This window comes from Trichosurus vulpecula, chromosome 2 (genome assembly GCF_011100635.1).
Source record: "Trichosurus vulpecula isolate mTriVul1 chromosome 2, mTriVul1.pri, whole genome shotgun sequence".
Classification (NCBI taxonomy): Eukaryota; Metazoa; Chordata; class Mammalia; order Diprotodontia; family Phalangeridae; genus Trichosurus; species Trichosurus vulpecula.
Window position 1 is genome coordinate 259,762,118 of NC_050574.1, and position 236,091 is coordinate 259,998,208.

The 236,091-nt window shown below is 38.1% G+C and overlaps 4 protein-coding genes and 1 non-coding gene across 11 annotated transcripts; 3 read left to right on the forward strand and 2 right to left on the reverse strand.

The window, feature by feature from the left end:
* Positions 1-30,946: 30,946 nt before the first annotated feature.
* On the forward strand, positions 30,947-52,128 carry COQ10B (coenzyme Q10B). Of its 3 annotated transcripts, none has more exons than XM_036747214.1 (5): positions 30,947-31,149; positions 39,649-39,798; positions 43,264-43,456; positions 47,353-47,454; positions 51,086-52,128. In XM_036747214.1, exons 1-5 carry the CDS (start codon positions 31,034-31,036, stop codon positions 51,251-51,253), a joined length of 729 nt encoding a protein of 242 aa, XP_036603109.1. In that variant the 5' UTR covers positions 30,947-31,033; the 3' UTR covers positions 51,254-52,128. The 3 variants fall into 3 exon arrangements, with proteins under 3 accessions (XP_036603109.1, XP_036603111.1, XP_036603110.1); XM_036747215.1 differs by lacking the exon at positions 30,947-31,149 and adding an exon at positions 31,746-31,856; XM_036747216.1 differs by lacking the exon at positions 39,649-39,798 and having other exon boundaries at positions 30,980-31,149.
* A 1,802-nt stretch (positions 52,129-53,930) lies between these two features.
* Positions 53,931-65,536, reverse strand: HSPD1 (heat shock protein family D (Hsp60) member 1). Its single transcript, XM_036746750.1, has 12 exons — positions 65,417-65,536; positions 64,055-64,230; positions 61,642-61,894; positions 60,493-60,575; positions 59,889-59,984; positions 58,624-58,717; positions 58,002-58,170; positions 56,794-56,893; positions 56,189-56,434; positions 55,721-55,895; positions 54,687-54,865; positions 53,931-54,547 (listed from the first exon to the last, which is right to left on the reverse strand). The coding sequence occupies exons 1-12, from the start codon at positions 65,526-65,528 to the stop codon at positions 54,395-54,397; spliced, it is 1,836 nt and encodes a 611-aa protein (XP_036602645.1). The 5' UTR covers positions 65,529-65,536; the 3' UTR covers positions 53,931-54,394.
* A 187-nt stretch (positions 65,537-65,723) lies between these two features.
* LOC118839292 (MOB-like protein phocein) lies at positions 65,724-113,614 on the forward strand. Of its 3 annotated transcripts, XM_036746753.1 has the most exons (9): positions 65,764-66,074; positions 66,971-67,135; positions 97,478-97,540; positions 103,625-103,725; positions 106,511-106,553; positions 106,771-106,857; positions 109,953-110,032; positions 111,522-111,633; positions 111,764-113,614. In XM_036746753.1, the coding sequence occupies exons 1-9, from the start codon at positions 66,072-66,074 to the stop codon at positions 111,893-111,895; spliced, it is 786 nt and encodes a 261-aa protein (XP_036602648.1). In that variant the 5' UTR covers positions 65,764-66,071; the 3' UTR covers positions 111,896-113,614. The 3 variants fall into 3 exon arrangements, with proteins under 3 accessions (XP_036602647.1, XP_036602648.1, XP_036602646.1); XM_036746751.1 differs by lacking the exons at positions 65,764-66,074; positions 66,971-67,135 and adding an exon at positions 94,418-94,526; XM_036746752.1 differs by lacking the exons at positions 97,478-97,540; positions 103,625-103,725; positions 106,511-106,553; ... (2 more) ...; positions 111,522-111,633; positions 111,764-113,614 and adding exons at positions 69,017-69,106; positions 69,191-69,572 and having other exon boundaries at positions 65,724-66,074.
* Positions 113,615-125,976: 12,362 nt separating this feature from the next.
* On the reverse strand, positions 125,977-226,288 carry RFTN2 (raftlin family member 2). 3 transcript variants are annotated; one of them, XM_036742485.1, is made up of 10 exons: positions 226,202-226,288; positions 225,634-225,838; positions 212,909-213,092; positions 210,105-210,216; positions 196,732-197,032; positions 190,813-191,016; positions 181,227-181,345; positions 173,231-173,334; positions 152,079-152,157; positions 125,977-126,027 (listed from the first exon to the last, which is right to left on the reverse strand). In XM_036742485.1, exons 2-10 carry the CDS (start codon positions 225,770-225,772, stop codon positions 126,001-126,003), a joined length of 1,269 nt encoding a protein of 422 aa, XP_036598380.1. In that variant the 5' UTR covers positions 225,773-225,838; positions 226,202-226,288; the 3' UTR covers positions 125,977-126,000. The 3 variants fall into 3 exon arrangements, with proteins under 3 accessions (XP_036598380.1, XP_036598378.1, XP_036598379.1); XM_036742484.1 differs by lacking the exon at positions 125,977-126,027 and adding an exon at positions 138,892-140,407; XM_036742483.1 differs by lacking the exons at positions 125,977-126,027; positions 226,202-226,288 and adding an exon at positions 137,555-140,407 and having other exon boundaries at positions 225,634-226,044.
* On the forward strand, positions 146,658-146,785 carry LOC118840590. The gene has a single exon (XR_005009765.1). It is a non-coding gene; the product is annotated as a U6atac minor spliceosomal RNA (small nuclear RNA).
* Positions 226,289-236,091: the final 9,803 nt, after the last annotated feature.

Here is a 236,091-nt window from a genome sequence, read left to right on the forward strand (position 1 = left end):
TGTCAGCATCTTCTTCTTCTTCTTGTCTTCTTGTAGGAACCAGCTTCTTCCATTCACCTACAAAAGTTACCTCAACACAACTTTGAGTTATCATTTCTATAACCTTTTAGTCATGCCATGTTTCCTTGATGACATTTACAAAATAAACCACAAACCATTCCTTTAACATGACTAATTGTAACAAAACTTTAGACAAGCTTGATGTTAACCAAATAATATTCCCACAAGCACTTGATCTACTCCATCTTTCTTCCAAGAATTAAAAGACCCTAACTTCTACAAGACCTTATACAAGGCCCTTATAAACTACCCTTAATTTATATGGGACCACACACAGGAACACTAGTCCCAGTCCTATAGTAACCTAAGATGTTCCTTAATCAATTATTTTAATAAATCTGTTACTGTACTTACAAAACTTTCTGATTATAGAAATTTGCCACCAAGAGATTAGGAACTTATAGTCTAGTTTCCTGTCAACTCCAGGTAGAAGTTATGTCAAACTGCAAGCTGCATTGAGCCAGGCTCAAAGTCTGCCAAGCTTCAGCTAAGGGATCAAGTCAAGAGGGTCCCACCTCAGCATAGGCTGAACAGTTGCCCTCTTAACTTTACCATGAAATCATACCTGCAGTCCACGCCTGTCCTTCACAGGGCTGCTGCTGCATCATAGATCAGTGGCTCAGACAGCCTTCCTTGATATTCACACCTGGAGTTAGACTCAGAAAAACAGTCAGTTAACAGTCCCATTAAGTCTCTGAATGGCAAGTTTCAAAAATCAGTTTCTTAAGGAACATCTTTAAAGTGAGCCTTAAGTAGCTTGTATGCATTTTCTCCCTTGTTCATAAAATCTTCCCATTAAGGTCATAAGTTATTGTTCTAACACGTTTGCATCAGTTTCCCAGACTCTTCTATTCTCCTCTAACTGTGCCTGATCTGAAAGAATGAGATATTCTTCAAGAACTGAATCATATAAATATGATAGGTTCAAATATTAACTTCATCTTTACATTTTGGACCATGGAATGAATTCAAACTCAAATAGCCACATTTAACTTATTCATCAATGCAAAAATATTCTCTTAAAGAGACTTACTCATTGAAATTCTTTCTCCCAAACTGGAAATGTCTCTGATTTAATCACAGTAATTAATTACACTATTTGTCTTAATATCCAACTGCTTTTACATTTAAGGGCCTTACTCCACATAGATACAGAGTAACTTTAAATCCCAGCCTTAATCTATGGGATAATGATTCAACCTTATATTTGTATCTTTATTTTACAAACTTTTTTTTTTCTTTTGTCCAAATTACTCCCATTAGTATTTAGAAAGAATATTATCTTTTGTGTGACTATACAAGAGCACCAATTTACCCAATCATTTGATTATTACTGGATAATTCTTACTTAATATAACTTAGTACAATCACTCAAATTTGGTTTTCCATTTTTGAAACTTCAGAGAATTTCAGTTTATATATATATATATATCATCTGTTGTTTTCTATCCCTACCTAAACCTTGTACCTGGTATAAGAATCTTTAGAAATGAGCTCATCTATCCTTTTTAAACTATCAGACAAATGCCTTAATAAAGGAGTAATAATCTTGCTTTTACCATTATCTTATACAATTTGTGCAAAAATCCAAATTTAAAATCTATTTATCAAAGCATAAACCAATAATATACATCTGTATATAATTCTTAGAGAAATCAATCTGATCCTGTTAATTTTCTCAAATTTTGCTTTCCTATTTAATTAGACATCTATCACATTACATCTTTGTCTAATCATCTCCTCCTTTTGTAGGATGTTATCTCTATATGATATTTATTTGGGGAAATATAGGTCAAAATTGTAAGCTATTCATTCTTGCATCCCATTGTAGTGACTCAGAGATATTCCAATATCCATCTATTATCTAATAGATATAGCATTGTTTACAAAACTTCTTGACAACATAAATTTGCTATGAAAGAAAAGAGGGACAATATCATATATCTTAACAGAAGGAAAAAACTTCCTTAGCTCTGTTTGATTCCAGGCATGAGTCACACCTGACAGACGATCACATAGTCACTAGATGCTGAAAGCAAGGCTTAGGAGTAGTTCTCAACCTGTAGTGCATCTCATTCTACTATTGGCTTTATGGCACCTGTCCCTGTAATCAGAGCTTAAAATAATAGTAAATCGAAGTCCCATAGAATCTTAAATAGCAAATGAATGTCCTTCAGATAGTACTGTCCCAAATTTCATTGAGCTAATAATTATCAAATCAATGTACATATCTTTTCTGTCTTCTAAAATACTTCCTCATATTTTCTCAACATAACAACTATGTAGGGGACAGGAAGGGCTTGAATAACTCCCATTTGTCCCCAGACCTCCTTATATGCCTTTTGTATTTCCAATCAAACCTTTATTTATCTTTTCCAAATCTCTCAAACCCATTATTCAGCTTTCCTTTATGTTTCAACCATAAGACAAAATAGCTCATAAATTAGTACTTCTTACTGACATAACTGTCTATACTGGAATCCCATTCCAGCTTTCTATACAAAACAAAGAGGTTAATGACCAACCTCACAGGCTGATGGATTTATGTCCCTGCTTACTCATTCTGGAGGAAAGGGACACTTTTAGGAATTAAATCCTATACACACTGGTAAGCTCTAACTTGCTTAAAATCACAAAAATACTTTTCATCCTGATGTTAAAAAGAATACTCACTAAACTTTTCTGAAGAAAATTATTTGGAAAGTTTTAAAATGATAACATCTCTTTTTTTCTTTCCTTAAAGCAAATTAACCCTTAAACATTAGAATTCATTAACTAAGTTGGTGGAAGGTGTCCTCATTCTCAAATATTTATACAGAATTCCTAGATATTATAAAGTTCCTTAGTTAAAAAGATGTTGCAATGTGGAGGACACTTAGTTTCTTAAGTTAAGAACATACCCAATTAAATTAGCCTTATCTTTGTTTCAGTTAAACCTCAATTTCAATTCTTAATATAACAACATCCAGATTATAAGAGGAATTGTTTTTTTTTCTAACAACATAGGTCAAATCAAATCTGGAGTCATAATCACTAGTGGTAACATTTTAATTTCTAAGGCCCAATACTCTTAGCATTGTAAAGATTATAAAATCACATTTCTTAACAGTTTATAATGTATCCTGAATTGACTGAAATTGCAAGAGGAGATTCTTGTTTAAACAGGGCCTGTATAAATACTTGACTTATAGCAAAAACAATTTTAACTGAACTTCCTTTTAGATAAAGACAAAACTTGGATTTCTTAGGTTATAGCAATTGTCCAACTTCTTAACCTAATACAATTCTAACAAATTTCAGATTATAGAAACATCAATCTCATTACCAACACATGGAGATTAAAAGTAATATTACTTGCTCATAACCAGATATAACAGTTTCAAACTATCACATTTTTATCATACCCTTTTTAAAGACCAATTCATATGCATGACAAAATTTAGACCTCACAAGGGTTTCTCAAATTTACAGCTTAAGAGAACTATAAAAATACAATTTAGAAATAAGATGACTTCAATTACGTTCTCAGATTGTCACATATAGAAATTATTAATCCTATTACTTCTGGTATTTATATATATTAATACATTAATATATATAAATACATACATTAATACATCAATACCTTAAATATTAGCTTTAGCCAAATTAAAATGCCCCATGAATTTGAGAGAGGTGTGGCCACGTCCCTTTGTGTGGCGGCAAGAACTTGGGGGCTTGAGAGGAGAGGTTCCTCTGCTTGCCTCCCCCCTTTTCCCAATCGGAGGAGGATAATCTCAAATTCCTTACCATTACTTTCTTCCCTTATCTGATCCAGGATGGGAATCTGCTAAAAGGTTTTAGCTGCTCTAACTTTTATCGCAGCCCTGGCTCGGTCAGAGACAGGACAACTAACTTTCACCTGGGTGAATTTCACTCCTGTGTTCACTCCTTAAAAACTTTCTTTATCCAATCAGGAGTAACACATTTCCCTTAAATCTGAGGGAAAAGTTTCCCACTCTCTTTCTTATTTCTCTTCACCCCAAATTTGGCCAGAACTTGGAATGGAGGGAAAAAGAAAGAGCACTTTTCCTACAACTTCCCAAAAGTTTCCAAAACTTTTACTCTCAAAACCTCTATTTACACTGTCCATGCAAATAGATTATATCTTCCTGACACTTCTCTTACTCTCTTTAATGAGTGACTGTTCAGTCTCTCAACCTGTTTCCTTTTCTCCCCAGCCTTCCAGGGACCTTTCTTTTGTTAATTACTTCCTTTTCAACTTCCCTTTTTCCACCTAAAAATACTTTTCTCTCTCTTTCTCCCCCTCCTGCCCTCTGATGCTGCCTGCTGCCACAGTCAGAGAGGAAGGGGAAAGAAAGGGCTGCACTCTTAGAGATAACACACTCTCTTCACACAGAAACACAGACAGATACAGAGAGAAATCCACAGAAAGAATCCAAAAGCTCAGGGGGGATTGCCAGACATCCCCAGATTCCTTTCTTTTCTCTTTTTCTATCCCAGCATCTCTAAGCCTACTCCCAGAGAGCTACCTTCAGGGATATTAGCTGTCTTACACTGTTCCTTTCTCAAGACTTCCCAAAGTCTTATCCGGGGGGACAGGGACCCTACATACACCAACTGTCTAGTTTCTCCCTCTCTCGTCCACCCCACTCCAGGGGACAGGGACTCTACAGACACCAACTGTCTAGTTTCTCTCTCTCTCGTCCCCTCCCGGTCACCCAAGGCCCCATTGCCCTGGGCCGTGTGCACACCACTTACGGACCGATCAGCAACCCAGCTTCCTCAGCTGTCTCTGCAGTCTCTGCAATCTTCGCTAGCACAATCAGGAGCTCCGTTCTATTTCCTCTCTACTTTCTCCGAGTTCCTCTCTTCGAGATCTTTTGTCCTGCCAGGAAGAGCTCTCCCCCAGCGAAACCCCAGGGCCTCCGGAAAAACGGAGTGGGTACCCTGCCCCCAGGGGTCGCGACGGGACAGCTTCCTCCCAGGCGAGGACTAAATCTCGGTGGGACCTCCAACTGTGTGGGATGGATTTTACGAATCCAAAAATTAACAACAGAGGCATCTCAAGATGAAAGTAGAAAGGAAAATTTATTATGATCCCGGGAAAGGGCCACTCGGACACCGAAGGTCTCTCAGTGTCAGAGGCACTGGACACAGAAAATTGGGGTGTTTATATAGGTCCCTAACCGCAATTCCCCCTCCCAACCTCCTTCCTCTCAGCTTGCAGACGTAAGCTTTGAGGGTACAATCTAGACGCGATAAATCTACCCAGGGATAATGGCAAGGAACAAACAGTATGGTTATTTTTACAAGCAGGAGACAGTCATAAACTTCCCACCATCCTTGTTTCATTCTACTATCAATCTCAAGGTAGTAAATCTGTCTTAAATGACAATGACGATTAAACAAACAGTTCGGTTATCGGTGACAGGCAGGAATTAGTTGTTAGTTACCTAACCTTGCACATCTATATTGCACCTGGCTTTTCGGCTTTCCATCCATTCTTCCCCAAACAGAGGTTCTCTTATCTTGGGGTCAATGTACAGGGGGTGAGTATCCTGTGTCTTATCCTTATCCTCAGAGAATTTTATGGTTGCTGACTTATTCACCTCAACCCTTCTTTCTTTCAGGCCTCTCGCCATTAGGTAAATACACAGGATCTGTTCTTAATCTCGGGGGCCTACGGTCACTAGCTAAGCTTGTGGAGGGGAAAATATCTAAGTAGACAAATGGGACTCACTATCCTACTTATTTCTATTTATTTAATTTGTTCCCTTTTATGAGAGGTCTTCACTCGTCCCACACAAAGGGTCCTTTCCAGCTCTAAATGTAAGACACTAAGAGAAGGTAGAAGCTTAAGAGAAAAGTCTGTGGAGTGTGCTCTTGCAGAGGAAGATACTTATTTGCTCAAGAAATACTGGAAACCGTTTGCTTTTTAAACCTGTCTAAACCGCAGTGGGTTGACCAGTCTTAGATGGGTCTATCGGCTCTTACCCTAGATTTCAGGATCTCTTAGTTTTGTATTCACTCATCTAATCATACCTTTCCCTATAAGTCATATTTCTATCATCTTTGTGTCAGAGGCTTTCACATGACCCAAAGACACACTCTGGGAGATTTCTCTCCTCTGACTTTGCCAGAAAGATCTGGGAAACATTATATGGTATCAGTCAATATGACATCACTAGCCCCTGCTATACAAAGCTTGAAGAAGGAACTTTAACTGACAGGTTGAAGAAAAGCAAATAGAACTTACAACAGAGCTCATGGAAAATAAAAATATCTGCCAATAAGCAGCCCTTTCCCCAGAGCCCTGTGTGAGTTACTTAGAATCATGTACTCCAAAAGTCTCCCAGGACAGGTCCCCTTTCAATTGGGGGCTTTCAGAGTAATACTCAACACAGCCCAAAGTGTAGACCTCACTTGACATTGTAGCTCTTCTGTCTAGTCTGTATGGTGAAGCTTGTAGGGGTCACTAGTCATCTGCCAGAGAAAAATGCTTGCCTTTTATAATTCTCATCCAGGCACTGAAGAAGGGAATACTCCAGAGCTTCCTTGTCTTGGCAGGAAATGCAGTTATCCCTGTCTAATGAAAAGTCAGTCAAGGAACCTGTGCTTTAAATCAGCCAAACAAGGAAATAAGTGCTTATTAAGCCCTTACTATGTGCCGGTTCCCATGTTAAGCACTAGGGATAGGAGGAAAGATTAAAAACACAATCCCTTTCCTCAGAGAGAACACATTTTAATTGGGGGAGATAATACACAAATCCTCACAAGCATACAAGATACATATAGTGTAAATGGGAGGTAATTGCAGAGGAAACAGACTAGTAATGTATGTATGAGTAGTTGTTCCGGTGTTTCTCCCTTGGGCTGTAGTCCTGACAATATCCAGCCTCACAATATTTGTCTAGGGACCAGAAACACACCACCATTCTTATCTCCAAGGAAGTTTTGGTCATGGACAGGTTTGCAGTTCTAAAAGCCTGATCTTCTTTCCTCTCCTTTCAGCAATACAAAGATTGTCTTCTGTCTCTGTGAGCATGAGCACTGCCTGCACAAGTCCTACAGCTTAAAGAAATATTTAATTTCTCTCTGAGTGTGAGTCAAATCCTCCCAAGTCTCCCTGGAAACGAGTGAGGAGGAAAATTACCTTGAACTGCTTGCTAGAAAACAGGGGCAGGGGGATGGGAGGAGAAATAGCCCATCACCCTACACCTGCCATGTTCTGCTATCTGCCCTACCTTAACACCCTCTGGACTAGAGACCATGCCTTGGGGGGAATTCATCTATTCAGCTTTGGAATTTTTGCCCTGGAGCAAACTGTTGCCCTTATCAAGTCAGCCTCTGCCATGCTTCACATCTCATCTGATCCCACCTTGCTTTCTACCTGAGGTCTGGGAACCAGATGGAACCAGTCTCCTGGCCAAACTGAGTGGAGGAGGGGCAGCCTTATGTTGAAAGCTGCTTTGCAGAGCTTGGTTCCGTATGGGTGAAGAGAAAGCTAAGGTGGCCCGGTATGACTTCAGGAGAGCAGCTAGGTGGCACAGTGGATAGAGTATTGGACTTGGAGTCAAGAAGGCTTATCTTCCTGAGTTCAAATTCAGCTTCACACACTTATTACCTGTGTGACCCTGGGCAAGTCACTTAACCCTTGGCCTCAGATTCCTCATCTGTAAAATGAGTTGGAGAAGGAAATGGCGATGGTATGTTTGCCAAGAAAACCCCAAATGGGGTCACAAAGAGTCAGACATAACCGAATAATGACAACCCCTAGAGTAAGATCAAGGTCTCTTTCTTCTGGCTGAGAGAGATTTCTTTCTCTTATGTAAAGAGCTTATTCACTATTATGTATTTTCTGGGATAGTCTTAATTTGTATAATTTTTCTGTTTGCTATCTAGCTTGAACAAATGAGTTTACTTTCTAATCACTACTTGCAAAGGTATTTTGTATAACTAGAGTCTGATAGGAAGGAGCTAATCCAGTGGATGCAAACTTGGTGTGTACTTCTCTCTTAAAAGATAGCCATCACAGAAGCAACTGTTTTTTGAGAGAGAGAGAGAGAGAGAGGGAGAGAGTGTGTGTGTGTGTGTGTATTTATCCCTTCCACCATTTCTTACAACACAATAGCATGCCATTATATCCATCTACTGCCATAACTTCTTCAACCATTCCTCAATTGACTGGCGTTCCCTCAGTTTCCAAGCCTACTACTGATGTTACCGGGTAAAAGCGTATGCCCAGTTTAACAACTTTTGGGGCATAGTTCAATATTGCTTTCTAGAATAACTGGACAAATTTGCAGCTCCCCAATATCCCATTAATGTATCTGTTTACTCATTACTCCTGATTGTTAATTGCCAGATGTGATGGCCTTTTCTCAATCCTTATCCTACTTGACCTCTCTACAATCTTTGACACCGCTGATCACTTTCTTCCTGATACTCTCTCCTTCCTAAGCTTTTGGGGACTCTCCCCTGGTTTTCCTCCTACCTATCTAACTATTCCTCAGTCTTATTTGCTGGATCTTCTTCATTTTGTCTGCCTGATTAGACTGAGATCCTTCAGAGCAGGGATTGTCTTTTGCCTTTCTTTGTATCCCCAGAGCTTAGCATAGTGCATGGCACATGGTAGGTGGTCAATAAATGTTTATCAACTCACCGTTTTCTGACACCTCATCTATATTTGCCGTTTTCCCTGTGTGTGTGTGTGTGTGTGTGTGTGTGTGTGTGTGACATTTGCCAATCTTGTGTGAGGTAGAATCTCAGACTTGCTTTAATTTTCATTTCTCTATCAGTGGCTTAGAGCATTTTAATATGGGTTTTGATAGTTTGGATTTCTTCCTCTGACAATTGTCTGTCCTTTGACTACCAAATGGCGAATGGCTTTTATTCTAATTAGTTTGAATTGGTTTCCTATATATCTTAGAAATTAGACTTTTATTAGAGAAACATGCTACAAAGTTTTTCCTCTATTTACCTGCTTCTCTCCTAATTCGAGTTCCATTAGTTTTGTACAAAACCTTTTTAAATTTATGCAATCAAAATTGTCCATTTTACCTTCTGTGAGCTTCTCTATTTTTTCTGTGGTCATGAAAATCTTCTCCAATCATAAATCTGATGGATAATTTCTTCCCTGCTCATCTAATTTGTTTATGATGTCATCCTTTATGTTTAAGTCATACAATATACAAATTTGGACATTGTCCTGGCATGTGGTGTGAAATGTTAGTCAGTACCTGGTTTCTAGGAGGTGTAGTAGATAGAGCACTGGACTTGGAATCAGAAAAATTCATTTTCATGAGTTCAAAACCAGCCTCAGACACTTACTAGCTGTGTGTCCCTGGGCAAGTCACTTAACCTTGTTTGCCTCAGTTCCTCATCTGTAAAATGGGGATAACAATAGTACCTCCTTTGAAGGCAGGAAATGAAGAAATATAAATATCAACATTCAAAAAGACTCTAAAGGTAATTCCCAAAGAAAAATACCCAAAATATTCTGAACAGATGTAGCGTGACTGGATTATGAGTATAGCTTTCCAAAGTCAATGTTAGAAAGGGGACAAAGAGCAAATGTCTCCTTTGTGATTTGCAATTTCTAGTAGTTAGATGTATAAATTTTGGAATGTCAAAATTTTAATGACATAACCTTACGGTTACCCGTCACGTAAGTGGAGAACTGGTGCCATCTAAGGTACTAAAGGTTATGAAGTTTTCTGTTTAGGGGTACATGTGTGATTGAAATAATATTGTTAAGATAGACCTTCATATATTGGTTAAAAGGCCTTCTCTTTTAACATCTCCTATTTAAGTTTGCCTTAAGTTTTTAGCAATATTAACAAGGAAAAGCGTATGTCAGAAGAAATATTTCTTTTCCAAAGACGTTAATCATTTGGAAAACTGGGAAATTAAATTTACTGTGACCTGGTAGTAGTTATGCTGACAAAATCCATGTTTAGCATGTCTGGCACATAGTTGTCACATAGCAAATCTTTATTGATTGTTGATTAATTCTTTTTTTTGAAGCAAGAGGAAAAATAAATTCTAAATGTAAAGATCCTCTAAAGAGATTATTAGCCCAACCTAGATGAGATAGAAAAATACAGTCTTAAAAAATTCCCCCTTCCCAAAGTTTGGGACACTGTCTCATAAATATATACAGAGTCCAGGGGAAAATGGGACCAAGTTTAGAGACCAAACAATGCAAAGGGAGAACTCATAGCTCCTGGAAGCACTTTTGCTCAAGACGTTCCCCTGCAGTATGGTGTAGTTTTTCTGTTAAGGCTCTTTGTAGAATCTTGAGCCTACTTCTCTCATCTCATTCGGTCTGTCCTTGGCTTCTAATGCAGACGTTTGAGGATGCTGATAGTATATTGATAGGAAGACAGAGGTCCAAAACCTTCTTGCCTTTTCCAAGCTCACAAGATCCTCCTCTGACCAAGGGGAGAAGAGGAGGAGGAGAGTAAAGTAGAGGCCAACATGTTCTCCTCCCTTGCTCCCTTCATCCCAAAGTGCCCAAGGAGTTCCTCTTCAAGGATTTGGCTGTAACTCTATTTCTCTTGGTTCAATAATCACTGGAAATATCTAATTCTAATGTGCTACTGGTTTTATCTATGTCCCAAAGTTTATGATCAAGTCCCTCAGCCAATCCAAAAGGACTTCCTATCACACTTAGGGAGGAATCCAGGACTTGTTTAAACCTAATGAACAGCTGAAATGTTTTCTTACCCTTTAAATGCATCAGTATGCTAGCTTATCACTTACTTTAGGTGGTATGGGATGATTTGATTGATTTTTTTCAATTAACTCCCATCCTGACATTTATATTGTTTTCCTTGTACTGTTAATTTTACTCTGTATCAGTTCATCTAATTCTTACAACTCTTCTCTCAATTCTTCATATTCATCTATTCAGTAATATTCTTTTGCATTTACATGACATAATTTACTTAGCCATTCCCAAATGGGCACCTCCTTTGTTCTGTTGAGATTGAAATAAAGGCAAACTGAGATACAAAGCTCTGGGCACCTTCAATATATTGATAAGGCTGGCAGTTACCAATTAAAGCAGTCTTTAGCTCTTCAGCAAACCAAAAGAGCTTGAACAAAGGCCAATGGATCATTTTAACAAACAAAAGGAGCAGCATAAAAAAAAATTGAAGGTAGCATTATGATGAGGAAAACAATATGGTTGGTTGCAAAGCCATGCCTAATTTTTTTAGGTATGGGGGACAATATGATTGGAGGGAAATCAGGATTGTGGGGATAGCAAACCCTCCTTCCATCTTGTTGCTAGAAAATTCTGATGGATTTAGTCCACCTATAAGAATAACTAGTGGAATGTAAATAACAGATTTTCCTCTATTTGGTCAAGGACAACTAGTGGCATAGAGATAAGTTTTTTTTTAATTAAAGTGATTTATATAGAAACTGAGAGAAGAAAGACTGAACTTCTGAACTATGAATTTCTGAACTTAACTCAAAAACAATGAAATATGGTTTACACAGTTATACACAATGGTGGTGGTGATACAAAATAGAATCATTTACAAAAATGGAGACAATATCAATTTTATTTTCTGAATTCCTCCTTTGATCAATGGGAGATATATCTCCCACTGATCATCTATTTAAAAGCTAATTCTGTGATTTTTTTTAACATGGTCATTATCAACCATGTGCATTAACATAAGCTTTTCTGGTGCAAGTGGAGAATATGCTTTAATACAGCAACTAAGTCAAAATCTAAAAGGAATAATAAGACAGAGGGCAATAAAGGCTCATTTACTAATGGTGACTAGCAAGCCATTTCCTTGCAATCAAGTACACCAAGAAGAGGGATGTCACCAAAGGTCATCTGGAATGGGTAGCTGAGTCTCTGCTATAGTTTATTGAATTTCCTGAAGGCTGGTAACAATTTTCCCCTGATTGGTTAATGTAAGAACAATAAGATTGATTAATCATAGCAAAAGCCACAGCAAGAATATCTAAAACCATGTACTAATTTTAAAGAGGAGTTTTACATGTCACCAAAGTAACCAAGACAACACTGCAAATATAGATACCATGAAAGAAAAATCCAAAGTAATACAATGATGATCATCGATATTAACTAATATCAAGTCTCCTTGTATCCTAGTAAACCACTTCCAATGTCCATTTAATCAACACATTTCATCTTGAATCCCAGATGTCCCATGTAGTTGTCTGGTCTTTGGAAACATCTTCTCTTGGACATTCTGGAATAGGCCAAATTCTCAAGGCAGCTCTGGGGGACTCCTCATAAACAGATTTGCTTCTCTCTGGTTCTAACTCACATGCAGAGAATACTAGGTAACTTTAAAAAATCTGCCAGTAAGAAGTTAAATTTTCTAATGATACAATTGTATTATCTTCCTAACCACATTTCTTATGCAAAGGACAGATTTGGGGCTTTTCTTATATATCTTAGGCTAATTTTGTTGTTTTTTACATTACTTCCTTTTGGCTGGGAAGCGTTTCTGTTTCCAGATTTACTAAGGGCTTTCCCAACTTCTTTTGAATGGCAAGTGTCCTTCTCATCAATTATAGTGAGAGGCCCATGCCCTAATCTCCTCCTCCTATCAATATCAATGAGTAGCCTGGGACTTACTTTAGGACTTTCCTAAAGGGGTGCCCCTGTCTTTTGATCATCCCTCAACAGTACAATGCACTAAGACAAACAAGTAAAGTTGCAACTTCCCCAACAGCTAGAACCAAGGGACAAGTCAGATCTCTGGTACAATCCTCCATGAAGAAATTCCCCCCATACCTCAGTGAAAATTTCACTGCAGTGCTTTGAAGGAGGTTCTCCTAAGAGGTTGCTTTAAGGAGCAGCCTCCTTCCCCTGATCCCTTCGTGGTTGTCAACGGTCTTGGTTGAAATTAAGGTGAACTCAGGCACAAAGCTCTGAGTACCTTCAACTTGTTGGTAAGGCCAGCAGTTACCAATAAAAGGGGTCTTAGCTCCTTAGCAAGCCAAAAGACCTTAGATGAAGGCTGATGGATCATTTTTACAGACTAAAGGAGAAGCACCCCCCAAAAAATAGAAGGAAGCATCATAGAGGAGGAAAACAATATGATTGGTTACAAAGCTTGAAGCATCATAGGTATGGGGGACAGTATGGTTGGAGGGAAATTCAGAATGTGGGACTAGCAAGCCCTCCTTCTATCTTGTCACTAGGAAATTCTGATGGATTTAGTCTGCCTGCAAGAATAATTTGATATGTAGATAACTGATTTCCTCTAATTGGTCTGAGGACAGCGAGTGGTATAGAAATAACTAAAGTGACTTATAGGGAAACTGAACTTTTAAAGTTAACTCAGAGAGGAAGACTGAACTTCTGAGACTACGAACTTTTGAACTTAGCTTAAAGACAAAGAAACATGACTTAGGCAGTTATACAAAATGGTGGTAGTGATACAGAATAGAAGCAATTACAAAAAATGGAGACAATATCAATTTTATTTTCTCGGTTCTCAGGTCTTTGCAACCATAAAAGTGCTATTATGAATATTTAGTCATATATTGAACCTTTATAATCTCTAAATTCCTTGGGTTATATCTCTAGTACATACCCTAAGATATATACTAGGCGTAGTATCTACATTGGTTGCTAGTCAAAAGAGGTATAAACATTTTAGTAACTCTTTAAACATAATTCCAAATTGCTTTCTGAAATGGTTGCCTTTGCTCTTTATTTATAGTCTATGAGCACTTGACCATTTGGGAGTGGCTCTTGTTTTTATATATTTACGTTAATGCCTTAGGTACCATGGGTATCAGAGATAGTTGATGCAAAGATTTTCTCCCCCTAATTGACAGCTGCCTTGATTCTGTTCACATAAGATCTTTTCAATTTCATGTGATCAAAAGTATCTATTTTCCCTTTTGTAATTACCTTTATCCCTTGTCAGCTTAAGAAGGCTACCCTTAGCTATATGTGTAAAAGGAACCTAACTTCACTCTCTCCTAATACTTCTTGTATGACTTTCGATATTCTGCTCATGTAGAATTTTGGGCTTGTATTTTGAGCTTGTTGTATCCTATAGTATAAGGTGTAGGTTTAAACCTAATTTCTGCCAAATTGTTTTCCAGTTTCCTAGCAGTTCTTGTTAAATAGGGAGTTCCTCCCCAAGTAATTTATGTTCTTGTGTTTGTTAGACATTGGGTGATTGCGTTAGACTTTTTCTGAGTCTTCCTTATCTAATGGGTTTCTTCCGTTGATCTACTCTTCTCTTTTTTAATCACTATCAAATAGTTTTAAAAATAAAAAAATAAGAATGAAAGGCTAATAATATTTCTAGATCTCAAATTATATTACAAAATAGTAATCCTAATGAAGGATTTGGTGCTGGTTAAATAATTATTTTAAAGCATTCCTATATAAAAACCAGTTCTCCCCAACAGAATTCTGAGTCATCTGGGGGAAAAGAAACAAATCCCTGGGAGACAAATATGCGTGTGTGTGTGTGTGTGTGTGTGTGTGTGTGTGTGTGTGTGTGTGAAAGTTCCATTACAAAGAAATGAAAGCAATGTTTTCTAAACTTTATGTAGAAATGCTATATATATGCATATATACACATATGTGCATATGTGTATATATGTACATATATATATGAATTGTTTTGCCCCCAAATTGTCAGAAAACAATCACGAATCAAGGTAGATAAATTTCTCAACTCAGATTTAGTTCAAATAAAGTAATAATTTATTACAATGGTAGCGCATAAAATTTTTAGGCAAAATGTAACACATTTATTGATAAAATCTTTATAATTTCACATTTATAATTTACAGAATAGCAAAGATATTAATGTACTGAGTGAGTTTATTTTTCTCAGCACAAAATTTATCAAAACTTGGTATACTGATTGCTGTCATAATTGGTTTTTTTTAAACATATTTTGTCTGTATAACAGCCAAAGAAGAAAATACTATTTCAAAAAATGATTATTAGAGGAATAAAATTTATACATCTTTGTTTATATGTCAGAGGACTCTATTTGCCTATATGCAAAAAAAGATTTTTTTAGGTTTAAACATTCATTTCAATTAGAAAGACGAAAAATTAAAAATCACTCCAATTTAACACATAAAATGAAATTCTTAAAATCTTAAAAAAGAGATAAAAGTGAGAGCAAAAAAAATCTCTTCCGTTGAATTGATAAAGAAAACCAAGAATTTTTTTTTAAAAAAAGATAAACCATTAGTAAATTAGCTATTAATTTAAAAGATTAAAAGGAAGCCAAGTTACTAGTATCAAAATGAAAAAGAACCCAACAGGGTTAAATGACATACCCAGGGTCACAAGTGAAGAGGAAATAAGAGAAATTATTAGACAACAAAATTGAATACTTAAATGAAAAATTAATATTTACAAAATATAAAGTGTCCAGATTAACCAAAAAAAGATATAATTTAAATAATAAACTAATCTCAGAAGAAATTTAACAAGCCATAAACAAACTCCTAAAGAAGTTAGTGATAAATGTTCACCTCGAAGAACTGTCAGTGGAACATTTTTTTCAATGCACAGAAGAGAACAGACATTTCAGAGGGCTACACAAACAATGAAGATGATAGCTTACAAAATAATGTGTGCTGCATTTATTACATATATTATAAATAGCTATATTATTCCATGTGTAATACTTTTTTCTGTGCCTAGTATACAAAAATGTTCATGTTTATTGATATTTTTTAAGTTCAAGTTAACTTGAGTAGTAGTGGCAAAAATTCAGATTAGATCAGCTATCTAATTACTAAGAAAAATGTAAAAAAAGTTATATAAGCTATGAAAACCATCAGTGAAGCCCAATTTTCTATTATTAGACACATATAACAACCAGAACAGACCCCTAGAAAGCTGTGCCTAATCTTGCTTAACCTTATTGAACATTTTTTAATTAATTCAGTTAAGAAAGCTACACCTCCAATTACCTGAGTCTTCACAAAGATAACATTGCAAAAGCATAAATAAAGCATACTGTAAAAAATTATTTCTGCTCTTTCAAAAGATCTATGATTTCATGAATGTGAGTACTGCCTCCTTCAATGCAGACTGCAATTCCTTTAAGGCTGTATATAATGGTTCCTACAGCCAAAAATATTAGTCACCTGGTCACCATCCTTCTGGTAATAAACTTCTCCCAATTTAGCAAGACTCATCCTTGGTCAGCAGACATACAATCTAGGTCCACACTAGGTCTATGCAAGGTTTATAATTTCCAGCTTGTTAGTATCTTCTAAAGCTTGTACTCTTAACTTTTCAAGAAATTAAAGTCCCCTCTCTATGAGGATGAGACATTGTGTAAAAACATCTATTTATATGAATTATATAAAGCCCTATAGTGAGATTATGCTAACTTCCATGAAGAGTTGTTTTTTGTTGTTGTTGTTCAGTAGTTTCCCCACTTTTTGACCCCATTTGGGGTTTTCTTGGCAAAAATACTGGTGTGGTTTGCCATTTTCTTATCCAGCTTGTTTTAGAGGTGAGGAAATTGAGGACAACAGGGTTAAGTGACTCACCCAGGTTCACAAACTTGTAAGTGTCTGAGGCCAGATTTGAACTCAGAAAGATGAGTCTTTCTGGTTCCAGGCCTGATGCTCTATCCACTGTGCTGCCTGCTACTTATTTTAAGCTAAGATATACATGACCTTCAGCTGAAAGTCTGGTCTGTGTTGAGCCTCATCCTGCACTTGTTTTGGCTAAGAAATGAGGACAGAAAAATTATGTCATGGCCTATCTATGGAAAACTCAACTCTGTCAGTCTATTTTAATGGATTTGTAGAACATGCTAAAGTTTTAATGGTATAATTAGATTGAGACTGACTTATTGGATGCAGGTGAGGAAGAAGGAAGAATTTGGCCAGACACAGGGGATAGTAAGTAGGACTCATCAAAAGGCAACAGAAATAAATATAGAAACAAAGATCAAACCATGTCTAAGTTGGATAAAGTATTATAGCACAGCTTATCTTAGTCATTTGTGGAATTTTATTTCTTCCCAAAATTTTGGTTCTGTGTAGATATGACCAGGGACAAACTGGTAAATGTTTAACAACCAGCTTTCCTGGGGAGGAGGGGAATGTATTCGAGCTATGCTTTTAAGTTTAACCTGCACTATTTTCTCCATTACTTTCACTAATCTAATTCTAAACAATCAACAAAACAATTAATCCAGTTCTATTTTGTAGCAATTTTTAAAAATGGAGTTGAACTGAAAAAAAGGAAAAAAAAAACCAACCGGGGTCACAAAGAGTCGGACACAACTCAACAACATACATTTGTCCCATGTTTTGGTAACTTGGACATAGCACCAATCAATTATCACTGGCAAAAAGTACGGCATGCCCAGTTATGTGTACTTCTGGCTGTCCCAAGAGAATTACATCATTCAATCAATATTCACTGCATAGTGCCAGGTGCTGGGAGACAAATAAAGAAGTATAAGACATGGTCTCTGACTTGTACCCTGCGCCCTAGATATGTAAAGTAGTCAATTTATTAGTTTCTATATTAGTAGCCTTTGAATGGGCTATCCCCATGCCAGGAATGTACACATCCTCATGCTTCTCCTTACCTCAATGGATGGCCAATCTGTTTTATAATCTCAGCTCAAGTGCTACTCCTACAAGAGGCTTTCTCCTCTGATTCTCCTAGTTGTTCATATCCTACCCTGCCACTGCCTCAATTATTTTCTACTTATTTTACATAGCTTTTTTGCATTTACTTATCAATGTATATGCCCCCTTTTCCTCAATAGAATATAAGTTAGAGGGCAGGGACTCTTTCATATTTGTTCTTGTATCTAGGATAATGCTTCGCACATAGTAGGTGATTAATAAATACTTGTTTCCCAATAGTCAAAGGATATGAACAAGCAATTTTCAGATAGAGAAATTGAAGCTATCTATATAAAAAAATTATCTAAATCACTATTGATTTAGAGAAACACAGATTAAAACAATGCTGAAGTACCACTTCACACCTATCAGATTGGCCAATGTGACAGAAAAGGAAAATGATAAATGTTGGATATGGGAAAACTGGGACACTAATGCATTATTGGTGGAGTTGTGAACTGATCCAACCACTCTGGAGAGAAATTTGGAACTATGCCCAAAAGGGCTACAAAACTGTATATACCCTTTGATCCTGCAATACCACTACTAGGTCTGTATCTCAAAGAGATCATAAAAAAGGAAAAAAGACCAATATGTACAAAAAATATTTATAGCAACTCTTTTTGTGGTGGCAAAGAATTGGAAATTGAGGGAAATGGCTGAACAGGTTGTGTTATATGAATGTAATGGAAAATTATTGTGCTATGAAAAATGATGAGCAGACAGATTCAGAAAAACCTGTAAGGACTTACATGAACTAATGCTGAGTGAACCAGAAGAACACTGTATGTGGTAACGGCAACATTGTACAGTGATCAACTATTATAGACTTAGCTCTTCTCAGCAATACAATGATACAAGACAATTTCAAAAGACTCATGATGGAAAATGCTATCCACATCCAGAGAAGGAATTATGGAGTCTGGATGCAGATCAAAGTATATTATTTTCTCTTTTTTTTCCTTTCTCGTGGTTTTTCCCTTTTATTCTGATTCTTCTTTCACAACGTGACTAATGTGGATATACTTTTAACATGCACATTTATAACCGATATTAGATGAGCATGTGTTTAAAGGTTTCCCTTGCCTATGGCATAAACTCTTGCATTTGACAGTACAGAAAAGGTTTTTCCTTACAAAGGTGGCTGGTGTGACTTCACCTCTTAATTTTGGGGTGAACTAATACTTTTTAAAATGAGGACCTGAACTTACAGGAAGTCTAGCAGGGCTAACCAAATGAAATCCTCAGTTACCTAGGATAACGGGCACGAATAGATGACATCCACAGTCAATACAAAATTTCTTTCTTTTCTTTTTTTTCTTTTTTTAGCCAAGTTCCAGTTTTCTCCCTCACAAAACCCTTTGCCCAAGATGATAATAAATGAAATCATTGGAGGCAGCATGGTTTAATGGAAAGTGTCATGTATTTCAAGTCTGGGGATGTGGGTTTGCATCCACTTGCTTCTGGTAACCTTGGATGAGTCTTGTCATGTCTCTTTTAATTTCTTCACCTGTAATATAAGAGTATTGGTGAAGCTAGTTGACTTTTAAAATCCCTTCCAGCTCTAAATCTATGGTGCTACAATTTTTCAAATTCATCCTGAATTTGAATTATAAAATCACATTGTAATCCCTGCATCAAAGCCCATTGGTATGGCACTCTCCCTTTATTGATGGAGATGAAGACCTGCCCCGTGTGAGGGGCAGGGTGGAGTTGGCAAGAAGTAAAAGACCTCCAGCCTTCACCAGTCCTTTTTGAGACTCTCCAATGGAGAGACCTCTGAAGGGATGAAGAAATGATGAGCCCCGGTGTGAGGCCTGTTGTTGTGTGGCTAGAAGGGAGGCAGAATAGGCATCTTGAGTCTCTTCATCCGTCACCTTTCTCCAAAGGAGACTCATTCCTGCCAGGAGGGGAAGCAGGAAGTTGGTGCCAGGGGCCACCACTTTGTTCTCCTCAGAGAGAAGGGATATGATTAGGTTCCATCTACCCTCTGATCACTTCGTCATTTTACAAGGGAAGGAGGACCCCAAGCCCTATATACAAGCCTTGACCCTTCTCTCACCTAATACCACTTCCACAACAAATAGACGTAGAAAATAACACCAAAGTAAGATTCTGTAGTCTGAGTCCTTTTTCGCTCTCTGCTAATTTTCCCAGTCAATTACTTGACTTTTGAGCTCTCTGTCAGGGAATGACTGCTTCCAGAGTGGAGAGTGCTCTGTCCCAAGATTTAGGGTTTTTGCACTGCAGTTTTCAGAGCTACTTCTATTCTGAGGTGGTATGATACCTTTTTGTGCTCTGGTCTGTGAGTGCAAATCCCTTCTGCCCTGTAACTACCAGGAGGACTCCCTCTCCATAGCCACCACAAGCTCTGCCACACCAGCACTCCTCCTCCCCCAAGGACCGCCAAACAGGACTGCAACCCAGATCCAAGCAGGGCAAAGCAAGAGAATCCTGCCTCAGTGCCAGCAAAGAGATCCCTGATCTCTCACTCTGATCAGCTGCTTTATTCCCCCCACTGTCTGTGGGCCTGGAGCTCCAGAAGCAGCCACTGCTGCTGCTGCTGCTGCTGCTGCCACTGCAGCCACCTCTGCCACCCCTGGAGCTGGGGCTGGACCTCGTACTTCTGTCACCCAGGTCTAACAGTTTTCCACTGACCTGCTATGTTGTCTTTGGCGTTTGTGTGCTGAGGAGTCTGGAAACTGCCACAGCTCAGTGATTCAGTGCCCTGAGGCCTGCTCTGCCCATTTAGCTCTGGCCTGGTCTGTCCTTGCTGGCCTACACTGGGCTGTGCTCCACTCCCAGACCAGTGTGATAGATCCTTCCCAGTGACCATCCAGGCCGTCTTGGGTTAGAGACTTGCTTCACTCTGTCATTTCGTGAGTTCTGTAGCTCTAGAATTTGTTTAGAGTCATTTTTTACAGGTGTTTGGAGGAATTTGGGAGAGAGCTCAGGCAAGTTCCTGTTTTCACTCTGCCATCTTGGCTCTGTTCCCTCATAGAAAATAGCAAAGAAACCCATTTATCCAAATCTTTGTAGAGTTGGTGAACAGTATCTTCTTTTCAGCCTTTTCCTAGGTAAGTGTCCATTTCTCTCTACCTGCTCTTTAGAAAGTTCAACTCACTTTCCTATGGGCAATAGATGATGGTAAATAGTCCTTATGCGCCCCCTACATTCTCTGGAGCTATTTTGTAACTAGGTATCTCTCAATTTCTCCTTCCTTTGGAAAATGTACTGAGTATGAATAATCACATCACTTCCTTCATCTGAGGTACCAAAACATAAATCAAAAGGCAGATGTGATTCATGCCTGAATGTGTGGTGAAAAGCCTATGACATCATTCCTGGTGGAATTGTACGCATGTACTAAAAGTAAGATATGTTGACTCTACTTAGCCTTATGTTCTGGTCTTAAAGTTCCCAACATGTTTAACAGTGTTCAGTTAAAACCTTCAGGTCTCCTTGAGGATGATAAAGAGTAATCTTAGGCCTACATCCCATTAAGTAACTTGCTCTCAAAGTCCCTGCTTTAATCAGAGTGGGTCCTAGCAAGAAATACATATACTGAAAAATACTTTTCCCACAACACTTTAGCAACAGTAGATGCTTTTTTAGTTTCTGGTCGGGTATGATTGTGTATACCTCCTGAGATGGTCAGTCACCACCAAGGTATGACTCAAATTTTTACTATCTCCTTCCAGGGGTAGAAAGTCAATAGAAACTAGTCCAAAGGCTTGCTAATACGTATGCTCTCCAAATATTTGGAATGAGTTGGTAATGTTTTCTTTTGAATACATCTGGCACAAGGTTTTATACTTCTTGTGACATCTGTGGCCATCTTAGGGTGGTGAAATTGGTTTCTTATCAGCTCTAAGGACCTTTCTTGACCCATATATCCAAAGTCATCTTGCAAGGCATTCATAGCACGGTATGCTTTGGGTAGCACTAGCTACTGCCTGGTTCCACATGTGGGATCACATAGTTCCAATTTCTGTCATTACCTCAGCAGTAAGGTGCCTTCTGCCATCTGGAACTTCACGTGAGTAGGATCACCACCCTGCTTTTTATCTTGTATTATTTCTCCTAGTCCTTCATCAGCTATTTGCTCTTGCCTCCAGTCATCTACAGACAACTGTAGCAATGAAGATTGGTTCAACATCACAAGCATCACATATGCACTTGGCATGCAGTCTGATGAGAATCACAAGTTATACTTCCATCTAGTTGTAGTCCATTGGATGTCACAGATTGTTCTCACACCTTCTTTCTGGTATTACCACAGTTCTAGTATTCTGTGGCATTTGAGAAAAATCATCTGTATCCACACCAGTCTTGCCAGGCCTATAATGTACGCTGAAACTATAATTGGCTAGTTCTGCTATGAGAGTATTGAGTGCTTTTGCAGCTATCCCCCTTTGGCTATTTGCCAATCTCATCACTTTGTCTACCTCAAGAACAGGTCCTAGGCACACTCTTTCCCATCCAACCCAAGTATCCCTGAATTGCTCTTCTAGAGGACATCGTTCACATTCAGAGAAAATGCCAAATTTGGATCTATGACAATTGCATGCCACACGGCATATGGCCTCCAACTTACCCATAGTTGGAATGGAGTTCCTGGGTATAATTGTAACATTCAGTTTCTCTGTAGGAATGCCTCCTTTGATTAGAAGGGCTCCTATCTCTGTAAGCAGTTCCTCATCCTCAGAGAATGGATGTCTGAAATTCCTAGGAAAATCTTGCTCTAAGAGTCCCAAAGGGACTGGTCCTGAAGAATCCCAAAGAGGAACTCAAAGGGACAGGTGAAAGTGAGAGCTGCTGCTCTATCTCTGTCTCTCTCACTCTTTCCAATTCCACCACACCCCTCACACAGGGCAGGGCCTTTACCTCCACCAATAAGGAGAGAGTGCCACACCAACAGGCTTTACCAAAGAGGGTTACATTCCTATGAATCTTTAGGGATTATCTGATTAGTCCAACACTTTCATTTTATGGATGAGGTCAATTAGGCTACAGGGGAGTGACCAAATTTGTCTAGTCAATGTTGTTGCCTCTTACATTTCAATCAAGGAAAATACTTTAACACTTGGATGACAGGGTGTTAACAAATCTTTTCAGTTCGTTAATATATTAACATAATATGATTCAATATCTGTCATCTGTATCTTGCTTTCTATACTTCTATGATTACATCAACTGGGGCAAGGTAGAGTAGAGACCAATTATCCCCATCTACATATATATTTGTTCATGTCTATATATTGTATGACCATAAAATACCAGAATCCTCTGGGACAGGGATTTTGTCTGTTTATGAGGCTTCTTTGGTATAATACTATTTGGATAAAAATACATAGTAATATTATATAACCAAGATAGGACCATTAGATATTGAGAATGGTATTTGGCAAACCTGTGTAGTGACTCTGTTGGACTTGCTCTCAACGGCACCCAATAAAGCAACAAATTAGGCAGCTAAGTGGTCCAGTGGATAGAATACTGGACCTGGGGTTCAAATCCAGCCCCAGACGCTTATGACTCTGAGCAAGTCATATAACAATAGACCTCTGTCTACCTCACTTTCCTCAACAGTAAAATGGGGTTAATAATAGCACCTACCTCCCAGGGATGATGTGTGGATAAAAAATGATGTGGTATTTATAAAGTGCTTTGCAAACTGTAAAGGACCACAGAAATGCTTGCTAACACTATTATTATTACAAGTATTTAATAGTTTCTTTCCTTTCTTCCTTCTTTTCTTTGTCTGGGTTTCCTATCTCAGACAAAGCATTGGCTAATTAGCACAGAAGCTTTCATCCTCTCCATTTGTCTGACCTGGGCTGATTCATCTTTCTGTAGGCAGCCTGGTGACCCTCTGCTTCCAGGAGCTCACCATATTGGCTCTTGGCTTTTAACCCTACTTCAATTCAGAATTCTTAAACTCAAGCCACATAGCAGCAACTATCATCACTTTTCAAACTTAACATGCCAGCTCCTGATTCTCTGTGTTCTCAAATTGTGTAATACACATACTCTTCTTCTGTTTTCATAATACTTAACTACTTTCAAGGCTCCATTCACATGCTTCTTCCTCTGTGCAGCCTTCACTAACTCCTCTAAATGAAAGTGTTCTCTCTCTACTCAAATATTTGTAACCCAGGCTCCTTTGGGCATACTCGGTTCCTTTTTTAAAATAAATTAATTTATTTATTTTTACTTTCCAACATTCACTTCCATAAGTTTTAAATTTTCTTCCCCTCCTTCCCTTCTACCTACCCATGGCATGCAATCCAATATAGGATCTATATATACATTCCTATTAAACATATTTTCACATTAGTCATGTTGTATAGAAGAATTAGAATGAATGGGAGTAACCATGAGAAAGAAAACAAAACAAAACAAAAAAGAAAATAGCCTGCTTCAATCTGCATTCAGACTCCATATTTCTTTTTCTAGATGTATATGGCATTTTCCTTTATGAGTCTTTTGGAGTTGTTTTAGGTCTTCGCATTGCTGGGAAAAGCTGAGTCTATCAAAGTCAGTCATCGAACACTGTGGCTGTTACTGTATACAATGTTCTCCTGGTTCTGCTCACTTCACTCAGCAGCAGTTCATATAAGTCTTTCCAGGTTTTTCTGAAGTCTTCCTGTTCATCATTTCTTATAGCACAATAGTATTCCATTACATTCATATACCCAAACTTGTTCAGCCATTCCCTAATCGATGGGCGTCCCCTCAATTTCTAGTTCTTGGCTACCACAAAAATAGCTGCTATAAATATTTTTGTACATGTGGGTCCTTTTCTCATTTTTATGATCTCTTTAGGATACAGCCCTAGAAGTGGTATTGCAGGGTCAAAGTGTATGCATATTTTTATAGCCCTTTGGGCATAGTTCAAAATTGTTCTCCAGAATGATTGGATCATTTTACAACTCCACCAAAAATGAATTAGTATTCCAATTTTCCCATATCTTCTCCAACATTTATCATTTTCCTGCTTTGTCACGTTAGCCAATCTGACAGGTGTGATGTGGTACTTCAGAGTTGTTTTTTTTTTGCCATTTATCTTTTTATTTATTTAATATTTTTAGTTTTCAATATTGATTTCCATGATATTTTGAGTTACAAATTTTCTCCCCATTTCTACCCTCCCCACACCTCAAGACAGCATATATTCTGGTTTCCCCTTTTCCCAGCCTGCCATCCCTTCTGTCGCTCCACTGTGCCCCCGCCCCCATCTCCTTTCTCCTTACTTCCTTGTAGGGCAAGATAGATTTCTATACCCTATTGCCTGTATATCTTATTTCCCTGTTGCATGTAAAAACAACTGTTTTTTGAGCATTTCTTTGTAGAACTTTGAGTTCCAAATTCTCTCCCCTCCTCCCTCCCCACCCACTCTCCTTAAGAAGGCATGCAGTTCAACATAGGCCACTCATGTATCCTTATGCAAAACACTTTCATAATAGTCATGTTGTGAAAAACTAACTATATTTCCCTCCATCCTATTCCTGTCCCCCTTCATTCAATTTTCTCCCTTGACCCTGTTCCTTTTCAAAGGTGTTTGCTTTTGATTACCTCTTCCCCCAATCTGCCCTCCCTTCTATCATCCCCCCTCTCTCATCCTCTTCTCCCCTGCTTTCCTGTAGGTTAAGATACCCAATTGAGTGTATATATTATTCCCTCCTTAAGTCAAATCCAATGAGAGCAAGATTCACTTTCAACTGCCCCCTCTTCCCTTCCAATAGAACTATTTCTTGTCATTTTTATGTGAGATAATTTACTCCATTCTATCTCTCCCTTTCTCCTCCCAATATATTCCTCTCTCACCCCTTAATTTTATTGTATTTTTTAGATATCATCCCTTCATATTCAACTCACCCTGTGCCCTCTGTCTATATATATATGTATATTACCTTCAACTACCCTAATACTGAGCAAAAACTTATGAGTTACAAATGTCATCTTTCCATGTAGGAATGTAAACAAAACAGTTCTACTTTAGTAAGTCCCTTATGATTTCTCTTTCTTGTTTACCTTTTCATGCTTCTCTTGATTCTTGTATTTGAAAGTTAAATTTTCCATTCAGCTCTGGTCTTTTCACTGAGAAAGCTTGAAAGTCCATATTTTGCCCTGGAGTATTATACTCAGTTTTGCTGGGTAGATGATTCTTGGTTTTAATCCTAGCTTCTTTGACCTCTGGAATATCATGTTCCAAGCCCTTCGATCCCTTAATGTAGAAGCTGCTAGATCTTGTATTATCTTGATTATGTTTCCACAATACTCAAATTCTTTCTTTCTGGCTGCTTGCAATATTTTCTCCTTGACCTGGAAATTCTGGAATTTGGCTACAATATTCCTAGGAGTTTTCTTTTTGGGATCTTTTTCAGGAGGCGATCTGTGGATTCTTTCAATTTCTATTTTCCCCTCTGATTCTAGAATATCAGGGCAGTTCTCCTTGATAATTTCTTGAAAGTTGATGTCTAGGCTCTTTTTTGATCATGGCTTTCAGGTAGTCCAATAATTTTTAAATTATCTCTCCTGGATCTATTTTCCAGGTCAGTGGTTTTTCCAGTGAGATAGTTTGCATTGTCTTCCGTTTTTTTCATTCTTTTGGTTCTGTTTTATAATTTCTTGATTTCTGATAAAGTCACTAGCTTCCACTTGCTCCAATCTAATTTTTAAGGTAGTATTTTCTTCAGTGGTCTTTTGGACCTCCTTTTCCATTTGGCTAATTCTGCCTTTTAAGGAATTCTTCTCCTCATCGGCTTTTTGGAGCTCATTTACCATTTGGTTAGTCTATTTTTTAAGTATTTTTTTGGATGTCCTTTAACAAGTTGTTGACTTGTTCTTCATGATTTTCTTGCATCACTCTCATTTCTCTTTCCAAATTTTCCTCTACTTCTCTTACTTGATTTTCCAAATCCTTTCTGGGCTCTTCCATGGCCTGAGACCAATTCACATTTTTCTTGGAGGCTTTTGATGTAGGATCTTTGACTTTGTTGACATCTTCTGGCTGTATATTTTGGTCTTCTTTGTCACCAAAAAAAGATTCCAATGTCTGATTCTGAATCTGGGTCCATTTTTGCTGCCTCTTCATGTTCCCAGCCAACTACTTGATGCTTTTGCTTTTTGTAAAGGTGTGACTGCTTGTAGAGTAGAGAGTACTTTGTCCCAAGCTTTAGGGGCCTTGTGCTGCTGTTTTCAGAGCTACTTTTATATAGCAAGCTCTGCCACAGTAGCACTCCTCCTCCCCCAAGAACCACCAACCAGGACCTCCACCCAGATCCAAGCAGGCTCTGCACTCCCGCTCTGATCTGCCACTTAATTACTCCTACCTGGTGGGCCTGGGGCCAAAAGCAACCGCAACTGGAATCAGCCCCAGAGCTGCATCACTTCCGTGCCCCAGGAGCTGGGGCTGACGGGGCCAACCACGTACTCCTTTCACTCTGTTCTAGAAGTTCTACTCACTAACCTTCTCTGATGTCTTTGGCATTTGTAGGTTGAGAAGTCTGGTAACTGCCACAGCTCAATGATTCAGGACCCTGTGGCCTGTTCCACCCGGCTCCTGGTCTGGTTGGTCCTGGCATGGCCCATGCTGGGCTCTGCTCCCAGCTCTGTGTGATAGACCCTTCCCTGCGACCATCCAGACTTGCCTGGGCTGGAGCCCTGCTTCCTTCTGTTATTTCATGGGTTCTGCAGCTCTAGAATTTGTTCAGAGCCATTTTTATAGGTGTTTGGAGGGACCTGGGGGAGAGGTTACACAAGTCCCTGCTTTCCAGATGCCATCTTGGACCTGCCCCCCCTCAAAGTTAGTTCTTACAGATACCATGTGTCTGTAATCATGTATAATGATGTCCTGGTTCTGGTTCAGTTCATATAAGTCTTTCCGGGTTGTAATGCAGTCTGTCTGCTCCTCATTTCTTATAGCACAATAGTATTCCATTACATCATATACCACAATTTGTTTAGCCATTCCCCAGTTGTTGGGAGTATGCATAGTTTTATAGCTCTTTGGGCATAGTTCCAAATTACTTTCCAGAATTGTTGGATCAGTTTACAACTCTACCAACAGTACACTAATGTCCCAATTTTCCCATAACCCCTCCAACGTTTATCATTTTTCTTTTTTGTCATAGAAGTCAGTTTGATAGGTGTGAGATGGTACCACAGAGCTGTTTTAATTTGCATTTTTCTAAGTAATAGTGATTTAGAGAATTTTTCATTTGATTATAGATAACTTTGATTACTTATTCTGAAAACTGCCTATTCGTACCCTTGGACCATTTGTCAGTTGGGGAATGACTTGTATTCTTACAAACTTGACTCAGTTCTCTATATATTTGAGAAATGAGGCCTTTATCAGAGATACTTGCAGCAAAATTATTTCCCAGTTTTCTGCTTTCCTTCTAATTTTGGTTATATTGCTTTTGTTTGTGCAAAACCTTTTTTATAAAATCAAAATGATTCATTTTACATTTCATAATGCTTTCTGTATCTTGTTTGGTCCTAAATTCCTTCCTTATCTATCGATCTGATAGGTAAACTGTTCCATGCTCTCCTAATTTGCTTATGGTATCACCCTTTGCATAAAATAATGTATTCTTAACAGGAATTCAGCAAGGATAAAGGGCTCCTTTCTTTACATCTTGAGGCAGGACCAGCTTTCCTTTACTTCAACTGTGGACCAGTTTTGTTCTTTAACCACTCTGACACTTGTATATTATCTCATTTCATTCTAACAAAACCCCTGTGAGATAAATGCTGCTATTATCCTCATTTTACAGATAACTGAACAGACAGAGGTTAAGTGACTTAACCCAGGGTCATACAGCTAAAACATGTCTGTGTAGAGATTTGAACTCAGATATTTACGACTCCAAGTTCAGTACTTTATCCACTGGGCCATCTAGCTGTGTGATTTGCATGTTTTGCTGTTTTAGGAACCATGCTACAATTAATGGCATTGCAGAATTTGAGATTTGGGAGATAGCTCAACAGCCAGCTAGTCTAAAAAGTAATGACCACTATAAGGTATAGGATAAGCACTTGTCAGTTGTGTTATAGTGGGTATTCCTTTTTTATATTTAAGAAATATGAATGGCCCCAATTGATAAACAGTCAAAGCATATGAACAGGTAGTTTCAGAGGAAGAAATTAAAGATATCTATAGTCATATGAAAAAATTCTCTGAATCACTGTTGATTAGAGAAATGCAAATCAAAAAAACTCTTAGGTACCACATCACACCTGTCAGATTGGCTAACATGATAAAACAGGAAAATGATAAATGCTGGAGAAGTGGGAAAATTGGAACACTAATGCATTGTTGGTGGAGTTGTGGACTGATCCAGCCATTCTGTAAAGCAATTTGGAACTATGCCCAAAGGGCTATGAAAATGTGCATACCCTTTGACCCAGCAATACCACTTCTAGGGCTATATCCCAAAGAGATCACACAAATGGGAAAAGGACCCGCATGTACAAAAATATTTATAGCAGCTCTTTCTGTGGTGGCAAAGAACTGGAAATTGAGGGAATGCCCATCAATTGGGGAATGGATGAACAAGTTGTGGTATATGAATGTAATGGAATACTATTTTGTTATAAGAAATGATGAGCAGGCAGACTTCAGAAAAACCTTGAAAGACTTATATGAACTGATGCTCAGTGAGGGGAGCAGAACCAGGAGAACATTGTACATAGTTACAGCAACATTGTTCCATGACTAACTTTGATAGACTTGGCTCTTCTAAGCAATGCAAGGTTCTAAGACAACTCCAAAAGACTCATGATGGAAAATGCTATCCACATCCAGAGAAAGAATTACAGAGTCTGAATGCAGATCAAAGCATACCATTTGTTCTTTCTCTTTTTTTGTTGTTGTTTTGTTTCTTCTTTCTCCTGATTCATTCCATTGGTTATGATTCTTCTTTACAACATGACTAATGTGAAATATGTTTAACGTGAATGTATATGTAGAGCCTATATCCGATTGCACACCTTCTTGGGGAGAGGGGAGGGGAGGGGAGAAAAATTGGAACTCAAAAGCTTGTGGACCTGAATGTTGCAAACTAAAAATAAATAAATTTTTAAAAAGAAATATTAATAGAATGTTACTGTACTTGCAATCCTTCAAGATCTATTTTCAGGGAATCCAGAGGAGCATGTAAAAATGAGAAAGACCTATGTCTTTCTCCTGTCCTGGGGGGCTTACTGTCTAGAACTGGGAAAAATAGTGTCCATCTGTTTAGTGTTTTTTAATTTGTCAAGGTGCTTTCCCATCTATTTCCTCACTTTTGCCCTTACGGCACCTCTGAGGTAGGCAGGTGAGATAATAATACCTGTAACTACCCTCCCTGAAGCTCGGCTGTCATACTGTGCGGTGTACGGAGCTTCAGGATTTGACAAAGATATGAGTCTTGACTGCCAGCCGTGCTTCGTGACCATGGGAAGTCACTTCACCTCTCTGAAGGATGAAGACAGTAAGCTTCTAAGTGCCTCTTCTCCATCACCAGATTGTTCGGAGGATCGAATGGTGCAGATGCCTTAAAAGTAGTTTTTAATTATTCCTTCCTCAAAGGCTTCATAACCTTCCCTTGAGGAGATTACGTTTCACTTATACTGTATGCATCTTGTACGAGCACGGTTATTTGCACATTTTTTCCCTCCTTCAGAATGTAAGTTCCTTGAGGGCAAAAAACGCTGTTTTTGCGTTTCTTGCGGTGCCCAGCACTCAGCACAATGACTGGCCACTTAACAAATGCTGGCAGATTGACAGAAAACGCTTCTTTCCCCTGTTCAGGAGCCACCAGGTTGGGACAATTACATAATTCACCTCCGCACACTGCCCACACCCTTCCTCTGAGGTCGAGTTCAACTCCACCGGCCGCAGCCAGATCGGGGTGGGGAGGACTGGAGCTGGAGGTCCGGTATCAGAAAAGCTACGCGAAACTGTCTGGAGAGGTGGGGGTGGGGAATGGGAAAGGGTGTGCGCTGAAAACCAGAGTCCATTTGTGTAGCTCTGGAGGGGCGGGGGGATGGGGCGGCACTCGGAGGCAGCAGGAGCTCGCTGATTGGCCCGATCCAGGATGCCGGGTCCCCCTCCCCGATTCTTCCCCCCCCACTCCCGGGGAGTGTGAGCCTGCGTCAGCTCTGCGCGTCACGGGCGGGGAGACGAAAGAGGGCGTGTCCTGGCGCCTCTTGGGCCCCGCCGATTGGCGGGAGGGTCAGAGTCGTGTTCCCTGACAAGCCGGGAGGAGGGCTGCGCGTTGGGAGGCCCCAGCCCGGGGGGAGAGTTGTAGACCGGTCCAGTGGCAAGATCATGGCCGCACGAACCGGTCAGGGGGCCTTGAAGAGGGTGGTCTCGGGTTACCGCCCGAAGTCTGCGGCGGCTCTTGGAGGCCCGGCCCCGACGCGAGGCCCCTCGAAGAGCGTCAGGTAAAACTGCCGAGAAACCCAGCGGTCCTCGTTGTTGTCGTGTAGTCGCTGCCTCGCTCGGAGGCGGCTGCCTGGGCTGGGGGAGCGGGGCCGCAGAGGAAGGGCCCGGTGAGAGGGCATTCCGACCCCGGCCGTACTTCCGCCGGGCCTCACTCTTCCCCGGGATGGAATTCGAAGGAATGACGGCCCCGCCCGCCGGGGGCTCGAGTTGTGCGGTGAATCATGGTTGACGCCGGTGTAGACGCGGTGGAGAAATAACTTGCTGCGGTGCTCTTCCGGCCCCTCCCCCGCTGCCTGTGGGAAGCCGAAGCTCGGGGTTGGGGGGCCGCGGGGTGGCCGGCGGCAGCGGCCCGGGAACCCGGCGTGGAGCCCCGCTAATCCTCCGCCCATTGTCCGTCCCGCCAGATGCCCTGACGGGGCCTTCCTGGCTGGGGCTTAGAGCCCTTTGCTCCCTCGCCCTTTGGCGCTTGCAAAACGAAACGCCGCCGGCTTGGGGGTGAGGGTGGACCTGGTCCTGGACCGGGCTGACCCGGACACCCGAGGCCCCTTTGCCACCCGGCGGGTTCGGTAACCTTGAAAGCCCGGCACCTGCCCCTTGGACGTTTAGGTTGGCGAAAGAACAAAAGGACTTCCCTGTAACACTTGCCTTACTTTGTCTTCCGTCACTGGTCATGATTGACAATAGTATATTTATGGAACTTTCTCAGGTCAGTAATCGTTTTACAGAAATCGACTCATTTCACACCTTCAGAACTCAGGGAGGCAGGTGCTGTTACGATTCCTGTTTTGCTGACGATGATAATAATAATAATAATAATAGCTAACATTTACATAGCGCCTACAGTGCCAGGCACTGTGTTAAAAGCTTTGCGATTGTTATCTCGCTTTATCCTCACAACAACCTTGCAGGTAGGTGCTATTATTATCCTCATTTGACAGGTGAAGAAACTGAGGCAGGCAGAAGTTGAGACTTGCCCAGGGTCACAGAAAGTTTGGAGTTAAATTTGTACTATGTATATATCTATATATCTATATCTATATGTATACATATATATGTACATATATATGTATTAAAAGTTTATGTGTGAAATGAAGTGTGAACTTCATCCAAGTGGGGGAAAAAATATGAGTCGCACTGAAGTCTCTGAAGAAATAGAGTTACAGCAAAGAATACAAAAGTCATCCCCTCTCTATTAAAACTTTTGAGTGGAATCTAAATAATTTCTGTTCATTTGCTCCTTGTGTCAGTTTGTTGTGGTGGTTGTTGTTTATCCATCTGGTTGGACCTGTGATTCCATTGGTGTAGGGAACTTCACCCAAACAGACAACAGATACCATTGCCCCTCCTCTGAGGTAGAGAGGTTTTGCCCAAGGTCATATAACTAATAAGTGTCTGAGGCTAAATTTGAATTCGGATCTTCTTGATTCCAGGCCCGGTACTCTTATCCACTGTACTATCTAGCTGCCCCCGACTAAAGAAAAGCTATACACAAAGTACAAAATAAATCTTCATTATTCAGTTAAAAGAATTTTCATTTATGAAACACTGCACAATAGCATTTCTTTAGGTACCAGCCTCCTCTAGTAGGTTTAAAAGTTTTTAGAAATTTGTTTGGCATACCTCTCTACCTGTACACTAAGCAGGCAGGGGAGAAATGTTTTGTAGCTTATCTAGGTATCAGGGGAGAGAAATTATAGCAGGCTGAAAGTATTGCAAAGGAGATGTAAACTTAGGTGAGAATTTGGAGTTTCTAGTAGCTACAGTACTATAATATATAGTTGTATCCTATTGTTGGCCTTCTTAATTTTTCTTCATGAACAACTTCCAGTTTGTTTTTAAGAGGATTTTTCCATTGGAATTCATCTCTGACTTTAAAATGGGGAGTTGGTGTGAAAATAGCGTTTATTTGACAGAATTTTCCCTGACAGGCAACTTTACATGAATGTTTACTTGACAGCCCTCAATTATTCACATTTATAGAATTATGTCAAAAGGTTGTTAAACCTAAGAGGCATTACTAGGATATCTAATTCCAACCGGTTCTAGGCAGAATAGCCTCTGTCATGAAAAGACTCTCTCAAATAGGTACTTAAAAGGTGTAGTTTCCATAATGATTTCAGAGAAACCAGGAGAAATGATGTCCAATATTTGGCATGAGAACAAAGTGTCAGTGTGAATGAAACAGACACTTTGAACTATTTAGTAAACTATGAACTCTTGTTTTATGGGTTAGCCCATTTGTCTGAATGTGGATGGTATATAACTGTCGGCACTGAGGAAATGTATTAGCCAATAGATTTTTTTAGTCAACCATATGTATGGTGTACATTATAAAGATTATGTATAATAAAATCTAATTAGACAGGAAGCTGTCCTAAATAAGATCCAAATAAAGGATTTTTTTTTTGGATGATGACTAGGGTCTCCAAATGTTCCTATTCATAGATAATTTATTTGTTGCTCTGGAACATTTCAGAACTTCCTCAAAGAAGTCCATGGTGTAATGCAAAAAATTAGTCTAACTATGAATACTGCAAAAACAAAGTGAATGAAAAACACATTGCCCAGACTAATAAACAGATGGAAAGGTAGTTCGTTGATGCAGTCTATCAACATGTATCTTTGATGAATACTGCAGATGGATAATGGTTTGACTATGCGATTAAATTTCTCTTGTATTTAAGTTTCCTCATTTATAAAATGAAGGAGTTGAATTAGATGACCCTACTAAGGTCCCATTCAGCTCTAGGTCTGTGATTTTTGTTTGTACGGTGACCCTATTAGCTACAAAATCTCATCTCATTTCATTCATTCACCAGTTCACTGGAGCTTATTCAATATATGCATCTTGCCATCTACTTTTTTGTGCATGAGTCCCCACCTCTTTCCACCTTTTGCTCAGTTAACATTAATCAAATTTATATTGACATTGGCACCAGAAAGGGTAGTACAGTCTTCTGCTCTGTATTTTGTATTGGCATTTGCAGTCTTTGAAATGGCCTAAACCACTTTCCTGTCCAGTATTCCTCAGTAAGTTGTGTATCCCTGTAGTAACTATAAGCTTCTTGATGGCAAAGACTTTATTACTTTTATTTGTACCTCAAGCATCTATCATAGCATCTGGAAAAAAAAAGTCAATGTTTTTAAAATATATATTTACAGATATTTTTATTTTTTTAAGACTGAGTCTCAATATCTTATCCAGGCTGAAAGTATAGGTGCTAGTCATAGACTCAATCGCACTATTGATTGGCGCAGGATCTTTGATGTCTTCTGCTTAGGCAATCTGATGTGCTACCTCCCACCCCCGTAATGGTGTCAGACTTACTACAGATATCTGGCCAGCATAGCCCGTTACGTGAACTTCTGAGCTCAAGAGATCCTCCAAGGCTTCCCAGTTATCTGGGATCACAGGCATGTGCCACCACACTGGCTGATCTCCTTAACAGTATTCTTGTGATGCTATATATGTTGTGAATCATGGAACAGCATAACCTCAGAATTATTAAAATTATGAATAACTTGGGCAACATTGGATAAGAGGCAATGTGGATAGAAGTCATATTATTAGGAGCACATTATTGGCAGTGAGTTGTTGGCATCAAAAATACATAGGACTTGAAAATATAGAGGGCTAGGCATGCAATGAGAAAAAGAAACAACCAAAATGGTAAATTGGGACCTTCACGATGCTAAAAGAATAAGTACTTTGTGACCTTTGAAAAGTCATTTCAGGGGCAGCTAGGTGGCGCAGTGAGTAGAACACTGGCCCTGGAGTCAGGAGGACCTCAGTTCAAATCCAGTCTCAGATACCTGACACATGTACTAGCTGTGTGACCTTGGGCAAGTCACTTAACCCCAATTGCCCTGCCACCCCCCCCCAAAAGAAAAGTCATTTCATCTTCGTAGGCCTTAGTTTCTTCATCTGGAAAATAGAGAGTTGGATACAATAAATTAAAATTCTCTGATTCGTTCTAGTCTCTGGCACATTGAATCAGACATCTGTAGAAGAGTTATGGGAAAAAATTGAGCAAGAATCACAATGGCTGAGAAGGTGTGAAGTTGTTATTGTTTACATTGGTGAAGGAAATAAACTGATGAAATCACAAACCAGATGAAGTAACCATACAACTTCTTATATTAGTCAGGGTCATAGGAAAATATGGCCATATCTAAAGCTGTAAACATGGGGGACGTATAATTTGACATTAATTCTTTTAGTGAAATTTATTCATTGAGTTACTGTATTAGCAGTAAGTCCTTGGTCTGCATCAAAGAAGGTGCTATGCCCAGTGAATGAAACAGAATAGCAGTAGCTCAAAAGAAACGTGAGATGCGCAAACTTAGAGACATCTCCGCTCCAAATGTTCATGTGGACTATTTGTCCCCCACCTGTGGTAGAGCTTTCTGAGTTTGTATTAGTCTGATCAGCCACAGTTGGATATGCTGTACCTTGACTCCCACATAGTGATGTCATTTTGGTCTTCTTTAAGAACAAAGGACAACAACCAACCAACCAGCCAAGACCTTGATGGACTAATGGTTTTTCCAGAGAGTGTCTTTTTCTATTTTAATAATATTTTTCCCCAATTACATATAAAAACAATTTTAAACATTTTTTTAAAGCTTTGAGTTCCAAAATCTATTTCCCTCTCCCCTCCTCCCTTCCTGAGATGGTAAGCAATCTGATACAGGTTAGACACGTGTAATCATGTAAAACATTTTCATATTAATCATTTTGGGCAAGAAAACGCAAACAAACAGAAAGAAAGAAAGTGAAAAAAGTATGCTGCAGTCTGTGTTCAGATTCCATCAGTTCTTTCTCTGGAGGCTGATAGCATTTTTCATCGTGAGTCCTTTGGGATGGTCTTTGGATCATTGTATTGCTGAGAATAGCTAAGTCACTCATAGTTCTTCATTGTAACATATTGCTGTTACTGTGTATAGTGTCCTCCTGGTTTTGCTCATTTACCTTTCTATCAGTTCGTGTAAGTCTTTACAGGTTTTTCTGAAATCATCCTGCTTGTCATTTCTTATAGCACAATAATATTCCATTACAATCATATACCACAACTTGTACAGCCATTTCCCAATTAATAGACATCCCCTCAATTTCTAATTCTTAACTACCAAAAAGAGCTGCTATAAATATTTTTGTGCAAAATAGGTTCTTTCCCCTTTTTATTAATCTCTTTGAGATACAGACCTAGTAATAGTATTGCTGGATCAAAGGGTATAATAAGCACAGTTTTCTAACCCTTTGGGCGTGGTTCCGAATTGCTCGCCAGTTTACAGCTCCACCAACAGTGTAATAGTGTACCAGTCCTCCCACATCCTCTCCAATATTTATCATTTTCCTTTTTTGTCATAGTAGCCAATCTGATAGGTGTGAGGTGGTACCTCAGAACTGTTTTAATTCTCATTTCTATAATCAGTAGTGGTTCAGAGCATTTTTCATATGACTATAGATAACTCTGATTTACTTTGTCTGAAAACTGCCCATTAATATCCTTGGACCATTTATCAGTTGGGGAATGACTTGTATTTTTATAAATTTTTACTCAGTTCTCTATATATTTGAAAAATAAGGTCTTTATCAGAGAAATTTGCTGTAAAACTTTCCCACAGTTTTCTGCTTTCTTTCCAGTCTTTGTTTCCTTGGTTTTGTTTGTGCAAACACTTTTTAATTTTATTTAATCAAAATTATCCATTTTACATTTCATAATGCTTTCTGTATCTTGTTTGGTCCTAAATTCTTCTCTCCAGAGAGTATCTTAAAAAGGGAGCACTCAAGCCCATCAAAAGCATATGCATCAGTTGATGTACTACTTTCACTTCATTTTAATGATCATTGTAAGAAAATGTGTTGGTTTAATGTGGATTACAATAAATGCTTGAAAAATAACAAAATTGCATTTCTAATCTTGTGTAATTGAGAATTTTCTCTTAATCCAAACTAGTCTGCCAAATAAATTTCCATGTATGTACAAACATATGCACATACTTTTGATATATTGGTAGATCCATGATTGTTGTTATCTATTTCATGTATATATATGTAAATATATAATTATTTACACATATGCATTCTTCCTTCAGCTGGTTCTTTCAGTCTAATCTTTTTTTTATTCTCTCCAGAAAGAAGCCAAGTCTTCTTCCTTTCCCCAGTATAGGCCTTGGTTTTTTGTGGCTCGTCTTTGTTCATACTAATCCTTCTTTCTGGAATGCTCTTCAGCCTTCTGTCTACTAATTAGCATTTATCATTCTTTCATGAACTGATTTAAGATTTAACCTCCTGTAAGAAGCTTTCCCTGAGTAACCAACCTATCCTGATCACTCCTTTTCTCTAGTTTCTGTCAGCTTTTAATACAATGAAAACCCTTGTGGATAAGTCTCTGCTATCAGAGACTTTTAAATTCAATTTTATTTTATTTTCAGTTCTGAATTCTCAGCCTCTAACTTCTTCCTCCCCCTTATCCATAGAGGAGGCAAGAAAAAGCCTATTACAAATACGTAGAAATGCAAAACAAATTCCCCCCAACATACTATCTTTAAAAACTCAATAACAAACTCCTTACTCCCTCCCCCTGTTCTTGAAGTTCGTTAGAGACACTGGGTTTCTCAGTTACTCACCTGTGCCAGAAGAATAGAAAGTCAGGATCTTGATAAATCATTCTTGAAAAGCTGTTAGTCCCTTTAGGGCATTACGATATACTCAAGTTTTAATCATGTATTTTTTTCCTATTTAATTTACTTGTATCAAGGTAAGGGACCCTGATAGGTCTTTTGCGGCTACACTCCTTTCGGTAATAAGTAGAATAATATTTTGTATATGACAGTAGACATTCACTGTATATTTGTTGAATAACTGAAAGACTAAAGGAATAATTGAAAAGCTCATTTCAAGTGCCTTGATTTGCTTTTGGCAGTTAAGAGTTTTACCTGTGCAAAAAATGCAGATCCGTGAGGCCAATAAAATTGATCTCAAAAAAAAGCACAAATAAAAGCAGAAGGAAAGACTGAATGGGAAATATACACAAGGGTAATGCCATAAATAGAAGTACGTAGAGACTACAAAGAATTTAGAAAATTTCATTGCAAAAAGTCAGCTAGCTGAAAAGAAACAGAAAAGAACATATAGCAAACCCCCAGTGAATGAATGGCATCAGTAAAAAAAAAAAAATTACTGTATTTGACATCCTCTGGACACAAAATATCACATATTGGCCAAGAAGACATTCCACATGTTTTGGGGGATGAAGTGTCAGTAGCAGTTGAAAGTATACAAAATTTTAAAAGTTCATGGAATAATGGAAATTGATCCAAATCATTTTAAGGCAGGTGGAAATACATTGTGCAAGACACTTGTAAAGTTCTTATGTAATTATTGAGTACATGATCATAGAGATCAACCTGCCAGTCTAGCTCCCTGCTTTTATAGGTAAGGAAACTGAGGGCAGCTAGGTGGTGCAGTGTGTAGAGCACTGGCCCTGGAGTCAGGAGGACCCAAGTTCAAGTCCAGCCTCACACACTTGACACATTTACTAGCTGTGTGACCCTTGGGCAAGTCACTTAACCCCAGTTGCCCTGCCTTCCCCCCTCCCCCCCAAATAAATAAATAATAAAATATAGATAAGGAAACTAAAGCTGTGAGATGTTGTGAGTACCCATGCAGGTGCTTATTCCACATTTTCTGATAAGTCCCGCTGTTTAATATGTTGCATATGGCCAAGACCTTTCAGACACTAAAAGCATAAAAAAAAACCTGTCCTACTTTTGTTGAGGAAAACAGTCCTGCAAAAATTTTCATGCTGTTAGTTTTCTTTCACAAATCTTAAACTCTTCGCAAGAATTACACTTGTTTACATTGAGAGGGTTTTAGAGAACAAGCAAGTGCTTATTCTCTCATCTGTCCCTACCACCCTCTCCCCCTGCCACATACACTTTCCCCTTTTAATGCTGTCTATATATTGTGGGCTATAAAAAGTTGTTCAGTTAGATTGAATAGCACTAGTGCATCGTAGTGGAATAAATTAATACCTGTGCAAATTCAGAAACATGATTTTCATATACTTATAATGTAAATCCATCTCATACTAATGCATTTGCAACTACCTCCTTTTCTAGTCACTAGAAAGTAGATACACTGTGGGATAAATTGAATCTATTGCAAGTGCATAGTGTATCACGTGACTGTACGCTGACTTAAAGCCAAGTTTTCAGGGAGAAAGCATTTTTGTATTTTACTGTGTGCCAGATACTCTTTCTCATGACTACAGGATTGTTATTTTTAGTTTCCCTGAGGTGTAAAAAAACAAACCCACAAATCTTATAAGTTTATGAAATGTATTGTGAAGTTTATAATTTCATATTTACATATTTCAGAGTTTCTGAAGTTACAAATGATTCTAAAATATGACAGTTGTTTCAGAGTTCTAATTGTGTGTTTCCTGATAATTGTCCAATCACTCTAACAAGGCAGTTTTTTGTATTTTCAGACATCTGGCTTCCTGTGGTATTTTGATGACCAAAATGACTCCATTACATACTTCACTTGTGCCTAAGGAGCTCTCTGCAAGAACTTTCTTCAAAATTGCTGCCCCATTAATAAACAAAAGAAAAGAATATTCAGAGAGGAGAATTATAGGGTTCGTATAAAGTAATTAAGTGACAAGTAAATGTTACATCTCTGTCAATGGCAGCTCATTTTCCCCTTCTTTTAGCTTTCTACAGATTCTCTGATTTTTCTTTTGTTAGTTTTTCTGCTGCTCTTGCTAGGAAGTTTTATTTCCTTTTCTAGGTACTTCTTAAATTTTTTAGTGATTCATAAGTGTTCAAAAAGCATAATTACATTGTAATCGTTATGATAAAGGTTTAAATCTAGGAATTTACAAATTAAGTAAAGCTTTCTATAATGTTCATGCAATTTGGGTCACCTGTTTTCCTCCCTTTTAAGTTTCTCAGGGATAATTCTTTCTGTTGTATTCATTGGCTAGCTATTGATTTGGCAAAAGGGGTTCAGGGATGGAGAGAAGAAACTATTAGTTCATATAAACCATTGATATTTTGAGCTAATAGATGGAAATTATCGTACCAAATCTACCTTTTTAAAACAAAAAATCACCAACTTGTCATTGGTGGTCCAGTGATTTACATTTCTCTCCATTTTCTATCATATCTAACATAATTGAATCCTTCTCTGAATTTTTTCACTCTTCTTTCCAGAAAGCTTCATTCATATTGAATTCCTAGAGTATTTTCATCTTGATAGGAATCTGTTTAGGTAGTAACTTTATTTAATTTAGTTCAACATGTATTGATTAGTACTATGTTCAAAACACATTTGCTAAGCATTAGGAAGATGAAAATGTAAATAGTTCCTGCCTTCAAGAAGTTTGCATTTCACTTACATTGTTCATAGTTTCCAAAGTACTATAAAAAGATAATTTTAATTTTCTCATGCTCCCTACTTAAATAATTTGATTTTTTTAAAGAAATCTCTTTTCTTTGACCCTAATAAGGCAAAGTCACATAGCAAGTCTAAGGAAATAAAATTTAGCAGGGACTGAAGGATAATTTAGGATATGTTCAGGGCTTAGCCTTTCACTCTAGTTCAGTGATTTTCAAATGCTTCCAGGGATTAGTATAATGAAAAAAGCCCTGTACTGGAAGTCAGGATTGCAGCCCTTCCTCTGACACACTAACTGGGATGACCGTGGGTAAGAGTTTTCTCATCTACAAAATGAGGGCCTTAGACTAGAATATCTCTACAATACTCTAACTCTAAAAATTTGTAATTTATTTGGAATTAAATTGGAAAAAAAAAGTTTTAAATGCCTGCTATCTCCAAGGCCAAACAAAATATACAGTATTAGGTATGAAAATGTAAGTATTAGGGAATTCAAAAATATAGTTCCCTAATTTTGAAAAAAAAATACATTGAAGTTTCAAATACTCCAAACAGATTTATTACAAAAATTTAACTAAAAGAAAACTCCAGGCCTTCAAATAAATTTTCTTATTTGGAAATATATTTAATACTTTAATATTTATTTAATATATACATTATTTTAACCTGTGCTGTGCTTCCTTCTTGGTCGAAAGTAGAGCTTCAGTCCCCTCAGTGTTATCGGGAAAAAACCCTTTTAACATTCTTTAGCTTAAAGAAAGCTGGCGAGTCATTTTTGTTGCAATATTTTTCGTAGTAATTAGTGCCTTCATTTCTTCTTTTAATTCATGAACATTGGGGAAGTGGGTAGCACATTGATCATTGTCCCCATTTTACAGGAAGCTAAGCCTCAGAGAAGGGAAGAACCTTGCCTCCAGATGACACAGCTGGTACATAGCAGAGCTGGGCTTGAAATGGAATCTCCAGAGCCTCTCGTTCCAAGCCCAAGGGCTTTTTACACTACATTTTATTGTCTCTTAAAAAAAAAACTAGTTTGAGGAGAATGGCATTCTTTAAAAATGTCTATACAGAGCCATAAATCAGAACACTAAGAAGTATAATGATTTCCTTTTGAGTGGCCTGTTGCTGGTTGTTGTTAGCCGAAAAACATTGAATGTCCATTACGTGTGTATATTTGTAGTTGCATTGCTTATGTATTACATTTAATCAATTAATAATAATAACTATCATTTATCCTAGTACCTTAAGGTTTGCAAAGCACTTCACATTTATTTTCTCCCTTAATCTTTATAGCAGCCCTGTGTTAGGTAGGTGCTATTATTTTCCCTATTTTACAGATGAGGAAACTGAGGCTAAAAGTGGTTAAGTGACCTGCCCAGGGTCACACATCTAGCAAGTGTCTGAAGCATGATTTGACCTCAGGTCTTCCTGACTTTAAGTCCTGACTCTATCCACTATGCCATGTAGGGGTAGTAAATACATATCTCTATCTCTATCTCTATCTCTAAACATATATATATAAACATATACATGTTTATATTTTTATTTATTCTGGCCTTTATGGTGCCTGTAATTAATAGTCCAAAATTGACCTGCACACAATGGACTAGTAGTCAAAGAATTGAGAATTATGTGTGTCTGTTGTGTTCATGGCAATCCATGTCAAAAATAAGACAAAACTAATGAGTTATTTTAGAGTGTATAAATGTGTTGCTTATTTTTTTCTCTGAAGAGTTAATATGTTTGCAGATATTGGCTTTTTTCTCCTAATGGCAAGAGTTCTTGAATGATTCATTTGGAAGGACATGTTTTAAGGGCAGTTCTTTACTGATGCATTCTCATTTCCTACTCTGCTTCTTCTTGCCCCTCCCAGTTACGGAGATGCAGGTGGCAGGAGGGCTAAAGAAGGAATGCATTTTGCTATTGATACTAAGAAAAGAAGATGGAAAAAAGATGCCCTTGCTCACAATGTCAAAGGTCTTTGCACTTGTCAGAGATACCATTCCCCATGATAGCTCTGTTTTCTAGCTCCCTCTGCAGTAAAGGAAGTGGACAGTAGTTGATTGAAGGTTGAATGTGTACAACTAGCTAACTTTACTATCCCCTCCCCTCTGTGCAGTAATTAGAAAGTAGAAACTTCAATAAATATGAAAATAAAATGATTACTGAAGAGTTCTTTGTTTCTTTGTGATTCAGAGGAGCTGAAAAATGTAAAACGAACCTACTTGTTTTGTAATATATGTAAAGTAAAAATTAATGCATGGCTTTTTTTTTTTAGAAAATCAAATAGAATTTTGCATTTGAGCAAAGGAAGAATAGAAACAGTTTTTACTGTGTTACACACAATGTGAAGAAAAAGTTCTAGACTATCACTAACTTGTGATAATATTAATTTTCTCTTTGTAAAAGATGGGAATGTTTTTGAAAGTGTAAGAGTAGCCTACTGAAGTGCTATTTGAATAGCCTGTTAATAGATGAATGGAAAATAAAGATCAGCAATTTAATCAGCACGTTAAGTTCCATGGATTTTTAGTCCAATTTTTGGAAACATAATCAGCAAATTAAGTTCCATGGATTCACTTTTGAAGTTCATTCCAAAAATTAATGTCTGTATACATACTGTTGCCCCATATATGTTTTTGTTTATATTTACTTTAAAATATTAACATAACACAAACATATTCAATTCTGTACTTTATTTCAGATATTCTATGCAAGAAATGTATGATGTAGTATCTGGTATGGAAGATTACAAGCATTTTGTTCCTTGGTGCAAAAAATCAGATATAATATCAAAGAGATCTGGATACTGCAAAACACGGTTAGAAATTGGATTTCCACCTGTGTTGGAGCGATATACATCTATGGTAACCTTGGTGAAACCACACTTGGTCAAGGTAACTTTTCCTCATGTATTTAGTTTTTCCCTGGTATGGATCTCATGTCATTTCTTATTGTTCAGATGTGTCAAAATAATAGCTTTAAAGGATTTTCTCAAAGCCAATAAATTTGGGGGATACCTTGTTATTTTAAAATTTAAGGAGCCTGATTCTAAGATGTTAGTATACAATTGGAATAGGGAACCTTTTTTTTTTCTATTGAAGACCACTGTTCCATAGAGAAAAACATTAAGGCCAATAAGTGAGAACAAATTAGTTCTTAGGCTTCTTTTTAGAAAGAAAACATTCCATTGTTAAGAAAATAGAAGATTATTTAGAAAATAAAGTACATTTTATGAAAATTGAAAGAAAGCCAAAGGAGAATAGAAATGTTTTGTCCCCCTCTGTTTTAATATGAGATTTATGTGCACAGCCTTGCACATAACAGGCATCTAAGTGTACCTTGTTCTTTATGAACGCAAAAAAAGAAACAAGTACCTACAGATCAGAGAAAAGTACTTTCCTGGGATAGCATCTTCATGACTTTCCAGTATTAGAATTAAAATCAGAATATGTTGTGTTTTTGTGACTATTGGCAAGTTCCCTAGCATGTTTTCACTTGATACTTTTTCTAAGGGCCAGATGCTACATTATTCCCATCTTTGACATTCAACCAAGGCAGGGGAAGGGAGCAACTCTAATAGCAGAAGGAAAGGTTGTATTCTATTGTAAGTCAAGACTTCAGTGTCTTGACAAGTACTCCCAAGACAAGTACTCCTGCGCAGCACTTGGGAATGGGCACACTTGTCATCTGCCAGGTCCTTGAGTAGTCTAGGACAAAGCAGATGTCAGTGAAGTAGAGAAGCCTAGGTTTGAAGTCTTGAAACTATTTGAAACTTGTCAAGATGAATAGAAGTTCCATAACTTTCACTCTACTGGCATGGCCTTTCAGAACCCAGGACTACTTTTGCATTATGTTAAGGCATCAAAGTAGGTCTTTTTAGAAAGACTATTAAATATGTATCAGATTGTATTTGTTGTGAGTTTTGATTTTGACACTAAATAGTTCACATTTTGCTTCTCTTATACCTTGATGGCCTTCTCTCAACCTTAAAATTATGTGACCATTCTCAGGGAATCCAGGAGTGCAGAACTTGACTGCAGAAAATCATGAGGAATTATAGTTTTATGACCTGAGTCCAATTTCTTGTCTGATAATTTAACAAATATTTAGGAAGACTAAGGAGAGCGCCTGAGGCATAGTTTGTTCACATACTTTTCTAGGAGTTGGACTGCCAGAAATTTGCCTGTGACTTTTTGAGCCTTATCTTTTACACTGAAATTTTCCATCAGCCAAAAAACTTTGAAAATACTGAAACATTTCCAAAAGAGGCAAAGGTTCAGTTTACGTTATAATCTGTTTCTCAGGAATGTGTTTTTATATTTCCCTAGTTCACTAGGGAAAGCAATTGACAGTGTCTTCATAACACTGTTATGAAGCATTCATAGCATTCGGTATATTCAGCCAAAGGCTACTGGGAATGAAACATTTGAAGATTTTATTTCTGATGAAACACATTAGTGGATGGCGTTTCCTTAGGTTAAATTGTGTGGTTATAGGTGAAGTCTCCTTGTATTGGTATAAAAGTAGGCAGTGAGAAATGCAATATATTCTGTCTCACCCCCCTCTTCCATTTACTCTTACTCCACTCCTCGTTGATAATGATGTCATAGATTATACTTGCATCTCTTTGTTTTAAGCACTTAAGACATCTATTTTGTATTATATTCATTTTGCATCGCTTGTCCTCCCCTTCAAAGATGACAGACATTTGAGGGAAGGCGATGTATGTGGCCCAAAACACTCCCAAATGTGGCCTGAACCACTTTAAAATGTAGTCCTGGGGGCAGGTAGGTGGCGCAGTGGGTAGAGCACTGGCCCTGGAGTCAGGAGGATCTGAGTTCAAATTTGGCCTCAGACACTTGACATGTAATTACTAGCTGTGTGACCTTGAGCAAGTCACTTAAAACCCCAATCGCCCTGCCTTCCCCCCTCCCCAGAAATAAAATGTAGTCCTATCTGATTTTAATGTGTTGATGTATTAATAAAAAAAAGAAATATACAAATATGTAAATTTATAAGTCATTGTGGCCCACAGAGATCTTCATGGATGGTTTAGTGATCCTAGTTTCTATTTGAATTTGACACTACTGCTCTACCCTATCCTTCAGTTGGATTGTAAATTCTAGTGCCTTCCATCCAGTAAACATACAGTGCACGTTTCTCCGGATGAGTTAATGAATTAAAGCGCATTGTGCCACATCAACTTCTTTTTTAACTTATAAATTGTGCTGTGTTGATTAAGTTGAGGCAGTTGTTAATAAAGATGACTATTAATATGGAACTTTTGAATACTAATTAAATACAGTACTTTTAATCATTAAAGAAAATCCTAAAGTCTCTCCAGTAATTTACCACTGAGTCAAGTTCAGAGGTGATGAAAAGAATAAACTTTTAAAAGTCATATATAGATAAATAGTTTAAGCTCCAGCACCTTGTCCTTGGGCAGTAGTTTTCACTTCAAATATCAGTTACTAAACATTAACGTTTTCTTCACATAAAATTCATAACCTGAATAAGTAAAATATATTTTTGTTTGAGATTTCATTCAATTAAGTTTCCATACTTTAAACATTGGTTTACAGATTCAAAGGGGTTTAGATGAGACAGAAAAGCAACAACCAAACTTAAAAACAAGTCTCATTCTGACATATCTCTTTGTTTCTTGGGAACTGGGGCAGTCCCCTCCCTTTGGTGTGTGTAGGATAGGACAGAATTCTAAGCTTCTGCTGTTAGGAACCAAGCACCCAGCCCAGCCCCTGAACAGTAACTCAGTCATGGAGCAGAGGGTGAGATAATTCAGGTGTTGATCTGGACTTTGGGTGTCTTGTTCCATCTTTCCCCCTTTAAGGCTGCTTTGATATTCATTTAACCTAATTTCCCCTGAATAAATATGGGAATGGTGGTATAGGGTTAATGGAATATAAGCTCTTCCCTGTCCATTAATAGGCCTATGTGACCACATATGTTCCCTTTTTTCCTTGGGACAGGGGCCATGTTCCCAGGTCTAAAGGTACACAGGTATCTCACCTACGGATGTCTTGCTGCTTTGAGCTCTGGCCCAGCTCACAGCTGTGATACATCCTAAGTCACATAGAGAGCCCATTGGGAAAGGAACTTGCCTAAGGGGAAGCTTGCTTGTGGGAAGGCTTTCATACCTTTTGATACTAAGCTAATTTGGCACTGAGTCATGAGGATTGTGATGCCTTCTGGCTCTAAGCCTATTAGCCCCTGAAAATGTATATATATTCTGAGGTGAGATTTTTGCTTTGGAGGCTTGCTTGTGAGAAGGGCCTTTTGATTTCCTGGACTGGATGTAGCTGTTTGTTAAGGAGCCCCCTGACTACTTGGATGTTGGTGCTCTCCTGGTCCAGTGATGTATGTAAATGTTAAAGTGTGTACCAAGATTACTAGACAGTTGGAACCCTGTCTATTGGATCTTTGCGCTAATTTCTCTGCTTATATTTTCTCCACATTCAGGGTGCTGACCTTTCCCCTGAACTAGTGAATGACATTGTTTAATTAAAATAGGATTGTTAACCCTTTTTGATTTGTCTTTCCTTTAGAAAAGCAGATCAAAGAACCTGTGCTGGCAGGCCATCCTGGGTGTGCTAGGGTGCTTGACAATACAGGTGGTGCTTGTTCCCCTTGGAATACTCTACCTACCAAATCTTATCCTGCTTTCAGTTGTCTGACATGTAAAATTTTTAGCTTTTCCAAATGCTATTTCAGTCAATAAACCTTAGCCAGTACCAAATGGATGTATTTAACTATGCCTTTTATATCATTCTAGGCATCCTGCACAGATGGGAAACTTTTTAATCACTTAGAAACAGTTTGGCGTTTCAGCCCTGGCCTTCCTGGATATCCAAGGACTTGTACGGTGGATTTTTCTGTATGTATATAATAAAGTACTTGGATTATTCAAAGTCAGATATGTGAAGTCAACGGAAGTGAAGTAAATAGACTGGTTGGCTATCTTGAATGTATTTGTGTCATGACAGAGAGCTTCCCAAGAATTGTCAAACCTGATCTTTGATGATTGATGTGGGGACAAAGGATACCTCTGGAAGTAACCTAGAAAACTTTGCTAAGGATCATGGAGTCCAGAGCAAAAAACTGAACTTGAGGCTCAAGTGTTATTTTCATCATTTTTGCCGGATGAAGATAGGTGATTGAGAAGACAGAGGCATATTTAAGAAGTGAACAAGTTGGCAAGGACAACACAGTCTTTGAGAGTAGGTTGTAGATTTTGGGATATTGGTTGCAAATACAAGCTTTTTGAGAAGGGTACAGTTTGCCTAACAGCTTGGAATCTTGATTTGCTTGGAATCTTGAGAGGGAGGCAGAAGTTCAACAAGTTTAGCACTCCCAGAGTGCCAGTCCTCCGTAGGAGGAAGAGTAGCAGAAGATGGGATGGGTAATTCACCCTAAATAATCTCCCAAGAAGAGAGTCAGAATGAAACCCATGGCCTCTGAGATCTATGTACAAATGCAAAAAAAAAAATGAAAAAAATAACCTGCAAAGGCAAAAATTAATAGGGTTAACTAAAGAGCCTTAAGTAAGGATTTCAAAATTTCTCTTAAAATATCACTAAGACTTGGTAAGATGAAACTTCTGACTGGAATTTGGCATAGGAAGAGCAAGCTTTATTCAAAAGGCAGACTAGATAAGGAGGCATTTGGTGTTAGAGTAGCATCAAATATTAAAAATATGTATATGTACATATAGCAACATCAGTATAATATTAGTATTGAAAAGAAGAGCCTTTCTTAAAGGAAAGAAATTTACTTCTTTACTGTAATCAGTAAATGAACACCTGCAATTCATTGAAAGCACTCCAGCCCATTTTGCGTTTTCCTATTCACCTATGAGACCAACTCATTATTTATCTGTACTGTCCCAGAAATAATAGGGTGTCCATCTAAATGGATGGTAAGATCTGAGTAGTGGACATCTTTCACCCACTTGGTCTTTTCTGTGTAGATAAACAGGTCAGCAAACTCCAAGACAGAAGGAGGAATTTGATGATAAATGGATGAATAAACATTTATTAATCACTTAATACTATATGTCAAGCACTCTGCTATCCAGGAGCTGATTTATATCAACAAGAAGTAACAGAAGTAGAAAGGAGAGTAATTATGGGGGCCACTCAGTGAAAAGTTTAACATTCATACTAGACTTTGGGGGAGCAGTTTCAGAAGGTTCAGAGGAAGAAAAGGGAGGATTTAATGACATCATGCTTTGCTGGGGAAGTTAGCCCAAGAGGAAAGGGAAGCTCTTAAGAATGAAATTCTGAAGGCACAAGCAGAAATAATTCCATTGAGAATGAAAAAGTGGAACCATCAGAGGAGACTGCTGACTCACAGGGTACTCATTGATAAACTCAGATTTTAAAGGGGTGTTTGTGTATGTATGGAGAGAGAGGGAGAAGGGACAAATAAAGTGAGAGGTGGTGCAGTAGGTAGAGCACCAGGCCTGGAGTGAGGAAGAGTCATCTTCCTGAGTTCAAATCCAGCCTCAAACACGTTCTAGCTGTGTGACCTTGGGCAAGTCACTTAACCTTGTTGGCCTAAGTTTCCTCATCTGTCAAATGAGCTGGAGAAGGAAATGGCAAACCACTCCAGTATCTTTTCCAAGAAAACCCCAAATAGGGTCACAGAGCCAGGCCCGACTGAAACAACTGAACAACAATAAGAATTGTGTCAGGAACACTAAACCCAGAATGAACTAAGGTTTATGATAAATAATATTAAGGACAAATGTTAAAGCATAGTTTTTGATTTTGATTTTTAAAAAATACATGGGAGCAAGAGGAGGATCACAGAACAGATCCTTCTGGTTAGGATGGACAGGATGATTACTAATGCCAGTGATAAAGTAGAGCTGCTTAACATTTATTTTGCATCTGGTTTTTTTTCCTCTAAGTACAAAAGTGATTAGAGGCCAATAGAAACCCAGTATGTGTGAGGGGACAATGAGGTAGCATCTAGTTGGCCTCAGGTCACCAGGCATGACCTACAGCTGGCAGATATTACTTAGTTGCTCCCAGTGATCTTCAAAACATCTTAGAAAATGAAAGGTGTCCCAGGACTGAAGAAGAGCAAATGTCTTGGTTTCAAAAATGAGAAGACTTGTATTCCTGGTCAGATTCTGGAACACATTAGTGATGGGTTAGGTTTGGTATATGGATGCTTAGAAATGAAAGTGGTGAGCTTCCTGAGACAACATAGCTTCATCAAGAACGGGGTCAGACTAACCTCATTTCCTTTTTTGACAAAGTTACTAAAAATAAAGTTTATAGTCCAGAATAATAATGTAAATAGAATATACTTTGATTTCAGCCAAGCATTTGATATAAACCTTTCATGCTATGCTTGTTGGATGAGGTGAAGAAGTATGGGCTACCATGCTCTCAGCACTCCACTCCCTTCTTTCATTCTGGGAAAAGAGCTGAAAAGAGGGAACAGGACAGGCTGGAGTGTTACACGATGTGACCTGAAGTTTTCTGAATCTTCCTCGTGATTCCTGGCTTGTAATTAGGCAAACTCCTTGTCTTCACGTGTCAGAATTCAGCCTAACCTAAACTAACAGCAGCAGCCATGTGGTACTGCTCAATAATTGCAGGTGAATTCCTTGCAGGAAACATTCTTCCTTCTAATGTGAAGTTGGCTAAGAATCTGACCCAGACACCCATATGACCCTTTCCTACATTTTGGGTCAGCCAGAGATTTTGGTTTTCCTTAGGACAATGGTTCTAAAACTATTCAGTTGCCAGTTCTTGTTGATTCCACTTGACAATTTCTCTTGGCTCAATCCACTTCACTCACGGGGCTCTAGTTCAGGCCCTCGTCACTTTGGGCTCAGGCAATTGCAAAAACCTTTTAATTGGTTTTTCCTGCCTTTTGTGTCCCCTCTATTCAGTCCATCCTTCTCCTGGCTGCCAAAGTGATGCTTTTCATTCACCTTGCCACAAAAACTCTTGTCCATGGCGCCTTGGAACCATAGGATCAACATGAACTCCTGTTGAGTATTTAAAGCTTCCCACAGTTGGACTTTACCTGGTCTTTCCACATTTATTTCCCATTATTTACATTCATGCAGGACTCTGTACAGTCCAGCCCAAATAGCTACATGCTAGTCCTTAGACATGAAATTCCATTCCCTCTTTGCCTTTGCACGCCTCATGTCTAGAATGTGCTTCCTGCTCTTTTCGATCCTTAGAATCCCTAGCTTCCTTCAAAGCTCTGCTCAAGCATCCTCCTACAAGAGACCTTTTCTCACCCCCTCCCTAGCTGCTAGCTCTATCCCCAAACCAAATCTATCCTGTATTTATTTTGTACATGTACTCACTTGAACATGTTGCTTCCCCTAATAATGTGAACTTCTTGAGGACAGAGTTTAATATTTGTTTTTGGATACTCACTGTCTAGCAGTGCCAATCACATAGTATGCACTTAAATGCTTATTGATTTTCTATACATCATTGGATTTCACCTAAAACAATTTGACTTCTTTCCAGATTTCTTTTGAGTTTCGTTCACTTCTACACTCTCAGCTTGCCACACTATTTTTTGATGAAGTTGTGAAGCAGATGGTAGCTGCTTTTGAAAGAAGAGCATCCAAACTATATGGTCCAGAAACTAATATACCTCGGGAATTGATGCTACATGAAGTTCATCACACATAAATGAAAAAAAGAACTGGTGCTGTCTACTTATAATTATGATTTTAATCTAGTCCACTTTTGAAAGTGTTTTCATCACTGTGCATTCAAAAGACAGAAAGCAGTTGTTAAACTTAGCTTAGGGTGCAAAAATGATACCATTGAAAAAATGCACACAAAATATGCAACTAGATGTACATAGAATTATTTGCTTCAATCAAGTGCAATTCAAGGTAATTTGTACATTAGCATGTTCTGTACTTATAATAATGAAATGTAGTTATTATTGCTAGAATACTGATACCACTTTTCCCAGCGCAATTTCCAGTTTGTAAATGAAAAAAGCAATTGTAATTAGTACTTTACCTGAAATGTTAGTTGTATTTCTGCTCTGTGTAATATATTCATGATATATCAAGTTTAAGTTATTAAATCCAAAATATTTGTAACTTATTGTCATAGGGCCTACCTTGATGGCCTGGGATGTTTGGTAATCATCAGTGCATCATTAAGGTAAAAACTTGGTGACCTAAAAATATTGCTTATGAGGGTATGCAGCATACTTTTATGTATTTCCACAGTGATTTTATTAGCCTGATTTTTTATTTTTTGGTCAGTGGTCCAGAGCTTTAAGATACTTTCCTAGAAGCTTATACCCTTCCCCTAGGTGCCTGTTTGGCTGCTCTTTCAACACAGTTGAGTGCCAAATTGCATCTACTACAGTTGACAACAGATGCAGATGGTTTGGTTGACCTTTCTGGCAGTTTGCATTCCCGTATTTTTATTTATAGTGTGTATTCACTTTCAATAATGTATTTTCAACTTTAACAGATATTTTTTTAAACAAATCAATGTAAGCACTGAAGAGGTAACTTAATAAAGTTAAAGCAATTTGTTTACTTTTTTGTATAGTTATTAAAATCCTTATTCCTTTATTTTTATAAATGTACATTTATAGTACAAGAACAAACTAAAAAACTCATTTCTGATGGCTTGGGATTTATTAAGGTACCCTCATATCTAACAACTCTTATCATTCCAGTCTCTCTATATAAGGTTCTAGACTGTATCAGCATAGCAAAACAATTTTTCATAGCTCTTAAACCTAAAAATCAGTTTTAGAAAATGTACTATTAATGTTGTCCTCTTTGAATATCGTTTTGGCAGTATTTAGGTGAAACCAGCACTGGATCAAGTTTCTAGACTTCAACAAATTGACCCAACATTTTCCTTTAGATTAAGATACCATCCCCAATCCCCAGCTTACAGGTGAGCAAATGTGGCTGAGCTTCAGTAATTTGCCAAGCTAAGTTGTAGAAAAAGAACTAAAGCTGCTTTTTTAGTGCAGTAGAGGAAAATAGCATACTACTCTACATTTATAGAAGAGAAAATGCTCTCATTCTGCCCTAAACCACAATTACATGACCATCATCACTACAAAAACTCTTTATGCAATAGCAGAGAGCACTGGGCCAGAAGTTAGAAAAGCAAGTTCAAATCTGGCCTTGAGACACCTCCTAGCTATGTGACCCTGGACAAATGACTTAACTTTTCCTCAGTCCCATCATTAAAACAGAGACACCTACATCCCAGTTGTTTTCAGGATGAAATGAGTTAGACATTTATGAATGTGCTCTGCAAACCACAGAGAGCTTTATAGATGCCATTATGTGAGATGGTCTGGCTTCTGAATCATTGCCATGGTTTAAAATGAGGTTGTTAGTAACTGTACATTTTATAATTATTTCAGTGATCATATTGTAAGGCACAGAATCAAATAGGTTAACTTCCTTACCCCTAAGAAACTTAGTACATACAGGAAGAGGAAGGGACCAACAAGTATTTGCAGACAAGGTCAAGTAAAATGTAAGCGCTTTAAGAAAGACTAATTTTCTGACTGGGAAAGGCACTGCGTAAGTTATATTTGAGGAGCTAGATATTGTTCCCTCCCTTATTTTAAAAAAAACGAGGGAGGGCCCTTCCTCCTTACTTCAAAAACTGAGGGCCAAATCATTGAAATGAATTGCTCAGGGGCAAAGCCAAGGGGCCCGCTTACCTACAAATACATCATGAGGGAGTGAGCTATAGTAATACATCTAAGAAGGGAAGTGAGTCTGGGGAAGAGTTGAGAATAGTGTTGCATTGGACAGTAGTGGCTAGAATAGCATGAAAACTAGGTATTTGAGGGGCAGCTAGGTAGCACAGTGAGAACACTGGCCCTGGAGTCAGGAGGACCGGAGTTCAAATGTGTCTGCAGACACTTGACATACTAGCCGTGTGACCTTGGGCAAGTCACTTAACCCCAGTTGCCCTGCCTTCCCCCCCCCCCCAAAAAAAACCAAAACAATAAAAACTATAGGTATTTGGGCCATGCTGCAGAGAACCTTGAACCCGGTATTTATGGCTCACATAATGAGCTAACTATCCCCTAGTAACTAAAGGACCCAATGACAGAAGTAGAGGAATCATTATTTGAATCCCCAGGTTCTGACTCCAAATATAGGACTTGTTCTTCTGTACCACCTTGTACCATATCCAGTCTTGGGTAGTATGAAATTTCACCTTTTCCATTTGTATTTGGCATCGTTTAGATGAAACCAGTATTTCAGTCAAATTTTTAGACTTCAACATCTGGTCATTGGGTTTTTATTTTCTTATGGTTTAAGTTCCACCAGTACACAGAAATAAGATAATACAGTTATTAACTTTAAACAATTTTATTACACAAAGGTCATCACATAATTGGATAGTTCTCTACTTTGTACACAATTAATCTTCATCTGCACAGAAAGGCTGCTTCTGAACTTTCCTTCTAGTGATGGCAAACACTAAAATTCTGATTTAACAGAATAATAGTAAAAATGCCTCAGCTGGTTTAAGTTGAAAGCAGAACATTGGTACATGGATCTTGCACCCAGTATTAGGAATGTACAAATGTCTTTATTCAAAAAATACAAAATAAATTATCTTTATCATGGATAATGACAGCAGTAAACCATTACATATTTTGTCAACTGAAACCAGTAACTGATGGTTATAATGATTTTCTTGAACATCAGCCTTTACTTCAGTCCTCTCTCCAACTGACTTCTCTGAAGTTAGTGAAGAACACTGCCTTGAGTCTTGCTTGCATCACAGATCATGATAGAGCATTATTCTAGGAAATTAGAACATGCCGCCTCCCATGCCTCCGCCCATGCCACCCATCCCTCCCATGCCAGGTTCTTTCTCTTCTTTAGGAATTTCAGTAACAACCACCTCTGCTGTAGTTAGCAGAGAAGCTACACCAGCAGCATCCAACAACGCCGTTCTTACAACCTAAGGGGGGGAAAAATCAAATTATTAATTTTCCCTAACTAAATATTCTTAACACCAGCCAGGACAATCATTCTCTATACAGCTTTGAATTTACTCTATTTCTTGAGAAATATGGTAAAAATAAAGTTTAAATATTTACCTTAGTTGGGTCAATTATTCCTTTTTCAACCATATTCACAAAATTTCCAAGCATGGCATCATAACCTATCTCTGAGGAGCTTTGTATAATTTTCTCAACTATCAATGAGCCTTCAACACCCGCATTCTTAGCAATGGTCATTGCAGGGATTTTCAATGCCTTCTTAATTATTTCTATTCCTATAGAAGGAAAAAACATTTAGAAAGATCATCTATTGAGTTTAGTTCATGAGAGCAAATATCATTATAGCTAACATACAGCACTTATAAGTTTGCAAAGTACTTTAAGTATACTATTTCATTTTTTTTTTACTCCCAACAATCCTGAGATGTAAGTGCTATATTAATAATCATTTTACAGATAAAGAAACTCAAGCCAAGATTAAGTGACTTGCTTGGCTCACAATGCTAGTGTCTGAGGCTATTCAAAAGCAGGTATTGACTCAAGTCCTGTATTCTATTCACTATGCCACCTCTATATATATCCCATTATAATACAACAAAGTACACATCTGAAAATACAACTAGATCATACCTTTCCAAAACCCTCTCCCCCAAAACCAGTCACACACACTTCCTTTTTTTTGGACTAGAAGACCAGGAGAATGCCAATTAACAATATACCTAGATTTCAGCAAAGCACCTCAAAGTCTTTTGATATTTTTTATAAATGACCCAAGAGATGCTTAACATGCTAGCATGATAAATAGGATGCAACAAGATTTCAACATAGGTAGAGTATAATAAGTAGCTATTTTGGGTAAAGTTGCTGTAGCACAACTGAAGACAGGATAAAATTCCCCCCAAAATGAAATGGTGTCAGGAGACAGTGATGCCTATTCTGATGTAGGTTCCCTGTTTATGTATCATGTTGGATTAAATGACTTCTGAGGACCTTTCCAACCGTAAGACTATTAGAACCATAATCATGTAATGAATATTAGTCATCCCTAATCTGGACTTTTTCTGCCTTCTATTAACAGAAATAGCATATTAACACCAGTTCAAGTACAAATGTATAAGGATATTCTTTACCAATTTTTTGATCTTCATTAGCTGGAGATAATGTTTCTAAGGCAGGAATGCATCGAAGCAATGCACAACCACCTCCCAGAACTATGCCTTCTTCAACAGCAGCACGTGTTGCATTAAGTGCATCAGTAACCCGGTCTTTCTTTTCATTCACTTCTACATCACTTGTTCCACCAACCTAAAAGTACAAGAAAACTCAGTGTTAAACATTACCTTATTAAAAAGCACAAAGAAAAAAATCATAATATTTATGAAGTCAACTTCTTATATTTCTACTAAGATACTTCATTATCCAACTCTTGATTAACCTGTACTAAATGAGTCTTTAACCAATTTCCCGTTTAGACTTTTCCCTATGTTGCATAAATTGTCACAAACAATTTAACCTAACAGTGAAAGGAGACTTGCCATCAGAAACGAAACAGTCCAAACTACTTCCTTGGTTGAATAAGGTCATCACGTATGTCTTACCTTTATTACAGCTACCCCATCAGAAAGTTTGGCCAAACGTTCATTTAACTTTTCTTTTTCATAGTCACTAGTAGTAATCTCTAATTGTTCAATGATTTCTTGAACACGTTTTTCAACTTGGGATTTTTCACCCTTTCCTTTCAAAAGCATGGCATCATCTTTTGTCACAATGACTTCTCCAACTTTTCCAAAGTCATGAGCTTGAATATCCTCAAGATTCAGAGTCAATCCCTCTTCTCCAAACACCTGTAAAAGTTATGAAATATGCTGGATATTAAAGTAATAATTTCATTAAGCAGAACTTTTGTCTTATCACATCAAGCTCATTCGGAACATATTAATCTTTAACCTACAAAAGAACCCAGTGATGTTCCAAGTCCAGACTAAAAAGAATTTAATATTATGTAACTAGGCATCTCGCCACCAAGAAGCAGTCTGTCCCGATCTTTATCAAATTTAGGTCTTCAGACTCCAAGTCCAATTTAATTAAATACCATCATGTACGAGGCACTGCAGTAATCCAGTTGTGCTACTATATCACACTGCACATATTTTGTGGGTGCCTATATCCCTAGTTCTTATTGGTATGAAGCTACTTTACTTACTGTACCACCAGTAGCAATAGCCATGTCCTTCAGCTGGTTCTTCCTGTTGTCACCAAATCCTGGAGCTTTTACAGCAACAACCTGCAGCCCAACTTTTAGTCTACAAACACAGAAACATTACAAAACTTATTTTAGGACTACCAGTAAAGAAACTCAGTTTGCATTCTTCAGATAATTTCATTGCCTCTTTCTCTTCTCAATAATAAAGGCTGCTAGCCAAGAGGGAAGGCAGGGCAATTGGGGTTAAGTGACTTGCCCAAGGTCACACAGCTAGTAAGTGTGTAAAGTGTCTCAGGCCACATTTGAACTCAGGTCCTCCTGACTCCAGGGCCGGTGCCCTACTCACTATGCCATCTAGCGGCTCCCACAAGGTATTAAAAACAAAGCTATGAGGCCAGCAAATCCAGGAGATTCTTATCCTTGAAATCCTGAAGACCCAAGACCATTTTTAGGACCAGGATCATGCTGATCATGCTGACTATATGTGACATCAAGGTACATAATGTATTTGCCTGTTCCATCCGAATTAATTTTCTACATGTTTAGCATGTCCAAATTCTAGTCCAGAATGCGATGCTCAAAATGTTAACATAATATAGAATGAAAACCTTTTTTTTTGGTCTAAACCTCTAATTTCATAAAATTAGAGATCAATGAAGTTGTTTTTTTTCTTTTTTTTAAAAAGAGCTGCCCAAGGAACCAAGGTTAAATAACCTGTTGACTCCAAGGCTCTCTGCCCCCTATACTATCACAACTTTGTTAGTTAAAAAGCTCTTAATACAACATTTATTAACAAAAAGTGAGCAGTCACGAGTTTCAGTTTCCAGGTAACTTCTTAGAACACAGGCCCTCAAACACCAGTATTATTTCTACTATACTCAACTACCTTCCCACCCAAGTCTTCTTTTTCATGTTCTACATATAAAAATGTTAAAGCAATTTACAAAGAATATTTTATTAACCATTAAAATGGCTGCCTTGAAATTAATGGGGAAACATTTGGCAAGATCCCGAGTGAACCTCTAACTAGACACCACATAAAATCAGGCTTTCTTGCAGTTAAAGTTAATACCACTATTTCTGTGCCTATGCATTTTCAGTAGAAAAAAAGCATAAAAATTTGCAATAGGACTTAGGACTTTGGGCAGACCCAACCTGCAGTACAGCTGGGTTAATGGCTCTCTCAATTTGTAGAGTCTTCAAATTACCTGTTCAAAACCAGTGTACTTAGTGCTTCTCCATCGACATCTTCAGCAATTATGACTAAAGGCTTACGGTGGGCATTTGCAATTTCGAGTGCAGGTACAATAGATTGGACACTAGAGATCTTTTTTTCACTTAAGAGAACATAGGCATCTTGGAATTCACATTTCTGACCTACATAATGTAAAGAATATTAATGTAAGCAAAGCAACTTATTTTACTACTTATCTAATGTGACTATCTATTATCCCCATAAATTTGATATGTAATAAATTATGTTAAACAAGTTACAGTTTATGCTCTAACTCGGACAAATGCCCCTAGGAAGACTGCTAAATAATTTATTTTAGTCTGCTTGTAAAGAGAATTCACTTTTTAGCTCCTCGGTTTATCTCCTCCATTTATTCTGCCATTTTCTTGACCCTTTCCTCTTACTCCAATCCCATCTTTCCTCTAATTAAAATGACTTCGCCTGCTACTTAACAATTAGTATCTGCCCCCTTCCTCATTCCCCAAATGCAAAAATACTCCTCCAGAAATGTCACAGCCAATGTACAACATATGGCATAGTTCAGATTATACAGCCCATACACGCCTTTAAAATGTCGGTGATCACACGTTATTTACCTTTAGCTGTATTAATAAAATAAGGAGAGATATAGCCTCTGTCAAACTTCATGCCTTCAATAATTTCCAATTCATCATTCAATGTTTTTCCATCCTGAAACGATGAGAACATCAAGTATGAATATAGTGGAAAACAAACATACAAAAATTAGGAGAGTAAACAAAATTGGGGGAAAAAATCTAAACAACATAAAAATTAAAAATCAGAAGATGTAAGGAAGGAGGGAAAAGGGAAGGTGATAGAAGGAAAAGGGGAGGTGAGAAATAGAAGGGGATGAAAGAAAAAGGGAGGATAGGGAAAAAGAAGGGAGAGAAAAGACAGAGATAGGGAAGAAACAATGGACTTAATATACAAAAAAAATACACCCATTACAACTAGTGGTAGAGCAGTAGATTAGTACAGTTTTTTTGGTTATCAATTTACAACCACCCCCCCCATAATACAGTTATGCCCTTCAATCCAAGGATTCTAACAGGGTTATAGCTTCAGAACATTCTTAAAAGGTGAAACACAACAGTACAAAAAATATTCCTAGGTAGCATTGTCTGAGATTTTGAACCATTATGACACAATATAATTTTACCACAAGAATGCATGAATACAAACGCAGAATTCAGAAGCTAACACACACAAAAAAGATAGAAAATAGGTTGTTTCTGGTCATTACACATTTTTAAAATATATAAATTTATATCCATAATTTTAGAATTCTTATTTCCTTTTGATGACTAAATTTAGAATAAGTTATCCACTTGATGTACCATTTTTCAAAGCATTCACAAAGTGCTCCTTTTAACAAGCCTAACTGGAACAGAATTCTTAAGAGGCATGTTTTTGATACTCAAAAGGAGTTATTGGGATGACAAAAAATGACAACTTTTTCCTCTTACCAGAACAACTGTATTAAAGTCAGTCTGAACCATCTGTTACCTTGCATGCCATTGGTCACAAAGGAGACTAAATGTGTAGCTCTTTCAGTACACAGCCATCACCATTACTCAGACACTCAAAAATATGCGCATGTGTCACTGAGGGTGAGCTAAGATAAATCTTGGAATATGATGGCTAACATTATTTGCACTACTGTAAACTAAAGACTACTTTCCAAATAACTTTGTCTTGGCAGCATTAGGCTATCAAACAAGTATTTATTAAGTACCTACTATGTGTTAGGGACACTACTGAATCAAACTAATCAACCATCTATTCAATGTGTTGAGAATTTTAATTTTGACCCAACCCAATAAAGACTCTCATAACTTGCCTTTACTGTGATGACACCTTTTCGCCCAACCTTTTTCATTGCATCAGATATTATGTTGCCAATGTCTCTGTCTCCATTTGCAGAAATTGTAGCAACCTAAAATGAATCAAGTAAGAATTTCAAATGCAAAGTTTTATTGTCAGCAATCAATCCACAATTGGCCCTGACAACATCATTCCTGTTTTTATACCACCTACCATTAAAATACAAAAACCAACAGAAAAATCATAAATGTATTGTCACTATGAAATGAATCACTAAGGCAAAGTTATCTGGAGACTTATTCCCTAAACTAAACCCTACAGTACAATGTGCCTCCATTTACTTAAAATTAATTTTTTTTCTTTGCCATTAGAGAGGCTAATTTATTACTTCAGTCAAAATAACCCTAAATACCAAAATCAACCTCAAGTTAAATGTGAATCTATCACATCGCCCTGAATTAGAAATACACGAAAATGGGAGTATAATAAAATTTCAAAGTATAGTTTACAGTGAGTGTTCTTAGCTTGACCAACATAAAGTAAAACGATAGCAACTTATTTTTGCTTTCACTTTTAATAGATTATAGTTGACCACAAGCCAGCTAACTAAGAATGCCTACCTGAGCAATTTCTTCAGGGGTTGTGACAGGTTTAGACTGCTTCTTAAGCTCAGTAATGACAGCATCAACAGCCAACATCACACCTGAATCCAGAGTAATAGTTTGTTATCATAATATTTATTTTGAGCCAACAACTAGTTTCATGAAGCTGGTAAGAATTAAAGTCTTTAAGAAGTCTACATGTTGCTTCTGTGCTAGTCTTAAGGCACCAAGGGAACTTTCAACAAGATATGTAATAAAGGACTCAGTGGATGAGTGTTTAAAGTATATAAACAATTCTCAAACTTTAATATGAATGATTGATCCAAGTACCTAAGAAATGAAAATAAAACCCAGAAACTTCATCTTGTATCCAGCAAACCAGAAAAAAATGACAAAAAATAATAGTCACAATGGTGGAGGGATTATGGAAAAACAGGCACAGCAATATACTTTTGGTGGCTACATGAATTGGTTCAACCATTTGAAATTATACAAAGTAACTAAAATGTCTATAGCCTTTAATGCAGAGACCCCAGGATTTAGGTATATGCCCCAAAGAGTTCAAAGTCAAAAAAAAAAAAAAGTCACATAGAAAATAAGTTGTAGCCAATAGGTGTTTTAAAATTTGAGTAGAGGGGCAGCTAGGTGGCGCAGTGAGTAGAGCCCCAGCCCTGGAGTCAGGAGGCCCTGAGTTCAAATCTGACCTCAGACACTTGACACACTTATTAGCTGTGTGACCTTGGGCAAGTCACTTAATCCCAATTGCCTTGCCCCCTCCAAAAACAACAACAAAAAAACCTGAGTAGAAGTTTTACAATTGCTTTAATACTTATGCATTGACAAAAGTGATTAAAAAAAAATCATTCTACAAAGAAGACTGACAAAAATCCTAAGTCACACTGACCAATTATCACCAATATTGGCAGCTTTGCTTTCCTTTTTAAGCTTGCTTCCCTACTTATTTCAAGGACTGTCAATTCAAAAGTTACCAATTATTACATCTATTTTTATTACTTTAGCCCTGATGTAATATAGCCAGAGTTAAAAATCAAAACAGAATTGCAGATAAAATAAAAATGAACATTCAAGTGAATTAGCCAATGGTTATTTTCCTAAAAAGACAACTCATTAATATTTAAATTGTGCAACAATTATATGAAGTCTTACCTCTCCTGATCTCCACTGGATTTGCTCCTTTGCTAATCTTCTCAAAGCCTTCCTTAGCAATGGATCGTGCAAGGACCGTGGCTGTGGTAGTGCCATCCCCAGCCTCTTCATTTGTGTTATTGGCAACATCCTGAACTAACCTGGCACCAATGTTTTTATATTTGTCCTTCAAGTCAATTGCTTTTGCAACAGTCACACCATCTTTTGTCACCTTGGGACTTCCCCAACTCTGTTCAATGATCACAGTTCTTCCCTACAAACACAAGAATATTGAATGAGACAATCATGCGCATTCCCTCCAACAGTAGGTCCAAACAGAAACAGAAATATCTTATGTGAACTATAAAGAGCAGTATCACAAGGGAAAGATGTCAAAGTAGATCCACTTGGAAACACTCCAAGGTACTGGATACTCCACCAGAAAGTCTATTATCATACTGCCTCACTAATAATTCAATCCCAAATCATTGTTCCCAAGGACAGATTTGGCAAAGCTTCAACATATAATCAAACTGACCTTTCCTCTGAAGCTTCACAAGGGCACAAATCTTGGACAGTACCACTAGGTGGTATCAAGTGTGTATTTAGTAATTATTAGGTGTCTATCCAAACCATTCACATTTTATCCCTTTGAAATATAAATAGATCATATCAATCCTAACTATTAGCCTAAAGGAAAGAAAACAATCCCTTACTTTCTATCCTTAAAACTGGGGGAGTAGTAAGTGCCCCAGGATTTATCTGAGATCTGAGCTCAAATCTTAGCTCTTTAGGAGATTTCTTTGTCCAATCAAGTGAACTAGATGGCCTCAAAGGTTCCTTCTAGGTCTAAAACTATGAACCCAGATCATCCGTCTAGTTCAATATTCTCATTTTAAAGGAGAAGAAACTCAGCTCCAGAAATATCAAGGGACTGTCTGAAATGTGAATGTAATAGAACATTAATCCACAGTTAAAAACAGAGTTCAAAGAAGCAGAAGATTCCTGAACTGATGCAAATTAAGAGCTATTTTAACTTTGCCACTTACGGCCAATACCATCAGGATCAAACTTAAATAAAAAGAAATAACTAGCATACTTAGAAACCTACAAATGAATATTATCTACGTTGTATTTTTGTTTATTTTATTAACTATTTCCCAATTACATTTTAATCTGGTTTGAACCACACTGGAGTTTTGCAGGCTCCCGGTTTGGCTCCTCTGGCCTATGTATTTGGAATCACTTGGGAATGTCACTTCACTTTTCTATGCTTCAGTTTCTTCATCTGTTAAACAAGGGGTTTGGAATTCAGGGCTTCTTAAAACTTTTTCCACTTTTGACCCCTTCAATCCTTCTTAAACTGTGAGTCTCAACCCACAGTTTAATAAGTGCTGGACTAGATGACTTTTAAGGTCCCTTCCAGCTATCTCAGTGTTATATATCACCCATGCCTAAGTGAGAGTCTTTGCATGACTGAGAGAACATTGGTCTTTCATGATCTGTTTAATGTAGAGGAATCATAAGAGTATATTCTTTATTGCATTTAACTAACACCAGAACTGAACTCTTCTATGAATAGCTACCATGTCCAAGGGCTTTTGTATGGTAGAACACTGATGGAAATGATCTGCAAAAGAAGTGAAAAATGCTATGATGCCATGCCCCTCTTCCCCATGAATGGGAGATAATCTCACTTATGATTATATGGACCTCTAGACACTAGTACTAAATTCAATTTCCAAATTTTAGTTGGGACATATTAAACAATAAAATCAAAGTCTCCCCCCAAGATAACAACTCTACCTACTTGAGTAACTGCTTATGATTACAATTATCTTTTAAAAATTGTGATTTCCTGTAAACTAAAAACAATTTCCCTAAGTATTTTGCCTATAACCTGTCCTTCCTCTCACCCAACTCTGTATCTCCTGAAGCCAGCACCACACACTCAAAATTATATCAAGGTTAACAAAAGGCTAAAAAAATACAAAGAAGCAAAACAGTTTTCTTTAAATGATAGAGCCTGCAAACAAATGTCTATTAAACTTCTCCCCCTCACTCCCTAACCCTGAGAATTCAGGCTGTTAGGATTTGAGCCAAAGTTTAAACAGTAGGCAGGCAAACAGGTTAGTTTTTCCTGGAGTTATAAATTGCCTCTCTATATGTTACGAGGTAATGCAAATGACTCCTATCCAGTTTAATAAAATGATGAAAATAAGAAAACTAAGAATCAAGAGGAAGCCACCTAATTAAATCGGCTGAGGGAGCTTTGGGCCTTACTGATTTAACTCAGGAAAATGTGCTTACTTGAAATTACCCACTTAACATAAAACCTTACTCACAGCTCCTTAGACAATACAAAAATTTTTATAATTCTTATTCAATCCAAGACAGTTTTAAGGGGTGGAAGGGTGGGAAAGGAGACTGATACCTTTGGCCCCATAGTAACAGCAACCGCATCAGCTAAAAGATCTACACCTTGAAGCATTAAGGCTCGGGCATCTGCTCCAAATTTGACGTCTTTAGCATAACCACATGTCAGTTGGGGGGCCAGTGCCCTAGACACTGGCCTTATCTGACGAAAGACTGTAGACAGCCGGAGCATTTCTGGAAAAAAATGAAACCATTAAATCAGTTCGAATGCTCTAGATTCCCTGTGGCTCGACCGTGACACTTGTTGAATATGAAGCGGTAGGCACTCACTGCACAAGAGCCTCCCCATCTTCTGAAAGCATTTCTCTACTACTGCCACTAGTACCAGTGAGAACCCGACTGACTACTGCTACATCTAAAGGCACACACTAGCCTTGGCCCCTGACAGGGCCCTCAGCTCCCAGGCACCACGCAGACCCACCCACTTAAGCTGCACTCCTCTTTCGGCCTCCAGGTAAAATCCAGAGTTAATCTTTCATGTCTGCACTAGCTGGTAAAGCGCTTCCAACAGGCTTCAAGAATGAATTAAAGGTGAGAGGAACACAAGAGAAGACTCCAGGTGAAGACAATGATATTTAATGCCATGGACAGGGGTCAGAGGGAAAATCCCTGACACAGCTAAACGCCCAAGGAGAGGAAAGGTCTCCTGGTATCAGAACTGCTGAAACAGTATCAGTGTGAGATACATTTGAGACAACGGGAGCAAGGGGCCCGCCAGCTCCCCACGCCCGGCCATGTCTTTCCATCAGGACACATGGTACAAGGTCAAGAATCCCATCGTTCCTCCCCCTGCTGTCGGAAGTGCAGAGCTGCACGGACTCCTGCTGCCGACTACCCCCTTTTGCCCCCGGACAATCAAGGACCCCCCCCCCCCCGCCCCCGCCAGAATCGTTCCTCTGCAGATCCGACCGTGGCCCGTGCCCCACTCCCACCCCATGACCCCGGGGCGAAAGCCCCGGTGCCCCTCGGAAGGAAAAAAAAAATGTCTAGAAGCACCGCCGGGCCTAGCCCCGCAACGCGCCAGCCTGCAGCCTGATGCTTGGAGTAGAGGAGAGCCGCAGGCTCCCCCAGCCTCCACCGACCCGACCCCACCCCGGCCCTCCTCCTCCCCGGCCAGGGTCGTGCCTCCCCGACGGCCGCCGCCATTTTCCGCAGCCAGATCCAGGCCCTCCCGCTCGCTGAAGCAGCGCCCCCCAGCTTGGAGGGAAGAGCATTTAAAGAGAGGCCCGGGGAGGCCGGCGCGTGCAGGGAAGGGCTCTCTTCCGCCATCCACGCGCTAGACTCGCCAGCGAGGAAACAAGGAACCAGGACGGGCAGGCCAGGGATGGGAAAGGGAAGCGCGAGGGAGACCCCAGTATACCTGCAGGGGCAGGCGGACAAACGCACGGTGCAGATCGGCAGCAACGAGTGATACACGTATGGGGCGCACACGGCAAAGAGTACCAGGCCCCGCCCCCCCTACTGCACCACATGTGCGGATGGCGCCTCCACCCCCTACCAACCGCCCCCTATGGGCCCCGCAATCTGCATGAGCCATACCCGGGCTCCGCCCCTCCCTACACTCGTGGGCCAGGCTAGGGAGGAGCTAGAGAGGCAGGGAATGTTTTAGGCTCGTTCCTGGGACCCCCATTTTTCCAGAACTTTCTGGAACGCGCCACTATAGCTGTGGGTCAAGGGTGAATTTGCGTCATTTCCTGGGGGCGCGAAGGGATTTATTTTACCGAGTCCCGCCGTGTAGAAAAGCCCAGAAAGATCTTCTCCTGTTTCCCCTTCCCGTGGGTGGGTCTGAGTAGCGGCCTGAAGGACGAATAGCAGTTCGCGTAGAGGCCTTTCCCTCCCCCCTCCCCCCCAAGGCAGCAAAGGTTTGGACAAGATAGGGGGTGGGGGCACGCCTGCGCGGCAGCTAGTCTTCCTCTTACGACGTTCACGTGTTTCACGGAGGGGGCTGCGAGTCTACCGGCGCCAGGGGAGGGACGGAGGGAACGGACTGAGCTTGAGGAACAGCTACGGAAGCTATGGTGAGTGCGGCCCTAGCGGCCTCCTTGAAATGCGGGAGCCACGGCCCTCACCGAGGCCTTTCGTCCTCCTTTCCCGGGGCCGGGCCCCCAGGGCAGGTTGGCAGCCTGGCCGGCCGACTGGTCGTTAACAGATATTTGAACCATTAGTAGCCAGGTCCTTTTACCGATGCAATCACTGTCATAATAATAACGATGCTAGATGTCCTGGGAAGTCTTAGTGCATCTTTAAGCCGCGGAAGCTGTAAACTGCACCAAGACATTTGGGAGGGTTATGACAGTAATTAGTACATGTTTATCGCCCCAAGCTTTGCAAAGGGCTGTGTTTAGATTCTCTCTATTTTCAGCCTCAACAACCCTGGGAGATCGATCCCCTGGTTTTACAGGTGAGGAAACTGAGGCAGAGAGAAAAATAAAGTGTTTTAGGAAAATAACTGGGTTTGGGGAGCCCCCAGCTCAGGGGTCACGTGCAGCCCAACCCCCATTTCCTTCCCGCCTCGCGGAAGGGGGGGGTCGACTTTCTACGCTCTGTGAATCTGGTGGCCCCGGCTCAGCACACGTGCCCGGGCCGCTGGAGGTGGGCGGTGCTGGTTCTGGCCGGAGGCTGCAGCCAAGTGCAAGCCCGCGGCGCCCTTGTCCGGCGGGGGCGGGGCGGGATGGGGTGCAGATTGTACCCCTAGAGCGCCCCCGCTCTTCCCCCTATCAGCCTGAAGAGAAATGAAAAGCTTTGACCTTGCGTAAACTGGAGGTCATTCTGGTAGCCATTCTGACCTGTGGTTTGGGGGGGACAGCGTGCTCTCGGTCAGATGAATAAAACTTGAGAGTGGTGATGAGGGAACTATAAAACACAGTGGTGGTTGTTTTTTAAAGAAAAATATCTCAAATTTCTCTCTCAACAGGCAGGGCAAGCTTTTAGAAAGTTTCTTCCCCTCCTTGACCGAGTTTTGGTTGAAAGGAGTGCAGCTGAGACTGTTACCAAAGGAGGTATTATGCTTCCAGAAAAATCTCAAGGAAAAGTATTACATGCAACGGTGGTAGCTGTTGGATCAGGATCTAAAGGAAAGGTAAATCCAGACTACTGTGAGAGAAATAAAAGATAGCTTCTTTAGCCTAACTTAATTTATAATGCTCAAACAGTGAAGGGACAGCTAGTTCCGGTATTGTTACTTAGCTCATTATGTTCCAGTCTTCCTCAAGTCACCCAAATGAATGACCACAAAAAACCCTAACAGACTCTGTACAGTTTTCTTTAATGAAAAGTACATATGTGTAGATTGTCACTGCATAGGAAGTAATTCCAGGAGGTTGTGATTAAGTTTCTCATTACTGGTCTTGATAAAAATTAGGCATCCATTTCTTTTTCACTGGATCCTGTGAGTAGACTGCTCTCCCTTACCTCCTTGTTCCTTCAAGACTCAGCTCAAATCTCCCCTTTTGGAGGAGGCCTTTCTCAGTCTCTTCACCCAACCCTCACTAACATAGTTCTTGTTGGAACAATTTTCGAGTGTTCTTTCCCCATTAAAGACTGTTCCTTGGGATCTGGGGGTTTGCCTGTCTAGTCTCAGTGTTCAGCACATAATAAACTCTTAATAAATGCTTGTTCACTAACATTTCCTTGGAGAACCACAACTCTTCTAGGAAAATTGTCTGTAAGTAATGATTTTATACTACAATTATTTCAAAGGTAGTGTATTTTTTCCATATAATTTCATAATAAACTAATAAAAATAATTAAGGTAGTGTAAGGGAGTGATGAGTTTTCCTATCATAGAACAAACAAGATAACTATTACACCCTTATAAACAGCCTGAATTGAGGTTCATAGACATTGTGATTTGCACTTGGATTACAACTAGTGAGACTGCAAGTCTCCTGAGGAGGGATTCCATTGCCATGTGACCTGCATATAATTATGCTTTTTGTATTAGTTTATTATTCCAAGCTGTCCTTAGAATTTCTAGATTTTTGTTTTTTAATTGAAGTCCAAATAGTCTAAGTATTGAAACATCATTGAATCTCAGATTTTAGGGCAAATTTATGGGAAGGGAATACACATTTATTAAGTACTTTAAATGTGCCTGACACTGTTAAATATCTTACAGATATTAGCGCATTTCATCCTCACCACAACCCCGGGAGATGGGAACTTTTATCCACATTTTACATTTGAAGAAAGGCAGAAAGAGGTTGTATTTGAACTTAGGTCTTCCTGACTCCAAGAACTAGACTACCATCCAATTAAATTAATCATGTAATTGAACCCCTTTATTTTATAGATTAGAAAACAATCTGACAAGTTTTATTTGCCCAAGATCCCAGGGATAGAACTGGGATTACAAAGAAAGTGCTAGCAAGCTTTTCAGAAGGACAGAGAGTTGTGTTTCACAACCTTATTGTTCCCTACTGAAATCCATCTATCTTGCTTTCTGTTTGATCAGAAGATAGCACCCTTAATTTCCTTCTCCTTTGTTCTCTTAACCTTATTTCAGGCTGTTATAGCTAAATAACTAAAGTAGTGAATTCAGCCCATATCCCGTCTTTTATTGGTACTTTTACATAAAGTAGGTTTCTTGAATTTTAATAAGAATGTAGATTAAAATTGTTGCCAGAATTTTTAACTGTTCTGAAGCTCTTAAGTCATGTTATAGAAAGAAATGACTTGTGGTCTGGGTACTTCAGAGAAGAACTTAATGTTTAACTTGTGGTATAAAGGTCATCGAGAGCTGAAATTTAAATGTTTTGTGTGACTAAAGTGCATAGCTCTTATACTAAAGATAAATCCTTTGTCTTTTAGGTTTAAAGAACTAGTTTTGAAATCACAGATCTTGTAAAATCAAAATATGCTAGCCACAAAAGTATCTTCATATATTGGTTTAATAACTTTCATGTAAGAGTTGGGCAAATAAGATATATTTGCTAACGTTTTTCTTTTTTCCATTTTGTAGAGTGGAGAAATTCAACCAGTTAGTGTGAAAGTGGGAGATAAAGTTCTTCTTCCAGAATATGGTGGAACCAAAGTAGTTATAGAAGACAAGGTTTGTTTAATATATATAACTTTAAATGAGTTAAGTAGTTGTTGCTAGTAGAATTAACTAACATGCTCCTTTTTTCATTTGCAGGACTATTTCTTATTTAGAGATAGTGACATTCTGGGGAAATACGTGGACTGAAATCACTAATAATGTGGCGTCATGAAAGTTGCCCATTCCGCTGAAGTTCTGAAATCTATTGTTTCATCATGTAAATAATTTCCAGGTCTCTTGTTTTATAATAAATGGATCTCTTGTGTCTCTAAAATCTAATTTCTCTGCATCGATATGAACATTTCCAAATAAAAAGATGTAAAAATGAATGGTAAACTATTTCATGTGTTAAGAATTCTCTGAAGTTATTTTAATCTCATACCTTTACAGAGTATTAGAGTTAAAAGACTTAAAGATTAGGGCTTTGCCTTTAGCTTTGTTACAATTGTATCTAATTAAAAACAAGAATAAACAGTAACATTCCTCTTTGTGATTTTGTAAACAAGTCTTAAGTAGTAATATTTTAGTTTTCTAAAAATAGCAAGTTTAAATTGTTGAAATAGGATCTGCTTAGGTAAGTAGATCTTTACTGCTAACTTGTTTTTACTGAAGAAAGTTTTCATTGCAAAGGTTTTAGTTCAAACTAAAGACCAGAAAATTATCTGCTAGGAATTGATGGTTTAAATTTTTGGTGGATTGAGTACAATTATTTCAGGCTCTTAAGGAGCAATCCTATAGTTCCAACATACTGAAACTACCATTAGATTCATAAATCTAATAAATTTCATAAATACCGTTCTTTTGTGGGGCAGCTAAGCAGTGTAGTGGATAGAACACTGTGATTGGAATTGGGAAGAGCTGAGTTCAAATCCTTGCTCAGACACTAGCTGTATGGCCCTGGGTAGGTCATTTAACCTCAGTCTCCAGCTAAAATGAGGATAACAAACTTCACAGGGCTGTGAGGAATGTTTACAATAACATGTAAGGTGCTTTGCAAACCGTCAAGCACTATGTAAATGTCAACTGCTATTCTGTGAACTTGACTGCCAATTATGGAATAATTTGTGTTGCACAGGATGGTGGGCTAACCAAGAGGAAAATGATTTCTTGGTGAGGTGGTATTTAGTGGGGCTAAGGTGGGAACCAGCCACATTAGCCACTGTTTTGGTGGGATCTGTGTACTGCTGCTGTGCTTTCGACATGACAATTGGGTTAGCATGCTAGACGTTCTGTCCTATTCATGGAAGTTGACTTATTAAGGTATTTGCTTTTAGTGGTGTTAAGGAATTTGTGCTGAGAGGCACATCTAACCAATGCCAACTAACTGCAAGATGACTAACCAGGATTGGAATGCAGTGCTTGATCCTGTGAATAAAAATCATCTGAATCAACCACATTCCAATAAGAAGGATGGCAGCTTAGAGAAAAAAAGATGTTTCCTGGGTGTCAGTAAAAATGATTTAATTTGAAATGAAATTTTGGTACTTCCGTGATAGTATGTCAACTTTTTCCTTGTAAGTGTTTCCATCCAAAAGTGCAAGGGGCTCATTTTTATAACCAATTTCATAGGCCCTTTAGTACTTCCCCCTCATTTGCTAAAAAAAAAAAAAAATCAGGTCTAGTGGTAACTTATTCACATAATTCTATCCAGATCTTAAAAATCTGGTTGCAAACACGTAAGTTTTTCATTAGATAGGCATAGAGGTTTGATATCTTTAATCCTGTTCTTTTTTGGTGCTTGTATATGGGGAGAAGAAAGTTGCTTGAGTAGAGCAGATTAGGAAAAATTTTCACAGGACTGCTTGACAGAAGACTAATAGAGGTAACCCTCAGTTATAGAACAGTATGCTGGTATTTTCATTTTGCTTCTGAAAAGGAAGAAAAAAAATACCAGATAAAAATGTTTAAGGGGTCATTTCAATTGTAATGAATAGGTTTTCCACTTAGAACATTTGTCCATACAAACTCTAAATTATTTTAAGTCTTGTTAATACCTTGAATTTAAGTGTCTCTGAAGAGGTAAAAGTATTTAAATGTGGTTCATCTTATTTTTAAAAGTTGGAGTAGAGAATAGGCAATCTTAATCTTTTCCTCATTCTTAGCTTGTCCATACCCTTTGAAACTATTGTTCACCCTCTCCTTGATACTCTGCATTATTCTCCAGGTTTTTGAGGCATCACTCTCCTGGTTTTCCTACCTTTCTGACTATTCAGTCTCCTGCTGTATCCTAATCCAGATTGTATGTTCTAGCTATGTGGTTCACAGGGTTCTGTCCTGGGCCTTCTCTTCTCTCTCTGTACTACTTAATTTGGTCATCTCACCAGCTTCCATGGATTTAATTATCATCTCTATACTTATGATTCTTAAATCTCTTTCAATTCATCCTCCTCTGCTAACCTCCAATCTCCAACTGTCTCTCAGACATCTCAAACTGAATGTCCAGTAGGCATCTCAAATTTGTTTTCAAAACCTACCTCATCTTTCCCTCTAAGTCTTCCCCTGCTTCTGCCTTTCCTATTCTTATTGAAGGCAACACCATCCTTCCAGTCCCTCAGGTTCTAAACCTAGATATCGTTTTCAGCTCTTCACTGTCACCCTCTCTCCATATCTCTTTTGCCAAGGCCTGTCAATTTCACCTTTGCATCATCTCTTGAATATGCCTCCTTTTCTCCTCTGACATCACCACCACTGGTACTGGTCCTTATCACCTCACGGTCAACCTGCCTCCAGTCTCCCCACTACAATCCCTCCTCTATTCAGCCAGTAAAGTAATTTTCCTAAAGTGCAGGTCTGACCACGTCACTCCACTCGATAAACTCCAGCGGCTCCCTGTTGCCTCCAGGATTAAACAAAATCCTCCAGTATTCAAAGCTCTTTATAAGCTACCCACCTCCTACCTTTCCAAGTCTTCTTATACCTTACTCTGCCACATACTCCGATCTAGTGACACTGGCCTGCTGACTGTTCCACAAGCAAGACACTAAATTTCTCAGCTCTCGTCATTTTCTGTCCTCCATGTCTGGAATTCTCTCATTTTCACCTTTTGACTTCCCCGGCTTCCTTTAAGTCTCAACTAAAATCCCATCTTTACAGAAAGCTTTTCATAACCTCTTTTAATTCCAGTGCCTTTCTATATTATAGCCTATCTATCCTGTATATAGTTTGTATAAATTTCTTTGCTGCTTGTCTCTTCCATTAGGTTGTGAGCTCTTGAGGGCAAGGACTCCTTTCGCCTCTTTTTGTATTCTCAGCTCATAGCACAATGTCTGGCACTTAATATTTACCAAATTTTACAGGTGGAGAAGGCATAAAAAAGTTAACCTGCCACAAATAATCTGGAGGATTAATTTTAAGCAAATGTGAGGTACAATCAGCAGAATGAACGTATTTTTAAAAATGGGGCAAAGTGTTGTTTGAAGTACATAATGTACTTTTCAAAAAGGCTATTGCCAGAGAGGTAGATTCTGTGATTTATTCTGTAATTACTGTAGGAGGGAGGATCAAAGTGGAGTATAGCAGCAAGTCACTATCATGGCCTGCTGAACAGGTTTTAGTACCAGAAATGATGGAAATTTCTCCTGTTTCTTGACTTTGTCTCCCTTGTAGACTCCAATTTTATCTCGGCACTTAGGACAGAACTGGGGCAACCAATTTACCTATATGTCATTAGGAACAGGATATGACAAATCATTTCTTATGTTGTCTTCTAGCATTATAGAATAACAAAAATAAAGGGAAAACTTGTCAAGTAATTTCTCATTTATTTCATTAGGTTTTAAGGGAGTTTGATGTAACCTTTGCCTATAGGAAAATCTACTGATAGAAGACATTGCTCATCCTGCTTTACTTTTGTAGATAACAGGGTGGTTCAGAACATCATGTAGCATGTTGCAGTGTTATTAAACCTTGAGCACCAGCTATGAAATAAGATATATGGTAGTGATTATGGGACTTTTGATTTAATGCATAAAAATGCAGAGTAGGAGCACCAAACTACTTAGGAATGAGTTTAGTCCAATTTGTTCATAACATATAATGAAATCGTTTGTAAGACAGAGCTGATTACATCACTTGGTTTAATTTCACCTTATTTCATAATCTTAATTTTAATAACTTTATGCATATTTTCTCTAGCCTCCCACCTGTTTTTTTCTTTAGCAAATATTTTACCTCCAAATTGGTGGGTACATGGACACCGCTGACCCTGTACCATGGGCAAGCCCTTGATCTTGCTAAGCCTGTTTCCTCATCTAAGATGTAGATAAAATGTAAAAGGAAAAACAACTACAAAACAATTGAAAATGAATATTGTGAAATTATAAAGAATAAGCTTGGTCCCAAAAAATAGAAATGTGAAAACACTTGCTCTCTCCCCAGGGCATCTGCAAGTGTGGGGCATTACAAAAGACTGCAGATTGTTTTCAAAGTATTGATTGGTTTTACTGAATTATTTTTTTCCCTTCTGTTTCTTTTTAAAAAAATTCTCAACTATATGGGATGACTGGTAGCAGGGTGGGGATAGATACGGAAAATCTAAGCTATGCACAAACAAAAGATAGCAATAAAATCTACTTTTAAAATACTTGCTCTACCTACTAGGCAAATATGAGACAGATGCTTTGTAAACCATAGTGCTACTTAAAGTGAATAATCATTTTGACTATTTCCTTTTGGGACTGAAATCTAGTTTCATTCACATGGAAATGATAAAAGTACACCCTCTATCAGTGTGCAGTGTGTTACAGGCAGAATTTGTGGGGAATTTCTGAGTCAAACTAGCTCTCTATCCACCATACCTGGCTGCTTCTCATCATGTCCCAGAGAAGTTAGATTGTTTGCCCCAAGGTTACACAGTGAACAGAGCTAAAATTAGAGCTAATTCTACTAACTTCCAGCCTAGCGTCCTCATCTGTTACTTTGTGAATAAATGGAAGGCCCTCCTAATCTACTGCTGTCCTGTTACTTGCCACCAATTCGAGAAATTTCCCTAGGATGGATGAGGGTAAAATGCATGGATAAGGACAGAGAATTCTTTTGCTGGATTTAGTCTTGTCCTCAACAAGGGCTCTAAATAGGATATGCAAAGAATATAAACTTACCCCCTCCCCCAAGAATTGGAAGTTGGCTGTATAAAAAATTGTTCCAAATCATTAATTAAAAATGTAAATTAAAACACTTAAGGTTTCTCCCCACAGCCAGCAAATTGGCAAAGATAAAAGAGTAAGCTAGTTAATGTTCGAAAAAACTGTAGGAATATAGGCACAGTCATACACAATTAATGGAGCTAGAAACTCATCCAACCATTCTAGAAAACACATTGGAATCCAGTGAGCCAAGTCACTAAACTACTTATATCTAGCAATCACACTGCCAGATGTAGACCCCAAATCAGTTAGGTATAGAAAGGAAAGTCCTATATACCAAAATATTGCTGAAGTTGTTGTGGTAGTAAACCCATTTCATTCCTCTGGGAGGACTATTATCCAAAAAATGAAAAGATTGGACCAGGTCTCTTAGATCTCTTCCAGCTCTGTAGTTTAGGAGCTTTTTTGAGGCATTTCCTGATCTCCCTCCAAGCTATAGTGTCACCCCTCTCCACCTCCTCCTTGTATTCATTTAGGTTTAGGTCTGGTTGATTTTTTTCTTTTTTTGGACAACACTTGTGATTTCTTCAGTATAAAGAATTTCTGCTGAAGAAACTTCTTGGTTTTTTTTTTTGAGGAAACTCCTACTAATATAGAATACCACCTACTCTACCACTGATAGTTTTACATAAGAATTGCACAGAGCAATGAGAGGGGGATTGGAGTGGGGATAATAATTGTTTAGTGGATAAAAAGATAATACAAAAGCTTCTCAGTGACCAACACCTCTATAAAATAAGCTGAGAGAACAAAAAGTAGGGGATCTAGGGACAGCTAGGCGGTACAGTGAGTAGAGCACCAGCCCTGGAGTCAGGAGGACCTGAGTTCAAATTCGACTTCAGACACTTGACACACTGCCAGCTGTGTGACCTTGGGCAAGTCACTTAACCCCAATTGCCCTGCCTTCCCCCCTCAAGAAAAAGAAAAAGTAGGGAATCTAGTTCAACTCAGTAAACCTGTAAAAATCCAAGAGAGAAGAAACCAAAAAAAAAGTTTAGGGGGTTTGGGAAAGACTAACATTGAATTCCAGCTAACTCTATTCACTAGTATAATAAAACTCACTTTAATATAGCGCTTTAAAGTGCACACTGCTCTGTCCTCATAACAATCCTGGGAGGCAGATAGTTATATTCCTACTTTTTAGATAATAAATCTGAAGATTTCAAAGAAACATGGGAAGATATAAATTGATGTAAACACAACCAGGAAAATATACACATCAGGTATAAAAGTGTCAACAAGAGAACATTAAAATGAAGTAGAACTCTGTAATTATAATATCTCATTTTCATCCCAGAGATGACAAATATAGATATAGACCTAAATAATTGGAGAAATTATTCTTGGGTAGGTCATATTAATATAATAAAAAGGACAATACTATCCACTACAGTGCCATACCAATCAGATTTGCCAAAGGATTACTTCATAGAGCTAGAAAAAAAAAAGGAAATTCCTCAGAACAAAAGATCAAGAATCAAGAGAAATAATTTTTAAAAAAGTGGGAAAGAAGTGGGGCTAGTGGTATCAGATCTCAAACTATGATGCAAAACAGTAATCATCAAAACTATTTGGTACTGGTTAAAATTTGTTTTATCAATGGAATTCATTAGGTACACTTCTGACATCATTCAATGAAAATGGCCTCTTTAAAGTTACTAATGATCTTTAATTACCACATCTAATAGCCTTTTTTCTCAATTTTATCCTTATTATCATCTCTTCAGTCTTTAACACTGTTAATCACCTTCTTGTGAATACTTCCTCTAGATTTTCATGACATTGCTCTCTCCAGGCTCTCCTATCTCTCCAACAGCTGGTTCTTCATCCATGTCATCCCCACTAACCCTAAAGCTCTGTCTTGACCCTTCTTTTCTTTCCCCTCTATACTATCTCCTTGGTGATCTCATCAGCTCTGATGGGTCTGATTATCATCTTGATGCAGATGATTCCCAATTTTATATATCCATCCTTAATCTCTCAGACTTCCCTGAATTCCAGTCTTCAATCAGCAATTGCCTATTATTCATATTGAAACAAATATTCTATTCCATCTCAAATTCAACAGAATTTGAAATAGATCTAATTTTCTTCCCCCCACAAACTCTCCCCCCTTCCAAAATTTCCTATAACTTTTGAGGACAGCTTCATTTTCCCAGTCACCCAGGTTTACACCCTGGTGTCACCCTCAACTCCTCTCGAAAATTCACTCCACATATCCAATTTGTTACCAAGTCTTGACTACATTATTTGTTTATCTTCCCTTCACTCCACTCATACAGCCACCATTCTGGTGTAAGCCTTCAACATCTCATAGCTGGACTCTCATTAGTCTTTTCTTTGGCCTCTTCCTACTCCAATCTATCTCCCACCTTGCTGCCAAAGCCATTTTCATAAAGCACAGGTCTGAAGCCTGTTACCTTGCTATTCAATAAAATCCAGTGGCTTCCTATCACCCCCAGGATCAAACAAAATTCTCTATTTAAAATTCAAAACCCTTTACTACCTGACTCCTTCCTACACTTTCTATCTTACACTATACTCCCCTCCACTCACTCTACAGTGGAATGAAACTGGCCTTTCTGTTCTTTGAACAAGACAGATCCTGCATCTCAACTCCTTGGTTTTTCAGTGGAAGTTCCCCATGCCTGGAATGCTCTCTCTCCTCAACTCTGACTTTTTATTTCCCTGGCTTGTATCAAGGCACAGTTCAAGTGTCACTTTCTATAGCAGGTCTTTTCTGGTCATCAACCCTCATCCTTCCCATCCTCCCAACTACTAGTAGCTTCTTTCTTGGATTTTCTTTCATTTTACACTGTATATATCTTATATGTAGTTTTTTGAATGTAGTCTCCCCATTAGAATGTGAGTTCCTTAAGGATAAGGAGCCATGTTTTGTATCCCCAGTGCTTAGCGCAGTACTTTGTACATAGTGTTTAATAAATTCTTGTTGACTAACACCGTGTAGAGAAGTAAACAGCCTGGCCTAGTATTTGACATACCCAAAGGCCTCAGCCCTAAAATAAAAAAAAATCATTATTTGACAAAAATTGCCAGGAAAATTAGAATGTAGTTTACTAGGAATGAGATGTAGACCAATATCTCACATCATATATCAAGATGAGCTCCAAATTCATTACTTGAACATAATGAGTGATACATAAACAAACTAAAGAAACAAGGAAAAAATTACCTTTTAGATCTATGATAGAGAAAGAGTTCAGGACCAAACAAAGGATATACATAAAAGGGTCTCAGAAGATAAAATGAATAATTCTGATTACATAAAATTGTAAAAATGTATACAAACAAAACCAATGTAGTTAAAATTAGAAGAGAAACAAGAAAAAAATCTTTGCAATAAAAGAATATATAAGGAAATGATTCAAATTTATAAAGAGTCATTCCCCAGCTGGTAAATGGTCAAAAGATATGGACAGACATTCCAAAAGAAGAAATCCAAGCTAAGGACATTCATGTGAAAAATTCTTCAAATCACAAATAGCCAGAAAGATCATGATGATTGCTAACATTTATTCACATTAAAGCAATTCTCAGGCTCTACCTTATACCTATCAGATTGGTAAAGTTGACAAAAAAAGGAAAATGACATGTTGGAGAGATTGCAGGCCACTACCAGCATTCAGTGTCAGAGGCAGGACTTGTAGGGACTTTCTGACTTAAGCTTTCCTGTTTGCTTGGTGTTCTCATACTGCTCCTATTTGATATGACATTTATTTTGGGCTGGTTGTTCCTCCCACTCCTTGGATCTTCTTCCTGAAGCTCAGTTCTCTGGGCCTGCTCTCTGCTGGGCAAAACATTTGCTACAGCTATGTGCTTCTGTGGGAAGATGCAATTGTTTATGAGGAGAGAAAGGAGATAAAATTCTCTTTTTCCTTCACATTTAAGACATTCTAAAAACCACAGAAGAGTCATGGTGAATATTGACCAAGACACAGCAACTTATAATTACTCTAATGTTTGCCCAGGAGCCTGAGACAAATATCAGAATATGAAGTAATTTGTGTGACTGTAGAGTATTTCATTTGCACTGTCCAAAGAATTCTCTTTAGGTTTCTGTCTTCTGACAAGCAAGGCAAGAGATTGGGCTCGTCTGCTGGTTGGTGGTTGTCTTCCTCTCCATGAGGTGTTGTAGTGGATGGAGAGAGGATGGATTGAGGATGCAGGATCTTCAGGCCTCTTACATTTACAAGGTTCCTTCAAGGTTGGAAGTGTCCATTTTAATTTTAGTACTTGGTCACTTATAATCAAGCAAAGAAACACAAAGAAGAAAGAGAAGTTAGGCCTCCAGTTTCAGGTTTACCCCAGGTAAGACATATACTTTAGCTGCCATGTGGTCATGGAAGCATTGTGACTGGGTGTCAAGGGAAGGACAGTCTCTTCCCCACACACTGAGTGGGAGAGTTACTCACCACACCTCTTAGGTATTCAGAGCAAGATAGTAAATATTGTCTTTGTTCAGCCATCTTCAGTCATGTGTCACTATTTGGGGTTTCCTTGGCAAAGATGCTGGAGTGGTTTGCCATTTCCTTGTCCAGCTCATTTTATAGATAGTAAATAGAAAACTTTTTTTTTCTTTTTAACTGATGCAGCATCCTGTCCCTCTGCCACTCTCATGGGGAAAAGATCAAAGGACCATCCAAATTTTGCTATGTTGTACCAGGCACCAATTTATTCTGCATTGGGCCAAATATGTCTGTGAAAAATATGGAATTTTCCAAGATAGCTCTAGAATATGGTACATGAGATGGTCCTTGTTGGCCCATTCCCACACATACTCCATGAGTTGCAAGCTTCAAAACAAGTAACTGCCCAAAGTTTGAAAGGTAGATATCATTTAAAGGTGTAGCCATTCAGGGTCTGAAACAGAGGACGTCTGAAATGACAAACCCTTACATATGGTTTTATTATATGCCTGAGGATCATGTTATTACAAAAGAACCTTGAAATGTTCTTTCATAGTCAACAACCAATGAACATAGTAGCATCTTTTTATTCTCTACATTTTCCAGTCAATTTTATGATATACCTACTGTGGAATATTGCTTATAAAAGGCTGCCTGTTCCCTTCTAAGACCCTCATTAAAGATGTCCTTAATATATGTGTACATTATTTTTATAAAGATTTTACATAGATGGAAAAGTAGGCATATGTGGTTATTGGGGTTTTCGCTATTTTGTGCTTTTTTTTTTTATTTCAAAGTTTCTATTCAGCTCCTTCTGGTCTTTTCATCAGGAATACTTGGAAGTCCTCTATTTTCTTGGACATAATTCCTCTTTCTAAATTCTACCATCCAGCCAAACTGGCCTTCTCCCTATTCCTTACAAAAGACACTCAATCTTTTGTCTCTCTGCCTTTGCAATGGCCTTACCACGTGCCTGGAATACATTCCTCTCTTGACATCTGCTTCAGAGTCCCTCTCTTCTTTTAAGCCCCATCTTCTCCATCAAACCTTTCTTGACCCCCACAACTGAGTGTCCTCATTCCAAAATGATTTGTATTTAACTACTTAGTATATATTTGTATTTACTCACTTTGTATTTATGCTAATATATATTATGCATGTGTGCATAGATATATGAGTGTATATTTGCCTCTCCCATTAGAATATAAGCTCTGTATGAGTAGAAAGTTTTATTATTTGTATCCCCAGTGCCTGGCATATAATACTTGTTGATTGATTAACAAACACCCCTGGGAGAGTCAAGAGAATGAGAGATTAATCATTCATTCATAGATTAATTTTTGTTGTTCAGTCATTTCAGTCATGTCTGATTCTTTGTGACCCCGTTTGAGGTTTTCCTGGCAAAGATCCTGGAGTAGTTGGCCATTTCCCTCTCCAGTTCATTTATTTTACAGATAAGGAAACTGAGGCAAATGGGGCTAAGTGACTTCCCCCGGGTCACAAAGCTAGTAAATGTCTGAGGCCAGATTTGAACTCAGGAAGATAGTCTTCCTGATTCCAGATCTGGCAGTCCATTCACTGCACCACCTAGTTGACTTCATAGACTAACAGAATACCAGAATTAGAAGGACTTCAGAGGTTATCTAGTTCAACCTTTATCTGAATAGGAATTCCTTCTTCAACATCATATCCCCAAGGGTTTTCCAGCCTTAGATTGAAGAGGTCCAGAGAAAGGGAGCTCATTGCTTCTTGGGACATTGTAAACATTTCCCAGGGTTATTGTAAAAATAAAATTAAAAAATTATTTGTAAAGTGCTTCGCAAACCTTAAAGCACTATATAAATGCTAGCTATTATTTTTATATTATATTTATGTATATAACTTTCTCCACTTCTACAAAATAAGCCATCTCCTGTAACACAGACTACAAAAGAAAAATAAAGTAGTTCAATACAACTAATCATTGGAGTAAATAATCACATCAATAAGACCCCAGATCAATCAATACATTTAATAGACATTTATTAAGCACCTACTATGTGCCACACACTCTGGTAAGTCCTTGGGGATACAAAAAAGAGGCAAAAGACAGTCCCTGCACTCAAGGAGCTTATACTCTAAATGAAGAGCTTACAGATCTAATTGAATATTTGAATATGTGTGTGTGTGTTTGTGTGCATGTGTATACATACACATACTAACGTATATGAAGCACTGTATGAAAGAACTGTGATTTCATCAGTGTGCAAAATCCTTCAACCAAGCCAGATAGCAACTGTCTATAATTTATAGTTTTAGAGAGGGAAGGAGAAAGGAAGGGAAAAACCATTTAATAAGTGCTTACTACGTGCCAGGCCCTGTGCTAAGTGCTTTACAAGTAATATCTCTTGATCCTGAAATCAAGAGACAATGATAATGATGATAAGAGCTGACTGAGTCTCAGAGATATTATATGATTAGTCCATGGTCACATAGGTCCTCCACGCCAGAGACAGGATTTGAAACTAGGTCTCCTAGATTCTGATGCCATTACTCCATCCATTGTGCTATGCTGCCTCATCAATATGCATTAGAAGAGTATGTTATAGATGATTTGCTGATGTGTATCATAGGAGAGAGTTTCTACAGGGGTGGAGGGTTCCCTACATGGATGCAAGCCTAGGTCTGGACAGAAGTTTCCAAATGCCTTTTAAAAATTAAATGAAAACCCACTTAGGATCTCCATAGGGTAGCAGTTGTATTATTATTATCTATCTGTTTATTGAGAAGAGACATGGCACCAAAAATCTACTATCAATTCAGTTATACTTTTAAGTGAATTTGTATTTTATTAACCTCAATGGGGTTTACATACATTTAAAATTTCTCACTACACCCTATTGCCCCTTCCAAAAAGCCACCTCATAGAACCAAAAAATTTTAAAAAGAAAACAAAAAGGTGAAGAAAAAAATTAACCAATCAAAACACCTAAAAAATCTGAAACCATAAGCAATGTTCCACATCTGCAGACCTCTTACCTCTGGAAAGAAGTGGGGTCAGAGTACCTTCTTATATCTTTTCTTTGGGGCCATGCTTGTACTTTTTAATTTTGCAACATTCATTTTTTTATTATTATTTTGTGGTGGTTCTATTCATTTACATGGTTGTAATCACTGTGTATTTGGAGCAGCCAAATGGCTCAGTGGATAGAAGGCAGGGCCTGGAGTCAGGATAGACCTAAGTTCATATCTGGCCTCAGACACTTACTAGTTTTATGACCCTGGGCAAGTCACTTAACCTCATCTGCCTTGCCAAAAAAAAAAAATGAGCTGGAGAAAGAAATGGCAAATCACTCCAGTATCTTTGCCGAGGAAACTCATGAAGAGTTGGACACAACTGAACAAGTCATTGTGTATAGTTTCTTGGCTCTGCTTACTTCACTTCACATCAGTTCATGCAAGTTTTTCCATGTTTGTTATATTCATATTTGTCATTTCTTACAGCACAATAATATTATTACATTCACATACCACTATCCATTTTAATTATTATCCATTCCCCACTTGATGAGCATCTATTTTGTTGCTAGTTCTTTGCTACCACAAAAATACTGCTATAACTATTTGAGTGTAAAGTGTACTTTATTTTTATCAATGACTTCCTTGAGGTACATTTCTAGCAGCAGACTCTCTGGATCAGAGTATGGATATTTTAGCCACTTTATTTGTACAATTGTACAAACTGCTTTTCAAAATCATTCTACTAATTCACAGCAGGATCTACACATATTTAAAAAACTAGAATGCGTATTTGTGAAAATTAGTATGTATTCATAAGATATGTTTACTTATTATGTTACGTGATACTACCCATTTTCCTAGTGATCAAAGATCAAAATGACAATGCTTATCAGGCATAAAGATGTTCAGCTCTATTCAATATACTTCCAGTGTCTACAGGTTGGTATTCAGACATTGCAGGGAACTTAAGGGTATTCTAGAATATCCTAAGGGGTCTAGTATTAATAGCTAACCTGTGTTAATTAGTGAACTAATGTTAATAAAAAATAAACTGAAACACTACAAGATAGTCATTTCTGTAGTGTCTTCCTTTGCATTATATTCTGCTCAAACATATTTACCTACTCTAACTAAATGTATCTGCTTTTCCTTTGTGATTTCCAAGGGTAGAATATAATTTTTGAAGATAAACTTTTTTTAGGAAAGAAATAAATATCAAACTTACATTTTTATAGTAAAGCTAGGATCATTAACTCACAAAGTACTTTCTGGACATTATCTTATCCACTCCCCTTGTCCAACAATCCTTATGACGACTGTTCTTGAAATATTTGTGTAAAAGGGAGAAATTGTGACATAGAAAGGTCATGCAGTAAGTCAGGGTCAGAACGTCAGAACTAAGACTGGAATCATTTATCAAATTTGCAGACTACATGCAAAAATGAGAGGGTGGAGGGAGTAAGAGAGGGAGAGAGTGAAAGGGAATAGAAGAAAGGGAAGGAGAGAACTTGGAGGGGGGAGAAAGACAGAGAGACAGAAATAGACAGAGGCAGAGAGTGAGAGAGACAAAGAGGTTGGTTATTGAAGGGCTTTTTTTTTCAGGTCTAAGTTGTACTAGATGGCCAGTGAAGATTCCATTCAACTCTGAAAATCTTTCGAGAAAAATCCAGGTCTTGTTATTAGACTAGGCTATTTTCTCTTTGCTTTTTCATTTTCCTTGGCTCATAGGTCACATTTAGAATAGTGGTATTTTAAGTCTGTTATCCTGAAGACTAATCTTTGTTTAAGGGAAAGAGATTCTTAAAATGTAATGAGATCCTTGTTCATGCTTGTAATTGCCTTTATTACAACTAAATTCCTTATAGTGTTTAGCATCTAGTTCCTTCCCTCTGGAGTAGGATTAAGGGCTAAAATAAAGGAGAATGAAAGTAATCAGATGCCTTAAGAAGTTTGAGAATCTTTATCAACAAAAACAGTGATAACTTTGATTATCACTTTTGTACAGGGATTAATTTGTAAATAATATGTTCTCATCATGTAAGACTATTGTACAGATAAAGAGTGTTGGACTCAGGGTCAGGAGGCCTAGATTTGAATCCCCACCTCAAACACTTTTATTGCTGTGTAATCAGGGGTCAATCATTTAACTTCAATCTCAGTTTCTTCATCTACATGTAAAGTGGGCAAAATAACACTTGTACCACCTATCTTAAAGGCTTGTTATGGAGAAAGAACTTTGCAAATGTTAAATTACCATGTAAGATATGAGCTGTTATCAATCACATTCTATGAAAACGCAAAGGGAATTTAATGTCATACAGACTATGTATGTGCCAGACATTGCTATGCACTGGGGATATAAAATAAAAATGAAGCATTTGCCCTTAAGGAGCTTACATTCTAGTGCAATTACAAAGAGGAATTTGACTTGCACACATATAAATAAAGACATTTAATTTGAGGTAACAGCTGGGTGGATGAAGAAAGACTTCATGCAGGAGGTGGTTCTTGAGTTGTGCTTTGAAGACAAGGATTAGAGAAGAGAAAGGTGACTTGCCAGCATGGCAGAAAGCCTGTGTGAAGGCTGAGTTTGGGAAACGGTTAGCTAATAGCTCAATTATTTGGGATGTAAAATGCATGAAGGAGTATAATATAAGGCTGGAAAGGTAGACTGGAACCAGATTGAGCATGCTAAGCTAAAGAGTTCATATTTGATACTAGAGGCAACAAGGAGCTATTCAAGTTTTTTGAATAGGGGAGTGACATTGTCATACTTATACCTGAGAAGGTTATTTTAGTAGCTGTATGGAGGATGGATTCTACACTGGAGAGGGAGAGGGAAGCCAGAAGACTAATCAGATGGTTGCTGTAATAGTCCAGTCATGAGGGCCCAAACAGAAGTGGATCGATATGAGGGACTTCAGGGAGATGAGTTGACAACTTAGCGACTGTTTGGATATGGGGGGGGGGGGGCAGGTGAAGAAGAATGAAGAGTCAGAGATAACTATTTAAGTTTTTGACCTTGGGAGACTAGGAGTAGGACATTATCCTTGAAAGAAATAGAGAAGCCTGGAAGAGAAACAGGTTCAGAAAGAAAAATAATGATTTCTCTTCTGGACATGTTGCTTTTGCACTTCCCCAGTGACATCTAGGTGGAAATGGACTGCAGGTAGTTAATAATTTAGGAATAAACTCAGAAGAAACACTGGGTCTGGCTAAATATTGGGAATCCTTGACAACTGAACCTGTGGTATTTGATGGGATAATTCAGAGTGTAGAGGGAAAAAAAAATCATCCAAGATAAAGTCTTGGGGAACACCTATCCTTAGAGGACAGAAGATAGAGTGAAGGAAATTGAAGAGTGCTAAGACATGTAGTAGGAGAACCAGGAGAGAAGCTTCACCGAAACCAAAGGAGGGGAGAGTAACCAGGAAGAAGTGAGAAGGTCAAATGCTGCAGAGAAGTCAAGTAGGGTGAGGACTGAGAAAGTATGGTGATTTCAGAAAAGCGGATAAGATAGAAGGCAGATTGCAGGGAGCTGACAAATGAGTAGGAGATAAGGCAGTTGAGGCTTTGAGCGTATGGATGGAAAAAGAGATTATGTAGGATGAAACCGTGAAGGCAGGGTCAAAATGAGGCTGAAATTTAGCTAAATTTAGATACTAAATTTGATTCTTACAACAATCTTTCAAATGAGAAAATCCAAGGATAATAATAAGTATTATCCTTATTTAACATATGAAGAAATCGAATTCAGTTCATAAAAGTCAAGTAATTTGCCCAAGGTCACGCCACCTGTTTATGGCATTTCTGGGACGCTAATCCTGGTCTCCTGTTTTCAAGCCCAACATGACAGCACTGCCACCAAAGGCAAAATAAATGGTTCTAAAAATTAACTTTTTGGTGGCAACTTTTTCTGAACTAGTCTTGTGTTGATTTAGGGAGCTGGGGGGCAAGGGTGAGTGGAAGGGAGGAGAACAACTTCTTGTCATGGTGATAGGTAACTCTTCTGTAATTTATCATCTTAGTTGCGTGAGGCATTGAGAAGTTAATTATGTGTAAGAGGTGATGTAAAATGAACCCAGGCCATCCTGACCCAGAGGCCAGCTCTCAATCTGGTACTCGATATTTCCTCTATTTGACATTTTTTAATGTATCTTTTATTATAACCTGCCAACTTACTTCCATTGTCCCATTTTATCCTTGAAAATGCCCGCTCCACAAAGGACAGAAAAGGAAGCGTGCTATTATCCTCCTCACAAATGGAGGTCGGAGACTCATATGGTCTAGTGAATTGTTCCAAGTCACTATCAAAACTAGGACCAGAACCTAGCCTTCTTGAGTTCTAAACAAGTTCCTACATTATCTCTAAAAATAGCAGGCCATTTCTCTACTCCAAGTGGTCAGGCGGTCAAGGCATTTCTGAGGTATTGCTGATGCTGTTTTTCAAAACTAACCCTGAAAGCTTATCAGCATAAATGTGAAGAGTATAGGCTAGAAACATTTCATCCTTAGGAACAAGGTTACTGCTGTGAACAAGGCCAGGATTTACATCAGAAGACTTTTATCTTTATTGTCGTCCCCCCCTCACCCCATTTTATAGGCTAAGTGTTATTTCCTAATGCTACTTCAGACCTGGTGCTCCTCCGTATACTCTGAGGGGAATGGTATGGGATGGGTATATTAGACTTGTAATAGAGCTTGACGATCGTCAGTGTGGAGGGTCTCTGAGACCCTTTTAGGGGATCTTCAAGGTCAAAATTATTTTCATAATAATATTGATGTCATTTGCCTATTAAAATACTCCTCCTCCCTTTTCCAACTACGTATCTGCATGAGCCCAGATTTTCTTCTTATACTTCCACTAAAAAAACATATAACAGAGCAAATACAGAAGTGGATATGAGAATACAGCTGTCCTCAATTAGGTCAGACATTAAAGAGATTTAGGAAAAAATATATATAAAACAATGCCACTTTTCTCACTAAATTTTTTATTCTGGGAAAGTTATTTTTCATAAAAATGTTATTTATGCTAAAATGTAATTTTTGAAATTATATACATTGAATTAATATTTAAATAATTCATAGTTTTAATTTCAAACATGGCAAATATCAATAGATATCCTGGGATATGATGGAGCTGTTACTGAAAGCTAATGTTAGGTTTTCAGTGCGAGCACTTATACCTCATAAATGCTGCAGATCAGGGCTTGATTAATTTGTTAATTATTTATACTTATACTTATACTTATATATATATTATAATTATACTTATAATAATTATTTATACTTAAGAAAATGATAGAGAGAATTTTAATAATGCAGATTAAACTTAAAAGTATGTCTTCCTTTTCAGAGAGCCAGTTGATAAACATTTACCAAAACCCAAGATAAACAAAAGCTCTTTGGGGTCCTCAGTAATTTTTAAAGATATAAAGGGGGCCTTGAGACCAAAAAGTTTGAAAACCTCTGATCTAGTCAAATCCCTCCTATTTCACAGATGAAGAAATAGAAGTATATACAAAGTAACTTATTCAAGGTCATACAGTCAGTAGGGAAGGGGTAGGGGGGTAGAAGAAGAGACAATGTAAGAACTTTATTCCAAATCCAGTTCAACTTCTATCACATGGCAGCTATCTCAGAGCTAGAAGGGGTAACAGATGGTGATGAGAGTGTCAAATGTTATAGGGAAGGAAGTAAAATTGGATTAGGCCTAAAAAAATGCCATGTAGAATTAAAGTAAGCGAGTCAAGTCAAGAAGCACTTACTTAGCCCCTTCTAGGTGCCAGGCACTGTATTAATCCTTGAGGATACAAAGAAAGGCAGACAGTTTTTGCTCTCAAAGAATTTACAGTCTAACGGGGGAGACAAAGTGCAAACAAGATATATTGGGGATCATTTCAGAGAGAAGGAACTAATACTTAAGGGGAATCAAGAAAGGCTTCTTGATGAGAAGATGAATAGGTCAGAAGATTCCAGGCTCTCCAAATTTCCTCCACAAACAAGACTAGAACATCGCCTCAAAGTGGAGAACAGAGCAGCAAAAATAAACAGAAGTTGGAGTAGAGTTGTCTTCCTAAGACAACTTGAGAGGACCTTAGGAAAACTCAACTTCAGGGACAGAGGTTTGGCCTGATTGAAGTACAAAAACACCTCTAGGCTGACTGTGATGAAAGCTGAATCAACAAATAAGCCCTGGGGGCAGGTGTGTGGGAAGTAGCCTGGCCTCAGGAGCTTTCATTTCTAGGGTGATGTGAGGCTGGAATGGCTGAGTAGGGGAAGATTGAAAGCCCCTCCACTGTCTCAGGGCACCAGGCTGTAAGGGCAAGCACAGTGGGACTTTTTACTGTTTTTTCTTTTGGAGTGCTTCTCAGCACTAAGGCAATCAAAATGTCTTTGATTGAGTCTTGCCTTCGTTTGTAGTAAGGCCCCTAACCTTTTGCTAATTAGGTCTGGAGAGGTGTGAAGCCCTTGGACCCTGATATATACTCTGAGGGTAGCATTTAAGCTAGAACTCTCAGAACAGTGGGGGGAGAGGTTTTGCTTTGGGGGCTCACTCACTGGAAGACTGTCATGTGATTTGGCCAGAGGAGACTCTGGGTAGCTGTTAAGGATCCCCCCAGCTTTGAAAACCCAGATGTTAGTGCTTCTCTCTCTGGTAACTGTGTATGTATTGCTACGGCCAGACAGAAGTTTTTCTGTTGATTTGTGTAATTTTCCTCTCTTTATAATTTCTGCTTGTAATTTCTGTTTGTAATTGCTCTGAAGTTCAGGGTGCTAACTTTTTCCCCCTGAACTAAGTGAATGATATGTGTATGTTTAATTAAAGTGAGATTGTAGACCCCTTAAAGTTGCTTTCCTTAGAAAAGCAGATCAAAGAATCTGTGCTAGCAGCCCTCCTGTGTGCTGGTGTTATTGGTCTTACACAGCCACAGTAGCAGCATGTAGCATTGTTGTTAACACAGGTACAACTGTGCAGAACAGACTCAGTCCAAGGTTTCAGCTGTAAGAGAGAATGAGATAGCACATACTGATGAGTGCTGTAGCAGAGGGGCAGAGACTCTGTTAGCTATGGGTACTGTCAGCAGAGCTGAACCCCTGGTTTCAATTTCAGGGCAGAGGGAAGAGCTGAAGTTTTCAGCTCTGCAGGGAGCAAGAGTATTTGTGGGGCAACTATGGCTGGGGGCCCTGCTATGGTTTAGGAGTGGAGAGAAATGCCCCAGGTTGGGTTCTTGGACCCAATGAAAGAAAGAATCTTAATACAATATTATAAGAAATTATTAAGGAAAATTGCCCTGAAGTTCTAGAACAAGAGGGTAAAGTAGAAGTAGAAAAACAAATCCACTGATTATCACCTGAAAGAAATCCCAGCATAAAAATTTACGGGAATATCATAGCAAAGTTTCAAAGCTCCTAGGTAAAGGAGAAAATATTACAAGCAATAAGAAAAAAAAAACAATTTAAATAGGGCAGAGCTACAATCAAGACCCAGCCTTCAGAAAATAAATAGTAAGAAGGACGTGAGGCCCCGGAAACCATAACTTGGGTCTAGAACCTGATTACAATAATAAGCTACTGAAAATAAAACAAAACAAAATAAAAATGAATAAGCAAAAGAGAAAGAACCAGACCATAGATGGCTACAATATGGATAGAGAAGATCTGGGTTCATATTCAAAGGAAAATAGTGAAGTAAAAAAAAAACACTCCTACCTCAGATAGAAACATCAAATAGTCACAGGACCCAAAAGAGTTCTTGGAAGAACTTAAAAAGGACTTCAAAAAATCACGTAAGAGAGACTGAGGAAAAGTTAGGGGAAAAAAAGAGCAATCCAAGAAAATCAAGAAAGTTATGAAAAGAGAGTCATCCAATTGGAAAAAGAGATCCAAGAACTTAAGGAAGAAAATGACTCTTTAAAAACTAGAACTGGGCAAAAGGGAAGTGAATGACTTTAAAAGACACCAAGAAATAATAAAACAAAATAAAAAGAATGAAAAAATAGGAGAGAATGTGAAGTATTTCATTAGAGAAACAACTAATCTGGAGAAGAGATAGGAGAGACAACATAAACATTGTTAGATTACCTGAAAGTTACAATCAAAGAAGAATCTTGATACAATATTACAAGAAATTATTAAGGAAAACTACCCTGAAGTTCTAGAACAAGTGGGTAAAGTAGAAATAGAAAAAAAATCCACTGATTACCACCTGAAAGAGATCCCAGGATGAAAACTTACAGGAACATCATAGCAAAGTTTCAAAGCTCCCAGGTTAAGGAGAAAATATCACAAGCAACAAGAAAAAAAAAAACAATTTAAATGGTGCAGAGCTACAATGAAGATTACACGAGACCTAGCATTTTCTACACTAAAAGACTGTAGGTTTGGAATATTATATTTCAAAGAGCAAAAGAGCTGGGGTTGTGACCAAAAATAACTTAACTCAGCAAAGCTGAGCACAATCCTGAAAGGAAAAAAGAAAGGATATTTAACGAACTGAAAGACTTATAGGTGTTTGTGACAAAAAGACCAGCACTCAATGGAAAATTCAACATATAAGATCTGGGAGAAATATAAACATTAAAGACCATTCACAAGGGACTCAGTAACTGTTTACTTCTAATATGTGAAAATATCATCAATATTCTTAAGACTGTCATTATTTCTTGGCTAGTTTAGAAGAAAGGTTGGGGTAAGAGAGGATTCTGGGAAGATGGTGGAGTGGGTCAGAAAACATTTGGCTCTCTAAATTTCCTCCACAAAAAAAGACAGAACATCGCCTCAGAGCAGCAGAAATAAACACGGATTTGAGAAGACCCCAGAAAAGACCTGACCTCCAGAGGCAGAGGTTTGGCCTGAGTGAAGTGTAAAACACCTCCAGGTCAACTTTGCAGAATCAACACACCACAAACCCTGGGGGCAGCTGGGTTGAAAGGCAACCTCAGTCTTACAAACTGTCATTTCACAGTGTGTGTGTGGGGGGTCTGACGGCTGAGTAGGAGAAGACCGAAGGACCTTCCACTCTCAAGGGATGCCAAGCATAGTTGTGCTGACCAGACACATTACATGCTGTGCCTTTGGGGAGAAGCTACCACATACCTGGTGAGTGCAATAGCAAGGGGCAGGTACCCTGTTGGCATCGGGCACTTGCGGGAGAGCAGAGGATAGCTATAGTTTCCAGCCACCAGAGGGATCACTGGAAGCAAGATCATTTGTGGCACAGTGTGGCTGAGGGCCCTAGCTCTGAATTAGAAGTGGAGATAGGAGCCCAACATTAAAATACCTAGACAGTAAAAAATACCTGAGTGTATACCTCCCAAAACAGACACAGGAACTATATGAACATAAACATAAAACACTTTTAATACAAATAAACTTAGATCTAAATAATTGAAGTAATATTTATTGTTCATGGGTAGGCAATGCCAATATAATTTACAGCAGGAAATAACTATAGTAACCTTGTGTTTGACAAGTGTAAAGACTTGATTTGGGGGGATAAGAGTTAATTATTTAATAAAAATTGTTGGGAAAGTTGGAGAGCAGTTTGGCAGAAACTGGGCATAGACCAATATATTACACCATTTATTAAGATAAGGTCAAGACAGAAACATGACCTAGATATAAAGGGAGATATTATAGGAAAATTTGAACATATTACTTATCAGACTGATGGACAGGGGAACAATTTATGAACAAACAAGAGACAGAGAACATTGGGAGGTGTAAAATGGATAATTTTAATTACATTAAATTAAAAAGGTTTTGTACAAAGAAAACCAATGTAGCCAAGATCAAGATCAGAAGGAAAGCAGAAAAGTGGCCGGGGGGGGGGGGGGGGGCGAAGGGGGTAGACAGTTTTTCAGATAAAAGTCTCATATCTCAAAGATATAAAGAGCTTTGTCAAATCTATTAAGAACATGAGCCATTACCTAATTGATAAATGGTCAAAGGATATGAAAGGCAGTTTTCTGAAGAAGAAATCAAAACAATTTATAGTCATGTGAAAAAAAATGCTCTAAATCATTATTCATTAGAGAAACGCAAATTAAAACAACCTTGAGATATCATTTTACACCTATCAGATTGGCTAAAATGACAAAAGGAGGAAGCAACAAATGTTGGAGGGGATGTGGAAAAACTGGGCCACTAATTCCCTGTTGGTGGAACTGTGAACCAATCCAAACATTGTGGAGAGCAACTGAAAATTATGCCCAAAAAGTTCTAAGACTGTGTATACCCTTTGACCCAGCAATACTACTACTAGTGCTGTTTCCCAAGGTGGTCAGGGAAAAAGAAAAAGAATTTATATGTTCTAAAGCAGGAGTGTGGCCCTCTGACTGAATCCAAGTTTTACAGAACAAATGCTTTTATTCTGTGAAGTTTGGATTTAGTCGAAGGGCTGCATTTGTGGACCTAGATGGCCACCTGTGGCCTTGAGGCTGGGGAATGGCTAAACAAGGTGTGGTACATGATTATGATGGAATACTACTGGGCTATAAGAAGTGATGAGCCAGATGATTTTAGAAAACAAAACAAAACATGGATAGACTTGCATGGAATGAGGAAGAGTGAAATGAGCAGAACCAAGAGAACATTATACAATAATAGCAACATTGTTTTGAGGGGTGGTCCTGGGGTGATGGGAGGAGGGGTTTAGGGAGGGTCTTGGGAGGAGTCTAAGGAGGTGCTTGATGGGACTGGGATGAGGTCAGACTCCAGGAACCAAGAGAATGGGATTAAGGGTGGGCAAGATAGTATCTGGGGTCAAGGTTCTTAATGGCCATGGACAGGAAGGAATGCTTCATCTGGGCATGTTGACATAAGAAGAGGCATTTTCTGAGTCACTCAGAGAACAAAGAAGCTGTTAGGTCCAGACTCTTCCTCTGTTTGATTAGTTCAGGCTCTGGGTCTTATTGAAATTACAAAAATGATATAAAATGGTACAAAATGTTCCTCAGCGTTTACTGGCTAGATTCCTACGTTCCTACCTTTTCTTTCCTTCCTTCCTTTTTTTTCTTTCTTTCTCCTTTCTGACCCAGTTCACTCTGAAGCTCATAGATTGGACCTCATTAGGTCCCTGCCCAAGTTCCACTTAAAGGCTATATTTTGGGCCCTCCTGGCTCAGAGTGAATGTTAATAGTACCCCTCCCAGTTTGATTTTTTTTTTTTTACTAATTAAAAGAGCCATCCCTTGACTCACTTCTTAAAGACATCTATTCACCGAATGGCCGTTACCTTACTCAAAGTGAGAACCTGAAAAGGCCTTATGCTAAAAGGGCCAGGGTCCCCCACTGCATTCTGGGTCATCTCCGATCATCTTGATGAATATCAGGCCACTGGACCCAGATGGCTCTGGAGGAGAAAGTGAGGCTGGTGACCTTGCACAGCCCTCCCTCACTCAAATCAAAAGTCTTCGAAAACAAAGGACAAACACAACAACACATTTCAACCTTTGGAACTCCTAAGGCATCTTGGCATTTTGCTCTTATTCCCCAGGGTCTTATCTTTTTTTCCAATTCTATCTACAGAATCAGAATGTCAGAATTGAAAGGCATCTCAGAGGACAACAAGTGGAGGGGAGGGGAGGGGGAAATCAACTACTGCCTGAGGCAGCACATTACATTTTTGGGAGATTGTAAACCAATCAATCAAGCATTTATTAACATACTAAGTGGGGACAAAAATTTAAAGTCCCTGCTCACAGGGAACTTGCATTCAATCAGGGAGCGTAGTTATCTAACGTTTGCAAAACTGGTTTACACCCATCTCATTTGAGCTTCACAACGTACGAGGATTATTAGTTTCTCCATTTTACAGATGAGACCCAGACAGAAGGGATACTTGCTTACAGTGCAACAACCATTAAGGGTCAGAAAGGAAGTTTGAACCAAGGTCTTCTGATTCCTAGTCTTGGGGGGGAAGGAGCCTAAATCTACATCTGCGATTTCTATCTATGGGTCCTAATTCTGCCCTTTGGGGTCACATAGTATAAAGCTTCCATAAGATAGGGCCCTTAAAATGTTCAGTCAGCTCTGTCCCTTTCGAGTCTTCCCTTCTCCAGGGTATAACACGCCGGGTTCCTACAAAGGATTCGAATACGATACGTCCTCTAGGCCCCTCACCACGAGGAGTCCTCTTTGGCATTCTCCATTTCTCCGTGTGTGTCTGTCGTTCTCTAGCCATCCCCAATGGCTCTTCTATTGCAGACGACGTGGCAATATGCACACGCTTTCTCAAACCATTTCATGCAGCACAGGGACCCTCCCCCCTCTCCAGGGCTTGGGGCGCCCAGGACACTCCCACCCACGAGCCGGGCTTCCCGAGACGGCCCCCAAGCCGCAGCTTTCCCAGGTTCGTGGGGCGGGGAGGCTCTGCTGCTCTTCCACGTCCCCCTCTCTCCCCTCCCGCTAGCGGAGCCCTTCCTCCCGTGGCCTCCCTCCCGCTGTTCCCGTCTCCTTCCCACCCCCTCGCCGACGCAGCAGGGACCTTACTCTTTCCCCCCAAGGTTTTCCTTATCTCGTGGTTCCTCCCCAGATCCCAGGTCCCCGCACCATAGTTGTTCCCAGTCCTTCCCCTTTTCCGGTTCTTCTCCCACTTGCTCAGAGAAAAGCTGTTCCGACTGCTGCCTTCCCGCCTGCCCCCGCCGCGGGGTAGGGCGGCTGTTCCGTCGGCTGGCTCTCCTCCCCCCGCTCCAGGGCGCCTCGCCTCCTGTCCTCTCCCCCGCCCCCTCCCTCCGAGCCGGGAGCCGTCCCCCAACATCCGGGTACCGGCACTAGCCGCCCAGACTCTGGCACTATGGTCATGGCGGAGGGGACGGCAGTGTTGAGGAGAAACAGGCCCGGCACCAAGGCTCAGGTACCAGCTCGGGCCTCTTCGAGGCCGGAGAGCTTTTCTGGGCCGGGCGGGACTCCAGACTGACAGTCCTGGGAAGGGGATTGCGGCTCTCCTCCGAGGCAGCGCCCGGACAGAGGGCGGGCGGGCCGGGCCGGGCAAGCCGACCCGAGGGGGCTGCTGTCCGGCCTACTGCTTCCGCAGCCACCGGCCGGTCCTCCGGCGGCGGTCAGTCCCGGGCGGCTCCGGAAGGGAGGCTGCTGGGGGTCGGGGGGAGGGGTGAGGCCGGGCTCGGAGGGGGGGCCTCCGGTAGTCTGTCTGGAGACTGTCAGGAGCAGCTGTTGGCGGTCCCGGCTTCCCCTCCCCCCCGGAGGACCCAGAGGACCCCCCCCCCCCGCGAGTGGGTGGGGGGGGGCCTGTGTGTGTGTGTGTGTGTGTGTGTGTGTGTATATGCGTGTATGTAAACACTGCTGTTCTCTCCCCCTCCTCCTCAACCCCCTCCTCTTCCTTTCTTTTCCCAACTTCATCCCAGCCTGGGGTGGCCAGCTTTTTCGGCTGAGCCCGGGATCCATCTCTAGATCTAAAAGGTGGCTAGGTCTGTCTGGGCTCTCTCTGCCTTTGACAAGTTCACGATGATGCCCTTGTGCGCCTTTCTGGTCCAGCAAGTTTTTCTTCCAAAACGCTGTGACTTGTTAGAAAGCAGTGTCAGCTCTTTTCCGGGTTAGCCCTTCCGCAGGTTATGGAATGACTTGTCTAATTTTGCTAACTTCTAACAGAGCACTATATTGGGGTGAATCAGTGATTTTTAATTTTTGTATTTTCTTTTGTAGTTTGGCTAAGAGGTATTGCGGTTTTTTAAAGAAAGTACCTAACTGGTTCATAGACTGTCAGCTAGACATACAACTTCTAAGCCTCTAACCCTTACACTAGATACAGGGAATCTATTTATAGTCATATGTTTATGTAAATAACTATTTCAGTATAACTGGTTTCCTTTATAATCCTGTAAAACATCATTCTGAGAACGTCCATAGGCCTTTCAGCCAAAGGGATCTCTGTCCCCTCAAAAACTAAAGAACCCCCAGCTCTAGAACAGTTTTTAAAGAAATCAGAAGAAATGTTAGACAGTGGAAATAAAAATTTTTGCAGAAGAATGAAGCATATTGCCAAAGTTGTATTATGTCCAACACTTAACTGGACGCAGGATATTTAACCTATTTTGAAAGTGTTTTAAAAGAACCACTTTAATGACTGTTATGTTTTTCCTGGTAGTTCTATAGTTATCTTCCTAGTTAGTAACAGATTAAAACATTTTTCTGTTATGAACTTTCTGCTGTGTAAATGTAATTTTATCAACTATTTTTTATTTTTCCATGGGAGTGTTACTACTGGTTCCACATTACCTTTCTGCTGAATTAGCTTTCTTAATTTATGAATTTTGACAATTTTTTTATCTTGATGTTTTATATTCCATTGGTGTCTTCTCATTTATTCAGGTGATACTTTTGGTTCAGAAAATGTTGCCTTAGTAATATGGTGAAATCTAATGTGTATTATTCATATTTATGTGAGAAAGAATATATTAGGAAACTTATGAAGAATTGTAGTTGTTTTCCCTCCACAAAAGACATGCTTATAAGTCCATGTTATAAAATAAAAAGTAACCATCCAAAAAAAAATCTGACATAAGAAATGGCTACTTAAGCTTTTGTCATTTCCAGCCTGACCTGTCAGACATGAGACAAATGAATTTTCTTCTGTGAAAATTGATCATTCTCTGAATTTCTGATTCAGATGACAAAACTAAAAAAATCTCTGCTCTTATTTCCACCTAATTTTGTTTTGAGAAAGTTAGGTATATTGATTGGAATGAGAGAAACTTCATTAATCTTGATTCTGGACATGCTTCATAGTAAATATAGTGAAGGTGAATAATATTTAAGATTAGCGTTCTTTTGTGCCATATTATGTAGTCTCTGTGTAAATTCTAAAGATTATTATTTTTGTCAGGTAAATAAAATTTTAAGCATGTATATTTTATATCACCTTTTTTAATATTTTGAAGGATAAAAAAACAGCATTATAATTGCCTTGTATTTATTCTACATACATTTTGTATTGACTTATCTATGTGCATGTTCTTTCCTCAAAATGGTATGTAAGCTTTTTTAGAACAAGAATGGTTTCATTTTGGGCCTTTGCATTCCCAGTGCCTATTAAGTATTTTGTATATGGTAGGTGATTAGCAAAACCCTATTGAGTGAATGAATGTTTTATGCTAACTTACATAGGAAGAATTATTGCAACACAGCTTTTTTTGTGTTACTAGTGATTTCTAGGAGATGATATTACAGTTGAAATTACCATAAGGTGATGTGTTGTCTTTATTTCTTGTCACTTCCCCTAATTATTAAGAAAACTATTAATATTAAATTAGATCCACTTGAGTATCAGAGTAATTCAGTTTCATTACAATTAGATGATCATTGCATTTTAATGGAGTTGATTGTTTGCTTTAGAAATTGGAATAATGCCGTCTTATAGGATCCTTCTACTTTGTATTTGTATAGCAATAAATTTACCTATTAACTAGGTAGCTTTGATCAGGGAAAACCAATATGCTCAATTAGCTGGATTTGTAGTTGATTTGAATGGTCATACAAGTATTATTCTCTGGAAATATTTCCAAGATAACTTCTTGAAGTGTTAAACTTCCATATATTAAATATTTTATTTTAACTACTAAATCAGTAAGATTTTTCTTCCAATTTGTGTTTAGGAATTTGGGAAGAAAGAATACAATTTACTTTAAGATAAAGCAAAAATCATCCTGTTTATTTGAAAGCATTGTATAAATTCTTAAAATTGTTTTTCTAATTTCCATATTATAAAGACCTTTTTTCCCTCTCTAGTGTGATAGATATTGAAAGTTGAAGAAGTTGAAATGACCATGCTTAATTTTTATTTTCTCATAGGATTTCTATAATTGGCCTGATGAATCCTTTGATGAAATGGACAGCACATTAGCTGTTCAACAGGTAGGAAGTATTTTCTTCTAGGATACTAACAACTTTGTGACCTGCGAACCTCTCTATTGAGATATATATCATATCTTTCTTTAACATTTTTATTATAAACAGTAACAGGAGTAAGGACTGAATCTGTTATTTCATTGGTTTAGGGAACTCCCAAATGAGGAAACTCCCTTTACCAATAGTAATTGTATCTAAAAATACAAAATAAACAGTGGAATAAATATGAAATAAATCTTCAAATAAAAAGATAAAAATAGAACTATTAACATTTTGATTGGAAAATAGTTATGTACATTTTAACCAAATTATGCTAATTTTTATTTTGCGTCCTTTTCTGAATCTATATATCAGTTCTTAACTTATGGTTGTTGTCAATGTTGGTCTTTTCTTATGCTAAGTTCATATTTTATCACTTCACATGTCTTTATTACTTTATATTCATTCTAATTTTTTATAGCCCAGTAATACTCCATTACATTAATATTCTATAATTTGTAATGTCAGTTTTCCAACCATTGTACATATCATTTTCAAGTTTTTTTGGTTTTGGGTTTGTTTGTTGGTTGTGACAGATTAGTTATGGATATTTTTATATAGATAGATATTCTTTTTCATTTTGATAACATCTATAGACTGTCTTCTCAGAAATGGAATCATTAGGTCAGAGGGTTTGGTCATTTTTATTATTGTGTACTGCCAGAATCTCCAAAAAATTTTCATTAATTTATAGCTCCACCAACAATGTAATTGTTAATATGAGAGTCCCACTAACCTCAAAATTTGCCAGTTTGGGCTATTTTAATTACGTTGGTTGTGAAATGCTATCTTAAAGGGTTTTTTTTGGGTACTTTTTTCTCTTTTTAAAATTGCAAACTTGAGTACAAATACACAAAAACAAAAAATTGTGTATTATACTGAAAATTTCCGTTATTTACAGTATTTAAAAGTAAATGTTATTAAACAGTGACAGAATCATCCTGTTTTTTCCATATTCCCTCTGAACTTTTTTCTTTGTTGTCTCTTATTGCAGATTAATTCCCTCTGAACCTTTTTCTTTGTTGTCTCTTATTGCAGATTAATTAGCGTATCTCAACCTGTCTTTGTAAATTCTACTTTACCCACAAACCAAAATTCATTCAAATAACATTCATGTAACTCTTATGGAAGGTATACTCATTTTAAATTTTTGTTAGCCACTGTGTTATTTCAAGATGTCAGACTGAACCATGAGTCAGTCAATCCAGCAAAAAACATTTATTAAGCACCTACTATGTGCTAGGCATTATGCTGAGGATACAAAAAAAGTTAAAAGATAGGTCCTGCCCTTGAAGAGCTCATATCTAATGAGGGAGACATCATGAAAATGACAAAAAATAACATGAAAGTAAAAATAATAAAGTAGATAAAAGTTGTATTATACCTATTAGGAGTACCCAAAATTAGGCTAAAATTCTTAGTCTCTTTGTTGGAGTTGAAAAGATTATATATACTAAGGTATAGAATCTAAATAGTTATGTCATGCACTGGATGTGTAAGTACGTTAGAATTTATTTACATTTTGTTTGAGCTTTTATCATTGACCACTTGTTAAAAAACTAGTTTTATTTTCCTGTATAAACATATGGTAATTCTTCCAAAGTTCATAGAATGTATATTTTGGTTAAAACCCATCTGCATCCATGTAAAAATGATTATATACCTAGCTAATTCCCAGAGATATCTTTGGTTATAGCAATAGAAACAATAACAACAGTGATAACAGCTAGCATTGATATAGCAAAGGGCTTTACAAATACTATCTCATTCTGTGGCATGAAACCCTGAGAGGTAGGTGCTAAGTATCTCCATTTTACAGATCAGGAAATTGAGGCAGCCCTTAAATGATGGCTGGAACACAGAGCTAATAAGTGTCTAAAGTTGGATTTGAACTCAGATCTTCCTAACTCTACCCAGCGCTTTAGCCACTGCACTAGCTAGCTGCTTCAGTTTATAAAAGAAGAATGAAAATATAGTAAGGATGTCTGTGTACTCAGTTGGTTATGAATTTCTGGTGAAGTCCATTAAAGATTTGATTTAGAATTGAGCCAAGCTTCTAGAAGTAAAAGTTCTATGATCTAGAGATCTCTTTATTCAAGAGGGCATTCCTTCTGTTCTTCATATTTATGTCCTATGGTCAGAAAGCCATTTGCTTTTATTGACTTAATTGAAACTTCCAGTATAAAAAGTACAATTATAGTTCATTCTTTATGTGTATAATACCTGTTCCATTCGTGGCTGTTGTGAAACTTTAACTCAGGTAACTAAAGGGTTCTTTGCCTGGGGTCCCTGAACTTTTTTTTGTTTTAGTATTTTGATAACTATTTCAGTATAATTGGTTTCTTGTGTAGTTTTATGTATTTTACCTTATTCATTTAAAAAATTCTGAGATGTCCGTAGTTTTCACACATTGCCAAAGGAAGGTATCTATGACACACTCAAGTTTAAGAACTCTTAACTGCATGTGTTATGTTTTTAGAAACTCATATTAAGAGTAGAGGGAAGGAGTGGTCACTAATGAGTTGTCTTGCTCAATAGCTATGTATTTATGTCTCATTAAACCAGTAAACATTTATTGAGCCACAGGTATTGTTGGCAGTTTAGTAGGCCCTATGGGCAACTCTGAGACCCTGGCCAAGTCACTTTAAGTTTTTCCTCCAAAATGGGGATAATACCTGTAGTAGCTATAGTATAAGATGGCTATTGTGAGGGTTAAATGAGATGATGCATACAATAGCACTATAAACATTTAAAGTGCTATAGAAATGTCACTTACTACATTTAGAAGTTTAAGGCATCAGCCTGCCATGTTTTGTAGGCTTAAGGAAAAAAAAGGGACAATTTATATTAGCACTACCCCTGCCCCTTCTCCCACATACTATCCATTTTTCCCCACTAAGAACATTTTTGGTTTGTAAATTATTTTTAGAAAGAGAATATGGTTCAGCTTATTGCTACTTGGCCTTGTATCACCTATGATTTATAAAAAACTCTGTAATGGAAATAATTTTTAATGTAAAATTATCTACGGTCTTAAATCATTTTAGTTTATTTTTGGGGGGTTGAGGGAGGCAATTGGGGTTAAGTGACTTGCCCAAGGTCACACAGCTAGTAAGTGTGTCACGTATCTGAGATCGGATTTGAACTCAGGTCATCCTGACTCCAGGACCAGTGCTGTACTCACTGTGCCACCTAGCTGCCTCCCATTTTAGTTTCTACACACAGATAACTAGAATTCAAGAGCAAAGTGCATCTTTATCTCTGGGAGGTCAGCTGTTTTCATGGTAGAAAATAGGATGATTTAAAAGTGACCCCATATTGTAGATTTCTGTTTTTTTGCTTTTGACATGGTGACCTGCAATGTTCTTGCCCTCACTAAGGCTCAAAGAAGTAGAAGTAGATTGGACATTGACAGGAAAATAAAACTAGTATAACTTGGTGGCGTGAAATGGTATTTTACAGAGTTTAATTAAAAAAAAGATCTTCAAGAAAAAAGTAATATATAAATATTTTAAAATAACCATAAGTATAAGGATAAATTTTTTTACAAAGTGACTAGATTGAATGTTTTGAAGAACTTAGGCATATCTCTGCTTATAAGCATAGAAGAAGCAAAATTAATGCTTTTGTTAAGATATAGGAAGTATTTTGGCACCAGCAAATTTATGTTCTTGCATCCAGTGCTCAAAGGCAAAAATGTTAGTGGTAATAGCACTACCACTGCATTTGACAAGATCACAAAAGAAATAGCACAGGCAGAACTACAAATATTACAAAATGCAGAACATCTTCAGGGATTTGTCCAGATATTCCATTTGGAATTCTTTCAGGTGTGTATCTTCTTCAACATGGAAATGAGACACTTGAGTAGCAAGGCTCTGATTCTTTAATTTTTTTTCCTTGCTTCAGCTCCCTCTATCTTTAGGAGCATTGGAAGGAAAATGGTCTGTGTTTAGAAATAAACCAAATCAAGAAATAAACTTAGGTGAAAGAGATTTTTTTTTTGCATTTTGGGCGATCTTTTTATTTTCAGAATTCTATGAAGGTGATACAAATGAAGCAATAAAAGAAACAGAAGCTGATGAAAGTGACAGTTTAGAAAATCATTAAAGTCTTATTTTTTCTGGTGATATTTTTCCCCTTGATTTTTTATTTGTTTTACCACTCATTTCAGCTTTACAAATATTTATTTGGTACTGTTCTAGGTACTAGAGGTATAAAGATGAAAAATTGCAGTACTTGACCTCTAAGAAAAAAAAATAGGATATGTCTATCTTATATTAATGGTTTCTTTATTCATTGGATGTGGTGGTATATGTCTGCTGCTGGGGAGACTGACACTGGGAGATTGCTTGAGTTTGGGAGTTTTGAGGTGTGGTAGGGCTAAAGCCTTAGTGGGTATCAAGACCAGCACTACTATAGTGAGTCCCCTGGGAGCAGAGGGCCACCAGGCTGCCTAAGGGGGAGTGAACTGGCCCATGTCAGAAAAAGAGCAAGTTAAAACCTCTCTGCTGATCAGTATTGGGATCAGACCTGTGAGAAGCCACTGCACTGCCAACCTGAGTGAGATAAGGAGACCAGTCTAAAAACAAATTTATTCTCTTGTCATACACTGTCAGAAACTGGGCTATCAGATTCTTTAAACTTCAGCAGCTTAGCTACATTTGTAACAAGTTCATGACATCTTACAGTTAATTCAGTTAGTAAATTTCTTTATATCAGACATAATATTGTTATGAGCAAATCAATTTATACATTATGCATTTTGCATTTATACATTTTGATCAAACAAATTCTCTGTATTTTTTTGTGGGGGGGGAAGGAAAGGAGGAAGAAGCATTGCATATATTTCAGGTCTTTGATCTTTTTTTCCCTCAGCTTCAGAATTTCAAAATTTTTATACTTTATCCTGACCTTCAAGAAGCTTACAGTTTAGTGGAAGAAAAAAAAATTAACACAAAAGTGTGTGTGTGTGTTTGCTAAAATGTGTTGTAATAGACCATAGTACCATAGTACTTAATACTTAAGAAGAAAGGGATTTCTTTGAGAGTTGACACCATTAGGAGAGGCTTCAGAGAAGATGTAGAACTTGATTTAGGCCTTGAAAAATGGGTAGAATTTGTGTAGGAGGATGGGAGGAGGGAGGACATTACAGGTATGGGACTGGGATGATGGTGGTGGGAGAGGAAAGTGGAGCTAGATAAACAAAGTCATAGAAGCAAGAATAAACGTAGTTTTGTTTTTTTTCAAGGCCAGCCTAATTAGAGCAAAGTGTTAAGAAGCAGTGAGAAATGAAGTTGGATAGGTATAGGGGAATCAGGATTTGGAGGATTTTGAGAACTGGACAGAAAAGTTTAACTAGGTAGGAATTATGGAATCACTGAAAAATTTTTAGCAGGGTTATGATGATGAAAGTGATGGTTTAAGAAGACAAGTCTGGTAATAGTATGAAATATGGATTGAAGGAAGGGAGAACATGGAATCACGAAGAGTGGTGTGTTACTTGTCCAGTTAAATTACTTGAAGTAATATAGGTGTTCTGTGTTAAATTCAAGACTATCCTTCAAGTTTAAGGGTATCTGCAAATCCTAAACTTAGACTGACTATGTTATACCAAATTAGTCTTGAGCTTTCTTATTTCATTTGAATAGAGTTTGTCTTTTTAAATTTTAATTGAAGTGTCTAACAGTGACTTTAGATACTTTGTAATTTCTTACTGCCCTCTACTAAAATTCATATTTAATTGAAAATGATTTTCAGTTTCATTCCCAGTTCTGATAAATACAGTGTCCTCCCTATATTAGAACTTAACTTCCTTGATAATAGAGCATTTAAAACATATTCAAGAATTAGTTTCTTTGCATGGCAGTTACTAACTTTGGGTTATTATTGATTGTGGACCATATACTTCATTTCTCATATAAAAGCAAAGCATTTTTGAATTTCTGAAATGGCAAAAAAAAATTATATATGTTTAAAAATAAAATTTGACATAGGTAATGTATTATGCTGTATTTAATTTAAATAACTTTTAGGACTTTTTGTTCATAGTATATTCAACAGAACATAAGGGCAGACTGTTCCAATATTGACAAAATTCTTGAACCACCTGAAGGCCAAGATGAAGGTGTATGGAAATATGAACATTTAAGGTAGGAAATTACTATCAGTGTTTTTATTTGCCCACCTTCTACTAAATGCACTTCAGTAATACTGATTCATTGTTAACTATCATACATAAGTATAATTTACCTGTGTAATTAGAAACTTAAACAAACAAATGGCAAAATTTTTATGCCTTTTAGTGCTATAATCTTCTCACCTTTGGTGTTTACTCTGTCAGTATTGTTCAGAACAAGTGAACTTGGCTTCAGGGAGAGTTAATTTGCTCGAGGACCTGCTCTAACATACTACTAAATTTTTAGACTTGATGCTTTTTTTTAATACATTGTTTCAGTTGTTATTATACTTCATAAGGATATTTGTAGTTTCTTTATCCTTTTTTTTCTTCAAGTATCTATTAACTTTTTAATAGTGTGCCCTTGCCGTTCTTCATCATTCTTTCACTTTGTGGACTCTAAGAGTTTATAGACCTTTAACCCAAATTTGGATAGAATTTTGGCGTAAGGAATTTATTCTCAAATCTTCTACAGTGTTCTTTGGATGAGGAGAGTGACAGCTATTGAAGCAATTTTGGGGGCGGCAGTATGATCATCTCTGTGTCATGAGGTTGCTTGCCTTAATTCTAGAATTACCGGCTTTTAAATTCGGGTTGGAGTTTGGGCTGGGGAGTTTGGGTTAGGAGTTAAAATTAGAAAGTGGTGTGAGGGATTTTTTAAAAAATAGTCTTTCAGTTGACTCATGTTGTGACTAGCAAAATAGATGCTTTCTTTGCCCATGATGATTTTTTTTTGCCCATAAGATTCTTTTTTCTGACTTCAAAATACTGACATTTCAGTAGACTAAGGCATTTCAGTATTCTGTACCTGGTTTTCTTGGTTAAGTTATGTTACTGCACATTTCCCCATTTTCCTCCTTCAAAAAAATGACTCTATCTTAGTAATTTTCAGAGTTATTGAAAAATATAGGTTAATTCAGACACTGTTGTGATCTTTTTATACTAAGAACGTTTTCCTATATTCCTTAGTTAAATTTTGCTATACTCCTTAATTAAATTTCGGTCAACTTCTCACTGATCCACATAGTTGTAGCACAATGGTAAGTCAATATCAAACAAGGCTATTTTACTTATTTAATTGCCAGTGTTCCTAAGAAAAAAGGAAGCCACCTGTTTGTAGGATTCTCACTTTAGGTCTAATAGAACTCTAGATTTTTTTTTCTTTGTTAAATGGGTGATTCAAAATAGAATTCTTATCCATGGTCTATTAGCCAAGTGCTACTATTCTTTTGTTACTCTTTTTAAAAACAATACTAAACAATGTTTTTTCAATATTCTGACTGTTCAGAGAATGTCTCTTTAGTGTGTCTTAAGAAAAAAGTTTCAGGGGTAGTAGCTTTTTGTTTGAATTTGGTACATCGAGACATTGTTGGCAGTCATTTAACAATGTTGTTTTTAAGGGGCAGCTAGGTGGCGCAGTGGGTAGAGCACTTGCCTTGGAGTCAAGAGGACCTGAGTTCAAATGTGGCCTCAGACTCTTTTTTTTTTTAAATTTTAATTTTATTTTATTTTGGCCTCAGACTCTTGACACACTTATTAGCTGTGTGACCTTGGGCAAGTCACCTAACCTCAATTGCCCTGCCTTTCCCCCTGCAAAAACAAAACAAAACAATGTTTTTACATGATGTTGATGAAGTTTAAGTTACAAGTTCCTATTCTAGTAAAGACCAGTTAAATTCACTATATTCCTTAGCCATAGATTGCAACTCATACTTTATTTAGTCTTGACTATTTGGTCATAAGGGGAACCTGGTGAGAGGCTGGCTGTTGGGTAGAACCCATAACTACTAGTGGAAATACAAGTCAAAGTACATAATACAAATACTGTATTAGATATGTGCCTTTTCTTTAAATGCCAAGGATAGTGCTACTACTACTATTATTATTTTTAGGAATCTGGAAAGGAAATAGGGTTAAGATCAACTGAATATTTGATTGTTTCCTTTCCTTTATCTTCTTGAGTTGACCAGTATTATCATTATGGTAGTATTCCTAACTTAAAGTAAACTAAAAAGTCTTCTTGCTGCTGTTTATTTAATGGTGTTCTTATATGGTATTAACGAGATTTAGGCTTTTCTCACTGGGTGATTTTTTTTTAAACAATGTTGCATTTTTCTTTTAAGGGTTTTTCTTTTAGTTTCTATAATACTAGGATGACGTTTTTAGGGAACCAAAGCCTTTTTTTTTTAAAATTTTTTGATGGCAAAGTCAACATCTTTTTTGAGGCAGTGAAATAAAACTAAATAGCTGGGTTTTTCTCTTCTAGGAATAATCAGTGTTTTGGGCAACTGAAAAGAGGATATCTTTGGGTCTTATTATTACTTAAATAACAATTCTTCATCTACTAGTGTATGTAGAAAATGATACTGTGATTGTCTTGGTGAATTTTCTTTTATGATAGTTTAGAGTGGGAAGGAATATTCAAGGTCATGGCTTTATCAGGCTTAAGAAGGACTGTAATTGTTATTTTCAACTGTTTTAAACTGTAACTAAATAGGTAAAAGGAAATATTTTAGATCTTAGTTGAGTATATAGAAATTTATTTACTTCTGTATACCTTATTTTCAACTTTTGTAATATGGGAATTTCATATACCTACTTACAGTTAAGAAAAAATGAGATATGTGAAGATTCCTTGGAAGAAAAGTGCTATTTGAACTGTAGTGGTGGTGATTGTGTTATTCTGTTGTTAAAAGTATAAATAACATTATCTTTGGAAAAGAAGACTAGTGTTTTCATTTATATATTTTCATTTTCAGGCAATTCTGCCTAGAGCTAAATGGACTTGCTGTCAAACTTCAGGTAATTTTTTTGTTTAAAAACTTTTTAGTTTTTATGTTTCAACTATAATCTTTGTGAAACTGTTTATACCTTTTCTCTGTATTTTTGTTACCTACTGTATTTACAGAGGGTTATTCACAATTTTAAATTGCTTTCTCTTGGAATCTTACATAAACTTTAAGTGTTGTGCCTTTTTATTATGTTTATATATTGAGACTAAGTACAGATATTTTGACAGAGTGAATGCCATCCAGATACATGTACTCAGATGACGGCAACTGAACAATGGATTTTTCTTTGTGCAGCTCATAAAACTCCAAAAGAGGTGAGAGTTTATTTTGAAAGAATTAGAATGATTTGGTATAGGTTTATAATATAGCTCCTTTACTTAAATAGATGGGCAGTAAAGTTGTATAAGTAGTAAGAAGTTAGATACATCTCTAAATGTAACTGCTTACACTCAATTGAACAAATATTTATTAAGCATTTAAGAGGTTTGAAGCACAGTGCTAGTACTAGGAATACAAAAACAAAAATTACAGTCTTTGCCCTCAAGGAGCTTATATTCTGCTGATACTTGGAATTCTTTCATCTATCAAGATTATCAGTTTTTTGTAGACTTCTTTGTAATTGTCATTTGAACTGTAATAAATAGTCTAGAGCTGTGTAGGTAGTGACACTTATATATGTAGTAAATGATAGTTCTACTTTTTGTATACTACAGTAATCTAAATCATCTTATAGAACCTACTAAAAAAAGTGACACGATAGATGACTCACAACTCATAAGATCTTCCTTTTGTAAGAATAAAGTGATTACTATTTGATACTTTACATACTTATTAAATACGAGTGAACTACTTCTTTTGATTTTTGTAATATCATGAGATTACTGCTTTTTCTCCATGTAGCATTGCTAGTACCTACATTGAAATCTTCCATATCAATACTGGATTTTTGCAATGAAAAGTCTTCAGAATCTTCACCTTCATTTGTAGTTGGTAGGCACTGATAATTGTTCATTGCATCTTTTTGACAGGCAGACTTTGAGGGGTAAATTTAGAGTTGTCAGTCTGTCAGTAATGTTGTTTGTCATCTTTGAGAATCATAAAGCAAGGGACTACCTTGTTTTACATCTATATTTGTTTTGAAGAGGGAAAAAATTCTCTAAAATACAGTGTTTGAAGCACTTAGTTTATTGAGTACTTCTTTTTAAGACGACTTAATTTCTTTCATAGTGTCGATATCACATCCTTTGAATTGATGATAAACCTAAAGAAAACAGAGATCAAGTAATAACCAGCCCATATCTAGATAATCCTACACACAGCAGACAATAAGCTTTCACTGAATTTTGCCATTTAGTCATTCTGGTGGGCAGTGATTGACAAAAAATTAGAAACAAAATCGGGGGGTTAGTGTGTTCTTTGGTAGCCAGAAAAGACAGTTCAGAGTCAGTTTAAATTTCACACTAGATTAAGGGTCTTCAGAATGGACGTGTTCAACTTGTTGGATATTCTAGAGGTGCCATGACTAGCTGCTTTAATATTTTCATAGCTTTATATTACCTGGTAAGATGAGATCACTACTACAGAGGTTCCGTAAATGACTAATCTGTCAGTACTAGAACTCCACTTGCTGCCCTTCTGAATTGAAATGTGTGGAAAATAGGTGAAAGCAAGAGTTCTCTGCAGTTACTATTTGGTAAAGGGTAATTTTAAACAGTATGTGAAGAGGCACTTAAAGGGTAGTTTGAAGAGCATCATCATATGTTGTGGAGTAGCTGTGGATAGGGTCTGCTAGTGAAGAACAGTGGCAGAGAAAGCTGGAGCCACATGGATAATGTTAACTGTTCTGAAGCAAAGGCATTAGTTAGATCTGAGATGATGAGCCAGAGGAACAAATGGTACTCAAGTTGCAAATAGTGACTTTATTGCCAAAGGACAGTTTATATGTGCATTGTGGAAAAGAATGCTAATTTTATGAGTTTAGTCACATTCATACTTACACATTATTATTGCATCAATTTTAACTATGAAAGATGACAGTATATTTGGAAAAATGTATTATTTGAACAAACAGTGGGTATGATACTTTACTAGGCATATAGAGCTTGTGGATTTTCGAAGAAATTAATATTCCTTTGTATGTGAATAGGCACACAAAGATAGCTGCTTACCGTGGTGCCATACTAAAGCAGCATTTAAACAGCTGGTGGTTTCTGAATAGTTTTAAAAGTACATTTTGCTCTTAAAAATACTATCTCCACTGGGTAGAACCACAATTATCATTGCTATTTCTTTTAACCTAGTTTTAGTCTTTTCCTTACGGTTTGCTTACTTGAGTATCTGCTAGGCTGTCCTTCCCCCACTTTACTTTTTGTTTTTTCATATCTGCCCTCTAGGAGACTGGAGAACCCTAGGGTCATAGATCTGAGCTGGAAGTGAACTCAGAAGGCTTCTAGTCTCATTCTTATCTTAGATATGAGGAAACTGAGGCCCAGAGATGTTAAGTGACTCACCCAAGTAGAAAGGCAACTGAGATTGAACTTGGATCCTGTGACTCCAATTTCAGCACTTTCCCCCAAATCACCATGCTACCTCATTCTGTCTCAGAAGTTTTATTGGCAGTAGTTTCAGTGTTTTTAATGTGATGTGTACTAAGCAGAAGGGCTTCTTAGGTTGCAATATAAAGAATCTCTTGTGCTAGCCACAGCCCATTAAAATCCAATAATGGCTGGTAGGGTGGGGCAGGAAGTAGAATTCAGTAGATGGTGTCTAGGGTTGGGGTTCCAGGGGCCTGTTAGAGAGTATCTGTGGATATGATAGTAAAGTGATGGGGATGGGGAGAATATGTTTAGTTTGGAGAGAGATGCCCCAGGCAGTGTGATAGATTGAAAAGAACATTGAACTAGGAGTTAGGAGATCTTAATTCTTGCTCTTGTGTATCTACTTGTGATCTTGGGTAAGTCACTTCTTATCTCTGGGCCTTCCTTTTCATCAGTGAAATGAAGAGATTGGTTAAGGTGTTCTCTTAAGATTCCTTTTACCTCTGAAATTCTTTAAGGACTAGTCTTGAGGACCAGATTGAGGTAGGAAAGTAGGGGTGGGGAAGAACAAGGAGGGGGTTCCTATGTCTTGGGAAGATCTAACACTAACATATTAAAGTCTTGCTTATTAAAATAATAGTTCGTTTGCATATTCCAGTCTGATTCTGCCACCAAGAATTCAACAGATTTTTATCATGCACCCACTATTTGCTAGGCATTGTTTCTATCTGAATTATCCTAGACTTTTCCTTTGCATATGCTCTGTTCTTTAGAATGGGAAGAGGCTTGGCTTTTGGTACTTGCCATATAAATATAAGCAATACTAGAGGTAAAGTTTTTGGTGATGCAGTTTTATACTTTTTCTTTTGTAGTGTCCTGCTATAGACTACACTAGGCACACGCTTGATGGTGCTGCATGTCTTCTGAATAGCAATAAATATTTTCCTAGCAGGTAAAACTCTTAAATATGGTGCTATTTAACTCTTCTATATTATTTCAAAAAGCTTTTTAATATTTTTATGAGTATCAGGTTGTTTTTTTAATACAGTACATTTTTTACTCAGTAATATTTCTGGTATGATGTGTTTCAAGTTATTCAGGTTTTGAGATTCAATCACATGTTTAAACCAAAGGAAATAATTACAAAGTAGAAGTGGTGTTGGCAACATGTGATCAACATCCAGAATAATTTTCAGTAGCATATCTCTGCTACTATACCCCATGTTAGCTGCTCTTGAAACCATGCCAGTAGAAGAAGGGCTAATTATTTTGATATACCATTTTGGTTGCTGACTCTGCATTTTAAATCTTGGCTATACCTATAGAATTTTAAGATCTGAGAAGTTCCATTTCTGGTTCTGAGTGTAAAAGGATCATTAGATATTACAGTAAAAATGAAGAATTTGAGAGAGATTATGTTCCACTCTATAACAGCAAGCCTTTATTATATTTGTTTTCAATTAGGTGGTTTTAGTAATGGTTTTTAAAACATAGTATAATTATTTGTAAGGAGTTAATATAAAATACATAAAGTCTACAATCTGGAAATTCACTAAAAAGATACTTTCTTTACTTTTGTGTCTGAAATAAAAGTGGTAGTTCAGATTTATCATGCCAGTTTTTAAAGTCATGAAAATGTGTTTTTTTCCTTAAAAGAAAAAAGATGAAACTAATATCTTTTCATTGTTACTAATTACTGAAAAAGTGGACAAAGTATTAAAGTCCTAAATGGAGTTCTAAACTGTTAATTCATTTTTATTAATTATATTAATATCTTAAACTTTTAACAGTATCTTGTAAGGCTAAATTCTGAGTAGTAGTAATTGGGTGAAGTAAAAAGATAACTGGATTGACAAATCAAAAGAAATGACTTCTAATCATTATTGTTATGAATTATATTTGTGATGTGAAGCCCATTACTTCACCTCTCTGGATCCTGCCTTCTTCTTCTGTAAAATGAGGGGACTGAGGGCGACCCGGGGCAATTTACTTAACCTCTCTGGGCTACAGGCATCTCTTGAGGGCTGTATATGTCAGATCTGTTGCCAGTCTGTTTTCCTAGCCTGATTTTCTTTATCAAAAGCTTCCCTCACAATGATGAGATCATAGATCTGGACCATGGAATCTAGTCATAGGGGTTGGGATATATGGAATATCTTCTACATAAAGGAGGATTAGAGAAATTTTGGAATAAAATTAATCCTGTTTAGGAGTAAAACCTATTATGGTGAACGTTCGCTGTATGTTCAGTGGAAAATTTTCATATGTAATGTTTTGAGAGTATAATATTAACGTAGATATTTACTCACAGAACCCCTATTTACATCATACAAAACACTAGAGTTCTGTGGACTAAAGTTAGGGAAATGCTAGGCAGATGGACTCTGTGCCCCATTCTAGCTCTGTGATTTCATGATTTCTGTTTTCTCTTATTTTTGTAGAGTTAGCATAAAGGAATCATCTGTAGCCAAATTAGGATCAGTATGCCGTAGGATTTACAGAATATTTTCACATGCTTATTTTCATCATCGGCAAATATTTGATGAATATGAGGTAAGTATGTTACTCTGTGTTGCTGATGGCTACTTAATCAGTGGTGATAGTTTTGTGGTGGTGGTGGTATACATTTCTGTTGGTTTTGTTTTTGGATTACAAATTAAATTTTTTTTTCTCCATTCCACAGAATGAAACATTTTTGTGTCACCGATTTACTAAATTTGTGATGAAATATAATTTGATGTCTAAGGATAACCTGATTGTACCAATTTTGGAAGAGGAAGTACAGAATTCAGTGTCTGGGGAAAGTGAAGCATGATGGGAATCATACATAAAAATGTACTGAACACATAATTAACATTAATTATGTACTGTATATATCATTTTAGACACTTCAATCATGTATCCATATTATGGCTTCTTTGTTTAGTATAGTTTTGTATGCTGTGTGTTGCCTTTTAAAATGGGAAAGATTTTTAAGTTATTCATGAGCTGTATATTCACCAGTGTGGCAGTCATGGTTTTTAAATAAGATTAGTTTTATCTGTTTATAATGCCTGTTAATAAAAAGAATTTACAATTCTGTAAAATTGCTGCTAAACAATCGTTGGATCACAATCCTCATCAAACAAATCTATCAAAAAAAGATGAGTGAGCTTTAGGTTTCACATAAGCCATTTACTAATGAAATAGCAACATTTTCCCTTAATTTTGTGTCTTAAATTTAGAGTACTATAGGAAATTTCACATAATACAGTTCAGACTACACTGTAGCTCTTTTTTTAAAAGCTGTTTTCATGGTCTCCTTATGAATTTTGAAACACATCTATGAAGATTATGTGTATATCCAAATGTAAAAGCAAGTGCAGTGTTATTAATGCTAAAATATTAATCTTACTTTGCTACACAAAGTATATTCTGGGCCAGCATACTTGAAAGCTGTATGTTTTTCTGGATTTACCTTTCTGTAATAGTGGACTATAAGAAGTTTTGCATACATCATGGTAATGATGCTAAGGCAAATAAATGCTTCTCCCAATGAAATCCCTTTCTTCCTACCTCTTTCCCTCAATCCCCTCACCAAAAAAAAACAAACAAAAACCAACAAACTTCTCCAGGCTACCATGAATTATTAGTATAAAGGCTTATACTTATATGTATCTGTATTAATTGCCTACAGATTATACCTCATATTAACATTCATATTACACTACAGGAAAAATGTACTGGCATAGTTTTTCATTTATTTTTGTTTGGTGGAATTATTCTAATGGAATTTTTGGAAAACTTCAGTCTTTAAAATAGTTTGGATATTTTTAGTAGTAATATTAATCTCTTTGTTTATCTAGACAATATTTAGATAGGGATAGAAAAATAATATCACATTTTTCTCCCCCTTCCAAAAAAAAAGCTCATATTTGAATTGTATGTGCATGTGAGATTATTTGCAATAATTCACAGGATCCATGAGTGTTACTTAATGGTGTTGCACTGGTTGGACCTCTTTAAAATGAAATGCCTTAAGGATAGAACTTCAGATTTGATAATATGAATGGTGTAACTGAATGCAGTCTTTTAAAAACACTTGTCTTCTTTTTATCATATTGTATAGAGGCATTACAATATAGGGCTTAAAAGAGTGTACAAACAATGAAGAAAATTTCTAAAGACAGGCTTTTAGGCAGTTTAAGTGCACAGAAGAGAAAAATATTTTTGAACGTAGAAGTTAGGGTTGTTTGGAAAAAAAAGTGAAATGCATTCATTTTTGTATCACTATTTCTTCCCATTTTGAGGCTAAACTTTATATGACATTGTTATAAAATGTACAATGACAAAATGTGGGATAGTATAAGGTATAGAGAGTGTTTGCGTAGAGATTTTTCCTTTTCAAATCTGTCTTTGTTCAGATGTACTTGACTGACAGTTGTATGTTCTAGTAGTTAGTCATTTTTCTATGAAAATATTTTGCTCCACCTGTAGTTCTATCTTTAAGGATATCTTATTATATATGTGATTAAAAATTAGCTTTGGAATTTTACATTTCTTTTAATCTCACTGTAAACCAACTGAAGTAGTAACATTGCTAAATTTTGGGGGAAAGAAGTACACTTCTAGTTAATAAATGTAGTATAGCTATTTACCTTAGCAAGGGACATCCTTATGAATTTATGTGGCTTGATTCATGTCTTGGTGATAGTTTTGAACTAAGGCAATGATGAAGAGAGATGACCTAATAGCATACTTACTTAGTATTTTCAATAGTATAGCTCTGGGGAAATACCTAAGGCTCTTTTTTTATTTATTCCATCTTTCAATATACTGTATGTTTGGAGTTGATCCTAAAACAACCAAGTCCAAACAAAATCCTGCAATAGTTTGTCTTGCTTTTTTGTATTCATATTAACATCTCATTCATATGTGTTGTACTGTGAAGTTGATTTATTATATTATGTACCCTGAGTATGAAAGACCTAAGTGAAAGTTCCTATTTTTTTCTTGATGTTTACTTGATTTATCTAAAACTGTATGTGTACTTATGAGGTAGTTACTACAAGAGTTTAACGAACCTGGCAAACCATTGATTTGTATAGTAAGTGTTTTAAGAGGAAAATTTGTAAACTTAAGTCCCTATTTGATAGGGAAATTGGGTCCCATTTTGTCTTTGAATTATCTTATGAAGGTCAAGAGGCTAAAATTAAATTTCTCACTTTCCATACTGTCATATTTTGCCATGTGGCTCACTCTTCTCTTTATCTTCTATTATGCCTGGGAAAATAGATGACTTCTGATAATTCATGTTTCTACAAGTGTTTCTTTCTAGTTCTGTGCAGTATTTCTCTCTTTTCTTTTCTCTAGTTTAAGGTGTTCATTTTACATGACTAGTAAAGTTTCTCAGTGCTGTTCTGAGATTTACCTAAATTATGTTTGTTATTGTTCAGTCATTTCAGTCATGTCTGACTCTTGGTTGACCCCATTTGGGGTTTTCTTGGCAAGAATACTGAAGTATTTTGCTATTTCCTTCTCAGCTCATTTTACAGATGAGGAAACTGAGGCAAACAGGGTTAAGTGACTTGCCCAGGATCATAGAAATATTAAGTGTCTGAGGCTGGATTTGAAGCCAGGTCTTTCTCTGAGCCACTTAACTGCTCCTAAATTCTGTAGAAACAAGATTAAGTCTAATGGAACATTAATGGTAAGGGTTATTTTACTTTTGGCTAATTAATTTTTTTTTTGAAAAGACAATACTAGTCTTACTGATACTTTAACCTACATGAAAACAGTTATTCTTTAAGTTTTTCTGTGTGCTTAGTTGATGGGAACTAAATGATAGTTACCTTTTTAAAAAAAATTCTCATCAGGAACCATAACTTTTTTTAGTTGACCTCATTGTTTTACCTTTACCCCTAAATATCTTTAAACCAGTGGGCATAATTGTAATTTAACATTCGGTGGTGTTTCTTAATCAGAATTTTGCAAATGATCAATATTTAATTTGAGACCTTTTGATTAATTGTGAATGGTCCATTGCAATAGAAGGGCCTGCTGGGAAGTATAGAGTTGTAAATGTTTTGTCCCTATAGTAAGAGCTGAGCTTGTTTGTTTTTTGTCGTGTTTTTGCTGGAAATGTCTATAAAATTTTAAGTATATAAATTCCAGCATTAGAAATACTTAAATTTTGCAACTGCTTGTTTCTGCTGTAAGCTTCTTAGTTTATTTCTGCCATGTAGTGTAAGCTTTGTTAGAAATACTAATGTTGGCTTTCACTTTTAGTATGAATATAATTGATAGGTAATCTGAGTACAGCTATATTGGTTGCAATACTGTTGACCACCAGTTCAGTGAATTTTCTAGAACATGTCAGTGAGAACATCAAAGTAGTTAACTGAATAGTCACATCAATCAGTGTCCTGGTTATATTATAAAAATCCAGTACTACCAAGTAAATCCACTAGGGGGTACTCCTCCACAAAGTGGAAACTCCTTTAACTTTTAGAGAGGGGCTTTTTTTTTTCCTTTATTAAATATTCTGGGGGCCTTCTGTAAGAGCTTTATAATGATGGTCATTTGATAATTCCACCCATGAAACAGCACCATAGCAGTTGGTACAAACCCTGCTGGGAAACCATCTAGAGCTGGATAGACATCTTTGCAAAGTTCCTCTGAAATAAGCAAGTCAGGGAATACTAAGGGGTTGCCATTGAAAGTGGTTAGATATAGAGGTTTTCCAGCCTCATTGTATTTGCTCAATGCCTCTATGTAGCTTGGGGTTTCTACTATTGTTTCCGGTTTGGTGGGGCCTTGGCTTTTTGGCTTCTGAGGAGATTGAGGCTGTGGAGAGTGCTGTTGTTGGAGAAGTATGTGACTTTTTGGGTTCAGGATGATCTTCGAAGGGCAGAGCACCTCTGAGGTCCTCAATACCCATGATTCAGTCAGTGTCCTTAGCATTCACATTCTGAAGGTTTGGTTTGGTCTTCTGGAATGTCTGCTAATTGAGGGGCCTTCCCTGAAATACTCATCAAGGTTGAATGGGCTCAAAGGTGTGCCTTCTTTACTACCTGTCACTTGGAGGGTGGATTGGCTCTCCAAGGGTATGGTTGTGAAGTAGTGAATATTCCTGGATGGTAATTTGAGAGAAGGCATTGGGGATTCAAATGTCTTGGCATTCCCTGAAGGTTTTATCAGTTAGAGTTCTAGTTTGGGACAGGTTGTATTGTCTCCTAGTAAGTCAATATTATGCTTCATCAGAGCATCTTTCTTTTGTTCTGTCAGTCTTGGGGCTAATTGCAGTTTGGTTTTCACAGTAGTTCCCACTTACTCTTCAACATCTCCTTTTGTTGATGTTTGCTAAATGTATTCTCCTGCCGATGGAATTCTGTAAGGATGTCTTCTTCCTTCTCAAGCCCAAGGCTCTTGACTCTTGATGTTTCTCGACTTTGTCTTAACTTGCTTTCAGCCTCATGGGCTGACTTTCGGAGAGCTTGGTACCGCTCATCAAGATTTACCCCTATAAGTGTGCTTCCATGGGGTGAGACAACACTTATTGTGATAGCAGGACAATTGCAGGTATAGCTCATACTCCAACTGATTAACCCCAGCAAGATCCAGGAGTTGAACATAAGGGGCATAAATTCCATGCTTTGAGATCTCCTTTGCTGCACATCAGAAACTGTCAAGTTTGCTCTGGAGACTTATGCCTCGGCCAGGGGGTGAAGCTCAACCCTATGCTTTTTGCTAAGTAGGATGTGATCCAAAATAGTTTTAACAATCAACAATGCGGCAAAGCATTCTTGGGCAACTGATGTGGCAGTTATTGAGTGTAATGCATCATGTCCAACTTGCTGATGGGAGTCCTTGGTGTACAATAACAAACATAAGAAGAAAGCTTTGCCACATTGTTGTAAAGATGATCTTCATAGTAGCAGTTAAGACCCAAGTTTCTGGAAATTCTGCTAGGCCTTGTTCAGAGTGAACCTGGATTTGGCATAATACTTTCTTGATACAGGCTCATTCTCCTATAACTAGTTTTGACAGGAAGAGACTGCAGAATGAAATGAAGAGAGCTATTCTTCCTCTATTTTCCCTTGTGGGACTGCTTGAATAGCTTTTTGTAGTAAAGGGTTCTGATTCCTTGCATCAAGAACTTCCCCAAGTCAGCAGTATTATCTCCACCAAGTCGATAGACTGCATACCTGTGCTTTGAGAGATGTGGAGCCACTATGCTATCAGACAATTTCTTGATATTGCCTTCATGATAGTAATAGATTAATAAAGGTCAGTAAACAATGGTCTAGATGATCTCCTAGGTTGACTCCCGCTTCTACCACTCAATGACCCTGCAATATAGAAGGTCTAGGTCTTTAGTGGCATAAAGGATCAGTTTTCTTGCCCTAGCATATTTAGTTTAAATGTTCAGTCCAACCTCAAGTGATGTGATGAATCCATAATTGTGCGCTTAATTACGATGTAGATTTTGATGCCTGTAATCTTATGATGAAGTTTACTTGAATCTTATTCTTCCTTCTTGTAATTTCACTTGTACACCTTAAATTTCAGTGTTAGTTTCTATTCCAGAAGAATCCAGTTTAAATTTTAATCTTCCTTCTAGAGGGGCTTTTTCTGTACTTGGAATTGTGCATCTTCCTGCAGTACTTTATTTAAGTGCTTGCTGTTGTTTTTATTTCTCCCCTTGGTATACATAATGTTTTTTATCAAGTGCAAGAACAAATAATGGAGTTGAGTGAACAGAAGACTAAATTTTCACAAGTATCCTGAATTCACAAAAGATGAGTACATATGCTAAGATATTAACATTATAATCTAAATTTCTAACTGGTTCCAAGGTTTATGAAAAATGTCCATTTTCAAAACCATTTCTGTTTTTTAAGATATAACATTTAATAGAATTTTATCACTTTTTAGATTGCTCTTATAAAGAGAGTGTTATGGTCTTCCCACGAGTAATATTTTCCTATAGTTGCTGCTTTTTTTTTCCCAAGGACAAAGGTCATATAAACAACTGTTACTATAACTCATATAACTTTTGAAATCTTAGTAAGTTACAGTTGTGTTGTAATGAGGGATTTTTTTGGGCCTAGTTTGTGACTGTTGTGTGAGATGATAATGGGACTTTTAAAATGGCAATGACTTATTTATAAGAATGTTTATTATCCTTCATTTTCTGGTTTAAAGGATTTTTCCAGTGTTTCTTTTGTTTTATAGTTTAGTAGGAATTATAGTTTATTAGGAATTATGAAGATATCTAAGGAAGGAAATTCACTCACTTTTTGCTTGGGTTTAGATGGTAGGTAATAGGCTTTTTGGATTTTGAGGATAGAATGTTATTTTTACCTATCTTCTTTATCCCTATTAATTTAGCTTTTAAAATTTGAAGTCATTTTCATTCGTGATAAAAAAAAATAGCCTTCTTTTGATTTTGAAAGGTATCCTTGACTGTTCTTGGATTTGGTAATTTTGTGGGGAGGGGGTTAATAAAACCAATTTGTAGATCACATCTTTATAGAAACGCATGAAAATTATAATACTGAACGCACATTGTGCCTGATGTTTTGTAGGTGTTGAGCTGGGAATCATACCTACCCAAGTCCTAACGAGTTAGCATTAGCCCCATGCTGGTGCTGATTTCTTGAGCCGTGGGAGCATCCTAGAGGCTAAACTGCTGCTGCCATTTTTTCAGCTTTTTCCTAGCTACTGCTTTGACACAGGGATTGCCCCTACTGCCTTTCTTCTTGTCAAATCTATGTTGAACCTAAATCCTTCCTGTTCTTGTTAATAAAATATCATTTTATTGGTGTAAGGAATTCTCATTGAGAAGACTTCCCTGTTGTACTGGTGCAGATGATTAATTGCTCTGCAGCTTATAGTCTTAGTAGGTCTCTGGGGCATGCCAGGCTAAGTAATTTGCTCGGAGTCACACAGAGGAAGCTCTTGAACATGGGTCTTCTCCATATTTCTAGCCACTGCATCATGCTGCCCCTTTTTGTTCTATTACTGGTGGACATTGAGAACCGTTAATTACCTTGCTTTACATGGATACCATTAATTCGTTTACTTGAAGATTATTAATCACCCTTTCTTCCTACTCCCACTGAATAATCCTACAGTCTTCAAATTCTGTCCGTAATTCTCATTTGCCAAATATTTGATAATCTTTATATCCCTCAAAAGATCCCCCATGTTCTTCTTGCTTGTGGATCTTTGAAATGGACACGGCTATGGGAAGTGCTAGCCACTGTTGACACCAACACTGCTTTTTATTTCTTACATATTCTGCTCCTATTTATACCTCCCCATATTTTGCATGTCGTTTCCTAAGTTTCATACAGGTAATAGGTTAAAACTTTAAATATAAGCCCTTGGTTTCCTCAACTATAAAATGAGCAAGTTAAATTAGATTTCATATGTTGAAGGATTTAGAGTTGGAGGAGAGTCTTAGAGGTTTTCACAATTTTATAGATGAGGAAACAGATTCAAAGTTTAACATTACATAGTAATATGTGTAAGGTAACAGGTAAGAAACAGAGCCAGTATCCTAACTCAGGTCTTTTGACTCCAAATCCAGTACTCTTCTATACTATTGCTCCCTTAGTTCCCTTCTAACTTTAAAGTGTGATTCTATGACTTCTCTCTCCAGGGCACCATGTGTTGCATTCCACCAAGTTAACACTAATTCACAGGTAGTCTCTTTGTGGGCATAATCTAGCCAACTGCTGCATTCATGGAGCATCAGAGGGAGATGGTGCAGAAGCTAGCATCATAGTAGCCCGCAGAGCATGTTGAAAGTAACAGCAGTAAGAAATTGTCTCTTAAGGATTATGTAGGGGATGCTGGGAGTGTTAAAAGATTCCAGCCACTTCCTGGAGTATAAAAAGAGGTCTGGTGACACAGTGTGGTTTTGAGGCTGACTCCTTGTGTCCGCAGCTGATTACTATTACCCTCCAGATAGTTTGCCAATAATAGCTTCCATATGTAGCCAGTACTTAACATCATTTTATTAGCTAATGACACCTATACATGTTTGTCGATTACGACAGATAGGTAGCACTGTAAGGTTTACAAAACATTTTTCAAACTACCCTATAAGGTTGGTAAGCTAGATGAAGGTGTTCCTATTTAATGGGGAAACTAAGGCTCAGGAAAGTGGTTTACCCTAGATCATACAGACAGTACATGAGAGTGCTGAGGTTCAGACTGAAATGTTTTGACTCTCAAGTTTAGTATCCTTTCTGTTATAAGCTTTTTTAAAAGTTCTGAACTTAAATCATTAAGAAACACGAAGAACAATAAAAAGAGCATTATATATTAAACCATGGATTGTTACAGTTTGTGAAAAGTGTGTTATTTAACAGGATAGTAACAGAATTGGTTGTATCCTCCTTTTGAACTTTTTCGTTTTGTGGGTTTTTTTTGCTTATTTTAATTGACCATGTTTGGAAATTATGTATTTTTCTGCACCTTTTTGCCAAGAGGTAGAAGGTAGGCTTTAAAATCTGTCTTCTGAAGTCATGATTAGGCAGTCATTGCACTGATCAGAATTCTGAAACCTTTTAGTCCAGTGTTCTTTCCACTGAATTATAGCCTCCCTTATATGCTCCCTTAAATGACAATCTGGTCTTTTTTTTTTAATAACAGCTCACATTTAACAGCTTACAATGTGCTTTTTTCAATACAAGCAAATTAGTTAGTGCCCTTTATATCCGTTGCATTCTTTGAAGCATATTGGGTGTGTTTATGGACGTGTGGGGTGTCATATGACATAATTCAGACCTTATTTTATAGAAAGTTCAATTCTGCTTTGTGGATCTTTAGCCATGAATATGTGTAAATGCAATAATACCATTTCACATTGGATGGCCAAGCTTTTTTATATATACATATATATTAAAAAAAGTTCTGGTATTGGTATATTTTGACTTTGGCTTAAGTAAATCAGGCAAGTTCTGTTAAGTCATTGGTTTAGATAAGGGACCACCACCATGGCAAAACTTGGGGAAGAGAGCTGAAAGAATGCACATAGGACTTTGAAAATAAATGTGCATTTGAAATAGCCCTAGTCTTGGGAAGAGAATGAAATCCTGATGTTGATTTGTCTTGAATTTCTCAGGTTACTATTAGAGAAACATTTCTGTCAGCTAGGTGATAGCTGTGTTATTGGTAGATGCATCTCGAACTGGGTATGATTTGAGGACATAAATATATAGCACATTTAGCACTAGTGATCACATGGATGAGAATTTTGTTGCCATTAAGTCATTTTCTGACGTTAAGTTGTGTCCAACTCTGACCTCATTTGGAGTTTTCATGGCAAAGATACTGGAGCAGTTTGCCATTTCCTTCTCCAGCTCATTTTACAGATGAGGAACTGAGGCAGTTAAGGGACTTGCCCAGGGTTACACAGCTAGTGTAACTGAGGCCAGATTTGAACACATGAAGAGGCATGGCATCTTCCTGATTCTAAGGCCTATGCTCTATACACTGTGCCACCTAGCTGCCCAGTGAGAGATTTACTTCTACTCAATCCCTCCTCAAAATCCCAGTTCTCAAAATATCCGTATTGTAGTCAGCCAGATCTGACAAAGAGGGCACTGCTTCCTGGGAGTATTGGAGATTGCCTGTGAATTCTTTTTAGCTATTAGAATTTATTTAGTAAGTAGTGCTGTAGTGTAGTACACTAAATAGTAGTAATGTTCATGGATTTCCAAAGATCCTAATTTACTCCCACGGAGTAGCTTATTCCCTATTATGATCTAATTATAAACACTTTTCTTGCCTTACAATTCTAAATGAAAAATAGATCAGCCATTAACTGGCTAAATTTCCAGCCTGCACTTGTCACTAGCCAGTTTATAAGGATGCCAGAGGCTTCATAATACAGTCATTCTTTATCAGTGCTTCCTCAGTAGATTCATATTAACCTGAGGGAATCCCCTTGAGTTGGACCCAAACATGCTTTAAGTTGGTGCTTAATATTGCAGTCACTGCCATTTGGCATTTCCCTTCTGCTATGAAGGCTCTCTTAGGAGATGTATGGAGCAAGGTAGATGCAAAGCATAAAAGCTCAAATAATCACCCTCAAAATTACACAGAAAGCTTCTATTTTTTAAAAGGTTGAAAAATGAATGTTTAAAAATAAGATTTCAAAGGAATTTGCAAAATTTGATTAATTGGTACTTTAGGGTTTTGCTGGCCTAAGGAAACCTGTGACTGAAGTGGACTAAAATTTAATCTGCCATAGATTGGTCCAGATCGAATAGTACTTTGGGGATCTGTGATTTTGTCAGTGTGGGCACTCTGTCTAATGAGGCAGTTTGTAACCCCATCCACACTTTAGTAGATTGTCGATGTGAATTGCTATAGCCAAAGCAATTCATTGCCCAGTAATCAGCCTGTATGTAAACTCCTTTTATGTGTGTCCTCAGATGCCAGATACACACGCTTTCCAGTTTGGTGTGTAGGACTTGGCAGAAGTACTCGGCTGGCAAGCCTTCAAGACCCCAGTATTTGCTTCTCTGGACCATGATGCATCCATCAGAGTAGCACGTTAGTGGAAGGAGCCCAACGATGTAAAAAACATCAAGGGGTTAAGAGTTGTAAGAGAACTTAGAGAATCTAGTCTAAACCACTCATGTTAAGGAGAGGAAACTGGACCAGGGACATTAAATGAGTTGCTCAATGTCATACAGGGTAATGAAATAGAAAAAAAATTAAATGCCCTTTAAAGGCATTAAAAACATCTATATAGTATGCAAGTTATTTTATGTAGTATTATTGTTGGCACCCCTTAAAACAAGCCTTTGCTTGGATAAGATCACATTTTACATGTCTTGTCAGAAAAGGTGAATGAGGCATTTTTAAAGTTAAAAAATTTTCAATAATAATAATAATAGCTAGCATTTTTATAGCACTTTAAGGTTTTCAAAGTGCTTTACAAATATCTCATTTTTATCCTCAACATATCTGGGAAGTAGGTGCATTTTACAGATAAAGAAACTGAGGCAGACAAGTTAGTGACTTGTCTAAGATCACATAGCTAGTAAAAGTTGGAGGCAGGATTTGGACTCAGCTTTTCTTGATTTTGGGTCTAGCAATCTGTTCACTGTGCCAATTTTCTCTCCTATCATAGCGGGGGGAAACCCTAACAAATAGGCATAGTCAAGCAAAACAAATTCCTGTGTTGGCCTTGTCCTAAAATGTCTGTCTTATCTTGCATAAATTTGGTCCATCATCTCTTTGTCAGGAGCTGGGTAGTATTCTTCATCACCAGTTCTCTAGAATTAGGGCTTATTGTATTGATCAAAGTTCTTTCAAGCTGTCACTTTTACATTATTATGTTACAGTTATTCTCCTGTTGTTCACTCTGTGTGAGTTCATGTAAATCCAGGTTTCTCTAAAAATGTCCCCTTTCTCATTTCTTACAGCACAATAATAATATTTAATTCCATTTGTATACCAAGTTTGTTCAGCTATTTCCTAGTTGAAGAATGCCCCCTTAGCTTCCAGTTCCTTATCATCACAAAAGAACTGCTATAAATATTTCAGTACATATAGCACCTTTTCCTCCTTCTTCAGTTTCTTTGGGGGCATAGGTCAAAAATACTGACACAGCTGGATATACAGTTTAGTAACTTTTGGGGCATTGTTTCAATTTCTTTCCAGAGCAGTTTTCCAGAACGACAGGATCTGTTCACAGCTTCAGCAACAGTGTATTAATGCACCTGTTTTCCCATAGTCCCTCCAACATCTCATTTCTTTTTTTGTCAGCTTTGCCAATCTGATGGGCACGAAGTAGAATTGGAATGAGATATTTTGAACAAAAAAATCTAAAACCAAAATTTTGTATGAATTGATGAAGAATCAGATGAGCAGTACCAGGGGAGCAATTTACCTATTGACCACAATAATATAAAGGAAAGTGATTTTGAAAGACTTCAGAATCCTAATCGATGCAACAGTGAATTTTGACTTGGGAATACATGGTGAAGACTGCTTTCTACCTCTCAGCAGTGAGATTCTGGACTAGAGATGCACATTGAGTCATATTTTTCAGACATGGCCCATGTATTGATTTTAATTGCTCTACTATATTTATTTGTACAAGAGAAGGTCCTTTAGGGAGGGAAAGGAGAGTTACTGGAAATTGACAATGATGGAAAAAAAGAAAAGTATCAATAAAACATTTCTTTGACTAAGATCCCAGATGCAAGGCAGGATATGCATTAAAAAATTTTGGTGATGCTTTTTTGTTTTTATATCAAAGCTATTTAAAAAAATACCTCTCCTTAGCCTAAATGAGCCTTCTCATGTGATGAAAACAGTTAAAGCCAACAGACATAGGGGCTGTGTCCTAGTATGTGTGATATACTATACTGGTAGTCCCCATCCTCTCTGCCAAAGGGAAGGCAGTGAGTAGGAAATGCATTTTTGAAAGTAGCTTGGCCATGTCAGCAATGGTTTCCTGGGAATCAGGATTCAGAACATTTAGAAAAAAATGACAGTTTTAAATTTGTGTTCCCATATGTGAAATCATGCTAGAATACCAGGTAAGAAAAAGACTTTACCTGTAGATTTTGAATTTCTCCTTGGATAGTATTTTGTACACTTGTATGAAACACCCTCAAATGTATAGTTTGCGTTGTAAAGTCAGTGTAACATACTGTATAGGCAGCATCCCGTTTTTAAGAATTTCATTGTGACATCCAGTCTAACACAAAAAACCTATTTTTCCAATCCTGGCTACTATTAAGAATAACTCTTTGGCCCCGTGGATACAACAAATTCTGATGTCAACCTCCTTAAAGCCAAGTGTATCCACAAGTACCTGTTCACTTAGCAATCAACCTATTTAATGATGATTTTGTCTTTTCAGTGCTGAATTAATGTAAAGTAACTATTTTGAATACAGCGTTCAATATGTACAGTGTTCAATATGTGTTTTTAAAAAAAATAAAGCTGGACTTTTTTTTTTTAGAAGATGTGTTGGTGATTTTTTTTTTGAGGGGACTTTTAAAGGTGAGGTGAAAAGTTCTTAATTATTGGTAGATAGGTATTGGACTTTCTAATCTCAGACATAGGCATCCTGCCATTTTCTTTTAATGAAACACTGAAGAAAGGTCTAAAAAATATTTTATATTCTTAACAATCACTAACTCAGGATAGGGAGAACTTATTTTATGTAATAATAGGAAAGAGTCTAGGATTATAGATTTAGAGCTAGAAGATACCTTCGAGGTCATCCAAGCTACCTCCTTCATCTTACAGATGAGAAAACAGGCCCAGAAAGATGATGTGTTTTGTCCAATGTCACACAGGCAGAGCTGGGGTCCAAAACCCATCTGACTCTGAGATGCTAGGGGAGATGACAGTTTAGATGAGACATGTTCTCTGCCCTCACGGAGCTTATAGCCTCGAAGACTGAGTGAATGAATGAATGGAGATGTGAGTATAGCAGCTGGCTTCAGAGAGCTGAGGTATTTGGAGGAATAGGGGTCAGGAAAGGGAGGCCTTCATCACATCTTTCTGTCAGTAAACATTAAGTGCCTGCTATGTACAAAGTAGTATGCTAAATGCTAGGAAAACAAATAGCAAAAAATAGTCCCTGCCCTCAAGGAGGGTACTATCTAATAGGGAAAGAAAACATACAAAAGAAAGCTAATAAGACGCCATGCTTATGGTTTCCTAGCTAGTGTCAAAAGCAGAATTTGAACCCACATCTTCTGGCACTATCCACTACTCTGTAGCCTCGCATTTCTACAGCATTTTAACAATAATCATGGGAGCAGAAACATTTTTATGGATAAGGAGACAGGGTCAGAAAGGTGAAATAACTTTCTCATAGTTACACAACAACCATCTTTTATTGGTGCCTTTTGCCTTTAAATCACAGGCATTTCTGGAAAAAGAAAGTCTTCACTCTCTGTTCATAGTGAACCCTCTCTGGCAAAAAAAAAAAAATACATGCAGTGACCAACTTTGACAACAGAATAGGAAAGTAGCTTATTTATTACCTTGCCTCTTCTTGGAGGCCTTCATTGGTAAAAGCCAATTCAAAGTTAGATAACCCTCTAGTGATAGTGTAATTTACATCTTGGTAATCATTGTATTCTTCTTTTCTGATTATTTTACTATTTTATTGTCATTGCTGAGTTGTTTTCAGTTGTGTCCAACATCTCATAACCTCATTTGGGGTTTTCTTGGCAGAGATACTGGAGTGGTTTGCCATTTCCTTTTCCAGCTCATTTTACATGAGGAAACTGAGGCAGACAGGGTTAAGTGACTTGCCTAGGGTCACACAGCTAGTAAGTGTCTGAGGCCAGATTTGAACTTAGGAAGATGAATCTTCCTGACTCCAGGCGAATTCTCTATCCACTGCACCACCTAGCTGCTTTTATTTTACTATTCATTGGTTCAAAAAAATCTATGTTTCTTTGAATTCCTTGTGTCCATCGTTTCTTAGACCCAATAATGTCATTACATATAACATAGTATTTCTTTCCGTCATTCCCCTATTAATGGGCACCTATTTTGTTTCTAGGCCTTTGCTACCACAAAGAGTGCTGCTATAAATGTTTTTGGCATATTGGACCTTTGTTTCTGTGACTCTTCCAATATATGCCTGGTAGTGGTGTTTTGGGGTCAAAGGGTATGGACAATTTAGTAATTTTTTTGCATAATTCCAAACTGATATGCAAAAAGTTTAGGCCAATTTACACTCTACTAGCTCAATTTTTACTAAACCATACTGCCTTTTGAGGCATCAGGTTGAGTACCAGTAGCTGGAAAGAACTCTTTTAAAAATAATCCCTAGTCTCCTCTAACTCATTTTTTTAATTTCAATTTTTATTAAGAACATCCAGTTGCACTCAGATAGCAAAGCAGAATCATTCCTCCCTGGTACCATTGCTTTAGAACATCCTTCTCCTACAACATTGGTCCCACTTGGTATTGTTGGCAAATGCAATAGATAATGAATGTTTATGTAAGCAAATAAAAAAGCCAACAGGCAATCAGAGTACTTCTCTCTTGTCCCTTTAGGATTAGGATTACTTTAAAAAAAACTAATTTTAGATACAACATAATCATCTAAAATTTTATTGCTACCCTTTGTTTTTTTTCTGACTGTTAGTTCTCATTGAAACTGTGATCTCCCTGAAGACTCCCCCCCCACCCCAAAGAAAAAGGGTCAAGCAAAGTTGACCAGTAACACAACTACCTCTGACAGTGTATGCAACATTATGTACTCCTAGTCTCTCACCTTTTTGCTGAGAGGAGGAAAGTATATTGTGTCATCTGTTCTCTGGGATGAGATTCGTAATTGCAGTTAATCAGAATACTCTAGTAGTCCAATGGATTTGGGAATTCATTGATGCAGATCACAATTCATCCATGTGTGCCTAGTCTCTGTGTAACTTTTTGTTGTTCAGTCATTTTTAATTGTGTCCAACTCTATGTGACCCCATTCGGGCATTTCTTGGCAGAGATACTGAAGGGGTTTCCATTTCCTTCTCTAGCTCATTTTATAGATGAGGGAAACTGAGGCAAATGAAGTTAAGTGACTTGTCCAGGGTCACACAGCTAGTAAGTGTCTGAGGCCAGATTTGAACTCAGGAGGATGAGTCTTCCTGACTTTAGGGTTGGCACTCTATGTGCTATGCCACCTAGCTGCCTGTGTTAGTTCAGTACTTCATGAATTTGTGATCTTATTGATCCTTCATCAACTAATGAATAGTTTTCCATTATTTAACTGCAATCAAGTAATTCGTCACCCTATGGGTAACCTTGTCAGAAACTTCTCTGATTTGTTTGGGCTGGTCCTCAGACAGCAGGATACAGTTCATCACAAGCCTATATGCAAAAACTCTCCAGCTTGCTAGGATCTTAGAGCGCACAAGCTGCTGGCATTTAGCTTTTGAAGACCCAGGGTCTCCACTTTGCAACAACGAGGGATTGGAAGCCAATTTTAGAGGAATTTTATAATAAAACTGTAACGAGATCATAACCAAATCCTGGCATAAAGTTGCAGAATCCCATTGTAAGACTGTTTAGGAGAAGAATTTTTCATTTATTTTTTTCATTCATTCATAAGCATCTATTAAGTGCCTGCTATGTACTAGGCATTGGGGATAGAAAGACATAAATGAAATAATCCCTGCTCTATAGGCACTTATAACTTTGTGTCTATGAAGCTAACTGTGCCCGTTAACATGGTTTCACCCAGTCCTGTATTTCTATGGAACCAATGAACAACCTAGATTGGGCTTATGCCTACATTTGCCTCTTGCTTATATTAATCAGAAGAATCATAAACTTCGTTTGTAGGATCTCTGTGATTCTCACCTATGCAGGTGAGGTGGAGGTACAAGGCATGTGTCAACTCATCTTTCTTACTGGTCTAATAAGTGAGAAATCCATTCCTTATCCAAGAGAATAAGGTGTGGCCTCTAATAGACTGAGCCTGGGATTGATTGGTTATTTACTTGATAAAGAAAGCAGCATGATTCAGTTGAAAGACACTTGATTTGGAGTCAGAAGACCAGGGTTCAAATCATGACTGCCATTTATCTGTGTGATCTTGGACATTCACTCTCTGGGCCTCTGTATCCTTACGTGTAAAATGAGAGGGCTAGACTAGGTGATCTCTAATGTCTTTTCCTTTGATATCCTATGATCCTAGGTCAGGAGGAGCCTCAATAGTATGAAAGGAATATTGATGAACTTACAACACTTTGTTGAGAATTTAAAATACCTGTATTATTTATATTCAAGACTGAGTGTCCAGTGTAATGGATACTGGTGATGGAATGACTATATATCTGTCATCCAAAGACCAGTCCAGCTAAGTTTGAAGAGGCTCGTCCCCAGATTGGCTGAAGGGTGACAACTTCTACTATAGCAACTCTTGACCACTGTCTAGTTGTAGAGAGGTCATGATCTACCCCATGACGTGAAGCTCAAATAGAAATGGGGCCACTAAACTGTCCATAAGGATCCCTGCTGGCCTGTATAACTTAGAAAACCATATGTTAACATTGTCTCTGTTCTATTATATTTTTATTAATTTGTTTTAAATATTTCCCAATTATATTTTAGCTATTCAGGAGTGTTGCTGGCCAAACATTCAACACTTTTGATCTGCACCAAAGGATAGAAACATATCTGCTGGGAAAATCACAATTTCTTGAGGTTTGGACTCATCACAATGATGTACCTCTATTGATTGTGATTTATATTACGTATAATGTTTGTGTGTGTGTGTATTTTGTCGAGACCTTTATTGATGCCTTTTTTACATAATTTATATTTCCCCTTGTATCCCAACTGGAAAACTATCACTTACAACTTATAATTATAACTTATACACATATAACTTACAACTATCACTTATAAAAATTTTTTAAAAAACCAGGAAAACTGGTGAATATAGAAAAAAATCTGATGTCAGTTGCAATGTTCCACATCTATGGACCACCCCACCTGCCCCATGCTTCTGCAAAGGAGTGGGGGAATGTGTCTTCAAACATCTCTTCTTTGAGGTTGAGCATATTATTCGTAATTTGGCAACATTCATTCTTTTTGTTGAAAATTTTCTAAGTTAAGTTTTATGTTGTTACGAATTCTCATAGAGCGGCTAGGTGGTGCAGTGGGTGGAGCACTGGGTTTGAAATTAGGAAGACTCATCTCCGTGAGTTCAAATCTGGGCTCAGACACTTACTAGCTGTGTGACCCTGGGCAAGTCACTTAATCCTGTTTGCCTCAGTTCCTCATCTGTAAAAATGAGCTGGAGAAGGAAATGGCAAACCGCTCCAATATCTTTGCCAAGAAAACCCCCAAATGGGGTCATGAAGAGCTGGATACCACTGAAACTACTGAATAGCAACTACAAATTCTCTCCCGTTCCATTCCCTCTCTTCCACTCATTGAGAAGAAAAGAAAAATAAAGCCAAGTACAAATATGTATAGTTGAGCAAAACGAATTCCTGTATTAGCCATGTCCAAACACACACACAACATACATATATATGTGTATACATGCACATATAGGTATGAAGTTTATATGCACATATGTACCATGTATGTATATGTGTGTATATGTATACTTTATTTTTCAATTATATATATATACTAGGGGCAGCTAGATGGCGCAGTGAGTAGAGCACCAGCCCTGGAGTCAGGAGGACCTGAGTTCAAATCCTGCCTCAGACACTTGACACATGTACTAGCTGTGTGACCTTGGGTAAGTCACTTAACCCCAATTGCCCTGCCAAAAACTTAAAAAAAATATATATATATATATATATACTTTTTACATATACATATTTTGTAACAATTATATATAGTGTATATATTTTGTTTTTTCCAATTACACCTAAAAACAATTTTTTAATACATTCTAAGGGGAAAAAACAACACATAAAAAGGAGATGGAAAGGGAGGGAGGGAGGCTCCAAGGGAGGATGCCCATGGGGCCAGGTGAGAAAGTTTGAAGTCACAAATAGAATTGAGATTGGATGGCCTGGGTTCTTCATGAAATAAGCAGGAACTCACTAATTAGAAGAGAGGCCTTAGATTTATATAGACTTCAGGTCTAGAGAATTATCTGGGATTATGTGACTTGACCATAATTATACAGCTAATATATCGATAAAGAGACAGTGCAGTCAAACAGGCATAGTGCTGTTCTTGGAGTCGGGAAAATCTGGCTTCAAATCCTTCCATAAACACTTATCATTTGTGTGACCCTGGGAAAACCACTTAATCTTAGTTTCCTTATTTGTCAAGTGGGGATGATAACAGCCCCTCCCTCTAATGGTTGTTGTGAAGGATGAGTGAGGTAATGTGCAGAAAGTGCTATGTTATTGTGAGTTGTTGTGATGCCGCTGAACATCTCTTAATCAACAAGCATTTTTTAAGCACCTGCCCATTTTAGGTACTGGAGTTACAGAGACATAAATGGAAAAATCCCTGCCCTCAAGGAACCTGCATTCCTATTGAGGGAGATGATATGTATATACGCAAGTATCTACAACAAAATACTCCAAATAAACACGAGGGAATTTTGGAGGGGAGGCACCAGCAGCCAAAGTGGGGAAGGGATCATGAAAGGCTTCATGTAGGAGCTGGTGTCTGAGCTGAGCTTGGAGGAAGGTTGGGATTCTCAGAGGCAGAACTGAGGAAAACCTGTGTTCCTGGGATAATGATGATAACGATGATGTGTTGGAGTTTGAACTTGAAGTCAAGACTTTTTCATTCCAAACCACAGTACTCTCATGTGAATAGTCTATCAGTAATAACTTGGGTTCCCTCACTCCCTCCCTTCGCTCCCTTCCCTCCCTCTCTCTCTCTCCCTCCCTTCCTTCCTTCCTTCCTTCCTTCCTTCCTTCCTTCCTTCCTTCCTTCCTTCCTCCTGCTCTCCCTCTCTCTTCCTTCCCTTCCTCCCTTCCCTCCCTTCCTTCCTTCCTTCCTTCCTTCCTTCCTTCCTTCCTTCCTTCCTTCCTTCCTTCCTTCCTTCCCTCTTTCCCTCCTTTTCTTCCTACCTTCTTTTTTCTTTCTTTTTTTCCATCCTTCCTTCCTCTTCCTCCTCCCTTTCTTCCCTCCCACCCTCCCTCCCTCTTCTTTCTTTCTTTCTCTCTGTCTCTCTCTCTCCCTCCCTCCCTCCCTCTCTCTCTCTCACACACACACACACACACACACACAGGGCTAGGGACATAAGAAAAAGAACTATAGATCATTTTTGACCCATGACTGGTACCTTGTCTTGAGGCTTTAGATTCCTGTCTTCCCATTTAAATCCCGCAGATAAAGTTAGAGAGGCTACATGTTACCTTAGTGGCTCATGTTCCTTTTGTGAGCTTCCCCAGGGTGTGCCTATCAAAGTCAATATCACCTAGAAAGAGTCAAATAGGACCCAGAGCTCTTATAACAATGAATAAAAACCAGGGAACATTCTCGAAGCTCACTACACACTGCCCATATTTTTTAGCTACACTTGGGAAACCTTTTGAAGTTTTATACTCTTGCCTATTATGTTTTGTAATGTCCTGAAAATTGTTCTCCACAAAAGTGTATATACAGAGAGCATCTTCCCCTTCTTTGTACTAATCTTGGACAAAAGGATCATATAACCTACTCAAAAACCAAAAACAATTCACACAGCCAGCTTACATTTCTGGTAACCATGCATGATAAAGTAGCTTAAGCTGGTTATTCCCTTTGGGACACTTTTCTGGGTGTCTGAAGATGAATAGGTGAGGATTTTGTATTGTGGAGTTTTTGCTTGGAAGGGGTTAGGAATAGGGTAAAAGGGAAGGGAAATGTTTTTTTTTTTTTCAAAATCTAAGGATAAACTGTTTTCTTTTAATTCAGCTAAGACTTTTGTAGCAGGCCTCACCTTGAATCTTAAATCAGTCCAGGAAAAAGAACTGCATTTTCAAATAGGGTGAATTTGTTTGAGCTGGTTTGTCTGTTCTCAGGATTTTGTGGGCACATTGTAGTGAAGCCCTTTGGCTGGTTCCAGATTCCATGGTTGCCCTGGGTTTTGCTGTGTTTCCTCAGGCATTTTCTTATTTCCCATTCTTCTCGTGTTCCCAAACAACAGCCCTCTTTGCAAGCTGAAAATTAAGCATTCCTTCCTCATACACCATAAAAAGTTGCACAGCCCATCCAGACCTTGAATCTCCTGAACTCCTGCTCCCTACTGCTTTTTCTCCAACTTGGGGACAGTGAATAACATGCAGTGTTCGGTGTTTGAACCAATAGCTTGAGAACTTGAGCTGGTGGCTTGTTGAATTGCATCATAGGAATGCAATGTGCTGTATGAAAAGATGACTGTAAGTAATCCAGAGATGCATGAGCTGATAGTGAAGAAGTTTGCTTCAAGAGGATACTATACATAATTACTATGTACTGTAATTAAAAATGACACTAAAGACTATTGGACTTAGAGTAATTGCAATGTCAGTCTTGATCCCAAAGGACAGATGATGAAAAATGCTTCTCTCCTCTTGGTAGAGAGGTAGAGGATGACGAGGGTGGAATGTTGCCGACAATATTCTACATGGGTGCTTTATCAGTTGGATTTTGCTTAATTTTTTTGTTTATTATCAACTGATAAACATTTATTAAGTGTCTGCTATGGGCCAGCAGGCACTGTGCTAAGTGCTGGGTTTACTAAAGGAGGGAAAAGACAGTCCCCACCCCTGAGGAACTTACAAACTAATGTGGAAGACAATGTATAAATAAACGTGTACAAAAGCACGCTATATAGAGGACAAAAAGGAAATAATAATTAACAGAAAGAAGGCACTAGAATTAATAGGGATTGTGAAAGTCTTCAAGATTTGGTGCGAATGTGAAGGGAGGAACTGTCTATTTGAAAATGATTGTAGTGTCGGAAACAAAACGTTAGTTAAATTTTTTAAAATGCCACGACCACTATTGATCCAGAGGACAAATGGTGAAACATTCTTCCCCCTTCTTGGGAGATTTGTGGTTGACTCCAAGTGTAGGTTGTTGCATATGCTGTCAGATACCACTGTTGTGTCAGTTGGTTTTGCTTAACATTTTGTTGTTGTAATGGAAAGGGGAAAGGCATATGTTGGAAAATATTGGTGGGAAAATGTGAGTGAAAAAGGCATCAATTAAATTTTAAGCAAACAAATTAATTTAATGATCCTTCCCTCCCCAAACAAGCAAATAAACCAAAAGGATTCTTGGGTTTTTACTGAGACTGACATCAATGTTGGGAGCTCCCAGGAAGAGGGGTTGACCAGCTAAGATGGTAATTGGAGCAGGTCAAAGCTTCCACGCTGATCTGCAGTGGGATAAAGCCATGAGTGGCCACTGAATTTCCAGCCTCCATGAGTTAGGGAGACCCAGTCTAAACAAACAAAATAAAACAAAATAAACATTCCTCAGTACCGTCTCTCCAGTGAGGCAGATGAAAGTCTGTGGCAACGTCTTTATAGAAATAGAAGAAACACATAAAGTGGCCAACTGTTTGGTGGCAAAACCCAGCTCCAGCTGCATCGCACAGCTGAATGTTTTGGAAAACCAAATCCTCATCAATAATGTAGCGTGTTAAAAAAGGAAGCATATTTTGTCATTTGTTATTTCTTAGAAGAGCAAATTCAAAAGGGCTTTTTCTATGGTGGAGGATCTGTTGTTTGTAGAAACAGAAGGAAATGTTCAACCTAATCCTCAGATGTCCTAAGCCTCGGAGAGAAAAAAGAAACAATTAAATCCCTAAATTGAGTTTGTTGGAGTTTTGTATTAATTAACAGAATGAAGACAGAAATGCTTTTCTCTCCATTTAAGCAGAAACAAAACTTGGTCTGTCTTCCTCCCAGCATAATAGCATCTAGTAAAATGAAGCGAATCTCCATTTGAAAAATTACTGTTAATACATTAAAAATTCTGCCTAAGAGGATTTCTGTTCCCATGAAAATAGAGGAATTATAAGGTATGGTATGTGCTTATTTCCCCTCCAAAGCAGTTCTGAACTTTTATTTAATTATTTTTGTGTGTGATGTGAGCTCCTTTCACAGCCTGATGAAGGATATGGAGTCCTCAGAATAAAATTTTTAAGTTCGTAAAATAAAACATTTAGGATTATAAAAGAAACCAAGGGTTAGTGAAAAAAAAGATAGTATTTTTTTTTTCTCATCCAAATTCATGGACTTCTTTCAACTCTATCCACAAAACCACTGGGGTTTCCCTTGGGGACCCTAGTTAAGAATGTCCTGCTCCAGAAGCAATCAAATAAAGTGGCGTAGTAGAAAGAGCTGCCTCTCTATTTCCTGTCGCACCCGACCTTTCTTCATCATTCTCAGCCAATTTCAGGCTGGGAGCAATATTCTAGAATGATGTACAGCTCCTGGTGGCTCCATGGGAAGTACCCACTTAGGGCAAGATTGAAACTCATACAGTTAGTTCCAATTGTTTTGTTCTTCGAGGTGAATCTTGGGACTCCCCATTCTTGTGTACTTGAATAATTCTATGACAAACAAACATAAAATAAAGCAGCCTTGCTTATCTCGTTTCTACTGGGAGCTTCCTCTTGGCCGTCTTCCTGTCCTGGCTGTCTCTTTCCAGCCAGCAGAGCTCCTTTCTGTAGTCACTGAGACTTCTGAGTGTAGAAATAACACTCAGAGTATAGGAAGGGTGTGAAAATCTGTCTACCACTGCAGACATAGATTTCCTTTTGAATCCATTTGTCTGGAGTACAGATGTTTGCAAGACTTCTGTACTGAGTCAGCTCAAGAAATTAAGAAGAACAAATGTACTCCGTGCGTGGAGATGCAGGTATGGAGGAGGGAAATTTCCATTTCCTCTTTCTAACTATGTCACAGGTTGGCTGAGCATCAAGCCAAAACATCTGACACGAGATGCAGTTTTCCACACTTATTGTCCCCTACATCTGGAAAGAAGTAGGGGAGGAACGGAGATAGGTGCAACTTGAAATGTTTGTTCCATGCTGGACTGGCCTGATTCTGACTGGCAGAAACCTCCACCAGTCAGTGACAGGAGAATGAAGGAACAACTTATAAAAGGGAGGCAATGTTTTCTTCCCCTTTGCTGACAATTTAATGAGAATGTTCTAGGTAGTGTTCTGAGGACAGAAACACCAGAGTAGCAGTGAACATTCATGAAACCTCTGACAGCTGTTCTAGGCCTCCCTCACTACCTTGTTTTGTTTGTTTTGAAATATATTTGTATTTATTTTGTTAAATATTTCCAAATTACACATAAAATTTTTAAATATTCATTTAAAAAATTTTACGTTTCAAATTCTCTCCTTCCTTCTTGCCTTTTCCCATCCTCTTGAGAAGGTAAACAATATGATGCCCATTATACATGTGAAGACATGCAAATCATATTTTCCTATTAGCCACATTGTAAAACATATACATACAAACAAGAAAAATAAAGTTCTTAAAAAATATGCTTCAATATACATTCAGAATTCATCAGTTCTCTATTTGGAGGTAGATAGCATTTTCCCTCATGGGTCATTTGTAATTGTCTTGAATCATTGTGATCAATGTAGCTAAGTCTTTCAGATTTAATCATCCTTATGATATTACTGTTACTGTGTGCAATTTTCTCCTGGTTTTGCTCACTTCACTTTGCATCAGTTCATATAAGTCTTCCCAGGTTTTCCTGAAACCATCCTTCTCATCATTTCTCATAGCATAATAGTTTTTTAAAAAATTTATTTATTTTTAATTTACAATATTCAGTTCCACAAGCTTTTGAGTTCCAAATTTTCTCCCTCTCCCTCCCCTCCCTCATCCCCAAGACAGCATGCAATCTGATATAGGCTCTACATTCACATTAAACATATTTTTGCATTAGTCACATGTTGCAAAGAAGAATTATAAGCAATGGAATGAACCATGAGAAAGAAGAAACAAAACAAAACAAAAAGAGAAAGAGCAAATAGTATACTTTGATCTGCATTCAGACTCTGTAATTCTTTCTCTGGATGTGGATAGCATTTTCCATCATGAGCCTTTTGGGGTTGTCTTAGAACCTTGCGTTGCTGAGAAGAGCTAAGTCTATCCAAGTTAGTCATCACACAATGCGGCTGTAACCGTGTACAGTGTTCTCCTGGTTCCGCTCCCTTCACTCAGCATCAGTTCATTTAAGTCTTTCCAGGTTATTATGAAGTCCGTCTGCTCATCATTTCTTATAGCACGATAGTATTCCATTACATTCATATACCACCACTTGTTTAGCCATTCCCCAATCAATGGGCATCCCCTCAATTTCCAGTTCTTTGCCAGCACAAAAAAAGCTGCTATAAATATTTTTGTATGATTTTGTATGATCTCTTTGGGATGTAGCCCTAGAAGTGATATTGCAGGGTCAAAGGGCATGCACATTTTTATGGTCCATTGGGCATAGTTCCAAGTTGTTTTCCAGAACGGTTGCCCTAGTTCACAGCAATAGTGCATCAGTGTCCCAATTTTTCCGTATCCCTTTCAGCATTTGTCATTTTCCTTTCCTTCTCGTTTTATTTATTAGTTCAATGGTTTTCTTACACTCAGTTTTATTCATCGCACCTTTACTTTTTAGGACTTCCAATGGTGTGTCATCCTGACTGTAGCCCCGCAGTATTAAATATTTTTTAGTTGCTTGTAGTATTTCTCCTTGACCTGGGAGCTTCAAAATTTAGTTATGATATTCCTGTGGATTTTCATCTTGGGATCTCTTTCAGAGGGTGATTGGTGGATTTTTTTCTATTTCTATTTTACCCTCTTGTTCTAAAACTTCGGGGCAATTTTGCTTAGTAATCTCTTGAAGTATAGTATCTAAACTTTTTTTCTATTATAACTTTCAGGTAGTCCGACAATTCTTATATTGTCTCTCTTCTATCTGTTCTCCATGTCAGTTGTTTTTCTAATGAGATGCTTTACATTCTTTTATATTTTTCCATTCTTTTGATTTTGTTTTATTATTTCTTGGTGCCTTATGAAGTCATTAGCTTCTCCTTGCCCAATTCTAATTTTTAAGGAGTTATTTTTTTCTGTAAGTTTTTGCATCTGTTTTTCCATTTGGCTGACTTTTCACAATTTTCTTCATTTACTTGCATTCTTATTTTTTTCCCTAATTTTCCCTCAACTTCTCTTATTTGATTTTAAAAATCCTTTTCTAAGCTCTTCCAAAAACTCTTTTTGGGCTTGTGACTATTTTGCTTTTTCCTTCGAAATAGAAGTAGTTGTTTTAACTTCACTATCTTCTTCTGAGTTTGAACCCAGAACTTCTCTATTACCATAGTAGCTAGCCAGCCTTAGACACATACTAGCTGTGTGGCCCTGGTTGAGTCACTCAACCCTGCTTGCCTCAGTTTCTTCATCCGTAAAATGAGATGGAGCAAGAAATAGCAAACCACTCCAGTATCTTTGCCAAGAAAACCCCAAATGGGGTCACAAAAAGTAGGACACAACTGAAATGACTTAACAGAGGCAATAGGGAGCCAATGGGACTTTTTGAGCAGGGGAGCAACATGGTCAGACCTGTGCTTTAGGAATATCAGCTTGGCAGTTACGTGGAAAATAGATTGGAGAAGAGCAATATTTGAGGTAGGGAGACTAACCAGGATATTACTGCAATAGACCAGGTGAGAGGTAATGAGGGCCTGATCTAGGGGGCTACCCTGGGAATAAAATGAAGGGAATAGATTCAAAAGATGTTGTAAAGCTACAACTATCAAAACCTGGTAATTGACTTTTAAAAATCATGTCAAAACTTTATGATATTTTGAAGACCCTAAAAAAGAATGGTTCCTAGGAAAGTTCATCAGCTCTTGCATATTTAATTGAGATGCTAGGCAGCTCAGTGGGTAAAGCACTGGATCTTGAGTCAGGAAGACCTGAGTTCAAATCCAACTTCAGGCACTTGCTATTACCTTGGGTAAGTCATTTGAGCACGGCCTGCCTCAGTTTCCCCATCTGGGGTAAAATAGAGATAATATAATAGCACCTACCTCTCAGGTTCTTATGAAGGTAAAAGGAAATAACATTAGTAAAGTGCTTTTGCTATGTAAATATTATTATCATCAAAAAATTAAAATGTTTGTAATATTATCTTTATGCAGCAAGATTGAGTATTTCATACTAAGCTTTGTGAAGAGTGCTTCATTGGGGAGGTTATGATGCAGGAAGACTTTTTTCTTGAAAATGTGGGATACTGACAAAGGATCAATTTCATGTTAAGTTCATCATGGATAATGCCCAATTTTATTGTGGGCCGTTCCTTAATATCATATGATATGCAACTATTTCACATATAATTACATATAATATATGCATATACAAATTTATACGCATATATCCATACAATGGCTATACTTTCCCAATAAAACAAAAATCTGATGTCAATTGAATGATGCTTTATTACTTAAGCCTTCTTTAGAATTCAGTACCGTCAATAAGCTGAACAACAGGCTTAGGAATCCACAAAGCTAAGGCTGGTTGGAATTCTCTTGAAGGTTCTGTGTGTAATACCTTAACTTCTATAACTTCCAAGTCTCATTTTCCCACCATAAGTGGATGAAAATTCTTTTTCACGAGTTTAATCTTTACCAATCCAGGGTTGAGTTTGAACAATGGCAAATGCACCAATTTATAAGAAAAGTCAGTGGTTGGAACTGGCAAGTCAAAGTATTTCCTCTGAAGTGTTCTGGGTACTGGTCTACCTCTCTAATTGAACTTCCAGTCTGAAAAATTTAAGTTTCAAAGATTTCTTGATTTAGATATAGAGAAGAAAAGGAGAAGGTCATTAAATTCTAACGACAAAGGCTTACCTTATCATTTCAATTTTTTAATAAAGAAAAAAATACACTCATCTCTAAATTTTCTTCCCCTTTACTTTGAGACTGTGGGTTGTTTTTGTACTGAGCTTAACTGAATATGATTCTGCTGTGGTTATTTTCTGGATGTCTGGAGAAGCAGTACCTCAGATAAATGAAGTCATTTAATAATATGGCATTCTTTTAGAAGCAAAGATGTACACAAAGGGAACTTTTTTTTACAGAAATATTTGAATGAGTAGGGGTTGCTATAAAGTACATATATGCTGCAACTAAAGATAAACTGGTGAATTTCTATGTATAGTAAAATAACTACTAGGAAATTCTTTAATTTAGGAACTGTTTGTAGGGTATTGGGTGGGGGGGAGGCAATGATGACTAGTTTGCCAAAGGACTTTTATGCTGGAACAGTAGGTGACTGAGGTGAGCCTAACTAGGAAATATCAAAGGCTATAATTCACACAAAGATGTAAAATGGAAGGACATGATTTCATAATAAACTAATGACATCTCACTTTGACAGATATTCTTAGTTGACAGGAGGAGGATAAACACAACTCTAATGAAAGAATTTACTAATAATAGTTCTTCTGCATTTAGAGGCATAGCCAAAGCCAGCATAAAGGAGAAACACCGAGCATTACATCAGAGCGTGTGAAGTAACGTACTCAATTCAGCATTGAATTAAATTTCCGTGATTATTTACAGGTCCTTTGAATTCAGGTGTCTCCTGGCTCACATACAAGTGACCTGTGTCACTCCATCCTCCTGATCGTATTGTCCGTCATCCAATTCCCTCAGAACACTGTCACTGCTGCTGACCCCTGAGAAGCTGCCGTAGGGTGCCGGCATCCCTTCTCTGGTCCAAGGGTCTTGAGAAGGAGACAGATGACATTCCTCAGATGGGTGTCTGCTTTCTGCAGGGCGAGAAGTAGCCGTGTCCAGCCCAACGCTCCGGCTAGTTACCCTGCTTTTCTCTTCCCTTATCTGCCTCATGGATTTCTTCTGAAACACAAGAGATGCTCAAACAGGAATTATAACAAGACAGCCAGCAACTATTAAACAACGACGGCGAGGCCGGCCGTGTGAAGCCCGGACAGGGCTGGTGGTCAGAGGTGCGGCCGGATGTGGTCACAGAGCCTGTTTGAAACACTTACCAATCGGAGGGCCCTGGGCAAGTCAGACACTTCTCTAAGCTCCAGATTCCTCCTCTGTAAAATAAGAGGCCTGGCCTTGATGACCGTGCTGACTTAGTGCTTGTCACTGCCAAAGGGACCCTGAGAGACCCCTCTCAGCTCTAAATCTAGGCTCTGATGTGTAAGGAGTCCAGTCTGTTTCTGCAGACTCTATATCCATTTTACTTAGGTCTCAGCCTGAGATGAAAGGTACAGCTAAGCTGGGATCTGCTTTAGTTTACGCTCAGTCATGGGGTCCAAAGGTACCCTTAAACTTGATTCTCCACAAATTGTCTGGCAAAATGGAGATCTCAAGCAGTGTGATGAGGCCTATCCTTTAGAACGCTTTGTTGGCTGCAGATATCCTCAATAATAAATATTTATTGAGCGCTCACAGCATCCTTGATCTTACTCAGAACAAAGATAGCGTCACATGGTCTCTGCCAAGGACACCGGTCTAAGCAAGAAAAACAACCTGATGAAAGGGAAAGGAAGGTAGAAGAATCACTGTCCGTGATAACTCACATTTATAGAGAGCTTCAAAATCCACAAAGCATTTCCTTTACAACAATTTTTTGAGGTAGGCAGGACAAGTCCTGTTGTCTCCATTTTATAGTCCTTGAAACATAGTAGGCACTTCATAAATGTTTATTGGTTGAATGATTGCAAGGGAAACAGGCTCAAAATGGTAGAGTCCAAGGTCAGAGTCAGGCTTTGAAGCAATAATTGTAAAAATTGGTATTGGAAAAAGAAAGAAGTAGATAAATGGGACAGGACAGAAAACCCCAATATAAGAGGCTAACGTTTGCTAAATCTATGTTTAAAAACAAAAGAGAATAGGGCAATCACTAGCCTGTCTCTGGAGTCAGAGGACCTGAGTTCAAATCCCATCTTTTATGACTGCTATCTATATGACCTTGGACAAATCGCTTGACTTTCTTGGACCTCAGTTTCTTCATTTGCAAAACGAGGCGATTTTACCAGATGGTTTCCAAGATCCCTCCCAGTTCTAAATCTACGATCTCAAATGGCACTGGGAAGGCTAGAGATCTGAATTGTGGAAACTGCTTAGATTCACACCTCCATAACCTAGATTTCTAGACTAGTTATACTATCTATCTGGGCAAGCTAGCTCTTTTCCTTAAAAGGTATTGCAACTGTCCTTGAAGCTTAATTGGCACAGGGAAGTGAAGGTTCAGGCTGCTAAAGGAATTTTCTGATCATTTGAGGACAAACGGACCCTAGCACAAGGAGCTACAGCTCTTCTGGAGGCTTCTGATACAGTAGCTTCACCAACACCAGTAGAGGGAAGCTGCACTCAGCTAAAGCAGTACCACATCCTTCCTTTGACAGGGCTGAGTAAACCTCCTTTTGTTAATTATGAGATGAACTAAAACTGTATCCTTTTTTTTCTTCTGATTTGGAACCCGAGGCACTCCATCAGCCTCAGTTAGGCCTGGCCTATTACACGAGTGATCTAAATATTTTTTTTAATTATAAAAAAAGAAAAGAAAAAGGAATAATATTTTTGATTCACCTAGAAAGAGAATGCCTCATCAAAAGTCCTCCACAAATGCCTCAGCACAGCGTGGAGACGACCCTGAGTTTGTAGCAAGTTCTACAATGACGTTCTATTCTTGGGGCTAATGGAGAAGGAAAATCATATACATCAAGCCCTCCAAGTGTCCTGATATTTTTTTTTTTCCTTCTGGCTTATGACTTCACATACGTCCATCCACATGGCCCATAGAATGATCATTTTTATCCAAATTGATTATAGATTCCAGGGCAAAGATGATAATGCAAAATTACAACTGGTATCAAAGTAGACAGAACACTGGAGGTAGAGTCAGGAAGCCCTGAATTCAAATTCAGCTTCAGTCACTTATTATTTGTGTGACCTGAACAAATCATTTAACTTCTCAACTGTAAGATAGAGATAACACACCTATCTCACAGGGCTGTTGGGAGGATCAAGTAAGAATATTTGTTAAGTGTAGCACTGTGTCTGACACATAGAAGGTGCTTGTTCCCTTTCCCTTCCCCTTTCAATTAACTGACTCTAAAACTAAAGACACAGGAATCCTTTGAAGACTACTACGAGTGAGCTAGGAGAAAGAATAAGCTACACCACTAAAAGGAAGGAGCAATGAATGCTGCCATTACTAAGCCCTTCTTTCTCTTATAAATACAATTCTTTTTAAAAAGTTAAATAATTAATTGGTTTTTGAATTTTAGCATTAATTTTCTAAAATTTAGAATTCTAAATTCTCTCCCTCCCTATAGCCCTCCCCCACTCACTGAGAAGGCAAGCAATATGATACCCGTTATACTTGTGAGGTCACACAAAGTATATTTCCATATTAGCCATGTTGCAAAAACCAAAAAAGCAAGAAAAATAAACCGAAAAAAGTATGCTTCAATCTGCACTCCAAGCTCATCAGCTCTCTCTCTAGACGTGGATAGCATTTTTCATGACGAGACCTTTAGAACTGCCTTGGATCATTGTACTGATCAAAGTAGCTAAATCTTTCACATTTAATCATCCTTACAGTACTGCCATTGGTTCTATTCACTTTATTTTGCACAAGTTCATACACATCTTCCCAGGTTTTTCTGAAATCATCCCCCTTGTCATTTCTCGTAGCACAATTATTTTCAATCGCAATCATACTCTGCACCTTGTTCAGGCATTCCCCAATTGATGGGCATCCATCCCCTCAATTTCCAGTCCTTTGCCATCACAAAAAGAGCTGCTATAAAAATTTTTGTATATAGAGGTCCTTTTCTCTTTTCTTTGATCTCTTTGGGATATAGACTACCTAGTATTGCTACTTCAAAGGGTATACACAGTTTTATAATCTTTTGGGCATAGTTCCAAATTATTCTCCAGAATGGTTGGAGCAGTTCACAACCTCACCAACAGTGCGTTAGTGTCTCTATTTTTCCACATCCCTTCCCACGTTTATCATTTTCCTTTTCTGTCATGTTAGCCAATCTTATAGATGTGAGGTGGTACCTTAGAGTTGTTTTAATGTGTATTTCTCTATGTGAGTGATTTAGATAATTATAAATGCAATTCTTAATTTTGTTTTTAATTTGTGGAATAAAACAAGCATTTCTATAATAGTATAACAAAAAGATGATTGTACATGAAACTGCAGATCTACTATGTACAACTTGCTATTCCTTACAAATATACAACAAAATTATCATGCAAATGTCTTTTTTTTTTCTTTCCTCTCCCACCCCCAGCCCTACTAATGGCTACCATTAGACACAAATAGATATATATATATATTCTATACATACTTCTATTCTTTCTCTGGATGCAGACAGGTCTTTCTTCATATGTCCTTTACAGTTAATTTGAGTATTTGTAATAGACAAAATCACTTATTCACTCAAAGTTGTTCTTCATACAATATTGTTGTTACTACATACAATGTTCTCATTTCTGCTCATTCTGCTCTTCATTATTTCATGCGAATCTTTCCATGTTTTTCTAAAATCATCTGGCTCATCATTTCTTATAGCACAGTAGTATGCTATCACAATCATATACCAAAGCCTGTTCAGCCATTCCCCAATTGATGGGGATCCCTTCAATTTCCAATTCTTTGCCACTACAAAGAGAGATGCTAATAACAAATAAATGCAACAATAATAATAATAAATACAATTCTTACAAAATACCTGAGGCACTGAGAGGTACATGAATTTTAACTAACTTAAAACTATGCGATGTATAGTCTAATTTCTCCAGGTCAATGGCATTCCTTTATTTAGTAATTCAATAAACATTCATTACATGTTTACTACATGCCAGGTGCTGTGGTGACTTACAAATATTATCTATATTTAGTTTTGACATGAAAAATATTCTGTTTTAACTGAGGAAAATAATGGACTTTTATAGAATAGTCTTTCTGCTATAATTGTCAAGATACTTTAACCCTAGCCTGAACCACCCACATGTCCCATGTTGAAAAGACCTAAGTAGATTGAGATTTCCTGTACGGAAAATTAAATATTCATGAAAGCTAGACAAGTTGAGTTTATTTAGAAACTGAACTTAAGTTTTAATATATATTTATTCCCCTGTGTGGAGTGCCTATGAATAACCTCTTTATAAACTTCTTTCATATTTAAATTATCAGTGACATTATATTATATGGAATTTTAAAATATTAAATAACAAACTTCAAGTATTCTCATGTATATCAAAAGATGTGGGCATAAAGGTTATAAAGATAACTATCATTAGACCATGAGGCATTACTACAATTAAAAGACAATAAAAAAATGTTTCCAGTGAAGGAAACTATATAATGTCAGTCTGCTATGTTTAGAAAATTTGATTCTCCAGATCTGGGTTCTGCAAATTTCAGCAACAGGGAGGGAGGCTGGTCCCATTATTTCATGGCTATTAAGAACTTGGTGGTGAAGAAGATTCCACTACCAGTGAAGGTATTTGTGTAACCAAAAAGCACTGGATGAGCTCTGAGATCTTGGCAAATCACTTGACCTCTTGGGGTCTCAGTTTCCATATCTAGAAAGTAAGAGAATTAGACCCATAGTTTCTAACTCTGAGTCCAGCTCGGTAGGACTTGCCCAGGGTTTGTGTACCACTTACATTGACTTTGAGAAGTCAAGGTCACCTCCGTATATAGAAAAATGTTTATAGAAGCTCTTTTTTGTAGTGGTAAAGAACTAGAAAAATGAGGGGATGCCCATCAACTGTGGAATGAACATGTTATAGTGTAGGAATATAACATAATACTATTGTGCTGTAAGAAATAATGAAGGGAATGTTTCACAGAAACCTGGGAAGACATGTATGAACTGGTGCAAAGTAAAGTGAGCAGAATCAGGAGAACAAGTTATGCAATAACAACAATATTGGAAAGATGATCAACTTTTAAAGACTTAAGAACTCTGCTCAAAGCAATGACTCAGCACAATTCCAGAAGACCCAGGATGACACAAACCACTCACCTACTGACAGAGAGATGATGGATTTGGGGCACAGACTGAGACATATGTTTATTGGACATGACCACTGTGGAAATTAGTTTGCTTGACTATGCATATTTGTTACGATGGTTTTCCCTTTTTTGGGAGAGGGGCAGAGAGAAAGAGACAAAATAGATTTTTAACTGAAGAACTAAAAAAAACAAAAACCCTCCAGGTCACCTCCATTTCATAATGCATAATTCACAGGCTTTAGTCAATTAACAAGTATGTATTACAAGCACTTAATATGTGCCAGGCACTGTGCTAAGCACTGGGGATACAAAAAAGGGCAAAAAACACCATCTGCCCTGAAGGTGCTTCCATTCTTTTGGAAGAAAAAACATGTAAATAACTAGGTAAATATAAGATATATACGGAGGCGGTAGGCTATCTGAAAGGGGAAGGCATTATGGCTGAGGGGAAAGGGAAAGGTCTGCAGAAGGTAGGATTTGACCTGAGTTTTGAAGGAAACCAGGGACATAAAACATAAAGATGAGTGGGCAGAGCATTGATGGGGGGGCAGGAGGGAGGGGAAGGCAGCCAGTTTGAAGGCAAAAAGGAGATGGAGTGATATGTTAGGAGAATAGCAAGTGGGTCAGTATAGCTGGATTGTACAGGGGAGGGGAGTAAAGTGAAAGAAAATTGGAAAAGTAGGAAAACACAAGGCTATGAAGAGCTTTGGATGCCGAACAGAGTAGTCGATATTTGAGCCTAGAGGTAATAAAAAGACACTGGAGCTCATTGAGCAAAGGTGAGGGGGGAGGTGATACGGTCAGACCTAGGCTTAGAGAAATCACCTTGGCAACTTGGACCGTCTGGCCTGGGAGACAGAAGCTACTTTAGTAATCCAGGCAAGAGGAGATGAGGGCCTGAACTATGGTTGTTGCTCTATGAGTGGAATAAAGGGAATGTATATAAGAGAAGTTGTAAAGGTAGAAATGACAATATCTGAGGTGAGGAAGAGTGAGAAGTTGCATATGATTCCAAGGTTGCAAGTCTGAATAACTGAGATTATGGTGTTTACCTTGACAACAACAGGGAAGTTGGGAAGAAGAGAGGGTTTCGTGTTGTATAAAAGGAGAGGACGTTAGCACTCCGCTTGATAAGGATGGAAGAGGTCCTAGTGCCCTTTAAAACACATATTCGGTTAAGGCATTGCCATCTACTCTGTGGCATCTAATTATGTTTTTATTTGGGAAAACTGGGACGCTAATGTACTGTTGGTGGAGTTGTGAAATAATCTAACCATCTGGAGAGCAATTTGGAACTGTGACCAAAGGGCAATCAAACTGTGCATACTCTTTGATCCAGCAATACCACTACTAGGTCTGTATCCTAAAGAGATTTTAAAAAAAGGGGAAAAGGACCTATTTGTACAAAAATTTTTATAGCAGCTCCGTTTTGTGGTAGCTAAGAACTGTAAATTGAGGGGATTCCCATCAATTACGGAATGGCTGAACAAGTTGCGGTATATGATTATAATGAAATATTATTGTGCTATAAGGAATGACAAGCAGGATGATTTCAGAAAACCTGGAAAGACTTACATGAACTGACAGAAAATGAAGTGAGCAGAACCAGGAGAACATTGTACACAGTAATAGCAACATTGTACAACGAAGAACTGTGAAAGACAGCTATTTTCAGCAATGCAATGATCCAAGACAATCCCAAAGGACTCATGATGAAAAATGCTATCCACATCCAGAGAAAGAACTGATGGAGTCTAACTGCAGATCAAAGCATGATATTTTTCACTTTACTTTTTCATTTTTTTCTTTTTTCACAACATGTCTGTTTCTTCTTTTACAATATGACTAATATGCAAATGTTTTTACATGATTGCACGTATGTAACCCATATCAAATTGCTCACTGCCTTAGGGAGGGAGGGGAGATAAAGGAGGGAGAGAGAAAACTTGAAACTCGACATTTTAAAAAATCAAATGTTAAAAATTGTCTTTATATGTAATTGGGGAAAAATAAAATATGTATTTTTTAAAAGAATAGAAGGTTTGGAAGATAACAAGTTTTGATTTGTATATGTTTAGTTTGAGATACCTCCAGGATATCCAGTTCAAGATGTCCAATAGGCAGATGCACGACTATAGCTCAGGAGGGCTGGGTATAATAATAGATTTAAGAATCATTAGCAAAGAGATGATAATTAAATCCAGGGGAGCAGATGAGATCACCAAGTGAAGTAATATAGAGTGAAGGGAGAAGACCTAGGACAGAGCCTTGGTGACTCTGTGGATATGACATAGACCAGCAAAGGACACGGAGAACTGAGACAATGGCATCCGGAAAGCCCAGAAAGGAGAGTGTACCCAGGAGGAGAAGGGGATCAGCCTTGTCAAATGCTGCAGAAAGGTCAGAAAGGACAAGAACTGAGAAAGTTAGGCCATTAGATATGGCAGTTAAAAGATCACTGGTAACTTTGGAGGGGCACAATTTCAGTTGAATGATGAGGTCAGAAGCCAGATTGCAGAAGTTTAGAAATTTAGTTTATTTTTGTATGTATCTTAACCTGTTTAATACATGGTAAGTTCCTTGGGGTCAAAGACCCCGTTATGTTTTATTTCTATTGTAGCTCCTCCATCACCTACCAGTCTTTTTCACCACAAGGAATCAAAGATTTGGAAGGTTTCTCAATTGTGACTTAGTCAAGTCCAAACCAAACAGGAATTTATAGTAACTTCTCCCCAAATAAAGACCTTCAGGGATGGGGATCCACCACCTCCTGAGATAGTCCAGTCCATTTTGGGGTGGCTCTAATGAGTAAGGAGATTTCCCTTTATTGTTGTTGAGTCATTTTTCGGTTGTCTCTGATTCTTTGTGGCTCCATTTGGAGTTTTCTTGGCAAAGATATTGGAATCGTTTGCCATTTCCTTCTCCAGCTCATTTTACAGATGAAGGTACTGAGGCAAACAGGGTTAAATGATTTGAGTCTTCTTGCCTCCAGGCCAGCACTCCATCCACTGAGCCACCTAGCTGCCCCTAAGTTTTCCCTTACATTGAACCAACTGAAATTTGCTTCATGGCAATCCCTACCTTACATGGCTGGATAAATGCTTCTTGACTCTAGAATAAATGCAGATAATTATACACAATCTTTGTGATTTTAGCCTTTAGAATAGCAGCACTGGTGTGGTGGGCGCTGCTTCACTCATTGTCATTTAGGTTCTTATTCTGTAAGGCATTTCCTAGGACCAGATGTGTAAGGAAAAAACTCAATTAAAGAGTTTTCCAGTTTATCTGCCAATTTTCTGTATTTTATAAGCTGTGTTATACTACTTCATAGACTGCTTCATTTAAATTACTTCACTATAGTTTTATGTCTGCTGAGGATAAAGTAACGTTGAAAGTATTATATGTATGTAGTCATAGGCAAAAACTAAGCATTCTTCCCAAATTTTCCATTAGTTTGTGATTAGCACTTACCCTTAAACCTGCTGGCAGCTAGGCGGCACAGTAGATAGAGCACTAGGCTTCGAGTCAGGAAGATCTGAGTTCAAATCTAGCTCTTTAGACACTTATAAGCTGTGTGATCCTGGGCAAGTCACTTAACCCTGTTTTCCTCAGTTCCCTCATCTGTAAAATGAACTGGACAAGGAAATAGCAAACCACTCCAGTATCTTTGCCAATAAAACCCCAAATGGGGTCAGGAAAAGTCAGACACAACTGCAGTGACAGAACAACTAACCCTATTGGGCTACTTGTTTTACTTTTTTTTGCTTGTTTTATTTTTTGGCAGGGCAATTGGGGTTAAGTGACTTGCCCAAGGTCACACAGCTAAGTATGTGTCAAGTGTCTGAGGCAGGATTTGAACTCAGGTCCTCCTGACTCCAGGGTTGGTGCTCTACTCGCTGTGCCACCTAGCTGCCCCTCTACTGGGCTACTTGAAGGTATGATTTAATTTGGAGATATGTGTGCCCTCTATCCCCCAACCTAGTTACTTAACTTTTTTATAGATCAATTCAATAAATGCCTGTTAAGCTTAATTATGTGCCTTTATTTTTTTCTAGGCTCACTGTTACCAAGTTCTTGCATATGAACTTGTTAGTGTCTCAAATAAGTGTGACCCTCTTTAAAGGCTCTCTATTATTACTCCTCCCTTTTACTCCTAAACTTGGTCATTTGGGGACCATCATTCTGCTCTCCTGACCTCTTCTATCCCCTGAGTATGGATGACTTACAACAATGAAACAACTCCTGTCCTCGGGAAGCTTACATTCTATTAGCAGAAAGTAATATGAACATGGATCAATACAAAATATGTATATTCAAAGTAAAAATAAAGTTGTTTTAGACAGTGAGGAGTAGGGGAAGGACACTAGCAATGAGGAGATCAGGATAAGCGTTAATTGTGTAGGAGATGGAATGTGAGCCCTTGAAGGAGGCTAGGGAGTCTTCGAGGTGGAGGGATTCCAGGGTGCATTGTAGGCACGGGCGTAGACACCAGTGCAAAGGTGCAGAAACAGGAGATGAAATGCCACGTACTGGGAGTAGCAAGGAGGCCAACTTGGTGAGATGGGAGGGAAGACAAGAGAGAGCAATATGCAGTAATCCTAGAAAGTTAGGCTGGAGTCAGACTGAGAAGTGTTTTTACATAATAGCTCGCTAGCATTTATATAGTGCCTTCAGTTTACAAAGTGCTTTATATATGTTATTTCATTTGATTAGGGGAATTTATATTTTATCCTATAGGAAATAGGGGGCTTTTTGAATAGGTCCAGCTCCATGCCTGAATCAGTTTGGCTGCTATATGAGGATGGAGCAGAGAGGAAAGAGACTGGAGTCAAAGAGATTCATTAGGAAGTTATTGCAATAGTCCTGGTGAGAGATGATGAGAGCCTGAACTAGGCTGGTGGGGGCATGAATGGGGGACCAGGGTTGTTGCAAGAGATCTTGGGAAAGGAGGATTGCTAAGACTTGACAACTGATTAGACACAGGGGTTGAGGGAGGGGAAAGAATCAAAGGTGGCTCCAAGGTTGTGAACCTGGGTAACTGTAAAAATGGTGGTGTTCTTAGCAAAAACAAGGAAGTTAGAAAGAAGGGAATATAGAGCCTGTTTACCAGACATCTACAAATGAATATCCTCTGTCCATCTCAAACTTTACTCGTGATATGTTATTATGGTTAAAGATAAAAGAAGTCCATACTGGGCTAAAAGAAAAAATGAAATGGATTTTTTTTTCTGTAAGCCACACAAGAAAGTCAGTTCCACCCTGCCCCACCCCCCCACATTTTTCTTATTAAAGTCCTCTTCATCTCTTGAAAAAGAACAAACATGAACAAACACTGCATATGCCAATTTAGGCAAATTGAACTTCCACATTTTGGGGACATTTCTATAAAGTCCATGTTGATACCAAGTCTAGAAAGGAAGTAATACATTTTGGCATCATAACAATATTATTTCACAATGTGTGGATTACTAGGAGTTATTGAGAAGGGAAATGGAGAGCCAGCCTTTATTAAACACTCGCTATGTGCCGACCTTATTATGTGCTAAGCACTTTACAAATCTTATCTCATTTGATCCTCACAACAGCCCTGGGAGGTCAGTGCTATCATTACCCCCATTTTACAGCTGAGGGAATGGAGACAGAAAGGGTAAGTGACTTGCTCAGGGTCACACAGCTGGTAAGTATCTGAGGCTGGATTAAGTTCTTTCTGACTCCTAGCCCAGTGCTTTATTCAGTGCCCCACTGAGCTGCAGACAGATGGCAATTTTCTATCTCAAAAGGGAAATCAATATAGCTCTTGCTCAGGGGAGGTTAGTAATCATTGCCGTGATAGTACAAAGAAAATACACTTGGGGCTATTCACAACCAAGGTGAGGACCACTTATTTAAATAATTCGAGGGTTTAAAACTTTCTTACATTTCCTAATTACTGCTGTAATTCCCTTATGATCATGTCTAACTTTTTGGGGGGCACAGAGGGAGATTCTAGACCTTTGATTTTATTGCTTGTGGAGAACTCCTGGTGTGAAAACTTCCTCCATTGAAAGAGATCAGTAATATCAACCCGTCTTGTTTACATAGGTCTTGGAAAGTTGCATGTGGGCCCAGAGAAATTAAGTGATTTGCCCAGGGTCACACAGGTAATATAATCAGAAGCAAGACTTGAGTTCCGGTATCCCTGGTTCTGAGGCCAGCTCTATATCCCACATTCCACACTGCATCTCATCATTAACATGTTTGGGGAGGGAAGGGAACAAAATTTCATTAAATGCCTACTACGTATCAGGTACTGTGTTAACCACTTTACAAATATTATCTCATCTCTCATGTTTGGAGAATAACTCCTTGTGAAGCCCAGCTTCCTTATTTGTATCTGCTATAAGGAAACAGGGAGGGGGGGAATAAATATTAATGGAATTTACATTGCTGTCATGTTCTTTATACGTATATATGTATGTATAGATAATGAGTCTGTGTATACACACACACACAAATAAAAATTTTTAAACTTACCTCTGGTGTTTGAACAGCCGAATTCCACATAACAGGCCTTTGAAGAAACACAACCTGCTTTGTCGCCAAATTTCCTTCACTGAAATTGAAAACAGACATTAGGATTTGAGAGAGGGCAGGCATCCATAGTCGATACCAAATTAGGATATTCATAGATTTTAGAGCTAGAAGGGATCTCAGAAGTCACCTTGTCCTTTCTACCCCACCCAGCTCCTCCATTTTGTACTCCTCCTGTCCTTCCCCTTCTTTTACAGATGGGGAAATTATGCCTCAGAGAAGCTAAGTGACTTAGAATCACACATACGGTAGGTAGCAGAGTCTGGATTTGAGCCCAGGTCACTTGACTCCAAATTGAAAATATCAAATTGATTCTACGCTGTAATTGATTTCGTTTTCCATCACTTCTGACATTTTGTGTAACTGTAACTACCTATGTCACATTTCATTTGTCTCTAAGTTAACTTTCCTGTGAATCATTCATTGGCTCTGAGTTAAGTTTAGAAGTTCAGTTTTCCTGCTAATTACTGTTCTATTCTTGTGTCAAGGAAATCTGTTATCCTTGAAGGACGCAGATGGATGCTAGGGAGTCTGGTCTGTTATCTCTGGCTGTCCTTCAAAAAAGTCTGTCCTGTTATCACTGTGACACTAACTAGCCACACAGGGTGACTGAATCAATCAGATTTACTAGTGAGAGGTCATGGCTAGTTCTGCATTTCCCATTTTCAGCCAATCATATTGTCCTCCATGTCTATAATGCTTTGGACTTTGTAACCAATCATATTGTTTTCCCTCTCTGTCATTCTATATTTTTTTGATGTTCCTCCCTTTGTCTATAAAACTGATCTGTCAGCTTTCATTCGGGGTTTTAGCTAGCTGAGGAGGCTGAGACCTCACTCATTGGCAAATTCATGCTTTGCTAATAAATTGATCATGCTTGGAGCTTCGTGCTTCAGTTTACTTTAATTCCAATTGTGACAAAATCCAGGATTTTCTCCATTATGCTGCACATCTATGCATACCTTTTGTATGTGTTCTCCACATTAATATATTGGTTACAGAATTCTTTTGGTCTGGAATGGAGTTCCGGTGTGGAAATCCCCTCTACCAATGTAGAATGACAATGGATCTGTAACTTATAGTTTTCAGTAGTAGTTATCTTGGAGAGGTTGTGAGCTGCCCATGTGTCAGAGGTACTACTTGAAGCCAGGTCTTCCTAAATCTAAAGCCAACCCCTCTGTCCATTATGTCATGCTATATCTCAGTTGATGAATATACAATAGCATATTAGATAGGCATGGAAACATTTCGAATGCATGTTCTGTTAAGAGAATTCAACCTCTTTAAGATTTTATCTTCAAAAGTCTTGTCATAGTCTGTCATTCTGAGTTCTTTCCTTATTCAACTATCATCATGGTAAATTATCCTTTACCAAAGAGGGCCAGAGGGCTGGATTCCTCTTGAAATGCTTTTCACGGTATCTCCATGGATTTGTGGATTTGAGTGCCTGTAGCTAATGTTGCTCAGTTACAACTTTTATTATGCAAAAAGTCAAAACAAAACCCTACTATTATAGATGTCTATTTAATCCTGACCTCTTTTACTTAAAAACAAATGCAGCATTGAAATACAACCAAAAACGTGGATAAAACTCCCCCAAAATCTGAAATCCCATAATTTACTGAAGTAGTTCAATGTTAAATAGCTCCTTCTAACTGATAACTGATAAACTGATAACCCTAATCTATTTATAATCTGCCCTTAGGGCCAGAGCTAGTAAAAGAATATAGATAACATTCAGTTCAACTCTTTATTTATTTATTTTGATGGAGAAAAATTTAAACTTTCATAGGATCTTCTGAAAAGTATACTGAAAGGGAATAGAACAGGCTCTATTGCCAAGACGCACATGTCTTAGTGGAATATGATATGGGAAAGAATGTCTCAGGGTGTATTTCCTACAGCGGGAGTTCTTAATCTGGGGTCTGTGAACTTAGAAAAAAACCCACAACTTTTTGATAATTGTATTTCAATATAATTGGTTCATAACCCTATGTATTTTATTTTGTGCGTTTTAAAACATCATACTGAGAAGGAGTCTACAGGCTTTACCACACTGCTGAAGAGATCTCTGACTCAAAAAAAGGGTAAGGATCCCTGCTGTAGAGAGAGAAGTCTGAGAACAGAGTACATGAAATGAGGATAGAAAAGGATGTCTTAGGCAATGTTTCAGGGTAGTGTTTGAGCTTTAGGATGAGGATTACATGATTGAGCGTCATAGAGTTGGAAACCTATAGAGCAGGGGAGAAGGCATCAGAGGTCTTGAGTAGATAATAGGTCTGCCAAGATGGTGATGGTGAATATCCAGGGGGTATTTTCCTCTTCTAGCACATCCATACATATGGTATCCCTGAGTGGGTGAGGTGTCCTACCATGGATTATTTGGTTTAGAGCTCATGGACCTCGTACAAGAGAACTCCATGTTCATGGATTATTTGGTGAAGTTTCCTGATACTCCTCCACTAAATTCCTGTTTGAATGCTTTATCATAGTGTGGAGCCTGGGTTCTCAAAACCTACATTAGCAGAGAATAAGCTTTAGCAAATAAGTCTTAGCAATCTGGAAATGTTTTGAGTAAAAACCCAGTAACTCAAGACCACTTAGCTAAGTTTGGAAAGGCTCATTCACAGAAGGGTGACCAACAGTTGACAATTTATTTGGCCACATTAACTTTAGTTTTCGATATTTACTTCCACAAGATTTTGAATTCCAAATTTTCCCCCCATCTCTCCCCTCCCCCATGCATGCTTTCTGATTACCCCTTCCCCTAATCTGCCCTCCCTTCTATCACTCCTCCTCTTCTCTTATCCCCTTCCCTTCTATTTTCCTGTAGGGTAAGACAGATTTCTATACCACATTGCCCACATATCTTATTTCCCAGTTGCATGTAAAAACAATTTTTAACATACGTTTTTAAAAGTTGGAGTTCCACATTCTCTCCCTTCCTTACTCTCCACCCACTCTCTTTGAGAAGGTAAGCAATTTGATATAGGTTATACATGTGTAGTCATTCAAAACAATTCCATAACAGTTGTGTTGTGAAAGGCTATATTTCCCTCCATCCTATTCTGCCCCCCATTTATTCTATTCTCTCCTTTAACCCTGCCCTTCCTCAAAAATGTTTGTTTCTGATTACCCCCTCCCTTTTGCCCTCCTTTCTATTATCCCCCTTCTTTTATCCCTTTCCTGTAGGGTAAGATAGATTTCCATAACCAATTAAGTGTGTATGTTATTCCCTCCTTAAGCTAAATCTAATGAAAGTAAGGTTCACCCATTCCCTCTCACTTCCCTCCTCTTCTTGCCTCTTTTATGTGAGATAATTTACCTATTCTACATCTCCCTTTCTCCTCCCAGTACAATCCTCTCTCACCCCTTTATTTTATTTTTTTAGATATCATCCCTTCATATTCAACTCACTCAGTGCCCTCTGTCTCTCTCTCTCTGTCTCTCTCTGTCTCTCTGTCTCTCTGTCTCTCTCTCTCTATATATATATATATTTACGAATATACATGTGTATATATATATATATATATATGTATATATGCATATACCCTAATACTGAGAAAGGTCTCATGAGTTACAAATATCATCTTTCCATGTAGGAATGTAAACAGTTCAACTTTAATAAGTCCGATATGATTTCTCTTTCCTGTTTACCTTTTCATGCTTCTCTTGATTCTTGCATTTGAAAGTCAAATTTCCTATTCAACTCTGGTCTTTTCATCAAGAATGCTTGAAAGTCCTCTATTTCATTGAATATCCATTTCCCCCCTGAAGTATTATACTCATTTTTGCTAGGTAGGTGATTCTTGGTTTTAATCCTAGCTCTTTTGACTTCCCATATCATATTCCAAGCCCCCTGATCCCTTAATGTAGAAGCTGCTAAATCTTGTGTTATCCTGATTGTGGTCCCATAATACTTGAATTGTTTCTTTCTGGCCACTTGCAATATTTTCTCCTTGACCTGGGAACGCTGGAATTTGGCTACAATATTCCTAGGATCTTTCCTTTTGGGATCTCTTTCAGGAGGTGATAGTAGATTCTTTCAATTTCTATTTAACCCTCTGGTTCTAAAATATCAGGGTAGTTTTCTTTGATAATTTCTTGACAGATGAGGTCTAGGCTCTTTTTTTGATCATGGCTTTCAGGTAGTCCAATAATTTTTAAATTATCTATCCTGGATCTGTTTTCCTGGTCAGTTGTTTTTCCAATGAGATATTTCACATTGCCTTCTATTTTTTCCTTCTTTTGGTTTTGTTTTGTAATTTCTTGATTTCTCATGGAGTCATTAACTTCCATTTGTTCCATTCTAATTATTTTCTTCAGTGAGTTTTTGTACCTCCTTTTCCATTTGGCCAATTCTGTTTTTTAAGGCATTCTACTCCTCATTGGCTTTTTGGACCTCTTCTGCCATTTGGGTTAGTCTATTTTTTTTTTGCATTGGTACAAGCTATTTATTTTCAATATTCTATTTTTTATTTAATATTTTAGTTTTCAACATTGATTTCCACAAGATTTTGAATTATAAATTTTCTGCCCATTTCTACCCTCCCCCCATTCCAAGATGGCATATATTCTGATTGCTTCTTTCCCCAGTCACCCCTCCCCTCTTTCATCCCACTACCCCCCATCCCATTTCACCTTACTTTCTTGTAGGGCAGGATAGATTTCTATGCCCCATTCCCTATATATCTTGTTTCCCAGCTGCATGCAAAAAACCCAACTTTTTTTTAAAGCATGTGCTTTTAAAACTTTGAGTTCCAAATTCTTTCCCCTCTTCCCTTCCCATCCACCCTCCCTGAGAAGGCAAGCAATTCAACATATATCACACATGTATCATCATGTTAAACACTTCCACAATGCTCATGTTGTGAAAGGCTAACTGTATTTCCTTCCATTCTGTCCTGTCCCCCTTTATTCAATTTTCTCCCTTGACCCTGTCCCTTTTCAAAGGTGTTTGCTTTTGATTACCTCCTCCCCCATCTGCCCTCCCTTCTATCATCCCCCCCTTTTTTATCCCCTTCCCCTTACTTTCCTGTGGAGTAAGATACCCAATAAAGTGTGTATGTCATTCCCTCCTCAAGTCAAATCTGATGAGAGCAAGATTCACTCATTCTCCCTCACCTGCCCCCTCTTCCCTTCCAAAAGAACTGCTTTTTCTTGCCACTTTTATGTGAGATAATTTACCCCATTCTATCTCTCCCTTTCTCCCTCTCTCAATATATTCCTCTCTCACGCCTTAAATTTATTTCATTTTTTAAGATATCATCCCTTCATATTCAACTCATCCTGTGCCCTCTGTTTATATTCCCTTCAACTCCCCTAATACTGAGAAAGGTCTCATGAATTACACACACATCATCTTTCCATGTAGGAATGTAAACATAACAGTTCAACTTTAGTAAGTCCCTTATGATTTCTCTTTCTTGTTTACCTTTTCATGCTTCTCTTGATTCTTGTGTTTGAAAGTCAAATTTTCTATTTAGCTCTGGTCTTTCCATTGAGAAAGCTTGAAAGTCCTGTATTTTATTGAAAATCCATATTTTGCCTTGGAGCATGATACTCAGTTTTGCTGGGTAGGTGATTCTTGGTTTTAATCCTAGCTCCATTGACCTCCAGAATATCATATTCTAAGCCCTTCGATCCCTTAATGTAGACGCTGCTAGATCTTGTGTAATCCTGATTGTGTTTCCACAATATTCAATTTGTTTCTTTCTGGCTGCCTGCAGTATTTTCTCCTTGACCTGGAAACTCTGGAATTTGGCAACAATATTCCTAGGAGTTTTCTTTTTGGGATCTTTTTCAAGAGGCAGTCGGTGGGTTCTTTCAATTTCTATTTTACCTTCTGGTTCTAGAATATCAGGGCAGTTTTCCCTGATAATTTCTTGAAAGATGATGTCTAGGCTCTTTTTTTGATCATGGCTTTCAGGTAGTCCAATCATTTTTAAATCATCTCTCCTGGATCTATCCTGCAGGTCAGTGGTTTTTCCAATGAGTTATTTCACTTTGTCTTTCATTTTTTCATCCCTTTGGTTCTGTTTTATAATATCTTGATTTCTCATAAAGTCACTAGCTTCCACTTGCTCCAATCTAATTTTTAAGGTGGTATTTTCTTCATTGGTCTTTTAGACCTCCTTTTTCATTTGGCTAATTCTGCCTTTCAAGGCATTCTTCTCCTAATTGGCTTTTTGGAGCTCTTTTGACATTGGAGTTAGTCTATTCTTTAAGGGGGTATTTTCTTCAGTATTTTTTTGTGTCTCCTTTAGCAAGTCATTGACTTGTTTTTCATGGTTTTCTTGCATCACCCTCATTTCTCATCCCAATTTTTCCTCTACTTCTCTAACTTGCTTTTCCAAATACTTTTTGAGCTCTTCCATAGCCTGAGCCCAATTCATATTTTTCTTGGAAGCTTTTGATGTAGGCTCTTTGACTTTGTTGACTTCTTCTGGCTCTATGTTTTGGTCTTGTCTGCCACCAAAGAAAGATTCCAAAGTCTGAGACTGAATCTGAGTCCATTTTTGCTGCCTGTTCATGTTCCCAGCCAACTACTTGACCCTTGAGCTTTTTTGTCGGGATATGATTGCTTGTAGAGTAGAGAGTACTTTGTCCCAAGCTTTAGGGTCCAAGCACTGCTGTTTTCAGAGCTACTTCTATTCCACAGTCACCCCAGGCTCTGTCATAGCAGTGCTCCTCCTCCCCCAAGAACTGCCAACCAGGACCGCAATACAGATCTGAGCAGGGCACAGCAAGAGAATCTGCCTTTGTGCCCACAAAGCGCTCCTTGTACTTTCTGCTCTGATCTGCTGCTAGATTTCTCCCACTGTGAGAGCCAGGGACTCGGGAAGCTGCTGACATGGGTGCTTTGGAGGCAGCCTCAGGAGTTTCCTGCTGCTGCTATGGCCACTGCTGCACCACTTCTTCTACCCCCAGAGTTGGTGGCCGGACCGCTCTGAACTCGATCCTGCAGTTTCCCTGTAACCTGCTCTTTGGCGTTTGTGGGTTGAAAAGTCTGGTAACTGCCACAGCTCACCGTTTCATGGCCCCAAGGCCTGTTCCGGCTGGTGGACCCAGGGTCTGGTCTGTCCCAGTGTGTCTCAGCACTGAGTGATAGACCCTTCCCGGTGACCATCCAGGCTCTCCTGGGCTGGATACCTGTTTCCCTTTGCTATTTCGTGGGTTCCACAGCTCTAGATTTGTTCAGAGCCATTTTTTACAGATGTTTGGAGGGATTTGGGGGGCTTCTTAAACAAGTCCCTGCTTTCCAGCTGCCATATTGGCTCCACTTAGTCTGTTTTTAAGGTGTTATTTCCTTTAGTATTTTTTTGGGTCTCCTTTAGCAAGCTGTTGACTTGTTTTACATGATTTTCTTGCATCACTCATTTCTCTTCCCAATTTTTTCTCTACTTCTCTTACTTGATTTTCAAAATCCTTTTTGAGCTCTTCCATGACCTGAGACCAATTCATATTTTTCTTGGAGGTTTTGGATGTAGGAGAATTGACTTTGTTGTCTTCTGGTTGTATGTTTTGATCTTTGTTGTCATCGAAGTAAGATTCTATAGTCTGATATTTTGGTTGTTTGCTCATTTTCCCAGCCAATTACTTTACTTTTTAGTTCTTTGTTAAGGTAGCACACTGCTTCCAGTGTGGAGGGTATACTATTTCAAGCTTCAGGGGTTTTGTGTAGCTCTTTTCATAGATACTTCTAGGGACCTGTAAATTTTCAGTTCTTTCAAGGTGGTATGATCAAAGGAGAGGTGTTTACTCCTCTCCTGGTCTGTGCTCTGGTCTGTGAGTGGCCACAAGTACTCTTTTGCCTTGGAACTGTGAGGAGGATTTGCTTTCCACTACTGTCACCAACTCCACCAGGCCATTACTCCTTCTCTCTCCAGGACCACCACCCAGGACCGAGACCCAGATCCAAGCACTGGCAAAGCAAGAGAATCTTGCCTCAGCACCAGCAAAGAGATCCCTGCAATCACCCTCTGATCAGCCATTTGATCTCCCACCATCTGTTGCCTGAGAGCTCTGGAAGCAGCTACTGCTGCTTCTGCTGCCACCCCCTTGGTGCCAGACTGTGCTCCTCTCTCACCCAGGTCTGACAGACCTTTCTTACTAACCTTTTAAGTTGTCTTTGGCATTTGTGGGTTGAGAAGTCTGGAACCTGCCACAGCTGCTAGTGTTTCAGTCCCCTGAGGCCTGCTCTGACCCTGTCTGTGCCAGGGTGGCCCATGCTGGACCATGCTCTTCTCTCAGACTGGTGCAACAGACTTTTCCTGTTGATTTTCCAGGTTGTCTTGGGCTGGAAATTTGTTTCACTTTGTCATTTCCTGGGTTCTGCTGCTCTAGAATTTGTTTAGAGTCATTTTTACAGGTATTTGGAGGGGTTTGGAGGAGAGCTCAAGCAAGTCCCTGCTTTTATTCCACCATCTTGGCTCTCATGAGCTAAGTATTAAATGAAGCCAGAGACTCTAAAAGTCAGAAGGAAGAAGGGAGAGCTTTCCAGGAACGGGAACAAAGGCATGGAGATGGAAGATGGAGTATTATGTGTGAGGAACAGCAAGCACCCCATTATGGATGGGTATAAAGAATAGAAAAGTCAGGAAGGGGCAGGTGATGAAGAACTTTAAATATCTAATAGATTGATCTTGTGTGTAATAAGGAAGCACTGCAGTTTATTGAGTGGGGTGTGTGGGACAGTAACATGATCAGCTGTGCTCTTTTTTTTTTTTTTTTTTTTTTTTTAGAAAATCACTTTGACAAGTGTATGGAGTATGTACTGAGGTGGGGAAAGATTTGAGGAGGGGTGTCCATTTAGAATGCTATTTTAAGAGTCCAGGAGATAGGTGATGAGGGTCTGAACTAGGTGGAGGCTGACTGAATGAAGAGAAGGGGGCATACATGAGAAATGATGTACAGAAAGAAATTACAGAATTTGGCAACTGGCTGGATATGTGGGGAGATAAGGAGTTAAGGATGGCACCAAGGTTTTTTAACATAGTTGGCTAGAAAAGGGAAAAGTGCCCTCTTTGAAAATTGTCTAATTTATGGAGGGAAAGCAGTCTATGTTCCTAGAGGCAGTACCCACCTTGACGATGTAATGGATTTTCTAAAGAATTTAGATATTCTTGATATAATACATAGCCCAATTGCCGTATTTGATAGGCAGAATTTGGGGAGTATGACAGCTTAGAGAATGATTTTTTTCCCTACACAAATCCACATTATTCATATGAAAACACATCAAACGATACTACTTGCCTTTCATCTTGAAATATGAAAAAATTGCTCAATACTTATTTCTTAGGGCCTTTCTCCCACGTACTTGAACTTTATTGCATCATCTAATACTAAGTTCCCATGCCATATGACCTGGGACATCAGTTAATTTGTCTTCTTAGATAATTTAGACAGGTCAGAATGAAATGGAAGACAAATGTGTTTCACAAACCTCATTTTATAATCCACATTTTGAGCTGACTTGTCTAAAACGAAGATGAAACTTGGGTGTGGGTAAATTCAGTCTAAATTCAAATTACAGACTGTTAGCTCTGTGTCTATGTGGTACCTGAATCCACATAGACAAAAACAGTCTCAGACCACAGGAAGGGGGTTTATTTCACCTGTATGTTACTTAGGTTTAAATAAAGCAATACAAACTTCACAGAGAAGGAATAGATCTGGTGAATAAGAGGTGGCCAAAGTGGTAGAAATGGGAGAAATTCTGGGGTTGAAGGTTTTTATAGTGTGTTTCAGATTTCAGAGTGTTTTGACTTCCAAAATATTGACTTATAAACTTCAGGAATATGATCCAATTGTAAGTTAAGGGCTGCCTATATTGAAGTGTTTCACAGGAAGACAGGATTTATAATTGGAAGGGATCTTGGACATTATCAATTTTTACCCCTCACTTACAGATAAGGAAACAGACTCATAGTGGTAGTAAACTGACTTGCTCAGAATGATACAGGCAGTACACAGGAGAGCCAGATTTGAACCAAGTCTACTGATTCTAAATTAGTATATTATATATTTTTTTCCAAAATCTTTTTTAAGAAAAATTTCAGCTTGCACCAAAATTAAATTTTTATTATAGGATAAGATAAATATTTAGTATTTGCTTAGCTGCAGGAGGTCACAAAGCCCTTTATTCAGGACTTAGAATTTCATTATTTTTGTCTAATATTTCCCAAATTTCAGTCTGGATAGACGAAAAAAGATCTCACTTATTTTTTAAAGAAAAGGTAAAAACTCAAGTTCAGAAAAGGAGCAATCATGAGAGCTGGGAGGATATAACAGGCAAATTGGCTTTTTGAAAAAACAGCCTTATTAAAATGCTTCTCATGGTAAGATTGCTATGGTTTAATTCACAGAGGAATTACACAATACTGAGTTTTTCAAAGAATTTAAATTAGAAAAGAAAAGAAAAGGCAGCATCCAAAGGACCAAGAATGATATTTTATAGTACCACCCCAACTCTCTTTAAATATGTAATCTTTCTCTTAGGCTGCTACATGAGAACTTAGATGAAGCTATTAGCTATACTTGGTTAAGGAGATGGATTTTTAGAGCTGAAAGTGCCTTTCCTGTGTATGTAGATTGTTTGAAGTGTAAGACTGCTCTGTCTCTCCTATAATGGCAATAATTTATTCTGAGAAGACATGAGCAAATCTATTGACATCATCATGAAGAGGTGACTTTTCCCTTAGTTGTTTATATTATATTCTTAGGAGTGGATATAATTATTAGGCATCTGCTCTTTGTTTAAAATGCAGGAGAGCATGGATCTCTCCACTAATATTGAACTCAGATGCTTTACTGTGTCCTAAGGAGTGATACTGGGTCCTCAAAGTTTGTGCCAGCAGAGTATGAGTTATGTTTTGAGTACAGGTCTGGTGACCACTGTTGTCTAAGGACCAGCCTAAGTAAGTTCAGAGAGGCCCATTACCAGAAGAACCCTGGCCATCAAGTCTGATGATATAATTTCTGCCACAGAATGCTACAAACATGGTCTATTGAGTGTTAAAGGATTTCGGTCTGTGACAATTGAAGGAACATTCACTCAGATGAAATTGAAGATCTTTTAAACCATTTGTATTGAAACCATGGGCAGTTAGGTAGCACAGTGGATAGAGAGCAGGGCCTGGAGTCAGGAAGATCTGAGACAAAAGTCAAGATGATGGGTGATGGCTTGGGATGCAGTAGATGATCTTGGCCTTTCTAAATTAATGTCTTTCCTAAGCCTCAGTTGATCCAAGGCAAGGCTCATTCAATGACTAAGGACTAGACAAGAATTGAGACAAAAGGCTCAAAAAATATCACTCTGAGAGGGGAGAACTGTGATGCCAATTAGTAATTAAAGATCTTTCCTGCCCATTCAATAGGCCTCAGGTGGGGCCAACAAAGGGAAGCTTGATAAGAGGTTTGTTTGCAGGCAAGTCAACTCCTTTTACTTACTAGGCACTAAGCCTCAGGCTCCCACCCTTTTGCTGATTGGGTGTGAAGCCCTGCAGCCCTAAGAATTGTATATACACCTAGAAGGTAGCCACTGAGAACTGAGAATTCAGAAGTCAGAATCCAGAATTCAGAATCCAGTGCAAGGAGGAGAAGTAAGAACTCTGAGATGACAGAATTTCAGGAAGAGCGTGGAGCGGAGAGTGGAGTGGAAACCAGGGAGCTGCCAAGACCAGAGAACTGAGGAGGGAGAGAATGCAGGCAGACAATTAGGATTCATGAGCTGGGGGTGGGGGTGGGGAAGGTTACAGGATGACTTCGTTCCTTGCTATAATACTGTGTTATAATTTCCTTGTTGCTACATTGAGGTGGGCTTACTGGCTTTGGAATGTAATTACTGCTATATTGAATTGGAGTTATTGGTGTTGAGATTTGACCCTCTGGTGTCTAAATAAATGTTATATTCCTCTGCCTTCTACCTAGAGAGTTTTTCATACTTTGTGATTCCAAACCATACAGGAATATTCATGGTCATCCTTGAGGTCATGAATCTTGCCTTACTGATACAAAGACCTTCAAAGTTCTTGGCCAGAACAGAAAACAATTGCTATTTACACTCATTTTAAGCCATCATAACCTAAATGATGAGCCATAGAGGCTTGGGTTGGAGGCTATTATTGGCCATTCGATGAAAGCCAGAGTAGTTCCATTTAAAACACAATGGGCTGGTCCAGAGAATCACTGGACTCCTTTAAAATCATTTTTTAAAAAAGCCTGTTTTTTTTTTTTCAGAGCTATATTTCAAGATCTCCTAAGTAAAAACTGCACAGGACAAAAAGTAAATTGTCCCAGCTTTCAGAAAAAAAATCTAGTCCCCAAGCCCCAAAATATTTTATAAAATATAAGCAACCCAAAATTATATTCCTATGGATATAGCACCCACATGTAAGGATATGGTGCCCCGAGTGGAGACAGGGACCACATGTGGTAAGGAGGTGTAGTTTTAAGGATAAGAGTAAAGACTGGTGACAAAAAATTGTTAATATAATTATTCATATAATGACAGAAAATTGTTAATACCAGATGTAATGTTATTTGCCACTCCCTAGTAATATTAGAATTACAATAATGTTTTCACATTCCTACACTTAAGATATTTACTCTGTACTTATGGGACATCCCCCAGGGTGACGGGTTTGCTACCCTGTTATCTTAATTGAAGATGCTTTATTCCTCTACTCATGACTGATTTATTTCAGGACTTGACACTGGGAAAACCAGTCTTCTTACTACTGGAACTTTTATTCCCAGGATACATAGGCAAATATCTAGAAGCAAAAATATGCCTCATTTAATGGAAGGAAAACATTTCAGCAAAGTTATTATATGGGTCATACTTTCCTATTAAGTTCCATTTTAAAGTTAAAGATGTATAGCAATAGAAAAAATATGGCTCTTGGTTATGATAAAATAACACTTAAAATGAATCAAATCCCTTACAATGATATTTTTAGAAGAAATAGTAAAAATTTCTCATAAAATTGAAAATGTTCCAAACATTACCATTTGAATTACAATACTATGTTGAACTAGACCAAATTACAATATGAAACTGCTGAAAGTAAAAATACAGAACTGTTCTAGAAATCCTGGCTGAATGATGTTTTGCCTCACTGCTTCACAGCATTCACACTATAGAAATAGAAATGTCTATAGTTTTAATGATTCAACTATAATTTACCTGCCTTTTGTTTTTGTTTTTTTTGGAAGGGGCCTGTGATTTCATAGGTGTAGAAAATTCCTAGTATCAAAATTCCTTCTGTTTCATCCATACTTTTATAGTCTTTGTGGCCAAGCCAAGTTCCGCTTGGACTTATAGAGCTGCTCTCCTTCTTCTAGGTTTTCTTCTTAGGCTTCTCAATCCATAGTAGTTCTCCACTGTATGGGATGTTTTCTTCTGTTTACTCATGTCTCTAGCCTTAGTTCTCAGATTGAGACTTTGTGCCATAACTGCCTTCTTTAGCACCCTTATATACTAAGTCTGGGTCTAGTTTTATCTTCTTTACAGCCTAGATGCCATTGCTGCTGCCTAGTTGTGGCTGTGGATAGGGAAGTTCATTCCTGGTCTCCTCCTGTTTCCCTACCTGTAAAATAGGGTGTTGAACTAGACAACTTCTGAAGCCATGAAAATCTGGCTCTATATCCATGACCTTGTGATCTTTTAGGTTTTCTACAAGCCTGGCCTGGAACTCAGAGCTGGGCCAGAAGCTAGGATTACACACAGACCTCTGCTTAATCCCTGCCTTCTTACTCTGTCTTTTGGTAGCCCAACTCTCGTGCTAGCCTTATATATCTGTCTCTCTCTCTTCTTCAGTCAGTAGCCAAGAGTTGGCTTTGTTTTTTTTTTGTTTTGTTTGTTTGTTTTTTGGCAGGGCAATTGGGGTTAAGTAACTTGCCCAAGGTCACACAGCTAGTGCATGTCTGAGGCCGGATTTGAACTCAGGTTCTCCTGACTCCAGGGCTGGTGCTGTACTCACTGCGGCACCTAGGGGCCCCTAAGAGTTGGCTTTGTTACCTGCCATGGACTTCCCTAACAAAATATGGGAGATTATGTTGGGAAAACCACCTCACCCTCACTGTCTTGTTGAGCATTGCACCAATATTGAAGACTGCACTGGTTTCAAGTCTCCTAGAGCACCCTCAGTCAGGCTGCCAGGATACCTGTATCCCATCTCCGTTTCCATAGGAAGGCCCCTACTGGGATCTAACAGAACATTAGAGACTAGATTGGCTTTAGATCTCCTGGAAGGCTCTGAGGAGCACCCAAGGGGAAGCCTAGGTGCCATTCCCTGTCTCCATTTCCTTGGACAGATACCTATTGGGGGCTAGCTTCATCCTCTATTGCAGCTCCAAAAGATAAGAAATAGAGTCCTGTTGGCTTCAGGTCCTATTTACCAGAGACCGAGCTGGCCTCCACCCACTCCCATCTTCACTCCCCAAACTGGTACAAAGATCCTGCAGGCTTGCGGCAATCTTCTTATGTTAGGTATGAACTGAATGGAAGAGCTTAGTAGGCCTTCTTCTTGGTTTTTTGATCACTGCTTCACTTGGACTATTCTAAACTCTTTCCTTTGGAGTTTCTTAGGGGAGCTAGGCTTGACTAGCTCCATTTTTACCCAAACTCCTTCCATTGATGCTGACTGATGACTCCACTGTAACTTATAGTTTTAGGGAGTTGTCTGCAGACAATGAGATATCAAGTGACTCGTACAGCTAGCGTATGTCAGAGGTAATACTTGATCTAGCTCTTTCTGACTCCAAGGCTATTCCTCTATTGATTATGCCATGCTGCTTCTCATCGTCAGCCATAAATCTACCGGGCATTTTAAATTTCACATCTGATACAATTTCTTTTCCAGCCTTTTACATTTAACATCATTTCCACTATTGGATCTATCAAACCAAAGACAGGAATGTTCAATTCCTATTTAGCTATCGCTAAATGCCCTGTCTCATCAATCGTTCTCACTTCAGGGATCAATCTCTGAACTATTGGGTATAACTGAAAAAATAGGACCTGGGAGTCATTGTAGAATGTTTCTTGTAGACATTAGCCTTGCTACAGCCAGGGCAACAAAATTCAGGGTGTCACCAAGACATGCACAACACCATAGCACAGCCTCATCTACAACTCTGCAGGCAGCTCTGGTCACTTCACCCCATTAGAATGAAAACTCCTTCTGAGTAGGGGCTATTTTATCCACTGTATTTGTATCCCCAGTACCTTGTACAGGACTTGGCACGTAACAGGTGCTTAATGAATATTTGTTGGTTGTAGCATCCAGAGAAAAGCAAATGAAAGGATCAAGGGAAGGAAGGCGCTACCTAACGAGGGCACACCAAAATGCTGGCTGCAGCAGGATGAAGGCCGGAAGAGCACATGATGAAAGTTTATGCAATCACAAATGGCATGGGTAAACTCATAATGTGTGTTTGGGGCAATAACATTCCTTACCTAGGAAACATCACAGGCCAGCATATTTTTCTACAAGTCTCATAGTGCCTCTGTTAGAGATAGATAACTGCAGCAGAGCTCAGTAAAAAATATCTAAGATGGCATAGCAACTTATTTTCAGATTGCCGCTGCTATCACAGGAGTCTAAAGCCAACCTACCTAGCTCTTCAACAATTGTATAATTTCTTGAAATTCTGTTGTTGTTAAATTCCTGTTTCTGGAAGGACTCAAGGGGAAACTTTATTTTTATGTATAAATGTATGTCTTAGCCTGAGTTTCAATGTTGCTCTGAATACTGATTGCATTTATTTGCTTTAGAGAATCTAAAGTATACTACTGTTAAATCATTATCCGCATACAGTACCCTGGTGAGATTCAGTTGTCTCAGGCTTGCATTTGTTAGCATTCCTAACACAAATCGAAAGTAACTGTTCCATGGAGTATAGAAAAAGAAAATCACAGTTGGTAAATTTTATAGGTTAGGTTTCTTAACTGGCACTTCTAAGAGCTTTTAATATTCCATCTGGCCTTTAAGGCTCCAAGCCTCAAAAAAGAACCCCTGTTTTAGAGTCTACAAAGCTACCTTCTGTAATTCTACACTGAACATGCATTCTTAGGGCACCCTATTTCCACAAATCATGGCATGTCTACTCAGGCTGGTCTCACTTTCTCGTTAATGAATGCTGTGAACACAGACACACCAATCACCAATAAAAGATCAACTGTTCACACTAACTTACTTCTTTTTTCTTTATAAACTACTGAGCTAGATGGGATATTATCAGAAGACCTTTTTAAAGCAACCCAATACCAAACAAATTCAAATAATACAGATATACAACCACTGCTTGAGAAGAATTTATTTTGCAAAGCATGTGTAGAAGAATCTCTTTACAATCAGGGATGTTGTTATCCCTGAGATGGACTCTGGAATAAAACTATAAAAATGTGGCAAATATAGAAGCACAGAATTTTAGCTTTGAAAGGGACTGCATAAGGATCACATTGTAGAAATGTTGCAGACCTTTTTAATGTCACGGACCCCTTTGACAATCTGGTGAAGACCAAGGATCCCATAGCAGAATGATGTTTTAAAATGCAGAAAATAAAACACATAGGACCTCTCCACAGATTCCTTAAGGAAGATTAAGAACCCCTGACCTAGTCCAATCTCCTCATTTTATAGATGAAGAAATTGAGATCCAGAGAGAACTGAATTGCCCAAGGGCACAAAATTAGTTAGTGACAGAGCCAGAGTTATGTTCTAGGTTTCCCGAGTTCTTGTCCAGTATTTTTCTACCCTAATTTTCCAGAAAGACGACATACCTTACCCTAGATTCTTCTTATTTGAGGGCACTTTGGTGGCATAGTTCCTGGTGAGTAGGAATTCTTTAATGCATTCTTTAGAGCATGTAAAGGGATTTTTAATAATTCTTTAGAGTATTTAAAGGACTGCCACCCCAAAGGGAGAAGTGAAGAAGCTGGCAAGCCTACCTGTGGAATCACCAAATGCTCACAGCTCCTGGTTCAGCTGCCTCACTGGTCCCTAAGGTGTAGGGCCTTGCAACTGTTCCATGCAGTCCTGCAGTTGGCATGCCCCTTTCTGCCTTCCATGAATCTCATACTGATTTGGTTTTATTCCTACCAGCTCCCTTCTATGTAGGGGTTGAGAAGTCAGTCAGTGAGAAAAATAGTAGATATCAGTTTAGATAAGTAAGAATATTACTGTGAAATCAAGTCACTAAATGGCACTTTATCTCCAAGAAACTACTGGGGGAAATTTGAAATAAGTAAACTACTGAGATTTGGAATCTGGCCAAAATAGGAACAGATTCTATTGACACAAAGCACCTATAATTACAAATGTTCAGTTAATTTCTAACTTAGTTTTATAGTGGTAAAATTACCCTGCCAATTCTTAAGCAGTAGAATAACCATCTTCACAGGGGCCCATAAGGCTCATTAGTTAGTGGTCATAAAGACCTCTGAAGAGGAAATGAACTATGCATGGTATTTAATTTTCCCTAGGGGTATAAGACCATCATAGCATTTTAGAGCTGGAAAGCAATTTAGAAGCATTTGGCAAAGCACCTCTAAACAATTCTAGGAAGTGATGTCCAGGGAAGAATGTAACCTGTTATATGATAGATATAGCTACTCTCCTCCTGTTCTCATGACAGTGTACTCCCTGTTGGACATCTCTGCCTCTCAACCAAAAGAACCCTCAAATGGCAGTGTTTCTAGGACAGGAAGAAAAGAGAAATCAGTTAATAAGATCTTTCTTCCTAGTAGCCTCTTTTTTGACATAAAAATGAAAATGAGGTACAATGGGATGAGTTGGACGATTGAGGTTCAGATACTTCTGATGACGACTATCTGTATTAACCTTCCCGGGCCTCAGTTTCCTCATTTATAAAGTGAATGAGTTGCAATAACTGGTCTCTGAGGTCCCTTTCCTCTCTTGATCTATGATCCTAATCGAATCAATTCAGTTCGTATTTGTTGAACACATTTTATGTGCCAGGAAAAGAACAGTTAATCAGGAAAAGCAATATGGAGTAAATATCTTAGTGCATACAAAGAACTGGAAAATGCTATTTGTTGACAAAAAAAGGGGGCAAAATGAGTTCAAGTTTCAGGTAGAAGGAAGCAAAGAAGATAAGGAAATACCTCCATTGGCAACTTTTCCCATAATACCCTGGATAAATATGTTACCAGGAAGGGTAATGACTTCAACACACTATCGGCCATCTTGCACTGATAAACTAATCTATATTAGATTAGTGGAGAGCAGAGTAAGACACTAAGGAAATGAAATGCACACACATATTCTACTATATTGTACATATTCAATTGTATATATTTTATATATAAATTATAAAAATAATATTAAATTATCTCTCTCTCTTTTTCTGGGGATAGGGGAGAAAGATGGGGAAACAGCGCTTGGCATGAATGAGGAAGCACAATGTACTATTGGGAAAGTCATTTGGTAGAGAAACTATAAGAATCTGGAGTTACCATAAGAGGTGCACTTGGGAGGGGCCACCAAAAGAGAAGGTTGTTTTTTTTTTGCCTTCCTCACATTTTTAGGTGGAGGGGATACGGCGATTCTGGATTTCTGTGCGGTGGTTAGAGAAGTTGGGGGTTGGGATAGACAGATTCTGGACCAGCGGATAACTTGGTGTAGGGGAGAGGACTTTTCTCCATGCTGAATCCTAGTATACACTGACTTGGTGGCATTAGGCTGGCATAGTACAGACCTGGGATTAAGTCTCAGCTCCTGCATTTACTGGCTAAGTGACCTTGTACGATACACCTAGCCTCTCTAAGCTTTAGTTGCCTCAACTGTAAAATAAGGGTTAAAGAAAAGTATTTTCACTGTCCACTTCATGAGGTTGTTATGAAGATCAAGTGAAAAATGTACGTAGATCGCTTCAGAAATGTTAAAGTGCTTTACAAATACGGTTTATCACTATTACTATAATGAACTGGGAAAAGCCGGGAAACACTATGGGGCGACAACCTGCTCTTTGAGAAATGCTTCACAAACAGCCCCAGATACTGAAAATCTGAGTTCGTTGAGCAATATTTTGTTACCCAATGATTCTTAATTCCTCCCCTCCCTGAAAAGTGGGCATTTTCCTTCAAGAACACAGTGAACTCAAGCTGTCGTGGGGCAAGAGAAAGCATGTTGTAGATTTGTTACACATTTTGTGAGCAAAGTTCGCTCTATTGCAATGCTTGCCTTGCTTACATTGGCTAGACTGGCTGTCCCCCGAGGTGGAGGCAGGTGGAAGAGCAACAATCCCTTCATTCAAAGACTTTGCTGAGTCGGTAAGGTCAGGGTGTCCTGACTTGTCCCTTCCTTCAACTTTAACTCGCATTTATTAAATGCCTCCAGGTGACAGGATGGAAAGAACTGGGACTTAGAGTCGGGGAGCCTATCTGTGTAATCCTGGGCAAATCATTTCATCTCCGTGGGTTTCCATTTCCTGAACTGTAAAATGGGGTACTTGGGCCAAATGATCTTCTAGCTCTATGAAGCTAAGCACACAGACTGAGACAGGGACAAAGAGTGAACATGGCATGATTCTTGCCCTCGTGAAACTTGTAGTCTGGGGGGGCATTCTAATACACACGCAAGTTACTACACTATAAAAATTACTTGCTTTTAGGGCATAAAACTTTAGAGCTGGACCCGCTTAGGGAGCCTTATTCTTTCTCTGTACCCAGTGAGCAGAGTTAGCTCCTTCAATGAGCAAAAGAGAAAAGTCTTAAAACATAAATAAGTTTATAACTGGGAAGAAAAAATAATTAGGATAGGATGAATAGGACTCTGCCCTAGGGCACTGATGCAGGGGAGTGAGTTTACTTATTCTCCATGGGGACCACTGTTCTTTCACCTCATTTTATGGGCTCCTACCACCATGCACCTGACACACCTGGGGGTCCCATCACTACCTCCTTGTGCCACTTTTCCCACTAACTGATGGTTGGATTGTCTGTCCTTTGTGTGCTTCCTCTCTCCCCTGTTATCCAAAGTGTTTTTGTTTCAGATGAAAAAAATTCTAGTTAGGCCTCCTCTGTTCATAGGAAAAAATAAAAATGACTCAAGTTTTCCCTTTTTAGCTCTATAGTGTTTCCAGGAAATGATAATGGTAGACTCAGAGAAGGGGAAGAGAAGCAGGACAAACCTACGAAATCTTAACATTTATAGCCGTATGGACCCAGTAAAGAAGTAACTGAGGAGTCATATTCATAGCATTCTCACTCTTGATGGGAATTCAGTAGTTAAATGTGCATATGCTGCTTGGGCCGCCTCTGCTTCTCTAAACCTTATCTCCAGACCCATGCTGGACTCCCAAACTGGACAACTGTGTCCTTCGAGGAGAAGACAGACACAGAACTCTGTGGCTACAACGCAGGATACCAGAGCTTCGTGTCTGCTGGGGATGGATACACTTTTCTATCTGGAGTTTCTAACAGCTCTTTCTTAATTCAGATTCTCTAATGGAAAAAAGTTCAATTTTATAGAAGTGTTCACAGTCAATATGCTTGTTTCAATTCCTTGTGGAAAAGGTAGCTGAAGAGGCAGAACGAAAAGAGCTCTGAATCAGGAGATCTGAGTTTTAGCTCTGAGTCTGCTATTAAATACCTGTGTTACCTCTAGCAAATGAATTAACTTCTCTGGGCCTTAATTTCTTTCCCTACATAATGAGAGGGGTAAACTAGATTATGGACAGCTTGGTGGCACATAGTACATAGAGTGCTGGGCCTGGAGTCAGGAAGACTCATCTCCTGAGTTACTAACTGTGTGACCCTGGACAAGTCACTTCACCCTGTTTGCTTCAGTTTCCTCATCTATAAAATGAACTGGAGAAGGAAATAGCAAACCACTTCAGTATCTCTGCCAATAAAACCCCAAATGGGGTGATAAAGAGTTGGACATGATTGACAAAGGCTGAAGAACAAAACTAGATTATAGTTATTGTCTCTTCCACATCTAAAACTCCATCACTCTGTGAAATTGCTTTGGAAAGTTCTACAAAATACTGGTCCTCTAGGAAATTACCTATAACTAAGTTTTCGAATATAATGCTAATATTGAAATGTATTTTCATGGTACCTGTCATGTCTTAATATGGGTGTTGGAAGTACACTCGTCAAAAGCCATCCAAACTCGGCCAGAGTATGCAGTAGGGGACCGTAATCAGTTTTAATTTCACAGCCCTGCATAAATAAATACAGAAACATGTAAGTTCTCTTTATATTTATTTTACTAACACCAAGTAATTAAACATATGTTATACAAAAAAAGTTACTATTGAAAAATGGTCACTAATGGATGATAGGTAAACTTAGATCATGTCCAGTTGTAATAGAGAGCTGTGTAATGTATATAATTCAAAGTAACTAACGTGATAAACTAGAGAATAGTTACTACTAATTACCTTGTATCTAGCAACTATTTTTCTTCAAGAAGCTATTGGGTGGGACTACCACATAAACTTGCCCTTTAGGGAATAGAAAAGGGTAAGTTTATGCAGTAGTCCCACCCAATAGCTTGGAATATGGACTGTCTTTTTTATTTAAAAAATTACTGCAATCTTTTCATATCACCTTAATTTCCCAATATATTTTCCTGTCTGCCTCATCCAGAAAGTGATTTCCACATAAAAGAGAAAGAAGAAAGCAAAGGCAGTTCAATAAAATTAACAAATGCATTAATTAACTTCAACAGTACACCATGTGCTCCACTTAATCCCTCACATCTTTAAACAAGGGGGGAGATGAAGGTACATTCTCATAGCTCTTATTTGGAGGAGGGAACAAGCACTTATTAAGTGCCTGCTGTGAACTAGGTACTGTGTGATTTACAAATATTAACTAAGTTGATTCTCATGAAAATCCTATGAGGTAGATGCTATTATGATCCCTATTTTATAGTTGAAGAATTGAGGCAGACATAAGTTAAATGACTTGCCCAGGGTCTTACAGCTAGTGTCTGAGGCTGGATTTGAACTCAGCTCTTTCTGAGTCCAGGCCCAGTGCTCTATCTACAATGTCACCTAGCTGCCAAGCTTAGTTATTACAATCATACAGCATTTAGTTTCAATTTTTCATTGCTATTGTCCTATTTTCATTGTTGTAGTCATTATGTAAAATGTTTTCCTGATCATTCCTTTGTCTCTCTGAATTTTTTTCTTCATTTCTTACAGTTCAGTAATATTCCACAATTTGTTTAGCCATTTCCCTGTCAAGATACATCTGTCTTGTTTCTAGTTCTTTGCTACTACTCAAAATGATGCTATAAATATTTGGAGCAGAGATTAAGATCTTTCTTTTCCTTCTTTGAGTATAAACCAATTAGTGGGATCTCTAGATCAAAGGATTTGAAGGTACAGAGTCTTTCATAATTTGTTTTATTACCACAGAGATTGCAAAAGAGGTACATTTGGCTCCAACTTTCTAGATAAACTGTGATAAAGAATTCTAGAGACTTAGTCAAAGGCACCTGTGAAGACAGACATGAATGACATTATTCTTCTCTTCTGACTGACTCTGTGAAGGGCTGAAAGCTAGACAATAAAACTTGAGAGCCTGCAAATATTTTGCAGATTTATTCATTTAGATTTTGACTGATATTTAGATACTTATTTAGAATTTACAGATCGATTTCCTCCAATTTTATCTGTCTCTAGGAGGATTTTTAGTTTCAAAACTTAGGTGAAGTTATGAACTTCACCAAAATATAAACACACACACACATACACACACACATTTCAGTCATGTATGGGGCTTTCTTGGCAAAGACACTGGAGTAGTTTGCCATTTCCTTTTCAATCTCATTTTACAGATGAGAAACTGAGGCAAACAAGGTTAAGTGACTTCCCAGGGTCAAACAGCTAGTGAGTATCTGAGACCAGATTTGAACTCAGGAAGATGAGTTTTCTTGACTCCAGGCCCCGAACTTTACCTAACAGCTTAGGTTCTGAGTTTCCTATTGACGTTCTACTGATTCTTTCAAGGTTAGGATAAAATTTTGCCTTCTCTGGGAAGCTTTTCCTGGTAACTTCAGTCCCCTTTAATTTTTCCTTTCTCTGAACTGGTGAACATATTATTTTTCATCATTTCATTCTTTAACTGGATCATGTATACAGAGTTTCCCAAAAATATTAGTGTAGTTTTAAGTCATTAAAGCTTATTTGTTTGTATTTAAGGTATTAAAGTTTAAAATGGCACTAAGATTTTTGGGACATCCCTGTCTATGTCTTATCTGTGAGGCTATTGAATTATACAACCTCTATGGTCTCTTCAGTTTTAAATTTATGATCCTATGATCCTCCAGGAATAGCTAGGCTGGGATACAACTCAGGGAAACTGAGGCAGGAAAGGATTTCATTTTGTTCCCTGAGGTTTTGGCTGCCCTCTTTGAGTTTCTACAGTAATTGTAGACCAGAGGAAGAGGCAGAGAGCAGATGAGAGAGGTTAGATATGAGAGTCTTTTTCACTGTATGTTCAGACTTACTTGAAAAAGTCTGTGCTTGGGACCCTCCTCAATACTTTACTGCCTGTGTATTTTCTAGTTTCATCAAAACTAGATCTACATTTATCCTACTAACTGGCACATAGCTTTCTCGGCAAGGTTAATGATACAAAAAGTTTTCATGTATGTAAAATGTGGTATATCTAAAAATAGAATTAGTCATAATAGCCGAAGAAAGAGGCTGGAAATAAATTATGAGGTAAATGATCGGGGAATGCATAAACAAATTGTGGTATATGAATGTAATGGAATGTTATCATGCCATAGAGAATGATGAGTCTGAACAATTCAGAGAAAAGTAAGAAGACTTGTATGAGCTGATGCAGAGTAAAGAAAACAGAATCACTAGTCACTGACTGCAAAAACATGAATGAAGACACTAAAAACCAACAGAATTCAGGTCAAGTATAATGGCCAACACAGATTCCAGATGGCTGAGGTTACAACAGATTCTCAGCCTTTTTGTTAAGAACTGGTAAACTACGAGAATGGAAAGTTACATTTGATGTCCATCATAAGCACTACAATCAAAGCTATAACTAGCTATTCATGTACTGAGGCTAGCATCAAAAAATGTGTCTGGGGTTGAATGGTAAGAAAATGACTCTTAAATCTACTTTTAAAAGCGAATTAGAGACTTGGACTACAGGTGATAGAAACTTTGGGACACCATGAGGGAGGCTTCTACCAGGAGAAAGGCTCAGCCAGGAAAGAGCTGTGGCCCTAGGGAGGTGAGTAATTATGCTCTGGAAGTTGATACCTTCCAATTTTACCTAATTATTATTGTTAATGAGGTACTAAGCTTAGTTGTTTTTGCCTGGTCTAAATTCAGTGCCCAGTGGTAAAGCTCCCCTCAATCAAGCCTAATTCTAGTCTTAGCTATATTAGATAATTTTACTTAACTGTTTTTATGGGAAGATAGGATGCATACGTGTATGTGTATGATATGGATTACTGGGGCATGACTGATATGTCAAGACAAGATGTATCAATTTTTAAAAAAGGAAAATGGATCCTTCACAAAGTCCTACTCTGGTGTCCTATTGTGGTAAGGTGGTGATCTTGAGATCTTAACGGTTAAACTGCTAGAAGACTGCAAAGTCTGGAAAGCCTCTACCATGTTAGAAAGTTTTTTTTGCTGTGGTGGTCTCAGAAATAGACTATATCTGCTCTCCAAGGGTTAACTTAACTAACATGGCTTTGGAGTGAGAAATGAGAGAGGCCAAAGTCTTGTAGACTATAGACACACACACGCACACACACACAATGAATATATTTATCAAGAAGGGAGCTGGTCAGCATCTACATGATAGGTGCAAAATGAGGCACATATTTTCAGACATGATAAATGTGTTGATTTGTTATCCTTGACCATTCTTATTTATTATAAGGGAGGCCTTTATGAAGTGGGAGAAGTCAGTGGGAAGTAACTAAAAAATATAAATGTATCTGTGATTGCATTACTTTGGAGGTTCTATCCAATTGCAGTCAATTAATCCATAAACACTTACTAAGCACCTACTATGTGCCAGGCACTGTGCTATGCTCTAGGGATACAAAAAAAGGCAAAAGATAATCCCTTCCCTCAAGGAGCTTACAGTCTAAGGAGGAGACAAAATGTAAACAAATATATATGAAACAAGCTACATACAGGATAAATAGGAAATGTTTAAAACAGGGAAGGCACTAGAGCTAAGAGGGGTTGGGAAAGGATTCCAATAAAAGACGGGATTTTAGTTGGGACTTAAAGCCAGGGAAGCCAATAGTCAGAGATAAGGAGAGTGTTCTAGGCATGGGATATAGCCAGAGAAAATTCCAGGAGCTGGGCAATGAAGTGTTTTGTTCCTGGAACAGCCAGGAGGCCACTGTCATTGGATGGAAGAATACATGTGTGTTGGTAAGCAAAATGGGCTCTTAGCACTTAGTTCAACAAGTGCCCTTGAAGAGTTTGGCTTTGTTTCCTTTGAGTAATTCAGTGTATTTCATTGAGTCTTACTAAGTGCTAAGCCCCAGGCTCTAACCTCTATTACGTGTTAACCTAACCTATGTGGATGTGAACCTCCCAGGGTCCTAAGGGGAGGGGCTAACTCAAGAGCCAATCATAGCAGCCTAGGTTCTGGTCATTCAGATGATGTTTGATGATGTCTGAAACCCTGTAAGAAGAGAAGACAGAGCCATTTGCACAGAGCTCTCACTCTTGCCGGCATTTGGAGACTCCCGGGCAGCTGTAGCTAAGAAGCCCTCCAGCTCATAAACCCGGATGCTGGGACTTTGTTAAACTCTGGTAACTATGTATTGGGATTTGAATCAAACAAGGTCTGTCTGTTGATGTTTGTAATTTGTTTTTATTTGTTCCGAAGTTCAGGGTGCTGGCTTTTCCCCCTGAACTAAGTGAATTGTATTTGTATGCTGAATTAAAGTAAGCTTGTCAACCCCTTAACGTAGCTTTCCTTAGTTAAGCAGATCAAAAGAGCTTGTGCTTTTGCAGCGTGCTGGTAGCATGCTTGTTATTGGGCTTCTGTTGGTCTCACACCCCCACAACAGCTGCTAGACAGATTGTTGAAACAACATGTCAGAGAGTAAGGTATAAGAAGACTGGAAAAGTAGGAGGGGGCTAGGTTATGAAGGGCTCTGGATGCTAAGCAGAACATTTTGTATTTGATCCTGGAGGTGATAGGGAGTTACTGGAGTTTATTGAGTAGGGAGTAGGGGGTTGTAGGTGTGTAACATAATCCTTTGTTTCAGGAAAATCACTTTGGTGGCTAAGTGGAGGATGGATTGGAATGGAGAAAGACTTGAGTCAAGCAGACCCAGTGGCAGGCTATTGTAATAATATAGGCATGAGGTGATGAGGGCCTGCACTAGAGGGTGGCAGTGTCAGAGGAGAGAAGGGAGTATATTCAAGAGATGTTGCAAAGGTGAAATCAACAGGCTTTGACAGCAGCTTGAATATGGGAGGGTGTGAGAGAGTGAGGAATCCAGGATGACTTCTAGGTTGTGAGCCTAAGGAACTGGGAGGATGGTGTTGCCCTCCACAGTAATAAGCAAAATAGGGGCGGAGGTGGGGGGGAAGGTTTAGGGAAAGAGATAATGAGTTCTGTTTTGGACATATTGAATTTAAGATGTCTATTGGACATTCAGTTCAAGATATCTGAAAGGCAGTTGGAGATGCGAGACTGAAAGATCAGTTGAGAGGCTGGGGCGAGATAAATAGATTTGAGAATCAGCAGTATAGGGATGGTACGGTGATATTAAAAAAGAAAGAAAAGAACATGAATAAAACATTTTTTAAAAAGAGGGGTGCTAAGAGACACTATACATGGTGGGCAATGAAAAACAACAAAAAATGAAATTGATTATATCCTGACAATCAGAAAATGACTGATTACTGATGTGGAAAAACATTCTGCTAATAACTGTCTGTATATAGACTACTGACTTGTTAGATAAAAGATCAAAATCAATACCAAATTAGAAGAAAAAATTAAAAAGGAGAAGATATCACATGTAATTGAAGCCATTCCAATGTGACTAAAGCTATGTTCTGATGACGAAAAACAGGAAATGGTTAAAAAGGAAAGACACTGATACAGACTGCTACAATTTTCTCAGGAATTTTAGCCTATGTAAATCAATCACCATAACAAGCAGATCAAAAGAATGTAGAAACCACTTCATCTAGCCAACATCTGATCTCTCTGCCAAATGAGTAGATGTTCTGATCAAGGGCAACAATGGTTTGGAAGATAAACTGGTTTGTCAACATAATGGAAGAAGATGGTGAAACAATATGGCAAGAAGCAGTGGAGGACTATACCTCTATATGTCTTGTAGACACACTACAGATGAACAACATGAATAGGAAGAAGACTGGGCCGGATTGCCTTTGGGAAACTTTTTAGTGCTTTTAATAATCCCAAGAGTCTTCCTGAAATAGAGTTTTATTTTTGAAACAACAATAATCTTCTTCTGATGATGATATTTGGCTGTAAGTCATGGAACAAATTCCACAGTCCACAAAGAATTAAAGAAGCAAGTCACCCAAAGGATGATGAATAGATACAAAGTAGAAATGAGAAGGGTTAAGCATATTACCAATGAGAAGCTGCATAAAAGATATTATTAAAGTAAACGTTTGACTGCAAAGAGACAGCATGGCATAGAGGGCTAGCTGTGGAGTCAGGAATACATGGATGGGTTCAAGTCCTACCTTTGACCTATTTTAGGGGAATTGACAATCTACACTGGTGGGGGGGTATTTCTATACTGGAAATTCTCCCACAGTGATGTCATAGTTCTGGGGGGAAAGATTATAAAAGGAAGTGAATTGGTTATGTGGTGAGAATGAAGGATAACTGATAGAAACCAGTACACTCCATTGGTAGCCATGCAATGTCAAGAGGTCTAGAACTCTTTCCTCTTCCCTTCTTCCCACCTCCCTAGCCCCAATGTTGGGTAGACCTCCTGTGGAGGATTTTTCTAGGAATACATGGGTGAGGTTCATACAGGATAAGAAAGTATGGATGGGACACAATCTGAATCACTAGAAAGGATCACCACACCAATGAAACTGCAGACCTGTTTAAGTATCGAAAATGGATAGTCTGTTAAAATGCAAAACTATAAATAGCATGTGTTGAAAAGCATGGCCTCAGATGCACAACTGAGTTACTTGCACTGGAAAATTTTGCCAGCCAGGCCCTTGACATCTGTTCTTTAGAGTGCATAGCATCCCCAGTAACATCATATCTGATTGGGAAGCATAATATAAATTTCTGGGCCAAGGAAAAGGGAGTATATTTTTTGAATTTCATGATCTTTAAACTGTACCTACAGTGATACTGAAACAACCAATCGAATAAAAAAAATCAAACCGATTGAATGGCGATGGAGAAGTTGATAGAATACTGGGTTTGCAGTCAGAGAGTGGGTCTGCAGCTAGTTCAAATCTGGCCTCAGACAAGTTATTTAACCTCTCTGCCTCAGTTTCCTCAATTGTAAAGGAGGGATGATAATGATAGCACCTACCTCCCAGGGTGGTTGTGTGGATCAAAGGAGATAATGTTTGTAAAGCATTTAGCACAGTGCCTGGCACAGAAATGCTAGTTATTATTATTACACAAATCAAGAAGTTAGTCGACTATGTCATATTTCTCCTTTTGAACCATTTGTGGTGGCATTGTATAGAGATAGACTAAGTGCCAAGAAGCTTTTGATATTTTACTTGAATGTCAGATCCTTTGAGGACATGATGTTATCAAATTTTTAGCTAAATCTTTCTTTTATAAGTTCAACTTTGCCATATCTGACTACACACACACACACACACACACACACACACACACACACACACACACACACACACATATATATATATATATATATATATATATATATATATATATATATATATACACACAAGTGAGTTAAATCTGAGAGAAGACAGCCAAACCATTTTTGATGAACTTTCACCTACAAAATAAGTACATATCTAGGAATAATGAGGCAACAAAAGAGTGCTAATCTAGAAAATGAAAAGTATAAATAAAATTACTGCCAGATAATTGCAGTTTACCTCAATGACAGTCCATTGTTCCACTACAATTGCATCATTTCCTTTCCTGTTAGAACCTGGCACTCCAGAGCCTTCTTCTTCATATATAAATAATCCTTCCAAAGATTTGGACAAATGATCTGTGGAGACAAAGGATACACTTAAGAAAGGCTTTAAATATGTAGTTTCTCATCATATTATTGTCATCCTTAAATAACCTTATAGGAGACTGAAAAGAAAAAAAACTCAAACAATTGGTTAATAAGCACTTATTTTGGTTGCCCCAATTATATCCTTTTTCTTTTTAGTTAGATTATAGTTATTTTCCTTTTTGTTCAAAGGAACCAGACAATGAGCATTGAGTCTCTTAAAGCAGTCTTCTGAAATTAGAAACAACAGGAAATACCTTTCAGCTTGAGAAAAGATTTTGGTTCATGTCACATACTTTGGTTATATATTTTTTAGGCCAGTAAGAGAAACAACAATAATCTTCCCTCCTCCCCCAACCCTTGAAATGATATAATGATGCTACAAATAATACTAAAGCAAAGTTAATTCAAAATACACAAACACAGGAGATAGTATTTAATCCAATGAGCCTAATAAAAAACATTGACAATAGCAACAGGAAGACTCTAAGCAGAAATCATTGTCAAAAAGATTCCTGATGGGAAGGAAGTTATAAGGGAGTGCCCCTCTGACTTGTTTCTTAAATGGTCAATTGTAACCAGCTGTCCTAAACTAGACCCACTTCATGGAAGTAGGTCTTTGTTTCCTATTGGGTCTGCACTAGGGAAGGTCTCCATGGCCAAATGCTGGTTAAGAGTTTGGGTTTTCATGGAACAGTGCATATTCTCATGGTTATATCAAAACTTTGGATATTTATAATCTAAACATTAATGACTTAAAAACTATTATTTCTAAAGAAAGTATTTCAAAATAATTTTTAGTTTTAATTTTTCATCAATAGGCCACAGACATGAGGACTGGATCATTTCTCTTTGACATGACTCAGTCATAGTAGAACACCAAAAAGAACCTACATGGTTTTTGATTATTTGATTATTTATTTAACATTTTAGTTTCAGCATTGATTTCCACAAGATTGTGAGTTACAAATTTGCTCCCCATTTCTACTCTCCCTCACCCCAAGATGGCATATATTCTGATTGCCCCATTGCCCAGTCAGTCCTCCTTTCTGTCACCCCACTCCCCCCCCATCCCCTTTCCCCTTACTTTCTTGTAGGGCAGGATAGACCTACATGTTTTTTGGAGGGATCAAAAGTATCCACTGTTAGTTTGATTTGGTCTCTTAACAGCTGGTCACTAGTTTCCTAAATACAGCAGATATCCCATTTCCTTTAAGTGCAGTGTCTAGTTCCACACCAAAGACTACCAGGGTAGTCAAATATCTTTTGAGTGTGGGCTTAAGGTTTCTCTAGGACATCATCATGCATATGTATTTTGACGTTGATGCAGCTGTATGTAATCTGCCTCTTATTTTGTTCAACATTACATGATGTGAAGATGAAGCCTTTGCGACCTTCACCCTCAGGTTTGTATGTTTTCAACACTGGGGTTTCTGGTTTTGTTGGAAAGAAGTGATTTAAATTCAGTAGGAGATGTCTACCTCCTATTTGGGAGACCAAGCCTTCATGCTGGAGAAAAATCTGCAGCAAGCTGACTCACTCCATCCCAGGAACGTGTAGGACTGTATTTTCATTGGGATCTTTTTTTTTTCAAACAGAAATGTTAATAAGTGAGTGGAGTGGGGGCAGGGGGTGATATTAGGTCAAGCCTGATGGGGAGATTAACATTTGAGGCTCCACAAATACATATAATTATTGGGTATATTGAAAGATGAGTTGACTCCTCAGGTCACTAGGGTGAGATATAGTAAAACTGGAGGGTGTCTCGGTTTTTGGATCTTTCCAAATTGATGGATTTCTCTACATTGTGTAATGAATTCTCACAAAATAGAATAATTTTATCAAACATTTACTCTAATAACTAAAATTATTTGAAAGAAAATTATTTAAGATATAATTGCTAGACTCCAATGAAAATAATTTTATTAGTGGTAACAAAATGATATTTTGAGTCCATCCTGGAGAAACTTTTGGTATTATATATCCCATAAATATCCTTAAGCAAAGACCATCACTATGCTGATATGTCTGTCACTCAATGTGCTCCTCCTTATTTTTCTACCCCATCCCCACATTAGACCCTTAATATTTTTAATATAACAGTCCATAACTTGTGTTCCAAGTGTTCACTTCAAGCTACTACTTTCCTCCCCTCTACTGCCAAAATTCTAGAAAGACAATCTCTACCCCATCTCCTTATCGTCCATTTGCTCCTCAATTCATTGGCATCTGGCTTCTGACTCTACCATTCTGCTGAAATTGATCTTTTCAAGGCCATAGTAATAACCTCTCGAATTGTAAAAACAATGAACTTTTCTCAGTGTTCATCTCCTTTGACCTTTCTGTAGCTTTTGATAGGGCTGACTGTTTTTTTCCTATTTTCTCCCATGACCTCTGTTATGCTGCCATCTTCTGGTTCTTTTACCTGTATGAATATTTCTTCTCTGTCTCCGCTGGTTTATCATTCTCCTGCCCAAGGCTGTGAGTGACTCATAGGCTTTGCCTATGGCCCCTCTTCTTTCATTATATTCTCTCTCAGTGATTTCATTCATTTCTAAAGGTTCAATTATTGTTGATTTCCAAATGGGCATTGCCATCCAGGATGTATTAGCACAGGTCAATCGTCAAATAGCCCTTAGTTTATTTATTTGTAGAATAAATTGTCTGGACTGGATGGTTTCTTCCAGATCTGATGATTCTAGGTCCCAAACTTATCATCCTCCTAACCAGAATTTTTCTGTCCTTCCCAATTGGCCCACTTTTTCTGTTAATGGCACCATCATTCTCCAGGTCATTCAAGCTCAGAACTTTTAGAATCACATTTGATTCTTCCTCTTCTTTCACTTACAGTTAGTTTATAAGTCCTGTTCATTCTACCTCCATAGTGCCTGTTACATGTGGCCCTTCTCTTTACTCATACTGTTGTCACCCTGTTTTGGGCCCTCATCTCTTCCTTCATCTGGGTTATATTTTAATAGACTCCAAAATGGTCAGCCTACCTCTAGCCTTTGCCTTCTCTAGTCCATCTCTCATATTTCATCAATGTGGCTAAACCTTCAAGTGGTATATATTATAATACATCTATATCACTCTTATTTTAGAAATGTTTAATGAAAGATCTACCATAGTGTGGGACAGTGGACTACATTTAGATTCAGTTTAAATCTAAATCTCTGCTACTTGTTAGTTGCACGACATTGAGACATTTTACTTAGTCTCTCTGTGTCTCCGTTTTTGTAGCTCTAAAATCTCAGGGTCCCTTGGAGCTCAAATTGCTATGATCCCATGACCTGAAGGCCTTTTTCTAGGCTTTAACAAAGTATTCTACGGATATCAAAGTAGCCACTCAGGCGGTACGTCCATCTGTTTTTCCTTGCACTTGCTACACAAATGCTTCATCTTCTTTTCTGATTATACATTTCCTGGATGATATCTTTTGTATCTAGTTCTTGAGTGAGCAACATCATTGGTTGCAACGTACTTATGCAGGGTCACTTACAATGCTGATTCTTTGGAGATGGTGGTCCTCCTTGATTTGAGGCAGTATAATATGAAGATTAAAAAGATGGGTTTCTATATCAGGGCACTGCTTGGGACTGTAGACAGAATTGTACAATCCACTTCACTCTCTTCCTCCTATTCAGTTTTGGGCCAAGCACACCGCTCATCTTCAGTCTGTTTGAAATAGACTTACTGATGGCCCACCCACTGAGTTATTTCATCCAGGGTGTTTGTCATAGTTGGGACATTGTTGTTCATCTATTTGCTTTGTCCTCTGCAATTATGAGACTGATCTCTTTGGAGTGGTCGTGATGCTCACTGAAGAGGCTTTATAGTATTTTGGGACCTGAGGCAAACATCACAATGTCACGGGCAAACAAGAGCATTTAGATTCTCTCACAATTTATGGAAAAGGAGCATGATTGCTGAGAGGATATAATAGGCAAATTGCTGAAAAACATTTGGTGGTTCCCTGTTGCCTAAGGCATAATAAACAAATTAATTAATTTGGCATTTAAGGACCTCCACAATCTGGTGCTAACCTACCTTTCCAATTATATAATTAATATAATTTCACTTTTTATGCTCTACATTCTAGAAAAATGGAATTATAGTCCTTTCCCTATCTTGTCCTCTTCCATAACATCCATTTGTGTATATCCACCTGTTGTAATATTTCTCTTTCTTTAAGGGTAACTTAGATGCCACCTTCTCCATGAAGCCTTCCTTGATTCCCCCAAGATGAAAATGTTCTCTCCTACTCAGATTTTCCTAGGGCACTTTAGATCTCTTATGTGCCTCTATCATAGTCTACTTTGATTTAGACCTGTGGACATGTTTATTCCTCCAATAGACAGTAAGCTCCTTACAGGGGCAAAAAAAAGGGAGCAAACATTTATTAAGCATCTGTTGTGTCCAGGCACAGGTAGTGAATGTTTTACAAATATTATCTAATTTGATCCTTGGAGGTCAGGAAATTTATTGTTTTTCACCTTTGTACCCCAAGCACCTAGCAGAACACCTTGGCCATGAAGGGTAATTAATAAATATTGGCTGAATGGATTATGGTGCATTGAAATTAAGTTGAAATAAACATCAAGAGAAGCTTTGAAAGGGAAATCATTCCAAGTGGCAAAATGAAGTCTTAGTAACATTTGTAGAAATAGGGGAATTTATGGATTGCTTTGAGATGCCAGGCTTTTCCTTCTTGTAAACGCCCAACAATATTCTTCCCATGATCCTGTTAGTCATGGAATTTTCCAGTCTATCAACTTTAAATTCAGGGTTGCTCCAAGGAGAAAGCATCAGTGTATGAATTGGTTGCTATGCATGACAAATGATGTTCTGTGCTGATGTAAAAGATCTTAGACTGGAAAAGGAAGTAAGCATTCATTTCACACAGTGAGAGTGAGAGACAATCAGTGTTTGGCCTCGAACAATATCAAGAGATCTAAAGGGAGTACCCTAGCAAGCTGGCTGTTTTCCTTACGGAGGATTTACGGGAGGACATGGATAAGAGTTGCAGAGGACGAGAAAGTAAGAATGAGTTGCGATCTGCACATTGGCAAGAATAACAAACAGTGTTGGCTAGATCAGATCCCTCAGGAAGAACTACAACTAATCAGAACCATGACAAAATATCTGTCTCATTGGAGGCAGCATCCACAGCAATGAGATCAGAGAGCCATCAAAGCAAACAGCCTCTCATAGCACAGTGAAAGGTGGGAGAGAGAAAAAGAATTTTATGAAAAGCTTGAAATGTCACCAATTATGACAGACCATTAAGGTTAAATATATAATTTCATTATATGTATGTATGTTGTATTAATTAATTTGGCATATATATATATTTATACACATATACACACACAGACACATAGATACATACACATACACAAACGCACATATATACGTATATATATGTGTATGTATATACATATATATATGTATGTATTTAACCTTTAAGGATGAAACTAGAAGATACCAAATATGGCAAAGATCTATCAAGGTAATTATCATAAACATTTTCTCCCTCGGTGATAGTGGAAACACCCTACTTGGTATCATAGTCCTTGAAGGTCTACATGAGGAAGCAGAAATTGCACTAAAGAAGACAAAGACAAGAAGAACCAAGTATACACAAAAAAAGTTTGAGGTAACACAGTTTTGAAGAAATTCAGGAGTTGATTCTTAAGAGGGAAGAGAGGATACCAAATAATTGGAAAAATCAGTCATAAACCTTATTGATCTCTGAAAAATGAAATTCGGAAAACATCAATAGCTACCAACCCCTTACGGAGCAGCTAGGTGGTGCAATGGATTGGAATCAGGAAGTTTCAGGAGTTCAAATCTAACCTCAGATACTTCCTAGTTGTGCGACCCCGGGCAAGTCACTTAACCCTGTTTGCCTCAGTTTCCTCATCTGTAGAACAAGCTGGAGAAGGAAATGGCACACCATTTAGGAGTCTTTGCCAAGAAAACCCTAAAGGGGGTCACAAGAGTTGGACACAACTGAAGCGACTGAACAAACCAACTCCTATGCCCACTTTCCTTTATGAGATCAATCTATATACATACTAGGGTATTTTTGATAATGGCATGAGAGCAAAGAGACAGGTTTTTCCCAGTGGCACTCCATATCATACCAGTCTACTTTAAATGAGTGAATTTTGGAGGAGATACCGATACTATTATACCTATAATTTAAAAGCTTCTGACCTAATAAAGCACTACGTTACAGATTCTCCTCCTTTTAAATAAACAGATTTTTTATTAATCTTTTATATTTATATTGCCTGCATTTTCCCTTATATTCCTTCTTCCTCTCCTAAAAAAAACATCACTTACATAATAAAGAATTTTTTTTTAAAAAGAAGAAGAACAGGGGCAGCTAGGTGGTGCAGTGAGTAGCGCGCCAGCCCTGGAGTCAGGAGGACCTGAATTCAAATCCGGCCTCAGACACTTGACACATGTACTAGCTGTGTGGCCTTGAGCAAGTCACTTAACCCCAATTGCCCTGCCCCCTCCCCCAAAAAAAAACAAAAAAAGAGGAAGAATGAGTGAAAAAGACATTTATTAAAGCACTTACTATGTGCCTAGCACCATACTAAGTGCTGGTTATAAAGACAGAAGAAGCAAGACAGCCCTTGCTCTCAAAGAACTCATTAATTGGGGGAGACAATACATAAAAGAAAGCTCAGATGCAGGACTGATGGAAAGGTCTAGAAACCCTAAGGGTATATAAATGGAGAGGCATATGGCAAGGCCCAGGGGTCATTAGATTACCTCAGAGAGTCAGATAACAATGTTAGGGTCTTCAGGGCATAGCAACAGAATAGAGAGTTACCAGTCTGCAGAACTTCAGGAAATAGTGGCAGGGCAAATGTCAGGCCTATGGTAGTCCTCCATCTCATCAGAAAGAATAGAGATGGTGACTCCCATCTTATCCAAGTTCCTGTGAACTGTAAGCTAGCCAACCCTAGTGGCCCAGGTTGGGTAAAGAAGTGAAGGGGAAAGGCAGGAGGGAAGAAAGGATACCCCTCTTTGGTGGCAGGTCTTACTACTACCCAGACACCTCAGATGGGTTTGAATGTTTTAAGAGAAATTGATTTAATCTTGGGAGGCAATGACTGGTTTTTGTTTTCATCGTCACATGAAACATCTATTCCCATAGTGGGCTGACTTTGGTAACATTCATTAATTTAACTCTTTTACAGTATTGCTCATAAGGTCTGAAACAAGTAGTAAGTAATATGAATTAATAGCTCACCCAGGTAGTTTTCAGTGACAGGAATGTCAAATAATGCTGAATTCAGTAACTGAGTTCAGCTGTGGTCCCTTTGAAGTTCTTTTCCAGCTGTCCCAGACATTTTTTCAGTCTCCCTACATATAGGGGTATCTGGAGAGTCTTTACACACTCTCAGTGAAGGCCCTAATGACACACCCAATAGTCAAACTGCCAAAAGGCTGAGGCTAGTTAGGGGCTCTGCTCTTGTAAAGCAGGCTATGTAAAATGTCTAATGAGACATTCCATAGCTGCTGAGAGTGATGATTTTCCCTTAAGCCCTGACTGTAAATAGCTTGGGAAGCTTTGAAACACAAAGGACCCACAGAGCCTCTTTGGGACAGCATCTGCTGAAGCTAATTTTGTTGCAACCAGGCAAGAGCCCAAGGCAAGGGCCGCCTGAGAGAGACAGTGAAGGGAACACTTTTCTTTCCCTTCCAGTAAAAAAGATCACCACCAAAAATTAGGAAACTAACTAAGGGAGGCCCCAACTTGGACTCGAGTTGTATGTGTAATTTTATGAAAGGTAAACAGTTGTCCAACTAGATGATCTGTGAATAGAAATATTGCAGCTACATGTCCTAAAAGGCCCAAACAGAAAAATTCTTTAATAGTCAGTAATCTTCTGTTTGGAGTATACTATTTATGTATTTCAGAGTCCTACATGCATCTTAGTTACTGAGCAATATGACTTACTGACATGAACTTTTGTCAGTTTTAATTACTTACTCTTCCAAAATATTTTAAAAGTAGGACTATTGTAAAATATTTCTATTTAAATAAGTCTTCAACTCTAATTTTGCAATGCAAAATGAATTCTTATCTCATTTACTTTTTCATTTGTTCCTGAGATAATGCTCTTATTCTGGTTTTCTTTATTTCCAATTAGAATAATAATAACTTATAATTGGAAGCCTTCCTAACAATATCCTGTGGAATGTAGCTCAATTATTATTATCCTCAATTAATGAGGAAGAAATTGAAACTCAGAGAGGATAAGTAATTCTTCTAAGGTCACACAATTAATAAACATCTGAGTGGGGATCAAAACCATATGTGCTAACTCTAAGTCCAGGACATTTGCTACCACCATACATCTCTATCCACATTTCTAACCTCCTCACTATCTTTGTCTCGTATCACCCATCTGACCAATTTTTGCTTTTTTTACATTTTCTCTAAAAAATTACTTAGGGTTTTTTTGGGACAGCGAGAGATTAGGAAAAAGGAAGGAAAGCACCTTAAAAGGTCATACCTTGAATTCCATTTTCTTCACCAATACTTACTCATAAAATCCAATTTATAGAAAAGGTCAAACATCACCTATAATATGACACAACTTATCTCCAAACTCTGGATAATATTATATACTTGAACATTAATTACTACATATGGTGATACATACATGATAACACACATTCATAAAGACAATCTGGCCTAGAATAATTCCCTAGATTGATGAAGTATAAATAGAGACAACTAGAGGGGAAAACGAGTTTTATTTCATAAAGATTCTAAAGACAATTACCCATATCTTAACCCAAGAAATATGTAGCTCCTCTAAACATGTAAAGAAAAAGAGGAAAGGAAAACTTTTCAAAGGAGGGAGCAAACTAAGCCTCTCAATTAAAAACATTCAATTCAAAGCTCTTAAAACCATGATAGAGTTTTATTTAGCCTAATTATCTTTTAGATCAATACCTTTCATTTTCCTAGGTTCAGCCATTACACTTTATGAATTCTTAACTTAACTGTTGTGATGACTCCTTAGTGGGGCTATTGTAAACTTTACCTGTGTTGTTCATAGCGGTCTGTTTATTTTAAAAAGGAATGATCAAATGGCAAGTATTTTTTGGAAATGCTCCCCTGGATAGCAGGTGTCCTGTAGAGCAGCTGTCTCACGGCAGTTGAAGGAATTGCTGAATTAAATCTGCATACCTCTGTGCTATTGGCCATCTAATTCCCTTAGAAACCACATCTCCTCATGTTGGTCATGGCACTCCATTCATTTAGTATTTGTTAAGTACTTACTATGTAGAAGGCACTGTGTTAAGTGATGGGACTACAAAGACCAAAAAAAAAAAAACCTAACAGTTCCTGCCCTCAAACACAATTCTTGACACAGTTGCAAAAAATTTCATATCATAAGATGCCTTTTTGAAATAAGACTTACCTTTAGAAGTTTCCCAGGATACAAAAGAATCAATTAAGGACAATCCTTGTTTATAATAAAATGTAGTCAGCTCTAGCCAGTCAGCATCTAATGTACTAATTACAGATCCTTTTCTTGTGACTTTCATTGATAGAATGCCTTCCTGATAGGTCCAGCATGTTGATTCATCATCAAAAACATTGAAGATTGTATATAATTTATTATCTGGGAATGAATATTCAGGAGAGAAAAAAAGAAAAGTAAACAACTTCATCTTTTAGGGAAATCTTTCAAAAGTAATTTAAATGAAAGCAAACTACTTTGATGAAAGGCAGCTAGATGGCACAGTGGATAGAACTCTGGACCTGGAGTCAGAAAGACCAGAATTCAAATTTGACCTGAGACATTTACTAGCTGTGTGACCCTGGGCAAATCACTTAGGCCCTGCCTGCATAAAACTAGGAAAGGAAATGGCAAACCACTCCAGTATCTTTGCCAAGCAAAGCCCGTGGACAGTTGGCCCTTGGGGTCACAAAGAGTTAGACATGACTGAACAACAACAGCTTTGATAAGTGGCTTCTGAAAGTTTTCAGTTAAATCAGCAACATCTTGGACTCACAATAGAAAATATTGATTTTATAGTAGTCAGAAGTGGGTATTGATGGTGAGGCTAAGAACCAACATAGGATTAGATGAGGTAGGGGAAGGAAGGATGACATTCTCTCTCTGCACATTTCCTTTAACTCTTTAACCTGGGTAACTATTTGGTTACATGAACCAGAAAAGAGAAAAAGAAAGTTGGCAGAGAGAGATGCCGCATGAGGTGAGCAAAGCTGGGAAAGTGGTGTGGACGTTGACTGAAAAATGCATAGGTCTGTAGGTGATGGAGAACGCAGTTTGGGAGAGAACTCTATGGATTTTTAGTCAGTAGAAGGACTGAGCTATATTGTCGATTTAAGAATACTGAAGGTTAGATCATGCTTCCTTTATAAATAATGACACATAGTATATTTTTCTCACTGTGACTCAGAAATTTTATGATACAGGTGTTGCCTTCAACTATTAGTACTAGCATTATATTAGGTAGGATTCCATGATATCAGCCGGAAACAATTCAATTTACTATAGCCTTTGCTTTTTTATAAGGGTATTTTCTTTCATGCTAAAAGAGGAACCAGGCCCCTAAACAATTGATAACATGTGTATATTCAGTATTATCCATTTTGGAGAAGACTGGCCATTCTTGATCACTGGAAGCAAAGCACAAAATCACCTGTAATGCAGGTATGGCATGTGTTTGGATCCTATCAGCTTGTTCATATTGTGTCTCCATAGAGAAGATATTAGGGAACAGATGGTGTTTCTCCATATAGAGCAGGCATGCACAACCAGTGGCCTGCCAAAGGATTTTGGGCGGCCTGCGAAAAATGTAGTTATCCTCTACATTTTTTGCAGGCCACCCAAAATCCTTTGGCGGGCTGCTGGTTGTGCAGGCCTGATATAGAGGATACTAGGGATACTGCTTCAAGGAGAATCACGATGACACGTAAGGGTAGTGCCTTGGAGACACATACATGGATGTTTAGTAACTGGTTCAATTTGGCTAACCCACATGGTGAAACAGAAGTTTTTTGAGTGGCTTTGGAGGGATTCTAAAAGCCTTGCAGTTTCCACAACTTTTTGCCTCTCTGCTGGCGCCTTTGCACCAAGGGGAACAAGGTAAGTCCTTCACTCTTAGAGTCCAGTGGCGAGACCATGCTGTAAGAGAAAGAGCTTTGGGGTCTTTCCCCTCTCCATCCCTTATGGCCATAAAATGGGGCTTCTTTTCCTTTATAGGTGCAGGGAGTGGAATCTCTGATCTGAGCCAGGAGAGTGAATTACAGGAATATGGGAGTTATAATCCAGGCTGGGTGTTGTAGTCAGTTCAGTATCAGAGGAATAAGGAGAGATGTTTGGGAGAGACAGCGATCTTAACCCAGTGGAAGAAATTATCTGGGCTGGCTTTTGGTGTAAACTTGATGGAATCAAGAAACTGTATTAGATTTTTAGCCTAATTCTCCCTGCTCCCACTCACTGTGATAGTATGATGGTGTATGTGTGTGTGTGTGTGTGTGTGTGTGTGTGTGTGCGCGCGTGTGTGTATAGTGGGGGACGGGATTTTGCTCTGAGTAGTTCAGGGAAATGTTTGTTCTTGCTGTATCTTTGAATTTCTCTTTTTAAAAGTAGGTGAAGTTACATGGTTAAATGGAACTGAGGTGCTATTCATTGGCCTAAAATGGGAATGACACAGATGGTGGAGGGTTGAGTCAATAGTAATTGAGAGGAGATTGCCCCTCAACCCCTCAGGGTACAGTTGAACCCTGATGTAGCAACCTGACTCGGAAGAGGGCTCCAGAGTACATGTTACATATTTAAATCCTTTTAGATGGATCTGAAGCCATGACTGTACCCTAGCTATTTCTTCATATAGTATTTAGGGCCATTTTCATGTTTAACTTAATGATCACAGAATGCCAGTAAACCTCGATGAAAGTTATCTATCAAGTGGGAGAATTTTTGTCTAAAATTTTCGCATATTGCTTGTAAGTAAAATCTTAAAACAGAAATGACTTTTTCATAGACTTACCCCCTTGATGCACATTTGCAGGCTATGTCTTAGAACTGGTGGATGGTGGCCAATGAAGAAATGACTAAATGCTAACAATTCTCTTATACTGAGTGCCATACACAGTTTGTTAAAATAGTCATATTGCAGAGGACTCTCTGAAAAATAGTTTCACCTTAACCACTTATTCTACTCTTGGAGACTGCATTGCAAAAGGAGTTGGCTTGGAGTCTGTGTGCAAAGGTATATAAGATGCTTGCACCCTCCAAATTAGAAATAGGTTCAAAGGACATTTTTAAGTCTGTTTGGAATTTGGAGCATATAGTTCCATAGGAACAATGCTATAAAACTTAGGTTCTTAGGCTAGTCCAAAAGTCTATAGTACTGAGCTTATAATATAACCAAAAGAGTATTAAAAGTAGTCCTAAAGAGCTTAATTCCAGAATTATAGGACCATGAATTTAGAGTAGGAAGAAACCTTACAAGTCATCTAGACTAGACCCCTCATTCCCATGTATCATAAGTAGCAAAGTTAGGATTTGATCACTAGCCTGAATTCCCAAATCCTTAGCCTCTCTATGCCCCTGAGAGGGATAGAAGTGTGGTAAGGAAGTGGAGACTCTGGCAATTGGACAATATCAATGGAATTAGAGGAAGAAGGTTTTCAGCAAAAAAGAGGTGGGGAGCGGGGTTATGTAGTTGCTCTTCTAACTTTCACAGAAGTATTGGAAAGGAATTTCAAAGCAAAGGGAACAGTAATAGTAGATGATGGACCAGGCAGGAGTTGTCATTAGTGGCAGGGAGGTGTGGTAGAAGGAGCAGTGCATATACATGTCATGTATTCACAAAAAAGAAACTCTCTGAATCCTATGTTAAGTTGGGGACTATCTTTTCTTTATCAATTTTTTAACTCTAAAAAGTTTCTACAGATAGCGATATCCTTTAGCTAGTTTTGTTTATAGATGGCATTGTGCTGACTGCAGCAAGGTCAGGATCTCCAAAATTAAATCCATCATCATTCACAAAAGTTCTGCCTGCCTATGCACACAGGAAAAATCAAATGGATGAATGAAGAATGCCTATAATATGCAAGTGGACAGACAACTGATACAGCTGGTTCATGAGTAGCCACATCTTGGACAGGAGCTGCAGACAATGATGGGTGCCTAGACCTGAAAAGGACAATGGTCTGGATTGTTATGGGAAATTGTGCAGTGTTTTTCATGACCCTAAGCTTCTCTTTGTAACCAAATCCCATATTTTAAACATGAGCATTCTTCTGGTATGGCACTGAGTTATAGAATACCATAGTCTCCAAAGAATTAAAATTGAGGGTCATGGAAGGAAACAGACATGCACATGTTGGGTATGGAGTCTGTAATGTATTTGCAAAGAAAAACTGCACAAGAGAAATGGTTTAATGGATGTGATCAGAAACATATATAACTGGAAAAGAAGGCAGGCCAGTCATGTAGCAAACAAGAAGGACAAGTAGAGCCCACAGTATTCCACAGATATCCAAACAATGTCAAGAGATCCAGGGGAAGGCTCCCAACATGTTGAGTGAATCCCAACATGTGGAGGATTTACAAGATGACCTGGACAAGAATTGCACAGGATTGAGAAGGTATGTGTGGATCTGTTGTGATCTACACTGTTATAAGGAAACATCCACATCGATGAGGTCAGAGATTCATTAAAGTCTTTTATACTTGTAGAAAGATAGTGTTCCTGTTTCACATGCAAAATGGTTTATAGGCTTTCATCATGGGCTCTATTCTTCTCTATTTGTTAAGTGTTTACCACATTACCTGACATATAGTAGGGCTTAATAAATGTTAGTTATGCCCTCCCCTTCTAATTTTTCTATTTTGTATAGATTCCTGTCATATCACCAAAGAACTATTAAGTAATCAAAGGCTGAAATATACAGTTGGGGATATTCTAAAATTTCACTGCAGTGCTGAAATTGCTTTAGATTCAGCATGGAAAAATTTGGCAAATTTGGTACGATTCTAATCTTTCCCCAAATGACCTTAAGAAGATTGGACCTCTGGGTGGTAATTTTCTTGATTTGTTCCTTCTTTGGATTCTACTCTTCTTGACTCCCTTCTTCCTTTTCCCCATTTCTCCAATTCATTTTCCTGCTCATTTTCATTTGGTACACATGCACAAGTCGAGTGCATAGAGGAGGCAAATCTTTCCTGGAAAGGGAAGGTAGAATTCCTGCCTACTTTGCAGGTATTCTCCCTCTTGCTGCGGGAATGGTTAAAAAGATCAGGTGCATCAACTATATTAATTGATGCATGAATTTTTAAAACTATTATTTCATAATTTTTGTATTTTGACTATAATTCTACTATTTGTACAAATGTAATTTAAATGAAAATAGTTATAAGTGGATATTATAATTTTGCTTTTAAAATAACATTTTTCATCCTATTATTTCTATTATCTCTGCCTTGTGGATTAAAAAAAATGTACTGTCCCAACTGATGTAGCTTGATGCTTTGAGGTATTCTTAAATTTGGGTATTTTAGTGTTAAAAAAATCTTTGTGAAGCCACACTGGCTTTTTAAAGAACTGACTTCACAAGACTGAACATTAGTGAGAGACCTAAATTTCCTTTAAAACAGTGTAATTTCATTAGGCTTTTTCTTGTAGATGATATATAAGTTACAGTTCAGTTAGTCAGTGAAATTTTGAAGAATAGTTGTTTTACATGGGTCACAGCTGTCCATTACATATATTTATAAATGGTGCTAATTTGAAAATAACATAATAAAGAGATTTAGTTTTGATTGTAATGACTTTAAAAAGCTCAAAGGTTTATATTGTGGCCTGGTGGAAGTCAAGAGACCCCTTTCCCTACAATCTCTGACAAAACACTTCTCAAGCCTTAGTTTTCTCATATTGTATGTAAAAACGAAGAGGTTGGACTATGTGATTTTTAAGGTTCTTTTCAGCTCTGAGTATTTTAAAACTGCTTAGTGCTTTTGGAAGGGCAGTGCTAGAGCCAGTAGAGACCTGGGGTTGGGTCTTACCTCTTACATTTACTAGCTAGGTCACCATAGATAAGTCATTTATTCACTCAACCTCATTTTTTCCATCTGTAAAATGGGGACTATCATATTAGTAGTACTTATCTCTCAGGAGTGGGGTGAGGACCAAATGAAATCATGTATGTGAAGTACTACATAAATGTCAATTCTTTTAAAAAATCTTTCAAAATTCATTCTCTTACCCATTTGCTTCCCCCGCCTTTCAAAAAGTCACATTTTTCTAAATTTAACTTAGGAATGTAGCCTAGCACTCCTCTTCTCATTTTTTTTTACCTTCTCCCTTTCTTGATTTAGAGGGAATAGGACTTCCTTCTCTTCCCATTTGCCATGGTCCACCTTCATGATGAATTTCTTCTTCAATTCCACTTTCAGAAGACTGCCCACTCAAAGTTCCTTCATTCCAAGTTTTACAGTTTTCATCTGAATTGTGTCTCTGGTGTCCTTGAATTCTGTATAGGGTTGACTCGGATTCTACATCTCCATCACTGCTGGTGCCATTGCAAACTTTAGACTGAGTACAATGCTGTGTTACAAATCCAACAAATTTCATTCCTCTTTTAGCAGCTTCATTTATCTGCATTTTTAAATGAGATGAATAATGAAGGATGAGTATACACATAAATCTCAGTTTTAGTTTTGCTTATGCTATTTTATTAATAAAATCAGAGTTTTTCATGGAATAGATAGGACTTCACTGATATTTATTAGTTATTGAGTATCTCTACCAAATAGCTTTCTGTTATTAAATCTCATAACCAAAGTATTTCTTAAGCACTTTTTAATCCCTTTGAAAGGGGTATTTCTCATATTAACTATATATCCCAATTAATATAACTCATGAGATGTGCCATGCCCTGATATATTCATCAGGTGAAATTTTCTCCTTGATTGAGTAACAAAACCAAAAGCATAAACTAGGTGTGGAAAAAACATAGTTAAGGTGGGATTGAGTAAAAAACAAAATCCTATTAGGTGAAATCAGATTTTTTAGGAAGCTGTATCAGGATTGGTTGAAAGACTTAGACACATCTCTGGATCTATGTATATCAGAGGATATGATTCCAGCAATTGCTTTAGGAGCTAAGCTTTGGGAATGCTTTGAGTAGCCATATTCTTGTGTCTATAACTAGAAGTCAGTAAAAAGAAGTGGGGAGAGAGTCCAGAGGGAAAGCCACATTCCCTTTTCTCTTCCCTCCTGTTGTTCCAATTATCTATGTCATTTAAGAAACTGGACCAGTAACAACCAATGTATCCAGCTGGGTGCTGAGAGAGGACAAACTAGACAAACTGAGGAAAGGCAGCTTCAGAGCATGACCTCAGTGGGGTGGAGAGAACTGCAGCTCCAGCATGTCAGAATCCCCCAGAGCTCGGCAGAAACACACACTCGGGAATTTATTAAAGTGCAGGGGTAACCGTGGGTGTTCGACATCCAGGCCAATGAACCGTAAGTTAAGACAGATTTTACAAAAAGTTGGAAGGGATTCCAATATAAGCCTGATAATGGCTTATATATACATTACCCGAGGAATAGCATCACTAAGTCCTTAACATGTTCTTCATTACTAGAAAGTTGGCTACCAGATGATGAACTTTATTTTTGGCCAGAACAACTCATGAAAACCCTCTAGTAGGGTGTGAAGGCTTTGTGGCTCATATCGATGAAATCAGAGTAATGAAACCAGTCACTCTTGAAGCCAGAAGAATTAAGCATCTAATAATGAATAACTCCATATCTTTTTCTGTTCTTACTTCCCCAGTCGGACTTAACTCAGTGGTTAGCTATTTTAGTGCTGTTCCTTCCTCCACACTTAAAACCCTTGACCTCCCTTTTTCCCATCTTCCCCTATTTTGTAACCCCCAGCTCTATAACTTTGGAGTCATCCTTAATTCTTTATTATCCTGCATCACACATATATAATCTTTTAAAAATTATTTATTTAGTATTTTATTTTCCCCCAATTACATGTAAAAACCATTTTCAATATTTGTTTGTAAAATTTTGCGTTCCAAATTCTCTCCCTCCCCTCCCCACCCCTCTCATTGAGAAGGCAAGCAATTTGATATAGGTTATACAGCACATAGGTAGTTTTGCCAATTCTAGCTCTACTTCCTTCTGACATGGATACCCCCCTACTTCTTTAACTTTCTCACTGGAATTATTGCAGTAACCTCTTACTTGGTCTTCCTGATTCCATATTCCCCCTTCTCCAATCCATCTTCCACTAGTTGCTAAAAATAATCATCCTAAAGCATGGGTCTGACATCGCTCAAGAATTTTCAGTGGCTCCTTATCACTTCTAAGGTAAAGTATGAAAATTCTTAATTTAGTGCTTAAAGTCCTCATAACTTAGTTCCAGCTTGCCCTTCCAGACTGATTTCATTTTATTCCTCTTTATACACTTTATGTTCCAGCCAAACTGGTCAATTTGATGCTTTTCAGTCTAGGTATTGTATCCTCTACTTCCACGCCTTTTTACAAAGCTATCTTCCCTTCCTCATGCCTGGAATATACTTCCTCCTCACCTCCTTTTTTTAGAATCATTAGTTTCCTTCAAGGTCCAGACCAGGTGCACTTCCTACTGGAAACCTTCCATGATAAATGTTCGTGTTCTTTCTTTTTTCAAATTATAGAGTATTTACCCGTTTGTACACGTGTTGTATTCCCATTAGAATGTAAACTCCTTGGGGCCAGGGACTACTTGTTTTGACTTTTATCCTCAGTGCCTGGCATAGGGTTGGTGCTTAATAAACATTTGTTGAATTTCAATTTGCTTCTATTCCCAAGTAGCAAAAATGCTGCCAGAGGGAAAAAACCACAGGACCACGTCCACTACAAAGTGATTCTATCCAACCTCAAGTAGGCCTTTGTGGCTAACATAGCAATCTTTGTATTCATTCCCTATTATACATTCCCCACAACAGGTGTTCCAAACCTTCTCTTCTTTCCTCATGACTTCAACTTGATTCACCCACTCCCTTTTCATTTTCAGCGAATGATCTTAACTCCTATTTTAATGAAGACATTAAAGTCATCTGATTTGAATTTCAACTCCTCTCTTCCATCAATCATTTCCTTCTCTCCCATGTATCTTCAATATCTCCCATTTTACTGGTTCCTCTCTACTTGCTACAAATATGCTCAGGACTTCTCTAACCTAAAAAAACAAATAAAAAAACAAAACAAACCACTCTTTCCTTGATCCTACTACTCCCACAAGCAATTAGATTCTATTTCCTTAACACCAGCCTACTCTTTAACCCCTTAACATTTGTCTCCTCCCCCCTCCACCATTTCACTGAAGCTGCTCTTTCCAAGGCCATTGATTGCCTCTTTTATCACCAAGTCTGACTCTTTTTTTGTCCTTTTTGGCTCTCATGACAGTGCCCTCTCATGATTCTTCTCTTAACTTTCTGACTGATAATACTCTGTCTCATGTGATGGCACTTAATTCTTGAACTGTGTACCTACAGATTCTGTCCTTCCCTGCTTCTTTTCACTTTCTATATTATGTATTTTACCACTTTCATCCACTTCCATGGCTTCAATGATACTCATAGATGACACATTAGTCGTTTTCCTAGCTTCCCCTCATAGGGCAGTTAGATGGCATTGTGGATAGGGTACTAGGCATGGAATCATAAAGACTCACCTTCCTGAATTTAAATCTGGCCCCAAACACTTACTAGCTGTGTGACCCTGGGCAAGTCACTTAAATCTATTTGCCTCAGTTTCCTCATCTGTAAAATGATAGGGATATGGATATGGAATATAGATAAGGATGTGGCAAACCAAACCCCAAATGAGGTCATGAAGAGTTGGATACAACTGAAATGAATGAACAAAAAGTTTCCTTAGCGATCTAATCTTGTATATCTAACTACCTGCTAGATAGCACCATCTGTAAATTCCAGTGGCATCTCAAACTCAACAAAATTCCTACCCCTTCCTCCTTTTCTGTTGATGGTATCACCACCCTGCTAGTCATCCAGGTTTAAAGCCTGTTACTTTTGATTTTTTCTTCTCTCACATCCCAAGATTTAATCAATTGCCCTATATTAGTAATAATTCTCCTTCTCACTTCCACTGCAATACCCTTTTGTTCAGGTCTTCATTTCCCCAGACAATTGTAATAGCATCATAACTAGTCTTCCTACTAGCAATCTTTTCCCTCTCCAATCTACCTTTTTCATTGCTGTCTGAATAATCACCCTAATTCAGAGTCCTTATCTTCAATCAATAAATCAACAATCATTTATTAAGCACCTACAAAGACAAAAATTGAACAGCCTATATTCTCAGGAGCTTACATTGTATAAGAGTAGATAACATATATAGAAAAAGGCATAGATAATGATAATAAAGGTAGTAATAGTAGTAAGAATGATGATGATGATGATGATGATAGGTAGCATTTATATAGCAACTACAATGTGCTAGGCACTGTGCCAAGTATTTTGCAAATACATCATTTGACCCTCACAACCACCCTGGGAGGAAGGTGATATTATTATCCTCATTTTGCAGTTGAGGAAATGAAGGCAGATAATAAATATAAAAATAAATACAAGATAGAATTTGGAAGGAGGATACTGGCATTTTAGGGGAAGGAGTTGGGAATCAGGAAATTGAAGTGATTTAGCCAAGGTCATACAGGTAGCAAGTGGCAGATCTTGTCACTTCTTCACCCAAAATCTTTCAATGCTTCTCCAATAACTACTGAATCAAATAGGAATTTTTTATCCTAGCACTTAAGGGTTGCCACAGTTTGGCACCAACCTACCTTCCCAGCCTTATTTCATACTATTCCTTTTCACATAGTTTACGTTCCAGGAACATGGGATTACTAGACGACTTCTGCTCTTTCTTCTTGTACTGTCTACCCTTGTCTCCATGCTTTTCTTCAATCCCTAGAACGGACTTCCCTCCCACTACCATCAATATTTGTTAAAGTCTCTCCCTTCCTTGGAATCTTCCCTAGAATGAAAAATTTTCAAGTTTTCTCCACCCACTTTTCACTAGCCGAAAGTGATTTCTCTCTAATTTGCAAAGTATCCAAGGCTGGATTTAAATTGACATCTTCCTTGACTCTGAGTCCAATGCCCTATCTGCTATCCCAACCTATCTCCTAACGGTAGCTTCTCTTCTCCAGGCTAAGTATACCTACTTCCTTCAACTGATCTTCATGTGGTATAATCTCAAGGCCCCATACCATCCTACTTGCCCTCTGTACAATTTCCAGATTATTAATGTTCTTCATAAAATGTGGTACCCAGACCCGAACAAAATACTCCAAATATGGCCTGCATAGGGCAGAGTACAGAGGATCTATCACAGTGTTAGAAATAATGGGGAAGAGAAAAGGGGAGAGTAGGATGAAACTGGTAGGGGGAGAATAAAGAAGGCAAAGTTGGAGAGGACTGAAGAAGAGGGAAGAAATTGGAGAAAAGAGAGATGGAATAAATGGGAGAGACAAAAAATTATGGTTGATGCAACATAATTTTCTTATAGCAAGTGAAAAAAACTAAAAATTGGACAATTCATGAAGCTTTTTCTCCCCTAATGACAGAAATGTACCTAAAATAGGTGTGTGAGGGGAGGCAGAAGATGGGAGGTGCGGTAGAGAAATGGTATGCTATAAGTGGAGAGATTTCAATTTGTGTTTATTTTCTATATGTTAAGTTCATAGCTTTGAGTGACAAAATACAAAAGGGTTAGCCTGTTTTACTTTGGGTATTGACAAAGATACAGTGCTAACTCCTTCTCACTTTTAAAATATGGGGCATTGATATTATTCTATAATTTTATTTTCATTTAAGAATTTTGGATAATTATCTTTTTCTTACTTTTAAAATTAAATTGGTGTAAATGTGGAGTTAAATCCTATCTTCAAATCTAGTTGCCTTATACTGAAGTCCTTATGCAATGTAGTTTTCCTAAGATGTTAAATGTCTCATATCCATTGCTATTAGTCATATACATAGAGAATTTTCAAGTATTTTATGTACTTCATTTCCTGAAATATCTTTCTTTCTGGGGTAACTACATTATTATAAATGCTGAAATAACAATAATTTCCTGTGTCAATCTATTTTCAACCATGTTCAGGAAGCTAGAAACAAAATAAAGTATCTGAGTTTGTTCCACTAGGAATATATTAGGAGTTCAATTTTTAAAATTCAAATAAATTTTTGTTTAAAAGGACATTTTCTCGTAATATAAAAAAATTTGCAAGCATGATACTAATAATCTTCATGAGTTTCTTATTTATAGTGATTAATCTTATGAGTTTTATGCATTAATCCAGGGGTAGGGAACTTGCAGCCTCAAGGCCACATGTGGCTTCTGAGGTCCTAGGGTGCAGTCTTTTGGCTCAGTTGAAGTTTTATAGAACAAATCCTTTTATTAAGGGGATTTGTTCTGTGAAGTTTGGATTCAGTCAAAGGGCCACACTTGAGGAGCTAGGGGGCCACATGTGGCCTTAGGGCTGCAGGTTCCCCACCCTTGATAATCTAATGTGTTTCTCAAATATTTGTAAACATAAGTCCATTTCAAAAGTAGAAATATACACATGTGCTGAGAGCTATCACATCTTTATTCATGAGTAGCTACCACTGGTTACATATATATATATATGTGTGTGTGTGTGTGTGTGTGTGTGTGTGTGTGTATGTGTATCTATATATATCTTTTACTTATCCTCATCTAAGTAAAGGGGACAACAGAAACACTGACAAAGTTACAGGAAAATGTCACACTTCTTTCTCATCTAGAAAACAAAAACCTCAGGAGTTTTTGCTGTTCACCAAAATACAAGCTAAATCACATTTTAAAATCATGATCAGAAGCATTTACTAAACACACTGATTCAATAGTACTAGAACAAGAAGGCGGAGCCAAGATGGCAGCTGGAAAGCAGGGACTTGCGTGAGCTCCCCCCAGGTCCCTCCAAACACCTATAAAAATGGCTCTGAACAAATTTTAGAACTGCAGAGCCCACGAAATGGCAGAGGGAAACAGGGCTTCAGCCCAGGACAGCCTGGATGGTCACGGGGCAAGGTCTATCACAGGCAACTGGGAGCAGAGCATGGTGTGAGCTGCGCCCAGAACAACCAGACCAGGAGCCAGGCGGAACAGGCCCTAGCGCCCTGAATCAGTGCGCTGTGGCAGTTACCAGACCTCTCAACCCACAAACACCAAAGACAAAAGAGAAGGTTAGTGGGAAAAGCTGCTGGAACAGAGTGAAAGGAGTTCCCAGTTCGGCCACCGCCCCAGGGGCAGCAGAGGATCACCTCTGAATGCTGCTTCCAGAGCTACAGGTACAGTTGCTTCTGGCCTCAGGCCCACCTGGTGGGAGGAATTAAGTGGCAGATCTGAGCAGGAGAGCAGAGTCAGCTTAGATCTGAGTCCGGTCAGGGTTGGCAGTTCTTGGGGGAGGAGGAGCGCTGGTGGGGCAGAGCTTGCTGTGTAGAAATAGCTCTGAAAACAACAGCACGGCCCCTCAAGCTTGGGACAAAGTACTCTATACTCTACAAGGAGTCATATCCCAACGAAAAACTCAAGGGTCAAGTAAGTTGACTGGGAACATGGCCAGGCAGTGAAAACGGACTCAGATTCAGACTCAGACTTTGGAATCTTTCTTTAGTGACAAACAAGACCAAAACACACAGCCAGAAGAAGTCAACAAAGTCAAAGAGCCTACTTCAAAAGCCTCCAAGAAAAACATGGACTGGTCTCAGGCCATGGAAAAGCTCAAAAAGGATTTGGAAAAGCAAGTTAGAGAAGTAGATGAAAAATTGGGAAGAGAAATGAGAGTGATGCAAAAAAACAATGAAAAACAAGTCAATGACTGGCTAAAGGAGACCCAAAAAATACTGAAGAAAATAACACCTTAAAAAATAGACTAACTCAAATGGCAAAAGAGCTCCAAAAAGCCAATGAGGAGAAGAATGCCTTGAAAGGCAGAATTAGCCAAATGGAAAAGAAGGTCCAAAAGACCACTGAAAAAAACACTACCTTAAAAATTAGATTGGAGCAAGTGGAAGCTAGTGACTTTATGAGAAATCAAGATATTATAAAACAGAACCAAAGGAATGAAAACATGGAAGACAATGTAAAATATCTCCTTGGAAAAACCATTGACCTGGAAAATAGATCCAGGAGAGATGATTTAAAAATTATTGGATTACCTGAAAGCCATGACCAAAAAAAGAGCCTAGATATCATCTTTCAAGAAATTATCAAGGAGAACTGCCCTGATATTCTAGAGACAGAAGGTAAAATAGAAATTGAAAGAATCCACTGAAAAAGATCCCCAAAAAGAAAACTCCTAGGAATATTGTCGGCAAATTCCAGACCTCCCAGATCAAGGAGAAAACAATGCAAGCAGCCAGAAAGAAACAATTTGAGTATTGTGGAAACACAATCAGGATAACACAAGATCTAGCAGTTTCTACATTAAGAGATTGCAGGGCTTGGAATACGATATTCTGGAGGTCAATAGAGCTAGGATTAAAACCAAGAATCACCTACCCAGCAAAACTGAGTATCATGCTCCAAGGCAAAATATGGATTTTCAATAAAATAGAGGACTTTCAAGCTTTTTTAGTGAAAAGACCAGAGCTGAATAGAAAATTTGACTTTCAAACACAAGAATCAAGAGAAGTATGAAAAGGTAAACAAGAAAGAGAAATCATAAGGGACTTACTAAAGTTGAACTGTTTTGTTTACATTCCTACATGGAAAGATGATATGTATAATTCATGAGACCTCAGTATTAGGGTAGCTGAAGGGAATATACATATATATATATATATGTATGTATGTATGTATGTATGTATGTATGTATATATAGACAGAGGGCACCGGGTGAGTTGAATATGAAGGAATGATATCTAAAAATATAAAATCAAATTAAGGGATAAAAGAGGAATATATTGAGAGAGGGAGATAGGGAGAGATAGAATGGGGTAAATTATCTTGCATAAAAGTGGCAAGAAAAAGCAGTTCTGCAGGAAGGGAAGAGGGGGCAGGTGAGGGGGAATGAGTGAATCTTGCTCTCATCAGATTCGACCTGAGGAGGGAATAACATACACATTCAATTGGGTATCTTACCCCACAGGAAAGGAGGAAGGGGATAAAAAAGGGGGGACAATGGAAGGGTGGGCAGATAGGGGGAGGAGGTAATCAAAAGCAAACACTGTTGAAAAGAGACAGGGTCAAGGGAGAAAACTGAATAAAGGGGGACAGGATAGGAGGGAGCAAAAATAGTCAGTGTTTCACAACATGAGTATGGTGGAAGGGTTTTACATAATGATCAGCACGTGGCCTATGTTGAATTTCTTGCCTTCTTAGGGAAGGTGGGTGGGGAGGGAAGAGGGGAGAGAATTTGGAGCTCAAAGTTTTAAAAGCAGATGTTCAAAAAAAAGTTTTTGCATGCAACTAGGAAATAAGATATACAGGCAACGGGGCATAGAAATTTATCTTGCCTTATAAGAAAGTAAGGGAAAAGGGGATGGGAGGGGAGTGGGGTGATAGAAGGGAGGGCTGACTGGGGAACTGGGCAACCAGAATATATGCCATCTTGGAGTGGGGAGGAGGGTAGAAATGGAGAGAAAGTCTGTAATTCAAACTCTTGTGAAAATCAATGCTGAAAACTAAAAATACTAAATAAATTAAATAAAATTAAACAGGATAAAAAAATAGTAGTAGAATACATTAGACCATGCCCATGAAAAGAATTGCACAGTTTCCCAAAGGCAATGCAGCTCTCTCTAGACCCAACTCATCTATCCACAGTGTCTGTCTAACATGTGTCTATATGTCTATATGTCTGTCTTTTTATATTATATAGTGTGTGGAAATAGGTATAGACATAGAACATATATACTACAGAGCCCACATACAGACATGTACACATACATGTACATATACACATGTATATATATATATATATATATATATATATATATATAGCTCTGCAATATTTTGCATCTTGCTGCAATCAACACAGTGCCATCTACAAAGAGAAGCACCTGCAAGACCTTGCCATCTATGGGGAATCTTTCTTCCATGTGGGCTCTGCACTGGACATAATCCATAAGAGCGGCAAATACCTTTGGCAAGCATATACATCTCTGTTATATCTTGATTGATATTAATCTTCATAGAGCTGTTGAACAAAGTTCTCTCTGTTGTCATGTTATCCAAGAAACATTGTATGATTTTGATATATAAATGGGGACATTTGCTGTTTAAGATGACATTTTGCTTCATCAAATCAACTGGTTTTTAATAGTCAACAATAAATGCAGTAGGTTCTTATATTCTTTATACTTTTTAGACAATTAGGGGATTGTAAAGATGTAGACTGCTGCAGAATATTGCATGCAGAAGTGATTGTTCCCTTCTTGTATTTTTATCAGGAATGCTCCTGGCAAGTATGCAGATATTTCCTATAAATATTGTGTAGAGATGGTAAAGTGGGTCAGTAGTTTTTACAGTTTTTTGACTATCCTTTTTGGGGCAATAATAACGTCTGTGATTTTTCCCCCCGATCATTTGGCACTTTTCAATATCTTGAGGATTCATTCCTCAGAACCTTCAATGTTGTTTTATCTTTATCAAAACATTGTTTGTGTGTACTTTTGTCTAGTTTAGCTGCTCTTCCCATCTTTGTTCTCTTTACTGCTCCTTCTACTTCTTGATTCAGCATGTTTGGGATTGTGATGTTAGAATCTAAATGAGGTAGCTCCATTGTCACTGATGGGAAAAAGGTTGTTATAGAAATCTTTACAATTCCTCACCGTCTTTCTTCTGTTTCTCCTCTCCTCTCTCCTTTGCTCTTTATTTTCTCCTTCCATTTTCATCTTAAATGCTCTTAGTATGATCTGGCCTAGATGGATCTCAACAAATTTTCTGTAAATTATTTTTTCCTCCATTGCTTTTCATTGTTTTATGAAGTATTACTTATCATAGTCTTCTTTCTCCATTAATTTTACAAATTATTTTATGTTCTAAAATAATCTGATGTTCCCCTTTTCTGTCAAATTTCTATGCATGGCAAAGAGATGAAGTATTTGCCAACCTAAGGGATTTCTAGGATCTTCTGTTCTCCCTATTATGCCATTTGATTTACAATTTACATCAGTTAAACTTGCTTAGGAAATAGTGATAGTTTCTGTCAATGTTTGTTGTATGAACACCCTGTTTAAATAGTCAAGTGGCAGTTGTCTCAGTTGTGTGTCATATCCTCTTCTCACTTTTATATGTTTTTCTAATCTTGATCTAATTTTGGTATTGATTTTGATCTTTGTTCTAACAAGGCAGTGTACTTACTGAACACAGAAAGCTAGTTTGGAAATGTCTTCGGTAAAATGAACTAGTCATTTCCTATCTGTTAAAATACTATCAATTTTATTTTTGGTCCTACTATTCAGCGTTGAGTTCATGGTGAGTGCTCACCAAATCTCTTTCTGAAGAAAATAACCATTATATAGAAGCATAAGGTTTGGGATTAGTTTATAATCCTTAGTCTCTCTAATTTTTTTTTTACTCCTGAACCATGTTTTCCAATAAATTTTTACTATCCTCCTCTATGTCCACTTTTACATTAAAGTCACTGCATATTAAAGTCTATATTGATTTCATTTAAAGGATCTTATCAAGTTATTCATAGAATTTCTCTACCTCCTGTGCAATAGATTTGGGCACATAACCTACAATTATCTTGACATGGCCTTTTTGTAAGTGCTTATCAGGACTGATGAAATATCAGATGAACAAAAAAACTATGAAATAATGTTTCTTGCTATATTTGGATGCATGATAAAAACCAATTTTGTCTATATGTTTATTTGCTTGTCTAAGGAGAACTTGTGAATCATCCTTCCATTTAGCCACAATTTCTGTTTTTGCCTGATTTTTATTATAGTGATAATGTATGCCTGAGAGTTGGTTCTTAAAATATTATGTTTGCTCACTGGACACTGAGCAAGGCTCTCACATTTAGAGTACCAACAGTTAAGTTGTTTGTAGATAATCTGAGAACTATGTGATTCTTAGAATCCTCTGTCCCCTTTCTAGATATTTTGCTTCTATTTTTTTTCTTTTGCTTCTATTGTTGCTTAATGAAGAGACCTGCCAATGAAGGCCTACTCCTTAGAGCATGAAAATATTTGCTCTTCCTGGTGGGTTAGACAGAAGACACATAATATTCCCTGCCTTGTTTCAATCCAACATGCAGAGACTTGATAAATTTCCTTATGGTCATGAGTGTCAGAGCGACTAGTATTGTGGTGATGAAGCATCTTTTCACTGACTAAGAGTATATAAAAAAGGTTCAAGCAGATGATCTCCCACTTTCTTCCTTGATGACTTTTGAGTATGATCACCCTAACACCATACGCCTATACTTCTTTTGTGTTTATTCTTTCTTAATCATAGGTGAACGTGTATTTGGAGATAGATATGACCAGGTTATAACTTTGTGAGCACTGACAGGTTAGAAGAACCATCAAAAAGTCCCCACGGCAATCAGAGTTGGTAGCAAAGACCATTGGGCTTGGCAACAGCAGTAGCTGAATTTGGTAAGGAACCAGTCCTAAGGAATGATCTGCTTGACCCAGCCCAGTAGTGAACTGTCCCGTTAGCCAAAACATGGAATCTGGTAAGGAGCTAGCCCAGCCGATGAAGAAACTACTCATTTACCAATGATATCACACCTAGAAAAAAGGGCTTCCACAAAGGGAAAAAAAGGGACTCCCAGGGCCAGAAATCATGAGATGTATTTGTTTGTAAGATACTTGGCCTGGTTATACTTTAAACTTATACTGTATACTTTAACTTGAACCCACCCTTCCCTGGGCCTGAGTGCGGGCAAAAAGTAGAGTACACCTCCAATTTGGGGGACATCTTTATAACTTCTGTCCTTGCTGTATCTTGGGATGGGTAGAACCACACTGGAGAGGGACTTATGATAGAGTATAAGAAAGCACAAACCCTCAAAATTACCCTTAGAATTAGTGTAGGAGTATTTTGCTGTCATTTGGGAACCCATCCTGCTTACGAATTGGGAAAGTGATCTAGAAGAGGTTTTACAACAGCAAAAGTGAAAAAAAAACCACATAGGACTGAAGGTCATTTTATATTTTTCTTTGTTTTGTGGTTTACAATGGCCAACTGCCCTGTGACTAACCCACTGCTGATAAGTTTCTGTATTAAGTTAGGTCAGTTTTCAGAAAGTAGTTAGTCTGTTACTGGGACCATGTTTAAGCCTTTCCAGGATGCAGAACTTCCAAGCTTGGACTCTACTTTCATGGTATTCTAGGACCCAGGAAAACTCAAGGCACGAGGCAATGGAGTAGGATTTAATGTGTGATGCAGATGTCCATGACAGGCTAAATCTCATTACATTAAACTCCAAGAACAGTTCATGTTTTTAAAATTTTTATTAAAATTCTGTTGTTTTGAAGAACATTTAAAATGAGAGAATGAAAAGCTAGGGTTTGGAAATCTTTTTTTGTTGTTGTTGTTATTCAGAGGTTTTGTTGTAATGGAGGTCAATCTTTTTTTTAAAGTTAAAAAAATCACACTAGAAATAGAAAAAAAATCACAATAGAATAAAAATGGCCAAGACAAATAGCAGTACCTTTTCTATCAACTCTTTCGCTCCTTCATTTGTTAGAGTTTCATACGTCAAGGGACATTCCTCGATTACAAGCCTGGGTCGGCCTTGTCCTTTGGGTGTTGTCTGTGTCTGGCTGTGACAGAGAGAAGATCTTGGGTCAGAGCTCTATTACTAACTTTCATCTAACATTTACCCATCAAAATATTTATATTTGTAGACGAATGCTTACATTCCTAGGTAGTATCTTTAGGCCAGTCTACAGATGAAACCCTGACAATAGTTTTTTCATAATTTTACATAAGATTTGATGGCTTTATTGGAAATATCTTGAAAATGCATTATAGTAATGCTTAAACCTTTACAATTTCTAACATAAGCTGATTTCATACCTAAAGAAACATATATTTAAAGAAAATCAAATAACTTCTGACATAAATTTTAAGACTGATGTATAATCTTTGTATAACAAAATGTGTCAAGAGCATAAATGCTACTTAAACAGAAGAAGATTTTATGTGGAAATAATTTATTTGATATCAGAATGGAAAAATTATTTATACATGGCTGATCAGATTTGTAATTAGGACACAAACATTGCTACTGTGTCATATTTGCTTAGTAATGCTTGAGTTACTACATATACATTAGGAGCCAGTATTCTATTGGAAGCTGAAGCATAATTGTAGATAAGTAAGAAATCATTTAGTGAAAGGTAGTCCTCCTTAAAAGGATGCTTCAAGTTAGTTTATAAAAGTCTTTATCAAAAATATTGCTAGGTTTTCTGCTTTTTTTCTTCTCCCCGATTTCTTTTTTGTTTTCTCTCTTTTATTTCTGCCTTCTTTCCTATTTCTTGGCTGCATAAGGATGTTGCCCAGGGCCATTAGGGCCATTCTGGGCTAAAGAGGTTGTTGACCCTTGTTCTAAGCAAAATCTGAAGGCTTTGCCATGGATTTCTAGGTGAAATCTGGGGAATTATGTTTAAAAAACTGTTAAATTCAGATATTTACCTAGGTTCCGGGGTTATTATTATGATGGAAATGAAACATTTTCTTTTTATTATTTTACTATGGAGACTATTAACTATGTACTAGAAAAAAATAAGCTATTGTTTTGAAAATAAATCATTTCAAAAACATGATGGCTAATTTTTTTGAATCCCATAGTGGGGAAAACAAGCCAACAAAATTCAGGAGGTTAATCTACACTTGAAAACATTTGAAATTTCTCATTAGTTTAATGACCACATTTTACAATTTAATGCTAGTTTCAGTTGCTACCATTTAAATGAATTCAATTAAACATATTTATTATACTCTTGCAAAGAGTAAGACAGCATGATAAGCATTGGAGTTACACAGATAAAGATAAGCCACATTCCCAGTTCTCAAGGAAAAACATTTAGTGGGGACAATAATACACGTATGTAAATAATTATAATATCAATTAGGGTGTGATAATTGTTAAGTAAAGCTCTGTGAGAAATTTGACAAAGGAGGATCCATCAAGGTTTGGGATCAAGGAAGGTTTTTTGGAGAAGATGGCACCTGAGTTGACGTTTGAAGGAAAGGAGCGATTTTGACAGAATGGCAGGGAAACTTATTGAGGGATGATAATCAAGGTTCAGAAATGAAAGAGAGCATAATAAGAGAAGAGAATAGGGAATTGTCTACTTTGCAATGCAGAGTATGTGAGATAGATCAGTATTAACTAATGTTGGAAAGGTAGGTTAAAGTAGGAAGGGGTGTTGGATGCAGGTTAAGGAGTCTGTAATTTATTATATAGACAAGTAGGAGTAACTGAAGGCTATTTTAATAAGGGAAGTTCTCAGAGCTGTGCATTTGGGAGATTATTTGGGTAGCTGTGTGAATAAGGTTAGAGATACTGGTGACCAAGAGACCACTTAGCAAGTTATTACAATTGTCAAGGTAAGAGGTGATAAAGACTAGAATTTAGGATGCATAACAGGGAACAGATAGAAGGTATTGTGGAAGTACAATACCACATGGCAACAAGTTGGATGTAAGAGGGGATCGAGAGAAAGGAAAGAGTCAAATAAAACTTTGAGGCCTCATTTTGAAGTTCTTGGGAGAAGAGTAGTGCCATTAAAAAATAGAAATTAGGAGGAGGGTCAGGACATATAAGAAGGGAACCAAGAGGTGATGATTACATTCTAAAGATTTGGTTTCTCAACCAAGTATCTTATTACTAAAGTAACTTCATTACACAGTTTAATTCCCTCTACTGACCAGTGGTGGGAACATTCATTCCTCCTCCTCGTTACTCAGCAAGTCAGGAGGTGATTTGAGGAAACTCACTTCAGACAGCCTTGATCTTAGAGAAGCAGGAGAGGTCATCTACTAAGAATGAGGAGAAAGAGAATCTAGTTGCAGACTTGAGGAAAGAGGAATAGTTTCTATGGATTATATGGCAGGAATTAAAAAAAATAAAAAATGAATACAAGAACTGTTATAGAGTCATGAAGATTCTATTGAGGTCAGACAGCACAAATTTGCAGAAGACTTACTCATAGTTTCTTAATCCCCTCTACAAGCACTTGACTGATCTAGAATAGGAGCGGAGATGCAAGATGGTGGGTGTCAGCAGGGTGGGAATAATGGATGACCAAGGGTTGGGTATGAGGTAGATTAATCACATTCAATGGTAGAACACTGAGCATCCATGAAATAAATTATCACTGGGTCAAGAGAAGACACGATCTATAAAACAATCTTTGGATTGTGAAATGGATTTGTAAACATTCACTTATTCAACTAAAAATAAGTAATGACATCCTGGAGTAATCCATCTTTCTGGCAATAACATACCTTAATTTTAAACGGGACAGTACAACTCTATACAAATGGCTTGCTGGCAAGTGTCTTCTTCGTCCAACAGACAATATAACAGGGTGAACGGCTCCTACAATATAGCCTTTAATATAATATTCTTCAACTTTTGGTGCTATATCCAGAATTGAGTTGATCTTGATAACTTCTGGATTTGAGGAAGCTGAAATGTCCAAAGAAAAGGGAAAGCATCATAGTTCAATTCAATTTAATTCAATTCAACAAACATTGATTGAGTAATCTAAATGTGTAAGATACTGTGCTAGTCCCTGATGAGATACAAAGATAAATAGGACAGAGTTTCTATTTTATAGGAACTTGCAATGTTCAGTATTGCCTATGTCTATAACAACAAAAAAGAAATATCCACATGGCTATGGTGATCATATTTTTTGAAGCAAAAATGAGGACACGCAATCTGACAAATGTTTTCTTCTTAAAGGTACACTTTTCCCCCCTTCAACTGTAGATAGTGCTGGCAAATCTATGGCATACGACTGTCACAGCTGCAACTTACTTTCATATTAAGTCATAATAAAAACATCTATATTCTACATGGTAGTTTATTATAGAAAATCTAAAAACTGCTTAAATATTTTTCAGTAAAAATCACATTAAATACTTTTCAATAAGTCAATAACTCTAAATACAAAGGAACTTAAATGTATAAGTGTATAAAATGTACAATTTAACTAAAATCTTTAAGCAGGCTATAGTTAGCATGGTCTATAAAATACAAAACAGAAGGGATATAAAATTAGAGTAAATGTTCTGAATGTTGTGCCAGCAATACAACTACAAAAACAACTTTTTTTAAAAAAGCTCTGAGTTTTTCATTTTCCTGGAAAACAATCAAGAACCAATGTCTAGAAATAGACATGCAACTTAATGATCTCCTTGAATAATAAAACATGAAATAATTTCCAGGTACAGTCATCTAAGACATTGGCCCCATGCACTGCCAGTGCCTGATAGCAAAGAAATGCTGTTGAAGGCATTAGCACAGGAAGGAGGTTAAGAAACAGATGAGGAAAAAGGATCAGAGGAAATACTCCACCCCCTACTACCAGCCATCCAACACCCACGAGTTCTGACCCATGCAATTGAAGTAGAAATCCACCACCAATTGGAGTATATATACCAATTTCTCCTGAACCTTATAAACATTCAAAACAGAAAGCCATAACAACCCAGGCCACTCCATTTCCCACAACTTTTCATCCCTCTTTTTGCTTTAAAGTAATAGTCTATTTAAGTATTTCCTCTTCATCATTAACAGCAGGAATGAAAACAAAGAGAATAATGTTGGACTTTTAAGAAACAGCTGGGCTTCATTTTAAATAACGCAGCCCTGTTTGGTTGTAGTTATGTCTTTTAAAATATCCCATTTGTTTTTACTTTGGGTAGTATGTTGAGTACTAGCCCTGATTTATAAATAAAAACATTTAAAACTAAAAGAAGGACTAAAACATAGTCGTGGTTGATTAAGGGAGAAAAATAAGCCAATTTTAAGAACATGTGATATCCAAAGAAAGCATTATAGGATCTTAGCAAATACAGGCCATTTAAAAATACTTTTAAGTATGATGTATTTTTATTATTTGTTCAATGGTCAGAACTGTATTTCAATTACAATGCACTTATGTAACTTTTATGACTCGGTTAAAGCTGTTTGGTAATGGATATATTTTTAAATGCACAATGGCACCTAAAGTCCTACTTCAGTAATTCACCAAGGCATAGATGGCCCACATCTTGGATTCTTAAAGACTATACCAGGAAAGACAAGTGTGGCAGTCCCTACCAACCTGGAAAGATTTCAAGTGTGAGCCTGGAATGGGTTATGTGTCTGACTGAGAACCAGCCTAGCTAAACTGGGAGACTCTCATTACCCAAATGGCCACAGGGTGATAATTCCTTTTGGCCACAGCAACTCACAAAGACTGTCTGCTAAAGCCTAGGAGTTGTGAGCTGTGTTGGTGGAGGGAAGACTTAGGTTGATTAAATCATGGATCTTTGAAGTACTGAAATAACCAACTTTTAAGTTTAAAAAAAGACTATATGCTGTCTTCTTCAAAAAGACAAGAAACTTTTGAGAAATTTAATTCTTTAAAAAAAACCTAGTTATTTCAGGTTACTAAGCAGCTGAGATTGTACATATATATGTATATATATTAATTGGAAAAAGTAAATAAAATTAAAATTACTTTTGAAAAAGCTGCTTACAATTACTATATGTCTTATGGCACACAGAAATACCACCCTTGTTGCTGGCCATTTGTACTAAGCTGCTTATATGGTGGGTGTGCTTTGCTATAATTGTTCATTAACTTGGGCTCAGAATCCCTCCTGGATGTCAGCCTAGTTATTTTGCTCCTTTTCTGTATTTTGATCTCTTAGGGCCTTTGAAGCTTCTCTCAGCCTTGGCATATATCCTAGTTGGGAGTCCACCAACATACTATATGTGAAGTGGGAAAACAAACATACTTGAAAAACCTTAGTCCTATCAAATGCTTGGATCCTCAAGATGAAAACAACTATGCTAGAATTTGTGATGTAATACTATTGACAGGAGGGAGAAAATGTACTATAAATCTGAGTGTTGTTCTCTTTCAGAGATTAGTTTTAGGACATACCAATTTTCCCTTGTTACTGTAATGGAAATGGCAAAGCTTATGCCCTTAAGGAGCTTACAGTATAGTGGGAATTGGTGAGGAGAATGAGGCATAAATACAAATAACTGATACAAGTTGTTAAATTTTTAAATTCATCAGAAAAATCAAACAGAATGTCCTGAAAAATTCAAAGAGGGAGGAATAATTTCTTTTGAGAGATATCAAAGAAGGCTAGAGATAGAGAAGAGAAAGGCAAAGGAAGGGAGTAAGCATTTATTTAGTGCCTACTATGTGCCAAGTATGGTTCTAAGTACTTTTTACAAATATCTCATTAGATCCTCAAAACAACCCAGTGAGGTAGGTGTCAGTATTATCCCCTTTTCACAGTTGAGGAGGCAAATAGAGGTTAAATGACTTGCCTAGAGTCACACAGCTATTGTGTCTAAGGCCAGATTTGAACTCAGGCCTTCCTGATTTCAGGCTCAGCACACTCTGCACTGTACTACTTACCTACCTCAGAGAGAACTGGGCTTCATCTTCAGAGAGCTGATAACTGAAACCATGGGAGGGGACAAAATTATCAAGGGAAAGAATGCAGGGAGAAAAGAAAAGAGGAAGGAAGAAAACAAAGACAGAGCTTTGAGTAAAGTCCATATTTTGCAGGCAGGATGAAGATGACCAGCCAAGAAGATGGAGAAGAACCCATGAGAACTGGAGAAAAACCAAGAGAGCACAATGTTGTGGAAGCCAAAGAAAGAAAGCATTCATGAAAAATTTGTGTTGGTACATTGGTATACGTGAGATACAAAAATAATAAAGAAGAGTCTCTGGAGACTTACATAAATGAAAGCTTTATGGGAAAGTATAGACATGAATGAAACATGGAGAAAGAGCATAGAAATGGAAGTGTTCACAGTGATGAAATCACAGAACCTTCAAAGTAAGCATTCAGAAAGAATATTCCCACAATACTCTATACTGCTTCAGATCACATTCAGGTTATTGTGACCAGTGTTCTGAAAGCCACATCACTGGAGTAAGTCTAAAGGAGAGCATATAGGATGATAAGTAGCTTGAATACCCTGTCGTGAAGAATTCTTAAGGAAAATGGGGATATTTGGCATGGTAAAGATAAGATGGGGCAGGTAGGTGGCAGAGTGAATAGAGCCCTGGGTCTGCAGTCAGGAAAACTCATCTTCCTTAGTTCAAATCTGGCCTCAGACACTTATTAGCTGTGTGACTTTAGGTAAGTCACTTAACCCTGTTTTCCTCAGTTCCCTCATCTGTAAAATGAATAGTAAATGGCAAACTACTCTAGTAGTTTTGCCAATAAAACCCCAAATAGGGTCACAAAGAGTTGGACATGATTGAAAATGACTGAACAAAAGATACACCTTATGGGAGATATAACAGTAATCAAATATTTGAAGGGTTATATGGAAAAAGTCTTTTTGTGTATTGTTCTGGAAGATAGACCTGGATCCAGCGGTTAAAATTCACAGGAAGGCAGATTTGGCTCAATATGTGGAAGAGCTTTCTAATGATTAGAGTTGTCTAACAAAGGAATGGGATGTTTTGCAAAGCAGTATGCTCCCCGTCACTGGTATATTTCTAGCAGAGGCAAGATATGATGATCTGTCAGAGATTTTGCAGAAGGAATTTGGTAGTGATAGGCTGAATTAGAAGATTTCCTTCATATTTATTTCATATATTTGTATAAGTTTTTTTTGATCTCTAAGGCCTCAATTTCAAGTTTCTGCTACTGTATAAATGCATTTACCCATCTGCCTCTTGTGCTACCATGTCAAACACTGGGGAAGAATAGTGAGAAAGAGTGGGCAATTGTGATGCTAAAGACATGCCTGCCGATATTTACTCTTACTCTTTTGGAAATACTGGTAACAGCCTAAGAGCCCAAGGGTACTTCCAGTACACAGAAGGTGGGGAAAGTGAGTAAAAGAGGCAGTAGACAGTTGGGGGGCAGGTAGTAGGAATAATTAGGACAAGTGAGGTATGAGACAAATATTGATATTCTTGCTGAAAAATTTTTTATCATGTTAATATCTTAATTCTGCCTGTGAAATTTCTACCCCACTGCTTCTAGTTCTGTTTTCTGGTGCTAAGTAGAACAAGCTTAATTCCTCTTCTGTGTAACACTTTTAATATATTTAGATATAATGTTTTCACTTCTCCAGACTAAATATCACCAGTTCCTTTCACTGATCTCCATATGGCATGGGTTCTAGTACCTTGACCATTATGGGTACCTTTTTCTGGACATGTGCCAGCTTATTAATATAATTTCTAATATGTCATAGTTAGAACCAAATGTGATACTCCAAAAAAGCTTTGACCTGGCAAGAATACCGCAGGGCTATCACCACCCTTGTTTTGAACACTTTACTTCTGAAAATAATCAAAGAACTTGTTAGCTTTTTTGGCTGCCGTGTCATAGTGTCATACCAAGCATACAGAGAACCAGATTTTTCCTCACAGACTATTATCTAATCCCATTTTCCCCATCTCATATTTGTACAGTTGATTTTTTTGAAGTTACTTTTATCCCTCTCAGACTGTTTCTTATTAGGTTCAGCCCATTGTTCTAGACTGTCAAGATTATTTTTTGGATCCTTATTCTGTCACCTTAATGTTTGCTATCCCTTCCAGCTATATGCCATCTGCAAATTGGATAAGCATGTTAGCATAGATAAATATGCTATCAAAAATTGATAAAAATGTCAAATAACAATGAAACCAAGGACAGATTTCTTGCCCCAGTCCAGTAAATAACATGCTCCAAGTTGATACCGACCCATTAATAAATAGTGTTTGGACTCTGTTACTGACACAGTTTGGAATCCACCTAATATGTACTATCCCCAAACTGTTATGTTCAAAATTCTCCATCGAAGAGGCCTAGGAGTATGTAATATATTTTAGTAAAGTCACTGTAAAATCTTTTTAAAGAATAAACATCAGTTATGTGGAAAATTTACTCAGATGGAGCCCCTTATTCCTCAGTGATTCTGATAAAGTCAGTGAAACAACTCAGCCAATAAGCATTTTTTAAGTACTTATTCCATGCCAGGCACTGTGCTAAGGTACTTGGGAATTGCGATGGTGATAACTGTCTCTCTTTGTTGAGTTCACATCTCTTCACGGTTCTTAATAAACTAAAAGCATTTTTATGAACACTTGAATGAAGAAATGTTGTTCATGCCAGAAAATACCAACACCATGTATTTAACACAATGCAGAGAAATTGTTCACTTTGGTTCTTAGCCACAAATAGTTTTACATGATTACCAAAATGTTTCATCTATGTACTGCTTCTTTCCCTAACTATGTTATAAGCTCTGGAGGGCTGTATTTTTCTTATTACATCCCTCTCCTGATCTCTGCAAGTAACAGTAATGATCATTTGCATTTATATAGTGCTTCACATGTTAACTCATTTGATCCTGGTATAGTGCAATGTACATAATAGGCAACCAATAAATACTTATCAGATGAATGAACAAATGAAAAATATTTAATTTGAACATAATGCTTGTATCATCAATTTATAAAACAGGATCTGGCAACGAACTGAATGCCATGGAGCAAATGTCCCTACTAATAGTTCCTTAATTCCAAACCTTAAAATCACAACAGCCCATCTGTTTGTTAGGAGACTTTTGAAATGATTCAGATGGTTGATAATTTGGATTTGTACTAGGATAGTGAAGGCATAATAGAAAGTATGGGATAAATGTGAGAGATATTTTAGAGGCAGAATTTATAGGACATGATAATTTGTTGGATATAAGAGACAAAGGAGAAGGAAGTCAATAATAATCCCAAGATTGTGAACATGGGAGAAATGGTTAATGATGCTGTCACAGACAGAAATAGATTCAGGAGGAGGTATAAGTTTAGAGGTAAAGTTCATAAGTTTTGTTTTAGATCTGTTGAATTTGAGCTCTTGGTGGGATAGACAAGAAAGGATTTTCAGAAGCAATTGGAGATGCAGGTCCAAAGTTAGTAAAAGCAGTCAGGACTGGAGATTTAAAATTTAAGAGCTATCTAGATAGAGGTAGTGGTTGAAGTGAATAACATTTCCAAGGAAGAGTATAAAAAGGGAAGGCCAGGAACAGACTCTGAAGGGAGGATGAGGAGCCTTCCCTCAGGGAAGAACAGAGTAAGTAGTGAGAGAGGTAAAGGGAGACCAGGAGAGTGAAATATATCTTTGAAGCCAAGAGAGGAGAAAGTATCCAGAAGGAAGGAGTTATTGATAGTGTCAGAAGTAGAAGAGATCAAGGATTCGGAGGTAATCATTGACTTTTGAGAAAGTAATTTCAGTAAAAACTCAAGGAAACAGAAGGATTGGCTATAAAAAATTTATACTGAAGGAGATGGTATAATTGAAGAGAGACTTTTTTTTTAAGATTGGGGAGACATGAACATATTTATAAAGCAAGAATAAGCCAGTGGATAAGTAGAGATTGAATATATGAAGGAGAAATAAAGTTGAAGGGGTAAACTGAGAGGGGGAGGGAGAGACAGACAGACAGATAGACAGAGAAAGAGATACAGAGAGAGAATGACTGCTGTACCTAGGACCTGGAGAAGGTAGGAAGGAATGGAATCAAGGGTACAGGTAGAGCGATTAGATTTAGTGAAGAATAGGGATTCTATCCGGAGGTAAGGAGAACAAAGGGTATGTCAATATGTTGATGCTGAAAAATTTTGAGGAATAGAGGAAGGCAGTTGAAGAAGTTCACTTTAGACGGCCTCAATTTTTTCAGTGCCTAGGGCATGTACTCTGAGTGTTTGGGTCCAGGGTACTGTTAGGGTTGAGAAAAGAAGCAAAGGTTGGAACAATTCCCATGGGGAATGAGATAAGAAGTCAATGATAATCATGGAAAGATTATCAAGTAGTAGAAGGAATGCTATTGAGGGGTGTGTGTGTGTGTGTGTGTGTGTGTGTGTGTGTGTGTAATCTCATTTTTGTGGAGCACTCCCAGTGTGGAAATTCCCTCCATGCAAATTCCCTCCTCTATAACTCACTGCACTAGAAGTTGCCAGGGAGTATTGAGAATCACACAGTTAGCATGTTACAAGCAGTACTTGTATTTAGATCTTCCTGAATTAAAATACCAGACATTTTGTAGTGGGTCAGCTTGATTTCCTAATTTTTTATAGCGGTGCCCCTCAGCAGCATTTTTGGCAGGAGCAGAGACATTGGATGGTAAGCATTACCACGGATGAGAATTTGGAATGGCAGGGATGGGGCAGGGATACAGTAGTAGCTAGTGAAATATTATAATGGCCAACCATGGGATCAAGGCTGGGTCTGAAGTCAAGGGGAAAGCCAGAGTGGGGCAAACAGCTGGAGAGAATATTAAGAATATTAAGGGATTGAGTGCAGGTACAATAAGAGCAAAGAATAGATTTAGCGGGAATGAAGGAGTGCCAAGAGTGGAAGGACACAAGGCAGTGGTCGGGTTTGATGAAGGTGAAAAGTATGAACCAAATTGGTCTATCGAAATGTTCACTTCTTTATAAAAGGATCTACCTTTAAAATCTGAGCCTTTTATGTGATAGTCTTAATACTGTGCCAGCAACATCAGTGAATGGCTCTTCTTTCAAACAGTGGAAACTAAGGTAAGTTGTTTTGGCTGGAATGTGATGATTACACCCCTTAGTCCCTTTGTCCTTGTTAACTCAACAATGGCCACCCATCTTTCCATAATTCTTTAAGAAGAGAAAGAAATAATGTTGCAGGTTGTTATTAATTTTATAACTATGAGTTCTAGAAACATTGTTTAAAACATTCTCATTGCTTAAAGAAGAAAGTCCAAATGCTTAAGTCTGTCATTCAAAGCCTTCTACAATCTGATTCAATCTATTTAACTAACCTTACTTCTCACTACTCCCTTATAAAACTCTGGTCTTGTCAAACAGCCTCACTCATTTGTTCATGAAGGTGCCATTGCACATTCCTGTCTCTGTGTGTTGGTCCATGATATTCCATCTGTGAGGACCGTCTTCCCTTCTTCTCTGCTTGTCTATGTTCTAATCTTCTTAAAAAGTCCAGTTCAAGTCTTCCTTAATTACCTGAGCCCACAATGATATCTTCATTCCCTGAATTCCTGGAGCACTTTATCTATATTTATTTGGTACTTATATGCTACCTTGTATTATAATTTATCTTTTTCACCTATAGGTTTTGCCTCTTCTGCTTTGTAATCTAAGGTTCTTGAAGGCTGGCATGTGTTTTGGCCTTTCTGTATTCTCCTGTACTTAGGACAATGCCTTGTCTGTAACTGACTTTTCTATAATATTTTTGTTGTTTGTGATGATGATGATAATCTGTTGTTTTACTTCCAATGGAAGAAACTAGAGGCTTAATAACATTTTTATTTAGTAGAGTTTATGTTTCCTAGGAGGTAGAATAAGGAACCTATAATTTGATCTTTTACTATGTTCTATGACAAATTAATTTGCTTTAACAGTCAATGAATATTTATCAAAATTCTAAGGACAAGCATACATATACCTAATTTTGTTATGACTGACTGCATTCTGGAAGCCCAGTTGGAAGAAGAAAAATAAGAACATGTGCAAATATAGGATATTTTGCAGTGTTACTAGATGATATTCCAAGATCGTATCCCAACAACAATTCACAATCTCCTTTAATAAATGAAAATTTAAATCTTGTAAGTATATTGTCAGAAAAGTCATTATTAAGAACCAAGAATCTGCACTTTGAAAACCAATGCATTCAGTAATCAAATGAGCAGACTGAGTACGGCATCACCTAGCATACAGCTTAAGACAAAGCAGATCTACAGTGATTCTTCTCTGAGCTCCTTGAGGGCATGGATACTATTTTCTCAAACTTTTGTATAATCCCAACAGCACCTAGAATGTTGAGTGAAGGAAAGATAGTGTCTTCAACAAAGAGCATACTTTAAACAGTTATATAAATAAAAAATTATAGCTGAAATAAAGGTAATAGTAATTGGATGACTTTAACTTAGAAAGATTAATCTCAAACGATTAGGAAAGATGAAATGAAAGGAAAGACCTGAGTTTTGAAGGAGGAGAGGAAGTCAGAAGAATATTCCAACAGGAAGAATATTTCATTTAATAGCTTAAAGGCAGAAAAAACCAGCAACCTGCAGTTCAAGTCTCTTACTTTGTAAGAAGGTTTTCTGATTGCAGTGGAATATAAACAGACATACATTAGGAATTAAGGGGAATTTCCAGAGTGGGAAGGACTGGGAAAGAGTGTAGCATGAATAACAACAAGTAGTGTGTGTGTGTGTGTGTGTGTGTGTGTGTGTGTGTTACACATGTGCCCAAAAATAGATGTTTAGCGAGTTTAGAATTAATTTTTTTAAGGCAATTGTGAGTCTCCCTAGATTTTAAAGCCTATAGGAAGTGATGAGATAAAAACGATGAAATATTTCATTCATTTTAGCAAAAACAGCACAGTGGAAACTTCATGTAACCTTATCTGCTAGTTGACTCATCCAGATAAAGGCCATAGTACAGATTAGAAAATAAACAGTTCATTAAAATTATAATCAAAGTAACATGTGATGATAGGAGCTTCAAATAGTATTTTGCCTTCCCTAGAAGCCCAGTTCCAGATTTGCTCTTTGGGATGAAGAGTAGAGAAGGAAAAATCTGGCCCAGGCTGATAAAGATGATGAAGTTGAATGACGTAGAAAGCAGGTTCAGTGTGCACACTCACAGGTGTAAGCTGTCTCTTTTGTTTCCCAAAAGGTTGCTCTAAAATTACCCTCTGATAGCAGGAGATGTCACTACAATCCATTCTGTACAATCAGGACAAACTGAAAAATCAAATGCACCACATGGACCTCTCTGCTCAGTGATGAATGGGAGGCAGAGAGTTTTGAACACATCTCTCCATTTCCCTTTTGTCCATGGAGGTGAGATTGGGTAGATGGAAATAGTACAGGATAGCCAAGGCTCAAAAATGTATGGAGTGGGAAAGTTGTGGGAGCTGGAAGATGCTTTCCAATTCACAGGTATGGGCCAAATGGAAAAATATCACGTTTGGGAGAGGTAGTATGAGGAATGCAGCATGAGGAGAGTTTGGTGCCTTGCCAAATGGGAACCAGGTGTACATCTGGGTGCACACATCAAAGGTCAGCAGGCACATGCATACATCCATGTACAAGTGTGTATCTGTACTCCTCCCCCAATGATAAAGAACATCATTTTCATTTAAATATTCTATTAATTTCCAAAGGTAGTTCAAACAATAGGTAGGAGTAACAGTTTCCATGAAGAATGGTTTAGTTTGATAGAACCAGACTGAATTCTGATGCTATATTCATCCTTTTGATTCTGGGATAACTCATATTAATACAAACTTGTTTAATACTGTTATGCTATATCTGGGAGGGACAAGTTTGAGGCCTTCCTAGGATATTTTGAGTTATATGGTAGATTTCATAAAGAAAAGATCAAATAGCAAGTCTTAAAATGTCATTTCAAGATGGCTCTAGCCCCCATTTTTATAAATAGCTGAAAGTTTTTGAGGGTTACTGAGTGTGAACATGTATACTGTGGATTCAGGAAAACTAGTCTTAAATCTCAAAGAAAGCGGCTATTTAGAATATAAACAACATTATAATTTTTTTCATATATGATATTTTGGGAAAAAAGTATTAAGGAAAATTCATGTATTATTTTAGAAAAAAAAATTTACTTGATTTTAGTACCCAAATCTCTCATTTACAGTTGCCTACAATCATCACAAGTGATTTACAGTTAAAATAAAAATATGGTAATTTTAAAGGCCATAAGTAGCTTAAGAAAAACAGTCCCTTTTAAGTATACCTTAAAAAATACAGGGTGTTCCAAAATTTTTTGCTGCAGCTTTCAAAATGCAGTAAGATTTTTTGAAATCCCCGTGTACCTATAGGTATCTACATGTATTTAACCATTATTTATAGCAAAACACTATAATGGAATTTATATGATGGCCAATCAAATTTTTGACAAAGAACCATAGGGTACTCTATCAATGTTGTTATTATTAGTAGTATTAGCTACTCTTGCACAAAGGCATGTTGTTTCCTGAGCAAATTAAACAAATTAATAATGTGCTCTTATATTGAGAAAAATAAATATGGTTTTCTGTATGATGTGATAATTTAGCTTAGTATTAAACTTCATGCATCAATAGCTGCGTAGTTGATTAAAATTTAACAATAGAAACAATAGTTTAAAAATTGCTATTATCTGAGAATTTTAACATCCCCAAATGTTTTGGTTTTATCTTTTAAAAAGTTCTAGATTAAAGGGGTGTTTGTGTTAAACCCCCAATGGTCAGTTTTAGCAGTTCAATCGTCCAATATTATAAAGCCACTAAAGAAATAGTTAAATGTAAAATGTGAGGCCAAAGTATCTATGGAGTGGAGCTGCCTCCGTTCCCAGAGGGCTGCCATCTGGGGTTGTTTATTTGTGTTTTCAACTTTCTGGAACAGGGAGTTTCTCTGTTCCAGACAGGACACCCAGCAAAAGGAAGTTTCCTGCACTGAGCTGGCTACCGCTCAGCCATCCATACAAACTTCAAGTTTACTTCAGTCAAAATATGAAATGATCACTTACAATGATAATACACATAGAAAAAGAAATAAATTTTAAAACCTGAAAAACCGTTTTTAGCAAGCCTACAGGACTCAAATACATCTTGTGTTTGTCGCCAGGCTTTTCTTTCTTTCTCATACTGTCACTATGGTTAAGGCTAATTCCTCTGAAAACTGAACATATATCATGGATCCTCCTGAAACAGTTACTTGATTCAGTCAGCAAGGAACATTTTCCAAGCACTTTTGCTCAAGTTCCAGAAAGTACAAATAAACTAGGTTTAAAGAAAACTTTTAGAAGATAACTAAGAAATTGAACATGTTTTACTTACAACAACATTCAATTTAAATCATGAGGCTAGAATGACCAATCTGAATATGAGCATCTCTTTAAAAAAGGAATAAACCAACATCTAAAAAGCAGTAGCGGCTTCTCTTTGAAACAATTTAGGAGACAAAAAGAAGACAAAAATACCTTCTAAAGTAAAATCCAGCAATACATATTCATAAGCAAAGTCTGTCTTTGTTTCCACTTGCGGTCTCTTCAGTGTCGAAAATATTTTTCCCGGGCTGCTATCATCAGGGTCTTCTAGTTTTCTAAGTCCGCACCCCATGGCAAGATCCGCAAGGAATTAAATTGCAGGAAAGGGGGGGAAGCGCTTCAAATGCTGTTGTTCAAGCTGCAAAAAGAAAGTCACCAACTTAACTGCCTGGATTTTGTTTACAGCTAAGCCATAAACCCCCAATGAGAAAACTTTTGGGTCCCCGGTAAAAGGCTGAAGGCATTTTCTATCCATTTTTACGCAGAAGCATCGAACCCATGATCAAGCGACTGCTTCAGGAGAGAGGGCTTGATCTTAGAGAAACACACAAGCTGCAACAACTTAGCCGAGATTTTCCATGCCACGTCAATTTATAGCCAGCCCCCTAACAGCGAGGGCTCCGTTGCACAGGGCACTGAGAGGGCTTTGTCCGTCCCTGTTGGCGGAATCATAAGGAGGTGCTGGAATAAAGAGGCAAGAGGGAGACTTGAGTGTAATTACCTACAATTAGAAGATGTACTCATACAGTAGCAAAGAATTCTCCTTTGCTTTCCTCTCTTCCTCCAATTCTACCCCTCCTCCCTTTTCCACTACCATCAAGAAGGCAAGGGAGGAAAAAAAAAATTAGAAGGCTAGTCTGAGTAAAGGAACGAAAAAAGCAGATTTTCAACATGGTTGGAAATGAAGATCATTTCCAGAAAGGAAGTCGGCTTTGAGAGGAAACAGTTTCTTGCCTTGCAAAGGAGAGAAAAGAAAAATATTTTAGTCCCTGTTTGAAATTGGAGGATTTGTTTCCTGTTTTCTTTCCACATGAACTTCCTTTTTGCTAGAAAGGCACAGATTATATTGTTATCACATTATAGAAATAGAATGATGAAAACCTCCAACATAATGAAAGTGTGAACATTAAAACAACTTAATTCCAAAAGAGAGACAGTTTTGTGGATTTCCCCCTCTCAGCTCCTCCAAGTCCTCAAAATATGCTAGTACTTCTCTACTTCCAAAAACCTTAAAATATTTACTAATTAATGACAATATCTCTATAGCACCAGAAATGTCGTTGTTAATGAAAACTGACAATATTACAGTCAGGTATTTAACTTTGGCAAGGTACAATTTGTGTTAGATCAGTAGTAATGACTGTTGATTTCATCTTATTATCTATGGAGTAGAGAGGATTGATATATTTTCATATAGGGGAATGAAATGAAAATGTTAGTAGAAAAATATTTTAAATAATAACAATAACATACATCAATAGAGCATTTAAAGTTTACAAGTCCTTTTCTTAAAATAACCTCGTGAAATAAGTAGTGCAAATATAGTAGCCCCTTTTCACAGATAAGAAAACTGAGGCTTAAGAAGTTTAAGTGGTTTGTCCAAGTTGGGAGCCCCAAATTTCTTCATTTCCTAAACTACTGCACTCCTCTGGGGTTCTTTGGGCTTCTCCATCATGTCCCTAGGAACTTCATCACTGGGAAATCTCATCATCCTGTAGGATCCAGTCAGCCTAAATACTCATACCTTATCAGTGCTTTCTTCCCCTCTGATTGGAGAATGGCTATGTTCTCCCAAACCTCCTTTTGAGGAAGCGAACCCAGGCCAACCAGCTCTGCATTTTCCACGGGGAGGGGCACAGTCTGGACTCCACCATGCTTATGCACTGAGTACCTTCTTCCCCTCTTTGCTTTTCAGCTTCCATCTGTGTGTTTTCTCTCATTAGATTGTAATCTCCTTGTGGGCAGGGACAGTCTTTCTTTTTAGTATTTATATCCCTAGCTCTTAGCGTAACACCTGGCATATAGTCAGCACTTAGTAAATGTTTATAGACTGAATGACTGACATGGAATCAGATGAGCTGAGTTAACTTCTGGCTCTACACTTATTGCCCATGTCACCTTGGACAAAGTCATTTCCCCTTTCCAGGGCCTCAGTTTCTTCATCTGTAAAATGAGAAGGTTGAACTAGATGATTTCTAAGATCCCAACTCTTGATCATGTGAGATTGTTTTGCATGGTATTCATTGTAGTATTTGTGAACACAGGCCACTACTGTGGCAGAGCATCTATTTGAAGCATTTAACTCTGACCACTTGGTTTAGGGTTTTGTATTTTTAAAGAATGATGATAAAAACTTTGTTAATGGCTTACTTTATGCCTAACACTATTTATTGACTGACAGCACTGTGCTAAGCAATGAAAATAAAAAAATAGATGCAGGCAATACAGTTCCTGCCCACAAGGAGCTTATATTCTAATGGGGGAAGACAGTGCATAAAGGGGAATTAGGAAGGGATGGGCACATATAGGGCATGGTTTGGAAATGACTGGGAGGTCTGGTTTTGGACTATACAAAGTCTTAATGTCTCATTAGTAGTTGAGGCACTGGAGAAAAGGCTGGCACCCCATGGCAGGTTCCAAGGTTCTAGTAGTAGATGTTTAAAGAGGATGGTCAGAGTGTAGGAAGAACTGTGTGCAAACATCTGGGAAGTAGCAGGAAAGTGTGGCTTCAATCAAGTAAGGTTTTAATTTGGGTAGGTATATGAGTCAGGTTGGTGTGTTGGAAAGAGCATTGATACAGGTCCAATAAATAAAAAGTCCTCAAAAAAAAACCCAATCGTACTTAAGAAGATTTGAGTTTGAATCAAGTTGTGCCACTTTCTGGATGTGGGAGCTTGGGCTAGTGACCACTTCCAAGCCAGTTTTTTCATCATTTTGTAAGGTAATATTAGCTCTTTTATATGTGAACAATGTGACTCTTAAAAGGGACAAAAGAGCTTTTGTGTATGAAAAAAAAACCCACATGTGAAGAAAGTTTTCAGATAAAATGTGGAGAGACTGACATAGACTGATATGAAGACTGGATTGACACCTCTCCCCGCCACCCCCCAAGATGAATGGATCGAGAGGAATTGTTGGAGGGCAGAGAAATGATTGAGGCTTAAAGGCATTGTGGTCTCCCAGATAATAATGTGACCAGCTTTTTACAGTGTGGAAGATTATAACTCACAAAGTGGTAAATCAAATAACTATTTGGAGGCTATGAGAAGATTAAATAAGGATTGTCAGTTTAATAACTAATAGAAAGGTGAGTCACTGACAACGAGGAGGCTGTGATTTGAGGAGATGCTAGCAGTAAAGAAACCAAGTGTGTAGTTAAGCCAGGAGGAGAGTGAGCTTACCAGAAGTTTCCAGCTGTTGTGTTAGGAACACATTGTGTTGACTGGAGGAGAGGAATCACTTAGAAGATTGAAGAAAAAGCAGGGGCACTCAAATGAATGGGGCAGAAGTCTGGCAGTTTGAGATGTTGCTCTCTAGTGCCACCTACTGTTTGAGAAAGGAAAACCCTTCAAAGGTCCTAGTTGGTTCCTTATTGGCTTCCCTAGACAGGAGAAGTAGAAACAAAGGGGTAAAGACACTGTGAAGCTTTTTTTTTTTTGGCTGTAGGAAGGGATTTGAAAGTGATTGGAGTAGGCAGGCTTTTACTGAGGGAAGAGCTGGCTGAGTTTGTTTCTATTGCCAAACACCAATCTGAGGAGCTTTGCAGTTCTCTGGATTGAGGTAATGGTTTATTAATACAATGACATATCACTTGCTTAGTGCCCTGTTAAGGGTGATTGTGAGTTAAAAGAGCTTGTCACTTTTTCATTAGCATGAGAAGAAAGGACTTGCCTTACAGGAAGCTGGTAAGGGCTAGAATGGAAACGGATAGCAGAGAAGGGGTTTCACTTGATGTACATGATTCCTGAAGGGACCAAGACTATAAGGCTGACTGTTTATAGTTGTGAGCTGGCCTGAGCACATAAGAAGGTAATAAGCCTTTTTACATAGTGCCTACTATGTGCCAGTCATTGTGCTATGCATATTATCTCAATTTTACAGTTGAGAAAACTGAGGAAAACAGGTTAAATGACTTGTCTAGGGTCACATAGTAAATCTCTGAGATGGGATTTGAACTTGTTTTCCTGACTCCAGGCCCAGTTCTCTAACCACTGTACCACCAGCTACTACTGGAGAAACATGAATTTCTCTACTCATGTGCCTCCTTGTTAGGTGTCTCTAAGTGTATGTCCACTTTCTTCAGGGACATTGTGTGCACCAATGGGAGAGTGTGCCCAGATTTATGGTTGGATTGTAATGCTTTGATTATTTTACTTGCCTGATACTGAGAGATATGATATAATTATTCTTCCTTTTCCCACAACATTAAGTATATGTTTTATGTTTAAGAGCCGATGGTCTTCTTCCTCCTCCTTTCTCGGGCCTCAGCCAAGCCGGGGCCGGAGCCTGAGGTGAGTGGAGCCTACGAGGTCGGGGTAGGTAGCCCTGGTCGTTGCTGCCCCCCCCCCCCCGCTGGGGGCCGGGAGGAATCATCTGTGGAGCTGCCCTGGTAGCCTGCGCCCAGCATCACTACCTGGCCCCAACCAGGTCAGTGCCTCTGCCTCCCCAGGATGAAGAAGGGCTCTGGATGGTCTCTCCACACACTGAGCCTGCTGATTGGATCTGAGCTTGGATGGGCACAGTCCAGCCTGATGGAAAAGAAAACCAAGAAAGTGGAGGAGATGGCCCTGAGGCTGGCTTGGGCTGTGGCTGGTGGGGATGAGAAGATAGCAGTGAGCTGTGCCACCTGGCTGGCAAAGCATTGGGCTCTACTGACACTGCAGCTTAGATCAGAGGTCTATTCCAAACAGGAGATCAAGTTACAGGTGGGTGTGGAGGATGCCCAGATGCATACTCTTCACATCTGGCTGATGATGCAGCCCAACATGACAGTGGCTTCTCTGAAAGACAAGGTCTTTCTGGACTATGGCTTTCACCCAAGCCTGCAGAGGTGGGTAATTGGCCAGTGGATGCCTGTGACCAGGACACACTGCATTCCTATGGGGTGAGACAAGATGCAGACTGGGCTTACCTCTACCTCCTGTCTGCCCACCACACCCAGTTTAGGCAGCAGGCGCTACAGCGGCAGCGGCAGCCCTGGGTTCTAGAAGACTTGGGCTTCAGAGACCTTGCTCTACAGTCTTGGGGTGCACAAGAGCCCCGAGCCATGGAATCTCAAGAAAAAGTCTCTGAGGATGCTGGAACTACTGCTCCCACTGCTGTGGAAGCAGCCCCTGATCCTTCTTGGAAAGTAGGGGGCCAAAACAGCTGCTGGAACAGAGAGGCAAGCTGCCTAGCAACCCTAAACCCACTCCAGCAAAAACCTGAAATTCATATCAGCCTGAATCCAGAAATTCAATGAGAAACTATACTAAGCGATTTCTTCCACACTAGAACTGCACAAAAAGTCAGCAGAGCATCACCTAGGCAATTGTAAAGGGGGCTGTCAGTCATTGGTAGCCCAGCCACTGGAGAACTAGAGACTTGTATACCTTGCAGGGCCTTGTGTCTGGAGACAGCAACTACCAGGTTAGTTGTAAACCCAAGGAATCCTTGGAAGCCCTGGGGGGACAGCAGCAACCAGAGTGGTCCCTTAGCACATAGGCCTGAGATGCCATAGTGGGCTCTGAGGATCCAGCACTCTGAACTTCACAGGTTCTGGGTTGAGGGTGAGGTGTGGGTGCTTATCCCTGGGAAGATGACAGAAGATGAAGGAACTCAGGGGATCTAGGGAAAGAGCAAGCAGGAATGACCACCCACTCAAAAATACAGCAAAGAGGTAAAGCTCGGCCTAAAGCTCCAATCAGGAACTAAAGATGGAAAAATGAGTAAAATGACAGTGTTTTAAGATAGAAACAGCATCAATAAAATCTCTCAATCTGGATTTGAATTCTGCCTCTCACATTTACGTAGTTATGTGACACGGGGGAGTCACTTAATTGTCCTGAGCCTTGGTTTTCTCATCTGTAAAATGACAATAATAATAAAACCTGTAGTACCTTCCTCACAGAGTTATTGTGAGATAATTTTATGCACTTTGCAAATTTTAAGGGTTTCTATGTGTCATTTATTATTACAGTAATAAAGGAATGTTACTACCAGTGTCCACTTTGCTTTTAGTAAAAAGTTTAGAGCTAGAAAGGAACCTGACTTAAAGATAATCCAGTTGAACCTCTTCATTTTAGAGGTGAGAAAACTGGAGTGCAGAGGAATTAAATGATTCAACCTTGGTCATGCAGGAAGAAAGTAGCAGAACTGGGATTTGAACCCAGGTCCTCTGACTTCAGATTCAACTTTCTTTCTACTATATCAGTGGTTCTGAATATGCAGATGTCTGGGAGGTGGAAGAGTTATTTTTGAGGCATCTATAAATCCATCAGTACCCTGTCATATTAATATATTAGCTTTAAAATATTAAGTTTGTTTTTAATAAGCAAATATGCTTTTTCTATGATTAAAACTCAAAATATATGTATTACTATTTTTCAAAATATGCAGATACTGTTGTTATTAGTATTAGCTGCCATTTACAGAGGATATCTCAAAAGTTTTAGTGCATTTTAAAAACTTTAATAGCTTACATTAAGACTTCAGGGACACCCAGTCCAGTATTTTACTGTTTTGCTTTGTATGCATTATCTTACTTTACCCCCACAATGGTACTGTATTGTAGGTGCTACGGATCCTATTATCTCTATTTTAGAGATGAAGAAACTGAGGTTGAGAAAAGTGAAATGATTTCCCCCAAATCACAGAACTAGTACGTGAGGGAGGATTTGAATTCAGGTCTTTCTAACTCAAAGTCTACTAAGCCCTTATAGAATCAATAGGAGCTTTTTGTCATCCTGTATTTTCTTAATATACAGATATTAATATGACAATAGCTATTACAATGGGTGGTAACTGCATTAAAAAACAAAATAAAAAACCCTGATGTTTAAAAGTTCTTTTATTCAAAAAAGCTGGGAAATCACTTTGCCATGTCATGCTGCCTCTCCTTTTTAAGTCCTAGTCAGGATAGGTACAATTCCACTAATTTCGAGATAAAGTATTGACAAGACGGCATCATTTTTAGTCCTGGTTCTACCAGTAAACTAGCCCTGTGACTCTGGGCAAGTTACTTGATATCTCTGAGCTTGTTTCCTAAAGTATAAAATGAAAAGGTTGATTTAAAAGATCCCTTTTCATTGAATTGTGAAATTCAATGTTGAAAATTCTCTGCGCAATTAGGCAGCTCAACAGGTTTGATATTTCATATCTATTTGTTGAATTGTCTAACTTAGTTCCTACCCTAGAGGCTTACATAGTTAATTGGGTGATACAGGAACGATTATATAAAGAGAAATAATTACATATGCTACGTAATTGCTAAACGGATGGCATAGACACCTGCTATTCAGTAAAAGAGATCATTGTGGCTGGTGGAGTTACAGAAGCTCTCCCTGAACAGGTGAGGCTTGATTTGGGTGGTGAAAGGCTAGGATCTTTGATTTTGATTTAGACTAAATTTGCATTTATTGAGGTAGTGAGTTTCCTCCAAAAAAAGGTTTTCAAATAGAGGCCTAATGACCACTTGTGAGTGGATTGTAGAGGAATTCTTGAGTATTGACTGGATTAGATGGCCTGTTAGATCCCTTCCAGATGAAATTCTGTGATTCTGTGTATGTTCCTTCACTAGAGGTAAAAATAAATATTACTCTGGCCTTTGAGAGTTATATTAAATACTTGAACAAAACGCTTCCTGTTTCGATTTTCAGGAATTATTTAACAAGCAACATATGAAATTTAACAAAGTCTGAAAATTCCGCTTACATATTTTAATCAGGTAGTGTAGTGTAAAAAAAAAATAAGCCTGGAATTTGGGGCCAGGAACTTTGGCCTCAAGTAACAGTTTTAGTGCTAAACTATAGCAAAATCACTTTACTTGTCTTAGTCTTCATCTTTTCTCACTTAATGTGTGCAACTTGAATCCCAGAGCCTACTGGTATGGGACTCTCTCTTCACTGGTGGAGATCAGTACCCTGCACCTGCCTATGTGAGGGGCTGGGCGGAGTTGTCCACAACAGGAGAGGCCGTCTCCTGAGCTTGGAGTCTTTGAACTTGCTTCAACTCTCTTTGGACTCTATAATCACTCCAGGCACTTTTGGTTTCCAGCTTTGGGAGAACAGATGGCCCATGCCCACTCCACGTGAGTGGGGTTGTTGAAGGAAAAGACTCTGGAAAGAAGCTCCTGTGAGAGGAGCTGGCAGTCTCTATCATGTCCCCATCCCCAGTTTGCTACACTAGAGACTTGGCAGAACTTCCCCTTTGGTGAGATCCTTCCACATGCATCTTCAGAAATTGATATAGGATCAGGGAAGAAGGTCCCAAAGCACAGAAAGAGACTGGAAGCCTGGAGCTTTCCTCTGTCTGGCTGCTACCAACCCCACTGGGTCATGAAGCAGTGAAGAACACTTCCATCCACGAGGAGAGTCTCATACCAATGAGCTTTGGAACTTGGGTTACCTTCAAATGGAGAACAATAACACTATTTACCCACAGGAAAGCACTTTGTAAATCTTAAAGGAATATTTAAATGTGAGCTATTATAATTCAATATCTCAAAACCACGATATGCAACTTGATGAGCGGCTTATTGAGTTGATCATGTGTGAGGTAAATAAATGAAATGTGAAGACTTCACAGGGGAGGATGTGTATAATATTCATATCTATATACAGGAGTGTTTAAAAATCAAGATATAGGGAAGGGGAAGATTCTAAGGCCGTGAGAGTCTGATGGCTCAGCCTCTGGGAAAGTTTACCCTGAAACTTTTTGTTCTTTCTTCTGGTTCTGGTTTAAAGATTTGCTTAGTAAGAACAGGGTCTTTTTCTCTACTGTAAAGAATGCAGAGGGTCTCCCCCTCCCCTTATCCTATTCTCCTTCTTTAGATTTATAGATGTCACCTCAGTTATAATCATTAACTAAGGGAATGGGAATTGGAGTTTCTGTGCCTCAGTTTCCGGGTTCTTTGTCTGGCTTTAGTGCTCAGATTGTAAGCCCACCTCCCAGCCAATGGTGAGAAGGGTCAGAGGTGGGCGGGAATTCTTCTGTGTTAGGTATAATTATGGGTGCCTTGCCCCTTGTAAAGTGCCTCCCTTGCTGGATTTGTTCTAGCAGGGGATACCCAATTCTCGAGAATTGAATAAAATTTATTTCTGTTCCCACCCTGAGATGGCTCCTTATCATAAATTTAATTGGTGAGGGTCTTTCATCCAACACAATCAGTATGTATATATTTTGGACTGACATTCTTGATTGTAATCAGGAAGTCAAATTGGAGAATAAGGGATTAGTGAGTGCTGCTTTAAAAAGGTGGGAAAACAGAAAGAAATGAACAGAGATAAATCGTTTAAAAAACCCCAAGAAGTTCAGAAGGGAACACAGAACAGGAGAGTAATATTTTGAAGAATCATGTCAAATTTGAAAAATAAAAGCAAAAAAAACCCCCTGAGTTGAAGATTCAGAGCTTGAGGCATTTAGGAGGACAGAGTGGTAGACCTGGAGTCAGGAAAACTTGAGATAGAAATTGTACGTCAGATTTTTAGCTGTTTGACCCTGGCAGCCAGAGTTTTCTCTTCTGTCACCTCCCTCTCCTTCTCCCTTCCAAAGGAAGGGAAATTTTGATGGCTAGAAGCTGCCCACTTACCTTGGGGTTTAGTGGCTAGATTTCTTTCTTTTTCTTTCACAAAACCTTAAACCCAGTTCCTTCTGAAGCTCATAGATTGGACCATAATAGGCCCCTGCCCAAGCTCCCCGTAATGGCTGTATTTTGGGCCCTCTGGCCTTAGTGTGAATGTCAATGGTAACTTTCTCTTTGGAACAGCAACCCTGAGGGTCTTCCCCTCCTAGCTTGATTTTTTTTCCTCCTTTTTTTCTAATTAAAGGGGCCATCCTTTGACTCGCTTCTTAAAGAGGCCTATTCTCTGAATGGACATTACCTCACTCTAAATGAGTACAAGAAAAGGCCTTGACCTAAAGGACCAGGGTCTCCCATTGCATCCTGGGTCATCTCCAGCAGTCCTGATGAATATCTGGTCACTGGATCCAGATGGCTCTGGAGGAGAAAGCGAGGCTGGTGACCTTGCACAGCCCTCCCTCATTCAAATCCAAGTCTACTGCAAGTCATGTCATCATTTCCCTGATGTCATGGTCCACTTCAAAAAGCGGAGGACAAACCAGACATTTATACAGCTCATGTGCCAGCTTTACCATTATCTCATCTGATCCTCACAACAACCCTGGGAGGTAAATGCTATTATTATCCCCGTTTTTCAGAGGAAATGGATACAGAGGTTAAGTGCTAGTAACTATCTGAGGCTGAATTTGAACTCTGATCTTCCTGACTCCAGGCCCAGGGCTCTGTCCACTTCACCACTTAGCTGCCTCCTGGACATTATTAATCAATAAACAAATAAAAATAAATGTGGAGATATTTGTAAAGTGCTTTGTAAGCCTAAAGTGCCATATAAA

Bases quoted from the DNA above. Each gene is read 5' to 3' on its own strand.
- COQ10B (XM_036747214.1), top strand. From the start codon at position 31,034: ATGGCCGCACGAACCGGTCAGGGGGCCTTGAAGAGGGTGGTCTCGGGT. The intron at 39,799-43,263 runs GTTCGTATAAAG...ACTTTATTTCAG, and splicing joins TCAGAGAGGAGAATTATAGG to ATATTCTATGCAAGAAATGT. The intron at 47,455-51,085 runs GTATGTATATAA...ACTTCTTTCCAG, and splicing joins CTTGTACGGTGGATTTTTCT to ATTTCTTTTGAGTTTCGTTC.
- HSPD1 (XM_036746750.1), bottom strand. From the start codon at position 65,528: ATGTGGTGCAGTAGGGGGGGCGGGGCCTGGTACTCTTTGCCGTGTGCG. The intron at 64,231-65,416 runs GTATACTGGGGT...ATTTTTTTCCAG, and splicing joins TTGTCCGCCTGCCCCTGCAG to AAATGCTCCGGCTGTCTACA. The intron at 58,171-58,623 runs GTAAATAACGTG...TACATTATGTAG, and splicing joins TTTTATTAATACAGCTAAAG to GTCAGAAATGTGAATTCCAA.
- LOC118839292 (XM_036746753.1), top strand. The intron at 106,858-109,952 runs GTGAGAGTTTAT...TTTCTTTTGTAG, and splicing joins CTCATAAAACTCCAAAAGAG to TGTCCTGCTATAGACTACAC. The intron at 111,634-111,763 runs GTAAGTATGTTA...TCCATTCCACAG, and splicing joins AAATATTTGATGAATATGAG to AATGAAACATTTTTGTGTCA.
- RFTN2 (XM_036742483.1), bottom strand. From the start codon at position 225,772: ATGGGGTGCGGACTTAGAAAACTAGAAGACCCTGATGATAGCAGCCCG. The intron at 152,158-173,230 runs GTACCATGAAAA...TTTCAATTTCAG, and splicing joins CCCATATTAAGACATGACAG to TGAAGGAAATTTGGCGACAA. The intron at 140,408-152,078 runs GTAAGTTTAAAA...CTTGTGTTTCAG, and splicing joins CGGCTGTTCAAACACCAGAG to AAGAAATCCATGAGGCAGAT.